Source organism: Adelges cooleyi, unplaced genomic scaffold (genome assembly GCF_023614345.1).
Source record: "Adelges cooleyi isolate 19-005CV unplaced genomic scaffold, UGA_ACOO_1.1 ACOO_flye_CR_arks_rails_tigmint_CR_PRNA_574, whole genome shotgun sequence".
In the NCBI taxonomy this organism is placed as follows: Eukaryota; Metazoa; Arthropoda; class Insecta; order Hemiptera; family Adelgidae; genus Adelges; species Adelges cooleyi.
Window position 1 is genome coordinate 9,459,363 of NW_026096268.1, and position 206,508 is coordinate 9,665,870.

At 36.4% G+C, this 206,508-nt stretch overlaps 4 protein-coding genes, 1 long non-coding RNA gene and 1 pseudogene across 13 annotated transcripts; 2 read left to right on the forward strand and 4 right to left on the reverse strand.

The window, feature by feature from the left end:
- Positions 1 to 373: 373 nt before the first annotated feature.
- Positions 374 to 4,747, reverse strand: LOC126843654 (uncharacterized). The gene is made up of 3 exons (XR_007686458.1): positions 4,659 to 4,747; positions 610 to 763; positions 374 to 438 (listed from the first exon to the last, which is right to left on the reverse strand). It is a non-coding gene; the product is annotated as an uncharacterized LOC126843654 (long non-coding RNA).
- Positions 4,748 to 6,980: 2,233 nt separating this feature from the next.
- Positions 6,981 to 10,022, forward strand: LOC126843154 (uncharacterized; annotated as a pseudogene).
- Positions 10,023 to 19,598: 9,576 nt separating this feature from the next.
- LOC126842966 (alpha-tocopherol transfer protein-like) lies at positions 19,599 to 24,982 on the forward strand. Of its 8 annotated transcripts, XM_050580228.1 has the most exons (12): positions 19,599 to 19,801; positions 20,359 to 20,680; positions 21,183 to 21,306; positions 21,377 to 21,580; positions 21,671 to 22,016; positions 22,474 to 22,626; positions 23,070 to 23,240; positions 23,304 to 23,460; positions 23,681 to 23,936; positions 24,362 to 24,475; positions 24,549 to 24,663; positions 24,730 to 24,982. In XM_050580228.1, exons 5-12 carry the CDS (start codon positions 21,956 to 21,958, stop codon positions 24,888 to 24,890), a joined length of 1,188 nt encoding a protein of 395 aa, XP_050436185.1. In that variant the 5' UTR covers positions 19,599 to 19,801; positions 20,359 to 20,680; positions 21,183 to 21,306; positions 21,377 to 21,580; positions 21,671 to 21,955; the 3' UTR covers positions 24,891 to 24,982. The 8 variants fall into 8 exon arrangements, with proteins under 8 accessions (XP_050436185.1, XP_050436186.1, XP_050436182.1 ...); XM_050580229.1 differs by lacking the exon at positions 21,377 to 21,580; XM_050580225.1 differs by lacking the exons at positions 21,377 to 21,580; positions 21,671 to 22,016 and adding an exon at positions 20,711 to 20,835 and having other exon boundaries at positions 20,359 to 20,609.
- A 1,299-nt stretch (positions 24,983 to 26,281) lies between these two features.
- Positions 26,282 to 179,680, reverse strand: LOC126842985 (roundabout homolog 2-like). 2 transcript variants are annotated; one of them, XM_050580257.1, is made up of 18 exons: positions 131,845 to 131,871; positions 115,386 to 115,424; positions 92,229 to 92,567; positions 35,095 to 35,248; positions 34,457 to 34,587; positions 31,771 to 32,037; positions 31,431 to 31,708; positions 31,140 to 31,344; positions 30,466 to 30,788; positions 30,158 to 30,385; positions 29,853 to 30,084; positions 29,316 to 29,765; positions 28,946 to 29,217; positions 28,749 to 28,869; positions 28,398 to 28,537; positions 28,136 to 28,318; positions 27,783 to 28,038; positions 26,282 to 27,524 (listed from the first exon to the last, which is right to left on the reverse strand). In XM_050580257.1, exons 3-18 carry the CDS (start codon positions 92,524 to 92,526, stop codon positions 27,379 to 27,381), a joined length of 3,684 nt encoding a protein of 1,227 aa, XP_050436214.1. In that variant the 5' UTR covers positions 92,527 to 92,567; positions 115,386 to 115,424; positions 131,845 to 131,871; the 3' UTR covers positions 26,282 to 27,378. The 2 variants fall into 2 exon arrangements, with proteins under 2 accessions (XP_050436214.1, XP_050436213.1); XM_050580256.1 differs by lacking the exons at positions 115,386 to 115,424; positions 131,845 to 131,871 and adding an exon at positions 179,232 to 179,680 and having other exon boundaries at positions 26,284 to 27,524.
- Positions 179,681 to 181,942: 2,262 nt separating this feature from the next.
- Positions 181,943 to 195,046, reverse strand: LOC126843677 (uncharacterized). Its single transcript, XM_050581352.1, has 8 exons — positions 194,878 to 195,046; positions 193,183 to 193,660; positions 187,905 to 190,628; positions 186,576 to 187,831; positions 186,369 to 186,506; positions 185,131 to 185,833; positions 183,343 to 183,612; positions 181,943 to 182,730 (listed from the first exon to the last, which is right to left on the reverse strand). The coding sequence occupies exons 1-8, from the start codon at positions 194,957 to 194,959 to the stop codon at positions 182,376 to 182,378; spliced, it is 6,006 nt and encodes a 2,001-aa protein (XP_050437309.1). The 5' UTR covers positions 194,960 to 195,046; the 3' UTR covers positions 181,943 to 182,375.
- Positions 195,047 to 195,948: 902 nt separating this feature from the next.
- LOC126843156 (uncharacterized) lies at positions 195,949 to 205,408 on the reverse strand. The gene is made up of 8 exons (XM_050580518.1): positions 205,405 to 205,408; positions 204,245 to 205,022; positions 200,819 to 203,476; positions 199,476 to 200,740; positions 198,706 to 198,843; positions 197,497 to 198,199; positions 197,128 to 197,397; positions 195,949 to 196,515 (listed from the first exon to the last, which is right to left on the reverse strand). Exons 1-8 carry the CDS (start codon positions 205,406 to 205,408, stop codon positions 196,161 to 196,163), a joined length of 6,171 nt encoding a protein of 2,056 aa, XP_050436475.1. The 3' UTR covers positions 195,949 to 196,160.
- Between the last annotated feature and the right edge of the window lie 1,100 nt (positions 205,409 to 206,508).

The window sequence follows — 206,508 nt, forward strand, 5'->3', positions numbered from 1 at the left end:
ATTTTAAAATCAATTATAATTTATATTTTGTCCGTTAGTGGATATAACTATACAAGTGATGGGAATTGTACGAATATCATTAATTATTAATTTAAAAAGCCAGCATCTTAGAATGTTTATAAAATCTGTTAATGTTTAAAAATCTTTTCGTTACATTTCGGTACACTATTTAAAAAACAAAAAAACCTAAAATTATTATTACAAATCCTTACTCAGTTCGTAACATTTTCTTAATAATTAGATTTATAATTAGATTAATAAGGACCGGATACAATAACTAGACTACATAATTCATATAATATAGTTTTTATTTCAAAAACAAAAAAACAATTTCTTTTACAATCAAAAACAGTTCATTCAAAAATTGTATAAAGTCTTGGTCATTGTCTTTGCAAATTTTCTTGGTGATTTTCTCAAATTGTTTTAAATCTATGCCTTCTAAAACGATACAAAAAAGAACAATAATTATAATATACCTACATATTATATTGTTATAGAGTGTAAAAAGTAGTTGCAGAGTTGTCCAGAAACCAACTGTAACAAAACTTGGTGCCTCGAAACCAAAGAAAACTATTATTACACGATAGAGTTAATATATTTCATGATTACCTTGATTCATTCGTGCCAATTCATCGGGTGAAAAATTAGCTCTCATAGTTTCACCGTTGTCATGCCAAATCATTTTCATTTCATTCACATGAATTTTCGTAGCAGTAAAAAAATCGAATCTATCTAATAATCCATCGAAAACGGATTTTATAAGCTGAAAAAATGTCGAAGCCTGCCATTAAAAATGTCTAAGGTTACAACGTAATACCTTAAAATCTATGTCGATTTAAGCGTTATAACAATTAACAAGATTTGTTAAAAAAAATTCTACTATTAGACTAAAATCTTTTGAGACTACATTATTATATTTTAGTTCGCCTTACATATAAAATCTTACATAGCCCATCACACGTTGTATTATATGTGAAAAAAAATAAGCAGAACGCAACAGTAATGACTCTAATAACTTTTTTTTCATATGACCATTATAAATGTAGTTTTTTATTTTTAAAAATGTTGGCTTTAGAAAGTGATTTACAAATCATAAAAATGTTTAAATTAATAATTATTGATAATCAAACAATCTCCATCACTTGTATCTCATCTCTATCACTATCCAATAATGGGCAAAATATAAATTATAATTGATTTTAAAATACAGCTGGGATATTTTGGATTAATTGTTTTATGGCTTTTATGGACAAAAATACTGCGACTATTTTTTAACTTTTAAGAGTTTAAAAGTTCGGATGGGAGGGGAAGTGCGGTGGGAAATGCGCGCGGATAAAAAAAATACTGCACTTTCCTCCTACAGACTATAACACACAATATAATAACCGGGTACTACTAATCTTCAGTCACTGGAAATATATATTTCCTAAATCAGTAAAGATTTTATTTGTAATTTTTTGATTGTTTTTTCAAGATGTTTAAGAAAAATCGGTAGTATTATGTTCGTTATTTATAATAAGTATTTAAAACCCTATTTTTAATTATTGTAACATCAGGGTTTTCATTTTTCTAAATTGTAAGAGTTTTATAATTATAACTTTTTATACGAAGTTTTTGTAAAATAATTTATTGTATGTACATATATAGTAATCCAATATTGTATTTTTGTTTTTTTTTTTTTTATCAAAAACGAGTTGTTTTTCTTAACATATTTTGTTTTGCAGTTGTTTTTGTAGTACATATTAATGTTTCAATAATTATATATATATATATATTATTTTTAAAGATTTGAATATTCGAATAGTTATATAATGGTATACATTTCAAATTAAATTGTAATTTCTATTTTTATCGATATCCAATAATGTACAAAACCTAAATTATAATTATTTTTATAATATAATTTCCAACGAAATAGAACCTAAAAAGCCAGCACGGCATCGATTCGACCAAGTATAATCGATCAGAGATCCTATACAGTTCAATCTTTTTTATACGGTCTCCGATGCCCGGTGGACTGTTTGTTTATCATAATTTATGATATTAAATTACAAGCTAAATCGCGTTATCTCGGTTAGGTTATTCCGATTTTTTTATTGAGCATATATTAACGTATCGTTTTTACACCGACAAAAACTGATATTTCTTTAAAATAACTAAAATTAAATAATTTAAATGAATTACTATGACACTTTTTAAATTTTCGGGAAAATACTATTAATAATAGTTGTATAGAATAGTTTAAAAATACAATTATTAATGGGTTTTAATATAATACTAAAATTGTATATATTAGCGTCATCCATGGCTTGACATACATATAAAGCATTCAGACACACTATAGCTTGTCACTTTGTGCAATACCTATTTTAGAAACGTGTCAAAAGGTATAATTATTAATTACGCCGATATTGACAAAGAGTGACTTATAAGCTGATGTCTTTCTACAAGAAGACTATATTATCATAAACCACACGAGCGCCCTATAAATTTAAATCGCTGTTTGAGGAAACACATATTTCCTTAATCATTATAGAATTTATTTGTAATTTTTCGTTTATTATTTCAAGATGTTTAAGAAAAAGTGGTAGTATTATGTTCGTTATTTATAATAAAAATGAAATGCAAATTTAAAAATTTATCAGGGTAACATCAAGGTTCTAAAATGCGAGAATATAAATGGTATAAACATTTAGGTACACAAACGATAAAACAAAATATTTTTTATATTTTGTATTTCACTTAATTGTTATTGTAAATTTTAAATATAACGTCTTTTACATTCAACGTACAAAGTACAGAAGTACATTAATTAGAGCATTTGTTTAATTGGTTTGTATTATTATCTTTTATGTTTTAAATAATTGGAATTGTCAATTTTTACAAAAGAATCTGTATAGTTGTATTGTAGTTTTATTTAATTAAAATTAAATTGTTATCTGCTCCGATTGAGGCAATGTAAACAACTGAAAATACGAGCTACTTTTTTGAAACTAATTATGTTTTGAGTTTGCTTGTGCTTGTTTAAAGCAACGTAGAATGTTATGAATGTATAATAACTGTGGCGGCGAGTACCCATTTTGTAAAATTTACATACGGTTAATGTATTGCATTTTCCTAAATTGGAAATGTTTTATAATTATAACTTATTACATGGAGTTTTTGTAAAATCATTTATCGTGTAAATTGTAATCCAGTATTGTATTATTGTTTTTTTTCATCAAAACCATGTTGTTTTTCACAGCGACTGTTGTAATGTAAACAATTGGTAAATTCCTATAGATATCATAAACTTTGAATATTATAAGAATCTTCGTATTTTACAAAAACAATTTGTATGGTTTTATTATTTTTTATTTTATTTATCGAAAACGAGTTGTTTTTCTTAACATATTTTGTTTTGCAGTTGTTTTTGTAGTACATTTTTGGCCTATTTTATTTTTTACACAGTAGAATCTTGATGTTTCAATAATTATATATATATATATATTATTTTTAAAGATTTGAATATTTGAATAGTTATATAATGATATACATTTCGAATTAGATTGTAATTCCTGCGTATATCGACAACGAATAATGTTGAAAACCTAAATTATAATTATTTTTATAATATAATTGGGTGCTGTGATATTTTAGCTTTTTTTTTTGGTACTTTGAGTATTTTACTATGATACATGATTCTACAATGCAAGAAAATAAATAAGTTCAAACATTGAAGTACCCAAATAACATAGCAAAATACTTTTAAAACCAACTTGTTTACGAAAAAAACTATAATATTAAGTCGAAATCTGAACAAATACAGAACAAAAATTCGCTGTTATTTATGTAAGGTAGGGTTCTACTTTGCACGCTTGTTTATTAAAACATATAAAGACAAATAACAAAAAACTGATCGTTTTAAAAAGCAACTCGATATCTGAGAAAATATATGAAAAGAAAACCTCCAATCATATCCAAATGACCCATAGGCTATGAAGCAATTGTTATTGAAAATTGGGTCAGAGGCTCAACGATAAATGATGTTACATTCAATAAAAATGTGAATTAATTTCATAAATATATTATTGCTACTAACCCCATAAATGTTTGATCAGTATTATAACGAAACATTTGTAAGAATTAAATTAACATCCTACCCGCACTTCCCTTCTCTTCCTAAATTTTAAACTGTTATAACTTTAAGTGAAACAATATAATGAATTTATTTTTTGGATATGGTTAATGATATTATGTCCACAGTTTTATGTGTTGATATTTTAAACGTTTTTTCCTCTTTATTTTTAAGTATACCAACTATTTTTAAGGTTGAATAATTATAGTCTGTACAATAAAATACGTTTAGAGTTTTTTATTATTTCTGCTAATAAAATAAAATGTAATAAACTCTTAATGTTTACTTTTTTGAATTCCTATTTAAAATTAAACTTAATATTTGTACTATTATTTTATTATACCAAATGGTAGATACATTTTTTGTAAGGAGAGGTCCTTGTAAGAACCGCGCGTGCCTCGCTCGGAAAACAAAATAAACTCGGACCCTATAAGTGCCCACAGTAGAGAGCCGATAGTAAATAGTGCCACAAGTTCGCACACTTGTCAAACCGTGTGCCGTGCACAATACACTTCTATAAAAATATTATTATGTTACTTACGTTTTGTCGACCTGTATGTGTTTCAAATCACTGTCACTCGGCATCACTATCCATAGTTTTTTTATATTACAATAACACACTGGCACATATATTTAAACTGAACTGAAAATACAGATTGCAAATTTAATGGCCGAGAGCGTTAGCGTCAGAGAGTCACTGTTTCATGCATCTCAGTAGATAATTGTAAAATAATTAATTATTAATTAATAATTATTAACACCAGAACATTATTTTAGATTAATCAACAAGTCCATAGTGTAAATACTATGAAAATATATATTATGTTCTTAATTAACTAAAATAACCGAATGATCACAACGGATTTTTACATATTAAGTTTTGTCAAAGATAAATTTAAATACAATATTTAAATTATTTTCTAAGCGGAGCTTATACAAAATTAAATCTTAAGTTAGCCATTTGTTGCCCCCTCTCAGTCTGGGCTATACTAAGATAAAAAAAGAGGTTAATTTAGTGTTTTTATGTCTGGAATAGTTTTTTTTTAATTGGTGGAAAATCCAATATTTTTAGTACTCTTAGGTTTTCCACTAGTCTTTATGATAGTTAATCAAAAGCATATTATATAAGACTATCCGTCCCTAAAAACGTGTTAGATCTTCAAAATGAAAATACCATGTGGGCTTACAATTCACCGCTTGTTCAGAAGTCAAATACTACAAGCATTTTATACCGCGAGACCACAATAATTATAATTTATCCATCAAACTCTTGACAGTATTTATAATCACAGAAACCTGAGTTGCTTGTGCCGTTAAATTGGTTTTTTAGAAAAAAAAACCAACCGTAGAGTGATACAAACGATTACAAGAATAATGTAATACGGGTAAATACATTGAATAATTTTGTAAAGGAGCAATTAATTAAATAGAAAATGCATGGGAAAGATTTAGACCTTATTATATTATTCGGTACCTAGCCAATGTGAGTCAGGGAAAAAGATGCCAGGGTCCAAATCTTGAAAATTATTATTAAGTACCGACCAATACATATTCGTTATTATTTTTAATAATTTTGAAGATGTCACATCTAACATAATATTTTTTTGTTGTAATAATTTGATAAAATGTAACATGTAAAATGTCTAAAGGAATAATTAAAAAAAACATATACAATTGATCCCCGTCTCCATGGGTGTAACTAGGGGTTGCTTGGGAAACTTTAACACACCCAAAAGTTAAAATAAATTTTGAATTTTGTACAGTGTTAGTCTTAAGATTTAATTATTCTCAGTTTATATAAAAAAAAAATTAAAAGGCAAATATGCAATTAAAAGTTGCTGTATTGTGTAGTTACGTTTATTTTTAATGCAGATAATGTAGCTGTTTTACATTTTGGTATAAATCTAGTTTACCGGGCACCTTTTTAAAAAAAAAAAAAATTATCCTTACAAGATATTAATAATATTATAAAATTCTTTATAATTTAAAATAGTGGTGCTTTGCATGTGTTTTTTATTCATACATAGTCAAACAACAAAGTTTTGTTGTACTTCGAGAGGTCTTAGAGCGTTATCTGCACACCCTCCGCATACTATTTAACCATATTGACATAGTGTATCATACAATTTTATTTTATATATATTTTTATATTTTATTGTAGAAACTTTGCAATTTTTAATAAGAGTTGATTATACATTTTTAATTATAGGTATACGTTTGTACATTATTTTTATATTTAAATTGTATATTTTAAATCATACGACCATCAGCTGGACGCTTTCTTTCAACCTTATAATTATATTACAGTTCTATATAATGGAACATGGAGGTTTCATTTATGACAATCTGGGGAAGAAAAAAGGCGTTACGTAAGTACCTAATTGAAATTCACAGGGACAATAGTAAAACACACTGCTCTTGGATTACTTAAGGGCCAGTTTCACCCTGTAGATTATTGTAAAATAGTAATACAATATTAAATATTTGTACCTACACAATTAATCGTTTATTTGTAGTTACTATCAATGTGCCAAACAAGGGCTCAACTTCTGCAAGGGTTCATTAAAAAAAATTGACTGATGGGACATTAATTATCATCAAACCCCATAATGGACATGAAATGAGAGACAATAATGAGATGTCAATTAAATCTTTTAGATTGATTCTAAAAACGCGAGACAGTAAAGAAAATGGTAAATTAAAATTAATATATGATCAAGAATCAGAAATGTATCTTAATCGATATTGTCTACTTGGTTTATTTTCATACATTTGTAAAACTTATATACAATTTTTAATTTTTAAAGGAATCCTGAAGCTAGTAGCTAGCAGTCTCTATTCTTGGGCAACAGCTGAATCTATAATGCGTATAGCGAGAAAGCACTCTCTTCCGAATTTACCAACTTCTTGTACTGAACTGGCAGTTCTTTTTGAAAATGGAACACTTCCACGATATTCATGCTGTAATGAAAGCATATTCAAGGGCTGTGTGCTATGTATTGACGGTCACCAAAGTCTAATGTTTGCTTGCATTGGTTTAATTCAATTAGTAGCGAATGTTGAAGCAATACACATTGATGCTACATTCAAAATTGAACCCCCAAACACGGGTAAACAATTATTAACTATTCGCTGTATGATTCAAAACCATGTAAGTTGTTTTAATATTTCACACGTTTATATTTTTTTGTGGATTACGTATAATTATTAGTTAAGAAAAGAATATATATATATTTATACGAAAATAAAAATGAATACAATTTCTAAATGCAGAAATAGAAAGTACCTATGACAACTATTTTTTTGGTTAATAACTTATATAGAAAACAAATTGTTTAGCCACTCATACACATAAGATTCCTGGTATCTTAAATATTTTTTATGTTGTGTTTAATTGTAATTTTATGTATATATTTGTTTAGTCCATACCTGTTGTATATTGTTTAATGGAATCAAAATCAAGGAATGCCTACATTAGTGTTTTAAATTTTGTGAAAACAAATATTGTCCCAAATTTAAACCCATCTGTTATAATAACAGATTTTGAGACAGCCCTTCGAGATACATTATTATCATTATTTCCCCAAACAAGAGTTGCTGGTTGCTGGTTCCACCACAATCAAGTAGGTTATTTAATAAATAAGTATTTTTTACATCTTGATCATCTCTATACGAATGTCGGTAGAGCCATTCTCTTTGATTAGGTTGGCTAAAAATATATTTATCAGTTTTAATTTATTATTTCATATAATTCTACACTTTTACTAGTCATAGTGTAGAATTAGCTAATTGATTTTGCATGCTATATTTGCAGAATTATTTCACTTCATATCCCCTGACTTCAAAAAATAATATGCTGTAGTATAGATAAATATCATGATGTTATTCCGTGAACATTTTATATTTAAATGAAACTGTTTAACTGATGTGATTATTGTCCCGATTTTTATTATTCAAATTTTACTGAAAACTTTTAAAGATTTGCCGTCTAAGAAAATAACCCCGTATTTTAAAAAATATATTAGTCTATATCAAACATTGTTTCCGTGAAAATCACTCAACAAATATTAACCTGCTCACTCTTTCCCACAATATTCATAGCTTCTTTCATGATGTCATATACACTGATTTTGCAAAGATGTTTGGCAGAGTTAATCATTTTGTATTATCACAAAGCTAAATTCTGTTTCGGTAAAGGTAATACTATATTATCTTGGAGAACATCCTTCATTATTAACAGATTCCATATTATTAAATACAAAATTTGCTTATTGTTTATTTTATAAGTACCTAATAGGTGTATGATTGTAATTAGACCTCGATCTGTTTTAAATATAACAATAAAATAAAATATAAATAATAGCAACAGTAATAATAGATAAGTAGATAGTAATAGTGTGATTGAAGTAATTACTATTTTCTATTTTTACAGGCGGTATGGAAAAATATGAAAAAAAAAAAAGATTTCTCCATATAATAAATACTAATGGTCAAGCATTAAAAGCTTTGAGAATGTTGTTTGCTTTGCCATTACTACCTGATGCTGTTATAGAGAGAGCGTATGAAGTCATTTGATTATTTGCCATTAATCATCAAGTTCCTATGACTGTTTAGTCAATTTAATTTTTTGGAAAGAAAATTGTTACTTAATAACTAATATTTTTTTATGTTAAAATATTAACTTATCCTTATTACTAGACCATTGATGAATTATATTTTAAAGAATGGTGTACAGTTTTTCCTAATTTCACCATGGTACTTAATATTAATTATATAATTTGCAAAGAGGGTAAATTCATCATTAGGTATTTATTACATTTTTTCAATTATTCTCTGTCTAGGTAATCTACTATTACTGAAAACCAAATTTAATACCTACATAAATTATAAATTAATCGGTTTTTTTATTATTTCCAAAAACTTTGTTCGTTTGGACATACGACTTGCTGAAACTGGTCGACTCTCCCCATATTACAGTAAATTGCTGTAGTAATGAGTATTTAGTTTTAGTACACTGTCATCTTTTGTTTATATAAACCAGATGAGTTCTCCGGCTTCGCCTGGGCCTAAGCAATATGCCAATTTTTTAAATTTGATCATAGCTAACTGAGTTTGCTAGTTGTTGAAGGCTACAATGTATACCATTGTCGATTGATTTTAATATATAATTTTCAAGTACAAATAGTTAATTCAATGATCTGGTTCTTAAGGTTGTAACTTGTGTACCATATATCCAAAGGATAAATATAACGTTCGAGGGTTCAAGATACAATTGTAGCTATTGATTCAAGTTTATTCATTTATAAAAAAGAACCTTTAAATACAAATATTATAAAGTTAAACTAAATTTTCATATTTCCAATACAGTTGTATTTAATTCAGGGAAAGACAACTCTGCTTTTTATTTAATCTTGTTATCACTTTATTTGATGCTTCATTTATTTATTCCATTACAAATTACAATACTTGTTGTTTATACCTACATTTGTCTTATATATTTAAAGTTTTGAAGAGTGGGTGTATATTAGGGAGTAAGTAGTATAAATTACTTCAGGAATGTTCCAGGACAACTTTTTTTAAATTTCCAAAACTCTGTAGAAAAACTTGAACATTCTTGGTAGTTGGTGTAGCAACTAGGACACTTACCTTACACATTTGTGCCTTCCACACCCACCCGCGCAAAGCCATTGTAACCAAACTCTATAATGAATGGCTAACTGTACTTACTACTAAGTATTATATAATAGACAATTATTCTCTAAGCCTAAATCATTTATCTTACAGTTATTGGATAGGACAAGTTGGTGTTCACGTTTTTTGTGTCCATGGACTATCAAGGCGCACTAATAACAATGTGGAAAGTTTTCACAATAGTTTGAGACTAAAATTAACAAAAAATTGTTAAAATGAAACTCGAAATTCAAACAATTTGTATTCTTTAATCAACTAATAAGATAATATTCTGTAGTGTAAATCATGTCTTTATTATCTATGATATTATCGCACCACCAGATGGCGATATAAATATATTTTCTATGTATTAATTTCTAGAACAATACTCTTCTAGATTTTTTCATTCTGTCGTTACATTTTCTATATTTCAACATTTTGGATACATACATTCTTGTTATTTTTTTTTCTGGAATATTTGTATACGTCCAAAATGATCAGCTCTGTAACCATTGATAAGAATATTTAAGGGGTTAAAGGAAATTATAGCACCATTATGTTGATAAAAAAAATAGATAACAAACCTTGAATAAGTTAACCATAAGCTTAATACTAAATTTGTGAATAATTGTATTGCGGAAAGTAGAAAGAATCTTGTCTTGCCTCTTGTCGGAATTCATTTGACCCTCTGTAGAAAACAAGCGACCAGGCCGAACGACACATGACCTGGCTAGGCCCGTGAAACAGCAATTGAGTGACTCCGATTGACGAAGAATTATTTACAGTATACAAATATGTAATGACGAAGTTAGCCGAAAGAGTTAGAAATTAATATTAAATAGTCTGTAAAACTAAGAAATATTAAGAATCCTCTTAAGAGGGCTGATTTTAAGGAGTTTTATTTAGGCAATAACTAAGAATAAATCGGTTTTTAAAAAATTTCTACCATGTCAATTTATTGACAGATTTATTTGTAAAAGTATTATTATTGTTAGAATGAAATCCTTATTCAAAAACGTATCAAAATAAAATTAGTTTTAATATTTTTAAAATATGAAAAAAAATTATATACTTACTTATGACTGTAAATGGGCCTAACAGTCGAATACTCCTGGCTCTCCGATATAAAAATTTCGTTTCTGAAAATTAATTTTTTTAAAATCAGGCTCATATTTATTATAGTTTCCAGGAACTCTAGGGTGTAAGATCTGAGACACAAATGTTAAGAGGGGGATAGACTCTCTGTAAATAATAATATATAAATATAAATCATAATAATTGTGTTGGTTTTATGCAGACTTCTAAGTTTCTATCAGACGAAAAGATTTATAGTTTAATTGGTGGTAAATTTTTAAAAAAATTGACGTGAGTTATCAGGTTTGATCTAGAGCTGAAACAGTTAAATGGCTGCGGGGAAAAAAGATCAATGTCAATTTTTGTTTATTCTGAGAAAATCATGTTTTTAACTTCAAAACGTAATACATTTTGCCTGTATGCCTAAATTTCCGGCAGTCGTTACTCTCGATTAATTTGTTTTTTTTTCTTGGTTCGAGCGCATAAAAGTACAATACGTCAATACAAATAGTTTGATACCAAAATCTTATTTTCAAAAAAAATTGACATTGATCTGTTTTCCCCGCAGCCCCTTCAGTTTTTAAAATAATCAACAAATAATACAAAGGCATTTCTATAGCACAATTGTGAACTCGAATATTGCATTAGGAAAACTATATGAAATGCAGTTTAATGACGTTGTCGAGTTCATAGGGAAGTGACGATTTAGTAGTTGACTCTGAAGAAAAGGTATATTATTCTATTTACAAGTAAAAATACTTAATTATTTTAATGAAGGTTGTATACTTAAATAAAAAATTTATATATTAGATATTTGATTTTATCATTGGTTGGGTAAGCGTTAACAAAAATGAATGAATTCACTTGTTACTAGAATTAATGAAACACCGTAGGTTGCATTTAATTTCAAAAGTGGAACTTCATCAAATTTGTAATGAACCTTTAGTGAGAAAAAAAACAATATAAATTTATTTTAATGATGTTACTCTAAAATTGTATGGTATTCACATGTAGGTAATACATTTTTTTATTTATATTTTGAATATGCCCAGCAGCGTACACCTCTAATTTGTTATACATAATACTAAATGTAATAGTTGAGACCGTGCCAAGCGAACCGAGCGTAAATATAGCCGGCATACAGGGCCGTACTTACCTGGATACGATCTTTAAGATGAACCAAAAATGATTTGATAACGATATTTTTTGCAATACTCCTATTTATCATTTTTCTATTCACGCCATGGGTGCCACGTAATTGACGTCTGTCCGCTCTGATTGCCCTTTCTAAATTTCTCTTTTTTTCTATGATTTCTTTTTTTAATCTGTAAATTTACAAATTTTTATAACATTAAAATGATGCACAAATAATAGTTAATGCTAATCTCATTTATGACTGTATTCGAGCCATATAAGGTTAGTAAGTACTTATACTCTATTCAGAATAAGAACAGGCTTCGGCGGCCGGCCAATTTTCGCCAATTTTACATTTCGTCTGTAGCCCCCCCGGCGGCAGTGTTGCCGTAGTGCTCGTAGTGAAGCCACGCTCATGCGCACAAGTCGGCCGCCGAAGCCTGTTCTTATTCTGAATAGAGTATATGTTCTAACACATTTTATTTTTTTATATTGAAAAGTATATTTTCCAAATGTATTCAAAATGAGGGGGTAGTAGTCATGTGACTAACAGTTCCCCCTCATTGGTTCTGTATATTTAATAGAATATATTTAAATGTACATTTTTTGTAAATATAAAAATTTATTTGATAATTTTTTTACAAACGAACATTTTTGAAGCTTTTGTGGATTTTGAACATTGTCAAATTGCACCCCTGTTACCCCATCGAATATTATAGATTAAATACGACGTGACGGTGCTTTTGTAGATGATTATAACAAATTTAGTTGCCCGACTATATTTATATCCAGTAACCCACCAAATGAAATTCAATAAAAAATCTTTCATAGGTTTTGAACATTGTTTGTCAATAATGAATTTATTATGAATTATGAAACCGCTGACAAAATGTCTAAAAAGACTTACCCCTCCAATTCCATTTCCGGCGTTAACGGCAAAGCGTCCTCTGCAGTCTGAAATATATAAAAAATTAAATTATTAATGTAAACTTAATGTGTAATAATATACTATTTTAATTACTCTATTATAATTGTACAAATCAAATTTTTTTTTGAAATATTTTACTGCAAGTTTATAAGATCATGGTACATAAAATGTGCAACCCGGACCGCTCTTATTCTGAATAGAGTATTGAAATAGTAGAAAATATCGCAGACAAGTTGGGTATACAATTTTCAGTAACTAAAGCTTTTCGTATGCTTTCAAAAATTTTAAATAAACCAAAAAAAATCACAAGAAGGCACAAGGGTGATCAATACCAAATTAACAATCCTGCTGAGTCACAACCAGCAGAGTCTACAAATGCGATCGATAAAAATCAAAATTATCTACTGGATGGCATATATTACAAAATACTGTCGGTTGACGGATCAAAAATTACTGTTAACTGTCAAATTATTTTTATTATTTGTGTTAGATAGATATACTATTATATAAACTTTGGAAAAATATGTTAAGTGTAATATTTGTTTGCGGTTTTAAAAGTAATTCATTTGTAGCAGTTATCAAATTTTAATATTTAAGTCTCTACTATGTATATATCACAAAAGTATATAAGTATTTATATAAAAGGTTCACTCGTACATTTCCGTATAACATATTTTATGAAGGTTAAAATTTAATTTATCTATTTTTCATCTAGATAAAATTTTATTTATCTTTTATCTTTTAGCTAGATTAATGTTAAATGAATAATTCAACATCTTATCTAGATGATATATTAATCAATTGTCCGTTATCTTATCTAGATAACTTTATAGTTATCTTTTCCCAACACTGCCCTTGGTTAGACCATATTTTTGACCGACAGTGACACGCAATCTGCCGCGGTTAAAAAAAAACGACTGCAAATCAATTATGTGTCGGCTGGACGCCTCTCGCCCAAAAAAACAGGTGCGTCGAATGGCCGACAAAACGGACCGTGCCAAGGGAACCGAGCGTAAATGTAGCCGGCACACAGGACCGTACTTACCTCAGGACCACTTTCCAAACTTTCAATACATTCTTTTAAGGATTGATATCTGGACATCAACATTCTCAATATTTTAGCTCTGTCCCTTTTTCGTGCGCTATTTTCTGTTCCTGCTAAAAGCCCCATTTCTTCGTCACATTGTTGAAATTTGGTTATTACATTAAACTTCTCTTCACTAAATACGTTTTTAATCCTTTAAATTTGCAAATTTCAAAACATTAAAAAGATGTACAAACACAGGTTATTATAAAATAGATAAGCATGCAAAACCAAATAGTTAATACTAATTTCATTTAGAACTGTATTCGAGCCATATAAGGTTAGAAAGTACTTATGTTCTAACATATTTTATTTTCTTATTTTGAAAAGTATATTTTCCAAATGTATTCAAATTGAGGGAAAGTAGTCATGTGACTAACAGTTTCCCCTCATTGGTTCTTTATACTTAATATATTGTATTTAAATGTACATTTTCTGTAAATATAAAAATAAATTTGAAATTTTTTTACAAACGAACATTTTTGAAGCTTTTGTTGATTTTGAACATTGTTTATCATTAATTAATTTTTAAGTCAAATTGCACCCCTGTCACCCCATCGAATATTATAGATTAAATACGACGTGATGGTACTTTTGTAGATGATTATATCAAATTTTGTTGCCCAACTATATTTATATCCAGTAACCCACCAAATGAAATTCAATGAAAAATCTTTCATAAGTTTTGAACATTGTTTGTCAATAATGAATTTATTATGAATTATGAAACCGCTGACAAAATGTCTAAAAAGACTTACCCCTCCAATTCCATTTCCGGCGTTAACGGCAAAGCGACCTCTGCAGTCTGAAATATATAAAAAATTAAATAATTAGTGTAAACTTAATGTGTAATAATATACTATTTTAATTACTCTATTATAATTGTACAAATCAAATTGTTTTTTAAAAATATTTTACTGCAAGTTTATAAGATCATGGTAGTATGTAAAAACAGATTGACAGGTAAGCCAGCCTATAATGACATCCACTCCCTAAATCTATTGAAGAAGTTCAATTAGTTCTTGACGAACGCGGTGTTCAAACAAATAGATAAGAGTTATTATTATTAATAAACAACAAGGAGTTTAAATGTGTAGTTTTCAGTTGCGTTTTATGGATTTTAGTGTGCTATAGCCAATACTGGAAAAATTGTACATCCGATTGATACGATCCGTCCGGTACGGACATATGGACGCTTACCTAAACACGTAAAGATTGTCAGCTGGCCCTGGACAAGCGGAGTTGTGTGTGCGACCGTTTCCCTAAGTATGACAATGAAATATTTTTTAAATTCATACGTACGGAAAGTGACCACCGAGAGTAGCAATAGTCAACCAGGGCTGCAAATCCGTAACCCGCAACGAATCCGCCGACCGCAAACAATTTATTTGACATCATATTTCCTCAAAATCAAATATGTTCTTGAGACTTGATGACGAATAACGAAAAACTAAATACTGTTATAAATAATAGGTAACAACAATACCTAAAAATAAACAATTATTTAAAAAGCCATTATTATTATTTATTCTATTCGGATAGCTTTTAATCAGCTGTTAAAATTCCGAGCTTTTTAAAAACCCAAAAATGTTTTTTTTTAATACATTTCATGTATTAAAATATTACGGTTTCTCGATACAGCAAAAAAAATGTCACTGTGTAAATGATATTTTTAACGAAAGTAATTGAGTCGATGAGTCGCAACAGAAGATTCCATGTTTGACTACAAAACCGAAAAAGGCCGATGGAGAAATTTAAAAAATGGCCTCCTGCGAGGTAGTGTCATCGAACCAATACTCTTTAATGTCTATACAAATGACCAGGCCATTATGGGAACTACTCGTCGTTTCCTTTATGCCGACGATTTAGCGATAACTGCGCAGGGGAAAACTTTCAGTGAAGTGGAACAGACACTCACACATGCGCTGGAGAAATTGGACAAATTCTAATCACAGAACTCACTAAAACCCAACCCAGCAAAAACACAAATAAATGTATTCCACCACAACCAAAATAGGTTAATTTTTGTTCGCGGCTTTTGGAGATTTCAATAGAAATTGTAACATTTGAATTTAAAAAACTAGTAAACGAGTAAAAGAAAATTTTGTTTTACTGTGTAATAGTCATAATAATAGTCATAATATGTCAGTAATATGTCATAAGTACTATATTCGTCACTGTTACATAAAAAAAAAACTGGTTCGTGTCGCGGGACACGCGTTTGGAACGAAGTCCCTTTCGTATGCAGGTTTGACATAATTAATCATTAACGTGTATTAATAGTCCTACAACTTTACAGGTTGAATTCTAAAATAGTGCAATTATACAAAAAAAATTTGTAATTCAAATTTCTTTGTGTATGCATGTAACTTGTTCTTCTTATCCATTTACCATTTATTGTGTATATTATCTTTGTATTATTTTTGTGTATTATCTTTTTTGTAAAATTATCTTTTTGTACGAATGTAATTGATATTATGTGTTAAAAAATATAATTGTTATTGGAAAAAAAAAACAGGGCCGGTTACAATAACTAGACTACATAATAATGATAATAATATTTCTTTATTTATGGAGATAAAACTACATTTTGCATAATATAAAATATAATAAGTAACATAGACATGATAGTATTTGCGGTTTACAGATTTATATACAGGGTGTCACGGAAAGTTCTACCGAGCTTTAAATGAGACATTTAGGATGCTCTATGGGTACAATAAATGGTATTCACTTTTTTTTAATTTTAAAATTATTTAAAATAGAACTCGTATCTCATTAAAAAATGATCTTACGAAAAAATCTTGTTAAATTAATATGTTACATGATTTTTTGGTATCTGGCCACACATACGTCCACAGGGTGGCCACCGAATGGCCAATGAGTGGCCGGCATGTGACTAAAACCAACATATGGTATTACACATAATTTAATATAAAATAATACTAAGAACACCACTGAATTGAGAATAAAATTCTAACACAAAATGATGTGTCACATTTCAATTATTTAAAAAATAACAATTCCCGCTTGCAAATATTCTAGCCGGGCTATGATATTGAAATCATATGCAACTTATATGAATACACAATCACTCAGGGTCACAACTTGATCTAGTTATCACAAATGTTTTTAATAATAAATGTTACTTCTAAAACTAACTCACTAATACCCTTAGATTATATTATGTGTCATCCTGCATTACTTAAGTCGTTGAATATTACAAGATAAAGGTAATATATTTTATAATTACCTTCGTTTATAAAAAGCAATATCCGCTAGAGATAAATAATTTTCTGTATTATAATCTGTGTCACTCCAAAGCACGTCTAAGGCATGCCCAAAAAGATTCGCTTCAGTAACAAGTTTGAAAAACTTTTAGTGTTGAAATGTCGAAAGTTGTGATTAAAAATTACTAGGTTAGGTCAACGTGATATTATAAAGTTTATGTCGATTTATGCGTTATAATTATTAACAAGATTTTGAAAAAAAAATCAACTATTGGTCTAACATGTTCTGAGATTATAATAATGTATTATGGTTCGCATTACGTTTAACATCTTACATACTTCATCTCACCTTGTATTATTATTTATTTGTAAAAAAAAAAAAAATGCAGAACGCAACATTAATGTCTCTTACCATTTTTTTTTTTTGGTACATTATAAATTTAGGTTTTTATTTAAAAAAAATTTGCCTTTAGAAACTGATTTACAAAATAAAATACCGTCGGATTTCATATTCATCTTGGGACTCATTGGCGGAGGCCTTTACCAAGCAGTAAAAGTTTTCGCCAAGGCACCGACCGAGAGTTTGTGTTTCAAGAGGCGTTTTAATGTGAGTACAAATCACAAGTAAAAAATCAGACTTTTTTTTTTTAATATTGTGATTTAATTCCCAGGGTGCTTTTCAATCGGGCACCGCCCGAGCTCTAGGAATCCATAGATTGTTCAATGGTCGCCATTAGGAAAAAGGAAGACCTCTGGAATTCCATTACCAGCTGTTCTCTGATGTGTAAACAATATAATTGTTATTGTAAAAAATAAAACAACGTTATTAACATGGACATATGTTATTGGGCTGGGAGTCAATCGGAAATCTGTAGTACTGACTTTTTTTTTGTTTACTTAAGTATACTTAAACATCTCTTGAACCTCCATGAAATTGGCAAAATTTATACAATGAAACTAAAGATTTTCCAGATTGCTTAAGACATCGGGCGATACCTTTAATTGCACAAATTTCAATGACTAGTGTCATACAAATTGCTGAACCTCCAAATAATACCTGCATGCATAGTCCGTTTTATATAAGAAAAAACCTATTTATGACCTTCGAAACAGAGTCGATAATTAAAAAATAATATACGACTAGTCATAACAGGTTAAATTTTTAAGGTATGATTTTTATTCAAAAATAATGTTGCGGTAAAAAGCTTTTTTTAAATAATTATTTTTAGTAAAAATAATTATAATAGTGTATTTCATATTAACTCAACAATAAAAGTGCAGTTTATTTTGTCAGCAACAAATATTTGGTTCCGCTGTTTGCAGTGTTTACCGGTAACTTGTGTTTTTACAGTTGTTATAACCCTCTCTATATTATATCTCTCTAAAACCAATGCCCGGCACTCTCTCCTGGCGTCCTGTCCATTTTAATGAATCCCTAATCCTTAGCGAATCACCCTGTACAGACTATCCGAGGTTACTCATTTAAGTTGTTATAGTCATACATTAAAATTTTTATTCCACAAAAACGGGTCTTGGTGTGTAATAGAGCTGTTATTGGTAACACGGCCTTTTAACCTTCAAGCGTAGGTACAAGACACCTAAACACACACCTCAGCTGAATTAATGCAAATATTATTGTTATTTTTGTACAGAATGTTGCACGATCAACTGAAAAACAACGGATTGTGTGTTTAGACAATAATATACGACTCATTGAGTAAAATTGTGTAATGCTATGATAATAACACTAACTTTTAAGTTGTATCCAAAAACATAGTTAGTAGACAAACGAACGCATTGATTGAATAAAATGTAACGACTTGTAACAATTTAAACCATGAAGTATGGTTAAAAAAATATATGTATAAGCCTATTGGGAAATAAACTAGTAATTAAAGTACATTTTAAACAAAACTGGACAAGTAAATTTGTTTAACTAACCCCTCACGTTACAATGAATAGATATTTTTCAAAGTAACAAAATATATTATGTCATTGAATTTTTTTTTTACAATTTTTTTAATTTAAATTACACGGTGGTTATATTTGAGGACAATTTTAAAAGTGTCTGTAACCGGGTATCTAATGATCCATTTATAATATTTAGAATTCTAATAGCCTAGTATTATATTTTATGTATTAATATATTTATATTTATAATTATATATATATATAAGTATATTCTACATGATATAACTAGGTATTTGGTATTTTTTTTTTCGACATGACATATTCTTATGGCTGGGTCTCCCCGCCTCTTTATAGAGATGAGTGATAAGATATACTATGTTTAAGCTTTATCTCGACTGCCGTTCCCCACACCACCGCCGATACATGCCAACCGTTTTAATTATACTATTATCACTACTACTACTGCTGCTACCGCGCTACCGTACCGTAACTGCATTTTACTGACACTTCACCGGTTTTGTTATTTTTTGGTTTTCTTGAACTGCACCGTTTGTTTACCTTTAAGTTCACACATATTCGACCGTTTCAACTTGTACAGACAATCTTCGATACCTACCGACCGACCGACCGATCGCACCTGGACTTGTACCATTGTAAATATACCTATTCGATTTGCATGCTTGTATTATAATATACTACGTTAGTTGTTAAGTGATAAACCTATTAGCTGTAAACTGTAGCGAGCTGGCCAGTGGGTGAGATCTTATTGTATATAGTTATTTTTTTTTCTCAGTAGTAGTTTTTATATAATTTAAATTCCGTGTTGTATTTGTTAAAACATTATTGGTCCTTAGAGCCTAGGATCTGCACATCCTAAGTGATTGAGTACCGTCCACAGAAAAAAAAATTGAAATATTTAAACATCACATTATAGTACACGAGTGTTTGTTTTTTTATATGTTTATGTTGAATTTCAATCATTTTTATTTAAAAGTATAATTTACATACACTAAGATAACGTTTCGTTGTTTACCAAACGTGGATTTGGACTTTGACCCCTTGAGTCTTAGTAGTTTTATTCATTTTGCCTGTCATGTATAACCGTCTATAAGTGCCGTTTAATTGGTCATTAAAATTGTTTATCTCTTGATAATATTACTGTGCGGACATCAAGCGATAATTATTATTTCTATACGTGTGTTTGTTTTAGTGCCGTGTTGTTATTGATCAATATTTTGCGGCCATCGTTTATCTTTCTATAGCCGTGCAACACACCAAATCAGTGCACAAAAGACGGCATAAGTGATTAACATTTAACACACATTGAAATATACTCAGATAATTTCCTACCTGCACCACAAAATACCATAGCTTCAGACGGCACTTACAAGATTACTCCGGTTTCAGAAATTTGTTTGACGGACTTGTCAACAATCAAACAAGTTACCAGCCGATAGTCAAGTTTGTTTATCTAAAAGCAAAATTAGAAAGGGAGCCATTAAAGCTAATTACCAACCTAATGTTAAGTGAAAGTAATTACGAACGTGCATTAAAAATTTTAGATAATCGCTATTCGAACAGAAGAGCTATTGCCCAAAGCCATTTGGATCAGCTGTGGAACATGCCAAAGGCGTTTTTTGGCGATTCAAAGTCGATTAGACAAGTTTTAAACAGCATAACCGAATCTGTAGGAGCTTAAGGAAACTAAATTTAATAGAACTTAATATGTGATAAGAGATAAGAGTAGGAGTAGACTAAAAGGAAAATGGTAGGATAGGGTAGGAAACCCCACGCCTGATCCCATATCGGCTGATCCACTTTCCTTACTCATCCTGACTTGTAAACATGCTTGAAGCCATAGGAAAGTTAAGTTTTAAGTTTAATAGGTAATTTTTGACTCGAACGTGTCTTATATTCGTCTTCCAGCCTCCGAGTGCCATATTATAAGACATATTCATGATGCAATGTATTTTCCTCGATGGAAAAACTATTTTACAATATGTAGCTTATCGACGTTTTGCTTATACATTTCAGGTGGGATTACTATAGTCAATGAACGGTATTGGCACTTGTACGGATGTCAACAACTCAAACAGGATATTGACCGGGATTTTGTTAACGTGGCCTATGGCAGTTACACCTACGTCAATACCGGCAGGTAAGCGTCACCTAACCTCTTTTCACCTACTTGTCCCAAAATCTCAAAAGTGTTTACTTTACAAAATAAGTCTGACATGATTTCGGAAAAAGATACAGCCCATGGCACGAACGACAACGCCAAACTACTAACATTTGTCAACACATTGCACAAAGACTTGGAGATTTGTCAGAGGAGGAAATCTAGAAGATCATAACATCCTTTTAGACATTTCTAACAAAATCATAACATTATTACTAAGATTTTTCGTGTTGATGTTTTTCTACTTTTATAAGTATACCATTGGCATTCAATTTCGTATATAGAGGTTTTACTCGAGTGAATCGACCCAGATTAAAAAAAAAAATAACTTTTTTACTTACAGGCACACAAAAAAAACAACGATTTAGGTAACACCTGAACACACACCGCTGTAAGCCTAACACAAAATGTTAAGTTATTTTTTTGATAGAATATTAGAAAAACGGGTCAAAGTGTGCGAATATCCTAAGTAAACTCTATAAACCAGTGGAAAAACAAATCGATTTGTAAATAATTAAACTACAATTTTTGGTGTTGTTGTTTAGTGCGTTTCTCTTGGTCACAGGTTTCGAATTTGTTTTTGTCTTTTTGAAACTCCATTTTAAGTGTACTTCACATCAACTGGACAATGAAAGTGCAGTTTTTTTTTTCAGCTACAAATATTTGGCTCCTGTTTGCGGTGTTTACCGGTAACTAGTATTGTGTCATCCGTTGCAGTTATAACTCCATTTAGATTTATTTGTTTTCATTTTAAACATAAATTAAAAAATATTATATATTTACAAATAAAGTATTAAATTGAATAATAAATATATTATATGTATAAATTGTATATTGTATGTATATATTATATAGAAATTCAATTTGTTCATTGATAGTTTTCTTGCACAACTTAAAGCTTGTGAACAAACCAACATCTATATCTAATCGCATTGCCTGTTTAATAAAAACAAAAGAATTTCTTATGCTTGAATTTAATTTTAAACGTATCTGAGTAAAACATACTGGACAAAAATTTGTTTGCACGCAGACGTGGTTTCTCTGCTCTCCATTAAGTGGAATGCCCTCAATCGGACTCAATACCCTTTTGATACTTTTTTGTAACGATTAGAAAATACAACATGATAATATTTGATTTGTTTTTAGATGTTGCATGCATGCACACCTCCACGTCTAATACACTAGATATTTTTGAAAATAAAGAACAAGATGATAATTCAGAATTAAAAAAAGGAGATATCGATGATGTCGAGGAAAAAGTTAAACAAAACCCAGAACTGGCAGGCTTGCAAGTTACAGGTAAGCTTACTAAATAACATAGTAATGTAGCCAATGAACTCGAATATCTTTACTGAACTGAAATTGCACCATCCTATATAGTCGAAATTTTGTCTGGCTTTGTGATCTCAAATAAACTAAAATGGCTTATTCTCATACAAATTAACCGGTAAATTAATTGATATGCAAAATTTCTATTGCATGCAGTTGTGCTAAGTAGGTTACCTCCTGTTTTTTTATAATAAAGATATTTCCATTCTGAATGGTTTTTTTAAATGGTTCCTTAATTATTGGATTGATAGTGATTTTCTACGAAGGTGTGATCATACGCACCACCGCAAACTCCAATAACATATGAGTAAATACGCTTAGCCATAAGCCATTCTTATAGTTTTTTTGTGATAATACAGTATTATTATAAACGATTAGAAAATACAATATGATAACACTTAATTTGGTTTTAGATGTTGCATCGACCAGCACGACTAGTGCGCTAGATACCTTTGAAAAAGAAGCTCTGAAAAAAAATCCAGAATTAACGAAAGAAGAAATATCTTCTATCTTTCTGTCATCAATAGATGAAATCGAGAAAAATGTTAAAAAAAATCCCCTACTGGCAGGCTTGCAAATTACACGTAAGCCCACTAATTAATGATAAATTACACCACAGCGATATGTTGATTATGTTTTAAATACAGGCAAAGAAATCATCATATTTCTGCACAGTTCTGAATACAGACCGGAAAGAGCCTACAAGATGCTGGCGACCAGCTACCAATATCGAATGGAATTACCTGTTCTTTTTCAAAAAATAGATTTGAACTCCGAACAAATGAAACGTGTACCCGAAGCATTGTAAGTAGACAAACGAGCGCATCGATTGAACAGACTGTAACGACTTAAAGCATGATTAAAAGATATCTGTGAGATCTATGACTTTATTCTTGTTCCCAATCATAATAAATGTATGTGGCTGTGATTATTTATTCAATTGAATATTATCTGTGTGGAGTTCTTAACACGCATTCGTGTCTGGTTTTGATAACAAATTTTACAACTATTTTTTTGTTTCCAGATGTTTTTCAATACTTCCGATTGAGTATGGACCGGACAACGAATGCCATATTTATGTGGCTTTCCTTAAACTCGGCCTCGACGATTTCGATTATGTGAATACTATCCGGTATTTCTTCATGTTGATCGAGTACTTGTTGAAAACAAAAGGAACGTTCAAAGGCATTTCTGTTTATCTGGACGCGCAAGGTGCAACTATGGCGCACGTTCGAAAAATCCCATTATTAATGCTGTTCAAAATTTTGAAATTCGTACAAGTGCGTATAGTACAAGGGGTGGCTAGAGTGGTTTTAATGTGACGCAACAGTGTCTACTATTTTAAGCACAGACATAATAGGGATAATTAAAGTTTCCATTTTCCGCCCTCCTTGTGGGAATTAAAACCTTATCATATGAAAAAATGCTTCTAACAATTTTTAGTTTAGTTGTATATTATTGTACAGTGTGTACAGTACATGAATCCCACAAAAATGGAGGACGTCGGCTTCCATTCGTACCACTAGTTGGCAATCTAGTTATATGGCTATGATTTTAAGATTTTACAACCGCTCAATGCTAAAGACATTTTTTTCTTTTGTGTGACCATTCTGGTGGTCATACAAAACATATCAATTTAGAAAAAAACAATTTCACAGTTTATAGATATATAATATAGAATTGACATTTTGCTTATAATTTTCAGGGGGGATTACCAGTACGTTTAAAAGCGATAAACGTGATTAATATCAATAACGGTTTTAAATATTTCTTGCAATTGTTACTCTGGACAAAACTGAAGGACACTATTATAGACAAGGTAAGACATTATTCTGGTTCACTGCTCCGATGCTGTGCTAAGTAGTTTTCTGCATTGTGTGTTGTACGTATAGATACATTTCTATACCAAGGCCAAAGAACTTTCGTTAAAAGACGAGATGAAACCTATTTGGCAATACATGCCGTTAGAAATCAACGGAAAATGGGCAAGTCAGGCAGAACAATCACGTATGAAAATCAAAGTCAACTTTGTATTGTAAAAAAAAAAAAAAATGTATTCTTTTCGCTTTGTAGAAAACACCTATAATGCAATGCTCAAAGTCAATGCATGGTATTTGTATAGACAAGAAAAATATCAAATTCTCCTCGACCGCGCATCACAGTCGATCAATCCGAAAAGCAAGTTGGCCAATAAAGACGATAAACAAACGGGCAAACAGAAAAATAAACGATAATTGATCTTTAAACGCATTTGTTCGTCATAAACTCGTTTGTACTAATATTTGAAAAAAATATAATTATATAGAAAATTTCTTAAATGCTTAAATGATTTTTACAAAGAGTTATTTTTAGAGACGTTATAATTGCTTTAAATTTCAAAGTGTCTTGTGTGTGTTTTTATAGTATTAACAATTTATGCACTTAATGTATAAACTTTCAATTTGCCAAGTCCCAGGTTTCATTCAATATGCAGCCACCACCTTTGTCCTCTTCCATTTCTTTTGTCTCTGTGACATAATTTTTTTGATTTTTCTATGCCAAAAGGTTTTAAAGCTCCTTAGCTCTCTGACCCTGAATTAACTTGGTAACATTTACGTTATATATACCTAGCTATATTATACTTTCAAGCAAACTAAATCAAACAGTTAAACAAAATAAATTCGTATGGAATGTTGCATGCTCAACAAAAACATGTGTAATATATATTATATTAAAACAGATGGCGTATTCGAATAACAATACTGAAAATAGATCAATTGAGTGAATATTGTTATTGCAAGTTTTGATATGTACCTATTTATTTTTATATTTTATTCCTTTTTAAATATTTTGTTTTGGTGTATATATTAATACATAAGCGTTACTATTTTTTTTCTTCTTAATGGGTTTTATTTTAAATTCTGGCTAATTTTCTAATGGCTTAATAATAAAAAAAATCTACAAGAATTCTTGACGACAGTCGCCTAACCTAACATTTTGCCATAACTCAAATACACATTTTGAATACAATACATACAAAATTATGTAAAAATACATAACGACACGTTCATTTGTTCTGGCATACTAGTATAGTGTGTAAGTAATACAAGAAAAATGTAATCTATAATGTATTAATTAGGCTACCCAATTCGATACGGTTTCCGTATTGTCCTTTTTATGCTTCATGACATCATTTAACGTAATTTTTTTCTAAATTCGAACAAATTAATTGCATTTGAGTTTTTAAATTTCTAAACGTTTATTGTACAAATTTCGACTTGTAAAGCAATCGTCTTACGCAAAGAATATCATCCACAAAATACTATGTCCATTAACGTTTGACGTAATAGATCGACAGGATAACCATTTTAGCTAGAAAAAAAAAGGCATAGATATCTTGAAATGTTTTATTTAAAAACTACAATACACGACTTAATATGTGTTACACTTAAAGGCAATACTAATATAATAATATACGTACAATTTAACAATAATAGTATTTACATTTGCATTTTTTTTTTTTTTTTAGTTCAGTTTCAAATATTTTATACACGTTTGATCGTACATATATTAATAAATATTGTTTTATATTATATTATGTTATCTTTATACATCCTAAAAAGTAAATATCGTATCTCCTTCTATGTACAGTAATAATAATAATAATAATAATAATAATGAAAAAAACATCGTATATTGTTCGCTTATGATCGGGTAATCAGTTCTGATATTTTTAAATGTACAAAAAATTTACTTAATTAGTTAATAGGTTAAAAATTATCACAGTAAAAAAAAAAAAAAAAATGATTACAATATTGTGGGTTTAAACAAAACACATTTAGATACATATATATATAAGTTTGTATATACATCGATAATTTAACGGCATGTACAAAAGATCAATATTTTTTTAATAAAACCGAAGTTGATAATAATCGTACGACACACAGTTTTAATAATAAAATAGGTAGGTGTAATTATTATTATTACTTGCGAATTATACTGTAAAAATTTAACCGTAAACCATACAATTACGTTGCCTTATTATAATATATTATACTGCCAAAGCGGAGAATCGATTGTCGGTCATAATATTTCAATATTATTATTAACAAAAAAAAAAAAACTGTTTCTATTATTGCGTGTAATAAAAATAAAAATTGTTAAAAACTGTCTAAATTCAAAATTATCATCCAAAACTGACGACTCGACAAATAAAAACCGTCTTACTACCATATCAATAATAATAATAATAATAATAATAATAATTACTATGTGATGCTGAGCGTTCAACAAAGCGTAAAACAATCTAGTATTTTTAAATAAATAATTTATAGAAAATCTATCACAACAATGTCGTAAAAATAAAACAAAAACAAAGGAACTTTATCGTTAAAAAAAAAAAATACCTAGTACAAAATTAAATAACAACGATGGCTGTATTTACAACACGGCGTCTAACGTGATCAAAAATTTGTATTTAAAATAAGTATACACGACGACAGGTCGATAATTATTTGCTCAAAAGGTTAAACCGTAACATGTAATTTTTGATTTGATTTTTTTTTTTAACTCTAATCTAGTGAAGACGGTTAAAAAATAAAAATAGTAGACGTTTGATGGCAAGATCGCCTACCCAACCAATAATAACGTAATATTATACATATATATAAATATAAATAAATTATTACGAAATATATACAAAATTAAGATTCGAAGAAAATAGTGTTTTTACAATAGTAATCAGTTTCTTGCCCCGACGCACTGAACGTCGGCTTCGGCGTACAGGCAAGACGATTCGCTACAAGAACAACCGCTGCTGCAACTGCCCTTGTCGTCGGCACCGCCGTTGTCGTCGTCGCACCATCCGCGGTTTCCTCGCCATTGTTCTGAGGGTAGAAATAAATAAAATTATAACATAATACTATACTTATTAATCAGTTATGGGTAAATAAAACAATAGTCAATTTTAATACGTTAGACTCTGTGGGGAGGGGCCATCGCTTATAGTGGATTTATTTTTAAGCCGGTAATATTACTACAACTGAACATTGTTGATAAAAAGAGTTATAAGTTATAACTGCCATTTTTTTTTTTTTTTTGTCAATAAATTGTTCAAAAGAAAACAATCAAAGCTAGCTGCTCACCGGAACGGTGTTTGAACGCTAGTCCGGGCATTGCCGACTGAACGCAACGGTCGATGCTGTTGCCTTCCGAACAGCAAGTGTTCATGTCGTCCAGAGATCGTTTGTTGCCGCCGACCGCACAAGACACGGGGTTGGCGTGGCCGTAAAGGAGCGAAGCGCTTTCGTAGTCGTAGTCGGATTGCATGCGGTTCTTGGAGCCGTACTTGTTGGCTCGGTCCGGTCCCTGGCACACGGACGGATGAGACGATCCCGGCACCTGCGTTACGACAGCAAATTAATAATAAATCAAGCGTTGCTCGAGTTTGGTCGTAGAATCAATTTAATGTGTTTTAACATCACACGGTTGTACTTACCGGAGGCGGTTGTGTGGATGGCGGCGGGTTGAACCGGTGTTCGTTGCCCTGGCCGGTGTATATCCACGCCGGAGTGTAACCGTTACAGCTGCCGGCCAAGGATTTGCTGGTCTGCATGTGCGACGGTTTAGAGAAACTTCCGGTGTGCATGCGACGGCCGGCTTGCGGACTTCCGCCGTTCGACTGCGGTGATGGTAAAGAGTACTTATAAGTAATACACACTTATGGACAACGCGTTGAAGCAAAGGTAGGGTAATCTTACCTGTGAAGTCTTCCTGATCACGTCCGAGGGCGGGTGTTGCGGTGGCGGCGGTAGGAACTCGTTCCAGTTTGGCGGCGGCGGCTGATTGATCGGATAGACGGGCGGTTTCCTCTTGTGATTGTTGAACTCGGTGTTGTCGTCTGCAAGTGAAAAATAACATAGCAATAGAACATAGTATTTTACTAGAGTAGGAAAATAGTATAATAAAATATAAAGGGTTGGATGGAAATTGTATTGCATATTAGGATGATGATTTATTGACTACAAAAGCTGTCGGACCCGGACCAAACTGTCCGACCCACCCCTATGCAACAACCCTGACACCTTATCTCCCGCTGCCTGGTTACTTACCGAGATAATGGTTGGACGATATTATGTTTTGATCGTGGCAGCGTTCGTGACACGAACCGTTTGAGCTCAACGTTTTCGTTTCGGACGAACTGCTGGCGGCTCCGAACAAATGCGTGGACTCCTGTAGGCGAATAATGACAACACACGTGACATGGGTTTTCTTTTGAATTTAAGCAGTGCATAAGCAGTATACTTACGTTGCAGTCGTCTCCCCGGTTCAGCAACGTGGTGGTGGCGTACGGCGTGGGGTTGGACACCAGGTCTTTGCGGGGGTTGTAGAAGGTCGACAGGTTCCTGGTATCGACTTCCGCGTAATCGGCGCAGGGTTCGTTTGCACGGCCAATGCCGCCGTTCAGCAGCTTCGATTCCGGATCCTTTTCGGCGTTTCGCCAACCCCGGTCGATCCACAGCGCCTCTTTGCCGCCGCTCAACATGCTCAGCTGCGACAAGTCTCCACTGACCACGGGCACTGCGCAAACGGAAAACACACACAAAATAAATATTCATGTCAACAGGCGTTCGAAACCCAAGTGCGGCAAAATAAAACGCAGGAATTTGTTGACTCACCGTTGAAGTGTCCGAGCTGTTTGCCGGCGTTCTGTTTCCGCTTCAAGTACACCACCGTGATGACCACCAACGCCAGCATGACCACCAGCACGGCCAACAGTACGATTATCCAAGCCTCGCCGGCGCCCGCGTTCGAGTAAGCCCTGGCCGGATACGCCGGATCCATGATGATAGGAACGGGCGCGCTGTAAGGTCCGTATCCGCTCCGGGTGTAAGCCTGCACTCTGGCCGTGAAACTGCCGCCGACGGTCAGGTTTAACACGATGTACGTGGCAGAGGCGTTCAGCAGCTCCTGGACCATGGGCTTAGTGGCGTTGTTGTTCTTCACTTGAATCTTGTAACCCAAAAGGTTGCCGTTGATGTGCTGCGGCGGCGGTGCCGACCATTTGATGAACGCCGAAGTAGCGTTGACCATGCCGGCTTGCACGTCTTCCGGGGCAGCCGAAGGAACTGCGACGAACAAAAAAAAAAAAACATTATTAGTATTAATCATGCTAAACGCACACTCGACGAGCACGCGACATGCGCTTTGCTCACCGTCTTCGTGGGTTTGGACGACCATCGAGTTGGACGGTTGTCCTTCGACCGTCTTGTAGAAAGGCACCAAGAAGAAATCGTATTTGGTAAACTTTCGCAGGTTGGCCAGAGTGTACGACTTGGGTTCGCCGTTGTTCATCATCACGGTTATCATGTTGTAAGTCTGCGAGCCGCCCGACAGCTCTCGGAACCGCACGTACACGCCTTCCACCCATTCCGGACTACTCAGAACCTTACAAGGGTAAACAGGACGGGTACGACGTTAGTTAATTTTTTCCAAGTCGCCCCAAACAACGCACACTTACCTCCCACATGATCCGCACCGACGTCGGCGATATGGGAAACAATTCCTTGAAGTCGATCACTTTGGTGCCGAGCCTCTCTCTGGCTTCGTCCAGCGACTGTTGCGAGATGACCGTGTTGGATCCTCCGGTTTTCACGACGGCCGACAGCGCACTGGGCACGCTCAGACCGTGCGAGTTCTCGGCTCTGACCATGAACACGTAAGAGGTGTCCGGTTTGAGATTTTCCACCTGCAGAGACAAACAAAACCCACATAAGTCAAGTCAATCAGACCCGTCGCCTTGACGTATCGTCTTGTACTACTACTCACCTCCATTGTGTTGGTGGATATCCGGTGCGCGGCTACTACCCATCCGGTCTGCAAGTCCGAACTGTAATACTCCAGGGTGTAGCCTATGATGGGAGAGGCCCCTAGATGCGGAGCAGGCGGTTTCCACGTGACGGTCACCGAGTTCAGAGTGACGTTGAGTATGGTCGGCACCGAAGGAGGAGCCGGGAACATGGCAGGGTCCGGCGCCCGGTGGAGACGGGACCCAGGAGATTCTTCCACGCTTAGCGATGCCGACCACGACGTTTCGCCGCTCTCGGACGACGCGGTGCAAGTGTAAAGACCGGAGTCGGATACTTCGAGTTCTAAAAATAAAAATAAAAACCATAACGTTTTATTTAAATATACGTACACTGGATTTTGGGGGTAGGAAACTTTGTCAAAGACTCGCGTTCCGTTCGCGCAATTTAAATAAATAAACATAATTAATTCATAAGCTCGACGAAAAAGGAATACGTTTGTTTAGCATCACAAAGGAACGGAGGCCGACCAGACAGTAGCAAATTATTATGCGCGGTAAATAATGTTCTATCCGGAGACGACGACGGTTTTCATTGCAGAGGTGTCCCCTCCTCGACCTTAGCGTTTTATACCACCCACCCAGGGTTACTTAGGTAAACAATATCGTATATTAAGGACCGCGACCGGGGTCTTACCGTCAATCTGCAACGTGCCCGACGAAGTGATAGTCACCCTGGGATCGTCCGGGGACAAATAGTTGCCGTTCCTGTACCATTTGATCGTGGGCAACGGGATACCGGATGCCTGGCAAGGCAAAGTAGCCGTCGACCTAGTGGCCAGTGTCTGATTGGTGGGACCGATGTCTACGACCGGGGGCGGTACGTCTTGCACCGAGGTTACCTGCGAACACATGACCACGACATTATAACGTGTGTTGTAGTCTACAAGAGCCAGCCGATGGTGGTCGGTCGAAACGGGTCAGATACCTGCAAAAACGCTCTCCAAGTCACCGAACCGGCGACGGACAGGGCGGAGCAGACTAAAAATCCAGCGTCCTCTTTCTGTGCGCCCTGTATGCGCAAAGTCCCTTCTTGGGTCACGTGGAAATGTCCGTATGCGTTCCCGGGAAACATGAGCACCTGCGATCCTTCTCGAGTCCAGAACACCGAAGGCGGCGGGTTACCTTGTGCAGCGCAGTCAAAGGTGGCGATGCCGTTGAGTCCGACCTTTTGGTCTTTGGGTTTGGTCGCAAACGTCGGCGGTGCTGGATAAAAAAAAAACCCAGTAAATAATCCGAACAAAATATTGAACATCTGATGTACTTACAGTGGACGGTCAACGAGGCTTTGGCCTTCTCGGTTCCCACGTCGTTCTCGGCGTTGCAAACGTACAGTCCCTCGTCTTGGGGCATCACGTTGATGATTCTCAGCGATTTGTTGTCCAAAATCTGGGCGCGTCCGAACGGCATTTTGCTGCCTTCCCGTTCCCAGTAAATGTTCGGTTTGGGGTCTCCGCCGACTTTGCACTCGAACTCGGCCGTCTGACCCGTGTGCACGGTAACGTCTTTGGGCTCGGCGTTCATGAAAGGTTTCACTGGAAAACGACAAAAGTATATATGGGGACATTAGTTACATATAATTGAAGTCGAAACGGCATAAACCACCACCACCGACGCAAACGCTTAACATAATAGTTATTAGCTACTATGGGTTTATCCTGATCGGGCGGAGGAGCCTATTAAGTCAAGTCGTTTGCTTATCTGTACGGCCGGCCGGAGAGTATTAAGCACACACTGTAATAACCGAGACGACGGTGTGTATTATATAATAACTACCAAATGTGTTCAAGGCAACGGATTTAAACTTTTGGGGTTCCAAAAGGATAATTGTTAGCGCGCCCGCCCAAACCGTTCGTTTTAGAGGGATATTAATTTTACCGCTGTTCGAAGCAAACGACTCGAGGGTAATTAAGATTTATACAATTTAAACATTACAAACTAACTACTACACCGGGCCGTTACAAAAATGTGTTGAATACATATTATTACAACGCCCTAAGCAAACAATTTTCTTCGGCGCTTAATGGTCCGACAGGTGTTCACCGACTACTTTGTAACCGGGGACGGCGGTTGTTTGAGAGCCGGGTAGAGCTTAATTTAACACAAATAGATACCCTGTGTGAAAGTACAACCGTCAAAGACCAAACGTTCTCATTTAATGAAAAATAAATCCCTAGTTATTTTCTCCGTCCGTTCTGCGGAAAAATATATTTTTATCATGGATATTTTATCTCTTATCACTTATTTCTTATCTCTTGTCTCATCTCTATTCTCTTATCACTAATCTCTCATACATTTTTACTTATCTCTAATCTCTAACTGAAAATGAAAGTGTAACGCAAAAATGGCATCATGAAATTTCTTGTGTCCAGCCCAATAAATAACATATCCCCATGTTAAAAACTATACAGGTAATTTTTGCTCGTGCACTATACTTTGTTAGCACGGCCAACCCGTAGGGACGACCGAGAGACGTGAGTAAAACATGTTCCCTCGGTCACGTGTGTGTTTCCCGGTGGATTAATGACTTTCTAACTGTATTGTTGCGACATAATATTTCTATATAAACGCGCCCGTTTATGTATAGGTCGGTTTCAAATGGCCCGCACTGGGCTTTTGGCCGGTGACATGCGTGAGCAGCCTATTGTTGCATTCACACGGTGTAAAAAACGAGACGAGGGGAAACAAAATATTATACATATATATATATATATATATACGTATTATAATGAAAAGAGAAGAATTATTGTAATAATAAGAGTGGAAAACGGCGTCGGGTCGAAAAAAAAAAAACAAAAACGAATCTCTGTTTCCGGCACATTAAACACTGTCTCGGTTTAGACGTCCCTCTTCCCCCCAGTCGAGGGGGTTACTTTTTTTTTGTTTTGCTTTTCTTCTGCCTAATGGCTCATCTATCAAAATCACTAGGACGCCGACGAGAAGTGGAAATCCGATTCGCTATTTATTTCGATTAGGCCGTGGAAAAACTTTCAATTGGCTGCTCTAATGGACTCCCAGAGGAAAATAATTGTCGAACAGGAAAAACCACGTTGACGCCCCGATGACGTATATATATATTTTTTTTTTGTGCACTACGGCACGCATACACACGTGCCTCCTGTTCGTGGGATATTGTTATATGCGTCGTCGGAAGCAGCAATGTAGGGTGTACAGTGATAATAATAATATAACGTAGCCGTAAAATATATTATGCAAAAAAAAAAAATGAACAAGTATAATAGTACGTTCGAACGCACACAATTGTACACACAGACTCCGCGCGAAGGTCTATAGGTACTTGCTATTCCCGATGCGTTTTTACTAGAGGATATTTGCACCCCGTATAATCGAATTTAGTACCCGTACTTACTTGCACGCACAACCGTCGAACCGAACGTTTATTGTTATCCGCAAATATGGCGATGTAAGCCCGACACATACAGACGTCCCGGTTAAGGTGCATTGGGAATGGCAACTAGGTTTTGACCGTGCATCGTACACACGGACATGACGGCTGTTGAATTTCAAATCTACAGACTGGTATTCAGTCAAAGGCCGCGAGGCTTTCAAACTACATTCGAACCGCTAGCCCGAGTACACCATTGTAATAATTTAATTTGGCAGACAGCCCTCATTGGGTAATGCGATTGATATTGAAGTTGAGACAAATGGTCTAAAACGAAATAGCAGGAACGACGAGCGGGTTTTAGACGTGGGAAGTAGCTCATACATTGTTCTAGTCGAATGAGGTGAAAATAAGTAAGCAAGGAGTGTTGTGCGACACTCAGACAGGGGCGGGCGGTGTGTAGGAAGTGTGTCTTGGACGCTTCATAAAGAGGGCTGAAGGTAAAAACGGAAGTAGCCGTGCAGAGTTGAAATCGGATCGTTGAAAGAAGGGAGAAAAATAAATAGGACAAAAGGCAACGAGAGGGATTAGGGTTAAGTTCCACTTACCGTTTACGGTGAGTCTGGCCGGAGTGCTCTCTCGCATGGCTACGATATTCTGTGCGACACAAAGATATTCTCCACCGTCGTCTTGCTGGACGTCCGTTATCATCAGATTGCCTCCGTCCACGATTCGCATCCTAAACAAACGATATGTTGATTGATTGCCACCATGAGTGAGTTTGCACACGGTAATTTTCATTAATGATAAGATTGAGGCATTTCTAACCAAAAAATTGCAATTGTTCTAACAGAAAACGAGGGGTCTTATCCTTAATGAATCATCCTGTATAGTATATATGCAGAGCATTGAAATTGACTCAAGTTTAATTAAATCAAATTAAGTATCAATTTAACACTAATTCACCAATTAAACCTCAGTAATCGACCGAGTATTAATTAATCAATTGTAATTTAATCGTTAACTATATTGATCCAAATCTAGTTGACTAAATCATTTTTATTTAACATTTTAAAAATAATCCATTCGAGAATCACTATTACGTTGCAGGTTATCACACACAACGTTATACTTTTAACTCTTTTGGACTGAACGATTTTTTTTTAAACACTGGAAAAACGTGAGGGTGTTTAACCGTGCAACTCGATGTCAGCCATTTTGTCAGCATTATTATGATAACAATTACCTCGCCGACGATTCAATGTGCACGTCTTCTCCGTCTTTCTTCCACACGACCACCGGGTCCGGATGTCCTTTGGGGGGGCTGCACTCCATCAGGGCCGTCTGTCCTTGGGCCACTTTGGTGTCTTTGGGTTCGATCCGGAATTCGTCTTTCAAAACTGCAACGCAAAATAATCACACAAACCGATTAGTATGAAAGTAGTCTGGAAAAGGACGGTTGTTGTTATAAATTGTAATTTTATTTTTTGACTACCGTAGTTTTTTTTTTTTACCATCAAGTATACATGCGAAACGCCGGCAAGAGCCTAGTGCCAAATTTGCATTTTGAAACGTATTTTCCACCTCGGTGGGTCGCGCGCAAATAAATCCGGATTAAGCGCGACAACGCGGATTAAGTTACAAATGAATCGTCATTCTCCGGCGTCTCTTCTCCGGTAACAGATTAGAAATCCCACGGTGGATTTGTTTTGGTACTTTGCCCGTGCGCACAAGGTATATATACATATATCTACCCCCGGTGTAATGTATATAAGACGAACGTCAGTTGGACTTGACGGGCGAACAGAGATAGGTCGGTATATTTGTTGCCTTGTGACGGACAACACCGGTTATTGTATAGGCGAAAAGATAATATTATTTTTTTTCTAACCAAGCCCCGGCGCACATACTCCAGAAGAGACGGGTAAATATGGTTAATTTCATCATCACAAAAAGGGATTAACGCCGACAAACACTGAGGGTCGGACACGACGAGACACACAATACAATGCTGTGCAGCTCTGCGATGTGGGTTTTCTTATTTCCTCCCCGACGGAAACACGGTTGTGTAAATATCGGAGACGGGCCTGCTCTGCTGGTGTGTTTATCGACGACCAAGAAAAACACAAAAATATGACTCACGGCTATTAAACGAAAGAACAAGGGGGGTGAACTCCCGGGTCTCGTGTTCTTGTGTATTTGTATTGACAATAATAGTACACTTGTCGTATCGCCAAAAAGTGGTCGATTTCAGAATTGAGAAAATTTTCAATTTATTAGTCTCTCTTTCTTATCACTTCCAAGGTTAAAATCCAAATTAAGGTCGTCATAGGGAACGCTTTGTTTTATATTTACTCAATAAACCCATACGCCCACTTCCAGGGGAGTAAGTCCCAAAGATGTGAGTTTCCATGGAAATGAAAAACGATATGGATCTACAAATCCACCGTATCACAACGTGTTTACTGATAACAAACCGCTTCCTAGACATGTTATGGTTGCCTTTTTAAGGAATTTAACAGCTCATTAAAAACATATTACTCAAACTATCCCTAACCTGGCGGTAAATTCAATATTTTAGAGATAGGTTAAGTTGCAATGTCGCTTTTTTCAAGATACCTACCACCATGTCATTGGCGGCACTTAAAGGGTCAGCTTCTGGGACCTTGGAACAAGCCAGGGGTGTGAGGAGGAATTGGCTATTAATCGACTTGTTTACCTTTGTTATTGAAACAAATTAATCATTCTGATTGGAACATTTTGTTGACCTGAATACACCTAAATGAACAATCTTTGAGACATGCCAAAAATAATGATAATGACACAGACACAAATGTACCACTTCGTTAATATTATACAATTACATTCTACTACCCACTCGAACGGCACACAAGGTAAGTAAATTAGTATGTAACAACCTCTTCCTCCGTCCAACGATATTTGACAATATCAAACAAGTAGTTTCCATATACTTTCTCCGCGCCGGTGTCGATTACCGCGGTGAAATTCTTCGTTTACAGGGATAAGAAACGGACAATAGACCGCTTGACAAAACAATGACCAGATGGGTAGTAAAAAAACTACAATAATGATTATCCATTCGAACGGTGTGTATAGATAATGAGCATTCCTGCGGCCTAGACGTTTTGACGGGGCGACCGGTTAATATTACAGCGATCGCCGAAACGACGGTTAACGCACTTACTATGTACTTGAGACTTACACGTGTATCGCAATGTCACGAAACGATTATGTAATCCAGTACACAAGTTAATATTTCGGACATCCCGTCGTTTGGAAAAATCATCATGTTCCGAATGCCTCTTAGGAATGTTAAAACACATTAACCGCTCATCATCGTATTGTCATTGGTTCGAATTCTAATTCATCCGCTTGTATATACACACTTGACTACATTCGTGGATAAGTCGGAAAACTTACATAGGTAACATTAATAGGATCGGCCAGACGAATCCTGGATCTGAGATTCTGCTTAAGAATCACTTCAGATCAGTTTTACCTACATTTCTATAACGTGGACGTGTGCGAGCGAGCTCATGTTGATAATTTTATCAGCAACACTGTTACTAGTTTGTCTGACGGTGCCTTCACGGTTTAAGGGAGCAATATCAAATGTCAAATTATACAAAGCCGGCGAGCCAAACGGATCACAGCACGGAGTAAATTTTAAAAAAATCGCTTTGACTGTTATTTATGAACCGTGTAAGTACGCTGACACTATACTGTTGTACATACACTTTGTGTGTAATATAATGAGCGACGTTTGCTGTCGGCCGTGCGGTTAATTGGACAACCGCCACCATTAATTGCGGTCGTCTGTTGTGACAATAATCCTAATATAGTATCCTATATTAAATAAATAGATACAATTATTTTGCTGCTTTGGTCCTGCTATATGCGACACACGTTGTATGTGATGCATCAATCGCAGGGTTTGTAAGGAGTTGTCGTTATTGCCGTATCATAAATATACTTGTGTACTTTTCAACTCCATCCCGTTGTTGGCTATGTACCGGCTACTCGCCGGACTCGTTGGCACGAACCGTTTTTCTCTAAATGCCGACGGGAATAATTTGTTATATTCGCTCCTGTTTTATCTCCCGTGTGTTGCCGCCTATCCTGGTTTTCCCACATTTCCCCTCGGACGGGATACGACCGCAGTGAAATATGTTCTGGACGTCTGGGTCGTTACACAGCAGCTATTATAACACACAGCGAGCAGAGAGTAAATAATAATAATAATAATATCGTTTATACCAATAACGAGCGGACTTGTATTTCGCCTCCAGACATAAACCGCGTGTGACTCCTGACCGATTTGATGAGTGGAAAAAGCGAAGTTACACCACAGTTTTGCACTTGGGCAGTATTAAACGTATAGCAGTGACAAAATAATATTATAACCTTTTGGACGTGGAAATCAATTGTGTTGATACCATAATAATCATACATTGAACCCGTGATGGCTCTGCACGATAAACAACGACGACAGACGTCGAAAATATAATTGAACCATAATAAATAACAGAATAATAATAATTGTTTATGGGGTGCAGGGGTTGGCCGGCTTTTGGATTTATTAAACTATTCTCTCTCTCTCTCTCTCTCTCTATACACTGTATAAATGGATATCGGAATCACGAAATGGGAATGTAATAAAATCGAGTCGCTTTTTATCAGATTATTATTTTGACCGTAACAATAATATAAAAAATAAAATACAATGCATTGTTAATAATAATAATAATAATAAAACGAAATTCACGAGCGGGTGGGTCGATCGATTTGAAAAAAAAAGTTTTCTTGAAAATTTATACACCGGACTTGTAATTGAATATATAATTTTCTATAAAAACCTAAAGCTGCTTCAAGTTGCTGAACGATTTTTCTCTACATTCTCTACTCCACACACACACACACCTATATGTCTGTATCTACTTCTACTCTAATCTTTCCTCTGAAATCATCTATTGTCTCTCTCGTTTTCTATTTTCTGCTATTGCCACACACAAATCTCTATCTACCACCTCGTCCACACAACGATAGTGGAGGAATGTGCGTGCAATTTGTACTGCACGGGAGACCGGAGAAAGACCACCAAAGGTCTACGGCCGTTGTGACAAGTGAAAGGCTCGGACGGAAAGCTAACAACGACGACGACAATAATAATAATAATAATAATAATAAAAAATACAACATCCACTGCTGCTGGTCGTTTAGGGGCGTCGTCGGATATCCGGGGCAGTGTAGAGAGTCGCAGAGCAAGAGCAGAGAAAAATATAAAATAAAATATGTAATAACGATCTGGGATTAATGTATAAATATATATATATATATATATATATACACATGAACGGGGCGGTCTGCAGACACGAGAGAGGAGAGGGCCAGCCAATATCTGGGATTCGCAATCTCTTTTTATGGCGCTCACCGTCGACCACGCGGGTTTTTCCAACGGGAACCTTCGTATACGCGCATTATGTTATTGGCGTTTTCACCCCCCCCCCCCATTTGCGGGGTAGTCTCTTATGTTCTCTAGCCGCACACTAGACGGGTCCCTCGGCCACCGACCAAGGGTAACGACGGACGGACGGACCCGCAGAGCACGGAAAAGGACGTTGTTTGAATAGGTTCCAAAAGCGAAAGCACACACACACACATGCATGATGTTTCTTTTTTTCTTTTTGGATCCAATCCAAACAAACTACTTTGTTTCAAAACTATCTCTTCCCTGGCGCATGACCGAACCCTGTCGTCGTCGCAGGGTAATTTCCAATTCGAGTAATGCCCAAGTCCGTTCGACGCTGTTGTATGCAAAAAGTTGGCGTTTCCCATGCAGCAGACCTGCCTGTCTGGCTTTGAATGAGGTCTTTTTTTCTTTTTGTTCGTTCGGACCGGCATTAATCCCGTTAAAAACGTCGGTTTCGATGAAACATCAAAAGAAAATTAATTAAATTGTCGTCGGCGGGTTAGGCCCCCTAAGCGCCGCTTTTGTGCGCGCACATATTGGGAAAACCGCAGCGCGGGAAAGCCCACAACGAGTCAGCAGCCCCACGAACGACGACGACGGGGCTCGTTCGTAATGTAATAATAGTCGGTGGTCGCGCGCGTTAAAGCCTTTTGTACCCTGCTCGACTCAGCAGTGTCGCCAGTACTTAATTATCAATTTTCCCTAAAGCCGTCTAGTGATGACAGCCATTTTGGTTTATTTGAGACCAAAAAGCTGAAACAAACCGGCGACTACATAAGATGGTCCGGTACATAAGATATCTTTTTTAGATAAAAAAAAAAACAAATTACTCTCTAATCCCCCTGAATTCCATATTTGCAATTTTCCAGCAAAATTCCACCGTGACCTGGGAATTCCACCGTGACCTGGCAACACTGCGGCTCCAAGTCTCATATTCGAGCTCTGCCGTTGGTCGGGTTTTTTTTGTATACTTTAACCCAATGGAAGTAAGGAAATAGGCTGTATAAGGGTTTTAACGGACAAAGCTATTGTCGGGGTCGAATCCAATTTCACACGGACCCCGCATCGGCCATTACAACCCCGAAGCATGTCGGTCCCGTTGGTCGTATTCACCTGCAGAAAAGCACTGGGCAGAGAAAGGTCGGCGATTGTACTTAATGGACCCGAGCGGAGTGGAGTGGTCGGTCGCACAAGTATTTACAACGTTTTGCTATCACCAGTACTACTCTACGCGGTAATAACGGAACTAAGGCGGCGGGCAAAACCCCGAACGAGAGTCCGAAGGGTTTAAACTGTAAAAACCGTGTCCGTTTATATTATGATGGTCGGCTTGGACGCGAAGGGGCAAAAGGGCAAAAAGGTCCTGGAAACTTTTATGCCGTACTGGGTTTTTTTTAACCGCGAAACAAGGTATACTGACACGGTGGTGGCGGATTAACTTTGGCCATCTTCTATTTTCACAACGGTCCCTAGTTTTGTCGGTCAGGTCAAAAAAGGACGTTTTTGAGTTTTAATTTAGTATAACCCGACCAACCGGTGGAATATTATTCAGTTAACAATTTCAGTACTCAAAATATAATACGAGAAGCAAACGTCGGTGCAATATCGCCGCGAGGGGTGGGGAATTGACTTAAAATGGGGGATTTCCAACCGAGAGCGGCATAATTAGTAGTCGTATTGAATGAAAGCCACCCTCGCGAGCATATTATCTGATCCATCAGACAAATCAAAAACCGTCGGAGGGCAATCGAATATTGCTTCGATATGAAATCTATAATTGGACGTCTTCTTCCCCCGCCCCGACAAAGGCCCAGTTGACAGAGACAGTCCCCAGAGTATAAAAAAAAAAAACCACCGAACCGTATGATGGGATAACTGATTTTGGTCGGTTAGAGACGTTAGCTGGCCTTATAAGTTCGCACGTGTTGTCCGTCGATACTTATCAACTGTATTATGCCAAGTCCATTCGATTAGGCTCGATTTCGATTGGAGAGCAGTCTAATTTATCAAATAGATAACCTTCAAACCGGAAGAAAACACAATACGGTTAGTAGGCCAAGTTATCGCCCGAGCAAGAATATAAATTCTACCTTTTTGTTTTTGGTGAGATTTTTTTTTGAAAATAGAAAATTTATGCGGTTTCTACTATTTATTTAGGTATTTATTTTTTATTCTCTACAGCTGTTGTCGTCAAATAGAAACGCTGATAATTGCATATTTATTATAATTGAATAAATACACAAGGGAGATTGTTTAAAGAAATCCGGACCACCCGGACGGACTCCATCGCGATCCATTGTGCACATTAAAAAAAAATAAAAAAACGCGTGTCATTGTACAACCAATTTACACCTTCTTATCATATTAGAGTTCAGACCAACTGCGGTAGTGTTGACTGTTGTAATAATATACAATATTGTCACGGGAGTCGCCCACGCGTCAGACGAGGAAAAATTATCATGACTTGCCATGCTATGTACGCGTTTGTGTAACGGCACTGTTAATAGTGTTAACCATTAACATAGGTATGTACACATATTATACACAATGTGTACACCACACTCGTTTGGTATTAGCTGGGCAAGTCCGCCGGTGACAAAATTATTGTTATTGCGCACGAGTAACAAACGATGTTCGCACGTTTTAATTGTCCACAGATTTCCTCGTTTCGAAAATACCACCAAACAACGATGGACGGTCACACGCACTCGTGGCATTCCCATGGGTCAAGCAGTTTGAAAACAAAAATAATGGCTTATTGTCCGGGGCAATAATCGTTAAGGACTTTATATTTACATTTACACAACACAATACTTGGCTCCACACCAAAAACCACCAGTGATAATCTGGTCGACGTTTTCGTTTACAATTTGTTTTTGCCTTTACATTTTTTAGTTTTAATTAACCCCCCAAGACATATTATACTTTGTCGCCGTACCGCGATTAACAGCAATAGCTTCAGTGACTATAACACAGCTATCGTCGCCTCGCAGTAGGTGTATGTACACTGTGCATAACCCGACAATGAACCGTTGAAATTAATTCTAAATACACCCGAGACAAGCGGGTACATGCATTCCGACCCGTCGAGTATACATATATATATGTATATTATGTATAATATTGCGTTGTCGTTAGTTCAACGTGACAACAAATGTACGACAGTAATAATAATTTATTGCTCCTTGGATTGATTTCACAAAGCGTCCCACCGGGTGTGTTTATTTCTGTAATTAGGCGACATTTCTTCTCTTCTGTTGTACCATAATAATATATTATAATATGAATAACCCGCTAACGACGCGCGTTCAGTGCTTGTTTGATAATATTTTGATCTCACCCCTCCTAATCGTGGTGGTATAGGATCGATTAACAAAAATAGCCGCCTTAATTACCCGACAAAGAAAATTGTGTGTGTGTGTGTGGAGGGTCGGCAGAAGTGTTTGTGGTAGCGGAGCGCGGTTCAGATGCGATTATATTTATAAGGGATGTGTAAAAACCTTTTAGAAAGTATCCGAACTGCGACGTCACACGTGAATATAATACTAAAACCTACCAAGACGAATGTATGTATATATACATTAGGGGTAAACGATCATTCTGTAAGACGCGGTCCGGTCGTAATGGATCTCCCGGGCTGCGGGCTGTCAACTCCGGTGTTAATCCCGTGTACGGCCCGAAGGCGATGACGGTGACTGTGCGCAATAACATTACACTATTGTACGTTTTTATTTCTAAGCCGCAATCCTTTTATTTTTCAAAGGGGGATGTTCGGCCGAACGACTTTAATGGCGGCGCTTATTAGGGTTACAAAAAACCAAAATAGTCGGACCGTACGGTTGTTATAATATAATTCCATAAAGTGCGATAGTGCCCGGTATGATGATGTATCTCCGTTTGCATAGCCAAAAAAAAAAAAACGGTCTAAGTATTATGGATACGCTCGCACTTATTGTTATTATATACCAGAAAGGAAGTACTGGCAGACGAGGGGTAAAAAAAAAAAAACGCTCACTCCGTCTCGTTTGTCGTATAGCTTCCTTTTTTTTTTTGCCCTTCCACTGCCCTCCGTTTAAGGCCTACGTGAAACCAGAAGACGAGAATACAAATATAGCATACATATATATATATATATAGATAGCCTCCCTCTCCAGCCAGCCAGTCATGTACACAGGGATGTACAAAGAATGAAGTCACGAGTGAACAAAGTCAGAAAAAAAACACCATTTCTTTAAGGGTCGTTTATTCTTGCATTTTATCCATAATATATAATATTATTGTACGATGCATGTGCGACGACTCGTATCGTCCTTTTCAATGTTCGGACGGGCAACGACGACAAAAACCTTTTACAGAGTCTGATGCTAATTTGTTTTTTTTTCCTTGGGCATATATTATGTACTTGCATAATGACGTGCGGAAAATTCAACCTGCGTGCCGGGGCATATACAAAGCGTTCGTTGTCGTCGTCATCTGTATGATAAAACTATAACAACATAGTTTGTCTACACATAATGATTACCAAAGGTGAACAGAGTAAAATTGGTAAGTGGCTATTTGGTTAACCGTTATTCAGTCCAGAACGAGTAAGTGAATGTATTTACTTGTGTCAATTTTCTCCAACGACGATAAGGTAATAAAGCCTGCGACCATAGCATTATCACAACTGATTAGCAATATGTTTTGTATCACATATTATGGTTGTGAAAAACAAACTGAAAATATGTACCAGAGAAATGCGACTTGGGCATTTTGGTCACACTGCAGCGCTCGCCTTTTCGCTTACTACATCATAATATTTTATTACTTACTGCGACCCCCTGCTCTGCCCGTACGTTATTATATGTCATGTCGGCAAAACAGCACAGTTACATTTTATATTATTATTATTATTATTATAAGCAATCGACCGCAGTACAGCCCAGGGTTTGTGCGAAAGCTGCGGCGCCAGACCACCGACGACCGGACAGTCACAAGCTGCAACGGATATAATAAAGCGAAGGTCGTCGAAAGCCAAAAACACGGTTGTACCGTGCACCCCCCATTTCGCGTTGTCATTCCCCTTCACCTCTCCCGAAGGAAACGGCGCAAATTCCTGAAAACTTTGTCAGTGCACACACACAAACACACAACCGGTCGTTTTTACTAACCGGAAGGATATATAAATAGTAACAACAACAACAATAATAATCATAACGATCACGAGAAAAACATATTTATTATACTCGCTCTGACACACCCCCCCCCCCCCCCGTTCGCTTGGACTACAAATGGACCATTTGTCCGTTTGACGGACGTTTATTTCCATCAGAAAGTTTCGATATTTGACTTTGGGCTAGGTTTTGGACAAAGGCTTAATCCGGTCAAACAAGATAGCATCAGGGACATATAATCATAAAAGATTATGCTCGTCTTCAGAGTAGGTACTTGCTATGTACATTCCAAGTCAAGTTTGGGTTCGAATCGAAGGTAGCAAAATAAAATGAAAACATAATGTGTATTTGTCGTCACTGCCCTGACTATGTGAAACAGATTCGTTTCACACACTCCTCCGCGCTTTTGTCGAAAATGGACGTTTAACTCTCCCCGAGGGGTCAATCTTCGCACGTCTTTCCGGAATGAGAAAAAATTGTGAAAACGGTTTGATCACAAACACACACCCGGTCACATATATGGAGTTTATTTTCTCCCCTATACGCGACCCAAAAGAGACGTTTCGCAGAAAAGCTGATATTTTCCCGTCCAGACACGCCAGTAATTTCATTCATTGTCAACAACAGCAACACAATAGACGGAAACAACCGTACATAAAAACACACCTCGCCCCTCCTCCTATCTGCCGTAAGATTAACATCTCGCCGAAATGCAATTTCCAGTCAATATCATCTCACATCTCTTCCCAGACTGCCTCTTCCCAGCATCAGTGTAGGTATAAGATCACAACAGCCGCCGGCTACTGTCAGCAAAAACTCTAAACACACACACAAGTGTACGAATTGTGCCTAAGGACGAACATTTCTTTAAACTATATTATACAATGGAAACGTCTGTTGCACGGCATCCTAGGAAGCTCAGACGAATATAATTTTCCGCTTCGTAAAACGATAAAATATTATAGACAATATATATAGCTCGAAGACTCTACGACCGGTGCTTCTTCCTTCGGTTCCTCCCATACAACACTCTAAGAACATTGTACAAGCAACGCGCGTGCCGTGTTCGTTTAGTACATAAAAAAAAAAAAACGTCAACGCGAAACGAATAGATAATACAAAGTCGTGTTCCCTCCTCGGTGGTTGATTTGATTCCCCGGCCTTTTTGACTTTAAAAACCGAGCCTTTGTTCAATTGCAGCGCGCAAACAATAATAATGTAAGTCCAGGGTACTCACTAAAAGCGTGGTCAATGTTTTCTCTCCCGTTAACACTCTGTATAATAATATTTCGTTTGCCCTTCGAGGAGAGAGGTAAAAATATTACCTAATATACAAGTGAAGTGACGACGACGAGAAACGATTCAATCTGGATAATAAACGTTTCAATTCCAGATCGGTCGGTCCAATTATACACACACACACACGCATTCTAATGATGAGATATTGTTGTTACCTACCTATAATAATAATATACATAAAAAAATATAGATAACACGTGTGCACGCACATTATTGCCGCCGACGTTCCGACGATCACTGTGACTGAGCACATATTAATACTCTACTCGACGGTCGAATTACATCTCTATTACTTTGTTATAATAAAATATATATATATGCCTCCGGAGACAGACGGCTGTAAAAAGCCAAGACATAACTTCAAAATACAAGACTATTTTCTCCACGGTCGTACCTATCCAATCAACGCCCTTTAAGTATACAGTATGTATATCTGATTCTCGAAATCTACTAATGTTGTATTCAGCTGTTAGCATTAAAAACTTACTCTAGAGGTTTAACGAAGCAAAAGGGGTAGAGAACGCGGTTAGGGTACGTCAGAAAAAGACCACGGATCGCTGCGACGGATGAAACAATGCGAATGGAAAATATTTTGCAAGTGACAGAGAGCAGTAATATTAAGCAAATCCCCAGACTCGAAAAAAATTTTAATTTAACGGAACTGTGATAAAATTGCGCACTTGAATTTACCGAATATAATGAAAAAAAAATTGAGAATTATGCCATATAACGTATGTAATGGCGCAGGATTTTCGCCGAAGGTCTCTTCCGGTCGATACGGGTGACCTATGACTTAAAGCGTCTCTCCAATTCCGGACCTGATCCCCGATGGGTTAGTAAACAAAACGCATTGTCCCCCCTCCCCCCTGCTACTTTGTCACGTCTAAACGAACGACGTTTGTTAGTATTAGTAATGATAAAAAATAAAAAGATTTACAATAGCAACCGGTGTTCGAACTCGGTGACAATCGAGTTGGACTACAAAAACAGGTCGACGGGGGGTGGAGGGAGGACGATGAACGTTCGCCCCTTTTTTCCCGATCGAATTATCCGGTAAATTCGATATAAATTATAATTTATGTTGGGCTCGCGTGTGTGTGTGTGTTATTTTTTTGTCACTAAATCGCGTTTTGGCCGATGTTTACTTTTAATTATGGTGCATGCTTCTGCTGTGCATGCTGCTGCTGTGTACTAAATTCGGTTTGTGCAATGAAAAACGCCGTGTACACCGACAAACGAGGGACGAACACGACCCCGGTGCGCGGGTTTTGCATCATAATCGAGTTATTGTCCTATACCTCCCCCGGCACCGCGTGGGTTGGTGGAGGGTTCAAAAACATTACAGTAAAAAAAAAAAAAAAATACTAAATCAAATCACGTGTGGGGTTAACACAATCGACGGAGGCCGCGACCTAAGCCTTTATTGGGCGCAGTTTAGAAAAATAATACTCAAAGGTTTATCATCGCAGTGGTTTACTACGGTCCAACGAGGTTCATATGGCAAGGAGTAAAAATATGTAAATGTAGAGTTGTAACATCATAATATGACGTATATGGTAAACGATTACAATGGCAAATCGCTAAGAAGGAATTTTGTTTTTCTAGAAAGATTGAGAAATTATGATATATGTAAATAGTGATAACGGGTTTTTTTTTTATGAGAAACGCCAAACCCCAAGCACGGGTTTGCTTATAAAACTTTTCTCCGGCCAAAACGGTAAGACGAAGAAATGTTTATACGAAAAGTTTTCGCAAAAAGGTATAATAAGATTTTTTTTCAAATTTATTTATTTTTTATCGAACTGGAACTTTTATTGCGGCAAAACGGCTCTCGCAGGACTGATTAACGTTATTGTCGTATCGGTAGGTACTCTTTTTTTTTTTTCTACTTGGATTCCGATACACGTGACGTGGAACGGCGGAAAGTAATCAAGAAAAAAAAAAAACTTTTTCAAGTTATTCGAAAAAACCCCTGCGTTTTGCATAACTCTATTAGTACAATATGGAAAAAAAAGTCTTATTTTTTTTTTTCAATGCAGGTCAAAAGTTTAACGTCAAACTCGAGCAGCCAAGTTTTCGTTTTGCAATTACACGGTACAATGGAAAATCATTTTTTTTTGTTGTTTTGTCTTACCGCGCATAGCATTACCTGTGACGCGGGCACTTAAGGCTGTTTAAACCAAAAAAAAATAAAAGAGTAAAAGAAACTAATTAATTCGCTCTTGGCCGCCGTCGAGGGGGTGTGTCGAGCACGCGGAAATTCTGTTTGTGAAAGTGCTACACCGAGAAACCCTATAGGAAATTATATTAATAATTTTTTGAAAATATAATGCCGAGACAAAAACCCCTGACGTTCATTAACCGCCGTCGTTGTTACATAAATTATTATCGTGATGTAACCGTTTGTATATGTATATTCATTAGGAGGGGTTCATTGCAAAACAAACAGGAAGATCCAGGAGAATGAGAGTATCGGCACACAGTCCTTGATCAATCATCACAACGCAACACCGGTGCGGGTACACGTTTATTTAATTTTACAAAATATTCGATTTAGTTGAAAAAAAAGATCCATCATCATCCGTTACACGGTGGTTAAATGGTCGAACAGTAATTATTGTAATGAGAAAAAACAATTTTTTTTTTTTTACACCGGAAACCCATTAGTTTTTATTGTTAAACCAAACAAATGACACGACCCCCTTAAACCATAATTTAGATCTAGTGGCCCGATAATAATCGATTGTACGACCCAACCCAATAGAATTATTATTATTACACCGCTGTACGCATATAAACGGTCGTCGTACTCGGATTTGAACATCAATCGTTTCAATTTAACGACCCAACAAAACTTGATATTTTAATATATCAGTTATCTATAAAAAAAAAAAAATCATTCGAGAGCAAATAGGTGAAATATAATTTAGCTATTAACATTAAAAATAAAATAAAATATTCAAACCGCGATTAATTTAATCAATAACACAATATTGTGATTAAAATCACTTAACCTTTTTCCAAAAAAACAATTAAAAAACAGTCCTAATTACTGAACTAGTATAGTTACACATCATCGGTTTAACGTTTAAATTAAGTTGGTGCAAGTAAGTAAGTTGGTGCCTATACTTGGCTCTTTAACGAATAGGGGGGGGGGAAGACGTCTTCTTATCATCGAGGAGGTGCCTTGAGTCTGAGGATACTGTTCTCGACCGCACTACTAATATTGTATTTCCTCGGTTTGGAAACAGATAGCCCTTAGGAGAGGGTTGCACTTTTTTTTTTTTTTTTTTGGACAACTCATTACACAGACACGTTGTGGGATTATATATTAAAGTTTCTATTAACACCCCGCTTTAAGCACGAGCCGGGCACGCGATAAGGGCGCAACATAGAAAGGCGTCGGACATCCGTCTTTCGGTTTTTTTTTTATATTATTCGGTTTATTATTTTTCCACCCTTTCCGCGTGTATTTAGTTTATTTGTTATTACTTCTGCGCAGATATCGCACAATAGGAATGGCCGCCGCCGGCTGTTCGTTGTGTGTTATTGTCAGGGCAAAAAAAAACCTAACCTAGACGTGTATTGTTGTGCGATAGGTGGCACAACCGTGGCCTGTCGGAAATGATGAATTCGGTCAACACAAGCCGGCAGGGGGATGAAAGAATAATAACATGACGAAAGGGGTGAAGGGGTTGTTGCAACGTTGGACGGGCACGCGATGCCATTTTCGTTGAGTAGTATAAAAAATTATACAAAAAATCAAATATTATTATATTAAACGGCCGGAAGGGAAATCTGAAATGGGAAGGCACCGCCACGACCGGAAGTAGTGTTGACTACTCGTATTTAAGGTACTTTTGTTTTTGCTGCTTCTCCTCCTCCTCCTTCGAAAATTATGTAAATGCACTTTTCATATTATTACTATTATTATCATACCGACCTGCCCACCGTGTGAAACGATACCACGATGACACACAAACGCCCAAAATGTGTATATAATAATATGTACATAATGTTTATGGACACCGCATGCGTATAATATGTACTATGTGTACCGTGTTATAGGGGTCGCGTGTGTTTGTTTATTATCTCCTTTTATTTTTTAAGAGTACACCAAAAAAAACGAACAACAACAACAACTATCACCGACAGCGTCGCATACGTCCAACCGGTTCCCGTGACGAATCCAATAAACGTTTCGGGGGGAGGAAAAAAATTTAATAAAAAAAAAAAGAATTAAGATCCTATAAAAAACCACAACGACACACACAACGTGTTGAACAGCCAAAAAAAAAGTTTCTTTTTTATGCCGTCGCCGGTGGTAACGATAAACAGCTACATCATGTTAATATATAGGACGACCGTGTGTGTTATTAGCTTTAGAGATATATTATTTTCCCTTGTGGTAATCAGAGGGTTGAAAAAATAGGCGTTTAAAATATATTGTTTTTCAAACTGTTGTATAACGTTTTTTTGTTTCGCATAATATAACACCAACTTTTAACTGTTTCTAGAAAATTGTTATCTACTGCGATAGTTATTAGCACTCTTATAAAAATAGTGCCTTGCAATGACCACCACTATGTTTTAAAAACTATCGGACAGATTCCAATTGTAATGTATACAGCATATTCTAAGCATGAAAAACTAGTGCTCGTTTAAAGATTTTTTTTTGTCAAATTAGGCAAAATTGGTGGCATCTAAAAGTTTACGTAGGTATTCTAAGGAAATAAAAGAGCTTGTTTATTGATCCAAAAAAACGTAACTCTCTGAGAAAATATTATATAATTACATTTATCACATCAATCAACTCAGAGGTGGTCATTGACCAACGATTATAATAGTACAACATTAGAAAAAAAAAACAACAACAAAAGTTAAATACTAATTTAATTTCCAATGTTTTATTTTATAATACAAATGCATTATTATCTTTATTGTTTTTTTTTTTAATCAAATTATTGATACTTGTACATAAATAACTTATAAATCACTAATAGATTTATACATCACTTGCCACTTGTCAACTAGCTTACAAGATTAAAGTAATATTGTTTTTTTTTTTTTTGGTTCAAAGTTTTACCTCTTATTCTGGAGAGGAAACCCTATCAAGCAAATGGCATTTATTTTTTAGAATAATGTCTGGATTTCGGATAGGCGATTTTATCGGTAAACAAATATAATAAATTTGCCACGTACAAGCGAATTGCGTTTCACTGTTGGTGGAAGGGCGGCAAAACACTTTGGCGACACGTTCCTATATAGTGTGTGTAACGGCACAGAAAATTCAAGCAAAAAGTTTTCCGCCTTCGTCCCGAGTGCAAAACTCGCCCAAAACTTGCACACACACACACACAACCTTAGATGGTCTAATTTTCCGGTCCATTTTCTTTTTAACATTATCATTTGCCACCGCCGAAGGGGACCATACTCGTTGTCTTTTACGATCACAGCACACCGTTGTCCATTGGTCACGGGCCAATATAAGTACTATATGCTGTATACACACAACAGCTGATGTCTGAGAAAAACTCGGCTGCCAACAATACGAAAGTTTTTAAAAGCACAAAACAACAAAAAAGTAAATAAATAAATAAACATCTTCCGTTGTATCGTAATGGTGAAAAAAATCTGATATAGTTTTCAGACAAACAATTTTCAGAATAATAATCATAATAATAACATTGTTTTATTGAGAAAAAAACGAATAACTGTTATGCACTGGACTAGACATAAGAATCTGACGGGGAAAAAACTTCTTATTCGCACTACTTACATAAGATTGACCGGAGAATTAAAGGTGTGGTAGGGTGGGGTTATAACATCACAGACGGTTCGCTAGAAAAAGTTTCCAAACAATAAAACATAAATGGACACATAGTTATTTTATTAGCTTTTTTTTTTTATAAAACTCCACTCCACCTTCCGTCCTTACTTTTAAACTTAAATAACATTAAAAAATAATTATTCAAAACTAGTGTTTGGCCAGTCAAAATGTTCAGTAAATTATTCTTAATTCATCAAAAATTTAACTGAATATGTATGTATTACCATTTAAGTTTTAAAAGTCGACCAAGCTCTAGAAAATACTAAGGAAAGATAAACATTTTGAACATTGTACTAATAACATAAGTAAAAACGTTTTCAAAGAGGAACACTACAAAACTGCAATTATTTGAAGATGAAACTATTAACGATTAATTCCCGCTGTTACCTTTGGGCTTAGGTGATCTATATAGCTCTCGGTATAAACTCTGTCTGAAAACGTACATTGTCTTATCACGAGCCATTAGGCTAATAACCGGTATGATGATTTTATGTTATGCACCTGAGTTAATGGATTATTATAGCCGGCCAGGCGTGTGAATGTAATAATCTTTTTATATAATATGTATACGGCATCTGCTGCTCCGGTTGTGTTTTTATCCGAAAGTTTCCCGGCTAAATGGATTCGATGTGCGATTATAGATGGGTTCGGGGGCAAAAAATAAAAATAAATGACAGAGGGTAGCAGATGTTTTCAAAAACCAATACATATAATGTATACAGTACACACACACACACACACACAGGTCCGATTGAAAAGCCCACAGCGGTCGATTAAAAGAGGTTATACATAATATTGACGGATGACCCGGCGGTCTTCCATCATCGTCGTGCACAGCTATTATTATATATAATGTGCTCTATACTCGTCTTCGCGGTCACGTATCATATTTCTTACAAAATATAATATATATTTTTCCTCTTCCGCATCATATTATATAATCCACACGGTTCGGCGAAGAAAAATCGTGTTCTCGCACAAGAGAGTGCAAAAAAAAAAAAAAAAAATAAAAATACTCAGACACTATACACACAACCCACGTGTGTGCTCTTCTCCTTGGCGCGCACACGAACCCAGCCATTTCTTTCACACAAGGTGAATCAATGTAGCTTGCAATTTTTGCAACCCGACAAACCATCCTAATATTTCCCCCAATTATTTGTTTCCGGATTGCGCACTAAACGATAAATTCGTACATAGATCATACTTATATTGCGGGATGATTTTTTGTCGAGTCTGATCATTGAGCATGTGCGACTGGACGTCGGGTCCCGAGTCACCCTGTATGCTATTTATTTAGTGTGCTCATCACGAATTGGTTTCTGGTCACGAGCTATATAATATTATACGCGAACTCCGGCATTGTCTACAAGGAAAAACCCACGGCGTATGGTAGGTGGGGGGGGGGGGTTGTTCATGCCGGGTTGTTCGTGTCTTCAAAAGAGCTCGAGCAAAAAGTAAGTATAAAAAAAAAATAACAAAACAATATAAATAATAAATAAACGAAGAGCGCACGTTTTTCCTTCCCTCCTCTTGTGCGTTACACACGCCCGGTAGCGATGGTTTTTGCGGTTATATAGTAATAATATAACATATGCAATGTATGTGGTGGATGTTCATATTGTTATTATTATTATTATTATTATCGTTATCATCGTACGACAATCTAGAACGTCGTTTGGAACCGGTGCCAGCTTATAAACTATAACCCCAAGCCGCCAACGCAGTCGTTATGCTTGTAAATCTGTTGGAACTCGAGTGTGTACTCGACTTACACCACAATATGATCGCGGCTAAGTGTGTAATTTTCAAGAAACAGTCTCGGTGGACTGTTTAAACATTTTTTTCTTCTTCTTCTTCACGCCCCGAGAAAACGTCCCCGGGGACCGATAGACCGTTCCACAAGTCGTTTTGACACTTTGTACACGAAAGCCTAAAGCGTTTCGACAACGTGCCAACCGTAATACAATAACCTAACCGCTGTTACAGTAGTGTAGGGGCCAAACGAACGTGCGGTTGGCGACTGACTGCTGGTCCGAGTTCGCCTCTAGCCAATCGCCGGCTTTCGCACGCAGCATTTCCGAAAAATCTCAGTTCTCATTGGTAGGCGAGTTATAAAATGGGCGGAGTCACCAGCCGCACATTCGATTGATTGGTCCAGACATTAGTATTATAATAACATACGGTTTAGGGTAATTTCTCGGCGCTGGATATCATTATTGTACTTTAAACAACAACGCCGAAGTTATGATATAATATTTTTTTGACACCAAACGGTTTATATAATATTATTATGTGAAAAAATATATCATTATCATTGGCCCGTCGACTCGACCCGACCGTGTAACAATGTAAGACAATAACAGTGTAAGAACTGTCGTTGTTGTATAAATAAAATAAACTGTTTTTTTTTTTTCGCTGGGTTTTCCAACAGCGGCGCGCGCTTTCGTGTACCTAAATTGCATAGCTCCAGCGCCGTGTTTGAGTCGTCTGATAATCATTATAACCGTGCCCACAATGGTAACAAGTAACTCAGCAGTATAAATGTTTTGCCCCCTTAAGAAAGAAAATTAAATTTTCTTAGCAGCTAAGCTGCAATGCATTTAGTTAAGTCAAGAAGGGGTGCACTGTGAACCAGTGGAAAAGATTCAATTCACATTATGTTCAATTACTTTATTCGAAAAATATCATTTAAATTCACCTCACTTGTTTACAATCATTCCACTTAAAACTAAAAAAAACTAACAGAACCACACTAAGATATTTCTCTTTGTCCTTATGCTATTCAAATCTACTGCGAGTCCGGAAACGATACAAAACTCCGGTGTAGGTTTCGGCAAGTCGGAAATATGTTTTGGACTAAAACAACAACTAGTACCTACACCGGACACCGGATGGAGAACACCTCGAGCAGGAAATAACACCCTGGGTAAAGTGGTCGGTGTAAAATCTAATACTAGATGGCACGCTCGGATAAATCATAATATTCAAAACGGTTGAAATGATTATTAAACATAATAATAGCATAGTTGTGGTCACAATGGACCGTTTTCTATCAACCAAAGTTAGAGACAAAATATGTAGGAGCTTAATATTCAAAACTACACTGGCCCTTTGGTTATTACGTCTAATTCTCGGTTTCCCAACTTGTATCTAAAAAAAACCTAGTAAAGTATTTTTTTTTTGCTAAGGTTTACGCAACAGCTGTCACAAGCTGATGTTTGTCACATTTTTTTCATCTCTCTTCCTCCCCTTCGCGTTGGGTTTAAAATCCTCGTCGAAGCTTTTAGCCGTAAACTTTTTGCCGGTAATATTTCAAGACCCCTGCGCCAAAAACAAAACAACACACCTCGAGAAAAATGATGGCAATTAAAACTTTCCGGCCGACGGTGGCGATAAATCCGGTTCCATTATATATTTTTATTATACATACACAAATACACCGTCTAAACCGGTGAGTTATACGACACACATAGATCATGTACTAGGTACGGTAGTTAAAATCGACGGGACACTATCGACGACGACGGTGGCAGTTTGGAGAGAAAAGTTTTCGACAAAAAAAAAAAAGTACCACCCTTAGCAGTTCAAAAAAACCGAGGGAAGGGTGAGGTAACTGCGTAAAAGACACTTAAGAGGATAAATGCCGTTTGTCTGCTATAGAAGTGCAAGTCTATATTGTTGTTGTACATACAGGGTGACCGGTTTAACCTATGACCCAGTCAATATCTTGGAAAAAGATGAGATTTTTTAACATCATTCAAAATTGGCAGCAAATTATTATTAATTTAAAAAGTAACCATTTTAAGACATCGATGGTAACTAATTATTTTAACACATAACGGGGGGGTTATATTTTTTTTAAAATATACGAAAATTTGCCTACAAAAGTATGAAAAATAGTTTATTTTCAAGTCATATCTTTTACGGTATCGACTGGGTCGCTTAATAACCAAACACCCTGTATATAAAATATTATTATCGTGTAATGGCATCGACGCACGATAACCGGAGCCGTTATGGCGTTCCATTCGTGACTTTTCGACTAAATCGAATGAAATCGTCTTGAGAGCATGAATTTTTATTGGCAAGTATTGAGGATGATATTTGGGAAAATGAATATTCGCGATAACGCCTGCTCCCCGGTAGGTACCTATACCCCATTGCACCGTTATCGAGTTGCCAGTGTTCATGTTGTACCATATTATGTATCATCAATTATTATAGGTACATATATCTCTAGCGTGAAGTCAATCACCGACACGGGAAAAAAAACAATTTAAAAAAAAAAACCCAATACCTTTTCAGCTCCGCATCGAAATATGAAAAATGTATAACCGTGTCATATCTCGACGGGAGGGAAAAAAATCACCGTTTTCAAAATAACATATACATATAATAATTATGTATACATATATATACTACACATTATAAATCACTTACGGTCGTCGACCGCGTTTGTATCAATTAGTATTTTCAGTTTTTTTTTTTTTTATAACCCCGAGTATGTAATATGCAAATGTTGATTCGCTGTTGTGTGTAGAGCGAAAAAAAACAAGTACAACACACCACAAGTCACAACCACTAAGTGATGGTTATCTGCATCGCGATAGTATATATTACAATGTAATTGATTAATTATCATTAGACCGAACGCTAGACGTGCCGGGAGAGAGACACAGAGAGAGAGAGAGAGAGAGATAGCAACGGGGTATTACTGATTATAATATAATAATAGCTAGGTAGTGTTTACATGCTGTGCTAAACAACAACAAAAACAGCTATTGACCTTAGATTTTTTGGTTAGGATCGCACGCGTTGTGACTTGTGTCAGGCAGCTTGAATTTAAAAGCACCGAATAAAATAATATAATATATAAGCTCGGGTTAGGCTGAATTGGGAATTGGGTTCTTTTATTTTTGGACATTATCCTCTGAACGTTTTTTGTACCCACGGCTCCTCCTCTCTGGGGTAAGACTTGGCATTCAAACCGGATTGGCAGGCCAAACGTTTAAGACATTAGAGACAAGAGATTAGATGTAAGTAATATAGGAGATAAATATTAATATAAGTGATGAGAGAAAAGCGATAAGTTATAAATGATGAGTGCTATTCGGCCACGCCAACGACGCAAAGACAAGACAGTGTAAAGTTAAATTTTGTTCCAGCAAAGTGTTTGGATATGGGCACGAATGATTCCCTAAACTATATGTACTGGGCGTTGTTAATGAATAAAACAAAACTGAACCGTTTGACGGATCCATTTTTTTGGTGTTTTTACATTTATTTTTTTCCCCTGTTTCACAGATTTATAATCCATTGTCGTCGTAGAGGCGATGGAAAAAATTAAATTATACACGGTGTTCTCTTTCTCTGTGCATCTCACTCACACCGTGTGTCTTTTATTTTCTCTCCCTCGCTCCTTGTGTGTATTGTACACACACACACTATACACCCTGTCTGGTATACACAGCTCCTATACACCTACTCCTATTAATACTACTCCTACACTATGGCGCTCATTTAAAACTATACACACTATAGATCCTCCGCGGGCGCCATTCATTATATACACGGAGACCTTAACAAATCGGTCCCGTTGTCGCCCTGTTCAAACGACGGCGACGACGACGACGACGATGATGATGATAATGATGATGATGGCGACTGATATACGGTTCGGAGAAAAAGGAAACAATATACCCATTGTTTTCACCCTTTACTACGGCAGCAGCCTTTGAACGAAAAAAGCAAGCAGAAAATATATTATGCGCGCATCGATAATAATTTAAACCGTCGCGTGGAGTACGGAATAATTGCTTTTTAGCCCCGTTGTTTCCACGACACAACGATTAGTAAACGGTTCTTTAGAGAGTGAAATAAAATATGTACAGACACTTTGGGGAGGGTCCATTATAGGGTCCAGCGTACAGCGCGTTTAAGTATAGCTATATGCGGTTACGACAAACCAAGCAAATATCATAAGCCCTTTCCCCTAGGAGGGATGGACGCTTTTTTAGGGCTTAAGATCAGAAAGTAGATGAGCTAGAATGGGCCTGTAGCATGTACAGTATTCTAATCGAAGCGTTTTATTATTTGAAAGTGATTTTACTGTTCATTCTGGTGTCAAAAGAGTTACTATATAAGTACGCCGGCTGTGCCATATTACAGTGTAGAAGCCGGCATATTATTCTGTTTGAATATTCATGTTTGAACAGCGCTAGTATAAAATACCTCACAAGTCGTCGCCCGACATGTACCTACCCAACGGGGTCGCGACTGCGTTTGGAGAATGTAATAACATTCAACATGAATAGGCGCAACGGAAGCTGATTTATGGCGTCCATTAAAAACCCGTATACTATAAATTTTAATCGTTAAACAAGTCCTCGGATAAGTTTCAAAAAAAAAAAAAATGATAAAAACTTAATCTCGAATAATTTAATAGTCTAAAAATTTGGCGAGTCAAGTACAGCAGCATTGTCATGGTTACAGTAGTGCCTTGTTGTTGTCAACGACCGCGACGAGGGCCGGAAGGGACGATAAATGCGTCCGGCGGTTAAAGGACGGTCTGCCATTATTTTTGGAATTTTCAAGGCTCGCATAGAACGGAAAAAAAAACACTTTCTTCTTGTCTCCGACACGTAGTATATAATAAGTGGTTTTTTTTTTTATAGCGATCCGTATGTCGACAAGAGAGCTGTGGCGGCTAACGAGCGCGACGATTGATATATTATATGTATCGAGTAAAAATAAAAAACTCCTATATACAGAGCCGAGTCCACCAAAGTAATGGTCGTTAACGCTTCCTCCAAAAGAAGTTGGGTTAGCCGGGTATGGAAAAAAAATTGCACATCTTAGATTTCTGGAAGAAAAATTGTGATGTAAGTGTGTAAAATAGATAGTGTGTAGTGAGAGCACACAAAGCGCGTTGTCTCCGACATGTCTGGAGACATTTGTTTTGCCGTCGAATCGTATACGGGGTAAGAAAAAGAAAAAAAAAAATAGAAAGAAATTACTCTCTTTTTCCATCCGTAAGCGTGGTCCGGAATATTTTATTTCTCTCACGTCTCCCAGTCTTTCATCTCGGTCGGCTAACTTTTCGCATAAACTATAACCCAACAAAAGATATTGCACATCTTTGGCGTTTTTCTTATAGATAATATAATAATATATCACAACGCCGATAAAATGTTTTTTTTTTATTCTCTGCCAGCGCACGTTCTCGTGCTAAACGCGTTTAGAAATAGTTTTTTACTTTAAATAAACGTTACCGTCTCAACACGCGACACGTTGACGCGGTGCTGATAGTTTATAAATGTAAATCTTTGGCAGGAGAAAACTTTAGACCGGCTAATTATTTATGGACGAGAACCTAATTTATCCGTACACGCACTTAAGAACGTTTAATAAAACTTTGAGGCGCTGTAAACGTCAAACGTCTCAACACACATATTATTATTATACTTATATGTCGCGGGTGGTGTAAGTATAACACAAACGATGGCGTGACGACGTTGTTTTCCGGTTAAAGTCGTCGTGATAAAAATAATTATAATAAAATTGTGAACACACAGTTCTGAAAATTCGCTTCATAGCCCCCCGGATTTAATTGTGTGACTTTAATAGAATCCCACTAACGTTAACCTAACCTAATCCATAAGACACGAGACCAAAAAAATAAGACTATAAAATAATATGTAACCTAACCCAAACCCAGACAAGCGTCTGATACAAGAAAGAGTGTGTAACTAACCAAATATCTATCTAAGCTGATCCTAGACACGCGACCAGAAGAAAAAAGGAATAACCTAACCTAACCTAACCCTAGACATGCGGCCAGAAAAAAAAGGAATAATCCAACCTGACACAACAGTCCATACATTTTTTAAGGACTCTTGAATTCAGTAAAAAATATTTTTAAAAAATGTTAGAATTATTTTTGGCGTATTATAAAACATAGTGTTTTTCTAGATTTTCCCAAGGAAGAGTTAATATACTCAACTTCTAGCCTAGGCTAGTTTTTAAATTTGTATTCACCTGATTAATTGATTTAGAATATTTATAATTAAGTTACTTGTCAATTTAGAGCTGTTTGGCGCAATTATAGCGGTAAAATCATAGTTAATTAGTTAATTTAGAAAAATTCAAGTGCACGAATGAATTGAATATTATTGAAAACAAAACAAGTTAGCATATTAAAATAGTCTTTGAGTTATAAACGTATGCTAATGAGTATATGCCTTTCTACGTTCAGCACTCAAAAGTACCTTCTGTTAAGAACTTTGAATTCTATTGATTGTATTTTTACAAGTAAAGAAATCCGCTCAACGATTGAACACTATACCGTGGTTCAGAATTTAGATGCAATAAAAAAGGTCGGTTCACTAAGTACATTGGAGGCTCTTGTCACGCCGAATTAAAGTCCGGCCACAATACTTACCGGCTAGCTAAGTACGACCCGATTTTGGATTTGTCGCCCACTTGGTCAAGACAATATTGTATACAATATATGCCGGTGGGCCCCCCTGGACAGATTTATTTGCTCGAATATTCGTTTAAGAAGTTTTTTTTTCCACCCGTCGGTAGTACAATATAATGTACGCGCACCTATAGAACATATTATAGTATAAGCGCCGACATTGTCACGACGCGACATCCGGTTTTCGATTTAAATAATAAATTATGTAAAAAAAAAAGAAACGGGGAAAAACAAGTAAAAAAAACCAAACTCGAACGCCCAACGACGTTTGTACACAAAAACTTGTACAATCGTAACGCAAGTATAATTAAGAGATCCGCGAGACGACAATGTATATATATAAAACATGCAGAAGACACGTACACCTTTTATATTATATTATATGTATACATAAGGCGTGTTTGTGGGATATAAAGTTTATTCGACGAGTCTAATTAAGTCGTTTCCATCGTCGATTTAAATATATATGTCTGTCACTCTCGACCTAACCTGGTTGCTGCAGTGTTTCACAAACGCAAACCACCACCGCCGCTTTGTAATGGGACAATTAAAAAAAAAAAATAAATAAAAAGTTATTACCTCTAAGGTGACAGTACGTTTCGTCGTGTATACAATAATGTGTGTTTCCATAGTTTGTGGGTTGTCGACGTTGAGAGAGAGCGGCGCGCACCGTTAAATATTCATTTTGTTTCCGCGCAGTTAATGCAAATCAAATTTACAGCCGGCCGGAGTCCGGCAAAGGGGAAAAAGGGGAGAGGTGTGGAACACAGGGGAACGCAATAGGCGACCTGGGCAATCCGGGAAACGGTTATAACCACCGAAGGGGAGAGGCAGGGGAAAAGGTCTCCGGAGGGAACGACGATGGTCAATATATATTACACATACCGGTGCCCGTTTTCGGAGGGTACGCGAATAATTACAGTTTTATTTGTTCCAAGCGCGTTTATGGGTTGTCGGTCTCCTCCATATTGTGCAAAATGAAAACAAATATGCTCGCAGTACACACACCCTCTCCCCCCCCCCCGACGGATCGCAGAAGGGTGGTGTAATTACGGGATTAATTATAGCGAAACGGTGTGCGGGGGGCAAGGTGTAAAAGTCGTACACAGTGGTCGAGTGCACTTTAAGTATTGACTTTATACCTGCAAAAAGAGATTTAAAATAAATAAATTGATGTATCGTAAATGTATTGTAAATAAAACCGAATAGCGCACTCTGACAAACTTTAAAGACCTCAGGCCCTACTGCATTAAGTTAAAACTGATTGTTATTCGATTGTCAAATGTCAGAAGCAAAAAAATAAAAACGAACTATGCCCAAAACACGATGTCGGTGTAGAAAATTAGAAAACGAAACGACCGCATTTTTTTTTTACACGTCTCTCGTTTTGGTTTGCCGACCGTGTGCCACCACAACAATCGTCACAATCTAGCAGAGATTTTAATGGCCGTTACATGTCCAAAATATGAACGAATTAATCAATAGGTGTATAAAGAAAAAAAAAATGGCTCTCGGCCAACGCGGCAAACGGATGAAAAAATAAATAATTCTCTCGGTGAATAGTTATATATTTAAACTTTAAATAAAATATTTCACACTCGTTAGATGGTTGCACACGCGGTTGCCCATTAATATTCAAACGTTAGTATTGTACGTCGACAAATGCAATTATATGATATTATTTGATTTACAGACCTAACCGCGTTAATATGCACCTGTCGTCATTTATTTGCCAGTCTAAATACTGTCCAACAGACAACAATGGCAAAAGATGTTTTAGCATGACAAATTAATCCGGAACCAAAATCGGTTGCGGATATTTGAATACATACGTATTATAATATATTTAAAAAACTACCAATAAAAAAAATTAATTCGATCCCCGTCAATTGCTGTCTAACACACAAGCGGCGGCGGAGGACGTTAATTTAATATATTATTATTACTGGCCGCGTAGGTGCTGTATATTGGTCTGTACACGTTTCTATATGAATAAAATACTGTTTATTTTTTAATAAATTTATATTTCTACGGTCGTTTCTCACGCCCTAACAAAAGTATAAATGAAATCACAAAAAAAAAAAAATAATAATAATAATAATACTAACCCAGTTGACAGGCCGGTAAAAAATAACACACAAAGGTTGGTGGTACACGATAATAAACAATAATACTGCGTTATCTGTTTTTGGAAATCAAGTTTAACCCGAAGCCACCCGGTCGAAGGGGTTGTCGATATTGATAAAAAAATATCTCACTACAATCTATCCGTCGGTACACACTATACATAATCATTTTATAGTGTACTACAGGGTGATCACACTCGTTTTCTCTTAAATACACTTTAGTTGGTCATTCAACAGCGTTAGACAACAAATACACCTACGAATTTGTATTTCATTGTCAGAGCTCTGTTTATCTATCTAAATTGTTTCCTCATATACAGGTTACCGTTTAAGTTTCAAAAGTCGATAGAGCTCTGAAAAAAAAAACCTACTTGTTTACAAGCTTACAATATTTCACAAGTGCCACGTTTAACAATCGATCACCCTGTATAAAAGGTCGGCCGGCAATACTTTTTTTTTTTACATAATATTATTATTCGTTTTTTTCCATTTTCTAGCATAAAAAAGGGTTTTTTTTTGTTTCTCTTAAAAGGGTTGTTTTTTTTGTTTTGATTGTGTGTACCTATGTCTGCGAATGTGTGCACTCCGTGTGTTTACACTAGGTGTACAGGTGTGGCGCCTACAAGTGTACACAATAATAATAATAATACTATATTGTTGTAATAATATTCCGTGTGTGATTTAGTCACGGAACACGAATCTCTCTTAAGGCCTGTCCCCGACACGGTAATGATACACAATAATAACCGAGAATTAAAAAAAAAAAAACCAAAAAGAAACCCGTCGCCGCCGCATAGCGTTTTGTATAATAATATTTATTATAATTACCGGGCACGCTGCTCCTATAGGTAGTACATACACCGTTTGGGTTTTTATTTTTTTTAAGTTCGGTCGCGTGGGACGATTGTGTGTGTTAAGATTGCCCTCGAACAATAAGACGTGTCTCACCCACCCACCGCGTGTGCGTGTGCCGTTTGCACTCACATCCAAACCTCCCAAGTATATTATGTATAATAATGGTAGGTACCTGTTTATTATACTAGGGATAATAATTATTTATATACAAGCGGGCGAACCCACCCCCGACACCCGGTGTTACACTACCGCGTCGTCGGGGGTTGGCTAAGACAATGCCGCCAAGACCCCGGTGGTAATCAATGATCATACCAATCTAATGGTAGCCTTTAAGAAGGTCCATGATGTCTACGTTCATGATCGTTTCCCTACCCTTCCTCTTTATCCCCCACACTACCCTTTGTATCTCTTATCGTCCGTCTCTCACGACCAGGCGGTGGACTCGCGGTGGGCTCTCTCAGCTGTTTCTTATCACTATGGGCGGCTATGGTAACGTGGTTTCTGAAACTGACCTGGGTGTTTTCACGAAAACGAAATTCCGATAGGACATTACAGCGAGCAACGTTGCTATGTAATAATATTATGTCGAACAGTTGTCTTAACCGCGCGTGTGTGGCAAACACAACGCGTAGATACGGTTTAATTTGCATAATATTTCAATTAATCCGGAGCACATAGGTAGGTAGGTAGTAATTATTATTATTATTAAAATGATAATGCGGTGCTTGTGTACATTCCGGAAGCAAATTAATTGAATTTTATCCACATGCCAAACTATACTCCCGTTTGGAGATACTACACGGTATGTGTGTAATTAAATAAAATACATACTATATATAATCCGGTGTTTCCAGATAATTGAAATTACCGCGTTTCAAAGACATGATTATATCATGATTATGATGGATACAATTGACCGATCAATGATGATACCTGAATTACTTGAGATAGGTCTACCACTACACTTAAGTAGCTGGGAGGGGGGGGGAATGTGTGCACCACCGCAAAGGCGTTTGGAACGTTTTTAACGATTGCCGGTCTAATGGGTTTTTGTTTTGGTAGGAGGAATATTCTTAAATGTGTCACCACAACCGCCGTTCGTTTGCGCTTGCCGTCTCTCTCCTGGTAATGGTCCTGCGGGACGACCAGATAACTATTCCCCCGGGATCACGGACCATCGCGCCACCGCGCGCCTTTGCCCCGCACACACTATAAGAGCCGTCGACTAAAAACAACTAAAAACCTACATACAGATACGCTGTGGATTCGATAAAAAGGCGTTTCGGTATAACGTTATAATGATGATGCGAGGGGGCCGAGCCGACCCGAGGGACCGAGGTTAACGCGCATTAGAAACGGTCTAATTTTCATTTTAGAAACGCCGCCGAAGACATTATTGTTATTCAAAGCGACCACCGCCCTTTGCGATACCGGGTTTTTTTTTGGGGGGGGGGACTCGTGGGAGGGTATCGCTAAAAGGCCTCGGCCACAGTAGAGTGCAGCAGCGTAACGTGTCCGTCAAGCACATAAATCCAACGACGGCAGTGCATTTCCGGGTGGAATCATGTTTTTCAGTTCCTTTTTTTGGCAATCCGCCTGTTCGCCCCAAACGGCGTAGAATAAAATACGGTCGTTAAAGCACAAGCGGTAACGGTCATTGTCTTCAGAGAGAGAGAGAGAGAGAGAGAGAGAAAAGAAAACTAGACATATTTATTTCATTAGATACGCCGACAGCGGCGCATGAGTCCGCCCATACGGTGTCGACGATTAATTAATTTATTCATAGAACGAAAAAACGAACGAAAACTCACTTTTTGTTGATTTTCGTTTTTTTTAAACGAATTAAATTTTCGGTTTTTTATTTCGACTTGTTGTATTTGCTTACCTGAAACAAACAAAAAACAATAACATTAATGTAATTATAATCAGAATTATTACCGTAGATAAATATTTTTGCCTTTTTTTTTTGGTTTTACAGCTCACACGTGTACGTACAATTATTACGATTTCAGAGAAGTCTTACACGTTAGTTGTCATAATTGTTTTTTTTTCTACCTAGCTCGTCTGTCTTCGACTGCATATACTACACACCGCACCAGCCAATGCGCGCTCGGTGTTCGGTAACCGAAAACTAGTCGGTTAATCTAGTTAAGAATACCGAAAATCCCATGTAAAAAAATAATCTTCTAATTAGTTTACGACGTCCGAGTGTCTAAACTTGGAAGCGAAATTATAATTGTTTTTTATCTAACGAGAAAGCGACTAATATGACACACATTATATGTGCTGCTATACAAGGCAGCCGAATATTATTAGTATCGGAAGTCATACTTATTTAATAATTACTTCGGCGTACTGGGAAATCGCCACGGCTGGTGCAAGCCATGTGTATCCATTACAAACTACAAATCACTCGACACCGGTCATCGTCGTTTTGTCCGGGCTGACAGCGGCAATACAATAATATATTTCCATGACGAATGGCTCGAATAACTATTAATTAATGATCGTTCGACGTCTCTGATTAATTATCAAAACGCGGTTGACATTGGCTTAGAGCATGTTGCAACAGTGAAAAGCCGAAACGACATAATTGCTAAAATGAAACGTTTAATTTGCAGCCATTTTTCTCAGCAGATGATGCTGCCACTAGGTATCTATTTTTTTATTTAACTTGTTTCGCTGACCTCGAAAAACATATTAAATATTTTTAGCTATAAATTGGTTTTCGAGATACGAATTCAAAATTTTTATATTTTTTTTTATGTCATGTTTTACGATTATTCTATTATGTGTTTTTGATCGGTTTTGCTTACCAAACCAAACCCGAGCCCTGACTTTGCATACCATATTTATCTTGCCTCGTGCGGTTAGATTGGAGTTGTATTGGTGTATTAGTTTATAACCGATTGTCTTAGATTGAATGTAGAATATAATTTAACATATTTCATGTCGAAACAAAAATATAATAATAATAACTTACACGCACTGTAATGTACAGGGTGATTCATTTCAGGAACAAAGCATTCGTTTTCTCTTAAAATAATTGCAATTTTGTAGTTTTTCATTTTGGTCACATTTTAGTTTGTTATTAGATCGACTTTAAAAACTTAAACGGTAACGTATAAATTTAGTTCACATTTTAAATTGACAATCATTTTGGTGGTAATTTCTATAAAATTGCAATTGTTCTAAGAAACGATGAGTGTGTGTCTTATTGCATTAGTGAACCACACTGTATGTTAGTAGTATACTACTATACTGTAAGTCGGCCACGTTAAGTGCACATTAAATGTCGTGGGCGCCTCGACTAATGGCCGGCATATCGCTTTACAATAATAATATTAGTAGAATAATAATAACAAAAATATATGTTAATCAATATAATAATATTATACAGCTGTCGTGTGGCCGGACTCGATGAAGTCGCGCGAAAACGGTTTTCGAATATCCATTAACGGTTCGAGATAAAATCTCAAAACTTCATTTCCGACCATCCACAGGTTTAATATATTATCATAATAATGTATTAATGTTATATTATAATGCATGCCGGCTGCTGCTGCTGCTGCTGTTGTTGCTAATCGTTTAAAAGGTATAACATTTTTTTTTAAATTCAATAAAAAAATTGTGTATAAACGCATCGACCAACGACGGCAAATAAATATAATAATATTAATATAATTGCGCCTCCTCCTACGGGTAAGAGTTATTATTACAAAATTGATAAATAATAAAAGAAAAATCGTGTATTGATATTATAACGTGCGGGTCGTACAATTTTGTTATATAATAATATTGTGCCGTTCATTAAAACGATTTCAAAAAAAAAAAAAAAAAATACTACAACATATGTTGTCCGGTCCGGCTTGAGGCCATTATACTTACTCAAGTACAAAGTTACCCCGCCTTTGAATAATTGTGAAAAATCTGTGCACCTCACAATGTGCTTGATATATCTAAGTTACTGCATCTAAAGGCCAATCGATGCAAGTATGATTACTTGTATTTTTATAAAAGCCGGTCATGAACAAAAACCGTGACAAATGTTGCGCGTTATATTGGCAGGGTTGAACGGGGATGGAAAATAAAAAGGCTAGCCGGTACTTCCGGCATTCCTTTCCGCTTCCCCTGGGAATATACCCGTCGCCTCCGAGAGACATATGACCTCCAGACTACACGGTGCCTTTACCGTGTATAGACTTTGCCGGCCATAAATCCACCGGTGGGCATCCTCGTTAGTGGCGGTGTAATGCAACACAATGTATACTACACGCACAATGTATTATATACTACTTTGGCGTTTTGGCTTTTGAGCAAACCAAAATGCGGGGAAAAATCCGAGGCGTTGCGGTAGTTGAAAAATCTTATTTTTATACATTTTGGGTTTGGGATATTATATTTTGGCCCGCACAAATTCAAAGGACATTTCGACGGATTCCAATCCGACTAATGGACACAATGGCTTCATTACATTAGATTGGTAATCTCCTCCTCCCTTTGGACACACAATGAGTAGTTTTTTTTTTTGGGCTGTATATGACGTGTCTGTTTTTAATTTTAACAGTTGCCGCCACACTATATATGATGTTGTGAATAGGGTGAACTATTATATTATCGTCGTTGAGCTCATCGCACACAATATTATTATATAATATATGTGTACACCACATAGCAATATTGCCGGGCGGTCACCTGCGTTTAATTTAATAAATAATAATAATAATTTAATTAAAACTTCCTCCGTTTTTTTTTTTCATACCACGTGCCGGATCTCATAACGGCGTTTTGTAATATCTCCGTGTGTGTGTATATTGTAAACGTATTCAATATAATATATTATAACAATATGTACATATTATTATGATGATGATGTATACAGAAAGTGATGGCTGCAGTTTTTTTACGGCTTATCCGTATACAGGATCGCCGTTGTCACGATGACACGGTGTACGTAGGGTCGAACAAGGTTAAAGGCGCTAAATATTGATATACCTAATGCACGAGACATTGTGGTGGGCGCCATAAAAAACCAGGTTATACTATGCTAAAGCGACCGCTCTGCAAAAATATTATAATATATCCATCAAGTATAAAATCTAGCTATTGAAATTCACCGGCAGGCCTTTTAAAAAACCCAATTATCTATGAAAAACCACCATTGACACATTTCCAATCGCCGTTGTAGAACTTGGCGACGTTAACGCGTTTTTTTTTTAATGTTCATAAAACAAAATACTATTTATACTATGGGACCCCCTGAGACGTTCCCAATAACCAAGAGTATATGCTAATATTTAATGAGCATAGCCATAAAAGACATATTTTAATAGTTCTTCGCGTAGGAAGACATACAAATTTGTAGGTTGATTTTTTCTCAGTAAAGATCATTTTTTTTCCTCTGATTTCGAGTAAACTAAATTTTTCTAATATATATATTTTATATTGTACATACATTATTTAAAAATAAGCGGTGTTTTTTTTACCAGAAAAAACACAGTATCTGTACAAAATGTATAGTATAGTACAATAAGTCATCGTGGGTGAAGTTAACATATAACATAAGGCGTTGAGTTACATGAAAAGAAGTCTTTATGAAGACTTTTTTTGCTTGATTTAAATAAAATGTTAATGTACATAATTAACAATTTACAGATAATGGATATAATGTTTATTATCTCTGAAATATTATTATCAGACCCAAAATGATGGCCTCCGCAGAGGATACACACTTTTCGATACTTTATATTTTAGAGATTAGAGACAAACGTTAATTGTTATTTTCGACAAACCCAACGGGCAAAGCTTTTAGTGGTCTTAATAACAGCGGTATACTCAAACTTCATAATATTCTGTTCCCTCCCCCGGTGGTGTTTACTGGGTAATTAAAAAAAAAACAAACAATTCGGCCCCTCCTCCTTCGAGCGCACTATTTTTTGGTCGCATGCTAATAATATGTAAAGTGGTCGGTGCTGGTATTAAAAAAAAGGCAAAAAATGTAATTTTAATAGCGGCACACTAAAAGCAAAAAATGAAGGAAAGAGAGAAATAACACAAGCGTCTTTGTTTTATGCGAGCACTTTTAACCGAATGCAAACAGTGATAAATAAGAGGGAGAGTTGGGAAGGACTTAGGGGGGGTTTCGATACAAAGTCAATAAACGGAATGATTTTTATTCAAACCACCGGCAACAGACGCCGGATTTATCTGTGCACGTTTATTTTCCTTATAGTTGCCTTAGTCCACTCAAGCAGTTAATAACCAAGAGGGAGCTTGGTACAGCCTTGGCGCCGTTGCTTTTAATGGACATCATCATTTTTTTTCATATTAACATTTTCTGCGTACCACTCGACCGAGATATGGTATAATAATAATTGTTCGTTTTGAATGTATTATTTCTAATGGAATCGCATCAAATGTATCCACACACGTGCTCCGGTTTGATACACTTACAATATTTGACCCCGTAAACTTATTGGAGGGGGGGGGGGGAGACAGGGGGCACTAGAAGCACTCGACCGTCTGAAATCTTTTCACAGAATTCGTACGAACAAAAAAAAAAAAATACTATTTTATTTCTGAGATGGTAAGGATAACGCGGTACACAAACATATTGTTGTCAGACGAATCGAACAAAAAAGTTGGGACATTTCGGATTCGCCTTGGATATTTTTTTCCTATGGACACCTCCGACGGGAGGCCTTAGAAAAAAGTTTTTTTTTTTTGTAAATGTAATATAATAATATTCTGGCACACCGCGTGTGCCCATTTTCTCTTCTCGAGTGTAGCGGCGGCGCTTCCTTACTTGCGTGTACTCACATAAAGCACCGCGCAGTTTCATTTCCCTAGGATGCACGGTATTTTTTTTTTTTTACCGGGATAAAGTCTTCGAGGAAACCGTAAAGCTCAACGGATGAAAAAACCCGATAGTATAAAAAAAAAAAATAGGGGAAGAAAATAATAATAAGAAAACCGGGATTGAATTTTTACGGTGCGCCGACCCGAACGAGAGCTCGGCGACGGCGGATTAGGACGATAAATAAGCAAACCGTACTTGAAATTCGCTTCTGTTTTTCCTATAATAACAATATACTGTGTATATATATATTATATACAAACTTATATCCGGAAATTTATATTGCGCATTAGCCGTCATCCTGCGTCGTCGGTACATCCCTACTATTTCGTCCCTATCTGTATATCGCTGTTATCCTATTGGAAACGAAGATACGTTTCGTTTCTTAAACTTACCAATAGACGTTCTACATTTGTGTACACCCTGTACGGCGGATCGTTATTGTTATTACATTATAATATTATATTTGTTCGGCAAACGTCAGTGTATGTTGCATAAACAACATACCATATACCCAGCACACCAGAGTTTAATTTATTACAATGTAAACAGCGGTATACACCCACAAAATAATGTTTGCACAGACCCTATACGTATCCATTATTATGATGTTATATTATTATTAAATTAATGCGAACGGTGTACATGCAATGCACACATACACACATTTAGGTGCGTTTCAATCGCAATACGCCATTTGTTCGAAGAAAAGCCAATACCGGTTTTGATTTATGGCACCATGTTATTCATCAAATCGTTCTACTCGGTCGTATTTCGAATAGATTTAATTCGCGAAAAAAATATCACTCCAAACTGTATTCGTGTTGCATATTTGCTCAGCTTGCGAATGTGAATAATAAATTCAACACAGCAAAGTCTATTAGTCACGGACAAAATCGCGAACTCGTCGTGGGTCGACCGCTATACGTCTCGGGTGTAATGATTCAAAAGCTTATAATATACAACGATTAACCGCTCTGGGCATAAATCAAAACCCTGGGAAAATATAATTCTCCCAGACAATGAGCACCGGCGCAAATATCTCGGGCAGGACCTTGGCGAACACCAAAGAGGAGACCGTTCGGTTCAAAGAGCGAAATCCGCGAGTGGGCGAAACGGTAATCCTTTGGCAATTGATTTAGCACAGCCACGTTTCGAATCGCATTTATAACATGGATTAGTACACCATTTGTTGTCTCTTGAACGATTTCCCTTTTAAAATTCGGTCTCGGCATGTGTAATCGCTTAAACCGTGCGTCGGAACACTCGTGTTTCTATTTTTAATATGGTGATGCATCTCACAACGACTGAATCATCCGATTGAATCTTACCATTCCTATTTCGGGACTTTGCATCCGAGATTTACACCAATGGCCTCTACCTTCTAATCATCTATATTGGACCATAACCGATTCGCAGCCATCTGCTCTAGTCGAGCATACACCTTTATATTATACAGAGCCTCTAAGAGTCTTGCTTCTATTTTTTTTGGTCTCATGTAGCAGCTGCTCTTTAGCAGGACGACTTCGGAATTCCAATCGTGAAATTGGACTTGACACGAGGAATTTCTCAACGCTAAAGTACACGACGAGGGATGACAGCGGCCGAGAAAGGAAAAAAAAAAGAAGGACCTTCCGAGTAGTTTTGAAACTCAATTTACACAACGGGAAAAACCGCACACGAGTCTCACATTAATCTGCCAAACGATTTGCATAACGTCGGTTCGATCGTAACGGGATTTAACGACCGCTCTTTTGTTTTTAAATGCTTACCAAAAAAAATAACCCTCCAACAACAACACTATCGCTACCAACGCAGCTTTTTGAGCTTTTTTTTTTTGTTGGTGTAAAAAGCGATCGTTATGGTCTCCCGCGTTCAATGATGTACACGCGGCGTAGTCCGAGCTGGTTCCCCCGGGATACGCGGCCAGCCAGGTCGTTCTGGAGGCGGAAACGGGTAGTTCGTCATCCCGAGGGAAATGCGGTTTCGGCCGTTGTTACGGTCACTTCGGGCTACAGTGTAAAACAACAACGCGAGCGAAAAAACCGTGTTTGTGAGCCAAAGAAAAAGAAAATTCTCAGCCCGTGACAAGAAATCGGTAAATTTTAACCACCGGCTTAAGGCGGTAATTCGATTTGCGAAAAAAACCATATTGCATCCATAAGGGCAACGTCGAGACCAATGAGACCAGCCCGGCAACGGCCTGACCTGAATGCGTAATGCCTCTACTTATACACCTTTATTTTTATTTATTTTTATTAATACTATTTTTTATATTTCTTTGAGCAATGACACTCGGGGCGAGGAGGTGGAGAAGGCGCGCGTGATCTTTTTTCGGCGAAACAAAATACTGACAAGCCGGTAATGCCATAAAGGAGAAAGCTCTGAGCAGAAGATTAAACGAGCGAATGCGGCACAAAAGGACGAGCGGGCTGGGGAAGGAGGAGAATCGCTTTTAAAGTTTTTTTTAATAATATTGAATTAATGAAGAGGGAATATTATTATTAAACAGGTACAAAAAACGGCCCGGGCGCGATAGCCTGGAGCCGACATAATAATCAGCCACTCCAAAGATAATTTGCAAAGAAAAACCACCCCTCTCTCGTTGGACCATGCCTAATTATAACGGTTATTATAAAACTCTCAAAAATATAATAACCTTACTCTATTTCAACACTTTACGCGCATCACGAACCGAGACAGTACTATGACGGTAATGGTGAATGTTGCCCGACGACTTGATTAAACCAATGAGTTAGTTATTGACAAACCATCCGATAACTTTTTATAATTCAGTCGATACTTCAAAATATACATCTTCATTCACTTAAACAATTTTGAACCGTTTCGACTGGTATTTAATTCTAAGAAAATATTGAGATTGAAATCAACGCTGATGTGTTTACCAGCCGTTGTAATGGTATTAAAAATAACTACAAATAATATGTATTGTTGAGTTATCTGGCGATCCACCTGTGAGTTAATAACACAGCTAATGGCCACTAAACAAACGTCGAAGGTCACAATTTATAACTAATTCGATAATTTAAATTAAACGTGACTAGCGTTTATAGTTTCGACTAAATAACTAATTTTTATAATAATTATAATTTTTAATCGAAACAAATTATGTGTTTGTGTATGACATTGTCGAGATGTAAGTGCAATAGTCCATTAATTATATTTATTTTTACATTTATTTGTGATTAATATTTTAGTATGTTTGTTGTGTATTAATGTTTTAACTACCTGATTTGTGTGTTTAAATATTAATGTACAGATTTTCATTGTAAATTTAACGAGCAATACCTACCACAATTTAACTAAAGTTTGTTGTAATTAAATGCAATTTTAACGATCCGTACTGATTCTGATGATATTCATGTGTAGACTTATACATAATATTATGTTTTTGTGTGTGTAATTATTACAACTATTATAATTAACTAACATTTTACCATGTCGACTGTCGAGTAAAGGTTTTAACGTTTTTCGAGTATTGTTGTTTCAATTGCCTGAATGATATTTTTTAATAACAAATAAAAAAAATTGTTTTATATAATTTTTAAATGATACTTATAATAACATATTTTACTTTGGATCGCTTCGGAATAATTAATTTTGTTTTTGCGTTTAATCTCTTCTCGGTTTTTCCCAGCTGTGGTACAGTTAACTGTAACCGATTGACAAGTGAAAATAACTGAAGTTTGTTTAAACTCAATGAAACGTTAACGGTGGTTGATAGTATGTGATTTTGACGACTTTCGCGTGTAGGCGTTCCTATACAGCCAAGACGCTCCGAACCGACTCATTCAGACGGTCTGGCACAATTGCTTTTGTCTTCTCGACCTATCGACAGTGCGCCGGTATTGTGTAAAATCTCAATACTGTAAGACTGCTTTATTCCTCTCTCGGAGCGAAAGTTAAAATTGAGTAATCGCGCACGAGTATTGTTGCCGTGGAAAATAATTACCTACTTTTATCGCGGTACAAAATTATACTAAAAGCGACGACTTCATTTTCTCCTCTCTCGTGTTTAAAACAATAGTAAAATTTTCAAAGAGCTTAAGCGAAACGCGCTGTTGCGTTAGCCGTCTGCCCGGTACAACACTATGGGACGTCACGAGTTTAAGAGGTCAACCCACGCACCGTTAACATAGTAGGTATAATATAACAAGTTAATGTCGTCAGAGGCAGAGAGAGAGAGAGAGAGAGAGAGGACTATATAACGTGATAGTTCCCAAGGGTATCAAATATAGCTGCGCGATTGTTTTAACGTTGTAATTAACGGGTTTAAGTCAAAATCGAAAAATATAGTTATTTAAAAGCGCGAAGGTGACATGAAAAGGAGAGCCAATAAACATTTCATCCGAAAGACTTAATTTGTGTAGCCACGAATCACAGAAAAAAAAAAAAGAAGAAATATCTGCGTTCTGGCATCACTGGGGCTATTTCTCAATGCGTCTAATCGTTTTTTGATAAACGATATACCCTTCTAGTTTATTCTGTGATAATAATAATAATATGGTTAATGGAAGCCAAAGCATAAGTACTCGGTACGATAATAGTCGGTAAATACACGGCCGGTCCGAATTACATTATACATGAGCGTTGCCCTCTAATTTAGGTAAATGGCTACCAGATCGGTATACATATAATGTATAATATGGAAGCGAGCCAGTCCGAGGGGGGGTTAACGCAGATACTACTGTTGATTCATTATCATGGCTATACAGCGTCGCAGGGACTATGATAAAAACTGTATTGCTGCGAGCAGTATACGGACATTAACAATAATTCATATTTCCCCTCCGCTGTCCAAGGTATATAATATATAAACGCGCGAAAAGCTAGCAACTATTTTTTCCAAGCCAAAAAACTAATAAAATGTATATTTATATTTAAAAAAAAAAATATATATATATATATATATATGTAATTTTTGGCGGAAATGCAACCGGGAAACAGGCGAGAGAGAGAAACAGAGAGAGTTTAATACCAGTCGTCACCGTCGTGGCTTTTAATCAAAATAATAACGCAGTTTATTAAACTCTACGCGTTCCTGTTGAATATTATTCCAACGCCGTGCTAAAGAAAAGTCAACCCCCTAAGTTAGCGACGGTTACACAACTGGGAAAACCCGACCGGATTAAACGCAGCATCTACAATTAATCCGAACCGTTGCTAAGTAAAAATGAAGTCGCTACAAACGTATTTAAAAAAAATTACACAAGACGAAATTAATAATTTGACCAAAAACAAAAAAAAAAACACCCAATCGTTATTGTTGAAAATCATATAAACTTTTACTTGAAGTAATAAAATTGTAAATAATAAGTTAGTTATAATTATATATATTATGTATGCACCTAGTCGCTACTGTCGTCCATAGAATCACTATAAATCGTTTAAATTTCATTTAATTAAAACGAATAAATTTACTTATATTATTACTGGTCAACCGGTTAGTAAAATTGCGGTACTGGCCGTTAGAATTTACAATGGAATTGTATACATAAATATTTAAACACACAAATCAGGTAGTCGAAACATTAATACACGACAAACATACTAAAATATTAATCACAAATGAATGTAAAAATAAACATAATTAATGTACTATTGCACTTACATCTCGTCAATGTCATACACAAACACATAATTTGTTTCGATTAAAAATTATTATTATTATAAAAATTAGTTATTTAGTCGAAACTATAAACGCTAGTCACGTTTAATTCAAATTATCGAATTAGTTATAAATTGTGACCTTCGACGTTTGTTTAGTGCCGAATGAGCTGTGTTATGAACTTACAAGTGTACCGCCGGATAACTTGACAATACCTATTATTTTTAGTTATTTTTATTACCACTACAACGGCTGGTAAACACATCAGCGTTGATTTCAATCTCAATATTTTCTTAGAATTAAATACCAGTCGAAACGGTTCAAAATTGTTTAAGTGAATGAAGATGTATATTTTGAAGTATCGACTGAATTATAAAAAAGTTATTGGATAGTTTGTCCGTAACTAATTCGGTTGTTTTGTGGGATTTAATTATTTTACAAGTCGACTAAAAAAAGGTCAAAAGAGCTCATTGACAATGTTAACAATTTATCCAATCCGTTGGAAACGATTAATGTTGTTAATTTCACGAATAATCGCCGTGAAAAAATTAGGTAGGAAAAAAAGGGCTGAAAACGGTTTGGCCTGCCATCAAACGCATTTGGGTCATTACCAATAATTAATAACGATCAGAAACATTAAAAAAACATGTCGGTATAAATATATTGTATATATATGTATAAAAACCGTTGCACGCTCCCGTGAAACACTATCCTTGTAATAATAACATTATTATTATTCACTGGAGCCCCCGAGGGTTACACGACTTCTGGTCGTCGTTCACAATTAACCCGAATATAATATATATATAAATATGATATCAAACACAATGTATGTCCTATATGAGCTCCATGTGGAATACCGGGAGTAAAAAATAGGTATCGATAGCCCCGCGGGTTACAGCGCCTCTATACGGTGTAAAATATCTCTCTGTATTTTATTTATTTTTTTTTTTACCATATTTTGCTAACGAACCCGCCTCGTCGGACGGGGAAAATATATATATATATAGGTATATATTTATTATTATTATTTATGCCCATGCGGGATAACGTGTATATTTAATATCGACACGTTCTCGAAAATTACCGTACAAGGAAGACGTTAATATTATAATATACACCACACACACACTGACCAAACGTGTTGCACGAATCTTGTCGAAATTCAGCGTCTTCGGGGAGAAAATGAAATAATTTATTGATAATATATTATCGGATTTCGCCTTAACGGCAACAGCGCCTTGAATAATCGGTATTTTTATTGGTCCGTACGTTATTGTTGCAATGATAATATAATAAATAACATATTACAATAACACCTAATAACCGAAACGCACTATGATGATAATAATATATATATATATATATATATATATAGTATGGCTAACCGGACCGGTTGATTAAGCGCAAACAACCACCGGCGGATGTGACTTATTGGCCGGTCAATTGTGTCCTCCAGGCTGGTCGTTTGGTCGGCAGTGGGCGAAATAATAATACAGCAATAATCATAATTGTAAATATCAACAAAGGACAGAGCGCCTAGTATGTTTGTTAGGAAGGTCTAAAAAAAAAATATTAATTAATAATTGTTTTATACATGTAGATTTTTAAAAAAAAATTTTATTTCAATTTATTGCTTTTGTGATTACACATTATAGCACAATTGTTTTATATAAATAAAATAGAAAAAATAATAAAAACGAATAGCTTTGGCCAATTTACTATTTCATGTATCAAAAAAAAAATACATATATATTTACAGTAGGCTAATCAATAAGAAATATATTTCTACAAAATTTAAAAGTGACATCCAAAATACAAAAAAAAATATATATATATTAAAAAATCGATACACGTTCTTATGCAAATCGTTTATTTGTGAAACGTGACGAGTCATGATTTTGCTGTAAATTCCTTTTTTTAATTAATATATTACAATGAAATCCGAACGATAGTTTATTTTATTATAACGGCTGTGAAGTCAGGAAAAAAATGTAATAATGAATTATATTTGAACATTTGTTTGGGAGTCATAATAAAATATATTGGTAAAGTAGTTTTGGTTTACATCACTCTCTATTGCACACAATCCCGTTTACGATTCAGTAATTTTATTTATGAAAAGAGTCAAATTCTTTCAATTAAAACTCTGTTGGTTAAAAAATAAATTTGAAAAATTGGTATTCACATGCGCAGCTGAGAGGCTTTTTTTGGTTTTAACATGAGGTGAGTTTTTTTTTCGTTGATAACTGTGTACACTGTAAGTTTTTTAACACTGGACCAATTTTGGACCGCAGATTCGCACTAGACCACCCTATTCCCCACTATGCCCCAACCCCTCTGTGCTCCTTAATTTTTTCATTTTATAATTGTGACGGCGCCAACGATGAGATTTTGAGAGATTAGTCGACAGGCCGCCTCGTCTAAATAGGATTATCGACTTATCCGGTAAACGAATCGTTTTTTTTTTATATGTTATAATTATAATTGGGTCCCGTTGCGGTTTTAATAAAGCGTTCTATTTTTTAAACTCCTTTTTTTGTTTTTACCGTCCAACACTCGACGCATAATCCCGTACAAAAAGATCCGGCTTTGACGGATTATACTCACCCCGCCATCGCACGTCCATTATGCGGTACAAACCGAAAAAAAAAAATATATAAAAAACCTCCCCCGTAGAATTTTGTCGAATTCAATGAAGGACCTGTACGCACAGAAGGGGAATTTTAATTATTTCCTCTCCCTTTTATACAACCGTCGGATCTCCACACGCATATTAATGCACGGCCCACAAGGTATAGGCGCACACCAAGGACAATACAACGGGAAAAGATAGGATTTACACACACAAGTCGAAAACAATAGCCATTTTTACAAATAGCACAAAAAAAAAAACCGTAAAATTTGTTTAAAGTATTCATTTCAGAAACGCGAGTACTTTGTTCATTTATCCACTGAATACAGTACTTGATTTGTCATCGATTAATTATTATTTATCAGCGTTTGCAAAATTATACAAACCGTTAAACATCTCCTTAAGACTCCCTAATCGCCTTTTAACCCCTCCTGACTCTGAATCAGTTAACACAACGGTAAATTTAGATTTAGCGGCCTGAATAACTAAAAATAATTTTTATATGTTTCTTTCCTTACCTGAAATATAAAAGGAATCGCGTTTGACGCGCCAAACACTTATTTAGAACCATTGTGAGAGGTTTACTTGGAAGCTTTAAGATGTTCAGATCTCTCTTGAGACTGCTCGGGGCTTGAAGAAATTAAAATTTTTTTTTTTTTTTACAATAGCAACTGAAGCAGCATCCGCCCGGACTTTGTTACGCGGTTTTCTTTGAGCCGTTTAGATTTATTAAGAAACTTTGCCGGCGCATCGCATCTAAAAACCATTATAGATTCGCATGCCCCTGATCTTCCCAACCAATAAGTATAATTTATACCGTCGTGTATGCTCGTGTATTGTCTTTTCACTCGACGTTGTTTGAACTGCTTGCACGTCAGAGACAATAACGCCGAGAAAGCTCACGTTATAAGAAGGTAAGGTAAGCACAAAGAAGTTGTATACGGCCAAAGTTTTTATCTCTGTAAGCGCCTGCAAGCGATACAATAATGCGCTCGGCTGGGTTCGTCAGATTGTTGTCTACACAGTATCCACATTAACGACAAGAGTAATTAAGTAAACTGCCTTTTTGTCGTACGGCCGGTTTAATTTTCAAAAGCCCAGGAGCTGGTTTTAAAGCAAGGCGCGAATTGTTTAACGTTATAATTAATATGATTATCAAGGCAATAATAATAAATATAAAAATCACCTAGCGTCCAGCATTACTCGTTTGATGTTAGGTTACAGTAAATTCAATTAATACACCACATTGAAAAAAAAAAAAAACATTGGCTGGGATGTGGCAAAGGCCGTTTGCGTTTGTCAGTGTATGTATGCAAAGTCCGCGTGTCTCTTCTGATTATATAATCATTTTTTAACGAGTTTTCCCCGGTAATTACATTTGCATCACGCAAAGCTATACACGCCTGTACTATCAGCTGTCCGCGTTTATGTACTGTTTTCTCGTCGACGATGCCGTTTGCATAATAAATGTTATTAGTTCGGCCGAGTTAATCGAAAAACATAAAAAAAACACCGTCGTAAACTATATGGAGGCCTATCGGAGACAGAAGCGGGTGTGTGTTACGGTAGTTACGGGCCTTCAATGGTCCGTCAAGACCGAAGAAGAAGAATACGATTTTTTTTTCGTGTAATTTGTACAGTATGACAAACGACACGGCGGCTACAGCGTGAGAAATATTGTCCCTTCGCGAAAGGAGTACACCGCAAAAGAAAGTGAATCGCTCAGAGAAGACTGCTGCACGTCGTTTGTAATAATATAATAATGTGTATATACCTACACATCCGAAAACTCTTGACACCGCGTTTTCCGGTTAGGTCCTGGTCCATTAATCACCTAACCCGAAGAGGAAACAGTCTTGTGGCTTATCTGGGGGTGGGTTTAGCCACGGTGTAGGTACGACGGTTTATACGTGCATATGGAAACGACACCCGGTATTCGGTTTCTACCGGGTTGATTAACGACGGCAGCGGCGACAGTGAAACGAACGGCGGCCAACAATTGTAAGTTTGCCGTATCGAGACTTATCAGCCGGTCGCCTAAGAAGTTCGCAGCTAACTTGTAGCGCGCCCAAACGGCCCGGGGTAGGGCAAAGGTCTCACTGACATGACCGTCACGCTTGAGCGAACAGCTGCATTCCGACATTGATGGGATGGGAAGGGAAGGAAAAAAACGCACTCCGAGAAGTTAAGTCGAGAAGTTTTGGGTCGAAAGTTTCGGCTCGACTTGCACACACACACACAAACTGGATTGGTGAAAACAAATCTTGAAGGAAGACACGCGCGCTTCTCCCTTTGTTCACAGCTACAAATCCAATGACCGCCCCGAGTCGGTTGGAGGGGAAGGTTTGCGCTATTCTTCCCCACATATCTAGTCAATCCAGAGACAGAAAATCAGCTGATCATAAGATATATGTGTTCATGATCCACTGTCTTTCCTTCGAGGGAAACAATTGAATTAATAGTTGTGTTTACAGGCTGGAGGTCCACCAAGAAAGTTTGTGAGATTATTCGCCAGACATGTCACGCTGAATCTCCCTCTCTCCCTTTGCCAGGAGGAGTGATCAGCTATAAGGAAGCACACGTGGATTTTGATCTTGCTGGAATGTGAAATATTCAACTGACAGTCCTTCGGGACCGTTTGTTTTTAATACTTTTGTTTAAAAATAAACGGGTCGCACGTGCAAAGGCAAAACAACAAAAAAAATTGATAATATGCCTTTGCGTTAAACGCCCGTTAATAATACTCACGAGAGTGGTTGCAGGTGAATATGACATCTACTGCAAACTCTCTACATGAGACCTCCCCCTTTGCACGACAAAAGTGCGCAATGAGATTTTTTTTTTGCCACCACCCAAACTTTTGTTATTAAACGACTTCAACGCGAAAAAGTCAAAAGTTTTAATAAAAAAAAAAACGAAAAAAGCGCCAACGAGTAAAACACCACATTGACAGTGAAAATATCTATTTCAAAAGCACTCCACCAGCAAATGCCAAATGGATGGCAGTAGTCTAAGAAAGGCGTTTCTTAGACTACTAATGGCTTTTGAATTTTCTTATTACATTATATATACATTTTTTTTAATAATTAGTTAATTTAATGAGCTAACTAATCTAGTTATCAATTTAAATCAGTTGATTGTTGTTTTACTAATGACCAAATTTAGTCCAATGGTGTATAATTAGTAATGTAATTAGTCGCCTCGTGCAGAATTTGTTTTCTATCCTAATTAGGTTGAAGTGACTGTAATATTTAACGTTATCGAAAGTGTATATTTTTTGAAAACGACTATCCATAGTAATCGTTGACAGTTTTGTCACATTACAACACACATAAAAACCGTGAACAGAGATGTAAATTCAAAACGGTAATTATATTGGTTTATACTAATTAATGAATGCTGGTAATTCAGAGAAGAAAAAAAATACTCTCCACATAGCTTTCAAGTGGCCGCGCTCGAACAGTGATAAAGCAATGAGGGGTTAATTACTTTAAAAATGTCTTCAGTTTTAATACATCTTAATTTGCGCGTTTCGGCCGTTAATATTAAATTTAAAAAAAATATATAAATATATATTAAAAACATGTTAGCCTTATCGCGTACCGATGTTTTACGAGTGCCGTCGAAGGAAGAGTGGTACGGCCATAAAAAATAAATGAATAATTAATGTAATGGTAAAGTTTTGCCAAAAAAGGAATTAAAAGCCAACGACTTTTAAATGAACCGAAAAGTTCAGGATTCAAGACACGGTCTTGCGAGTACCGGCACAACTTTCTAGATAAATCAACTCTGGTTGTTGCTCTTCTTCTTGCTGGAAATCTTTCGGCCACAAAACCCGGTTAGGTCTCTCTCTCTCTCTCTCTCTGTGCGGATGGAATTAATGAAATTTGAAAAATTATTATATTTCCCCCTTTCGGTTAACGACCGACGCGTCGGCATCTTTTTTTGCGAATAATCTCTCTTCGCTTCCGTCATGGGAAATAATTTTACAAAATACCGTACCCGAAACAGATCACAGGGTCCAGATTAGGACCGAAAAAACTTTTTTAAACAACATTAATAAGTTTTTACGTTTATGTTCAGTCAGAACAGCTAGTTTTAGGGAAGATAATTGTTGTCACACGAATGGTAATGTATACATATTTAATTATTTTTTTTTATATTAAGGATATTTAATTTTGACCGGTCGACATCCGGTTTTGGGTCATTACTTAAAAAGCTATTTTAAAGTTTAAAATATTATAAAAAGAGAGGCCAAGTGCAGTTGGGTAACGCGCGCAGATAAAATTAATACTACACTTCATCCTTTCTGCCGTCCTAAATTTAAAAATTCAAATCAATTTCGAAAAAAACTTTTTGGATAAAAATTGTTTGGAAATATTAAGCCTTTCCATTTTAAATGTTATTTTAGTGCGCATGCTCCAAAATAAAGTAGCTAAAACGTTATATTTTTGTAATTATGTGTATTTTTATGTCTTTGATACAAAATCCAGTGGCACCTTTAAGTGGACGACTCCATAAGTTCTCTTATTATAACTTATTATACTTTCACTATTCATTAGAGAGCCGAGTATCTCTTGCGCGGTGTCCTTACATAGTTTTTTTTATTTATTTGTACACCCCAAAAAAAGAGACTGGAGAAAAAAACTCCCCCTGCCCCGACAATCATGATAAATCGTTACTGTGTTTACCGGCACACTTTATGGTGTGATAAAACGGATGTCGTTGCTCTGGGTTTTACCCGTTGATTAGTGTCTTTCTACTGTGTTTTATATGTGTGCATACTGCACACACAAAACACACAGAGAAGTGCCAGAGGACACCGACGGGTAAAAATATGCTATTATGATAATATATTGCGTGTTTGTTCGTCGGATGACCACTCGAAAAAATAAGTGAAAAATAATAAAATAAATAACCCTCGAGTCTGGACCGGCGGTCGTGGCGTGGGCGCAGACACACAGTAGAGCACAAGTAAGTAGACAAAGTGATATAAAATTCCACTCTGGCCGGTGTTCAGCTCTCTCACTCAGCAGGGCGAATGGAAAACGCTTCGTCTCCGTGTTTGGCCCACAGGAAACCGGAAACGCATTTTTCCACCGCCGACCACACACGTCCGGTATCCGGAAAGTGCAAAGGTCTAACACACATAAACACATATGTCAATGTGTACTACACAACACAATAAACAGACCTGATCTCAGGGATTTTTCTACCGCCACTAACCGCCAAGCCGGAAGGAACAGCTCTAAAAAAAGAACAACTAATGAATCGAATCTTAGGTCTTGGATCTCTAAACGCTAAAGCCAGGGCCGAAAGTGTCGAAAGCTCTTGAAAACAGTGAGTAGGTGACTAAATATGATTTTGAAATTTAACCCATATATTTGTGTACCGACATATTTAAATTCCATAATTTCATTAAGTCAAAGTGTTTGGAAAGACATATTTTTTGAGAGAAGAATTGCTAATTTTTTTGCGGTTTTTACAACAGATTTTTTTTTTTAGAAACTACCAAAAAGTTAAATATTTGTTTAATATTCGAATTACACAAACCGTGCACAACCCCATTGTTCTGAAACACATACCGGAATCTGTTGATCAATGTGAGACGATAAATCATAATCAAAATTAGCTATCATAACGACCGTACCGGAAAATTTATCGCGCATTCTTTTTAGTCTTACAACAATAATAATAATAATTTAAAAAAACAAAGAAACAACGACAACTCTCCTATTAATTATTATTATTTTAGAATTCCTGAAATCCGACACTCTTAATACTATATGTATTTATAATTTTTATTATTATAAAATAACAATATATATTTTTTTTTTTTTGGTAGTTCTAGAGTTTGTTTTTTGGCTCTTAATCACGTGAGGCCCTCGGGGCGAGTAGTTTCGGTCGTTTACCGTCGGCGACAAGTATTAATAAGTGTTATTGTTGTTGTATTTTTCTTTTTAACAATATCATTATTATTATTATTACAATAATTATTATTACCATACACCTTCTTTCCGACTGCAAAACGTGTACGATATTAATTCAAGTCAGCCTCCGCCGTCGACGTGCAACCAATATAAATCATAACTCGAGTGCCGTGCCAAACTAACGGCGTTTTTTTGAACGCCACGCGGTCTCTTTTTGAATATTGAAATAATATATTAATATACTAATTACCGAGTTTTTATGACCGTCGTCTTGATAAAATAATAATAATAATAATAGCAACGCACTTAAAAATATCTCTGAGTAACGCTAGACAAATTTCTACTTTTCACTACGACCGAAGAACCTAAAAAAATACCATGATACATTTATACCTATACATTTTTAGTTGTTTATGTGGATGTAATTTTTATTAATATTTTATTCTGTGGCTCGACCAACGCCAGAAACAATAACCAGAATGTACATATAAGGAAAACGATTAGATAGGTGTACATGTGCATGCGATGCATGGTATGTCACCTCCGTCCGGTATCGGATTTCCAACGATAATGATGATGATAATATTATTATTGTCATTTGTCGCGCACTGTGTGGTTTTTACCACGATTCTGGTCCATACCAACAGCAACTGTATATTATATTATATTATTATTATCATCATCATTATGACACACCGTTTGCGCGCCGGGAGAGATTAATCAGCCCGGTCGTGCGAGCTCGGCCGGTCGTTTGTCAGGAGGGCGTAAAATCGCATGGGCGCCACCGGAGAGTTTTTATAGATATAAAACACATACATATATATAGAAATGAAAAAAAAATTCTACTACCTCTAAAACTGTCGTTTGCGTTTAAACGGTCGTTTTTCACGCCCCGGAGAGACGTCCAAACTATTTTTCAAAAAAAAAAAACCTTAACCGTTTCCAACGAGCCACGAGAGTAGGCTTAGAATTATCAAATTATATGTATTTTTCAAACGAAGCTTATTTGACAAAAAAAAAAAAAATCAAAGATAACAAATCTTATAATAATAATGATTGTGTTTACTAATAGGAGGTCAGCAAAGTCGATGGCGCCGACAATACCTCCCCAAAAAGACTGAATCCTATTATTACTTATCAGGTTTCGACAAAGGACACTAGGATAATTATATATATTATGTAACATATAATACAATATTAAATGGTCACAGTCTCTTTCGACCATTTGCATCGCTTATAAGAAATAGTGTTGTCACAAAATCATCCCTAAAGCTACCCTCCCCCCCCTACTTGTGCAAATGGGTGCTGCGTATACACAATACCTTTGCTTCGTCCATAATAGATATGGATTTTAGTCTTTTGTTTCCTGTTCGCTCATCTGAGTACCGAGATACAATCGACGGGGTAAAACGAATCCGTCATGTGTTATCCGCCAAAACGGAAAACCTATTTGTAACGCGGTATGCCTTCCTACAGTTGGTGATATTGATGGCGGACCATTTACCATTGTTGTGAATGGGAGTTACGACGGTACACGACGACGATTTCGAAAAGTAAATAATTACTACAAATAACATTCGAGTAAACATGAACATTAATCTGGAAAACAAATATTATAAAGCCCGAACAATCAACCTGCACGTTATTACACGACTATATTATACTATTTTATTATTTGTAATGCATACATTGTGGAACGGTTAAATTGTAGCTTGTGTCGATTATTCAATATCCAAGTATCAGTAAAAAAGAATTAACAAATATTCTTATATAACGTCCAAGACAGTGTTGGGCAACTGTACAACAGCGCGAACGGTAGCAAAATAATTATCATTTATAGATTTTACTCATTCTCTGTTACGACTAAAAAACCGGACGTTAATAAAAAACAAACAGTTGTAAAGCACATTTCGGTATGCTGTTCTAGATATTATTGTTCTTGTTAACTTGCAGGGTCAAGATGTTTTGCAAGAAAGTCCACAGTTACAACGGCGGTGTGCTCAAAGGACCCAATAACTTAAACAAAAGGCCATTTTGCTATACAATGGATGTGAGAAGAAGATGCAAGTGTATGATAGTATGTGAGGAATTTGATTTGTACACAACACACAACTATAGTTATAAATTACTGCTGCCGCTGCCCGGTAAACTACGGACTTGGACCTTGGCCTTTGGTCGTTTGGGCCCGAGGAGAAAATTCGGGAAATTCCGACAACGACATGGAATAGATTAAACCGATACTGGCGATGGTGGATATCCTTAGGAGAAAACCCATTGTTATCCGTTACAGCCGTGCACAACAATGCGTCCGAATCGACCGTGTTCACATATATTATACCTAACCAAAGCCACCAACGCCGGCTTAGCAGTTGAAATTATTTGCAGTCTAATAAACCGCCAAAAGCGTGTAAACGCATCAATCACTGCTCCCCGTCACTTTGGTGCTATCGGCACAGAGATAACGGCCACGCGACCCATTTGGTGTCCCTCCTGTACACTATTATCCCGAGGGAGTCCGGAGTCTGGCAGAGTGATAACCAAAAGAGGCAAAGATTCCTCTTGTCTGAATGACGTTTTGAGATATACACCGAAAAATGGCCAAACGGAAAGCAAAAAAAAAATATGCAAAACACGACACGAGAAGCGTTTCAAATAAATTTTCCGGGCCATTAGGCCTGGCACGCAATTACGATGTCGTCCCTGATGTCTCGACGATTTGTACAGCGCCGGTTATCCTTTTTGGAAACCCTCCCCCCCCCCATTAAAGCGGTTTCGGATGCACCCCCCGCGTGTGGTGCCTAATGAATCATTGTGGAGTCCACGTCGAATTACAAAGAAGACAATTAGATGGGCCTAGGACCGTCTCACACCCCCCCCCCCCCCCGACGGGAGCTGCGGACAATCGGTTCGGTAATGAACTGCGATGTAGGATATCAAAAACGATAAAGAAACGAATAATTTTCAATGCCACCTAACCTGCAGTTGTTATCAGCGAAAACGCGTGTCCAAGGAGAAATTCTGGACTCGACGGGTCAACAGATTTCAATACGGAAAACGATGCACACGGGACGATGACGGGTCGTGAAAGGAGCAGTCAGCTGCACTAAGGGATGTGACACGCGGACCAAGTGTACCGTAAAGACGACATCGTCCACCCTCGCCAAGTCTTTGGGCTTATGTGTTGTTCACGGCACCACCCCGAAGCCGGGCATGGATTAAATTTTGCCCCTTCGGGGGGGGGGGGGGTGTTCATGGTCCGTTTAACACAAATATACACCGCTATCATCGTCGCTTGTGGATATAATAATAATAATAATGTACAATATCTCGTTAAAGACTTTTTTCAATTTACCGATTCCGTTAAGGGATTATCGCAGTGCGTTTTTTGGTGCGGAAGACCAGGACGGGGTGCGCTATTATTATTGTACGCATACACATTATTGTGGATGGAACGACGACAGGGTCAGAGCCAAGGCAACAGCTGTTACTATAGGTTTATCGTACACATTTGCAAAAACAACATTGCCGAGCAGCTGCGAGACGACCGACACCGCCACAGCGTTGGCGGATGACTTAATTTTTTTCGTGGCCTTTAGACTTTGAACGTGTGTAAAAAAAAAAAAAAAGATTTACACGGAACACCTTTTTCGATACTATAGGCCGGACCTCGGGAACGTAAACCGGCTTGACCCGGTGGCTTTTTTAGTTTTTTTTATTTTAAGACCGGCGCGTCGCCTACGCCACGTGGAGATAACGAAAAAGAGATGGGACACACCTTTACAACACAGTGTCAGTGTGTGTGTATACTATATACCTGTACAGAAAATAGTGTAGTTCACGAGCGTTAGGTCGGAATGCGCAACGGCGGCCGTACTTGAATTATTATCGTTCTAATGAATTGGTACGGCGATGATTTATCGGCTCTGGTCGACAATAATTGAACAAGCCGGTCTCGCCGGTACAAACGCAATTACTCAAAATAAGTAGCTGCCGCCGACGACCTACGTACCTACGTCTTCCCCGACATCCTTTTCCGTGGCATGGGGTCTCCGTGAACACGCGTTATACGGAAAACGAGTTAAGAGGTGAAGAAACAATGGGTCCTCGGTACCGCGAAGTCATGCTGCGGCTAGTCAATCGATGTACCACCACATTGGTTCGAACGGTAGGTATCGACGTTTGGGGCTCGTGGATTTAGCTTTCCCGAAAATTCGTTCAAGTCTTCCCCTCGGAACTTGTCAAATACCGACATGACTAGCCTGTGATCGCAAAGGCAGAACCAACAGGTTCGAGAGAGTCTCGTTGATAAATTTATAAACATTGTACACGCAATAACTAATACTTGAATAAAAACTGTTGGATGCGTGTCGTTTACAAAGCTCGAGTTTGGCGTCATTGCCACAAAGAAACTCGGTACAACATTTAAAAAGACGGTTTCGATGGTAGACGTCGTCGGTATATACTTTGACGTTTTGTCGGGTGTCGTCTACGTCTGTATATATCACTGTTTGACGTGGTCGCGTAGGAAGTATACACATAACACATAATATTATATTTTACTGCCACCGATCATTATGCGCATATTCCACATATCGCTAACTAGGTAGGTGTCAGCCGGGACACGTTGAATTATCATCTAAACAGCTCTTCTTCTCTCGGAGACCATCTGCACGACGACGTTACACGGATTTTATTTGTCCTCTCTTCCCTGCTGGTCGACACACGACGTTCGTGGTACATAGTAGTACACAATGTTCTCGTGACGGCCAAAGAAATTAGCATTGTAACGCGTGGCCCGACTGTCGGTCATCTCTCGTGGTTAACAACAGGACGACTACGGTGGTGTACGGTAGTAGTTACCTAAATTTAGAAGTCAGCGTGGTGGGCGACATTGTTTTACAACCGCCGTAGATGTTGTCGCATAATCCGACATAGTCCGGCGACGCGGCCGAAGAGAGGATTAGCTCAATCCTCCTAACAAAGGTAAAAACCCCTAAAATAGTTGTCATAGAAACGTTTTGTTTTCATTTACTTAATAAAGCCTGGGCTTTATCTTTATTATTTAAGCATTTGCTGCGGATTGCGATTGACACATCTTTGTGACCAAAATACACCCCCTCAATGGACAATTTCCTAGGCTGTACCACTTGACCCGAAAGATCTATACCTACAAGAAATTGGTATTGGCGTAAAACGTCAGGGCACGGGGTTCGCGAGTTCAATTAATGGTCGCGAGCAAGCAAGGTGGTAAAGGCTACGAAGCCACGGACATATAATATAACGGCGGCGGCGGCTGCGGATGCAGTAACAAAAAGAGGGAGCCGGGGGTTGCCTAGGAAACGGTAAAACTTACTCTGCCCTCCCCTACACTTCCGGGGACTAAGGTGCTGCACCTCTTCTTGCATCCGTCTTCCCTGTGTAAACACACAACACAGCGGGTGCCTGCAGCGGCGTTACGGTCCATTGCAGATTCCACTGTCAAAAGCGATACCCACTTCACCGGTTCGAGGGGAACGTGTACGTATCAACCATTACTTTCCATGCCTCACATATAGACAACGCAGCGTGCATACACATTATACCGCCGCCTTGACTCGGGTTTCTATAATATGCACACAAATGATGTGAAATATATTTTATTCCCTAATGGAATCGCGTAGGTTTATTACGTGAACGCGCGTCGAGACGACGGTTGGATAATGCCAAAGAATAACACACCGATCGACAGTCGAATGATACGTGCAAAATTGGATTTATGTTCACTTCTGGTGTCGACCATGTATATTATGATTATAAGGTCGTTATAACGCGACTCCAATTGACCTGTCAGTCAAACAGGTAAACGATATGCGCTTCCCCTTTCTTGGTTTTCCGGAGGGGCGATCGGTATCACACAACACACAGCAAAGTTGAGTTATAGCAATCCACAGAGAGAGAGGTTATATTTTCGGAAGCCCTGCTGCACAGTTTCATTGGCGACGACTGCGGTCACTCTGTATTATGTGGCTTGGACGAGATTTGAAGGTAGCAAACACATTTTCGGTAGAATTCGGGTAATTACATAATTATTATTACTCTGGCTCCTACTACATTACATCACACACTCATACATCAACCGAAACGTCGCACGAGAAAAAAAAATACAAAATTATCCTCTCGGGAAATCCTTCCGGCCTGGACAGCGCAGAGAAATCGCAAAATAATTGAAACCACATATCTCTCTCTCTTTCTTCCATGCCACCGCCGCACCGATATACCTCCTCATTAATCATCACGGTCGTAACACTTATTCACCTGGATCGTAACACCGGGTGGAAACCCATTTCGGCAAAGGTTTTTGACCCTCGGCAACGCTGGTGCACGTCCAGACGCCTGGACGTGCCTGCCGGGCGTTAATTAGATATTTCGCCAAAAGGGGAAGATTCAAAAGGGAAGAGTAAACAAATGACCTCCCGCGGGAAAACCGCGTTTTGTTTTCCCGGTAAAAAAAAAATACAAAGTCAGATTCAAAATCCGGACGGCCAGAATTCCTCCTACCCTTGCACCTAATAGTTTTCAAGCTGATGGTGTGTAGTGTCAGATCACCCTGTATATACAACGTATATTAAGTGTAAACGTATAAGCGGAAAACCAGAAAAAACTAACCCGACCCGTCCGGGTGCAGCAAATGTCAAGAACTTTCAAAAACCGGTCGTTGGCGCCTAACGAACCCCGATTGGCCGAGTGTCAATAAAAATATACTGTTACAGTTAAATCTGTTAACTTGTCCAGGCTTGCAAAATCTTAATTTCACGTTCCATACTGATAATAATAGTCGATAAGCGTCCAATACAGCAGCACAGTATTCTTGAATTTAAATCAAACAACAACAGTTTTAGTGTTAATTAAACCAATCAACGGGTACAGTATAGTTAACGCGGTGTTGTAATTAGAATTTGTGCTAATAACAATAAGTATGTATGTATCCGGTTAACTCGCCAGTCAGTGTGCAAAATGACAGTGTACGACAGTATGACAAATATTAAAGGCTCTCCTATCCCGTGTACAGGGGGGGGGGTGTGTGGTGATGTGTAATATAAAAAAATATTTTGCAGTTGTAAACCTAGGCCGTGAAAGAAGAAGGCGGCCGAGGTCGTAAAAACACAGTAAAGTGTAAGAAAGTTGCGTCCAGGGTTCATAAAAATCCGGAAGCTGTATTATAGTGCCAAAGAAGAGACATCGTAAAAAAATGATAAAAAACAGTTACACGTTGTGAAGACTTAAAAAAAAAAATGAAATCATAATGGATTTCCTCCGCCTAGTGTTAATGGCCCGGATTTGCCATCTCTGATCTCGAGCACAATCCAATCTATCTTCTAACAATAAAAATATAAAATATGTTTTTTATTGTGTAGTACACAACTCGACGACGACAAAGCGTATGGTACTATTCTAATTAAAGGCGACGTTTGCGAAAAAAAAAATTCAATACTAATTAATGCCAATGGCGTGCTAGCGAATATAAATGACGAATTAAATATTGTTATCTTTTTTTATTTTATTTTCTATTTTGCCGACGGCCAACACGCAATGAAACCGCCGTGTGTTGAACGATATATGGGTTTGCGCCAAACACCTAACGATGGGTTAATTATAACTTATGTTTTATGATGGCTTTTTTATATTTTTTAAGGGGCGTTTTTTTGTCGGGCAGCTTTCGACACCTTTCGAATCGTACTGACAAAAAAAAAAAAAAGCTATGCTATATTTAATATTCGAATTGAAGGAGTGAGTATGGATAAAATATGTGTTAACTGACAATTTCAAAACCGTTAAGGAGGCATCACTTCAGCCATAATATAATAATATAATCAAACGCTTGGAACTTTATCCACTCACCCTTGCAATTACTATACATTGTCCTCGTCACTCTAAATACAACTTAGCCGTGCTACTACAATTTAAACGTTTATGCAAAAAAATAATTAAAATCTGACCCTTCCCATGATGGGGGGGGGGGTGGAGGGGTATGCAACGCTTTTAAGAGCTGGCTCGACGGCTTTTTTTTTTTTATAGGTATTGCTCGTATTGTTATATCATCATCAATCGTCTTACCTGCTACTTGTAACGTTGCGTTCCGGCTGATCTCGGTGCCCGCCACGTTTCTGGCCACGCACCAATACACCCCGCTGTCCTGCTCCTTCTTGTTGTGCGCCACCCTCAGGAAGAACAAGGAACCGTCCGACAGGATGACCTTCTGCGACCTGGAGCCGCTGTCTCCGCCCGCGCCGGCAGCGGCCCCGTTCGGGGGGATCTTCAACAGCTCGCCGTCCTTGTACCACTCTATGGTCGGTTCGGGCCTGCCCTCGGCTTTGCAGCCCAAAGTGATGGGTTCGTTTTTGGGCACAGTCATGTCGGTCGGGTGTTCCGTGATCCGAGGCTTTCTGTATTGACCTGTGCAAAAAAAAACAAATCAGATATGCAATAAATCCCCAGAACATGTTGCGGTATAAATTGCGAGCAATACTGAGATCATTCGTATACCTGTGTAGTATGAAATACACAAAATTGTAATATTATTATTATTATTATACATACATATATATATATATCAAACCGTAAAGGCGTACCAGCTGTCGCACAACCGTTTGCCGCACACACCGGCATCGTATAACTTAAAGGTTGACTACGCGTTTGTATGGGATTTGGAAGGCGGTTATTAAAAATCCACCAGCTCTTCCTCTATCCTTTTGGATACACGGCCACCATATTGCGCCGAACAGAGCTCATGAAATGTAGATATTCCACGGCGATATTCTAGTTATACACAACCACCGCCTACACCACCACCCTAGGCAACCGGGTTTTACTTATAATATATTATACAGTAAAGTTTTCCGGTCATAGCCGATGGAAATAAGTTTTGCAAAATGTATCCGAGAAGGGTGATCGGCATCGGACACATCTGATAAGCGATACCCATTTAGGCAATCGAATCGGCTGGTAATTTGCCCTTCTCTTCCCTAGACAATACCCATTAACTGTTGAGTTAATTTATCATCCTAAGGGATACTGTTTTGTTAGTGCAACGCAAACGGTCCGTTAGTTAGGCGACAACGACTGTTAGATAATTTCGCTAATTCAGTTGTCAATGTGAATTTAACATAGTACACAAGACTCGTTCTTCGGTTTTAACTCGAGCTAAAACCGTATTCAGTTTGCTCGCAGGCCGTCGTTGTTCTTTTTTTATGGTCATAAACAAAACGACGGCCGAACAGGCTATTTGTATTCCAAGGGGCAAGGGGGAGATGTTGACGTTAGATTCGTCACGGCTATTGTTTTGGACACGCAAGCGCTGGTTTATAGCATAGTAGGTATAGGTACCAATAAGCTGTATTATTGTAACCCAACAGAATATCACACTCCGGCAAAGAAACGTTGGTTTACTCTCAAAATATACACCGTAGGTACAATAGAATTCGTGAATTAGTGTATTATACTCTTGTACCATGTTGAAAAAAAATATTTATACAAAAAATTATGATACACAAAGAAAAGAAGAGGAGGTTCCAAGACGTTCTACAAGTTTTCAGTTATCGCCCGCCAAACGTCGAGAGAGAGTTTTAACGATTTTCTTAAAAGTCTCGCGTTAACTTTAATCGCTTGGAAAACTTCACAAAGTCCCCGCGAGCGAAAAACAATCGACCGACACCGTTTTAATGTGATAATAATAACAATAATATTATTATTCATACACATTTCGATATACACAAACCCTCGACGGTCGTTAACGAGCGCAAAATAATTACTTTATCAGTTTCTCAAATCGCAAATACCATTATAATATTTTAATACTGCGTTGTGCAAGGGGCGGGCAAGAAAGGAGGGAGGGCGCGTTCAATATCAGTGGCCGAGTTTGCTTTTATATAATAATAATATTATATAAGAACAACATAAATCTCTCGAGAGACGTTTATTCGCAAAAACTTGCCAAAGAGCAAAATATGACAGCCGTAGCGTTGTTCCAATAGCGTTTAGATTATTTAAACGATAAAATTATTATTACAGTAAGAGTCCATGTCTCGGGGCACAAGTCTTGAAGTCCTTTAATTGGATTTTTTAAAGATAACACGAGCACGGTTAGGATTCCTAGGCGTTAAGTATGGGCGTTGTTTGATTTCAAATAGATATTAATTTGTACAGGTATCGTTTTCAACATTTGAGTATATCATGCTTAAGTAGGTACTCACTAACCTAACAAAATACTTTTAAACGTGTGCCCCCCTACCCGTAGTGAATCCAGGGTCCAAACATATACTTGAAATAACTAAACCCTTTGTAGATTTACACACTGTGTACAAGTTACAGATTTAGTCCAACGGTTAAGCACATAATTTGGTAACTTTAATAGATTTGAACAACAACATATTGTGCTATTGCTAAATTATTAGTATATAAACTAATATATGTAAATTAGGTAAAGTAATACAATCTACGCATTTGCCTTGTTGTTGTCAACCGAGCAAATGTAATTGATGACAACCGAACGAGGAAAACTTGAGTACTAAACGGTATCAGTAAGATCTGGTAAACATAATAACATTAGTATTGACAAAATATCCTAAACGTGCCACGATCACTTCACCGATTTTTCAACCTTCTTAGGGGACGTTATATTATGTCTTTCACGTGTCGGCATAAGAACTCTGCAGCAGAGTGTATAATAGTATTATTATTATTATCGGTAAGCTATTTCAGACATTTGGGTCGGCGTTGAATGCATATTGCACGGTCGTTTACCGTACTTGTCGTCATTAATATTGTTTTAAGTGTATATTTAATATGAACTGCTGCTGTCATTTATAAATCGGCCGACACGACAGTAGTAAAAACATTTATCCCGAATTTGTCGTCCAGCTAATCCTGGCTGGCTATCGTATTTCGCTCCCTCTTCTCCTGTTAACGATATTCCTAAGCACACAGATGTCGTTGTGCATTAAACTCCCACCGGGGGGTCGATCGCAGTAACCGGATGCTATTGGCAGAGTTTGCCCAAAATCCCTTGGTTAAAACTAAACCCGGGCCACCGACTATTATAATATGACCGTAATAACGCTTTGTAGCGTGCACAAGATAGAGCAATGTGTAAACATGGTAAATTGCACACATTATACTCATTTAGCAGACTAAAATATTTGTCGTTTAAGTTTGGTGACCAGCTATAAGGAGGCGCTTGTCAAATATTAACTCTAAATATTTTATTTGAGAGGATTGGGCAAAATACCAATAAAAAAACAAGCTTCTTCTTTACAGTTGCCCGTTTGAAGCCAATACGAACAATATGGTACTATATTATCTGGGAATCAGCAAAAACTTCAAACACCAAAACAATCCGGAAACTGGCCGCCAGAGATCTTATTTCATTAAGTGTCTCAACTGTGAGATTCCTTATCCGTGTGATAACTAATTTACGTCACCAACGTCACTTAAGGACATTTTTTTAGCATACTAAAAATTGTAAAAAAAATAATAATATTCGTCAGATCAAAACTTGTCGATCAAACCGATCAGATTAAACAAAATATTCGTTTATTAATAATTAATACGAAAATTAAACGCACACATAATTCGCTATTATACATTCGATATGATGATAATTAATTGAGAATCAGTCAGTCATCGAACTGAGTTTGCATATTTAATACCGCATTGAAATTGACAGCCAAAATGATCCAACAGTCGCAGCGGGTTGGTATTAACGTTTACCAAGTTAATTGTTAAAGAAATTAAGAACTAAATCAATACTGAAACACATCCATTTATAAGTCCAACGCCTCTGTAAAGGTATTACATGTTTTAGTCATTGACATTAATTATACAAAATTAGCGGCTGGCACACATTGTATTGACAGTTGAAAATTGTGTAATTTTTTTGTAAAAGTTGCATTTTCAACAGACAGTTTTTTTTTAGAGGTTTTTCTTTTTTGTGGTGCTATTTTCCAATCCCTTACACGTACACATAAGGAATAGATATTGCGAAAAACGAGATTTTCCACACCACCAATTACCGCACGCGTCCGACGATAAAACCATTAATTACCGGGCAAAGATTTCTTCATCAATTATCTGTGTGTCTAAACTAGGTCGGGTGAACACTATCACACACACACACACAAGACGATACCGACAGCTCGGTTGTATAATATATATATATATATAGGTATAGATAAGATTTGTACTGAACTGTGCTATTAATCAATCGGTTGAAAAGGAATTTGAACACTGATTTCAGGCAACACTTACTACCGTCTTGGTGGAGAAATACAAATGTACGCAATATTTTATCTCACCGAGAAATTTGCCAGCTCGTGTTTTCAACTCGTTTGGTAAAATTTCTTTTGGGTAATTATCTGTTGTACACGTGTTGCTTATGTAGGTTAGTTTTATTATTATATTAAACACCCTAATGAATTCACACAACAATTATTATTAAACATAATATGATACTTCATAATTTTGGTTCACATTCAGTTAGAGATAAGAGATTACAGTTAAGTGATAAGAGATAACATTTTCACGATTAAATGTTTTTGCCAACTATTTTCATTTATCGCTACAGTTTTATTGTAAATTAATTTCCTATTATACTTAAAGAAATATCAATATAACGTACATATTATACTTCTGTGACTTAATGAGATTTACTAAACGAGATTCTCGGAGGTGTAAAATTTAAAATTCTAAAACACAATACGCATTCGCTTGATATTAATTCCGTACACTCGGTCGGTCGTTTTCAGATCTAATTAAGCGCTATGCAATAATAATAATAATAATGCAAGGACGGGAATTCAAAAAAAGAATCCCGCCGTCGTAGAATGTCGCGAAGAATTCGGTAAATATTATTTGATATTATTATTACTACAGCTGTTGTAGTACCGGAATTTCATATCACGTGTAATATGTATAAATAGTTTCACACAAACGGTTCCTTTGTGACGCACCCGAGTTCATCAAACCATATAATATAGATTAAAATATTATTAATTATGATAAAGAGTTACACTGTTAAACTAACATAATATATTATTAGACTAGCTCAGGTGAAAACCTAGTTATTTTCTCTACTCCATGAAAAAACATTGAATCGTGGATTTGTTATCTCCTATCATTTATTTCTTATCACTTATCATTTATCTCTTATCAATTGTATACTATCTATTATCTCTTATCACTTATCTCTTATCTCTAATATTATTTCATCTTTGTCGAGTACACAACAATATGTATTAAATTTCCATACATTGTTTCCCGTCACATATTTTCTACTTTTCTTTTACCGCACTTGTTCGGTTGGTAAATAAAAGTCATACACGTTTTTTGCAACCCTCCACGGTCGACGTTGCACGCGCTTTTTTATTTACTGATGGTTGTTTTTTTATCACGACAAAGACGACGGCGGCGGCAAAGTTTTTTTTTAAGGCGTCGGATCGGTAGTTGTAGCGCGGTTGTGTCGTTAAATAAATAAAAAATATACATTGGTTATCATCGTTTTTCGTACACGCCCCGAAACGTTTCCATTACAACAACCGTCTATAAAGTGTCGTTTAATAACAATAATATTGTCTTTAGCATTACCGTAACCCACCCTTCACCTTCTTTTTGCGCTACGCCCCTCTAAAAACATAATAACAAATTGCCAAACACAAAAGAGCACAAGAGATATCTCATCGCCATCTACGGACTGTTGTTTACTCATTTTGGCTTTTATTTTTTATCGCACACACACACCTATAAAAAATTGTTTTCTTTGTATCATTTGCATAGCCAATCGTAAACGCCCGTTGGATTCTGCAATATAAGCGTTAAAGATATGTGATAAGCCCAGAACTTTGTTACTTTGTAACTTTAGTGGAGTAAAAAATAAAATAGCAGATAGACAGATAGGTAATACAGCGTGTACTCTGATTTATCACTGAGAAGGCGTTGATTTTACAAGAATGGATTTTTTTTCAATAATTGATGGCTGTCATATAAATAATTGAATAGGATTTTTTAATTGAATATTTATTCGCCTAAATTGTCGTTTATTGATCTATTTGATATCGGCTAACGATTTGTCTACAAAAGAAATACAATAATCATCTGTCTGTGCTATGACGGTGGCAAAAGAAAAATGTATTTGTTTGCATAAAAGTAAACCAAGCGTAAACGCCTCACACTAAACGGCCTGTACTAATCGATGGCGAATTGCATTTACATATTTAATTGGTGTTTCCAAACAAACTTTGCCCGCGATAACGGTTTGTTTAATACGTCTTCCATAGTTAAAACGCGTTAATCAATTTCCGACCGATAAAACATGGTGCAATGTGCGATTTTTGCTTTCTTGATCGCACAACATTAAATATTTGATTAGAGGTGATTCCATTGCTATAATATTATGTGCATTTTTTACAAACGTTACTGATTTAATCATGTTTTATTTTTTTACCAAACGTAGGTATGCGCAGTAGCTTAAAATATGAATGACTACCATGGCGATGCCGCCTCGGTAATCTGATACCATCATCTTGTATCTGAGAAAGTAAGTAATATTATATTTTTCTAGAAAAGGTCGATGATGAATACCAACCGAGCGGAGTTATCATTAAAAACATAACATATTTTGCATAAATTTAACAATTACAAAGCGTTAAACACACATGAATTAACAGCGCACGGTTCGAATGTATTATCATAATATATCCATCTAAAGACTATAAAGTGTATACATAATTGAAAAGTAGCTTGGAAAAAAACCTGTTTTAACATATTATTATATACTTAAACGTTTCATTTGTGAGATCGTTTAAAAAAATCTTCTTATCTTTATACAGAAAATAGTAATAGAGTTTTATTTTATCTTAATATACCTATATAATATAATATACTGCATTGACCCTTAACTCGGCATTGTGTCTTTACAAACGCTTTTCATGACATTACATCCATTTTTAGGTCCAATGCAAAGACATTACATATTTTGTAATTATTGACATTTACACAAAACTAGTACTAGTTTGGAACGTACTAGTTAACAGTGTACTTGCCGATTTTTTTGTGATATGCGGAAAGGGTTAAATCCGTCCAAATAGGTTACAATATTAATGTTTGATGGGAAACCGACGGCAGACGTTTATACCAGTCATCCGTCTTAGTGACAGCTGCGGTAATAACGCTGATGGCCGTTTGGCGAGGAAGCAACTACAGTGTATAATAAATAGCCGGACGTTAACCAAATGGGAGCCCTTTAGGCGCAACAACAAACCGCGTACCTCATTCAAACCGTTCCGGCGGAAGTCGTTTTAGCAAACGGATCGCTCTTGTACGGTGTACATATATTACTATTACCTATGTACCTATACGCGGTAAGTACACATCATCATATACAGCTTTTGGGACCATTGAGGTCCAACGCTGCCATCACAAACTTATTCCATTCTTCTCTATTGTACGCCATGTCTATCTGAGCCCTTTCTTGAATTACTCTTAGATCCTTCACGACTGAGTCCCTCCATCTTGTTCTGGGCCTGCCCAGAGGTCTTTTACCTCTCATTTCGACCACCAGTGCTTGTTGCTAATAATTCGGCCGTCTGCCCTCCATACATGTCCTAACCATTCAAGTCTTTTGCTTCTTGTATATGAAAGAATATTTGGTCTTCCGTGTAGCTCTTGTAATTCGTTATTATGTCTGGCCATAAAATTTTCTTAATATTTTTCTCTCAAAGGTAATTAGTCTCTGGTGGTTTCCCTTGGTGGTTGACCGTGTCTCACACCCATATGTTAAGATCGGTCTAAGGTAACTGGTAAGTACACGCATACGAGCGCAAAACGAACGTGTGACACGACGGTGGCGTTTGTGCCAGAGTTAATCGTCTCCGTCTGAGTGCATTAGCCGGAGGGCAATTAACCCACAGGACGGGGACGAATGGATGTGCAATGGACCGGGCTAAGGGAATGTGGGATGGGACCGCAGGCGTTTAAGCGAGGCGAATTATTAGCAAAGTCGAGTTGGCCAAACTCGATTTGTTCGACAATATGGCGGGGTCCGGGGGTCGTCGATTTGTCACAGAGTCCGAATTTGCATCAGACGAGAAATCCCCAAGCGACTTGTAGTGCGGCTTTCCCGTTTGTGTGACACACATACATCACACAAGGTACAAGTCCGTTTCAGACCGCATTACAACAACACCCAGCAGACAACAAAGCTGTACAAATGGTGTACAGAACCCAGTCAATATGTTTAGACCGAAAAGTGTTTATTTGTACGTGGTTGTAAAATAAAACGATGTCTTCAGATTGTCTTACTGCGTGTACAGCTGGGGTTCGTTCGAACAAACGAAGCTTCAAACTAGCTCTGAAAGCTCCATGAACCACTGAACACACTCTCACGTGATCTGAGATACAAATACAACACATTTCCACGCAAGACAGGACACTAAAAGGTATACTTAAATAGCGGTTTTAAATAAACGTGTATAACCGGCGTCAACGGCGCGTGGCGAATAAAAAAAAAAGGGAAAGAATCTTGATACGGGTAGCAAAAAAAAAAAAAAGATATTTTTTTAAGGGGAGGCGGACACGACAATCCATCAACGTCGTATCGCGCACGACACAATTTTTTTTAGTTATTTATTTATTTTTTGAAGACTTTCATCGTGGCGGTGGCTATTTCACGGTTAGACGCTTCCTCTTTGGGCGCTTGTTGTTGTGTGTAGATATAAAAAAAATATTTTATGATCTCGCAAAACGTGTACCGCAGTAAAATATATCCGATAGGTTTTCCCCATTCGTTTTGCCGGCGTTGGAAAACACAAAAAAAAAAACCACCCGGTAAAGTAATGTTTTACGTGCGGCTGCTAAGTTATTAACGAATAAGCAAAAGCTTTGTTTTCTTTTGGTTTTTTGTAGAATGGCAAAAGTACAAATGAAAGAAAGCGAGCAAAAGTGGGTTAACATATCACACAAATAGCGCGTTGAAATGTTTTTTTTCTTCAGAAAAGGTTTTGGTTTGTTGGTCACACTGTATGCATCAGTGTTTACGAGATTTCATGTACAGTATGAGCAACAGACAAAGCGTCTTTGAACATGCGTGCTTTGAATCCCAGTATGCTTTATTATGAGTAAAATAAAAGCTGGACTACTTTTTGGCGCACCTACACTTTACTGGAGTTATTTTTTTTTAAACAGAATCGTATACTTGACATTTTATTTTTGACCCGAAATACCGTAAACCCCGTTATCTGTCTTGTTGAGGTAAAATTATATAAAAGTAGTTTCCTAAACAGCTATTCTCAAGACTCTCCTATAGATCCGGTCAGGGCACGTGTGAGTGTGTGTGTGTATTGTATTATCGAATTGGCGATACGATCTGACAAAAGTGGGCGACTTAAACTGTTCTTTTTGCGCAGTCCCAAAAAGGCACAAGACCGTAAGGGTACCCCCTTTGATAAACGCCGTGACCGGAATAATAAATATTAAAATATGCGGCCTACAATATGATATACACACACACACTATATTATTATTCCTATACCATCGATTATGTGTACCATATATATAAATAACGTCGTTACCCAGGGTACGTACATAATATATATTTTATGTGCTACTGTGTTTCACATATTGTAACATGTCGCCAACGGGTCGGCCGTGGGCGAGAAGAAACACAGCCAGGCCGAGTGTAAGAAGTGAAACAAATTTCTGAGATCTCAGACGATGATAAAACCGAAATACACGGCGGTGTGTATACAATGGCGCGCAAGCACTTGTATTCAAAACGACCTGGTAGACTTTTACAGATAAACTTGAATAAATAATAAAAAAAACACTGCTAGTGTTCAATCCGAGTCCGGGTAGGTGTCGATGGTCTCAGGTCCGTATTTGCATGTGTCCAGGATACGTCACGGATATACATAATGCCGGTGATAATATAACAACAACAATATGTGTATAATACCCGTGTATATGCTGCATTCGGTCTTCGGGTCATTAATTACACGACCATCCCCGCTGTGACCAAACGGTATTTTCTTTTTTTTATATATTTGTAAATAATATAGTCTTCCCCGGCAGAGAGACAGACCGGTCTGGTCTACCGACCGAAACGAAATAAAAAAATATATATTATGTTTTCTTCCAAACGACAATCCAAACAAAAAAATATGTAAACGATAATAATAATATGATATAACGCTCTCTGTCTCTCTCTCGACAACAACAACAAAGCTTGTACACATATATATTCAGCAACATCATAAATTCCTACCTAAGTATGCTGAAACACAATTGTGCACGTAGTTAAATTTGCAGTTTCCACTAGCAAGTTTCTACGTTATTAATTAAATTGAAGTAGATGGGGGAAAAATCAACATCAATAACCTGCGATGCCCAAATGTCCCAAAAAGGTATAGCCACAGATCAGATAAAACCACTTGGTGCACCTGATTGTGAAACAATAGATTTTCAAAAAACTATTTCTGATTGGTGCGCTCTTAATGCAGAAGGGCCAAATTAGACCACTTTTATCACTATCTGGTGTTATCTAATCTGTGCACTAGCACTATCCGACCCCTGGTAATGCAATTTAAATATAACACTAGCGTTTAAAAAAATTGTATTGATCAAAAACAACGATTTGAGTGTAGAAAAAAATTTAATTAAACTCAATTAACGGTATTTCACTTGACTCGAAGAATGGAAACATAATAAATTCCGGGCCAACAATGAGCCAACGAGCCATAAAACGTTTTGTAGACTTTAGCATATTATTATAGATATTAACTTGACTCGAATACGAATGCTGTAAACAGGTACAACTTTTGACCGGTGTGGTCAATGAGAAAATAATTATTATATAGTCCGAAACGACCAGAACCGGACGGACGGTCCAAGCATAAAACCGTGTTGATGAGTAACGTCACAAAGTATACAATGTCAATGGGGGGCTATGGGATTTGATGAATAACAATAATTGTGCATCCGGGGCGTGAATTCCATAGACCGTGCCCAAACTCCACAAAAAGCTTCGGACGACAGCAAAATACCAGACGATCCTGGAGACACCTGAATATATCCCCAACCGTATTTCCTTCGATCTTTGTAGCCGTTGTAGTATAAAAACATAGAAAATCATATTATATATGCATTCACCCACAGCTGCCTTGAGTACACACAATAATATGTACGTACCACCTAACCTTATGGTTCTTGTACAGAGCCTGGACGACAGACTCGCGTGGGCGAAGACTATATACCCATAAGAGTATATACTTATATATTATTATTAAACGTTAAGATAGTAATATTGTTATTTATAACGCCGAGACGACCAAACGACCACGACCTGTCCGTACCGATAATAATATGAAAACACACTATCAGTGCAGTACAAATTGACTGCCGCTTTTACCGCGTGTGTACATAATAAAAAATGTACTCGACTCCTCGATATAAAATAAAAAAACCTATTATAATACCCGGCAATGGTAACAATATATGGCATAATAATAATAATTGGTCGTTCACGGTGAACGCAGCCGGGAAATCGGCATTACTATCCGACGAGGTCCGTCGAGCGGAACAGGGCACGTGAGGTGATGGATACAAAAGAAAAACATACCTTCATATCCAGAAAAAGTCATAAAATGTTTAGCATTACTGATAAAAATCATTTGATAACGTAACATTATATTATAGTAAAATGTTTTATATGATAATTTCTTTTCTAGAATGTGGTCACACTGAGTTGAGGAGGGTTTCAGTTATCAGTAAATTAAGAAGTGCACTATCCGGTTTTATAATAATCTGCGCTAATACCACGTTTTTAATAACATAAATTAAACTGCTTTCCAGACAAAGTCAACGTTATTGTTTGATTTTTGGAAGGAACATAACAGCAAGGCTGCCATCTCATCGAAAACATATTTTTCAAACCATTCCCACCTTCCCTGGTGGCAAATACAAAGCTCTACTGAAGCTCCCTATAGTTTACTGTCGATTAATACTCCAAAAATCTTCCTTTAGCAGACAACGGTAAATGCTCAAGCGACCTATCAATATGGACAAGCCCGGTTGCGAGGAAATGGCTGTTAAGTGATTTTGTTTTACCTTTGTTATTGAAGTATATTAATTGATTTTTATTGACATAATATATATACATATAATGATCCCCCAGGCTAAAAACATATCCATGTTAAAAGAAAAAACAATAAGAAAACTACATCCAGAGAAGTGAAGCGGTCTCTTCTGACCGCCTAACGCCATCGCCGTTTGTATCTGTTATCACAACATCCGCAAAACGGGCGCTGTTGGGCGAGGAATATCGACATAACGACTTTACCGGTACCGCGTTGTCTTGATCATAGTGTCCGAAGGCAGATGCTTTATATTGTGTACTACACCTTAAGTATTCGTTTTATGTAGAAACGCGTGTAAAACAATGCGCTCGTTTGTAATGCGTCGCTGTCGTCGTGTACAGCAGTTGTCACGCATCTTCTTGTTGTTTTTCCCGTGTACCGAGAGACACGCCGACCATTATTTTATTACACGTTTATATATAATAATAATAATAATAATAATAACAATACAGTCTCCATATTATTATATTATAATATAAGCCTGTTACAGCCGCCGCTTTATGCGCCCCGGCCATTGTGTTCGGGCCAGCACGACGTCTGCTGCTGCTGCTGCTGCTTCGGCCACGACGAAGAAGATAAAAAAAAAACCCCATCTTACACGACCGAACGAGTGTCAGGATTATGTTGTTAGCGAACCCATCCCGTCTGGAATTAGGTTATGCGATTTCTGGGAGTCTAGAATGGTTTCCAGGTGAAGTGAACCCGGGAGAGGTTATTTCCCTTCTGACCGACACTGCGACCGAGTAGGAAACGGGGAATCAGCACAAACTAGCCCGTATGTCGTATCCACAATGATAATTACCAGCTATCGTGTGCCCGTACCACCGACTAGATGATGGATCCGAAACGCATTGAGATTTCCGGTTAGCACGGGGAGACCCCTTTTTTCCTCGTTGTCTGATGTCGTCACGTCTGGCTAATTGATTTATGTGTACCGACGACGATGATGGAGAACTCTCGCTGGTCCGGTTAAAAATAAAACCTTCGCATTGGCTCTGCTGGGTTAGGTACTGCAATGGCAATCATTGCTCTCAAACCTAACCGATCATCATGAACGTCTCAGGTCGTCGAGGGGGGGGGGTTCTCTCGTCCCGGGGTAAATAAATTACACTCACAATGGAAACGTACATTTTTTTTTTTATTCCTGATGTATAAAACACCTGACAAATGCGGCAGGTCCGTCTCGGCACAGCGGGTAGGTGTGGGCTAGCAATCACAATATTATAATTTTTTATCGACCGACAATAATATTCAAAAGGATCGTGCGGCGGCGACCTCTTAGAATTATTAGCTTGGAGCTTCTTATATTTGACCGAATGGTTAGTCTTTTTTAGCCGCAAACGTGGAACTTAATAGTTGAAAATTAGTCAAACGGTAGGACTCGTATATTAATGTTATATCTAGAACATATTGAAGAGGGTCGAAATGTTGGACAGTAGACCTGAAAAGAGAATAAGTGTAGCGGAGATGGGAATGCTAAAATGGATGAGTGGAGTTACTAGGGACGATAGAATAAGAAATGAATACATAAGGGAAGAGTCTAGGAGTTAAATCAATGGCGGTGAAAATAAGAGACAATCGGTTGAGATTCATTACTGCCTTACAAACTGCACAAAGCTATGAAAAACCGTTCTGAATAGGACTACCGAGTCAGAATGCATTTTGTTTTATGCGAAATAAAATTATGTTTTTGAGAAAAAAACTTGAAGACATTTTGATTTTACTGGTTTCTTTCCGACAAATGCCGTCCAATTACAGTAACCGTTATTGAGCACATCAATCTCAAATAGCTTATATCAATTTACAAAATCAATTGACCACAGCTATCACCGGATCTGATAATTACACTTAACATACACTAAACGTAAACGGTTCTGGAGTGTATAAGTGATAAACATCCGCTGCGGTTTCCAACGTGTCACATAGTCTGGAAACGTGCTGTGGTATCGTCGCACTATCTATTTCCAGAACTCTGCAGTCGTCGTCTCATCAGAGTCAAAGCTTGTCGACAGCGATGAGACACTGGCATTGCGGCGTAAGTGTATATTTTCGATATGGCGAAAAAAAAACACACTTAACGAAGAAAAGGAATTGGCAGGACGTGGGGAATCGCGACGGCATGACGACATGTGGACACAGAAGACGTTTTATTACATACACACGAGAGTGGTATAGTGTTTTGTTCAAAGGGGGCATGTGTTTTCCTCCGGCCGACAAGAACACACAGAGAGTTTGGATGATATATATATATATATATATATATATATATATATATATATATATATATATATATATATATATATATATAATTTTTTGTTGTATCTCGTGCTGGTGCTCATTAAACGCACTCGATCGTGTATGCATGTACACACGGACCAGCCCAACGTTTATTAGCTATTAAAATATAAAATCCGAAAGAGAAAAAAAACGCTGCACTCCTGGACACTGTCGACGCTAGTTGTGTGCTTGCCCAACGCCAAATTTGCCGGATTGGAAATCGTTTAAATAATAATAAACCCGGTTTTGTTTGCAACAGGTGATGTACTCCGGTCGATCGATCAACGCCAACCGACTCCTCGGTGTAACATTTAAGTCCAGCTGGGATGTACACTAAACAATAATAACGTGTACATATAATATATCATACGACTGCGAGTCCTGGCCGACGGCAATCATTGTATTCTCCATGCGGGGTCGTATGGATCATCTTCATGCGCTCCAAGATGGCGTTTACGACGCAGCTTGGAAGCCCTGGCCGATTGCGGTGAAATGGCAGAAGCCGAAGCATCTGTTCGGGGCCGAGTATAGTAGTGTTTTTAGTAGGGTCTGGTCGATCCGAGACTTTGTTAATTGAAGTTTTCAAGTCGTGTGTTTTATTGTAGGCGGCGGCCGGTCATTAACGAGTTACCGTCGGGCAACGGTTGTGCTGCACACGGCGGTTAATAGGCCACTCCGAAGATAATCGGCACCGTCAAGTAGTTCCACGGCTGCTATGACGGGGAGGCTGTCGTCTTCTCCTTCTCCTCCAGTGGCCGCCGAGGTGGTGCTGTGGGGTTTACAGAGATCGTAATAGCAATAATAATAATATACCAGTAACGATTTTAATGGGTCTGGAGCACTACTCCTGGTCCTGTCTTGTCGTCAGCCCACTATCTTTGCCGGCACCTGGCTGCTTTACGACCGCACGTTTTCGAACAATAAAAATAATATTAACAACAAACGGGACCTCATTAAAATAAAAAATGCGCCAAAGAGCTCGGTGTGTTTTATTTTTTACACAGAAATCCTTTTGTGACACGTGTGAAACCGTTTTGCACACAACAGCAGTAATTTTACCGTCTATTGAGCGTGCGTTTTGTACGACCACCGACGAACAAATTGCCATCTCGTTGTGTTTTAACAGTGTACACATATAATTACACACGAGAGGGAATAGAAACACTAAAGAACAAAAACCGCGCATTGTCAACCGTACATTATTCTATACAACTTATTACATGCTTAAACATGTGTGTGCGTGTGTGCTCAAACACTAAGCTCATCTACGTTGTGTTATCAACGGGTTTGCAAAAGCCTTATTCAGAAAAAAGTGATCCACTCAAATTTACCGTCACCGCTTCTGGATCAAAGTAGCAAGTCTGGACATCTTGTGACAAACTTTGTCGCCAGCAGAATTTGATGAGAAAAAGGAAGTCTGTCTTTGTATTATACACACACATATATTTGGCTATTGGGCAAGCTAATGACAAAAGATCAAACGGAAGGATAAAACATAATATAACTTAATACGATTGTTGATTTTTATCTATTGGCAGTGCGCTAATTGTCGGTCAAGACACGTTCCTATATACAATCAACGCTTAGCTCTTGTGCAGGTACTTATAGCTGAGCGGTGTACATACATATTATGGTCAGTCTCGCGCGGATATAATATTAATTATTGTTGTTAACAATTCTGAAAACAATAATATCGTATTCGATGGTCGTGCACGCTATGAAACTGCTTGTAAACAAACGACACGCGTCAATGGGGCCAAGGGATTAGACCGGCGTATAGAGGTAAAATCGCGGAAAACCTTTACCAAGATGGGGAGGTGCCAAAAAAAAAAACCCGCTGGTTTCGGGTTACGCGGGCACCGATAAATCTATCTTCGGGGGCGCACACACGTATCGGAGGAAAAAAAAATAGAGTGATTTATCCATTTCGGTATAGCCGCCAGATGTGTGCTTCTGGGTCAGTCACGAGGAAGACCTGTACTGTGCGCGCAGTGTTGTATACAAAATTATATTCTGTATATATATTTGGAAAGAATTTGCGGTGATAAAAATAAATCTTAGAAAATAGAGAGAGAGAGAGAGAGAATATATTATCTTCCGGTATCGAACTCGACGTCATCTGCGACCAAAACACAACACCGCCGAGGAGCTTTTTATTGTGCGAACCCTCTTTGAATTTATTGACTATATTATCCAAGTGGTGGTTTCTGAGCCGATGCTGCTGCACCCGTGTGATTTACATTCATACGCGTTATAGAAAAATGTATTTCTCCCAGACCCTCCATCCATTACGGGGACGTATAGGTTGTAAAATATGCGATTGCAGCCCCAAACCCTTCCCCATGACCCTATCTTGTGTACTACACAATATACCGATGCTGCCTGTTTTAGGTAAACACCTGCCTGGCCGGTCGTTTCTTCGTGCTATGCGTCGCTTCTTCTCCATTACATATACTTTTGGTACCAACAATAAAAAACCTATATCTATAACGCGCCGATTTCCATGTTAAACGAGCAGTCCGGAAAGTGCCATCCCGTGTACCGTCCAAGAAACGTTATTTTGGCTGCTTTTTTTTGTTTTTAATTCAACCTTACACAACATCGCACTCACCGCGTTTAATTGGTCGTAAATTATCGTCCGAAAATCAAGTTTATTTTTAAAACCGTTTAATTAAAAAAAAAACACAACAGGCCGACGACGCTTTTATAGTAGGCAGTCACTTTTGAATTATATGGCTGGCGTTTAAATAGCTTATCTAAACAATCTGATCACACTTGACTTTGGCTTTTTTCGGTGGTCGTTCAACATTGCCCTGGCGGTGTATACAATTAAATATGCATTTTAGATTTAGAGCAATCGTTTATAAATAGGAGAAATCTCTGTTAACGTTCCATACTTGAATATTTCTCTGGACGTTGAAGCTTGGAAAACCGACAATTTCCTGTTTAACGATTTTTCAAGAAACCAACAACACTGTATATAACAATGCGGTACAGACAATTTGACCCTAAACTCTGAAGTAACAACTCAAACTGTATCATCGTGTACCGTGGGGTGTGAATATAGGAAAACTAATGCCTTGTGAATATTTTAAGGGAGGGTTTTTCTTTACGGCTTCGTCTTGTGTGTGTTGTATACAGTTACTACACACCTCGTTCCGACATAATGGTTGCCGTTATCGCCATACGAATAACAATAATATACGAATATGTACCGTCGTCGTAAATACCATAAAACGTTTTGGAATAGCCGGCCGGTAAAAAAGGCGTACACGGCGAGGGGTGCGTTGTGATATGAAAAATGTTTTTCAGAATTGGTGTACAATAAGTTTTCCATTTGCATAATATACCTGAGCGGTTGTTCGGTAAAATATAGTCTTTCTGTGATGAAATTCGATAGAGAGACGGAGAGGACTGGAATGGATTTCACCGTAGTACACACCTTCGGGCGCGCACATGGTACGTTTTCGGAACACATGTCAGTAACTGCAGTTTATTTTTTTTTGGCTCTTTACATAAGTGTGTGTATACACAGTAGTCGGGTAGACACGTGTGCGCGGTATTTACGTTGCTAATCAGCCATGTCCGTGAAAGAAAAAATAACAACACAACTCGGGGTGTACAAAATCACCGGACTGCGACCACCTCCTGCACCGTCAACGTTCCAAACGTCTGGGGGAGCGCGCGCGTACAAGGTTCACCTAGCCACGAGGCGACTCGGTCGAATACTCTCGGTTCGTTAAGGTTATGATACAATTCACCATCGTCGTTAACAGACGGACCTGCTTTTGCAGGAAACGCGGAACAGATGAGCGATTCGGTTGTGGGTCAGCTGATTCACACCGAGAACCAACTACTAATCACAAGGTTCTAGTTTGGATCTGTTAGAACTACTAAAAAAACTCTCTTAGAAGCGTTTTGCAGGCAAAATTCTTGTTGAAGACGTTTGATCCTTAATCTTTGGCTTGATTTTTACAGTAGGTCACTTTTTTAGTTTACCAACATTGCTAGGCTTTTTGTCGACAATCGGATTTTGCTTTCTTCGATCAACTTGTCCTGAAGACGCACCTCGTACAACCTGGACCATTTTAAACGCTTTACACCGAGAACCAGCTACTAATCACAAGACTTCACTTAACTGATCGAAGGTTCTAGTTTGGATCTGTCAGGACTACTAAAAAATGTCTCTTATAAGCGTTTTGCAGGCAAAATTCTTGTTGAAGACGTTTGATCCTTAATCGTTGGCTTTATTTTTACAATAGGTCGCTTTTTTAGTTTACCAACATTGCTAGGCTTTTTGTCGACAGTCGATATAGAGTGAATGAAGCTTTGAAACCCTCTGCTTTAGGACAGTCGGATTTTGTTTTTGCAGGGAACGTGAACCTGATATGCGATTCGACTGTGGGTCAGCTGATTCACACCGAGTTGCGACGGCAGAGGATTCACGATTGGACGACACAGCTGTTACCCTGACGGCTGGCTGTCCAGCTGATAGCGTCCGGCTTGATTGAAAAGCAGTCCTGGGAAAATGACGATCAATGCTAGGTGCATAGGTAGGTGTACACAGTTTAAATGAGCTTCGGTGGCGACATCATGCTGTTTATTCTATTCCTACGCGCGAATAGGACAATGGTCAATCGATCAAACGCCGCACAAGTCGTTCCACATGCGACCGTCGATCGAAACGGGTTACCGGTTTTTCACACGACATTTGGCTAATGCGAGGATGATAATAATAATAATAATAAGCATCGACGACGTGACCGCCATTATCGCCACGTCGGTCGTGGTCCGCATCGAACGGCATCAATCATCCGCAGACGGGCGCGTGCTAATGACGGGCACCCGTCCCCTCTGTGGCTGTGCTCGGTTTAACAGCAGAGTTCTTATGGCTTTCGAGGAAACGTCACTGAAGAAGAAACGACCCCCGCTCGTCGCATTGTGTGACCGGAAGACAAATCGTCGGGCTCCGTTTCCAAAATCAACGACGGCCAAACAAAAAATAATAATAACAACGAAAACTCTGGAAACTTTTAAACATCCGCGTCCGGTGTCGTTTGCATCCGTTCGACATTAACAAAGCCGGCGACAGCTAAATCCGGAGCTTTATACACGGAAACACATCGGCGGCATTGGTCTCGTGCGAAAGATAGCCGATTTTCGGAACGTACTTTGAACACAATTCAAGATAATTTGGTCGCATCTGTTTCTATTAACTACTAGCGCTCCTATCCGCGTTGCAAGCCATTTAAATTGACCACACGTCTCATTGAGGTTCAAATCAATTGCACGGGGCCGTCAAACGATATGGAGAATAGCGGTTTTCGGTTAGGACAGAAGAGGGCTGCTAAAACATATATACCGTTCGCCGATTTCCCAAGGGCGGCACATAGCATCTTCTTCCCTCACGTCTTAGGGTGTAATTTATTTACGCCGCGACAATGTTTAAGTACACATGACTAACAATAGAGAAAGAGAGAGAGTGAGAGAGTGAGAAAATAACTCTGGAGATTATGGAATGTAAACAGACTTCCGTTACACAGCTCCGCCATCTACTTGCGCCACCCATCATGAATTTATGGTGTTTCCTTTTCGGATCTTTTTGGACTTTATTACAATGCATGTTTATGTATACCCGGGAGAGCTTATAGTGTATACATTCTTCTACCGATCGTTGCCGGTGTACACGCGCTCGTGTGTAAAAGCCTGGCCCGTCCGCAACGCAACAATATACGGGCGGGAATATCATAAATTACAATATCATAATATACACAATAATATAATGTAATTTATATACGGCCGGTTAATAGTGTTTGTGCAGTATGCAAGTCGTCGTTTGTAATCAACAGAGAGAGAGACGGACGGACAGACAAGACTAATTAATAGCCCGGGGGCGGATTCGAAATTCAGAATAAAAGGTTAACCTGCACAGGACGACGCTATTTGTACACACGGGCACAGCAGCCGCAGCACTCCGACGATAACCAATTCATAACAAAATACAACATTCAACCCGACAGATAAGGTCGACATAACTAGCCCACAAACACTACTACTATAGGCAGCAACTCTATTCTTACAAGCAAACGCACTGCATTCCACGTGTGCAACGCCAATAGCGTTTGGATTTTGAAAACGTTTAAGGTACTGTGTCGGGTCATTTGACCGGGATATCAAATATCGGTTGCACCATAGCTTTAATGCAGCAGTGTGTCTTTCTAATCAATTCTAGAGATGGCGAAATCGACTATATATATGAAAAACCTATTAATCCTGAAAACATTGTCACACTGTACTCTGACCGATGTACGAAGTTAGGCACAGTCTCGATAACCCGGGGTAATTAAAGAAGAGTCTTACTGGTAATGAAAGTTATGACAAACAAGGCTCCGGATATATCCGTTTAGATAATCAGTTGATGATAGATAAATGGTTTTAGTTAGCTATAGATTTTTTTTTAATGTAATATGATATATTTGAAATATTACTATCGGTTCATGTTCATCTATAACTGGTACGATAACCAGATCTACACTAGCACGTGTAGACGTTATTATTGTTGTACTATATACATATTGTATTATTGTTCTGGTAGTCATTGTTGAATTCCTACATCTCGACGTTATACATTTAATACCACTGCGAGACGTCGGAATTAATTAGCTCGGTGTCGAGACACGAGTTTCGTTTTTTCAGAGCGCCTGCCGTTCGATTGTTAAGTATACCAAAAAAAAAAAAAAAATAGGTATATATCATTAACACCGAGTGTCAACCCGAAAGACTTTTCGAGCGGTCATTGCCGCCATTTTTTTTTTTTGGTTCTTAAGATTCTTAAAAATCAGATTAAAACTTTTGGCGGCATTGATATTTAAATCAGGATAATTCTATAACTCTGTAGCGCACCTCCTGCCCGGCTTTATATTATATATATACATATATAATGGCTTTTGACGGCTTTATCGTCAAGACCAGATAGCGCGTGTACAACAACAGTGTCTCTATAACGCCGTAATTAGTTTGCAAGAGACGGGCGACCGAGCAAAAGGGGATGAAGAATTCATTATATAGGATATATCCACCCCTCCTGTGCCCTCGCCACCTCCCACCCCCAATCAGACCCCGTCGCAATCCCGTTGTTCCCGCCACATCCCGTGCTATCCTCCTCCGCACCTATGTATGCGTGTACACCTATATACTCTTCTGTCTGTACACACCCTCTGTCCGTCGGCAAATTTTATACTCACGTCAAAAAACTACCCTTAGGGGTGGTGTTTTTGTAACTTTTGTGTGTGTGTGTGTGTGTGTGTGAGCGCTTCTCGCAAACAACCCTCGAATTCCTTGGCATTCCAAAACGCCAAGGCCACACAGCAACCGCGGCGTCTGCTCCCAGAGGACGTCGGAGGAAACATAAAGGAAAAACCGTCGTCTTCGAAAAGGGGAAACGCCGCGAAAAATGGGAAAACCCGAGCGCAAAAACGGCGATCGCGCAGCCGGTGTAAAACGGAATTATTGCTGCAATCCCTTACACCTTCTTTCCTCTCCTCTCTCGGTTTGGTGTTCTTTTCAAAGGTTTTATATTTTGGGGGGGGGGAAGTGGGAATTATACCGGATGACCGAGCGATTTCACACGAGGAATCCGCACACGACCGAGTTATTTTTTTCAATTTTATTAAACCCTTACAACGATGCGCAATTATTACAATGCGCGATTGAATTGCTGAAGAGAGAACAGATATTATGTATATACATATATATATATTAAGCCATCAACTGCAAAAGCCCGGCAAACGCCCCAAGAGTCCAACCGGATAATCTAGGGTTCCCTTGTTGGATAAGACCTAAACCTTTTCGGCCATTTTTCAATATAAAAACATACACGATATCGATCCCCGTTCGTGAAAAACACATCAAATCCAAAATCGAAGCATTTGACAATTTCATAAACGTTTTACATAGTTGGTAGAAAAAGAAGAAAACAATTGTCAAGTAGGACCTTACATTTGTGTTTCTATTCTGGCCACCACGAGCACCAGACACAACAGTTAGCTTTATTGGACAATGCTCCTCCATGATATTATATTGTCAAGTTACTGTATATTAGTTATTTTGATTTTACTAAATGTAAAATTTGTATTAAATAAAATCCCAAATGGAAATCTAAGAAGGAATCTAAAGGAAACCCCCCCCCTTCAAGAAGATCTCGGTGTGCTTCTTAAGGGTAAGTATTACCTAGTGAGAAATACCTAGGATTTCCGGTGCCGTCGCCGGGTTGTAAGCCCGAAATTGTTTTTAATTTAATACTACAATATCGTACAAAACAAAATACACCACACGCTATGACAGCACACAATAGCCGTGATTTTTTTTTTGGTCTACTGTTCTCGGTAAGACAATATTGTCTTTTGTCGCAAAAAACAATTTCACTATTATATTCCACGTCTTCATAACGACTTAATAAAAACGGCCGACTGGTAAACAAACAAGGAAAACACGCTGGAAATGTCTTAATTAAGTCAGTAGGTATCACATAACAAATTACACAAAGTTATTGTTTTTATTTTTTGTAAAAAAAAATAAAGGGCCGTGTTTTTATTGACCTCCATACGTAGAAAAAAAACAATCGATATTACTAATTAAAACCTCTTTGTTGGTTTTATTTAAAAATTGTTATGTTTACTCTTTAGTTTATTTTTCATCGCCCATTATATTGTTATTATTATTCCGCCGTTGCTATAGTTTATCGTCGGTCGGTTTTATGAGCAAAATTTATTGCTGAGAAATCATATTATAACAATATAAAATAATAGTACACTACCTGCCGACAAGGTTACTCGAGTAGACTCTATATTCTCACCTGCAACAGATAAAAAAAAACGACCATATAATTATTTGAATACAGTATAATAATAATAATCATATTTTTTTAATTGTCAATAACAACAACAATGCAAACATACATTTTACAAAAAACATTATATATTAGCGTGACAAATTGGCACCTCCCCAATGAGCATAGCCTGTCATGGAAAACGGTGAGTTAAACATCTATATTATTAATAATTATAATTATAGATTATAGTAAACAAATAATAGAATTATGTACAAACCAATAAACGTTTACATACATCTAATTTACTAAAAATCAATAACATTTTTAAAAAAATAAACATCAAACTCGCTAAATAGTATACAGCTAATTATTCGTTGAATCCTTAACATTTTATGATTATTTAGGTTGATATTAAATTGCACAATGGACACTTAATCGAATCAATATGTGAGGAAATGTTATCCAATCAGAATCCATTTGAGATGTTTATCAATAGCAATTGTTATGGTTTGCAGGGTCCTAAAATTCACTCAAGTGGATCATGCTTATCTCTTCGTTAGTTTTCTTTGTATTTATACTGAACGTAATAAACATAGACTTTTGTTGGTTAATCGTTAAACCAGAATTGTTTAAATAAAGTTTAGCCTTTTTTTACACACAACAATGCATAGACATAATAAACTATTATAATATCTTTTTATTAATTCTGAAGAGTTAATATTGAACTGGATTCCGTCAACAAATAACAAATAAGCGCAAATCAATGGAAGATGTTTTTATAGCGTTGCAATAAACGTAAAATATGTCATATAAAAACTACACTTGTATTGTAAGCTGTTGAAAAAGTTCATCCGTCTTACGACGCTTTGGACACTAATAAAATATATATAAATATATATATATATATAAAATACTAAAACTACCGTTTGATAAAGTACCGTCTGATTTTCGCATCATTTTTATCTCTGAAGCGACTAACTGAAATAAATTGTAAAACAATAGACAAACAAACCAAAGTCTTGCACTAGATGTTTTTTTTAAAGAAACAGACTCGTCGAGTATGTTATTTAATAATTTTTTTGTAATCTTGTAATGTTGTTACTTTAAAAAGTCCAATATTACAATTGGAGTGACATTACGCTGTAGCTGTTATTTTGTTGTCAGGTATAATAATAATAATAATAATAATAATGGTAGGGTGTGTTTTTTTTATGAGCGAGTGTCAGCTTATTTGTGGTTTACAGAAATAATATTCAACCAAAGCTCAGACTCGGCTTTTGGCGCGCGCCAAATCCCTTTTTAGACGGACCGTTGTAAAATATGATAAATTATATTATAAAATATTATTCGAACAGTGATGTTTTTTTGTTTTTTTTTAACTAACATAATATATCTTCACGGGCTAGACGACGGTAAACCTCGAGAGAGAGAAAGCCTAGACGAAAAGCTTTTGATTCAAACGATATATGATTGATGACAGCTACTAGTGTGCTCTAGCGATGCCATTTAAATTCAAAATATGTTATAAACGTCAATCATTTCGTGACGAGACGACATTACAGCGAGCAAGAGTTGTGCAATACAATCCCGTTTGGTTAACTCGAAACGGAAACCCAAAGGGGATTTTCAACGTTAAATGTTGTCATATTTATTTCAGTCTGCACACACATTTGACTGCTACAAGAACACGTTGAGCAATCGTTGATCAAGTGTTTTGCATGAAATGTATGTGTGTGTGTGTATTTGGGTCTTCGGTGCAAAGACAGTTTGAAACTTAATTGAATTTGGATAATTTAAATTTAAACTAAAAAAAACGTCTAATTTGCGAGAAAATGTTGTAATTAGTATGTTTATTCCATTTAAGATATTATGTTAAACTTGATTTTTAAAATGTTTAACTACACAACAGTTATGGTTTGTACGGTGTTAACATTGACTCGAGCTGAACACGTGCAAGACAAAATGTAATTATTGTTTAATTCCTGATGAGTGTACACCGGTAAATAATTAGCTAGAATAAGAATATTATAGTTAAATCGATAAAATGTATTTTTCCTGACACGTATACACTTTACCAGGTAACCGGCTAATGTAATATTAGTATGCTGTGTTGTATTGACAACCCGAATATTAACGGACAATTCACTTTATATTAATAAAGTTGTCTATAATATACCATAACTACTTTGATTATGAGCTAACCAACTTCTCGGTTGTTAATACTATTAATGTGCCCACTTGTGCTTATATATAGTAAAATAATTAAATATATTTAAATTATACCACACAAATATTTTTGTGTTTTACATCTTTCAGACGCAAAAAGATACTTGATAAATATATTTTTTTTAAGGATGGTACAAACTTTACTTTTTCTGAGTTGGTTCTAAAAGAGGATTCGACGACTGCCGAAATGGTGATTTACATTTTTTATGTGAGTTTGATTTTTTTTTTTTGCATAAAACAAATAAGAAAATAAGCTTCGGTGTGTAATTTATAATAAGATTCCGCGGTTCAGCTGATTGTTATTCAAACTGGTATTCAATACCGTCCTCGAGGGTATAATACAATTCGGTTTAAGACGTTTGTACACGTATAAAATATTTTAGAAAACCTAATGAATAAAATCGTTTGTCGGCGGTCGGGTTTGTTTTATTACAATATTTTTCGGATGTTTTATTGTTGCGCCTTGACTTGGGGGCCGAGAGGGGAAATTCGATTTCCGCTTTTACTTAATCATTAAAATTCAGTCTTTATTTTCGAGGCGCCCGGATATCGTGCGAAAAAATAATGCAAATATCTTTTTACATTAAAAGACACACACACACATTACAAGCAGCACATTGGCATGTCACTGTATAATAAATACTGTAAAGCAGAGATTGAAAACGTTTTAAAAACCAAAATGCACACAGTTGTTATAAAAGTACAACAAAAGTTGAGTCAAATTGTCGACAGTTATATAAGTTGTATAATTAAAACGTTTTAAAGTTAAGTCGAGCCTTTTGTTTGTTGTTACAAGTTCAAAATCATATTTAAGCTATAAGACTATCCTACCGTCAACAACCTAAATCAACGTTTGTTGTAGTTATAACAATATGTAGTGTACATTTTATTTTGAAAACGTATTTTGAATCCATGCTGTAAACCGAAAGTCGCCCTAAGTAGGTCCGGTAGAGAAAAGCTGGTCCTCGCATAATAGAAAACACTTCTTTTTCTTTTTTTTTAAGGTTTTATAATATTGAATGAACGTTCAAATCGTGTATATTACATAGAAACAAAAGGTATTTTCTTCGGGTTTGGCTATTCCCGAACGGGCAGCACTTACTTGGCATCCGTAACGAGACGTTTGCCGCCCTATAAGTAATCCGGGCACGTACGCCGAATAAGCTGTACCTACCTACCAACAGTCTTAGGAATAAACTAATAATAAAAATAAATTATTATTACCTATATGTATTTTTGGCGATGAATTCGACAAAACGTTACCGTCCGATTGATCGTGGCTTGTCTATAATAATATAGTGGCATTCCTAAATTCTCAAACAGGGTATTTCTTTGGTTTCTCGCCTTTAACAAACCGGAACTCTCACTTGGCCGGACGTGTACCTCTCTCTACCTCTACCTCTCTGCCGCAATAATGAGTCCAGGATAAAACGTCCATGTACACTGTACATGTATACACACAACACACACACACGGTTTGGAAGGGTCAGTCGACGCATAGGACGTGCTGGGCACTTGGGCAAAGGGATCTTTTACCATAAGACGCGTTGCACTATCACGGTACCTTATATACGGTCACAAGACGGCCACACGTATAAACGATAATGCGAGGGTTAACTCGACAGGAGGGATTCACTTTGGACGCATAAGAAAATCGATACAAAATAAGAACCCCAAAATACTGCAGGCAGCGTTTCCTATTTTTTTTCTTCCCTTGTACTTGGAAAAGTTTTCTTCGGCCGAACGTTATTTAATACTTGCCCCGGCATCACAAGACGGTCGGTGCTCTGCTGCAGTACCCGAGGGGTTAAACATCCCCAACGGCACCGACGAGGGGCCTTGACGGGGTGAATGAATTCCTATAAAATATCATGTACATTTTTTGAACGGCACGGTTGTTATACTATCTTGACGGCATTCAAAATTCAATGGCAAAAACAAAGGATGATTAAATTTACAATAACGAACGTTAAAATATGTAATATAGGTTTGTTCGAAGATGGGGTGCAACAAGTTTAAGACTTTCAAAGTGATTGAAAACGTTTACAAAAACAATACACTAGCAAATGGTGTGGTTTGATTAGGCCGCCAATTATCGCTTTCCTGACTAGGCCACACAGCCCCGGCCTAAGTAGAGATCAAAAGGTATAGACGGTAGGCCTGTGAAGATGTTATGAACAAAAACACAAGGATGAGTGTGGAGTGAATAGAAGAGGGACCGAGATAGAGGATTTTGCAGCCGGGGGATAAGTAGGGTAAACCAAACGAACCGTAGAAGTTAAACAAATTCTTTATTTGTGTAAAATACCAACTTGTACACCCTGGACGTGCGGCTTGAAAGTGCAAAAACCCTTTTCTATTTTTTTTTTTTATGCTGTCAAGACTAACTGAAAATAAAAACAAAATACAGGACAAACAACTTTACACGTACACAAACAGGATTGCATGTATAAATAGGTAGGTCAGACAGTGTGTATATTATATTGTTGAACGAGAACATTGTGTGACGGGCCCGGGGGAAAACCGATAAAAAATAAATAAATAAACAAAAAAGTTTGGTCAAACAGTATTACCTATAGTGTGTACAAAAAAACGCACAATTGGACGGTTTTGGCAAGGACGAGTAGGTATAAGTCATTTTTAATATTTATTTTTGTTTTCATTACCAGTTTACATTTTTTCATTCATAATTGTTATTTTATAGTTAGATAAGTGCAAAAGTCTAAATTTAAATTATAACAATTATTGTTGGTAAGAGTTTTACTTCTTAACATAAATTATTAATTTTTTTTTGTACGCTTCGCTGTCGCACAACGCGATGACTTTAATATTTATGTATATTTTTTTTGTTTGTAAAAAATAAAACCTTCTTTGTCTAAACATTAACTTAGTATGGCGATGCTTTCGGCTAAAATACCGAATATAATATATTACGCTTCAAATGTTTTTTTTAAACCACTTATGGCAACTGCGTGCGATACACATCCGTCTTGAGCTACCAATTAACAGAGTCCGGCTATATATTATTATTTATTATTATTGCCCGGGTCGAAAAGTATAAACAAACGAGTTTATATATTATAGACAATATATTATTGTGTTTTTTAGGTTGGCGTCCCAACTAAAAAAAAAAAGACATGTAACGCTGAATTAATATATTATTATTTTACAAACGCCGTCGACCGCAGAGCCGTGATGTGTTGAACATGTGGTTCCAAACCATTGCAATCTTTTCATTATGTTTAAAAAATATTTTCAAAATATAATGTGCAGTCAAACGGACAAATGAAATAAATTTTTTTTTTTATGTGTTTGTAATAGTTTTTTTTTTGTTAATGTGTTAACGATTGTCCGATTCCGGGAAACATATTTAATTAAAAGTTTATTTGTTTTTTTTTTTAGTTTGATGAATGTATTTGAAATACATTCTTATTTTTAAAAAAAAGTTTTTAATTGCCTTTTTCAAATAACCTGATATTTTAAATATAAATTAATTTTGGTATGTGTTTTGTCCAACTCTGGTAGGGTTTTGCACTGCTTACAGTGTTGTCTTCAATATGATATTATATACTCTTGGGGGTTAACCACATTTTGTTTTCCACCCGAGTACTGCACACGTGAGAACCGTTTGTATACACACACCGTTGGGGAGGCTCCTCGCTGTACTTAGGCCGACTTAGGTCAACGGTCCAAAGTATATAGTAGAAGAGATACACTTAAGTAAAGTCGGACGCGCGTGCCAACGTCGGATCATTGTGCTGCACATCTCCTGTCAGTCAGACGAAACCCCAGACGTTGATGAGCGTGTACCCGTTTTCCAAAAAAAAAAAAAAAACGACATAAACAAAGCGAACCGAGACCATCTGCTAGATAAGATATTTAAATTTAAAAAAAATGTTAACCCGAAGAAAGCATATCCGCCAACGATTCGCCATCGCAGTTTATCATTGTGCCGGATCTATTGCCCGGATACTTCTTATATGTATACTTAAATGCTATTAACGATTGCAACGGCAATAAAATACATACATAAAGCCCGTCTTTAACGAGCGAGAAAAATTGTGTCTTTTTTTTTTTACCTTCGAAGCCTAGAAGATACTGGTTTCACAATGTAGCAAGTCAATAAACCCTGAATGACGTACCTGAGACTTGAAAGACTCTTTAAAGGGCTAAACGATTTGAAAAAAAAATCAGCCCTTCCCTTCTTTAGTCAAACTTTGAACCGTCCACAATAAATTATTATTGCTTTTATCGTTTGTTCTAATATTGTACTGTTATATGTTACTATGTGCTAAGTACAAATGCATAAACTTTTTTCATGCCCATATTATTTCCCCCCTCAATCTCTGGTCTCTGTAGAAATAACCGAAACTACTATTCGTTCCACGGTTGTAATTTATATTGTACAACGATATAACATAAAGTAGAGTGTGTATCAGCCAATTGCCTTTGGACACGAATGTCAAGGGACTTACCTATATCGATAACGACTCAATTTTAGCCGTCCCGGACGCGCACCTGGGGTGTGGACAATGTGCATTGGAGTCTTGTACTTATATCAGATAAATTACACTGGTCCGGAGTAAATGGACTGGCCAACCAATGGGGAGAAAGCTATATGATTACTACTGTGAGCAAGGGCCTCTCGCACGAAACAAGAGGGTTTCGGCGGTAATGGGATCAACGGCGGCAGACGCATAATATAATATGTATTGCTAACATAGTAGGTACAAAAGCTTTGCAGGTAAAACGGTCAACTGCTCGCGTGGACTGCTCGCGAACAACACAATTAGATGAGGAAACAGACACACACGAATACCACAGTAAGAGGGTGTGTTGTGTTGTGTACTTTCGCTTGTAGGTATATACGTTTTTAAGCGTTATAAAAATAGCCATACTATTATGTAACTGGGTAAAACATGAAATTCGCCCTAAAATATCGATAATAATTACATAATGCTCGATACAGAGCAATAAAGTTCCATCGCATAAACAGTATGTCAGCAACGTACAAAGGGCGGAGAGGGTGGCAAGGGGATGGAGCGACGTGATGCCGAACCGAAGAAAAAACATGTGAAAATTTCCATATTTTTTTTCTTGAGAATTTGTCTTCAACAAATTGAACAAAAGACATTTTGACCGTATTCAATTGTCCGGTTGATATCAGTCATCGGTCATCAGAAAAATGTACTTGTTATGTAATTGTTAGTTGCGGTATTAAACGGTTGCCCCACCACGGTATAAGACTAATACACTCACGCGTTATACCAAAATTAATATGATTGAATTGGTTTTTGGTAAACGATTGTTGGCGATTGGACGTTTTTCAAAACACTTTATTGACAAACATCAATTATATTTAACTAAAACGCAATTCATTGTGTAGTTAATATTTTATTAGATTCCATTTAATTATGTTTTAATGCGGTATTATACCGCGTACCAATCATGAAATAGGTAAACGGTAACAATCGTCGGCAACCAACATAATATTAATATATATTGTATATAAACTGCCTCGGTCTTAACAACAGGGTAAACCCCAAATATTTACCTTGCACGTGCAACCCGACCGCGCATGTTATCGACCAATGTTGTGTGTTTCAAATGGAATGTAATTATACATGTGATTGTTGGAGATAGGATTGCGTTAGAATGTAATAAATGAAATAGTTTCCAATGGAAATAGTCAGTTTCCTCTTAAAAAAAAAAAGAAAAAGAATCTACAACTTATGTTACTATAATCATTCATTTAATTTGTTTTAATTTATAAATTCCGAGGTCCTCAGATTTCCTATGGTTTTTACTATTGTTTGCTGTATATATTTCATTAATAATTAAATGACATGCATGTTGTGGAATAGGCGAATCTAACGGTATTGGTGAATTTATGGTATTTTTTTTATTACCTAACAAGGCGGATTTAGTATATATTATATTATATTGTATAAAACAGCCGTTATTGATACATTTCATAATATTATGTTGGGCTCAAAAAACGTTTTCTATATGGAACTATGCCTCGGTTCTGTTCTTTAATTTTTCGGGCATTTATTTTTGGGGTGAAATAGCTTCGAAATTGACAAAGCGTGTGTCTGTTGTCGTCCACGGTTGGCGTGCCACACGAATTGCTCGATGACGTTCTTTGGAGCTATATGGGCGATCGATCGATACTTAATTTTGGGGTTTTTTTTTTTTTGTTATTATAGAGACCACGACGAAGAAAACGACATCACGATAGAGCAATAATAATAATAAAAGTAATAAGATAACGCATTAGGACTGTGGCGCGTTATCACACGGGTCGTCGAACTCGGTCGTTTTATAAATATAACATATATTTTATATTTATTAAAAAAACAGCTGTTGTTTTTTTTTTTGGACCTAACACACCACACATACTCACAACCCTTTTTAGGCGCTATCCATAGCACGCGACCATTCTCTGTCTCTGTTTTTCTCGCTTCATAGTCCTTCCTTCTGTGCTTCCTCTCTTATATATACTTCCGAGTTGGGTTTTAAGTCCATAACACACGATACACACTTCTCTGCTGCTGCCAACAATAGACTTGTATACGATAATAACATGGTCGATTACACGCACTGCCGCCGTCCACGATGACCGCGTGTGCCGCCTGCAAATAATACCGTGTAATTACCAACAACTACAGCGCGACCACCGGCCCCCTATCTCTCCGTGTAGAGTCATTTCACACGTCAGCTCCTCCGCCTCTTAATTACTTATTAGGTTCGGTTTTTTTGGCGGCAAAAAAAAATGTTTAAAAACACCAATATTGTATTATACTGATGCCATAAGTCTATATAATCCATTAGTCCAGTAGGCCACTCGTTTTTTCAGAAAATAAATACAATTATATAGGTTTTACTATTTTTTTTAAATAATTACATTCGTTAAGAATAATTTAAAGTTTAAAATCCCTTAAAATAAACCCTTGACTACAAAAAACATCACACAGTGCTCCGCCAACCGAAATACATTTTAAACTTTAATAACTAAAAATAATAATTCAAAACTTAATAAAAATCCTAGAATTCAGAATATACCAAAAAAAAAGAAATGTTCAATGTGGTTTATACTGTAAAACAACAACATTAACAAAAATGTCTAAAAAAAACTTGTCTTAATAAACTTAAGCTTTTATACGGGCAAAGTCTAAGTATAATGCATAATAATTAAGTATAAGCTCATCATCTGCTAATTCGCAGCTGAGTTCAGCATTAATCGATTAAAACAAATTTCATTAAAATAAAATAATAATATTTAAATCAATGTGAAACGCGATTAAGCAGGTACATAAGATTAAGTAAGTAACTGCAGAATAATTATTGATAAAAATGTTGCATGGTCATTAATTTTGGAACAATAAGCGCTAATGGCTATCGAAAATAAATGTTTAACGTAAAGAAATTGAATTAATTATTTTACCCAACGGCATAATACAATGTACTCGCCTCGTTGGCCAATATTGTATAATTCGAAAATAAGAATGATAATAATCATCGGTAAAACGGTATACCGTTTGAGGTAAAAAAAAAAATGGCGAATCTCACCTTTGGCCACTCGAGCCCATGTGCTTGTACACTGTTAAAAAAATAATAATGATATGCCTTTCTTGGTAATAAACGTTGTGATTTTTTTTTTTTTTACTGTACATGACGTCGAGGGTAGTCGGCTGCTCGTTTTGGGCCAAAAGTCAAGATCGGCCACAACATCACATAATACACACACCACCGTAAGTAAAAGACAAAGGGTTTGTGCAGGGTCAGAACGTTTTGGTGGTAATTTAACGAGGGTCGAGCGGAAGACGGCACTAGCAATTATATTATACTGACAGTACTCAGCGAGAGGAGCTTGGCGCAGTTTCCGAGAGTCGCAGAAAGAAATTATATATATACATATATACAAAGAAAAAAAGAGATGTAAAAAACTACTGAAAAGAAAAAAAAACCTAGGGTTTGAAATTGATTTTCTCTCGACTTTTCCTTTTTTGCATTGTGTGCTCGACCTAATTTCGCCCCTGACAATTTGTTTATGTCAAATAGAGAGTTCTCTTTGTCCGTCTGTCATCATCTGCTGTTGAGAACGACGATTCGACCGCGTCCCTCGTATAAATTAAAAATAATTGTTCTTTACTAAATCATAATAATACAAAAATATTCAAACTAAATCCCACCGTCGCTGTATTAAAATCTGACTAGAGTTTTTCTTTTTTTATTATACAGCTAATATACATTAATGTTCGATTAACCGCCAATTATACGAGCAATGTCACAATTTTTCACCATAAAACGTTGACGGTTTAAACATAGTGAATGAATGAAACCCATGCGAACCATAAAAAATAACTCTACGGTTGTTATACGTGTACGTGTGTACTTAACCGACCATTTATATACTTCCCAAACGCGCAATAACACTAAAAAACAAGTCTATAATATTTACAAATCGCCAAAGCAATACCATCGAGTACGTTATATACATTATACATACACGGGTATTACTTGTAACACTCTTATAACAGACATAATAATATATAATAGTATACAACAGTGGACAACCGACCCAAAACCGACAATAAAACCGTAATCGTTAATGCAAACCGTGAAAACGATAAATATGGAGAAAAAAAAGAGTTGAAGTCATCCGAACAACTTTATACGACCGGCCACTTGAACTGTGGTCTAGGAATGAGAATTCACTACACAAACTGCACCGCGTGACGATCGAACCTATTCAAAACTGTTATTCTTAAAATAATCAAAAGTGTTACCATTCTCGGTGATACGACCTCTTCTCGTAGGAGAAAATCGTTTAGCCTTAATTAACAATTTCCCAAAAATTTGTAGAAGCCCAAGTGTACAAATTAAATAGCTGGACTAAAAAATGAATTACAACCATTCCCGTCCTGATTCAAATATAATATTATGTATAGGAATACAACAACGGGCCTTCTTAAATCTAACCAAACCTAACTAATGCTAACCTAACCAAACCTAACCCAACCCGCAACCACTTTCGAATCCAAATGGTTTAGGATCCCCTTTACACTCAAGCCTAAGCTACCTATCCCCCTTCTCAGATCACAATTGATCGCACAGGCCAAGAGACCGTTTACGTAGCGAACTATGATTTTATTTACATAAAACCGAAATTTAATTAAATCAAACGTTTATATAAACCTCTTGCCGAGATGATAAAGCCGCGAGAGCGTTCTAGGAAACCTATATACAGGCTTTGTTTCATATAATAAAACGTTTATATTGCGTCTGGTCGTACTGTGTTGTGCGCCAAGATGAACAGGAGAAATATAAAGACGAGATTTATTATTTTCGCCCTCGGGATAAACTTATAGTAAGAGAAAAAAAACCCCAAGTGTAAGTAATAACAGTAATATTATGTGTGCCCCAAGCGGAAAAACCTCTCGAATCTGCATTCCCGGGGCGTTTATCAATTTTTGTTTCTCGCCATCATCACAAGCCATAAGCCAAAAATACTTGGGGGGGGGCAGTTCTCCTGGAGAATACAAAAACAGGTATAGTTTATGTGTAAAAAAACTAACAACTTTACCTTGTTTGCAAGCGGAAACTGCAGAACCCTTGGCGCGCGCCAAAGGGTGGATAGCCGGCTCAGCCCCGCTTCGACGGGGAGAAGGGTGAAAATTCTCAAAACGTTAATAACAACACCGACAACGTGTTATAATATACCTCGACCACGTGTAGGCGGGCACACATGCAAGTCCACGAGAACCGTGGATCAATAGGTGTATGTGCGGCGTTACATGCAGTGCACGCGCGCTTACGGGAGTAGCAAGGAACGGTAGTTATAGCCGTGGGTATACTGGCCCTGCTACAAACGAAAACGGTGGTAGGGAGCAATAGTCGTTTATTATTATACCAAAGGGGAGAAAAGTTAGTTTTCCGGTGGAAATGCGAGTCGTCGTCGGGGGTGGGGGGGGCGCAGATAGTGCATTGTTCTTTATGTGTGTTTGAGTCTCCGGCAACCACCTCTGCCGCTGCTGCACACCCCGACTGTAATTGGATTCCACCCGGTGATTACACGACACCACGCCGGAGGAAAACATCTTTGTTTTCTCATAGACGACCGCGGTCGACGAGGACAGTATTCCCGCCAGAGCAGACCCGGAGAACGACCGTGACCGAGAGGTGAAAGAATCTATGTATTGACCGGTTATACGACATTGAGCTGTCTGTAACAACTGATGCCAACTTCCTACACATAAAATGTCATCGACAGATGTCTTAATTGGATTTATAATTTGCACGAGTATCTCAGTGTTTAGATTCAGGCCTCTTCGGATGAAACGACAACAGGCATATTGTGTACAGTGCTAGAATTGTGGTACGCGAAGAGATTTTTTTTTTAAGTTCAACCGCTTTGTATTGTATACATCTTGGGAACGTAGACAAGAGGGGCAACACTCCGGACTCGAGTACTCGGCTCTGTACACTCGGAGGTATATGTGTGCTCTAACCGTACACCCATCGCTGATCGATAAAACGTCTGATCTCTGATACGACCAGCTGCCGTGGGGAAAATGCACCTAATACGAGGAAAATTGACAACAACAAAGAGGAACGAGTGCGTTAAAAAATCACTTTTCACACACCAGCGGAATGTCGAAGCAGTGCTGCTGCACCGGTAGTAATCGTCACCAAACTACCGGCCGTGATGAAAAGGGAACGCGAGAGAGAGAGACCAAGAATGCTTGTTATCTTACCCGTTTTTTTCGCAGCGAATTCCACCGTCATTGGCTGATTTTTTTTTTATGTGAAAATAAAAAGCGAAGCGAGAAAATCTATTCTTGTTTTTATCGAAACGGTTTCCCGAGGGATTTCACTCCGACGATTTCTGCACCGTGATTTCCTGGGGGTCTTGAATTTTTTTTTTTTTTAGAGATGCATCTACTTACAACGTCACGCGAGTCAGAATAATATTAGTCTGCTCTCGTCTAGTTTCGTGTACACGTCGACGCGAGTTTATTAAAACAAACTAAGAGGTGTGAAAAATAAAATAGTACATTTATGTTATATATATTTTTACTTACTTTGTTAGACAAAACGGACAGACAGCCAGACAGACAGACTAGGTGATCATATAAATATATATACATATTGTATCTTAAGATGAGAACACAAAGGGTCGCCGGGGACTCAATCCTACTTACTGTCGTCCGCTGAACACGAAGCACTCAAGCAAATATATACTTATACACGTTTACACACAGTGTTGCACAACACGACAATGCTAGTTCCCCACAATAACAATATAGTATGTCGACTAGTACATCTAGTGACTGTACAACTGTAGACTAGATTCGCACTAATTCATACTTAAAAGGGTTCCGAAAACAGACTTCTGACCACTCGAAAGTGTTCTTTCGAGACTCCTAGACTAGTCGTTATTACTTCGGGTGCTGATCAAAAGCCGGTAAAAACTGCCTAACGTGTCCATTTACAATTTAGTTATAACACCAAAATCTCACCACCCTGTCTCCACTGTGACTGGCGGCTAACCTGTGGAATGTGTACATATTGAGAGTGCACCATGCCGGTATGTTCACCGTAAAAAATAATAATACACAACGCAAGTGTTTTATTGACATTATATAATATTATAATGCCGATTTCCACTGCCGAGGAAACATAATAATATTACACAAATATTGATCCACGCTTTATATTCTTTTGTTTACCGCCCCCCGAGACGTCGTGACGGCGGCTTAAAGGAAAATCTCGGGCTTTTTTCTGCTTCTTAAATCCCCTTTTTCCTTTCGCTCATTTTTTATTAATTTAATTTAATTTCTAATGCTTTATACTTATCCCCCACGCGCCCTGTCACCGCGGCGATTCTGCTTTGGGCAGATAAGACAATTTCCGTCTTATTCTTTTTGCGCATCGATAACATATTTAATCTCGTCGATAAATAACCAGCTCAGCCAGACAATGCGCAAACACTAATTTTCTAAATTGGCCAAGCGACGGTAGTACGATACACCAAAACTGGCACTTTTTTTTATTATCATTTATTATGTACGTTCCGCATGTATTGTGTGTGTGTACATATTGTAGACGCGTGCAATCGGTCTTGGAAAAACTACTCGGCAAATTATATTATGTTTGTCTATTCGGTCGCGCAGAAGTCGGAATGCGAAAAAAAAAAACTTAAACGAGATATCAAATTTCCCTCATTAAATTTTGTATTCTCAAAAGCCCCTTTAGATCAGTTTCCCTTAAGGGAAAAATATATATTATACATTTTTTTTTTTTTTTAAAACACGCTTCTTCTTTACCGTTTGCGCAATAAGATACCAACAGAACATCCTCTTTGATCTACTCCGCTTTCCCTGTTCACCTATTCCACACAACGTGCATATTAAAACAGATACTATAAATATATTATACATTCCTTTTGAAACACACAACATTGGTCGATAACATCATGCGCGGTCGGGTTGCAAGGTAAATATTTGGTAATTCCAATATTTGGTAAATGTTAATACCTAGAGGCTGTTACCCGTTTACCGATTTCATACCGGTATGTGGTATTAAACCATAATTAAATGGATTCGAATAGAATATTAACTACACCATTATTGGATTGCGTTTTAGTTAAATTAGTAGTTGTCAATATAAAGTGTTGAACAAATGTCCAATCGCCAACAACCAATTACCAAACCAATTCAATCATATTCATTTTGGTATAACACACGAGTGTAATACAGTCTTATACCGCGTGGTTCGGCCGTTTAATACCGTAACTAACAATGCACAATGGTGATATCGTATTAAATTGAATATAAGCAAAATCATTAAACATTTTAATTTTAACATTACTTAAACATAATGGATCCATAACACAATAGCAAAAGTATGCGTTAAAGGAAAAAAAATCAGTAAAACCCAATTGCCCATTTAAACTCAACCTGGCTAGTTTTTTAAACCCTGACAACAATAGGTAACTGTCCTACATAATAGTATTTAGTTAAATGATAAAAACACCGTTGGATCTCCTTCGCTTGTACAATATCATGACGGTGCGATAACCCATCGTGGAATAGAGTTCAAGAACGATTAGGTTCGGTTTTTTCTTTTAACAGTGCGTAGGTTCTTTTTTATGATAAGATATTATGTTGTTATCTCCACCGCGTTACGGTTTAATCGCATTTGATTTATATTCGTGTTAATTAACAGTGTGAATTAGATATTGACTTCAATATTGACACTTGTTTTGTTATTTAATCACAGATAAATGCGGCAAAGCTCGCAAAGTAAATATTTTAATATAGTAATAATTGAATGCGTTTTGCCGGTTTAAGACCAGTTAAGCGGAATTTTGAAGTTTCCCTCTTGGAGAGTGAAAAACTAAGTGCTCTCCCGGGTAAGTTTTACTCGGAGCTCCGAGATGAAAAAATAACAATTCCAGAAATATTATATTAAAATCTTATCGTGTAACCATGGAAACCCCCAATCGTGGAAAACGTCTCTCCCCCCCCCCCCAGCCACTTGGGAGACCTATTAATCCGTCAGGTTAGGGTCCGAACGACGATTAAATTGTTCGTATTCGTTTGTTTTAATGATTTCATATATTAATATATCCAAATGGGATCACACATACCGAATATCTGTATACACCATGCACACATTATTACTGTATATAGGTACCCCTACTATCGACAACAACTGCAGCTGTGGCAAGAATTATAACGGTATTCAATAGAACGGGGTGAGAACGCGCTAATGTTATAATTAGTTTGGAAAAAAAATACTACCCTGTACACCATCACGCCCATTTATTTTGTATTTTTTGTAGAAAAAATTGGTAATAAAAAAGTTGTAATATTGTTCGTAGGCGTTCTATGAAATCCCCAATCGATCGTTATACAGAGTGATCGTTTTATCGTTAACCACTCAATGTCTCATAAGATATACAGTAAGAAATTTAATTTGTTTTTTCATAGTGTTTTTATAGAGTGTGATATCAATTTTTCATTATATTAAAACACTATAAAAAACAAATTAAATTACTATCGAGTGGTTCACGATAAAATAATCACCCTGTATTATATTATGCTGACGGTATAACACTATAATAAAATAAATATTTTATGAACGTCTAAATTACCTAACCTAACCGTCGTTGCGGTAGTATGAAAATGTATATTAATTAAAAACTTACTAAAGTAAGAAGTCTTTCCGGTCGGCTTGTGTAACCTTTAAAAAGGTTTCTTTTTTTTTTTTACTGTAGGAAGTATTTTTTTTCATTTCCTTACCTGAAACAAAAAAAACACATCAAATAAATAATTACAATAGCACATTAAACAAATAGTGGCATTCATAGTTTTGGTAGTTTTGAACTTTACAAGAATCTGTTTGGGTACCTTTATTTTTTTTTTTTTTTTGTAACGGACACCTTTAAAGGTGTCAAAGGTATTTAAACAATGAACGAAAAAGAGCCGGGCAAAAAAAGTTTTTCCCAAAAACACAAAGGACACGATGTTTTCAAATTAAATTTAAATTACTTTTCTAAACAAAGTTTATAGTTGTTTTTTTTTTTTTGATTAATTATAAATGTCGACAGCCCGGTTAATTGCCTACCATATTGCATCGAGTTACAAATGAATAACATCAACAGTTTTGTTAAGGTAAAATCCAACGGCTCGTTTACTGCAAGTTTGTTACTTTTTACTTTAATACTTATGATTTGTCGAGTTTATTTGGTAAATTAAATTTAAGTTTACTGTAATAGAATTTTCATTTTGAATTTGAAAAACAATTTGACGAATTACGGTTTAATACATCATAATTATGTCTTCCACTCAACAAATTTACTTTATAATTTCAAACATTTATTTTTTAGTTATCTTTTTTAAGTGGTTCTTTGGCATTTTCAATTTGTTATATAAATAACAAGGGAAAAGACTCAAATTTTGTTCAAACAAGCTAAACTCTTTGAGTTTTGAAGTTCAAATCTGTTTTTTTTTTCAGGGGAGGGACAGGGGAAGGAGTTTTGGTAAAAGAAATGCTACATTGTAGGTATGTTTGATTTTCTCAACAATAATTACTGAATAAAAACTGATAGCTGTTTCTTTTTATTCGGCTATAAAAAAATGCGTTACACTTAGAGGCGATTTTGTAAGCAACACCGGATGTCGCCGAATTATGTTGACATAATGAATGGGTAGAGAAAAATCCTTAAGACGTGTCTGTGGCACGTACTCGCAATGCGTGTGTGTCCCTCGTCCGGGCCATGTGGTATACTTTGATGGGGGGGGGGGGCACGCGGGTCTTAAGATGCATTTTTAACGACTTGGATGGTTCCATCGTCTCAAAAAAAAAAAAAAATTACATTGCGCGATCGCGGTTAATCGCCAAGTAAAACCTTTTAGCGTTTTCCAACACACACACACGCACAGTTTATATACTTAATAGATCTTTGTCGATCGGACGCACGCACGGGTTTCCCCTAGAAAAGATAAATTACATTATTTCCGCTTTGGAATATTGTTAATCATCGCGAAGCCTAATTAAATGACACACAAATAAACGTTGCACTGTGCCCATCTCCCCTTCGGGGTGTATCCCATGGCCACGCAGAAAAGTTCACATGATGTGTTATATACGTTATACATCCCCCTCGTCTTCGACCCCAAGACCAAAAATCAATATTCATTATGGCCCCCACGTGCGGTTTACAATTTGTACATTGTCTATGTGTGTGTGTGTAACAATATAATTATGTAAGTATACTAACTGTGTTAGACTTAGGGAAGGACTTTAGGGAAGAATTTGGCAGTACAATATAGTCAGTGTAGAGCGGGGAGGAGTCTTTTTGGGTTTTATACACGGTTATTTTTCCAGCGATATTGCAAACCCACTGAATAATAATTATTGTACTTGGACATTCACTTGGCCCTAGGTGATAGGCGCAGTAGATAGCAGTGATTTCAAACACTTATGTAAATGGGTTGTTTTTTTCTAAACATAAACTAATTACTAAAAAGCAACAAGTAAGTTTTAAGTCAAAAATAATACTATTATAATTGTAAACGTTGGTCTTTCATTACAACAATATATTTCTAGTAAAATTCATTAAAAAATTATTAAAAATGTCATACAGAGTAGGAAATATTTCCTTAGTATATTTAACTGAACTCTGCAAGTACATTTTGACACATTCAAAAGACAGCCTAAAACTATTATTTCAAAATGTTCGAAAACCAGTTTTTCAACATTTTTTTAATTGTTTGATACCTTAGCAATAATATAAAAAACCGAATTTGCCCAAAAAAATCAGCTGTATCTCAAATTTCCGCTTATGGTTAGAAAATAAGATTCAAAAGCAAAACTAAACCGGCAACGCGTTGCCTTTAACAAGTACAAAACCGTACTCGCAATTTGTACAAAAACACTTTTCTTCAAATATGTTTAATATAAATCCGTTTTTTTTTTTTTTAATACTTTTCCCAAGCACGTCAAGTGCCCACTCGAGTCTATTGCTGAGGTATTGTCAAAAACGACAACAAAATATGACATTTCAAATATTATGGTAATCCGAATCTTGCCGTCAATTTTTCAAAACTGTGGTTATTTTTTATTGTTATTTTTTTTTTAACGCATTGTTACGACGCCACTATTTTGCCAAATCTGTCAACCTGCCGCGTTCCAATCGAAATAGGAATCTACCAGGTCTCCGAAACGTCTCCGGCAAACCCGCCCTCGTGCAATAGTAGTAAAGAAAAAAATAAGAAAAATCACAAATCCCCAATCGAACGGCGACGTCCAGGTATATTTAAAAAAAATATACTTTTCCACTATATTCCCACAGATTTCTTGCCGACGCGTGTGGTCGTCTCCACCACTACGCCCCCTCACGACCACCTCCAACCCTTAACAATGGGTATTAATTAAAATTAAAAAAACACTAGACCACACATAATCACTGTGGGCCAAGTTGCCGAGTGATCCGCACCAAAAGGGTGCAAATAACATTTTCTTTTGACCATGCACAACGTTTGCCACTAAGACATTTTAGCGTCTGAATGCATTGTTGACTAATGTCCTTGAACGAGATTTTGATTTTAGCCACTTCAACTATAATACATGGACTTTTGCACGGAGATAACACACCATAATCTACTCATGAGTCTTAACCAACACAAGTATGTACACACACCTCTTCACCTATGTATAAATGCATATATATTTGCTGATTCGGGTAATTTAATTCGCATTAACGCGATTTAATCGATTCAACATTCGTCGAGGACGCGCTTAATGTATTATACCATTATTATTGTGATTACTATAATAACCTGGTAATTTAGATCCGCGATATAGAGAGCAAAGCTGTTTAATAATATAAACCATAATATTATGTTTCACAACGTACACTGTGTAGGTAAAACGGTAAAACGTTAACCAATAGCGCACACAGATTAAGACATTTAAAATACAATATGAAATATATTATTAAGTTTCTAATGCGGCTATTTTTCAAAACAAATAATTTGCACCCTTGCTGGTAGATTGCAAATAATAATTTATTTAAGTTATTATTATACAATAATTAGTATTTACTCTGATTTTTTCTAATGGAATTGACCGTTTTAACGTGCATTGATAAATCAATTTATGTTCGCTGATTGGTCAATTAAAAAAAAATTGGTCAACGCGCACACATATTTTTTTTTAATAGGTGTTATGAACACAATTTTTTAACGTTTTTTTTTTTGTTTTGCTAATATAAGTGAATACGTATGACAGATGTTTTAAGTCGATAAATAAACGCACAATTTGTTAATGTTGTAAGACACGGCCGCCGCTGCCTTTGGTTTTGGGCCAAGTCGCTAGAAAGCGTTTATGTGTTTTTTATCAGCTTTAAATATTGTCAACGCATTTGTTTTATTTGTTAGGATTCGATTTGAAAAAAAAGTAAAACGCGTGGGTATGTATAATTACTAATTAAACGGAGATGGAGAGAGAGAGGTCACCGAACTGGCGGCTTTTTATTATGATTATTATACAACCGAATAACGTTGTTGTAGTATATTTTGCGCAATTAGAGTCGAACACGATAATAAATTATCATCATCATCATCGTCTATCTCTCTCTCTCAACACAATACAAACACAGTAATAATATTGTGCACTACTAGACAGAAGCTGTGTAAACAACCATCGTGTGTACATATTATTATAATAAAACATTTAAAAAAACAAACAATGCACAACCGAAGCGAATAACACCGTGCACACTAAATGAAATCTGTTCCGTTTGCAATGCACCTAGTAAATTAGTATTGTTGTTTTATTTGTTATTCATTATTTTTTTTTTATCTACTAAAATACCGCCGCACAATAGTCGCTATTCTGTTTTTGTACTCAGACTACAACACCGTAACACTCACAACCGGCAAATAGTGTCGTTTTAATTGTATAATAATATGTAAACTATGCTTATAGTATGAAAATAAAAAATTGCATTGCGACCACCGACAGTCGATTAGTTCATGGAACTTCTTGTTTATGTATAAAGTTTATTTAAATCTACTTTCTTTAGATTCATTATGCTCGGCTGTAAAATTGTATACATTTATTTATACACTAAATCATATATAACCTTTTGGTTCTCACCAATTCAAGAAAAGGTACTTCTATTTGTTTTGAGGTGGAAGGAGGGAGTTGCATGGAAATTATGATATTTGATATCCGAAATTTATAGCACTTGGCACAAACACTTAAAAATATAAATGTAATTTTTTATACCACCAAATGCACAGTAAAATTTCATACAACAAAATGTTGTATGAAATTTTAACGATTTAATTGTTTTAAAATATTTTGAATAACACCTGTTGGGTGTTTGTGAATGAACGGATAAGTCTTTACAAGTTGTTTTACATTAAAAATATTTTTTTTTTTTTAATAAAAACGATTTTTTAATTTTTTACCCACTATTTTTAAATGATTGTTATTAAACAATATATTTTGTCAACGCATTTTGAGACAATTTCACAGATGAAATAATATATTTATATGTAGTTTCGAGTAATTTTTTTTCGGGTCATCCATTTCCTAATTGTAATACAGTATTTCAGTATCGGTGCCATGTGGTTAAAATCGGTGTTACTATACTCCGCTAATAGTTTAACAACACTATACACCGTCGTTGTACGCTTGTCTGCGACGGTTCGACTGTGGAAATATTATGCAGGATCCGTAGGAATATTAATACCATTTAGGGGGGGTGGGGGTGGTTGAAGGGGATGTCATCGGATAGGGTTTGGCTGGCAAAAAGATATAAATTATCGGACGGGTCGCTACTTGTACACGCTTTTAATTGTCGTCGAAGAGAAAGAGAGTGGAGCCATTGCAACAGAGTAAACAGTAAACCGTCCGAGGGTAGTACACTCACACACATACTGAGGCGTTAAGTGGTTTCTCTCGAATTTCAAAACCGCCATCCTATACTATTTTTATCGACTTAAGCACATATTTTAGGATCGCCGACGATTGGCGTACACACACACACACTTACTTAGGAATCCCGACGGTCGTTTAAATTACCGAAGGGGAACCCGTTGTATTTTTTTTTCTCTTTAAGTCTTTATCGAACGTCCTCGGCGAGAAAGAGGGGAACGTATAATATATATATATATATACATATACACGTGCTCGGGGTTACCAAACACATACACAAAGGGGGGGGGGGCAAAGGGTAGGAAGAGAGTATTTTATGGAGCAATCATAAAAATATCCCCAAAAAAATGTGCGGTCCGATAAAAACTTAACGGAATAGCTGCGTTAACTAAACGGCCTTGGTCGAGACGTATGGTGTCGAAAAACAAAAACAAAAAATAAATTCCGACACCCTAATAGTTGGGGTCAGGAAGGTCACAGGTCTAAAGGAATTATGGCAACTCACTTTCATGTGATGGTTGGATGGTTGGAATATAATATTAAATCGATAAAAGCAATTAGTAAAGGGGAAAATGTCTTTTTGTGTCAAAAAATGTGAAAAATGTCACTTTATTGTAAAACTATAGATTTTAAAATAACGATTTGGGATTACGGTTTACTTTTAAGGAGATAAGGCCAAATTATAATAAAAATATTTGAAACAGTATTGCAACAATAACGTAAACTGATGAGAAGAAATACTTGTTGATTAACGTTTGTTGACGATGACAACATTACAGATGATTGGTAATATTTCTTTGACTACACTGTACAACAGAAAATTGTATATATCATAGCCTCACTCTAGATCTACCTTAAGTCTAATTTTCAGACCGTTAAGGTCTTACTAAACCTAAAAAAAAAGTCAAAAAGGCTGCACGACACAAAAAACATGGTGTGTGTGTCATCCTTCTCGAAATGACCTCGACCCGTGTTTCTTTTGCAGCTGCTTCGGTTGTCGAAAGGTCTGGACGGCGGCGGTTAAGTAGAGAGAGAGACCTTTTTTATTATAATTTTTTTTTCAACAGTCATTCGATAGCGCACAATAAGTATAATATATTATGTTCTTAGTGTGCTCAGCACTCGGGACCGTCGTGTAAACACCGTCGGGTTTCCTATACGGTGGTCTGGCCACAGTGTATATACATATTACATGTAAACGACAAATTATTATTATTATTCGTTAAGAAAAACCGCGTACAAAGAAATGACTTAGCCCGTTTTTGGAAGGGTTTTACACAATAGTCGATAATTTCGAAAACGGCGTTAAGAGGTTTTATTTTATAATATATTATTTTACAACTCTGTAAACCGATTGAAGGTGTAAATAGGCCGTTGCGACTCTTATGGGGTCCGTCTTCCGTTTGGGGTTTCTATTTCAGCCTGGTTTATTATAAAAGGAGACGTGGAACAGGACCGTGTCGTCGCCGCCGCCGCCGGTTAAGTATAAAATATTCTGGCTATTCCAAAATTAGACACGGACACGACGACTAGGGCTGTCGTCGAGCGGATTATTAAAACTCCTAAACAGCGGTAACGGGTCCAAGTGAAATGCACACACACACACACACATGTTGTCTTCAAGTGCACATATAAGAGAGCAATAATAATAATAATAATAATCCTGTTACTGCGACTGACAAGTATCGTCGAAACGTTTTTACAAAACACGGTTTACCAACGCCTACACTTTATAAATGTACATCCTAGTACACGCAGGTCGGGACCGATCGAAGAGAAGAAAATCCCCTTTATCCTCTTTATTTTTTTAAATACTTACTTTTTTTTTTTTAACGAAAATTCCGGAAATATTTATCTCTTTTCCGGGCGCGATGATATCTCCCCGGGTTGACACGGCCGGGACAATTAATCACGGGGGGATGGATAAACGAAGTGATTCATTAGGAGAAGATATGCACACCGCCGCACGTCAATTAAGACGTTAATGATTATTATTAAGACGATAAATCTTCCTCTGCCGCGCGCACAATAGACGATGGATAGATAGGCGGCTGGCTGCTGTCTTTAAAATTTCAAAACTCCAATCTCCGAATTACAGCAAAACGCTTTCAGGGGAGGTGTTGTCAAATTTTGTATCATCCGCGGTGAATTGTAAAAATTTATCTTTCAGTAATAGTATAAACAATAACCCTATAATATATTTTTTCGGTAAAAGGTATGATGTTATAAGATTACAGTCAACACAGTAAGGTCGAGAAGGCACTCGGTCTATTTTTCAGACTCTAAGTTAAAAAACAATACCCAACAAAAATTAAAAAGAAAAATGTTTTCTACCCCATCTAGGACAAGAAACTATCTACCACAGAAAAATGATGAAAAATGTATATATAATTTTAAAACTAACAAAAAAAAAAACACGGTTATATACAAGTAAAACCATTTAAGAAAAAACCTTTTTTTTTTATACCTGCACTAGTCATAAAATACATCTTTTATATTTTTACAAGAGGTCAATGTCACGGTCATAATAGCATTGCCTTTCCAGCCAGTCGGTGGTCTGCACGCCAGTCGCTGTGTGACGAACGTTGAGTAAAATATAATTACAACTAATGAAAAAGTGCACTATAATATTAAATATATTTTACATCGGTAGTAAGATGTCTTGCGCTCAAATCCTTACAGAAATTATTAAGACCTCTGGACGAGCGTCACCGTCGCACGATGATCAAGATCAATAGTATTTGACCTTGATCATAGGTCAGGATAAAAGACCAATCTATGTACACATAAGAGATATTTTAGGTCAGACAAATAAAACAATAATCTGTTCCTCTTCCCTCTTTCGAACGAGTAGCTCAAGGACGATTTAACGAAATCCCATAAATCCGTATAAAACGCACTGCAGCCGTCTCTCCTAATCAATGGGAAATCAGCAAAATCCTGTATCACCATCACTCACTCTGGTATAGGTAACCTTGGTGGATAACGATTCCCGCTGTGCTTGTACTTGTACATAGAGATGTGGCCGTTGTAGATCCCGGGGACATTGTCCCTTGGAAGAACAGATGCTCGATCTCCGGAGGCGTCTTGTCATAAAGCAACCGTCTTAATTAGAACTGCCGTGAAGATTTATCGGTCCGAAACCAAGTACCGATGACTATCTTTAGACCGCGAAAACCAGTAAAGGCTCTTTGTTGTTTCTCCTCTATTCAACTGCTGAGATTGCTGAAGCGAAAAAACCGTAAATTAACATAAGCCCATAGCACACAAGACGATTGGTTAACTACGCCTCAGTGAAATCTTGGTTTTTTTTAAATAATTGTTCCTTTTGTATAGTCGGGCCAAATTTGATATGTTTTCCATGTTCCAAGTCATAACGTTATAGCTGTTACCTATCACCCTGTATTGTTCCATTATTCCAAACTATTATTATTATTAATTAATTAAACAAAAAATCGAAGCCTCCAAAGGTCCTCGTCGACGGAAGGGTGCGAGGGAGCAAAATAAAAAAAAAAAAGACTCCCAAAGGGTAAAACTCATTAATATCTCGGCGCACAGAGTCATTTATCACCGTCACTCTATACACAGAGTAGTCGGTGTCAGTCAACTCGTTTATAGAATCCATTGGTCGAACATGTGTTTTTTTCCAAAAAAACGGAGCAAAGCCAGCCAAAGCAGAAATGCAGCCGTCAAAAGCGCGCTTTGTCAAAAAAAAAAAGTGCAATAACAAAAGAGTTCTTTTTCCAATATAGAGCAAACAATTTTTTTTTATTAATGATCGATTGGACTGCTCTCTCCCGCCCCATGTACATATCACAATAAATAACGCATTACAACACAATAAAATCGGAAAAAATAACAATGTATAATATGTTATTTGTTAGGACTAAAAATGTTGAACGACATTGTAAGCAAACTGGACAAAATGTGAACGTTTATTTTTTAAAATGTTAAAATAAGTTAAAAAAAGAAAAAAAACTTACAACTTATAGAGTTGAATTTACTCTTTCTGTTTTTTTAAATAAAAGGATCAAGTCATTTAAATAATATTAATATTCTATTATTTCAATATATTTATTATTTTTTTAGTATTTATAGTAATGTAACATTAATAACAATACTACAAACAATGTAACATGAAAATGTAACAAAATAAAAACTTATTTAATAGACAGAGCCTTTATTTTATCACCAAAGTAATGGTTCAAACCAATTGAAGTCGGTATAAAAAAAAAAATTACTAAACTCGTGTTGCACTATTAAATTGTAATTTCAAAAAGATTCAAGTCGACTTAACTTTTTCACGAGCAACCACCAACATTGAAACCGTAGATTTTTTTTAGTCGAGACAGTGAACATAAGTGTATTTTTTATTTTAACTAAACAAATTTAGTTGTAATGGAGAAACTACCGCGGTAGCTTAAAATCTTCACCAAGTAAATCGAGTGAGGCAGGTCTTTTTCTTATTCTTTAAGTGTCATCATCGCCGAAGACAGTGCGCGCGTCTTGTCGTTTATAATGAACGTCAAAATTTTTTTTTTTTTAAAACCCGTGTGTTCATCAGTCATTAGCAAAACGTGCGATCGTCGTTAAGACTTCCTATTTATGATTTATGTCGCGACGACGGTCGTCCGGTGTTATTACCACCGCGGGGGTGGTAGGGTAGGTACCATAGTGTTTTTTAGTTTGTTTTTTTTACCCTTTTTTCTTTTTCTACAATAGATAGATGCAAGTGACAAGAGAAAGGAGCAAATCCACCGTCAAAACGCATTACCGTGTACGCCAGGATAATGATCAGTATCCTTCTATACACTTACTGTACAAGCCATAATAATAATCATATACAGACTGAAGACAGTGAAAGACATGTGCTTTTCGGTTACCGGTTCTGAACTCAGCAAAGCAAATTTTTGTGATGATTATAGAATTTCTACTTTTTGATTCTACTAAAAACGCGTTGTACAATATTGTCTATCGGTGTACAGTGTATCGGTTGGATACAAAAATACATATGATAATAACAACAATATAGATCATACACGGTGACGGCCGGGTCAAACCAAAAATGGTAATTATGTTTACCGACAGTAGTACTTAACCGTGGCAACTATAGCAACTACTGCGGCGGTGAAGGAAAATAAAAATATCAGAGCAATAAAGGGTCACATGCATAATGCAATATGTATATACGTTGATTGGCCGATAATAGTGTTGCATTGGAATATTCATCGTGCTGGCTATACATAAAAATATCTCCCAGCGGAAAGAGGACGGCGAAACGCTTGGCCTCGGTTTTTTATTCTAGAAACCATTGTCGTTTATTTTTACAAGAGATACAAGTCAAACTCGACCGGCCAAAAGTTGTGCAGATAAAATACATAATATACATATATTATTGTACAAATGTCAATAAATATAAAGATAGTAAAAAAAAAAAAAAACGTCAATCGTTTCGCAGAATAATGTATATAAATCATATAATATTTTGAATACAGATGTACACGCGTACTTTGTATCTTTGCGGTTTAAGTGGGAAGCAAAAATATAAAAATAAAAAAACCGGACAAATTCCATTTACTTTGAAACTAGCAAGCGTTTCAAAGTTATACTACAATATGATCTGCAGAACGCGTCAAATGAATTATTCACGAACGATAAAAAATGTTTGAGCAGCTAAAAAAGATGCTTTTTTACCAGCATCGAACAATGTAATATCTCAACAAATAACCGCAATTTATAGCCAGTCATATACATAATATATAAATGTGAGCAAAATCCAGTGTGTTAAATTTAGTGATGCGAACACAAGTACGTTGTGAATTTTACCATAAAATAAACAAACATATTCGGTAATTTGATAACTTAATACAATCTAAATAATACATAGACATATAGGTAAGTAATAATAGTGATATTTATTGTTTCATCACAATCACAATTACCTACAATTAAAATGAAATGAAGGCAGACTTATAATCTACACAAAAGCCAATGGTTGTGCAAGAGGAGAGTCAACATCAATCTAAGATTTTAAAATAAAATAAAACTACATAAACTATTTAAACTAGACAAATCACATAAGCTATTCGATAACGACCATTAACAAAATATTACATTAGAATTAATTAACAATCATTAAAACAAGTCCCATTTATGTAAACTGTGTTTTTGTTTTGGTGAAATAGACTGGTATAATAATATGATTACCCATCACTGGTTAATATCTGTACACACAGGCTTTCAACTAACACTGATGTGAGTATGTAAACTGTTTTTTTTTTAAATAGGTATTCAATTTATATTTCGTATCGCGTTGTTTTATTAGAAACCGATTATTTTTCAATAAACCTAAAAACGCCTTATTAATGGAATTTCATGCAGAGACCTTTTTATAATATATTATTATATTGAGCTATTAGTTCCTCCGCAGACCGTATATTATTATTATTATTATTATAATAACGGAAAACAATTATTCAAGAAATTTAAAGGAGAAACGAGTTTCGGATGCCCAATATATTATTATTATTATTGTTAATATATTCATATCCGTATTTATGATATTATACACACTGAATAATATTACCCAGGCATGTTTTAACCTAAATACATCGGGGGTGCGTCCCACACTTGTATAGTTATCAGAAAATTATAATACACATAAAATACTCGACAGAAACCACCAAAAAGAGTGTCTCCCCCAGTTTATTATTATTTTTTTAAACGCATTATAATATAATATAACTACGGTTAGCACTTGTGTGTATGTCCACACTGCTATAGCGGTCAATCCCCCCCCCTACGATCACCTCCCCTCCTCTCCAAACTAGAATCCTTTTTTTAAATTTCTATTCGTTTCTTTTTTTTCCCTATTTCATTTATTCATAATAAAAGGCGGTGGTGATATTATTAATATACGAATACCATAAGTAAATGCCAAGGTTCCGCCACATGCAAAGTGTCGTGCCGTGCACTCTTATCGCGTTTACACACAAGTCTTTTGTTCATTAATCGCATATCCCGGTGTAAGTACATTTCTGAAAAGCCTGGGTACGCGTTATATGGGTACACTTTTGTTTGGTTTTTTTATTTTTATTCCATTTGTAATTATTCTTTCAGTCCACCCACGGTGGCAACTCTGCGTTCGTATTTGCCCGGCAAAATATTTTTACTTATATATTATTATACTTCTCGCGGGCCCCAATAACTTATCGGCTATCTCAAGTCCGCATCTTGTCGTTTGTGAGTATTTCAATAGCGCACGCTATAATATAATATAATATAATACGAGCAATAATATAATAGTAATATTATACCAACGACCGTATTTAATAATAAGTGCCGAGTATAAAAATACATTTTTTATAATAATAAAAACAATATAATATTATTCACAAACGAGACCGCTTAAGAGTGTCAAGTCGTGTAAACCCGTTTTACTCACAAACTACCCCGTTCGTACTTGATATGTTTAGAGGCCCACAATAGTCATAAAAGCGTAAGTAGGTATTATGTACATACCAACGAGGGTAGTTTAAAAAAATATATATACATACCTAATAATATTAAGGTGGTCTTTACATTTAACATTTATTTTTTGTACCCGAGACACCCCACAAATTCTTAAAAATGTTTATTCAAACACCTTTTTGAATTTAGAATAATTTCCTGAACACGTTGACTGGTCGATAACCGCCAGTTATGAATAATTACATTTTAATTTTCTTTAGCTTAAAAGAAATTATTCAAAACTGGTCATCGATCAGTCAAAATATTCAGCAAATTATTCTTAATTTAAAAAGTTAAGATAATGAATAAAATAACCATTAAATTACTATTTGGGGTTTAATGGGATTATTTTTTTGAAAAATATATCTAATTTTTGTAGAATAATTAACTATAAAAGTATAAGAAAAAAATCTAGTTCCTTCTAAGATATTGACTCGAGTCGTAGTTGACCCCATTTGGACCGAATATTTGTCTTGCTATCCTCATTTCGAAAACACTTACACTGATTTCTCGCCGGCCGTCTTTAGGCTAACTTTACAATGCGGTTTCCGGTTGAATTTTAATCGCAATAAACAATAATTATATATGTAAATGTAATGGCGAGACATTAAAACGTACACTTTAACGCCCTTTTGTTTATGAAAACAAAAACCGACACAGTGCGCCATGTCAACAGAAAGGAGGCTTTTAAAAAATTCACTGTAGGGCAACGAAGATGTCAACCCAGATTTTTTTGTCACGCTTAAAAAAAGGTAAACACACGCCATGTGAATGTAACATGTCAACGGCTCGTGTGCTTTTTTTTTTAAGGTAAACAAACGCTCAAAAAAAAAAAAATGTTTTTGTTACACAATCGTGTTGGCTATTAAAAAACGACGGTAGGATATTGCGAGTGTGTGTGTGTGTTGCACAGAGGCAGAGAGAAACGTGGAGATTTTTTAACGCTTCTAATTAAACCATTGGCGTTATCGCTGGGCCCGAAGGAGAAAATAAATACCGTGTAAAAGGCGATACGCATCTCTTATTGAACACACACACACACACACAGATAGTTTGCAAGTATAAAACAACAACGCTGTACTTACTCACTTATTACATATTATACATAAATTATACCAGATATATGCATACATACATACATATATATATATATATATATTGTATACACGAGTATACACCATTGTCCTCCACACGAGGTGTTTTGTTGCCATTATACTCTTGCTGGTAATGAAAGCGAGCAAAACAACAACGGCCACATTGTGAGTATACAAAGTGTGCACACGACAATATAAACGGCCGTTAGACGATAAGAGAGCAACGACGGGAAAGCGGTAAATGAGCTTCGTGTTAAGTATTTTTGTGAAATAATTGTTTACAAATTACAAGACTTCGGAATTGTCCCTACTCGAATTTATTGATTTTATGTTGTTTACAATTTGTAGAACATATTTTTTCAAATAAAAAATAGTATTTAACGGTACAATAACATTATTGCATGATTGCTACTAAAAAAAAAAAAAAAAAATAATAAACTTTTAATGGTTCGTTAAAATTTAATGAGTCGATCAAGGGTCACTAAATTATATTTAAGGAACCAAACTAAACATCTACTGAATGATGAAAACTTTATTATGCAGCCCGCCATAAGTACCTACCTTAAATCTGAAGTATTAAAACATGGCGTACCTACCGTTGATTTATGTATATATTTTTTTAGATATTTATTTATGAATGAAAGCAAGTAAGCACATTTTTTTTTATACTTTAATTGAAAGTTTACGGTATACATTTGAGAAAGTATACTATTATAAGCTCACTATTTTAAGTGTGATTTATGAGTAAAAAAAAAATGTTTTTCCTTTCATTTTCCAAAACTTTTTATACGTTTTATAAATAAAAGATTCGAGTATTTATTTTCGAATATAATTGGGCTTGTCAATATATAAAAATAACGATAATATTAGGCATGTAAGATAATATTACAAGAAAATTCCAAAGAGATAAAAACAATACAAATAAAATAACCAAGTAGAACAACCGTCGTTTAGGAGGGGGAAATGATCAGGAGAAGTAATCAGATTAATGACAGGGGCCGGAACAAATATTGAGGGGAAATCAAATTGGAAAAAAGCGAATTAAAGAAGATTCATAATCGCAAGAAAATAAAAGAATATTAACACTATCAAATTAAAGTGTATAAAACAAATTGTTATAACAATATAGTCGAGCACAGGACTAAACAACAAAACGCCGCCAAGGCAAAATATTTTTGAGTTCCCAACTTATGGGACATACTTTTTATTATATGTATAAATGTAATTGAAAAAAGAAGGCCGGCAAGTGTCCGACAACAACAACGCGAATTTGAATAACGATTGAATTGCACGTGTACTGGAACGCGCATCGTCCCTTAAGCACAAAAACATATTTTCAAATGGTTATAAAACGAATAAAAAAGACGAGAGAGGATGCGAAAAGTTTTCATCGTTATTGAAAGTGCTATTTGATTTGGCCGGCAAGTTTCTTATAGGTTTTCTTCTCCCGTCGCACACACACGACGACCTCGCACATAAAAAAATCAAACATAAATAAGCAAGTATACGGCAAACAAAAGAAATGAGAACTTTGGCAAGTTCAACAATTGATTTTCCTTCGAGACAAAGCGCTTGGCAAAATCCAAATCGGCGGGCAACAGACAGGTAAGTAATCCGTTTAGTTTTCACGTCGTGGGTTACTTTGTGACTAAGACGACGGTTGCTCGCAAAGTCCGAGGGGAAAGTCATCTGCACACGTCAGGATAATTGCCAAAGAGCTTTTCGCATAAATTAAGATAACCGCCGCAGTCCATCCATCCGGGAACAACAACAAAAGCCGGGTTAATGACTCAAATATCAAGTACCTATAGCGACCTTAAGCTAATACATCTTCTTCTTCAATCAATCTTCTTCTTTGTGTATATAAATGTAGGTATGAGAAACAATAATGCGTTTCTAAAGATATATAGCAGAGGCCGTTTAACGTAGATACCCAAAAAAACTACTGGGCGGAAATTCAAATTTTGACCTTTTTTTTAAAAAAAAAAACCTAGTTATTTTCTCTACTGCACGGAAAAACATTTAACCGTGGTAATGTTATCTCATTACTTATCAATAATCTCTTATCTCTATCTATTGTCTCTTATTTCTTATCTATTATCACGTATATCTCTTATATCTAATCACTTATCTCTAACTGAAAGTGTAACGCGAAAATGGCGACATGATATTTCTTGTATCCAGCCCAATAACATATGGATATGTTACATACCCATATTAAAAAATATATATATAAAAAAACACCAATATCGTGTGATTCATTAGTTTGAGACGCTCATTTTTTTCTTAAAATAATTTCAATTTTGTAGTTTTTCTTATTTAAAACAATTTTGTTTATGTAGCTTTACAATTACTATAAAATTACTAAGTCTTTAAATATAATAAAATAAAGTTAATATAATATTCAGACACAATACCCGCAAACGAGTCGTGATAGGTCGACTCGGCTGTTATATCAGTTTGATTTAAGTACGGTTTATCGAACATATGAACACATAGACTCCACCCTCTTCACCACCTCCCCTCCCCCCAAACGAATTAAGATGATCATTCAAGACGGTCGGTTAACAAGAAGATATTATATGTAAAAAAAAAAAACAAAAACTCACGGTACAATAATTGAGAGTAAGTGTGTGTGTATAAATCATTTCTCGAAGCTTACCTGGAACAAACAAATAACCAAAAAAAAATGTTAAAAACATACATAAATTCCAATTAAATAAAACACTGTAATTAATATAATATAGCTGATGTACGGTGTGCCGCGACGACTTAAACGACCGCGACGACCATGACCACGAAATTTCTTACGTTATTATCATTGCTGTGGATCATTATTATCGTTGCACCTCGGGCTGGATCGTTGATATGTACATAATATAATATATGTATACACACACAAACCGTACTCAAGAGTACAATTACTCCATTAAATCGGCGAGAGAGAGAGTGAGAGAGTGCTAAACGTTTTCCAAAACAGTTATATTATACCGGCACACGTTTCTTGAAACCGTTCACAGTGTCTCTCTCGGTTGTGCGCGCGTTAACATCAAAGCGTTAACCTTAAGCATAAGTACAAGGAGAAACCATTTATCATGAATACGAAATACCCATAGCCGTGTGTGTGTTTTGTAATTTGTTATTCGCTCTGGCCGCTCTTGAACAATTTTCACATTGCGGTTAGCCCGGCCATTCCCGTGGGACAACACCGGAGCCGCGAGATTGGTTCTTACACCACGGTTGAGTCTTGGGCGGAGAAAAAAAAACTAAAATACAATCTATATCATCAACAATAGACAATGCTCGTATATACGTTTAAAAAATCAGCTCTACCGAATTAATGGAGCGACAAATTAAAACGTCGTCGGAGAGGGCAAAAAAAAAATACATTTCTTCTTCTTTAAGTACACGTGTGGGCGTCTTACGTGGAAACGTATCTCTCGTTCTAATGTACATATAACAAACACCCTACGGACACACACACACACACACACTAACCTGGGTACACTGAGTGGTTGCCACTACACAATGACAGATGGATTTTTTTAACATGAACGTGAAATTGAGAAAACACACGTTTAAATCGTGGAAAGTTCATTAGAGAAGATTAAAATTTAACGCAGAACCGTTGGCCGTTTATTTTGCCGGCTAATTTACAGCTGTTTATTTGCCGTCAATACTCTACCGGATTAACCTGCACACCGCCGAGTGCCTAATCTGGAAAAAGCGTTAAACCCTTTTAAATGACTTTCCAAGTGACGGGTTGTCTGTTGCGTTAGTTCATAAATCACCCGGTAGTTTTTTTTTTTTTAGCTAACTCTAATCTATACAGCCAATAATACTAATAATAATAATACACACTCAAATGCATCTGAAATAAGAGGGTCAATATAGTTATGAAACCATTCTTTAGTGTTTTTTTTTTAAGATTAAAATGACATTTCGAGCTTTATAAAATACCTTCCCGAATAAAAAAGTTTTATAAAAAAAAGGACGGCACACTAGATTGAACATTTTTAAAGCCAATTGAGAAAGAAAAAGGTTGCGTATTTAAACGGTATGTACAATTTGTACACATCATTTTTTTTTACTTGTGTTGTTAAACAAAAAGTAGCAGATGTAATAAAAGATGTAGCGTTTTTTTTCCCATCCAAATCACACTCGTGTTTCCATATTATATTTTTATGTGTTTTCGAGAAAACGTCTCTTACAACAACAGGTTACACGCACAATCGATAACCGCCGTTGAATCCAGAAACGAGTGCTCTTAAATATAATAAAATACAAAATAAAGGAAATGTAAGTACAGTATTCGTATTTGGCACCGTATCAACGAGACGACAACAGCTACTCGACAGAGTATCCTTTTCCTCCCCTTTCTCGCCCTGCGCTCGGTTTTTGATAAATATACATTTTTTTTTTCATTTTCAAGTATAAAACACGAGCTTCGAATACAGTTTGTCAGTGACAGATCGATCCGGCGACACGCAGTCGTAGGGAATATTCATTTTCTTAAAAAAAAAAAGTCACATTCCCTTGACACATTTTTGAGGATTTGTAACCGTAGTATACAATTCTAAAGGCTGCGAAATTATACGGAAAATGTATTTTAATAGAAAAATCTTCACTGATCTAATTTTTTTGCGAGTTTGGTGGTCTCTACGATCCCAAAAATTAAAATTTATTTACAGACAATCTGTCAAATGCTATTAAAATTAACAAAGATTGAAGAAAATCACAAAGGTCACTCTACCAACAAAAAAACGTACAGGATATATTATAAATTATAATTAAAACTTACATTGAAGGTAACACGAGTGATACGAGATAAGAGATAATAGATAAATAAAAAGCGATAAGAAGTATAAACGATAACATATCCATGATTCAATGTTTTTTCTTGGAGCAGAGAAAATAAATATATATATTCTTTTTTCGATAATATGTCATTTATATTACATTTCGTTTTTTGATAATTGTATATATATATATATATAAGCAGACCCGTTGTTTTTAATTATATCTTCAACGTGCATACACACATACGGACACCGTCTCTGACGAACAGTTTTAAATAGCATTAAAAAAAAAATGACTTAACAACTATATCTGGAATGACGGTCCCCGCTTGTTGTGTGAGTGAAATACACATTGGTCTCGCCATGGGAATGAGTTTTTAATCCGTTAAACGTTTTCGATTATTATTATTATTGTTGTTGTTATTGCATAACACGTGGCTCGCACACAACGCTGTACGATATTATTTTGTTCTCAGCGCATTTGAATAATTATCTAAACCCAAATCCCCGAACCTAATCTCGCCAGTGTGTAATTTACTTCGAAACGCACACAAAACACCAGTATTGTACAGCGGGGCACAGTGGATTTATTAGTTGTATTAAATATAATAAAAAAATAAACCAGAGCAAGTATACAAAAGAACAGGAGAACAGATTGTTTCGACGGAAACTGCAGCAAAAGCGGCGGCTTCTTTGTGGGGTAGACCGACCGACTGATGTGTTCCAAGGTCTCAAAAATAAACCAAAAACTGTTTGGCGGCGCAAAAGTATTATCACACATTATAATACAACAACAACAACACCCTTTTGGCCAGGTGGTTTTGGTGATTTTGAAATTGGGACGCCCCAAATCCGACCACAGCCTTTATCCCGGTGGTTTATTTTTTTTCTTATAGCGGTAAAAAATCCAATAAAAACTGTTTTGGAATGCCAACATCCGATAAGCTTAACCCGAGTAAGTGTAAATGGACACCGTGCAAGAGCATTTGATGAGTACCAATTGTCTGGGTAATAAATACTTAAGAGTGGAATATCGTCGGCCGTTATGAAGTGACAAACCGAACGACGGCTCTTAAGGGTGTAACAATAAGTGTTTGCTAATAAACTTTTGTCGTCGATCTACAGGAGGCAAATCAGTTTCAATAGAACTGCGTACATTTCCGGATTTTATTGTCTCGGGGGTTTTTACAATTGCGCTTTTCCGTTCAACCCCCCACCCCCCCCCCCATTTCGTTTTATGTACATTGGGGAAAGAAAAAGCTTTTGTATCTATTCGAAAAATCGTTATATACAGTCTTTTAAGATATCGACCATTTTCTCAGCTATCACCAATACCGTATATACCTACTTACCGCCAAAGGTTGGAATTGCGATTGTTTTTTTCTTTTTTATATCAATAAAAATAACATAAAATATTTTACTACACTATTTTTCATACACCGACCAATGGTTTTCCTTGGATCCCTTTTTTTCCGTGTCCGCTCGACCGAACAATCACAATCAGCAAATTGTGACCAATTGTTATTTGTTTTTATCTCAAACAACAAACGGACGAAACCACCGGAGCACAATTGAAATACGCACAATAATATAATATTTTCATTGTTGAGATTATCAAAAAAAAAAATCTAAAAACATTGGCGGTGGTGCATTTACCATAATTTTTTGCTTCGTTAACTATGACGGTCGCTGACCCCCTGCACGCGGATCGAACAATAATTATTAATATTATAATTATTATTATTATTATTATGGAATGCGATCAAGTGTGGACGAACCTATTGGAGAGCAAAAAAACAAAACCCAAGTACAGACAATTGCGGCGGCCGGTAAGTCGTAAAAAAACCGAAATAGCTTTCATTAAATCCCGCTGGAACCGATTAAATCCGGCACCGACTCTCAAAAAGGTTAATGTTTATTATGCCCACCACACCGTTGCCATCCCAAATTATTCCCTCGATTCATTTCCACGCAAAATACCTTTGCCCGGTGTCGTTCGAGTTTAATTGGAGCCATAATGAGGTCCATTTTGGTTTATTTCTATAGGCTTGAATTGCAAAAAACCACCTTCTAAAGTGTCGCGCTTAGGCTTAAAAAAAAAAATCGACGAAACCATAAAAAGTGGGGGTGGGGAGAAGCTCAATCCTAGACTATGGATTATGCAGTTTAAATACATCTCTAATTTTTAAGTATCTTAAAAAAATAATTTGCAGAAATATTAAAAAATGATTGAAGCTAAAGCAGAGACTGGTCTTCCAGTCCATCTCTTCGTGTGAGAGTTACCACAAGATATGTATATCAAGATAATATCTACACTATTATACATACAGTGTAGAAAATGAAAAAAATGCAAATAAAGAAAAATGAAAATGCAAAAAAAACTATATGAAGTATATGTGAACTATATGAGTAAGTTAAGGAAAGAATAAGTATATATACTCGTATAATCGTACACTCGTACTCGTATGTTATAATATGCTTGCATTAAGAAAAAAATATGTAAATGTATTACCTACTTATAAAAACGTGTCAATGTTACTTAAGTGAAGATTTTTTTTTTAAATCTATATTTAACCTATAGTGATTTTCATTTCAAATGGTTTTTTTTTGGGGGGGGGGGAAATAACCTTTTCTCGTCACATTATACGAATGGTATTGCAAACTAACCACAGAAGGATAACGGTCAAGTTCCAAAAGTATTTTTGTAGAGTCAAGTAACTGATAGGTATATTTCATTTCCGGTTTTCGGTTTTTTTTTTTCGTTATTAGTGTATAATATTTCCCGGTGTAAAACAAAACCGTAAAAAACATTTTTATATATTATTTTGTTTGAGGTGCGCGTTCGCTGCACAGAAATCCAAAAGGACGGTTTTTCGAAAATATAATATAATATGTTAATTTTGCTTGTAAATGTTGACGGTTTCGAAATGAAACGAGATACATCTAGGAGTTGTACCTACCGGCCGCCGTTCAATCTGACATAAATAATTTTATTAGCTATAGTGTATAAAATATATAAAATTGAATTAGGGTCGTAAAACGCCGGTTGCCTCCTACAAAGTCAAAGCAAAAACAATAAAAACAGTTTTCTAATCAACTCAACGCCTGGCACAAGCGATGCCCTGTGCGGGTAGTGCCCAACTCGTTTCCATGATATAAAAATTACCTAAAGAAGAGTAGGGCAAAATAGTAGGGTAAAATTATATTAAATATAAAATATGTATTTCAATCTAAATAAAAGGTAAAGCAATTGTTTCGCCGATTTTTTGCAAAAAATTAAACATAAAAAATAAAAAAACAATCTTGTTTTTTTTATAGTTATCCTTTTTATATTTAATTAGAAATAAAAACTGAGCAATTCTAACTGATAAACTTAATTAGATCAAAGTACTGAACAGAAATTATTCAAACGACTTTTTTGCTGGCGTTTTTTCAAGGTTTTGTTATGTCCATCAAAATACATTGAATGCAAAAATTACATTGAAATCTCCAGTGAAAAAATCCTAATAGAAATTAGTAAAGTGATTTAGCTTAAACATTTTGTCCTGATTAATGACTATTAATAATAATTGTGATCGCTCAATTTTTACTTTAAATTAACATAATAGAAATTATACCTTATTATTTTTTTGTTTTAACCATCACTATCCTCGTTTAGTTCATTTCGAAAACAATTTTTAAATAAAGACTACCTTAATATATATGCACTGCCACGGGCGATGACAATAATAATTATTAATGTAAAAATTCCCCCAAAGAAACGTGCCGAGGAGCAATTAAGTTTGCCCGTTTGAAATTCTTTAGCGGCGGACTTAAACGGTGATTTATAAAACGCCTCGTCGAAGGATTTATAAAGGAAACAACAACAACAACAGCAGCAGCAGCAACCCTTACCGAAAATAACACAGAAAACGATTAAAAATCTGTCCCCTCGTCTATTTTTGCCCCAAAAACCATCAACGCGTTTATATGGACCGAGAAATATGTTCCGTGGAACCACCGAAGAAGTGTGTGAGCGTTAAAAGGCTTATTGCGTTTCACTATTACATTGATAATAATTTATTACAGTGATAACTATGGCGTGTAAGAGAGAGAGAGAGAGAGAGAGAGTGGCGCAGCAATTAAGGCTGATGGTCATGAATGCCCATTTGTTCATATAAACAGTGCTATTATAGGTATTATATACTTCTCTAACTTGGGTCTAACCGGGCCAATTCGTACCTTTTTCCAGTTGTTTCCAGAAACCTTTAAATAACATTTTCAACGTATGTACCGGGAGTACCGATTTAGCACTTATTTCTTATCTTATATCACTAATCTCTTATTTCCTGCAACTGCAAGTGCAAGTGTAACGCAAAAATGGCGACATGAATTTCTTGTATCCAGCCCAATAACATAATATGTATGTTAACAACATAAATTATGGGTTTTACTTACACTGGCCCCATCAGGCTCAAGGTACACGTTTATAATTAAACAGTATACGTTATTTGATATGGTTAAAAGTACAAGGTGAAGCTACTCTTGAGAATTTATAGATTACTCTATAAAAATCGGTTCTATAGTTTAAGCGGAAAGTGGAAACGAACAAACATCATAATATGTACACATTACCCTCCTTCATGTCACTGTCCTGTAAAAAAAAGATAAAAATACAAAAAATGTGCTTTTGAAAATGTATCGATTAATGCTGCTAAAATGGCTTTAGTCCACATGTCTGAACAAATATGAGTTTATTATGGTTTCTTGTCGACATTACTGCGAAGCATCTATACATTGTACACAAAATGTGTGTCTTACAATGTGTACAACATTTCAGGTCGTCTGTCATTAAACAAACAAAGCCAAAGGTTTTCCGAGACTGGCAAATCCCCCTACCTCCGCCGTCTGTGATTGGACACATGAAGGGGTATGAGGTCGGTGGCGCGAGAAAGATTTGAATTATATTATGATAAAATAAACGTGTACAATGTATAAGTCCGTCCGAAACTTCCGAATGCGGCGTGCGTAAAATAATAATTATGTGCGAGGAGGAACAGCAGTGGAAAAACTTTTAACCAAACGGAAACATGTCAGAAAAAAAGTTTTTAATACGACAGCCCCCGAGTGTGTTTAACAAATTTCAGCACGTTAAATAGAACAAAGTAGTAAAAAAAAAAAGAAGGAAAAAAGTGAAAGTAGAACTTTTCCTTTCAAAGTTATTCTGCGGCCGACAGAAGAGTCTGAACGAAATATTGATGCAGACCAATTCCGAAGGTGCCTAAAGCCCGTGCAGTAGGAGGAAACGCCACGATAAATCACAATACATACTTACTTGTTGGTCGTTTTTTTTTTTTTTTTGTTCACCCTGTCTTAAATGCAAGAGCGAAGGCTTCGAGAACGGTGTGTGTGTGTGTGTTATCCAATCGAAAACCTAATTCTACACGAGTAGTGTGTCGGCCGACTTATGGTGGCCATAAAAATGAACTGCAAGTCGTTTTTTCATCCCAACGCAAAACGATTGGATACAAAAAACACCCTTAACCTCTGGCGCTTTGTCAACGTCTCGAGGATAACACGTCCGATAAAAATAAGAAAAAACAAATATATATAAAACCTCGTTTTCCAAAGAAACGAGAGCGATTTTTTTGAAAAATTTAGCCGACAACACCCCACTTGGGTCCACGTTTGGTATAGTCACGTCCGGCGTCCAGTGCACGACAAAGGCGCTATAAATTATTATTACCCGACCCGGGAAATATAAGGACAATTTCAAAATTGTGCCTTATTTTACCTCCTCTATGAAGGAAAGTTCCCCCCAAAAAAAAACTCCTAATATAAATTTGCCCGGACCGCGTTTAATTCGGCAGGTGGATGAGAAATAATTCATTACGGTCGGCAAAAGGCGGACCCTTAGTACACTTATAGAAGGCCGTTTATCATGGTTTCCCGACCGACCTGACCTAACCTATCCGTTAATTAAATAACGACATAAAATAATAATTATCTACCGCATCAGCTGCTGCCGTTAAACGCGGACAAAATAAATACAACTCGCGTCGTTTTGGTTATTTTTTTTATCAATTAAAAAACAAAAAACGGATACCGTGTAATTAAATTGGAAAAAAAACAAAGCCTTTGGTTTAACACGAACCCACCGCCGACGGGCATATTGTTTAAGGGCAATTAAACAGCAAACACGTCCTATTGGCTTTGGTTATGTGTACAAAGAAAATCCGTACGAACAAAAAGCGACGGCAGAGATTTTATCCAATTTGTACTTAAGACCGGGCAAAAGGGTTGGGGTTGGTGCGGTTCGTGTAACCGAGTGCAACGGTCTCGCGTGCGGCCCTTTGTACATTATACATACACACACAAACAACAATATATATATATATATATTATTATATTATATATTGAATTAAATCCCGACAGTGCGAAAGCCCGAAGTGAGCTTAACAAAGGTTGACAAATTGTTCAAAGGATTACTTTTCGGGCCGGCAATTAAAATGGCCGGAACGGAAGAGCGTTATCGAAACCGGCAGAGCGAATACACACAAAACACATATATTGTAATAACAGTAGAATATTTTATAGCAAAAACGACAACTCAATACGAATATGTTGAAATTATAAGTGGGCGAAAACATTTTTAAAATACCAGCACAATGGGGTCGGGGGGGGGAGCAGAGTCTTATCACGCGAAAGTGGCCACATGAGATTTATTGTATCCAGCCCAATACCAATATCCATGTTATTATAGATAACAGCAATGTAAAAGCTCTATTGTGCTTTAAATTGTATGCCGAGCATTAGGGTGGATACGGTTAGGATAGTAAGTACCTGTGGACTGCTGATTCATTGTCACAATTCCACCGTTTAGACTGTTTTGGAGCTGTTTTAACTTCTCTCCTTTGGTTTAAACCATAGTGTTTGGCATTAAAATAATATTATTATTCGCGTACGGTCAGCGTGTGTTCGTCTACAGCTGTTGTGTATAATATGTGCAATATACGACAGAATACTAATGACTTGCGTTCAAGTACATACATCACGAAGCACGCACGTATGTACCTACTTACTTACTATTGGGATACTTAAAAACAGATCTGCATAATATTGTAATGTGTGCACGGATTAACCGTGTCTATATATATATATGTCGTAACAATATCGTGTACGTTATGTGTGCATTTGCATATTATGTTGGATGACATTACACACACGGCCTATCCAGGTGGTCTTAAAAAACACATTCTGGTTTAGGTTTTTCTCTTATTGTGGTTCATGAAATAAAATACAAGACGGTCATCGTGATATCTAGCACAAAACTGATAACTGAACGTTGCATTATTATTTATTGCACTTACAGGCGGGGTAGTTATCGATGATAATAATATGTTCTTTACTTTATACATGCACACACCGGTTTTGACTTTTTGACCGTAGCCCAGGTCCGAGCTGTTGTTATCTCTATACATGTAACAATAATATTATTTTAACGTGCCGGTCGATATTTACAAACGGCGCGTGGTCGTCGGTGTGTACAAGACAACGTGATTTTTCTTATCTAATAACCGACAAGATCGGACCTTTCAGACCGATAAATCACCAACGCAATCGTATCTAAATACAAAATTATAATAGGTACAATGTATTTTATTAATATTGTCGTGTCTCGTGGTAAAAATTAAAGAAACTACACGCACAACCGAGTGCTGTGTAGATATATTTTGCTGTGAGGGATATTTGCCAATTTGGAAAAAATAAACCGTTGAATCTAAACGCACCGGAACCGACGACACGGCCATATGTTCATTAAGAAAACCCGGCAATGGCTTGTGGAGCAATATTCTTTCGCTATATTATTTTACGATATTAAGACAGACAACGTGCAACGGGGTCCTCTTGTATGTACTTCCGAAAATAACCCTAGGGTGGTGGTGGAGCCGACGAGTTATGTGTTGTGTTTTTTATTATTGTGTCTACACCCAGGTAGCCGATCTGCAGGACCAGAGTATTTACCTCCTCCCCCCTTGTATCCGGCCCTGGTCACAGGTTTCATGAAAATCTTTTTTAGTTATGATAATCATTAGTTGTCTTAATTAGTTAGTTAGTTAATGGACTAGCCAGTCTATGAAGTTGCGTCGAAGAGGATTTTCATCGGATTCTTTCTTATAATAACAATTATAATTTCATATTACTGCGCCTTTTTATTTTTTTTTAATTTTAAACTGAAATAATTATTATGCGCCAATCGTTTTTTGTGCGTTTTATCGCGCGAAAGCAAGCAGGCGTTTGAAATTGGAAAATACATATTTTAACATTATTAATATTATACCATTATAAATGATTAAAACTTCTGAGGAAATTCTAATTAGTCGATCACCCGTTGATTACATACACAAAGACACAAAGGCACAGGATACTTCAAAAGGATCAGGGTCTCGTCGTGAGAATAAATTTACCGAAATCCAAATATTTGCGCAAATATTAAACAGAAACTTTGCCCGACGAATAATAATTAAGAAACGATTAGAGGAGGCGTTATTGCGGAGGCGACAATGTGCGCGTTTTACACAACCACAGAGAATCGCGCGGTATTTTATTAATTTGAACGAGAATTTCAATTAGAAAAAATGCGATAGGAAAAAGCTACAGCGGCGGTTTGTTTTATAGATCTTTTATCCAACAAGACGAGCAGCAAACCGTACCCAAACATTGGACCACCGTCTTCTCTCCCCGACCCCGTCTTACCTCCCGCGGCAATAATTCCCTGACTCCAGACGGGTTTAAAGGGGCACAACACGGGGCGGCCTCTGAGGAAAGATTTATCATTTACGTTTCCCGCAGGTCCAATGAATAAGAAATACGGCTCCTCGGCGGTATACATACATATAGTAATAACTAATAATAATAATATTTCCACTGATAACGTTTAACGGCCGAGAGAGTATGATTTGTTTTTCCTTCCTACGCACGGCAGTTAAAAATATTATATTATTGTACCTATTTCTCTGGCGGTTATTAAAAAAAAAAAATGTATAAAAAATTGCTTTATTTATGCGAGCACCCTATACCGCGTGTAATAATATACAGTATTAAAGGCACTGAACTCACTGAACACGGAGAGGCAGCCATTTTGTGTACCGATTTCATAGAAAGTAAAAATGCTACGTTACTTTCCAAAATTTGTATACATATCATTGTTATTAAATGAACACAATGATCAACTTTAAAATAGTACATATTTTCTTCTGTCTAAAGACTGCCGTTCATATGATGTGTTTAGTCTTGACACTATCGCTCAAGTCTAAGCAAGTGGTCCCCCTCCTATCCTGGGTTAACTTATTAACTATTGCTCTACTGGTTTTACAAATTCAACAATTTAAATTGAAAACACCATGCCTTTAAAAATAATGTTGTGGGCGAATAAGATTAGCTTTAATTCCCTAATTTCCGTTCTTTTCCCTCAATAGAATTGGGTACTAATTAGTAAACATTTATTTCAAATAAAATACAGTTGCCTACTCCATCGAGCCGCAGACATTTGGCAAACATTTTGTTTAGTGCAATCAGAGTTTTAAATATTATGTTACTTGAGACTTTTGGGGACGTACTGTGTACACGTTTAACGCATAATAATAATAATAATAATGCAGTTGTGTAAGAGGCCGAATGACTTATGTGTGCGGGGACGGAATTACTGTAGCGGTTAATCGATTTTACTCGGTTTTCCGAGCTTCTGGCCCTGATGTGTTGTATAAGGTTTGTTCTGTTCTACCCCTGAGGTTAGAGCAGTAATCCGACGCCGCCGTTTCGTGGCAGCGGTAATAGCCCAAAGAATTTCAAGAAAAAAAAAACCCACCCTCGTCACAGTGTAAACGCGAGACTATATTATTATATTATTTTGGTCATACGATCCGAGTACGCCGTCCTGTTTAAAACCGTGTAATTCGACGTTACGGCGCGTTAAAAAAAAACAAAATAATACATCACCGAAACCTTTTGTAGCAATAAGACTCGAACAAGAGTGCCGACAGAACGGTGTTTAGCAGACACTAAACGCTGCGATAATCCTAAAAACCTGTCGATTTTGATACAAAAAAAAATATATAAAGTATTGAGCCCCAACCCCCAGCAGTAGTGCCTAACCTGAAAAATGCTTTAAAGCTCGTTTGTCGAAAGTTGAAAGTTGGGAATATAGCTGAAATGTAGACTTGGAGTTTAGAGGTCAGAACAATTAAGTCACTACATCATTGTTTACTTAATTGCTCAAACACACACATTACATCAGACTACTTACTTACTCCTTATGGCTACAATTGCACCTTTAATGACTGTTCTAGCTAAGTTTGCCTTTACTTCCAAGTATACTTTAACATTGAATTGTAATATTGTATTATCCAAACTGCAGAAAAAGTCCATAAATTACTTAGTCCAATACAATTGTCTACACTTTACTTCAGAAATAAAAAAAGTGATGTCCTTTTGTCTTGGGTGGAGTTTTATTTTTGTTATTAATTAAGACATTTCTACTCTGTTTTTGTATAATGTCAATATTACTCTTGTCCGTTTAATTACTAAGTACATATTTTTTTTTAAGACTAAGAATTCAGTGAACTCTGCTTGTGAAAATGTCCACTATAGGATGCTGCCATTTTGTGAACAGTTATTCTCTTGTCCATGATATATGTTGTTTTTTTTATATGATTTAAAAAATAAATATACGACGGAGTTAACATCACCTAACCTAAAATTTTAATATGTATCATGGCATTTTTACTTTCCATGAAATTGGTACACAAAATGGCTGCCGGTCGGGTCGGGACGTTTTTAAATCTGAATGGGTTGCGTTCCATATTATAATATTGAGTTCAGTGCTAAGAATACACGTTTGGAACGGTAAAAAAACATAGGTATGTACTTGTTGTCGGCGCGTTTGATAAAAAAAAAAAAAATCACAACCACAGATAAGAATAAGGAGCCGGTGCAGTTCGTACAGGGGAAACACAAGGCGACGCCGGTTACAACATTTGCTGGTCATTTGTGCGATAACCTCTACACACTTGGTCTGTCTGCGTGTGGTAATTAATTCTCGGCCGTCTGCTCGGAGCTTGGCAGTGATAATAACAATAATATGTATTATAGAAATTATTCGTTATTAACGAAATACACAATAAGAAAGGAGGGGGGAAAACATAATATGGCGAAAGAAACATATGTGTGTGTGTGTGTTTATTTACAACGGTTTCCAAACAGATAAGATCTTGGTACGCGTTACACAACAACGGTGAGGCAAGAAGAACCGAGAAAACACAAATGAAAATCAATTTTTTTTTATGCATTTTGTTTTTGTTTTATTTTACAAGTTATGCAAATGACATTGCTGAAATTTCTCATAATATAATTTCACAGGCACATGCGTGGGACATGACCCGACGGAATGGAGACTATCCAGTTTTTTTTTTTTTTTTTACATAAATGTATAAAAGGCAATCAGCGACGCGGCTTACATTTTTTTTTCTCGAGATTGTGCATATTAATGTACTCATTCTAATATTATATTATATTATACTTGAGTCATTTTCGGACGGGCGGCGTTACACCGAAGAGTCCAACAGGTTATCGCGCCGGCCAAATCGCTTATCCGTTAAATTAACACACGTTTTTTTGTTTTCAAAACGTTCAACTCGTAATCAAGAGATAAAATAGAAATGGCAAAAACACCTTCGAATCATTCGGCAATACTCAAATTAAATCCCATTTCCAATTAATTAAGATAACGTCTTTTTTGACACATATAATACACCGCCTTGGATGTGTTTAAAAGAGCTTATCTATATGTATATAGATTGTTTTTTTTTTATAATATTACTATTAAGTTCGTTTTCAACTGATCAACTTGTGCAGTGTTAAAAAATTAAACATTAGTGTTAAATTTAAAGAAATGAGCATCAAGTGATCTGAAAGTGTGATGCAAAAATTCTTAAAACTTTATCACTTCGGACATTTTTAAATCATTTCTATACTCTTCTTTAACGACTAATGCTAGATCCTTAGCAAAGTGTCTGATGCTGCCAACCGAGTTCTTCTTAATATCCATTGCCTCGCCCAAAAACGACGGTTTTTTTTTTACCATTTTTACTCGTGTTAATTTTTAGTTTTATAAAACTATATGTATATATTATTATTATTGGACATGTCACTTGTGGTTATCCGTTGGTTGTTAGACTTGGATTTTCGACCGGATGCCGACAAATCGACATTAGGTCGCGGTATCCGATTACCGATCCTACTAATATTTATTTTATTATATACACATATCATACACATCTATACATTGACACAGACCATTGTCCGATTGGCGTTGATCGCCGCCCACCACGGTCTATCCTTATTTGTCACAAGTCACCACTATTGAGGTTGTTTTTTTGTCGTATCACCTTATTGTACCCCGCTTTAGTCTTCGCCGGGTCATAATATAATATGGTTTATACAAAAAAATATATATATATGTATAGGTACAATATAATATTAGTGTCGCAGGTGTTGGCTCAAATCGTTGGACGAATCGTTAAGCCCAAACCCCGTTAAGCCGGAAAGGTCCGACGTTATGTGAAAAATGGGGGGGGGGGAGAACAGTATTTGCAAACACAGTGTACATAAGACTTGGGCTTCATAAACCCCCTCCCCCCGAAAAAGGGCCGGTCCCCGAGGGTAATTATGTCCCGTACAATGACTAAACGACGGCAACGTAGTCGTGCAGTGATTATTGTACAGGGTGATCCATTTAACGCAAGACAAACTCATTTCATGTGAAAATAATTACCATTTTGTAGTTTTCCTTATTGGAGACGATTTAGTTATGTTATTAATTTACAGTATTAAACGGTACTCGTATTTCTTTGTAAATTCTAGAGTTCAATCGACTTTTGAAACTTAAACTTTTTGTACCAAACTTGTTTTATTGTTGACTTCTTTTAAATTGAAATAATTTGCTGAAAATACCGACTGCCCGTAAACCAATTTTGAATAATACAGTTTACATTTTTTTTTTGGTTTTCTTAAAGAGCCCCCAAACTCTGTGTGCCCAAGAGCCTCTATATAGCCTAAGACGGTCCTGCTTCTGAAGTTCTTAAAGTTTGATAGTAATTATTTGTTCAGAACTGACCATCGATCAGTCGGAATTTTCAGCAAATTATTCTTAGTTTAAAAAAGGCAATTAAATACTAATAAAAAGATCAATTATTTTCGAATCGTACACAAATATTTGTTCAAAAAGAAAAAAACTACGAACATTGTAATTATTTTTATGAGATATTTAATATGCTACGTTTTATAGATCACCCTGTATGTATACACACATACTGTGATGGCGACCACTATACACTGTGCATATAATAATTGTAGGTTATAAAACGTTTTCGACGAACACGTGTCCTTTGTACACTCGAAGCGCAAATACGGGGGGGGGGGGGTGTAAGAGACGTTACTTTTATATTAATAATAATATATATATATACACATAAAGTTGGTGGTTTTGGTTCGGATCTCCCCCGGACGGGGTGGCAAAGTGTGTTTACTCGGCAAACAGTGTTCGTCTCGGTTACACTGGCTGCAGTATAGTTGTATATTATGTATATAATAGTAAAATAGCGTGTAATGTGCGCGGGAAGGTTAATATTTACATAGTTAAACGCGTGTCAATCTCTCCTCTCCCTCTCCTCTCTCAATGCCACGCCGTTTGGCTTAGGACCAGCCGCCGGCAGTTTCCGGTCGTCTAGATATTATCCGTCGATAACCAGTAAGTACCGCTTGTGGTGGATGTTCTCACATAAGTCCAAAAATACCGTGTCTCCGGCAGAAAACGGATAATGGACCTTGTGTAATTTTGCGAGTGATCTTATCTAATCCGCATGTGTCCAAAACGAGTGGGTTGCTGCCGTTTGTACGACGAGGCCAAGCCAAAAATTGCCATTTCGATTGCTTTTCTACAAATATATGTCGTAGCCTAACCAAAGTCTCCCATTAGCAACAAGCAAAGACCTATTATCATCAAATGGACTGCGCTTCAGAAGACATTTGTGTTCTCAATGTGATGAGGAAAAGTATTCCCCGTGGAAGACAAAATTCCAACAAAAAAAAAAGGTTCATCCATAATTTTAGTGATAATTGGACAATAGATTTTTAAGGGGGTAGGAAGTAACCACAGAATATATTACAAAATAACCTAGTAGATTACTAAGTGTACATACTGTCAACATATGTAATTTAAGTTGCCATTTTCCGCGTGTGAATTAGAACCTTATCACATGACAAAATGTGTTTATAACAATTATAAGTTAAGTTGATAACAAAAAATCATATATTTATGCATTATATATATGTTATTTTATACACACATAAATCCCACAAAAATGGGGGATGTCGACTTCTATTCTTACCACTAATTAGCAATCTAGTTCAATATATATATATGTAACGGTAACAAGAAAGAGCTGATTACGGATGCTGATAAGAGACAGCTGATAATATTCAACTTGGAATTCGATTTGATGTGGAGTAGAACCAAAATACAAAAAGTTTTTTTTTTTTTTTACACGATATACGTTCATTTTTGCGGTCAATATCAATCATGAGACGGACAGAAATGCAAGATAACAAATCATATTGTATAAATATATATATATATATATATATATTATTTTTAAATAATTTAATTTTATGCTGAAACGTTAAAATGCTGCTTAACGGCAGAAACTATTTTTCGGCGAAAAAAAACTCCGTTATCGAGCACAACTAGAATATTTCGGCTGTCGGTGTTTGTAAAAATCACAATGTCATATACACAGTGTACCGACAAAGGAGTTTACATGTATTCCACGGTTTAGGACATGGAGTCCGGATAATTGTGCGGATACAGCGATTGGGAGACACACAACAAAGAATGGCACGCGGCTGCTGCCGCTGCTCCCACAGTGTATTTTTATCGTCCTTCTATACTTGGTCGATTCGATGGCAAATAATTCCCATTTTTCTTGCATTTTTTCCACCCCGTCTGCCCTGCCCAACTGATGAAGCCGAGCAATAAAAGTCGTTTTTCCCACGACCCCTGTGCGGTAAATCTGTTGTATTGTAAAACTCGTGTTGGAATGAAAATGTTCAAAAAAAAATAACGCATGTAATAACATTTTTTTCCACAGTAAATTATACCCCGTGTAATTGCGTGTCGCTATAAACGGATTTCTTTTAATATGCATTTGCACGACGCATGGTATTAACATACATTAGTTACCACTAGGGCTGGCGAAGTGATGATGTATTTTGTGTTTTATTATTTCAAGACAGGAACACAGATGTATGTATATGTATTTATACTAGATTGCTAACTAGTGATAAGAATGGAAGTCAAAATCGGCCATTTTTGTGGGATTTATGGGTGTATAAAATAATATATATATATCTGTGGTTCTGCGCTATCAACTTAACTTATAATTGTAATAATCAGTGATAAGAGTTGATAAACATGTGATAAGGTTCTAATTCCCACAAAGACGGCGGAAACTGGTAACTTCAATAATCTCTATTGGCAGCAAGTACACTTAGCAAAAAATTATGTGATTTCCAATTTGTATTTTGTATTGTTTTTTTCCATAGGGCCTCCGGATCTTCTGTATCGAAAATGTTGAAGAATTTTACACTTAAGAGTGTACACAGTTTTTTTAAAAATATTTTATGTAATTTTCTATAAGCACATACACGTTGGAACAAAACGAAAATGATTTCGTTCCCTGCCATTTAAAATATTAATTTTAAGTTATTCTTTCTGTATTATTTGTACCCTAAACTCACCCCACACACATAATATTTTATTCACTCGGATAAACGACTTAACTTCGGTTCACAGAGGACAATTTAAATATATGTATTATAACCTTGTATCCAGGCCAATTTTAATACGTGACCCAAGAAATGGTGTGTTTAAAGGCTTTGTACTATTTTTTTCATTGAAAAAAAAAAGGTACTAACGAATAAATCGTCTACTCTTACAAAACCCTCGGTAGTCGTAGATATACGTATTATATGTATGGAAATTGTATGTATAATAATATATATATACACTGCGAAGAGCTTATTTAATCCTTGCAGACACGGTCGTCGTCCTGTGGGAGTCGTAGTATTTTATTTAAACCGAAGAGTTCTGCGGGCGAGTAGAGGGATGGCAAGCAGACACACCGAGACAGAAGGGAAAAAAACAAATACCTTTTAATATATCCGTTTATGTGCGGACAGACGTATATAATATATAAACGCACTCGGCAGTTGTTAATGGGACGCGTGCGCCGCTTACTTATTTATAAACACACAAACACATTATGTATATATTCGTATACATATATAATATACGTTCACAAAGTGTCTACGGACAAGGCAAAAGAGGTATAAGTAGTTCCTGCAGGAAACAACAACGCGCATAACCCTCCGAAACCGCTGTCGGCACTTGTGTGGACACACCACAGTTAGGGACGCATTTAGAATAATATCTAGAACCGAGGTTGTCAAGCAAATAGAGATTGTACATCCAAAATTTAGCACATATGATTGACGAGGGCTAATCCCCCCTCTCCTCCAAAAAACAAAAGCCTTTCGCGAAACGAGACACATTTAGACGTGGCCTTTTAAATACAAATATGTTATTTATATGACTGTTGAATTTCTTTGTTCGGCGGAAAGAGAAGTGTCGATGGTTCTACACAATTTTAATCCAATAATAATAACTATTAGTATATTCATCGTACATAGAAAAAGCGTAAAAATATAAAATTATACAGTTATTAATGTCAAATGGCTTTAAGAGCCAAATAAGTTTTGATAAATTGTCTATACCATTCGATTTTAAATTAAAAGAAGTTTTCACTATACAAATATTATATAACTTTCAAGGCAAGACCCATTTTTAAAATAAGCCTAATCTAACTGTTATAAGAATTAATACTTAATTATTTACATTTTAAATCCTGTAGACTTTCCAACAAATACGCTATTTACTGGCTCCAAACCTGTTAAAAAGGACACTCGTTCAAATGGCTACGCCAAAACGTCCAAGACCCGTCAACCACACGTTTCCCTAATAAACCGTCTGACGCTGTAAAAAATCTTATTGACCCGCTCCTAGTGTAAGTCGTACTCGAGGCAAAGTACTTGGCTTTATGTTATTTCCAGTCCGGTTTGTGGCTTGTGAAAAATAAGACAAAAACATCCCCTGAGAATTTTCTCTGCGACTCTTCCACGCGGACACCGCCGGTCGATATCGTTTAGGAGCTAACGCTGTTTTATAACACAGGTGAGAGTTTTATATGATTTTATTATGTCCGTTCCCATTTTTTTTCCCCCTGTACAATATTATTGGGCCATTGTCCCGTGGCTCGGCAACCGTCTCGGGGGAGATTTATTATGTGAAAGGTTCGTGGTTTTTCCAAAAGCCCGGCGACACGCGCGCTGGCACACACCCGTTTGGAAACTTTTACCGATAAATCGCACGGACAAACAATAGAGGACAGCACGGGATGGAATCGTGTAAAACGCCAAAAAGAACAATGGCCGAGCCGAAAAACTTGTAGGTTATCCTACTATTGACTACACACAAAACTATACTACTCGGTCGAGTTGTTGCCATAATAGCCCGATGTGGCTCTCAAATTACGGTTTTGGGATTGAGCGTTTAATTTTTTCCCAAGAAAACCGTTCTTTATGTTTCGCTTTGTATATCTTAGGCGCTTAATCGTAATCGCTCGGCCAAAAGCAAGTCCTGGCGGAATCAGTCCAAGACTGAATTTATGCCAGACTATAATGAATAACTTTTGTCCGATTTGATTAATTGGATAGTCAGACCTACGAATTATATATAATACAATACAAACCTACAGTAATAAAGTTATAGAACTGGGAAATCGTATAAACTCCTTCGGGCATTCAACAAATTTCAACAACCAACCGGGCATAGCCGCCACCAGTTTATAATTCGTACCCGAAATGTGTGGGAGCTCTAAGAGTTTTTATAAATAGTTTGAACTTGCCCAACCCCGCTTCAAGTGGCGTCAATGCTGGGAAATAACCGAAGTCCTGTTAAATGAAAATGATAAATAGTACGTGGAACCGAAAATGTTGCGATGCACGCGTACTTATGTGTTTGAGTAATGAACCGTCTGCTTTGGCTGCCGGCGATTTCAGTCAATTTGTTTACGGCGGCAGCAGCTTATGCCGAGGGATTTGCCAAGGGCCCCTCTCTTTGCTGTCGGCGCCACAATATATTTTTCCCAGGGATTAACCAAAAGTTAAATCGACAAAACAAACTTTCGGCTGAATCAATATTATATATATACGTGTATACTGTGTGTTTACCCTTCGGCCGTACCAGATACACTGAAACAATGTAATGGCTCCCAATTGAATACGGGACGTCGGTGGATTAGCTCAGTGTTGCCCGCACTTAATCCTCTTGCAGTTCACTGATGAACCGTTTGTGTCCGAACACGATATCGACCTAAACCCATCTCATTTGGCGGTGCCACGATAAAATGATTGAATACAAAATATATATATATATTTTAAACAATTTTCCAGCAAAAATAAAAAAGGTAATTAGGATAAATCGTATTAGTCAAACGACGCTGTAAAAAAAAAAACCAATAGAAAAGCCAAAATGCTATTTGGCAAAAGTCTTATACTATACTTATATATAATTAAAGTTCCTCCTCTGGTTGCGCCAATGGGTACTCCGTGACAAAAATACTTTGACCGTTTAAAATCGAAAGATATGCAACTAGTTAAACATAAAATCAAATTTACTAAGTTCACCATTTGAACAGACTTGTATCAGCTGCACCAGAGGCCTGATATAGAGGTAATGTGAGTTTGCAAACGACAGATGAAACAAATTGTACCCTCGACTCCCTAGAAAAGACAATATATTTTTACCGACTGAATTGAAAGATGATTTAATTTGCTTATAATACAGAGAACTATTTTGTCTTGTAATGTGTGAGGATTTTGGGAAATTTATCTTGTTCATTATAAGAAAAGCACTTGGACATGCAAATTTCTACGGTTTCTCGGATACTCGAGCATTTTTTTTTTTTTGCAAGACGGGTTCAACGAGAAGTGCAAAAATTATTACCGTCGCTATGATATGTAGAGAGAATCGTCGTGATCAAATCGCATTAATACCCTTTAATAGTATATAGTAATAATAATAATAATAATTGTCGTTGTTGGAAATTTATAGGGGCAGGCACTCTCCTCCCCGGTGCTAGTGGAATTTAATTAATTTCCACCGTCGTTCCACTAGTCGCGTTTTGCAATCTGGCAGATTTTACGGTCTGCAAGCAAATCGCTAATACGGCTTTAGAGTTTGCAGGTAAAATTCGCCATTGTAATATTATCAACTATTTTCTTTTTTTTTCTCCCGTCAAATAATCTCTTCACGTTTTACACAACAGAACTGCGTAAAGGCAGCGGGTTGTATTTGATCGCTTAACTACTCTTGGTGTGGCTTTTGACATTAACACAAGCCGGTGGCGCACCAACAAAAATTCTGAACTAAATTGAACATTACCAAAAAACCTAGTATGATCACGTTTATCCGTTATTTTTTTATTTAATATACGTCAACCATTACAAATAATATTTTTTATGAATTTATTATAAAATCCTGATGTAGTATTAAACTAACAACTTCGATACCATATTTAATACCCACTGATGTGAATTACTTTTTCAAAATGTTCTGGTACTGCCAGGCTTTACCTGAGTCATCCCCTCGGTCCACTTGGAAAAACACTGTCTGGAATATTTTAATTTAGATTTCTCTTTGCCTCCAGCCAATATAGTTAAGTAGTTAAGATTTATATAAAATACAATTTTTTTTCCCCTGTAATTTATACACCTATCTACCGGCTAACTTGTTGGCTAAATGCGGCGGTGTATAATGCTCACTAGACTCGAGCGCGTTGGCAACACGGAAGGGGATGAAGGGTGAAGTATTTATGTGCCGTTTGTGTGCGACGTACAGTGAACAGACAGTGAATGGTCGTAAGAAAAGGTAACGAAACGGAAAAGAAACGCGGGACATATTATTGTTATAGTGCAGTGAGAACACAATGCGTGAATTGTACACGGTTCACATATTATGCACAAAACGACGGTGTGGATTTCCACCGGGTGTTACAAACTTACACAGAACAATATCAGAATATATACCGAATTGTACAAATGCCCGTAAGTGATACAGATCGGTTAAACGGCTACCGGTTACCCACTGCGGATATCCCAATGAAATAAATTAGATATATTTATATTTATGTGTGTATATTATATTAACAGCACATATAGACGGAGAAACTGTCAAAGGACCTAATGGACATTTATGAATTTTCCAACAGGAGAGCCGAAAAACAATATATTTTTTAATCCCACTACAAGTAGCGCTGTTTTTTGGTTAATACCGAAAAAACTACATATGTACGCTATCTTGAACCACAGTGCTTACTAATTAATATTATTTAATTTTTTTTTTAGAAGGTTAAAAAATAAACAAAATACTGCCACTTTAAGAGCGTCTTAAATGTTAATAATTAGTTTAGGTTCAAACCTAATCTAACTCGAGCCGGCTACTTTCTTGGCCTCTGACTGTTGTCACACAATATCTCTCGACGGCATGAACAGTGTTGAAAATGTAAGATATTTATTTAAACTAGCTAATAAATAACCAAGTAAATCAAAATAGGGTTTAGTAGTAGACTGCACTCGACGTGCAATTTCTGTGCACGCTTTTATGCGTGAATACATTTTGTAAAACCAGATCCAATTAAACTTACTTACTGAGTTCTTCGAGGACTTCTTCTGGTTGGGCCGTACGTTTTACTATGCTCTGTTCGACGAGAGAAAAGTCCTGCGCAGAAACCAAAACGCGCCACTCTTGTCTGCGCAGGCGCGTACGAGAGTAAATGCGTTTTGGTTTCTGCGCGGTACCGTTCTCTCGCGAGACGCGGTATAACAATATAATGATTAGCTCGGATTTGCTTACCTGCAAAACAAAAAATTTTAATTAGGTAAAAAAATGCGATCAATTACACCGGACATGTTGGAAATTGCCAAAAGGAAGGGGACTGTAGGCACACGATATCGTCAGGCCGTAAATAAACAAGGTAAAACAACAATGGAGCAGATGCGATTGAATCTTGGCGGACAAAACGGACCCCGACACACGAACAAACACCTGCGGTGGAAGCAACGGGGGTCTCTCTCTTTAAGGTCTCCGTTCGTACCAAGTTACACAAGAGTTATCAATGGAGAGACACGCTTTTTTTTCCCCGGTCCATTCGACAGCAGTTTTTTTTTCACTTTGCTCGCCAAAATACACAAATACGGCTAATATTGCACGCGACAATATGTGTAGGGCGCGCATACTACTACCAAAAAATATGTGTATAACATTATCAAAAAAAAAAAAAACGCCAGCACGGTGAGGATGATTTAAATCACATTCAAATAAACGCTTCTAAGCGAATTTGTAAACGGTGGAAATACTAAATTGTATGTTTTTGTATTAAGGGTGAATTGCACGTGCAAGGTAAATATTTGGATTAACCTACTAACAGTATATTATACACTTCATAATATTATGTTGGATTCAGATATTTACCGTCAACCGTGTTGATACTCATAAGTGGTATACGGCCGTTAAAACATAATTAAATAGAGTCGGATATATTAACTACACCGTTGGATTTTAGTTAAATTAACAGATGTCAATATAGTGTTGAAAAAACGTCCTATCGCCAAATTCCATTTTAATATCCAATTCAAGCGTTTCAATTCTACCTTGAATGAGTATTAACGTATGTTATAAGTCAACATGGTAATTTAAAAATAATTTAACGAAAATATTTTCTGCACTTAACAATCTTGACATATACTACAGCTCAAGTCTCATTCATTTTTCCATTTTTTGCCTAATAAAGTACCTTTCAGTTATGACGTCTGATCTATAGACATGCAACTTGGAGGGATCGGTTTATCGGTTTGGAAGATAACGTGAGTTCAAACCCAAAAATAAAAAACGAAAACGCATCATTGTAAAAACAATATCTGCTCAGCTAAAACTTTTTTTAAGTATCAACAAGTCTTGTGTGGCTACACGAGCGACGGTTTAACGATTGTAACTTGTGCGTGTCGGCGGCTCCTTTGGAAGAACAAGTTTTCTTTGAGATTTTACCCCTCTTTCTCGGTAATCACATAACATAACAGACCCAACAACACCGACAGTGTAAACAAAAACTTCACGACTTCATAAATCCGTCATTGGACCGGCTCGTTAATGGCCGTCGCTGTCGGCCGATGGAGAATTATTACCATTCAGAAACAATGTGCACTAAATCTTCCACGGCCGAAGCCATTAAATAGTGAAAATGGACAGTTACAAAAAAAACCGATAGGGAAAATTCCTAAATTTTACATGTTTACATATAACGCGAGCCTGTATTTTAGTTAAATCGCTGATAAAAAATCAAGCAATCCATTGATTAATTAACAAACAACAATTCTTTAATTTATCATTAAAACAAATATTTAAACCATTTGTTCAATTTATTGAAACGAATAAAAATAATTAATATAACGACTCGCTGAAAAAAATGTTTAGATAATGTAGGAACGGATTTTTTATTTTTTCAAGTAAAAAAAATTGGGTTTTAATATTGAAAAAATTGCAATTTTAATTTATTTAATTACAAGAAACTGCGATTTTTAAATGAAAACTGCTTCTACACAAAATAGTAGAGTAGCCGAAGAACTCGACTTTTTTTTTAAATTAAAATTGGACCATCCTTAGAACTAAGTAGTCGGATTTTATCTGGCATTTTGGTGTAAAAAAAATCCAAAATGAATTACTCAAAGAAAAACTATTATTATTAAAACAACTTTTTTCATATTGCCTATACAAAACTCGGACCGCGTGCAATCCCCTCAACGGAATAGGAGCGGTTGGTTGTAAATAGAACATTGGTAAAAATGTGTTATTTTATAATCTTTGCAACATATCTACCTTGTTATCGACTTATCGTGCAGACAACGGCCGCCGAGAATTAAACCGGTATTTTGAGGAAATGATATCAAGTATTATTATATTATACTTGTGTGCGTTAAATCAACGTCGACCGGAAGCGATTAATAACGGTCCCTCGATTGTAATATTAATAATTGTACCTATATGCAATTTACCCATCGATTTTACTATAGGCTATACAAAAATAAATGTTGGACACGTAAAACACACCGCCGACCGGGTAGTGACATTTAAATTTAAAAACTTTTTTAAGCATACCCATTATCCACCATTTATCACCTATAAAAAAAAATACTGCCCAACGATTTCCAATTACGGCCGACGTGGCCGTATGGCTTGCTTTTTTTTATGTTCCATTTTTTTTTTATCCTCGGGCTACGTTTCCGATATGAATTATCGTTATTACAATTTGTGTTAACCGAAATATATAATATATATTATTATGTTTCGGTAATAATTATTATAATAATAAAATTAGAAGAAAAAAAATCAGATCAGATCAGAATCCCAGAGGAACCGGTCCGCGCTTTGTCGATAAATCATAATAGTCAAACTGAGCCGCCGCTTTGGTATAATAATAATAATAATATTCTACTTAAATACAGCCCAGTAATATTATGCTGGCTGCCGTTTATACTCGGGGGCCAATGCATTTCCGACAATAGTGGTTTTGGTTTTTGAAAACGCACAAACCCTCCTCTCCGGCGCCCTTCATTATCCCCGCACAAGTGCTTTGTTCGTTTTTTAAAATGGGGAACAAAAAAATGTACAAATGAAATAAAAATCAATACATCCGCCATTATAATACACACACTGGGAAATATTGACTTAACGCCAACGCCTCGTTAATATAATAATAAAGTCATTACTTATCTTTTCATCTGGACATTAACCCGTCTAATCGGTTTTCGAATTTAAAAAAATATATATATATATCAAAACACATTCGCATTTCTTGAATTTCAAAAGCAATGAAATAGTTATATTGTGTAAACAACCGTAAAACCCATTGAAACGAAACCCACGCATAAAATGGTCGGATATACACAAAGTAAAATTGGCCAAGTAAATTACATTCAACCGGCGAAACGGCCAAAGCAATTTAATTCAACGGCTAAAATGGCCAAGTACAAAAATGAATCCAATCGACAACTGGCCGGATTATTTTGATTTTCAACAGAATATTTATGCGCAAAAAGAGAGAACAACTTTTATTTAAAGTCATAATAAAGCCGACTGCCCGTTTACCAGGTTGCCTATAGTGTGACACAGTTTAACTATCAGTCGTTATTGCTACAAGTACAGTTTAAGAACACATAATAAACAGTAATAGTCTACGACACATAAGATGGTAGTTTAATAAACAGTACGAACAATTTTTAAAAAAATATAGAAATATAGTAAAACATAAAAACATAATAAAAAGTAGGTATATGTAATACATAATAAATAAAAATCACACAGAATAATAAAAAGAAAACAATGTAGAAAACCCTTTTTAAAAACATTGCTTAGACATTTTTTTCATGACTGCCCTAATTTCACCGCAACATTCGTCTGAACCTTTTTCGGTTTTTTTGGGGGAGGGGGAGGGATTCTTGAGGTAGGTTCACGTTGGAAAATTAAGTCCCGCCAATGACCACAAAATAATCGGTTAGAACTCGACCGATCAGTGTTTATGATTTGTAATTTAACGGGATAATAGGTGAAAACTTTCGGTATTAGATTTCAATAAATCGCATGCTGAAAACTTTTGTTTGCTGGAAACGTATTACGGTTATACATAGACACTATAACAGCCAGCCGGTCCCCCATGGAGGGCGAAAATTCGCACAAGTATATTATTATTCCGTCGTTATGTACTGAGTACCATATAATAATATAATATATAAGACGGGCTCGAAGAACATGTATACAAAAATAGAGTGCTTTACAACACTCGTGCGTATCATTTGCCTATGTATTATACCATAAGACTTAAGAGACAAAACGCTCACACGTGTTGTCACCTCGTATATTATATACAATATTATAATATACAGTAATAATAATAACAGTATTGTTACAATGATTGTGTTCGCTCCGAAAAGGATAAATTGCCGTTTTTAGCCGAAACTATTAAAATTTATTACAATAATAATGCAAAAATATTTACTATGCAGTCGTATAAAAACAAACCCTACCTACCAGTGATACTCATAAACTTTTTACAACCCAATTTGTTTTGTACACATGCTATACACTCACTATCTATTAGCTTACACGCCTTGGGGATTTAAAAAGCTATGAATAAAAAAATTGCAGCTCGCTTTAAAATATATTCGTCGACCCCCTCCTTCCCCTCCCCAACCAACTACATTTTTTTTTTAATATCTATTTATACAGTCAAAAATAAGTATCACATTTTGCTAACTTACAACTATCTGAGGACTAATTAAAAATCGTTTGACCAGTGTAAGACTTTACCTAACATGAATATTGTATATAATTAAAACAATACACATTTATACCTCAAATGAAATTCATTTAAAAATAATTCGGTTATTTAGAAAGGTTTAAAGCGATACTCGTCGAGAATAACTGAATTATTATTTATTTACCATTATTACAGATGTAATCAAGCGAAAAATAACGTTCACCGGTTCGGTTTCGAATCACTAAAAGCAATTTTACTTATTTAAGTATTTAATTAAGACGCAAAAAAAAAAATTAAGAAAAATAAATCAAGCGCAGATGGTACAAGATACAAAATCTTGATACACCCCCATACTACATAATATTATAATGCACCATTAAAATTACATCTCTGTACAACTTGATGTGTCTATAAATTACATTTACAAATGGAGATAATTAAGAAGAATTAATTTGGACAATCGATCGATCCAATTGGTTTAGAGACATACTTACACCCGTCTCCGATTATGATAACAATACCCCAAATGCTCATATCAAATTTGTAAGCCTTGTTTTTTTGAACAGGACCAAAAAAAAGAAAATAGAAATATTTCAGCCTTGATGCGATATATAATAATAAAAGATTGACGTTGCACCTACCATCCATTTTCTACACTTTACTATAAAAAAAAGCCCTTTGTTATTATTTTTTTTAATCGTACGCGGCTTCTGGTTTATCATTATCACCGGTCGAGGACAATATAGTATAGGGAAAATATTATAATAAAAAATATAAAAAAATCGCCTCGTGCGCGCTTACTTATATACATACACATGAGAGGAACCAAATTGACCGTTTCGACACGGTTGACCTCGGCGGCAACAACCGCCATGGTGAGCATATTATAGTTAAATGTATGCATTGCACAGTCGATAATTTATAACCGTTTAAGTATTCAAACAATCATAATGGCATAATATACATCTTTCCAACACATACTGATGTCGGAAATGACGTCGTTTTGTCTTACAACGGTTCGCCAACGGACATGTTTTATTGAACAAAATAATAATGCCGTACCTGTCACGGGAAACCAAACGGGTTAAGTAATTCACAAACTTATTTCATCCTGAAACGAGTATGAACTCCAATGATTTCAGTAGATCATAAACGTCCTAAACGATTAGCGCGCAATCACATGTGCTGCCCTGCGGTTACCGCTGCTCTGGTTGGCTCTGGTAAAAGGTTATAAAAATGCGTTTATGGTTATCAACACTTTTGAAAATATGTTAATTCCGTTTATCAAGTCAAACGGGCAAACTGTAAACGAAAGGGTCAAAAATTTTAAATATGTAATTTTTATTCATAGCAAAACATCAATAATTATTTACATCTGTACTTGAGATCTAAAAAGGTCCCGTGCCGTTTTTTTCCAAAATTCAATTAAACCACTAAACGAGGACGACAATTCGAAAAAGTCAACAAAGATACTAATGAAAAATAAACATTTTTAAGACCCCCGATAGCCCCAAGGTACAAATATACTCGTATTGTTTGAAGAATTCCAACCAAAGAGGGCAAAGCGTTCATGTCAACATTACTTTTAAAATTTTGAAAAAATAATAATTTTAGTCACCGCTTTGCCAAGTTTACGTGTTTTTTTAAAAATTATTTTTACATGGTCGACACCAAGCAACGTACAGACATCAAAAGCAATTTTTAAGACCTATGGATTATAGTTGAAAATAATTCCACAGACAAAGCAACAACTGACAAGACGTCGACATGGTGCAGATATAATACAGGCGATGACTGTGCGTGAAATCGTTTCAGTAATAATCTTTAATGCAAACCAGGATCTAGTAGGAATAGGAGTTAAAACACTTACATTATAATATGCCAAGCATAATATTAAAATCCAAATCCCAGTAACACATGCGGTGTAGCCGACACGGAAATACATTTGGAAAATGGACACGATTATGGTTTTTTTTCCACACTAGAAATCAATTTACTTTTGACAGCGCTTTTTTAAAAAAAATATACATTACTTTATCCAACATCGGTAATGCTATTTTTAGGAATCAAAACAGCACCACCTATTCGGCGATAATATATCACATTAAACACATTATATTATTATCACTATTGTTTTTATTCAGTGTTCACCCCTGTGTTTTTTTTTTGTTCATAGGCCTGTTGTGCTGTCACCAAAGATACAGTGTGTTTGAAATCGTAAATTTTCTGCGACAACACAGCGATCGGATGACTCCCCTTTTTTTTGGGCTTGTGATTTACTACAGCATATCGGATTATTATTATTATTATTATTATATACCGAGTGATCACAATACACAACGTGCGACACTAATAATTTACTCTAAAAATAATCGCAATCTTTTGTTTTTTGTTCACAACGTTATAAATTATACGATTAACTTTAAAACGTATAAACATATACATATAATGTAATCCTGCACTTGGTTTTGAGAGCACACTTCAGAAATTGTTGTAACTGTTAAATTTAAACAACTTTCCGGATTATACTTAAGTTTTCAACGAGTGTAGGATAAAAACAAAAAATAATTTTTGCTAAAATCCACTTATTTAGTTTTGTGCGCTAGATAAATTCGATTTTTGTATACAAAAACTACAAAATGTATGTTTTAATAACTACACCATCGTTTTAAGTACAACTAAATGCACATAATAAAAAAATAAAAAACGCATAGTAAACAAGGCGTATCTTGATATACGCCTTTTTATATTATCACTTATCATTTAATGTAATTAAAAGTTTTATTACTTTGGAATTCTGTTAGTATTATAAGTAAAAAAATGCCCTATAAGTAAAAAAAGGGCATTTCCCTTTAAACCTAATAACTTTTTATAAATATATGTTCATGTGTAATATCGAGATGTTTAGTCTTTATAAATCAAATATATTTTACCTTTTTTTGGAATATGTTCAAAGGGGAATAACTTTTCGAAAATTCAAACGGCGGTTACCTACGTTACCGCAGTAAGGTAACCTAACCTAACCAATTAACTATTCGCTTTCTAGACTGATTTTCCATTTATCAGCATAATATTTACTATACACAATTAATGTCCACCATGCCTCCCACCGACTGATTTTGGAGTGTTCGAGCGACTCGAAAATTGATTCATTTTTAACTGGAGTTATCTACCGGAGATAAGATTAAGATTGATAACAATATCAACTCATCATCTTACCTTTAACACCGACGAACAACAACGCGGCCGACAGCAACAGCCAAATGCCGGGGCTCGCGCCGCCGATTTTCCAACGGGTCATCGTTCAAGTATCCAAGTAAGACAATACCTATAATTTTATATAGCGATGAGCACAACCGTCGAAAACTATTAATTCATAAAAAATCACTTATAATATATATTTATTATATTAATTTGTTTTCTTTTTTAAAATTTAAAAAATCATTCACTATCCGTCGTCGCCCGCGAAAAATCGAAACGTCATTTTTTTTATAATTAATTTTTTCGCAATATTAATTAGTATTATTCGGATCGGCAAACGTGAACACGGTAATAACAAAGTAAACACACACACACACGCGCGCGGTCGCGGGCACGTTACCGCTGACGGAACACAACGAACCACGTTTAACCGGCGACAGGAGTAACCACTAACCAGCAACGGCGACCATCAGGCGTCAACTGAAGTCAACGGCGGCAGGCGGTCGCCGGCCGGCGTCGGACGTTTTGCCGGGCATCGTCGGTGGCCGGCAACGCGCTCTACCCGTCCGACCGGCCAACAAGACAACAACAACAACAACTATAATATTTGTGTCGTGCTAAGCAAAATCGCAGTAACTCCAAAAATGTGTGTAACAATATTATAATTATGTAAGTACACGGTATAATTGCGTTAGACGGGGGGGAGGAAGACTTTGGGGAAGAAAGGAAACAGGCCTATACTAGGTAGTCAGTGTATAACGGGATAGAGTCGTAGTTGTGCATCATTCGTTTAAAGCGTTATCTAAATAATCATATAGATTACACAGTATTTAAGTAAAAGTTATTCGAATAATTTCAAAATTCAATTACTCGAATAATAAGTTTCGAATAATTTCAAATTTAATTATTCAATTATTTTAAAAAAAATTCATGATTTTTATAACATTTATCACATATTCTTATTGTGTCTAGTATAATTGATACAGATTGTTTATTACGTGTAAAAATAAAAAAATAAAAAAATAAATAAACATTATTCAATTAAAAAGTATCGAATAATTTCAAATTCAATTTTTCGAATAAAAATTTTCAAATAATTTAAAATTCATTTATTCGAATAAAATGTTTTGAAAAATTACAAATTAAATTATTTAAATAAAGTGTCGAATAATTTCAAATTCAGTTATTTCAATATTTTCAAATTTAATTATTCAAATAAAAAGTTTCAAATTTAATTATTCGATTAAAAAGTATCGAATAATTTCAAATTCAATTTTTCGAATAAAAAGTTATTCGAATGATTTTTAAAAATATTACTTAAACAGGTTGTAAGTGCTTTTTTTCAAGTAATTATATTTGAAAATATTATTTTGTATAAATATTATATATTCTAAATTATGAAAATATATAAAAATAATTTTTCATTTGAATAATTTTTTTAATTTGTATAACTTTGAATATGAAACCTTTATTTGTTTGAAGTTTTTATCACTCATTTTGACTCGTAAAATAAAGGTTTTTTAAATTATTTTTAAAAAAACACCAATGTTGACCCGTTTTTAATTTTGATCATTAAGTCAAAATATAATCAAATCAGTTGTTTTCATCTAATAACGGGAATGGGGCTAAATTAATTTCTTTTTTATTTTATTTTAATAAGACATTTTTTTTTCTTCAAAATTTGAAAAACGACGAACCATGTCTTAGTAAAATTTGATATTTTGCATACTTTGGGAGTAAAAATTAACAAAACATTTATTATGTCCAAATTATGCCAAAATTCAAGAGTGAATTATTAAACCTAAGCTGAACACGGTAAAACTGTGCAGGTGACGCATCGAACCGTTTATCTATTAAATAATTTATCATTGCATTTATTACATTCGATCCGGGCCAATATAATACATAGGGATGAGCATATTATTCCCCCGGCCTTCTTAGATCGACAAAAACACCTGTACAGTATTAACTAATGGCTACAAAACTAAAATTAGCAGTATAACAAATCAAATTATCGTTAAAAACGAAAATGATACCATGTTATCGTACCGAGTAGGTACTAATTAATTAGTAAACACCGAATCGCTTTATGATGCTCTCTTAATTTTACCTATAATAACCTTTTTTTTTTGTCACGCGACCCGAATAAGAGGAAGTTGGGTTGAAAATAACAAAATACACACACTAAACATACAAACCAAGTAATTATACTAATTGTAGGTATTAAGCGATGATCTATTACGGTTTATATAGTATTACTGTTCACCATGGGAAATAAATGAACTTAAAATTTAATTCATTTTAAACTAGTTATTGTTTAATTAATTACAACTCTTTTCTTGGATTCTCACGGCTATATCTACAAAACTCTCACATATTAATTGTTTTCTTTTTATATGAGACATATGACTTTCAATATAAATGATCATAATATCTTATAGTATGTACTATTATGCATGACAATAGTACTCGTAGGTTCACCTTCGTGTCATACATCTGTTTTTTGTTAGGAATTGAATACAAAAAGTATAAAATCAATTTTTTTTTTAAATACAAATCTTATATTTAATATCGTATTTTAAGTTTTAGTTGATACGTAACGTCCACTTAAAACAATATGACAGTGTGTGATAAAAAAGTAAAATACAAGTGTTTATGTAATACATCAAAGTATTATTTGGTTAATATTTTTAAAATAAAACAAAATAAAAATTAATGCTTTTACAGGAAACAAATACGTAGTCGGACCAACTAAAGTCATGGCTACTATATAAGGTGACAATAAATATTGATAGTTGGAATAACTAAATGAAAATACATTTTTAGTTAAAGCAACTATATTTCTTTATTTACCCCAACTACATATTTATTGAGTGCCTATATTACCTATAATTATTTTAGTTGGACCAAGTATGTATTTTTTCACCGTGTGTCCATAAAATTATAAACTCCAATAGTTATATGAGTTAAATTATTTTCAAGTAATATAATTTTTTAAATATAACACATATATTCGTTGTATATATGTAGTAATAGTTGTTATTACATGTTTGTTCGAGTTAAACAATTCCGGGTCGTCGTACTCGATCCAATGATCTTTTTTTCCTGTTTTGTGAGTGTTATATTGTGGTGTATTATATACCTTATAATTATTGGCTCTAGTTAAAAGCGTATGCAGCCTTTGCAGTCGCAATAGTCGCTGCCGGATCCGCAATAACCGTTGGGACTACAACAGCTGAACTTAGTGTTTGGCTCGCACTCGGCTTCGTAAACGCCATCGACCTTGTCGGCTTTGGGTCCGCACGTGCCCGCCCTTTTCGGACCGTCTTCCAGAGTCCACCATTTCTTCGGGCCGAACCGGTAAGTGGGATTCTTCTTGAAGTCAACGCATCCCTGGCATTTGCAAAACTCGGCAGATTTACCACAGTAGTTGCCGTTGGAGCAACAATGAGCGTTGCTGTCGTCCGGATTGCACGTGGGGTAAACGCCTTGGATTTTAGGTATTTTTCGGCCACACCTGCAAAAATTCGGCAATATTTTAATAAGCCATCCTAGAGAGACCCCGTGTGGTTTTTACATAAAAAAAATCCTATCAGTTCGACCATATTTCCAGGCTAGAGAGTAACTTTAACAGGAAGTTCATGGATATGTTTAGCGTCTTCGCGAGATCGGAAATTTAGGTTAGATAAAGCTAGTTTCGTGGTGGTAAGGGGGAAAAGAAAGTGAAAGTGACCACCAGTGGTAACTGGAAATCTATATTACCTGGATAACCGATATTAGATTTTAACACGATATGTGTTTGTGCTGAAGGTCCATCTGGAATTAGCGTCATTGCGACAAAGGTCAATGAAATTTAGTAGTGGGGAGGAAATAGAGAGGAGACCAAAGACAGTGATGGAAGAGGGCGGAGAGAAGTGTAGTGAGAGGGAAGGGGAGGGAAGAAGACTATCTTGTCATCTAAGCTCAAAAGCGTTGTGCGATTCGCAGTTTTCCAGTGTACCAGAGAAAATATTTTTTATTTTTATTTTTATATTTCATAAGCTGATTCCCTTAGCAGTTAGCCAGGGATTATCGATTTTCCTTATAATTTTCTTAAAGTATTCTATTTTATCGAGTTCTCTACACTCACCGGCCGCGCAAGCCGTCCTTGGCGTTCAAGAAATACCACGTGACCGGCACGGTGGGTTTGATCGGACGTTCCAAAATCAGCGATGGGTTATTCCCGTAGTCCTTGCACGTGGGGCAGTCGCAGTACTTCTCACCGGATCCGCAATAGCCGGACGGGCCACAGCAGCTGTATCCCGGGTCGTCCGGATCGCATACAGGATAGTATCCCTTATAGAGGGGTGCCGATCTACCGCAAAGTCCTGCAACGTCATCGCCGTCTTCAGAGGTCCACCTGAAAGAAGACATAATACATTATCAGATACCTTAACTGACTTTAATGTGCTAGTGTTGTGACATAACTTAGGATTATCCAAAAATCGAAAATCGAAAAAAATTCGGATATGAAAATCCAAAAATCCACATAACCTGTACTTTTATATAATACAGAATGGTTGATTAAGGACAAGTCACTAATTTTCCCTTTAAATAATGGCAATTTTGTAGTATTTTTTTTTTTTTGAGACACTTGTTTATGTTTTCTTTCAATATTTTAAAATGACTAAATATTTGCCTTCGTTAATTTATTAATAGTATAAAGTAATTGTGTTTTACAACAGATATTTAAATTTATGGAAAAATTTGAATTGTAAACGATAATATTAGTTTGTGTTGATACCATATAAAATGCTAAATTTGAAACGCTATTAAAAACGAATAGTTATCATTTTATTATATTATATTGTGTTATATTCCATATTAGCTATCTTAGTCCTACGTTCAATTTTTTTTACTTATAACCTATATAACAAATTTATCACTTGATAATTATTATTATATTATTTTTTTATTTATTGACTGGTGGTAATCTATAACAAACAATCACAGCCGTTATCATAAATATTTTTGTTGACTATGTATACTTGCTAACAAAAAATGGCAAATTAAAATAGTATACGAAATATGATTAGCAAAAAATCACAAGAAATAATATAGCATTTTTTTATTTTTATTGTCGTCCTTGACAATATATTCAAGTATACACGAAATTAACTTACTCTTGGATTGTAGTTTCTAAGCATTATGGTTTATTCAGTGTTGAAGTGGCCCCTTCAAAGATTTAGATACCTTGTTAAGGCACCTAACCTTTTTTTACAGGTGTGCAAAGATGAATATGCTTAGTACCTAATATATAAGAGACCAATATTAAGCGAAACATTTTTTTCATAACTTGAAAAACAACTAAGGAAATCGTATAATATTTTTATTTTTAGGAATTTTTTATAACTCGTTTAAAAAAGCGTTAAAAATGTATTTAAATAAACAACTGTAAACCATGTATTGCACGAATTAGAATTTATTCGCAGCAAAATTTTTTTGAGAATAATTAGTTTTGTAATAAAAAATTTAATAATTTTTGGTAAACATAATGGTCATACTAATTTAAAGGGTAAACAAAGAACATTAAATAAATCTCTTCTCCGGAAGAAATTTTATATTTCTTTTTCTTTTCATTAGTCCAGTTTTTAGACTTCAGGTCTTAAAATAAGTAATTGTTATTTTCAAAATATAATAGTACTTAAACTTAACAATTTATTGTAGGTTAATTCAAGGATAGGGGGTACCCTCCACTGAATGACTAGATTTTTACCTATAATTTGAAATGGGAAAAGTGAACACCATATATACTATACATATTATATCGCTAAATATGGATATTTTTAGCCTAAAACTAGGTGTGGATTTTTGAAAACTAAAATATTTATTTCAATAAGAAGTGTCATTAAAACATAATAATATGTTATCATATTACCAGCGCTTTTCGTCAATAGGCGAACACTTGTGGTTAACATCGTTAGGATCGGTTTTGTCGCATAACGGTGCATTGTAAACAGCGTTCAACAAAGTCAATTGGTCGTCGTCCAAATCGACAGACCAGATCATCAGGCCACCTACGTTCTTATCCGCAGCGTACTTCGCTTTGAAAGACAGAGATTTTTCATTTTCGTAGCCCAAAAACTCTTTTGTCGACGGATTCCATGCGTACGGCGATTTGCTCTTTTCGTGAAAACGCTGTTTGAATCGGCTGTCGTCCAAATGGTCTTGCTGTAGCTTAAACCAAGGCGTGTATCCACCCTGAAAAACACCTCCGACCGCGTTGGCCGTCCGCCACATTTCGTCTTTGCCGTCTACCGAATCGCCCACGTTACTCCAATACCGGCCGTAAAACGGCACGCCCATGTTGATCTTGTGCGGTAACTTACTCTTGCAAGTGTAGTACTTGATGGTCCAGTCGACGTTTGTCTTGCCAGAAAACCGCGGTGGCATCCCAAAATACAGAGGGGCGGGAGGTCCCGTGTACGCACCCCATTTGCTGGACCAAGCTCCGAAGAAATCATACGTCATCACGTTGGCAAAGTCGGCATACTTAAGCAACCCTGGCAAGTCGAACCCGGGATCCAAAGTCCACTGACCCGCTGCGCCCGCAAAAGATATCAGAAAATCACTTCTGCGACCTAAAAAAAGCAATTTTATTACCTGTATTTCTCCTTAACTCTTAGATAGACTAATACTAATTATACTGGCGAAAAATTATTTCACAAAGTCTTTATAGAATTAAATGATTAAAATCATTGAATTGAGGGAGTGGAATAGGAATTATATACATAAAAAAACTTAAATACCCAAAATGAACAACCACTAGACGTTGGCCCAAGATAATGAAACCTAGCTAGGACCAGCAGTTTAAAATGAAGAAATTACCACAAATTAAATAGAGATCAACAATATGGGATAGAGAAGTTATGCTCACACATATTTTTCAGGGTACTAGCCTTGTGGTCTACTTCGTTCAATAGAGAACTTGTTCGCCGATAAAGTTAGTCAGGGGATTAGTTTAGAATGTTTACAAGCTATGAATGACAGTTAGCGTAGGAGATAATTTAAACAGAGGCCACAGGCTCATTTTGATAATGTTTCAAATAAAATTGGAGAATGATACAGTTATCGTTGTCTTTCTTAGTAAAATATACGAATCGTGAGTAGTTTTACCTGCTTCTGCTTTGTACGTGTCCAAGGCCTGACGTAGCTCCTTCATGAGTAGCACATAGTTGTCTTTGTCTGCCGGTACTCCTTCGACGGCACCTCCGGTTACTGGGTACTCCCAATCGATATCCACTCCGTCAAAACCTATTTCAAGTGTGTTGAAAGTCATGTGCATTTAAATAAGTACATAAGTAAAAAAATGATTTTCCTTACCGTATTTTTGAATGAGTTTGATAACGGACGAGATAAACACCACTCTGCTTTGAGGCGACGAAGCCATTTTACTGAAATACTTAGAGTTCTCCCACCCGCCGACAGCGAACAAGATTTTCACATGCGGATAAAACTTGGCCAAGTTCATCAGGTGTTCTAATCTTTGGCGAGACTTTTGCGTTTCTTTTTCCACGTCTTCGCTGTGTGCTTTGTCCGGCGATCCTATGCTGACCGTTCCGTCACTGTGCATCTCCATAAAAGCGTATATCACGTGAGTGAGCTTGGACAAAATTTTGCTGTTGATCTTTTTCACACCCCAAGAGGTGTAATACCCAACGATACGTTTGCCGCAACTCTGTACCGAAACGTCTACGCTTCCGTCTCCGGCTGTGTCTTCACCAGTTTCCGATTCATCTGAGCCATCTGAGTCATCTGAGTCATCTGACTCCACAGCACGCGTCTTCAGTAACTCGGCAAACTCTCGTTTTTCCTTCAGTTCCGACTTGGTACATCCTCTTTTAAGCCTCTTTATTATGGCACGTTTTTGTTTCGTTTTTGGACCCATCAGTTTGTCTTCCCAACCTTGTTTCTCTTCCGGAGATAATTCCATCGCTCTCCTACAGTCGTTGGGGTTCACGGGCATCCAAATAGTCTGATGGTTGTTGTTAAAATCGGTGAATCCGGGATTAATGCCAATTTCTCTTCCCACGTTTATTTGCACCGACATAAGCCACGGGTTGAACAACAAGCTGTCGTAGAGCTTACTAATTTCGGCTTGCGAAACTGGAGTGAATATTTCTTTTTCTCGCTTGTCATAATCTTTATCCTTATAATCTGAGTTCTTCGCTATGAAACCAACGACTTGTTCCATCCCCTCCTCGTCTTTATAGCACAACATTTTCCAAAAACAATCAGGCACGTCGATTTTTGTCTTGCCTTTTGTTTTCCCCAGCGTTTTCTTGCAAACACCGGTCGCCACCAACGTTCGCCTGGTCGAACTAAAACACTCCACGTGGAACTCTAGCGTTTGCCACGGGTGTTCGTTGATGTAGGAATGCTGAGGAGCGATGTTAATCATCGCGAACGTGCTTTTCGTAGCCTTTTTTGACCACCGAGCGACATTGGATGGAGTCAAGTGTCCACGGTCATAACTGCCGTTCGTGTAGGCGCTAGAAAGGTACTGATGATTTTTTAATGCCTTGCAGGGGTACAAGAAAAAATTGTCTGCCCGTTCAAAATCTCTGGCATCATTATAGCTGAAACAAAATTAAGGTGAAAATGTCATTAATCGAGTACAGTTGGATGAATAAACATGATAGAGTTACCGACCTTTTAGACTGGAACTGACTGCTCTGGTGTAAGGCCACCGACCACACGGGTAGTTTACGGGCTTTGTCGAACAACGCTACGTAGGAGACAATATATTTGCTCGTTGATATTGAGGTGAGCCCGTCGACTTTTGGTGTCATTACGGGAATTACAGGAAAAGCAGTGTCTTGGCAAGTGTACACAGTGCACGTTGGTCTTGGGAACCAGGCGGCTTTATTGCCACTTTGTCTTGTACACTTGAGGCGGGGATCACTCTCTTGAAAACCAGTTTTACATTCAAAATTACAATACGTATGCAATAGCTTATCATTACAATTTTGAAAAGTATCTTTCATGGCGTTGGTGACACGCGTCGGCTTATCACATCTAGCGGCATTGCATCCCTTAGCACCAACATTTTTACCTCGTTTATTAGATCTGAAAATTGCTCGTTTGGGTCGTGCTTCACACTGATTGTTGTCATTTCTGTCACTTCCTTGGTCTTTGTTTTTATCCTTGTCTTTGTCTTTGTTTTTATTTTTATTGTTCTTCGATTTGTTCACGTCCGCTCTTTTAGGTGTTATATCTTTTCCGGCTTTTTGTATTTTCTTTTTTGCCCCTTTAATAGCCGTTTTAGCCGCTTTGGAGATGCCCTTCAAACCTTTTCCAATGATCTTACCTACACCCGGCGCGACCACTGACAGACCGACATCTAACAACGACGATCCTAGGAGGTCTAATCCTTTTTCTTTAACCGCATCCCAGTCTCCGGACAAAACAGCACCGCCCAGTTGAACGGCGTTCGAGACGTCTTGGACGATCGGTATGTCTGTTATTGCATTTTTGGCCCCTTCAAAATCTCCTTTGACCACATTTCCCACCGCATTAACAACTCCTTGACCGGTGTCCACAACTGTATCCACTGTGTCTTTAACCGCTTCAACTACAGCTTCACCTACTGACTTTACCGCATTACCGATAAAACTGAAAAATCCTCTCTTGTTACGTATGGCCAATGCCGTTTCACCCGGCTTATTGAATACGGTCAATGTGGTCTGGGTTTGCTTGTTATCCTTGATGAAACAGTTTAATAGCATATTTTCATCGCCAGAGAATGGGTTCACCTTATTCAGTCCGGCCAAGGTGAAATTCGATTTGCTCTGCGCTACAAGCACCATGGAGCTTTCCGAAGGGTGAAGTTTCAACTCGGCTTCGTCGCTGATGCCGTAAAAATAGCACTTTGAAGAATTGGGTAAATATTTTATAGATATGTAAGCGCACCATCCGTTAGACGGCTGATTGCACACGCGGGAACAGACTTCTTCGCAATTTTGTTTGCAATCACGTCGCATAGTGGCCAATGACGAATTCAACCGTACGCCTGGAGTCCGCAAGTAATTCAACGACGACGATTTTAACGAGGGTTTTTTGAACACAGTAAAAACGTTTTTGCCTTCCGTCAATTTCACCACATCAGACGAAAGAACGCATTCCTTTTTCCGTCTAGAATAGGACATTCGCTTATACGTGGAGCTCTTATATTCGGACATACACTCGTCGAACGTCACCTCATTGGACATTTTTAATTCACTTTCCGCGCCTTCGATAGCAATTACTCCGAGATTTTCGACGAAATCGTAGTCCTTAAGATAGGCGTGAACTCCTACGGGTTGTTTGGGGAACTTCAACATGAACGTTTTGGCGTACTGGTACAGTCCAAACGTCGTCAGGGTAATCTGCTCGGTTCGTTTCGAGTTCAATCCGAATCCCATACATTCCGTTGTCTGCAAACAGTTTTCCATTTCGGCGTGTATTATTTTGTTCATGTCGTCCAAAAAATAGACATCGCTGTCAGGACAAATGCTCAGGTTTTCCGCTTGACCCGTTCGTTCGGGGTAGTAACACGTTTTGCATCCAGTATTGACGTCGCAACCGGCCAACGAGGTGGTGAAACAAGGCTTGGAGAAATAACTACCGTGAGTGTCGTTGATGAACGACGAACATTGTCCTGTGCTTAGGCTTGTCGTTGATTTCAGCGACAGTACACTATCACCTGTCTCGACAAATCTCCAAGTATTCGTATTGCCAATGGTCAAATCCGCCAAACGAAAAGCGGAAACGTAGCCGTACTCGAAGTCCACTAGCTCTATGTCCTTTTCGACGTTACCGTAAGTAGTGCACGTCAAGTCCAGCAGAAAATAAGACACAACGGTGCAGTGCTTTTGGTCGTTGCATTTACTCAAACAAGACAAAAAAGAAGTTTCCTTTTCTTGGCTCAAAGGGTTGGTGCCCACTGCCGAGGTGTGGCGCGAGTACATCCAATCGTTCAGCACTCCGACCGGTTGGGTCATGAACACCGTGGTCCATTCTTCTTCCTCTCTGAGCTCTCCGTCAGTGCTGTCGAAAATGTAACACCGTCCGGCGGTATGGTCGAAGCTGAATGCCGTGCAGTTGTTCGTGTCGAAGCAAAGTCCAAAACAACTTGAAAAATCCATATTATCGTACTTACCGATGGGCTCTTTGTCCAAGTACACGTTTTTGTAACGTTGTTGCGGGAAATTCGGACACAAGTCGCAAACGCGGATCCCTTCGTCTTTTATTTGGATTATGTGCGCTTTGTTCACGTCCACCTTGTCACATCGGAGTCTGTCGGGTACGATGGTGAAGTTGTTGCTCTTCATCAGTAGATACTTAACGAAATCAGAAAATGACGTTCCGGATAACGTCTCTTCGTCGTCGTCGTCGCTGTGAAAAAAAAAAGTAGAAAAATGTTTAAGTTATATATTTAAAATATTATGAATTTTGCTGAGCTGGTATTGTACTACAATTATGTGTTTTTTTTTTTTAATTAAATATGGTTTTATAATTTATGTGTCACCCATTCCGAATTTAGGGAAAAGATAAATCATTACACAACACCATACTTAAATTTAAAAAAAGCCAGCACTGAAGGGTTGAGGCATAGTCTCAGGTCGGTTAACAAATCGTTGTACTGGAAAATAATGTGTTTAAAATTGTATTAATATTTTTAGGGAGTCATAAAAAAATAAAAATTTATTCTCTTTTACAATTTTTTAACTCAAGTAACCAAATAAAACACAGTCATTTTTCTAAGACTATCGGTGGCCATATTAACATAATCAAAAACCAAACTCTTATCAAGGGATAAGGTATGTTCGACCGATAACAGCAAAAATAGTCATTACTTCTACAGTTTTTAAGCCAGAGAGCCGACATTGTGGGTCCAGACACAAAAATAACAAATGAAAACACATCATTGTAAAATCAATGCCTTGTCAGCTTCTTTTTGAAAATTAAATTCGAATATTTAAGTTTTAGTTCAATAACAGTAGATTTAAATAGAGCGATTATTGAGAGAACATTTTGTAGAATAAGATATTTTGTTGTCTCTGTTATCGACTTTACCAAAATTAGTAAATCATGCGACAAGCTAAAAAAATAAATTCATCCACGAGTTGAGAGATTGATTACTTATAGACCGGGCCATATTTAGAAAAAAATAATTATTATTAAAAAACAAAGTTAAAAGGCAAAAACAATTATTTTTTATTATCTATTTATTTCTAATTAAATTGATGCCAAAAAATCTAGTAGTATCTAAATATAAAGAAGCACAATGTTTCCAGTTTGATCCTAGAACGTTTTAACCGTTTTCTACAGAATATTATTACATTTTATTTCTGCAATACTTGTTTGTTCTGTTTACTTTTCTGTATAAATTAATTATTCATAACTGTCTATTTATAATTTTTTTTTTCTATAATGTAATCACCCTGAACCTCCACACAAGGTTCTTCATTGTAGCCTGGTATTCTTTGTGTATTAAACCGAATTAATACAAATATAGATACAATATACTATGGTGAAGGGAATGGATTTTGGGTTTTTGTGCCAAGTAAATCGGTCTCAGCATTGAATAAAAACATGACAGTTTTTCTTTAACATTCTTTTTTTTTTGAGATTGTTATCTAAACACATTTTTTAAACATTTATTTGGAAAACATGAATAATCATTTTTTTTTAAATAATATTTATACCAGTATTGTTTCTACAAAAGTCATTGTTAAAAAAGTTCTAAAACTGTTCAAATTTATTAAATATATTTAAAAATAATATATATTGATACATAATTGAAGTAAACCTAATGTATATATTAACAGTAATACATTATTACTATTAATATAGTATCTGTACTGTATAATATATAAATACATCCAAATTGCTTAGTTTGCATGTTACCATCATATTTTACATTAATAACACTTCACGATAACTAGTAAGTTTTGTAGGACGTTTACTTGTCAAAATATTTTTATTTCATGTTAAACGATTTTTAAATGAAATTGAAATAATTAGCTTTGCTATCATTAAAATAAATTCTAGGGTAAACGTCGGAGGCTCAAATCTCAACAGTGGGTACAAAAATAACATGCTGTCGAAGTGTTTTGTTGTTCGTATTACTTCCCTGTTGCTAAATAACGCGTACTTTGTAATTTTTTTTTTTAAATTGATTTATTTTAAACTTCTTTAATTGATGGGTTAACTATGGCCCAGCTAATATTGTCCAAAGATTTTATTCTTTTTAAAATAATAATTGTTTAGTTGTTAGTCGACCCAAATTTGATAATTTTTTTAACTCTATGAGAATTATGAAGTTTAACGTATACATGTATTATTTTAAATTAACAATAATTTTCTGAAAATGTTGACCGGTCGACAACAAGTTTTTACTTTTAAAATAGGTTAGACTTATAAACTTTAATAACTAATTGTGAAACTACAATACCCCACTCAAGTTTCAATAATTGTTTAACTTTATAAGTAATTACTTAAAACTAGTTATCGACAAATCGAAATGTCCAGTAAATTATCTATAATTTCAAAAGTTAGTAAACTATACAAGTTTCATTTATAAAGATTAAGTTCAAAAGTTTTAAATCATAAGGAGTGGTTGAGGCAGCAAAGGTCCTACATGGACTGTAAAAGCTGTGAAAGAAGAAATAGAACTAATATTAATTATAAAATCTAAAAAAAAAAACCATTTTACAATGTCTAAATCTTTTAGGTTATTGAGAGTGTGTCATAGTTACTCAATCGTCTTGATCGCTTATAAGAAACTTTGACCATTTTTTTTTTACTTAAGTAAAATGTATAGGTTAAATGAATGAACCTCAAAAAATTGGCAAATGGTAAACTCGTTTAGACTGCATAGCTTTAGACTTTGCTATTTTTTAAAAATATTAGTTTTTATTAATCTCAATTAGTAGTTGTTGCTTACCCGTTACCGGTATTGTTTGCACAACACTGAACCATAATACTATCATCTTCTTCGTCACAAGTCGCCGTTTGTCTTAGAATTGTGTTCACCGGGCAACGGTCACCATTCGAGTTCTTTGGCTGACATCCGGACCACCAACAGTTGTCGTCCAGGAAAATAGGTTTCTTACCATTGTCGTTGTGTGTGTCTTTGTTGGATAGCTCGCAACATTCGTACTCGAACCCACCGTCACACGGCAATTTGTTCTTTTCTGTCCTTTTATACTGACCGCATCCGGTAACACCCCAAGTACTTGGCTGACAACCAGTCCACCAGCAGTCTTTTTGGGAAGATTCTGGTTGCACAACAATCGGACAGCAATAATACTCTGAACCGTCGGTGCAACTCTTGATGTCTTTCTGCGTCCGGTTGTACTGACCGCATCCGGTCACTGCCCAAGTACTCGGCTGACATCCCGTCCACCAACATTCGTTTTCACCTAGACAACATTTAAAATTCAACTAATTAATGTACAATTTGTATTTGTCATTCGCTGTTATTTAGAAGCCACAGACTTTGTTGTTCGTGCTGGCTCAGTCTGAAATAACCCCCATTCTCTAAATGCAATAGCAGCCCTATTCTTATTCAACCTATATACCTTAGGTCAATCCACAGTTGACAATATAATCACTGGTGTCTTTGCAGATGACCAAAGTGCTCTTAGTCCTTTATTCAGACCCCAAAATAACCTAATAGTTATCATCCACGCCTCAATTTACTGCAAATCTGGGATATTTAAATCAATGAGTTCAAGTCTAGTTATTGGACTTTCACATTCATACCTAAAGTGACAACTGTCTCTATAATCACACTATTATAACTTACTCATTACATCTGTTCGGAATGTCTTTACTGGGTCAAACCATTTGAACACTTCGGTCTGCAACAACCCTCATCCGTACTTGTTCAACCTATATACCTGCCTCAGATCCTCACACAGCTCACTGTATAATTACCGGTGTCTTAGCGAATGACCAAAGCTTTCTTAGCCGTTCATTAGGACACCCAAAGTAGTCTCCAACTTAATTTGATCGCATCTAAATTCACTGCAAACCTGGAGAGTTTTAACCAAGAGACTAGATTTGAACAATCTATCCATTCAAATGTGACTTCTCCTAACATACAAACAGTTTTTATTTGTCGGTTTAAGCGTTGAAAAAAAGACTAATAAAACCATACTTAATATCTTACTGTTTACTTTGGAAAAAAATTGAAATTAAAAATGTCTCTTTTGCTCTAATATTTTTTAGTTAAATAATAACAATAACATCTGATTAGATTATTATAGGTCAAATACAAAATACAAATTCCTAAAAACAATTAATGTATTTTTTTTTAAATTATTTTCCTGCACAGAGTAATTAAATTTAAACTCAAGTCGCCTCTTGCTGTGTCTACGGTTAGGTTAATTTTACCGAACGTTGAAAATAAATAAAAATTAAACAATTCACATATTTGAAAATGTTATTATCGTTTTTTTAATATTTTGATTACAATAATTGTGTGATAATAATAATGTGTTCTTAATCGATGCGATAAAAATATGTTTGTATACAGTATAATATCTAATTGAACGGTTTCAATTGCTGCTAATTTATAAACACTGAATAATTAATACTGTAATAGGCATAATACACATAATATTATAGTACTCACCTTTAATGCAGTAAACTTGTTGTAGTAGCAGTGCAAAAAGCACGACCGCATGGTTGTAGTTGAAATTAAAACACAAAATCATAATAATTAAAAGACAATAAAAAACGATATCATAAACACACCATGTTTCGGGCAAGACAAGTATTTATTTTTAATTTTTTGTGTTAACCGACACCGTACACGACCGGCAACGGTTATGATGGGAATTATACTGTATTTTATTTTAATAGCAGGTTTAAAATAATTATTATTGATACCTTGACCTCCAAACACACACATATACGTTAATCATGACAGCGAGGGTCTTCTTGACTGTAACCAGTTTACATAATACAATAATAATAATATTGACAATCGCATAAATTGTACGCCTAACGGCGTTAATGGTAGCGTTTGCCGGATATCTCTGATTATAGAATAATTGTACCTACGGATCCATAACATGAAAATAAACAGTTTGTTGAATTTGCAGTCGGTGAGTGAACGATTTTAAAGAGCTGTAAAAGGATACTTAGCTTATACAGAACAATTGATTCTTTGGTATTAAATTTGTATCATATTAAGAAATAATTTTACAGCCCCCTCTCCTCACCACCCAACACCAACTCCAAAAGAGTAAAATTCAAGTGTTAATGTAACACGTGTAAACATCAAAGTATTATTTGATTAATAACTGGTTTATTCGTCAAAAATACGTTTTCGAAATAAAACAATAAAAAAATTAATGCTTTTACAGCGAAAAAATACATAGTAGGACCAACTAAAGTCATGGCTTCTATATAAGGACACAATACATATTTATAGTTGGAATAACTAAATGAAAATACATTTTTAGTTAAAGCAACTATACATTTATTTCGGTCGACTAAATGTTTAGTTAAAGCAATTATATGTTTTTAGTTACTCCAACTGTATTGAGTGCCTACATTGACTATAATTATTTGAGGTGGACCAATTATGTATTTTTATCCCGTGTATTAATAAAATAATATACTCCAATAGTGTTATAAGTTAAATTATATTCAAGTAATATAATTTTGAAATTATAATATATTCGTTTTGTACATGAAGTAATAGTTGTTATTACATGTTTTTTTTAAAACCAACAAACATAGTGTTCGGTATTGTATAATAGTTAATAGTTGGTTAAAAAAATACAGTATTAATCTCTTTAGTCGAGTTAAACAATTCCGGGTCGTCGTACTCGATCCAATGATCTTTTTTTCCTGTTTTGTGAGTGTTGTATTGTGGTGTATTATATACCTTATAATTATTGGCTCTAGTTAAAAGCGTATGCAGCCTTTGCAGTCGCAATAGTCGCTGCCGGATCCGCAATAACCGTTGGGACTACAACAGCTGAACTTAGTGTTTGGCTCGCACTCGGCTTCGTAAACGCCATCGACCTTGTCGGCTTTGGGTCCGCACGTGCCCGCCCTTTTCGGACCGTCTTCCAGAGTCCACCATTTCTTCGGGCCGAACCGGTAAGTGGGATTCTTCTTGAAGTCAACGCATCCCTGGCATTTGCAAAACTCGGCAGATTTACCACAATAGTTGCCGTTGGAGCAACAATGAGCGTTGCTGTCGTCCGGATTGCACGTGGGGTAAACGCCTTGGATTTTAGGTATTTTTCGGCCACACCTGCAAAAATTCGGCAATATTTTAATAAACCATCCTAGAGAGACCCCGTGTGGTTTTTACATAAAAAAAATCCTATCAGTTCGACCATATTTCCAGGCTCGAGAGTAACTTTAACAGGAAGTTCATGGATATGTTTAGCGTCTTCGCGAGATCGGAAATTTAGGTTAGGTAAAGCTAGTTTCGTGGTGGTGTAGAGGAGAAGAAAGTGAAAGTGACCACCAGTGGTAAGTGGAAATCTATAGTACCTGGATAACCGATATGAGATTTTAACACGATATGTGTTTGTGCTGAAGGTCCATCTGGAATTAGCGTCATTGCGACAAAGGTCAATGAAATTTAGTAGTGGGGAGGAAATAGAGTGGAGACCAAAGACAGTGATGGAAGAGGGCGGAGAGAAGTGTAGTGAGGGATGAGAAGAGAAAAGAAGACTATCTCGTCATCTAAGCTCAAAAGCGTTGCGCGATTCACAATTTTTCACTGAACCAGAGAAAACATTTTATATTTTAATTTTTTCATTTCATAAGCTAATTCCCTTAGCAGTTAGCCAGGGATTATCGATTTTCCTTAAAATTTTCTTAAAGTATTCTATTTTATCGAGTTCTCTACACTCACCGGCCGCGCAAGCCGTCCTTGGCGTTCAAGAAATACCACGTGACCGGCACGGTGGGTTTGATCGGACCTTCCATTATTAGCGATGGGTTTTTCCCGTAGTCCTTGCAAGTGGGACAGTCGCAGTACTTCTCGCCTGATCCACAATAGCCGGAGGGGCCACAGCAGCTGTAACCCGGGTCGTCCGGATCGCATACAGGATAGTAACCTTTATAGAGGGGGGCCGATCTACCACAAAGCCCTGCAACGTCATCGCTGTCTTCGGAGGTCCACCTAAAAAAACACATAATACAATATCGGATATATCAACTGACTTAATATTTATTTCAATAAGAAGTGTCATTAAAACATAATAATATGTTATCATATTACCAGCGCTTTTCGTCAATAGGCGAACACTTGTGGTTAACATCGTTAGGATCGGTTTTGTCGCATAACGGTGCTTTGTAAACGGCGTTCAACAATGTCAGTTGGTCGTCGTCCAAATCGACCGACCAGATCATCAGGCCACCGACGTTCTTATCCACAGCGTACTTCGCTTTGAAAGACAGAGATTTTTCATTTTCGTAGCCTAAAAACACTTTTGTCGACGGATTCCATGCGTAAGGTGATTTGCTCTTCTCGTGGAAACGCTGTTGGAACTGGTTGTCGTCCAAATGGTCTTGCTGTAGCTTAAACCAAGGCGTGTATCCACCCTGAAAAACACCTCCGACCGCGTTAGCCGTTCGCCACATTTCGTCTTTGCCGTCTACCGAATCGCCCACGTTACTCCAATACCGGCCGTAAAACGGCAAGCCCATGTTGATCTTATGCGGTAACTTACTCTTGCAAGTGTAGTACTTGATGGTCCAGTCGACGTTTGTCTTGCCAGAAAACCGTGGTGGCATCCCAAAATACAGAGGGGCGGGAGGTCCCGTGTACGCACCCCATTTGCTGGCCCAAGCTCCGAAGAAATCATACGTCATCACGTTGGCAAAGTCGGCATACTTAAGCAGCCCTGGCAAGTCAAACCCGGGATCCAAAGTCCACTGACCCGCTGCGCCGGCAAAAGATATCAGGAAATCACTTCTCCGACCTGAAAAAAGCAATTTTAATACCTGTATTTCTCCTTAACTCTTAGATAGACTTATACTAATTATACTAGCGAAAAGGTCCTTTATGGAGTTGAGTCTTAGGTTATAGAATTATACGATTAAAATCAATGAATTGACAGAGATGGAGTAGGCATGAAATAGATAGAAAAACACTTAAATAATTAAAATGGACATCTACTGTACGTAGGCCTACAATAAAAAAAACCCAACTATTAGTCGTTAAATAGGCCCAATTGTTAAAGTTCGTTTATCCTCTATACATTATCACATCTTGAGATAGGCCAGCCCTTTGAGATAGTGAATAGGTCATACGTTTGTTTGTGGGAATCTCTCGTCCCTTTTGAAGTTTAATAGTTCAAAACTTACTAATGTAATAATAGAAGAAAGTGAAGATTATGTGTCTGGAACCTTTGACGGGACGGATATTGAACGAAATAGGAGAACGACTCAGTCACACTTGTAAAATATACGGATCATACAATTTTACCTGCTTCTGCTTTGTAGGAGTCCAAAGCCTGACGCAGTTCCTTCATGAGAAGCACATAGTTGTTTTTGTCTGCCGGTACTCCTTCGACGGCACCTCCGGTTACTGGGTACTCCCAATCGATATCCACTCCGTCAAAACCTGACACAAACGTAAAGTCGCACGATTAACTCAACAAACAGGTTATAATGACTATATTTTTTTGATTGAATAAAAAACCTTTAAAAAGTTTAAAAAGTAATAGCCATTTAAACTAGTCTGTTGTCTATTATATAAAAAAAATCATTTTCAGTTGTCATTCTTATTACATTCTTTAATGTAAAAAACCAAGACTTCTAAAATATCCAGAATTTGTATTCACTTTAATTATTACAATACATTATTATAAACAAAAATTAACTTAAATATTTTCAAATTCCAATTGACTGTTAGTTGACTCACAGTTATTTTATTTTTTTAATTTGTTAATTATTTTTCCCTAGAAGAAATCACATTGCTTCACGATTATGCGTGTGTTTGCTTACATTTTCCTCTCAACTCTCATCTACATTTTCTCCCCTCCTTTCCATTTATTACTGATTTTTTTTTGTTTATTAGGAGTCATTATCAGCTGTTATATCGTTATTTTCTTTTATAACTAATATTTTATCAGTAGTTTCTTATGACTATTTACAAAGATAGGTTAGGTAAGATTTAAATCATGACACGGGACTCAAACTTTCTAAAAAATACCACCATACACAACATATTAAGTCTAAAAACATTCTCCTTACCGTATTTTTGAATGAGTTTGATAACGGACGAGATAAACACCACTCTGCTTTGAGGCGACGAAGCCATTTTACTGAAATACTGAGAGTTCTCCCACCCGCCGACAGCGAACAAGATTTTCACATGCGGATAAAACTTGGCCAAGTTCATCAGGTGTTCTAATCTTTGGCGAGACTTTTGCGTTTCCTCTTCCACGTTTTCGCTGTGTGCTTTGTCTGGCGTTCCTATGATGACCGTTCCGTCACTGTGCATCTCCATAAAAGCGTATATCAAGTGAGTTAGCTTAGACAAAATTTTGCTGTTGATCTTTTTCACACCCCAAGAGGTGTAATACCCAACGATACGTTTGCCGCAACTCTGTACCGAAACGTCTACGCTTCCGTCTCCGGCTGTGTCTTCGCCAGATTCCGATTCATCTGAGTTGTCTGAGTCATCTGAGTCATCTGAGTCAGCTGACACCACAGTACGCGTTTTAAACAATTCGTCCAACTCGTCTAATTCTTTCATTTCTGATTTGGTACATCCTCTTTTCAGTCTCGTTGTTGCCGCACGTTTGTGTTTTGTACTTGTACCCAACAGTTTGTCTTTCCAACCTTGTATCTCTTCCGGAGATAAGTCCATCGCTTTCCTACAGTCGTTGGGGTTCACGGGCAACCACATAGCCTGATGGTTATTGTTAATATCACTGGATACGGGTTGAATGCCAATTCCTCTTCCTACGCTTAGTCGCACCGACTTAATCCACGGATTGTGCAATGAACTGTCGTAGAGTTTATTGATTTCCGTTTGCGAAACTGGTGTAAATATTTCTTCTTTTCGCTTATCATAAGAGCCAGGCGGATAATCTGAGTTCTTCGCTATAAAACCAACGACTTGAGCTTCTCCCTGCTCGTCGTTGTAGCACAACATTTTCCAAAAACAATCGGGTACGTCGATTTTAGTCTTGCCTTTCGTTTTCCCCAGTGTTTTTTTGCAAACACCGGTTATCACATACGTTCGCTTGTCCTTACCAAAACACAACACATGATTCTCTAGCTCTTTCCACGCTTGCTGGTTGATGTAAGCATGCTGAGGAGCGATGTTAATCATCGCGTATGTACTTTTCATAGCTTTTCTCGACCACCGAGCAATATTTACCGGAGTCAAGTGTCCACGGTCGTATCCGCCTTTATTGTAATCATCAGTAACATACTGATGTGGTTTTACTTCTTTACATGGATACTTGAAAAAACCATCTTCCCGTTCAACTTCTTTAGCATCGTTATAGCTGAAACAAAAATTACGTACAAAATAATTTTAACCCATAGAGTATCGTTGAAAGAAGGAATATTATATAGTTACCGACCTTTTAGACTTGAACTCATTGCTCTGGTGTAAGGCAGCCGACCACACGGGAAGTTTACGGGATTTATCGAACAACGCTACGTAGGAGACAATGTATTTGCCTGTTGATATCGAGGTGAAACCGTCGACTTTTGGTGTCATAACGGCGATTACAGGAAAAGCTGTCTGATCGCATGTGTACAATGTGCATAATGGTTTTGGTGACCAAGCTGCGTTTTTATTTTTTTCTACTAAACACGTGAGTCTAGGTTTGTTCTCTTCATAACCAGGTTTACATTCAAAATCACAATATGTATCCACTGCCTTGTTTTTACAAGCTTTAAAAGTGCCGTTCATGGAGTTGGTAGCTTTTGGCATAGCACATAATTTACTGTTATTGCATCCGTTATTCTTTTTTTTGGTACTGTTTGCTCGTTTGGATCGGGCTTTACACTTTTCTTCATTTTCTTCTTTTTTTTTTTTATCGTCCTTCGTTTTTTTAACGTCTGCTTTACTGGGTTTTGTATCTTTCCCAGCTTTTTTAATTGTATTTTTTGACCCTTTAAGAGCTGTTTTACCCACTCTGGAGATTCCCTTCAAACCCATTCCAGCGACCTTACCGACACCTGGAGCAAATACAGTCAGACCGACGTCTACCAACGAAGACCCTAGAAGATCTAATCCTTTTTCTTTGGCTGTATCCCAGTCTCCGGACAAAACAGCACCCCCCAGATCAATCGCGTTTTTGACGTCTTTAACGATCGGTATGTTTGTTATCGCATTTTTGGCCCCTTCCAAATCTCCTTTGACCACATTTTCCACCGCGTTAATAACTCCTTTACCGGTGTCCACAACTGTATCCACTGTGTCTTTAACCGCTTCGACAAAACCTTCACCTGCTGACTTAAACGCGTTACCGATAGAACTTAATACTCCTCTTTTATTACGTATTGCCACTGCCATTTCACCTGGGTTATTGAATACAGTCAATGTGGTCTGGGTTTGCTTGTTATCCTTGATGAAACAGTTTAATAGCATATTTTCATCGCCAGAGAATGGGTTCACCTTATTCAGTCCGGCCAAGGTGAAATTCGATTTGCTCTGCGTTACAAGCACCATAGAGCTTTCTGATGACTGGAGGTTCAACTCGGCTTCGTCATTAATTTCAAAAAAATAGCACTTTGACGAGTTGGGTAAATATTTTATAGATATGTAAGCGCACCAAGCGTTGGACGGCTGATTACAAACTTGGGAACAGATTTCTTCGCAATTTTGTTTGCAATCACGTTGCATGGTGGCCAATGACGAATTCAACCGTACGCCTGGAGTCCGCAAGTAATTCAACGACGACGATTTTAACGAGGGTTTTTTGAAAACAGTCAAAACGTTTTTGCCTTCCGTCAATCTCACCACGTCAGACGAAAGAACGCATTCCTTTTTCCGTCTAGAATAGGACATTCGCATAAACGTGGAGTTCTTATACTCGGACATACACTCGTCGAACGTCACCTCATTGGACATTTTTAATTCACTTTCCGCGCCTTCGATAGCAACTACTCCGATGTTTTCGACGAAATCGTAGTCCTTGAGATAGGCGTGAACTCCTACGGTTTGTTTGGGAAACTTCAACATGAACGTTTTGGCATACTGGTACAGTCCAAACGTCGTAAGGGTAATCTGCTCGGTTCGTTTCGAGTTCAATCCGAATCCCATACAGTCCGTTGTCTGCAAACAGTTTTCCATTTCGGCGTGTATTATTTTGTTCATTTCGTCCAAAAAATAGACATTGCTGTCAGGACAAATGCTCAGGTTTTCCGTTTGACCCGTTCGTTCGGGGTAGTAACACGTTTTGCATCCAGTATTGACGTCGCAACCGGCCAACGAGGTGGTGAAACAAGGCTTGGAGAAATAACTACCGTGAGTGTCGTTGATGAACGACGAACATTGTCCTGTGCTTAGGCTTGTCGTCGATTTCAGCGACAGCACGCTATCTCCGGTTTCGACGAACCTCCAAGTGTTCGTATCACTTATGGACAAATCTGCCATACGAAAAGCGGAAACGTAGCCGTACTCGAAGTCCACTCGCTCTATGTCATTTTCGATGTTACCGTAAGTAGTGCACGTGGAGTTCAGCAGAAAATAAGATACGACGGTGCAGTGCTTTTGGTCGTTGCATTTACTCAAACAAGACAAAAACGAATTTTCTTTTTCCTGGCTCAAAGGGTTGGCGCCAACTGCCGAGGTGTGGCGTGAGTACATCCAATCGTTCAGCACTCCGACCGGTTGGGTCATGAACACCGTGGTCCATTCTTCTTTCTCGCTGAGCTCTCCGTCAGTACTGTCGAAAATGTAACACCGTCCGGCGGTATGGTCGTAGCTGAAAGCCGTGCAGTTGTTCGTGTTGAAGCAAAGTCCAAAACAATTTGGAAAGTCCATATTGTCGTACTCGTCGGTGGGCTCTTTGTCCAAGTACACGTTTTTGTAACGTTGTTGCGGGAAATTCGGACACAAGTCGCAAACGCGGATCCCTTCGTCTTTTATTTGGATTATGTGCGCTTTGTTCACGTCCACCTTGTCACATCGGAGTCTGTCGGGTACGATGGTGAAGTTGTTGCTCTTCATCAGTAGATACTTAACGAAATCAGAAAAAGACGTTCCGGATAACGTTTCTTCCTCGTCGCTGTGAAAAATACAATGAACTTTTGAGCTTCGAACTTCACCATATTTAAATAAAAGAAGCCAGCACTGAAGGGTTGAGGCTAAGTCTGAGGTCGGTGAAGTCAAAAGACTAAAACACTTAGAAGCGGTTCTGTAGATGGCAAAATAAATAAATATCATATGTAACAGATCGTTTTACAGGAAAAAAATGTGCCTCAAATTGTACTATTATTATTAGGTGGTCATTAAAAAAAAAACTTTTTCAGCCGAGTCATTTACAAAGAGCATTTTCATGTCTCGTTGAAGTACCGAGATAAATTTAGTGTAGTGGTGGAATTATAAATAATGATATAGTATATTAAGAAGCAGTAACAAGCGCTAGTATATTAAAACATCAAGTTTCTGGCTAATATTGTAGTGTTTAATATTTGGTTTAAAACAATTCATAGAGAATTTGGGCTCTTTAACTGTTTAGAATTTGTTGTATAGTTCTAATTTGAAGTTGAACGTAGATATTCTTATCTCTTATCTCCTATATCTTTCCCTATCCCCTACCCACTATCTCCCATCCCCTATCCCCTACCCCCTATCTCCACCCCTATCTCCCACCCTCTATCTCTCACCCCCTATCACTCATGCCCTATGTCCTACCCTTATCTCCCACTCCTATCTCCTACCCCTATTTTCATAACTCGTTGAAGTACCAAATAAGTTTCGCGTGCTACAACACATAATTTAACAAATTTTATTTTATTGTTTTTATTAATCTTAATTAGTAGTTGTTGCTTACCCGTTACCGGTATTGTTTGCACAGCACTGGACCATAATACTATCATCTTCTTCGTCACAAGTCGTCGTTTTTCTTAGAACAGTGTTCACCGGGCAACGGTCACCATTCCAGTTCTTTGGCTGGCATCCGGACCACCAACAGATGTCGTCCAGGAAAATAGGTTTCTTATCATTGTCGTTGTGTGTGTCTTTGTTGGATAGCTCACAACATTCGTATTTGAAACCACCGTCACACGGCGATTTGTTCTTGTCTGTTCTGTTGTACTGACCGCATCCGGTCACTGCCCAGGTACTCGGCTGACATCCAGTCCACCAGCAGTCTCTTTGGGAAGATTCGGGTTGCACAACAATCGGACAGCAATAATACTCAGAACCGTCTGTGCAATTCCTGATTTCTTCCTGCTTTCGGTTGTACTGACCGCATCCGGTCACTGCCCAAGTACTCGGCTGACAACCAGTCCACCAGCAGTCTTTTTGGGAAGCTTTGGGTTGCACAACTATCGGACAGCAATAATACTCTGAACCGTCTGTGCAAATCCTGATTTCTTCCTGCTTTCGGTTGTACTGACCGCATCCGGTCATTGCCCAAGTACTCGGCTGACAACCAGTCCACCAGCAGTCTTTTTGGGAAGATTTGGGTTGCACAACTATCGGACAGCAATAATACTCTGAACCGTCGGTGCAACTCTTGATGTCTTTCTGCGTCCGGTTGTACTGACCGCATCCGGTCACTGCCCAAGTACTCGGCTGACATCCCGTCCACCAACATTCGTTTTGACCTAGACAACATTTAAAATTCAACTTATTAATAGATAATTTTTATTTGTCATCTGCTATTATTTAGAAGCCACAGACTTTGTTGTTCGTGCTGGCTCAGTCTGAAATAACCCCCATTCTCTAAATGCAATAGCAGCCCTATTCTTATTCAACCTATATACCTTAGGTCAATCCACAGCCGGCAATATAATCACTGGTGTCTTTGCAGATGGCCAAAGTGCTCTTAGTCCTTTATTCAGACCCCAAAATAACCTAATAGTTATCATCCACACCTCAATTTACTGCAAATCTGGGGAATTAAATTCAATGAACCAAGTCTAGTTATTGTACATTCACAATCATACCTAAAGTGACAACTGTCTCTATAATCACACTTTAACTTACTCATTAAATCTGTTCAACCTACATGCCTCTGATCCACCCACAGCTCACAGTTCAATTTACATATTTAATAATGTTATTTATAACCTGTATATTACCTTGACGGAAACAACAGAGATATTGTGGCAGATGTGATTAATTTGTGACAGCTTGTGAAGAAATGACTATGTAAAAAAAAAAAATAGAAAAATACGCTTAACAATGTTGACGGTACTTCTGTATTAAAAATCTGTTTCAATATAATTTTGTAATATTGTCATCACCTAACGCGACAAGGGTTAAGTGTAATGTTTTTTTATTTTATAATTTTATTATTAGTACAATATAAAAATTATAACATAATAGTTCTATTACACAAGACAATTTTTTTTATACAAGTAAGGTTAAATAAAATGAATAAATAGTATAAAAAATTAGAACTATACTTATAAAATATTATATGGATCATAACTCAAATTGAATAGGTAATTGTTGAATAAAAAAATATAAATGAAATTTTTATAAACAGTGAATACATAAATAGATTACAAAGTTAGAAAAAAAAAACATTTAGGCAACAAAACAAATAAAAATTGTTTTTGTTGAATATAATTGATGTATTGTACTCAAGTAATATAATTGTATTTAATTTCAATAGTATAATTTCAAGAAAAAGAGTCGGATCGCGTTGAAATTTAAAATGGAATATTTATTTGGTATGCCCGCACACGTCAGTTGTATCAAAATTAAATAATACCTATTCCCCCCCCCCCTCTTCCTAGGGAAGGTACAATTTTTTGGTTTTTTGGGGTTTTAGCCGTAATTTTAATACCTTTAAGTTGAAAATTTGTCACTAGTTAGAACTCATAAGTATTTATAACATATTAAACGAAGAAAAAATTCGGCACTAAAGTTTTTTTTTTAATTACCGGAAAACTGTTTTTTTTTATATTTTAACAAAAATCTTAAAAAAAATTGTATTAAAATATTACAACAATTTTATGTAGATCTATGCAGAATGACACTTTTATGTTTTGATACTCGAGTACCATTTTTGGGTTTTAATTTAACTTTTTTTACTCAAGATAAAAGTGGTTAAAATCACTTTCAAATAAACATGTTGTTTTG

Coding starts and splice junctions, on each gene's coding strand:
- LOC126842966 (XM_050580221.1), top strand. CDS start 21,201: ATGAACGGTATTGGCACTTGTACGGATGTCAACAACTCAAACAGGATA. Junction 21,307..22,473: donor ACCTACGTCAATACCGGCAG/GTAAGCGTCACC, acceptor ATTTGTTTTTAG/ATGTTGCATGCATGCACACC. Junction 23,937..24,361: donor AAATTTTGAAATTCGTACAA/GTGCGTATAGTA, acceptor TATAATTTTCAG/GGGGGATTACCAGTACGTTT.
- LOC126842985 (XM_050580256.1), bottom strand. CDS start 179,313: ATGACCCGTTGGAAAATCGGCGGCGCGAGCCCCGGCATTTGGCTGTTG. Junction 32,038..34,456: donor GGCCAGACTCACCGTAAACG/GTAAGTGGAACT, acceptor GTCGTTTTCCAG/TGAAACCTTTCATGAACGCC. Junction 28,319..28,397: donor TGATCAGGAAGACTTCACAG/GTAAGATTACCC, acceptor CCATCACCGCAG/TCGAACGGCGGAAGTCCGCA.
- LOC126843677 (XM_050581352.1), bottom strand. CDS start 194,959: ATGATTTTGTGTTTTAATTTCAACTACAACCATGCGGTCGTGCTTTTT. Junction 190,629..193,182: donor GCAAACAATACCGGTAACGG/GTAAGCAACAAC, acceptor TTTTTTTCACAG/CGACGACGACGACGAAGAGA. Junction 186,507..186,575: donor CAAACTCATTCAAAAATACG/GTAAGGAAAATC, acceptor CACTTGAAATAG/GTTTTGACGGAGTGGATATC.
- LOC126843156 (XM_050580518.1), bottom strand. Junction 203,477..204,244: donor GCAAACAATACCGGTAACGG/GTAAGCAACAAC, acceptor TATTTTTCACAG/CGACGAGGAAGAAACGTTAT. Junction 197,398..197,496: donor CCTATTGACGAAAAGCGCTG/GTAATATGATAA, acceptor GTGTTTTTTTAG/GTGGACCTCCGAAGACAGCG.